The sequence below is a fragment of the Delphinus delphis genome, chromosome 15, assembly GCF_949987515.2.
Source record: "Delphinus delphis chromosome 15, mDelDel1.2, whole genome shotgun sequence".
Classification (NCBI taxonomy): Eukaryota; Metazoa; Chordata; class Mammalia; order Artiodactyla; family Delphinidae; genus Delphinus; species Delphinus delphis.
This window is the reverse complement of record NC_082697.1, coordinates 13,590,419-13,878,776: the sequence shown is the minus strand read 5'-3', so window position 1 is coordinate 13,878,776 and position 288,358 is coordinate 13,590,419. Positions and strand designations below refer to the sequence as shown.

The 288,358-nt window shown below is 45.5% G+C and overlaps 1 protein-coding gene, 1 non-coding gene and 1 pseudogene across 3 annotated transcripts; 2 read left to right on the top strand and 1 right to left on the bottom strand.

The window, feature by feature from the left end:
- Positions 1-11,252: 11,252 nt before the first annotated feature.
- On the bottom strand, positions 11,253-11,356 carry LOC132439078 (U6 spliceosomal RNA). The gene has a single exon (XR_009522307.1). It is a non-coding gene; the product is annotated as a U6 spliceosomal RNA (small nuclear RNA).
- An 83,950-nt stretch (positions 11,357-95,306) lies between these two features.
- On the top strand, positions 95,307-270,195 carry EYA2 (EYA transcriptional coactivator and phosphatase 2). Of its 2 annotated transcripts, XM_060032674.1 has the most exons (15): positions 95,307-95,415; positions 107,465-107,507; positions 110,960-111,102; positions 122,693-122,809; positions 178,751-178,818; positions 180,316-180,493; positions 190,267-190,409; positions 196,862-196,945; positions 233,578-233,667; positions 252,638-252,696; positions 257,973-258,133; positions 259,297-259,411; positions 260,852-260,973; positions 262,929-263,029; positions 269,472-270,195. In XM_060032674.1, exons 1-15 carry the CDS (start codon positions 95,307-95,309, stop codon positions 269,550-269,552), a joined length of 1,614 nt encoding a protein of 537 aa, XP_059888657.1. In that variant the 3' UTR covers positions 269,553-270,195. The 2 variants fall into 2 exon arrangements, with proteins under 2 accessions (XP_059888657.1, XP_069397545.1); XM_069541444.1 differs by lacking the exons at positions 259,297-259,411; positions 260,852-260,973.
- Positions 254,587-257,182, top strand: LOC132438524 (small ribosomal subunit protein uS2 pseudogene; annotated as a pseudogene).
- Positions 270,196-288,358: the final 18,163 nt, after the last annotated feature.

Sequence of the window (288,358 nt, the reverse complement as noted above, 5' to 3'; positions counted from 1 at the left end):
GGGATCCTCCCGGACCGGGGCACGAACCCGTGTCCCCTGCATCGGCAGGCGGACCCCCAACCACTGCGCCACCAGGGAAGCCCTGCTTTTCAGTTTTAATCACTATAACTCCTTTATCTGTTCTGATATCTGGTCAGGCAATTTGTTACTCATTTTTAAGATGTTTTTGTCACACGTTTCCTCTTTTGTCAGATGAATTATGGAATCAGCTTATCACACTCCTAAATATTGATATATCGGTATGTGTATATGCATCTGTATGTATACATATATATGTACATGCATCTGTGTGTATACGAGTCTGTCTGTATATGTGTATATAGCTCTGTCTACTGAGGGGGCCTGAAAGCAGAGACACAACGGTAGCGATGGACACACTTAGCGCCCAGATGTTGGTTTCTAAAAATTATTTTCCACTGTAAGGAACTGAAGATTTTTGGAGAAATGGCTAATTCCAGGACTGGATCAAGACAAGTAGAAGATGAACCTGAGCATCTTGTGCCAGAAGAGAAGGAAGTACTCAAAGAATGATGGGGACATGTCACATGGACACAGAAGCCAGAATGAAGAGGCTCCCACTGGCCGCATCTGGGACAGTCTGGTCATGAAAATAAATAGATAGTAACAGATGATACCCATCAAAGAAAAGAGTATGAATAAATAAGTTAATGCATTGAAAGTTTGATGAGAAACAGAATATGTACATAGTCTCAAAGTTTATCCCCACAAAATACCTATTAATTACAAAGGAAAAAAAGAGTAACTGGACAGTGGAGAAGCCTGGCAGATACCACTTTAATTAAGCATCAGAGTTAATATCACCAGACAAATTGAAAATGTGTGTTATGATCCTACTGCTGGGCATATACCCTGAGAAAACCATAATTCAAAAAGAGTCATGTACCACAGTGTTCATTGCAGCTCTATTTACAATATCCAGGACATGGAAGCAACCTAAGTGTCCATCGACAGATGAATGGATAAAGAAGATGTGGCACATATATACAATGGAATATTAGCCATAAAAAGAAATGAAATTGAGTTATTTGTAGTGAGGTGGATGGACCTAGAGACTGTCATACAGAGTGAAGTAAGTCAGAAAGAGAAAAACGAATACCGTGTCCTAACACATATATATGGAATCTAAAAAAAAAAAAAAAAAGGTTCTGAAGAACCTAGGGGCAGGACAGGGATAAAGACACAGATGTAGACAATGGACTTGAGGACACTGGGAGGGGGAAGGGTAAGCTGGGACCAAGTGAGAGAGTAGCATGGACATATATACACTACCAAATGTAAAGTAGATAGCTAGTGGGAAGCAGCCACATAGCACAGGGAGATCAGCTCGGTGCTTTGTGACCATCTAGAGGGGTGAGATAGGGAGGGCGGGAGGGAGATGCAAGAGGCAGGAGATATGGGGATATATGTATATGTATAGCTGATTCACTTTGTTATAAAGCAAAAACTAACACACCATTGTAAAGCAATTATACTCCAATAAAGATGTGGAAAAAAAAAAGAAAATGTGTGCTATGAAGAACACATCATCATTCTGTGGTATTCTTGCCAAAGATACATAACCTGAATCTAATCATGAGACAACACCAGATTAATCTAAATGAGAGACATTCTGCAAACAACTGGCATTTTATCAATAATAGCATATTCTGTAATGTGTAATACCATATTATAGTATATCATATAGTGTATTATAATATATGGTATTATATATTATATGTTTTATGTATGTTACAATATATAGTATATACATTACATATTGAAATACTATGTCATTGCTTTCTTTTAAAATATACATTTAAAATATACATTATATTTTAAAATATATACGTGTTTTCTTTTTTTTTTTTTTAATTTCATTTATTTATTTTTGGCTGTGCTGGGTCTTTTCTGTGCGTGGGCTTTTTCTAGTTGCAGCGAGCAGGGGCCACTCTTCATCGCGGTGCACGGGCCTCTCGCTGTCGCGGTCTCTCTTGTTGCAGAGCACAGGCTCCAGACGCGCAGGCTCAGTAGTTGTGGCTCACGGGCCTAGTCGCTCCACGGCATGTGGGATCTTCCCAGACCAGGGCTCGAACCCGTGTCCCCTGCATTGGCAGGCAGACTCTCAACCATTGCGCCACCAGGGAAGCCCTACGTGTTTTCTTTTTTAAGATATAAATCTTTCCAGATCTTTCTAATATACAAATTCTTCTGGACAGTTCTCTGGATATTTATAAGTACTTGTGTATTCACACATATTCTTTTTGTTTTTTTCTTTTTTATTTCTTTTACTTTTTTGCATTGGTCTTCCTGGAATCTCATTTCTGCCTTTCAACTCAAGGAGTCAGCTGGGCTCTGCCTGTGTTTTCCCTCCCTGTTCTGGAAACTCTCTCAAGGTAGTGAGCTGGGACAATGGTAGGGCTCACCTTGTTTGTTTCCCATCTATTAAGGAATACAGTTCTTCGTTATCTGCTCTCCAGTGTCTTTTAAACGCTTGTCATTCCGTTTTGTCTAGGTTTTTGACTGTTTAAAACAGGAGGGTAACTCTGGTCCCTGTTATCCCATCTTAGTTAGAAAGGAGGTCAGTATTTTCATGTTGCAATTCTTGGTTACAGAGATGGTTGCAGAGAGTTAATAATTGGTCAGTTCCTTAAAAGAAATAGAAGACAAAGTTGTGACTGCAAAAATGTTTATTACAATAACTGAGTGTCACAAGAGTTAAGGATGACAGACTTCAGCACACTCAACTAAGCAAGGTCACTCTGACCCTGAAATTCTATTGAAATTCTATTAAATGCCCATCCAAGATTTAGTACCATTCCCCAAGATTCTTTCTCTCTCTGTTTTTAAAAATTTCTGGATATTTCTGGTTCACCTAGTAACTTCTGATTAGATTTCCAGCTTCTGCAGAATTCTCATTACTTAATTTACAACATACTACTCTAGGTTTACCTAGAGTAGTTTACCATGCCCTAGGTGTGGCCTATCCATGGACTATGGCTCTGTTCATTACTCTGATTCACTCCCTCTCCCCATAAAAATAATAATAATAATAATAATAGGTCAGTTCCTTTATCATCACTTGTTAGATCTTTGGGATTTAACTGTTTATTTTTTCCCACAATTCCCAAACACCACTTCACCCCCATACCTATCACTTGGTTGATAATGCTGTGACTTTTAAAGTTCAATTTATTTAAATTAAAAAAAAAAAGACAGTTCACCCATTTCTCCCACCTACCCGCATCCCCAGCACCCCCCTCTTGCAACCATCAATCTGTTCTCTGTATCTATGAGCTTGGGTTTTCTTTGGGTTTTTGTTTGTTTGTTTGTTTTGTTTTTAGAGTCCATGTTAGAGAGATGATACAGTATTTGTCTTTCTCTATCTGACTTATTTCACTTAGCATAATGCCATTGAGGTCCATCCATGTTGTTGCAAATGGCAGAATTTTCTTCTTTTTATGGCTGAATAATATTCCACTGTATATATACGTATATCACAATTTCTTTATCCATCAATGAACACTTAGGTTGTTTCCATACCTTGGCTACTGTAAATCATGCTGCAACAAACATGGGAGTGCATATATCTTTTCAAATGTTTTCATTTCCTTCAGATAAATATCCAGAAGTGGAATTGCTGGATCATACGGTTGTTCTGTTTTTAATTTTCTGAGGAACCAACAAACTGTTTTCCATAGTGCTTGCACCAATTTACATTCCCACCAACAGTGCGCAAGGGTTCCCTCCCTTTTCTCTACATCCTCACCAACACTTGTTGTTTCTTGTCTTTTTGATAATAGCCATTCTAACACAGATGAGGTAATATCTCATTTCGTTTTGATTTGCATTTCTCTGATGATTAGTGATGTTGAGCATCTTTTCATGTGCCTGCTGGCCATCTGATGTCTTCTTTGCAAAAATGTCTGTTCAGATCTTCTTTCCATTTTTTAATCAAATTGTTTGATTTTTGCTATTGAGTTATATGTGTTCTTTATATATTTTGGTTATTAGATATATGATTTACAATTATTTTTCTCCCATTCAGTATGTTGCCTTTTCAGTAGGAGTATAGTTTCATTTGCTTTGCCTGTGGCTGTGCAATTTTCCCAACACCATTTATCAAAAGAGACGAACCTTTCCCCATTGTATATTCTTGTCTCCTTTGTTGTAAATTAACTGATCATATATGCATGGGTTTATTTCTGGGCTTTCTATATTCTCTCCTATTGATTTATGCCTAATTGCTTTGGCTATGACCTCCAATACTATATTGGATAAAATTGGTGAAAGTGGGCATCCTTGTCTTGTTCCGATTTTAAACAGATAGCTTTCACCTTTTCACCACTGAGAATAATGTTAGCTGTGGGCTTGTCATATATGTATGGCCTTTATCATGTTGAATTACATATCCTCTATATCTACAGTGTTGAGAGGTTTCTTTTAATCATAAATGGATGTTGAATTTTGTCAAATGCTTTTTTGCATCTACTGAGTGATCGTATGATTTTTATCCTTTATTATGTTAATGTGGTGTATCACATTGACTGATTTGTAGGTGTTAAACCATCCTTGCATCCCTGGAAAAAATCCCACTTGATCATGGCATATGATGCTTTTAATGTATTGTTGGATTCTGTTTGCTAATATTTTGTTGAAGATTTCACATCTAACTTCATCAGGAATATTGGCCTGTAAATTGCTTTTTCTGTAGCATCCTTGTCTGGTTTTGGTATCAGGGTAATGCTGGACTCTTAAAATGTGTTTGGAAGAGTTCTCTCCTCTTCTATATTTTGGAAGAGTTTGAGGAGGATTGGTATTAATTCTTCTTTGACTGTTTAGTGGAATTCACCATCTGGTCCTCGACTTTTGTTTGTTCAGAGGTTTTTGATTATAGTTTCAATCTCCTTGTTAGCAATCAGTCTGTTCAGATTTTCTATTTCATCGTGATTCAGTCTTGGTAGGTTGTATGTTTCTAGGAATTTATCCATTTCTTCTAGGTTGTTCAATTGGTTGGCATCATGGTCTCCTATGATTGTTCATAATAGTCTCCTATGATCTTTTGTGTTTCTGTGGTATCAGGTGTACATTTATCATTACTGATTTTATTTATTTGAGCCCTCTCTCTCTGTTTTTTCTTGGTAAGTCTGCCTAAAGGTTTGTCAGTTTTGTTTATCTTCTGTTTATTCTTTTTATAATACTTAAACACTGTCATACTGTTTATGACATCCTACAAATTGCATTTCCCACACATATAGATTCACCTCCTTTTTAAATACTGTCAAATATGGATACACCAGGGCACTTATCCATTTCTCTTCAGTTGTCTTTTGTTTCCATCTGCTTACTCTTTTTTTTTTTTTTTTTTTGGCGGTGCCACATGGCATGTAGGATCTTAGTTCTCCAACCAGGGATCGAACCTACGCCCCCTGCATTGGAAGCCCAGAGTCTTAACCACTGGACCACCAGGGAAGTCCCTCCATCTGCTTACTCTTAGAAACAAGATTTGATGAAATCTTCTTGTATATGCTCACTGTAGGCTACTTTACCTGTTTCTCTAGAGAGGAGTTGGATTATAGAGTTCCTGGGTTACTCTTTACATTTTAATTGGTATTCCCAAATTTCTCTCTTCAGTGGTCACACCAATTTGAACTTACAAGGAATATTTCACAAGAGAAATCATTATGCACACAAAACCCAATAACCTGTAGAGTTTAATGTTGAATGTGGCAGAGACTCAGTATGTATTCTCCCTTCCTACCTTAGGAATAGAATACAGCTGACACTTGAGCAACATGGATTTTTATATACACGGATTTTTTCAATAAATACATAGTATAGTACTACACAACCAGCAGTTGGTTGGATCTACAGATGTGGAACCACAGATACAGAGGACCCACTGTAAAGTTATACTCAGATTTTTGACTGCAGGTCGGTCGGCACGTCTAACCCCTGCATTGTTCAAGGGTCAACTGTATTTAACTTGGCACTGTCTGTCTGCCTAAATAAAAATAAAATCCACATTTCCCAAACTCCCATGCAGCTAGACACAGTAGAGCACTAAATTCTGGTCAGTAGAACGTGATTGAGGTGATGCGTTCAATTTCTGGGCAGATCCGTTAGGAGAAAAGAGTGAGTCCTACAGCTCTTTTCCCCCTTCCTGCAGGCTGGAATGCAGATGTGATTACTGGAGTTAGGGCAGCCATCTTGGACTATGAAATGGAAGCCACCAGTTGATGGCAGAGCAACAAAACAGAAGGACCCTGGGTCCCAGATGATTGTGGAGCCTCCAAACCAGCCATCAACTACCAACCCAGACTTTTAAGGGGGAAAAAGGAAAGTGCATCAAATAAAAGCCACTTTGGGGGAATGTCTTTCTGTCACAGCAGCCAAACTGATAACCTAAATAATGCAATTACTAAATGCTGAAAGATAATTATCTGGTAAAAAGTCATCATTCCAACGGGGGGGATTATAAAAAATTATTTTATTGGATCTTCCCAGTAATTCTATGAGGAGGGAAGTTTGTATATAGGTATTTAACTGCCATTAATGTTGCAGATTGTTAAAAATGCTTATAGTACAACTATTTTATTCCCCTTGGAATTTTTCTACACTGTTGGAGAGAGAAGGCCAAGCGATTCAGCTCTGTTGAAGCAACCAGGAAGAAATGCTGTCCAAACCAACTGGGGTTTTGGCAATGAATCCGCATTTGTTCACCAGTGTAGCTATTGTTTAGATTCCACTGTTCTGAAAAATTAAGTGGTTCACAATTTTAAATTTTTTCCTAATCCGAGTGTAACGAATGACCTTTCTTCTCCTTAGGTCACTAAAAAGAATTTTCTTGTGTTTGTGGCTAATTTCTTAATGGCAGAGGTCCAAATAAGGGGACGGGGGGACGCTTAGGTCAAAACTAAACATGGGATGAGAGAAGGATCCTGGATTTCCTGTGGCTCATTCCATTTTCAGTCATCCATACTGCTTGCTCTACATGTGTCTGAGTGGTTTTTGTGTACAGAATAAGCTGTACACAAGTTCTAGGAAACAATTTTCAATTACTAAAGTTCCCATTTACCAAACCTAGCTTCTCCCCCTTGGGTTTTTAAGTTTCCTTTTTGAAATCTATTGTTCCATTTCTAAGAGCACAGTAACAAATTCAGCTGTTGTTTTTAAGGAAGTCATGGATTCATGTTTGGTCCCACTTATAAACTTAGCTAAGTAAATGCCTTAAGCCACTTGAAACTGCATTTCTAAATTTGATAATCTGGATTTTCTTTGCAAGTACTTTAATTATTCAATGTTTCTACTTCTCAATCAATCTTATAAATCTATCAGGTCACATAGAGTAAATCTTAAATTCTCTTAAGTGTTCCAAATGATTGCATATAAACTTAGTAAGACTTTGGTGGGGGCAGTGGTGGTGGGATGAACTGGGAGATTGGGATTGACATGTATACACTAATATGTATAAAATAGATAACTCATAAGAACCTGCTGTATAAAAAATAAAATTAAAAAAAAACTTAGACATTGAGGTAAAAATTGCACATTTAAGCAATGCTTCAGTTACATTCAAAATGATAATTAACAAGTCTGACCAATATGCTACTCTGAAAGGTCTAAGTCTCTTAAACATAAGTCTCTTAAAGTATGTAAATTACTAAATATGAACACTTTCCTTCTTAACAAAACATATTCATGTGATGATTTTGACCTTGTTGAGTATTTCCACATTTATTTCTGAATCTTATCTCATTTAAAATATGCTTCCTGATAAAATTGCTTTCCCATTTAGGCTATTTCTATAGTTAACTCTAAATGTTCCTGGGGTTTAAAGATTCTTATCTTCTAGGGGGATTATTACCCTCAGGTAGCGAGGCTGTTTCCACCTAGACTTCTTAACTTGGGGTGTGTGGATAGAATTCAGGGAGTCTGTAAAGTTGGATGTAAAAAAATGTATCTTTATTTTCACCAACTTCTAAGTGAAATTTAGCATTCCCTTCAAATGTGAATGTGGCAATAAACCATAGTATATGAGCAGGACCTTGATTGACTCTGTTGCCAGTAGAAATCACAGGTATTTCCATATCACATTATGGCTGTTGCAAACACCTTGAAATATCTTTATATTCAGCAGTACTTCAACATTACGGAACTTATAGGCCTGCTGCTAGATCTCACTATTTAATGTACTAATAAAGGAACTCACATGACTCCATCATAATATTTCAATATTTTTATTGAGGTATAATTGAAGTATAATAAACTGGAAATATTTTAAGGGTTAAATGTTATCATTTTTGATACACATACATATATATATATATACCATGAAACCATCAACACAATTCACACACTGGACTTTTCCATCACATCCCCAGCAGTTTCTCTGAGCCCCTCTGTAATCCATCCTTCCCTCCACACCCACCCACAGGTGACAATTGCTTTGCTTTCTGTCACTGTAAATTAGTTTGCATTTTTGAGAAATTTATATAATTAGAATCATGTGTTGGGTCTTTTTGGGGAGAGTGAGGCTTCTGGCACTTTCACTCAACATAAAGATTTTGATATTCATCTATGTTGTGTGTGTATCATACGTTCTTTTATTGCTGAGTAGTAATCCATTGCATGGATATACCACAGTCTGTTTATTCATTTACCTGCTAATGGATAGTTTCACTGTTTCCAATTCTTAGCAGTTACAAATAGACTTACTATTAACATTCGTATACAGTTCTTTGCGTGGATTTGTGTTTTCCTTCCTCTTGGGTGTCAGATGGCTGGGTCATATGGTGGGGGGATGTTTAACTTTTTGAGAAACTGCCAAATTGTTTTCCAAAGCGGTTGCACCATTTTACATCCCAGCCAGCAGTGTATGAGAGTTTAGCTGCCCCATATCTTTGTCAGCACTTGGTACAGTCAGTCTTTTTAATTTTAGCCAATCTAATGGCTACGTAGTGGTATTTCTTTTTATATATATATATATATATATATATATATATATATATATATATATATTGGGGGTTTTTTTTTGCGGTACGCGGGCCTCTCACTGTTGTGGCCTCTCCCGTTGTGGAGCACAGGCTCCGGACGTGCAGCCTCAGCGGCCATGGCTCACGGGCCCAGCCACTCCACGGCATGTGGGATCTTCCCGGACCAGGGCACGAACCCGTGTCCCCTGCATCGGCAGGCAGACTCTCAACCACTGCGCCACCAGGGAAGCCCATCATTATATTTTAATGTACATTTCCGTGATGATTGATGATGTTGAGCATCTATTTTTGTGCCTATTGGCAATTTGTATATCTTCTCCTATGAAGTGTTGGTTCTAAAGTTTTCCCAGTTTTTAATTGAGTTATTTGTTTTGTAAAAGTTATTGAGTTGTTAAGGTTCTTCGTGTATCGTTATATATCCCTTATATTTTTTATATCTGTATGATAGAAGTATTATATTCTAGTCTATAGCTTGCTCTTTATTTTCTCAGTTTTGTCTTTTGAAGAACAAAAGTTTTATATTTTGACAAAGCTCAGTTTACCAATGTTCATGGTTTGTACTTTCAGTGTTCTTAGAAATGTTTGACTACTGCAAAGTTGCAATGATTTTCTCCCTATGTTGTCTTCTGGAAGGTTTATGGTTCTAGGCTTTCCATTTAGGGCTGTGATCCATTCGGAGTTAATTTTTGTGAATAATGTGAGGTAAATTTTTTTCTTATCAGTAAGAAATAAGACATTAAATTGTTTCTTATCAGTATTCAGTTTCCCAGCACCCTATGTGCATTATAAGCGTTTTTGTTTATATAGAAGCATTTTTCTGAGAAGATGTCCTTAGACTTAAGCAGATTGCCAAAGAGGTCCCTGGCATATGTTCTAGAGATTCCAGCAGAGTAAGAGATAAGAACCTGCAGACATCAAGGGAAAGCGCTCTCGATATGCATGTTAGGAATCCATCATGTCAGCCCACCTGGTTTGGGGAGACCCTTTTTTAGGACGATGACGTTGCATAACAACCAGAGATTTGGGCAAGAGGGCTGACTGGAGTCTTGTCAGAAATGTGGATGGGATGCCCCGAACCACACCACGAATTGTTATGCTGATGATTTTATAATTTTAAGAAGGATTGCTCACAGCCCCTGGTCTACTCATGGATGTCTGTTACCGCCTCCCGTGTGATTACTTGCTTGAATTTCACACGTCTTTTGTCCTCAGGACATATCTAAATCATCCTGTTTAGGCAGGGTGGCCATCTGTCCCAGTTTGCCTGGAACAGTCCTGGTTTATGCTTTATTTGATTTGATTTTTTGCTTTTTTTATTGAAATATAATTGATTTACAATTTGTGTTAGTTTCTGGTGTACAGCAAAGTGACTCAGTTATACATATATATACTTTTTCATATTCTTTTCCATTATGGTTTATCACAGGATATTGAACATAGTTCCTGTACTACACAGTAGGACCTTGTTGTTTATCCTTTCTCTATATACTAGTTCACATCTGCTAACCCCAAACATGCTTTATTATTAATAGTGCCCATTTCACTCTCAAAAGTTCCACTCTCTCCTGTACCAATATCAGGAAGCGTTCTGATTTGTTCAAGTAGTTCTGTTGGTTTCTATCTCATAGGCTTTGAGAATCACGAACACAGTGAAGCACTTTGAAATCCATGACTTTCAAGCTTGACTCTGCAGAGCTCTGGGTGCTCCTGCAAGACCCTTTATAAGTACCTGCAGGAGAAAGGTACAAGCCACGAGGCTGAGATTTTTTTTTTTTTTTTCGATCTCTGGTGTTTATTCACTACCAGGCAGGTGACAACACACCTTATTTCACTTTTCCCCTCTGATGCTAAAGCATAAGCTATCTTTTAATTCTGACACATTTATCCATTCCAGAGACAGTATGAAAAACAGTCATCTAGCCATTTATTACCTTGGACTTTTCAGGCCAAACTGGGGTTGCTGTCTCATTTATAAGCCAGGGCAACAAGGGTGATTCCAGGTGGATGGGTTAAAAATGGAAAATATGAGCTCTTCAACAGAGCCTGGGACTTTTCGCCTCTGTTTTCCATATGGTGATTCTATATATGCTTGCCTTTTTTTTTTTTTTTTTTTTGGCCATGCAGCAAGGCTTGTGGGATCCTAGTTCCCCAGCCAGGCATTGAACCCGGGCCCTCCGCAGCAAAAGTGCAGAGTCCTAACCACTGGATTGCTAGGGAATTCCCTATGCTTCCTTTTTAGTCTTTTTAATGGATCTGTATAGAAACGTGAAATGCTTCATAAATTTGCATGTCATCCTTGCTCAGGGGCCACGCTAATCTCCATATCATTCCAATTTGAGTATATGTGCTGCCAAAGCAAGTACAATATGCTTACTTTTGAATACAAGAAAGTTTGAAAGCCACTGATGTAATTGATCACATTTTCCTCTTTGCATTGGCTGCCAGGAAGCTCAGCATCTAATTCTCAGTCCACCACTAACAGTGCTCAGGGCCTCCTAGCCTACATATTTATGAGACTCTCACCCTTGACTTTCTTTTCTTTCCCTCCCCATGTTTCCCCTTCACCTGCTTTTCTTGTTTTCTCATTCTGCTGCCACATGTATGTTTTTGCATGCAAACTCAAATCCTTTTTGGAAAGAGCCAAGGTTTAAATGAGTGCATTAAAACAAAAAGGAATACTTTTTCTGTAGAGGAGGTTTTTGCAGATGGGAAAGGAATGTGTATAGAAATAAGGCATAATTTGGCATGGAGAGTACACATGTGTGTTTGTAGGATATGTATATACATGTTGGAAACGTTGTGAAGTTTGTCGTTTTCAAAGTTAAGCTGGTCTTCTGGCTTCAGGGGACATTTATACTTGGAAGACTCCAGGGGGAAAAAACAGTGTTTTACTCCAGGGTAGACGTGCCTGTGGTCTACACTCTAAAGAATTTGCTTTATGGTTTAGCATTTTCAGATTTTGTCTGGGGTTATTTTTCTGGTCATTATAAAATGAGGACAAATACTTATTAAGAAGCAATCAAGGGAATGAGGGACAGGAAGGGGGTGCTCCTGCACAGGAAGGGGGCTGGATTTTAAGTGATCTTGAGTAAGAAGTGGGAGCCTTAAGTCTTATCTGAGTTTCTATCTCATCTGCTGCAAATCTGTGGTCAAGTCCTTTTTCTCCCAAACATGGGGACTCTCACCCTCCGCTGCACACTTGGAATCACCGGGAGCTTTAAAAAATCCTGATGCCGCAGTCCCTTCCCCAAAGAGTCTGGTTTAATTGGTCTGGGGTAGGGCTTCCGCATGGGGATTTTTAAAAGCTCCCCTGGAGATTCTAATGTGCAAGCCAGGGTTGAGACCACTGCCCTAAGAGAAAGAAAAAAATAAAATTAATAAGCACCTGCCTCCTGTTTATCTCTCAGGGGGCCGTGGGGTGTGGCTGCGATTTATGAGATAATGGGCCATATTCTGGTGAAGGAGTGAGAAGGCTTGAAGGAAACAGGTTAACCCTTCGTATTCCATAGAGTACTCTTGGTTAATAAGTGTTCGTCAACGTTTTGCACATGATCTGCAAGAAGAAACACATTTCACATCCTGACCCAGTACACACACACGCGCGCACACACACACACACACACACACACACACACAGAGTCTTACTCTGATTTCATGCAGTTCACTTGGTGTTTTCTATTCCAGTCTATTCCATTATTTTCCTTTAGAAAAAAAAAGCCTGCTTACTGCCACTGTTTAAACAATATTCTATGAAGGCTCATGGGCCCAGATAAATTCAACACCTCTGGAGAGCATTAAGATGGTCAGTTTATAATGACTGAGAGCTTTCTGCAAAGCTGCTATGAGAAGTGAAGTTTGTACAGTTGAGCAATTGCTTATGCCAGCTACAGTCACAGTAGTAAGTGTTTCAGGAGCATGATCTCAGCAAACTGTCCCAATAATAATACAAGATGGGTACTGTTATCTCCAGTTTAGAGATGAGAAAGTCAACGCTAAGTACGTACATATGTCCTGCAGCTAGGAAGCAGAAGAGTTATCTTCATCCGGGAACTGCAGATCTAACCTCACCCTCCTTGTGGGAGGAGAATAACTGTGCTCACTGAATACATTTGCTTGCCTGAAGTTTGGGGAGCAAAAGGGGATAGAATAAGCTTTGACCAGAGGTGGCTCCCAGTAGAGCGGGGCCTGCTGTTTATACAACTTGGGGGCCTTATTTAAGAAAAAGAATACGAAATTATGAGTACGAAATTAGGTACAAAATGAATAGTTCTTTGAATTAAGAAATCACAACAAATGCATATTTTAAGAAGCTGAAAAATACCACAAATTCCCAACTCAACTTCCCCTCGGCTGGATCCCCCAAATGCCAATGACCACTTCCATACCACCCTACTCAAGGTCAAGTGCTCCAGTGGGGAATCAGAGTGGAGAGTGATGGTGGTCTCTGCTGGTTGCCGCTAACTATGAAAAGCAAATGACTTTTGTAAATTTTACATGAACAAGTGACCCCGTGAATGGATTTCTAGGTCCCTGTCAGGGCCTTAGAAAGAGACGCGTCAAGTGAGGGGCCCAGGAGCTTAAGTTTCACTGGCTTCCCAGTAACCCCACAAGTGGAGTTGAAGGCTCTATATTATATCTCTAGAGCAAGGGCTTTGGAGTCAGCTGGACCTGAACTTCAGCTCTGGCTCAGACACTTTCTGCCTTCTTTGAGCTAAGACTTGATCATTTGTAAAAATGGGCATGCTAGCAGCATCTACCTTCCAGTCTCTTTGGGGGACCAGAGGAGATAAGAAGGGTCCCGCAAACTGGATGGGCTTAGAGCAGCCAGATTTAGCAAAGAAAAATATAGGACATCCAGTGAAACTGAAATTTCAGAGAAAAGTGAATACTTTTTTAGTATAAGTATGTATCACCTAGGACATACTTATTCTGAAAGTTATTCCTTGTTTTTCTGTAATTCACATTTATATGGGCACCCTGTATTTCTTGAGCTTAACAAATGGCAGTGGTTGACACTGTTTTCGGACTGAGTGTTCCATAACAGGGCTTCATAAATATTAGAAAGTGCGTGAGAGGGAGAAAACTGCTTCATAGACTCTGTTCATAACAGTTTATTATGGGGAATATTGAAACAGGTGGCCAGGAGAGGATGAAGCAAGTGGGGTGCCTTAATTTGAGGGTATGTGTGGAGGGGCTTATACCACTGACTTTGGGTAAGCCAATTAAGTTCTTAGGACTTCAGTTTCCCCTACCTGTAAAATGGGTAAAAGGAGATTCTTGAACTCTCCTCCTGCAGATATAACCAAAAATGGGACTTTCTCATCATACAGATGTCGCCTCCTCAGAGAGGTCTTCCCTGACTACTCCAGCCAAGATTACGGTTCCCTTGCTCCAGAACATAATTTTTCCCCCTCCATAATAATGATAACTTTCTGAAGTTGTCTTGATTCTTTACTTGATTGTTTGTTTACGGTCTGTCTCCCCATGTGAGAATAAGTTCCGGGAAGGCACAAAACTAGTCTGTCTTGTTCTAGCTGAATCTCCGAGGAGCTGTACCTGGCGCAGTAGATATTCCATATATGTTGAATGAATGAATGAATGAATAGGTGGCTGAATGAATGAATTCAGTGTCACCCCTGAGGTCCCTTCCAAGCAGTCTTTCTCTTCTCGGGGGCCATGCCTGGGTTGCAGAGGGAGGAGGTGTGGGTGTCGGTGGGTGGGGAGGAGGCTGGGCCCTCGCCTCCTCTAGGACCGGCTGCAGCTAGCGCGTCCGGCTGGGCGGCAGGCGCAGAGAACAGCGCGGAGGCAGCTGCAGGGCCGAAGCGCCGCGCCGCGCGTCCAGCCGCCGGGGGTGTGCGCCCGCGGAGCCCGGCGTCGAGCCTCGGCGCCCCCACGCGCCCACGCCGCGGTGCGGGGACCCGGGCGGGGGCAGAGGGAGGGCCCGGCCGAGGGAGGGGAAGGGGCCGGTCCTCCCAGCGCAGGCAGCTGCCGCGGCAGCCCAGGAGGCGGAGGCAACGGCGGCAGCGGAGGTAGCAGCGTGCCCGCCGCAGTCAGCCCGGCCGCGTCCGACCCGCGCCCGCCCGGCCGCCGGCACCGCACCGCACCGGGGCGCCCTCTCCACTGCGCGCGGTGAGTACCAACCGCTGCGCCCAGCCCGGGCCGCCCGCCGCGATTCGCCGGGCCGGGGTTGACCCGGACCCCCTGGCCTGAGGCGTCTCTCCCGCACTCGGCCAGCCGGGGCCTCCGCAGCTGTCGGGGCGCCCGGGGCTCCCAGGGCGCCTCAGGCACAAGGGCAGCGGGGACAGTGGGCAGATCCTGTCTCGGGAAAGTCTGTCCTGGGCTCCAGGCCTCAGTTTCTCCGTGCGCCCGGGAGGCGACGACCCTGAAGTTTGCACTACCGCACGCGGGACAAGTGCATAGAGCGCAGGCGGTGTAGACTCGCCTGGGTCCTCCGCGTTTGGTTCGTTTTACGGCCCGGGTGGCTCGCGATGAGGGGCGCTCCCCTAACCGGACCAAGAGGCGCCGGGAGCCAAACTCACGCCCTCGGGCGCTGGTTATGGGGCAACGGTGGAGCAAATGGCTGGAATTCCCGGGATGGGTCTGGAATGGCCCACCGAGCCTTTTTTCTGGCTGCATTTCTTTTTTTAAAGTCTGTTTGCGCTTGGCCCGCGCTGGTCCAGCTCTCCCGGCTTTGTACCGGAACCCGCGTCCTGGCGCTGGCTGAAGTTGGAGTTGAAACTTGGAATATCAAAAGGATGTGTAGAAGGAAGCGAGGGTTTTGTTGTAATGGGACAAAGCGGAGAATGGAATGGTTTTTTAGCCTTGCAGCCTGGAGGTTAAACGGCCGTACTGGCCCTTAAATATATTCCCTGCCCCCAAGCAAATAGGTTATAAACTCAAGGAATATTAGGACAGCTTGACAGGGAGAAACATTCGCATCACAAAATCCTCAGTGCGCAAAATCCTCAGCTGCTGAAAGTGAAGCGCTTTGACGGGTGCGAGTTTCCTACTTCCCCTAAACGAAGCCTCGCCTGGGCTAAGAGTTGACAGCGAGCGTACGTGTTGCTGCGTTGCGAATGCTCTTTAAGAAGCAAGACTGATGCCGCGGTTTTGATGATACCGTTTTCTTTTCTCCCCCCTTTCCTCGAAATGCAACGTAATCTTCAGAATTACTTTTATGTATGTATATATAACGTTGAGGTAGATATAAATCACCCCTGGTGGAGGTACTTTTTAATTACGAGGTGCAGTGAAATGAGTGAACATCGGAGTTGGGTGTTGTGGGCAAGGCAGAGCGGAGGTATAATGATTTACAAACATCAGGTGAGAATCTGAGTGCTGAATTGGGTTTGAGTTAGGGAGCTCCCTTCCAAAGGAAATTATAACCAGCGGACAATTGTGTTTCAAACCGAATCTATTTCGCGAGCTCTGTCTTGCTTGAGTAAAATTTCTACTAGCAGAGTATGAGCTAGTAGCCGCTTTACCAGCCTATGGCCCTTTTGGGGGAGGGGGGAGAGAAGGAGGACCTCCTTTTTAAAATAATGTTTGTGAGAAAAATCTTTCAGGCAACTCTACCCAAGAAAGTTTCTTTCTTTCTTTTTTTTTTTTTTTTTGACTTTTCTCTCCCATCACCTTAATAAGCCCCTTAAACTTTATACTTCTTTTCATTTAGACATCCTCAGACTAGGAAAAGTTAATAAGTAATTTATGTAACAAATGGTGACGGTTTGAATCTTGCTTTAGACGAAGCATAAAATCACGTTTGTATTCCAGGTCTCCTCGCCTTTTGAGGAAATTCTAAATTTTGCGATTTCAACCCAGGTGGCTAGATTTGAAAGGACTTGAACTTTTAAAAAAGCAGTTCATGTGTCCCATACCAAGTTAGTTAATAGCTCCATTCTTATAACTTTAGCTTCACGATATGATTAACTATTTTATCTGAAAGGTCTTGGCATTTTTCCTGTCTTGAAATAGCTCACCTAGTGTAGTGGCCGCGTGTATGAGAATATTCTATAAACACATACATCTTTCCTAATATGAAATAACTAAAGGAAATACAACAAAATGTCGTTATCCCAATATTTTGAGATTTTTTTTTAAAAAGATGATTTAATCACTGGAGTTTTAGAATCTTCTTTTTATGCCTTTTGTGTTATATTAAACACATCATACAGAAATATGATTTGTTGACTTGTTATGGGATTACCATTTGGCAAAAACACCCAAGACATGCTGTTTCAAATAGGCGGTATTACTTCTGGTTTAAATTGTATGTAAGGGATCACAAGCCTTGTTCCAGACGGATAAATTGATAAAATGCTAGCTGCTGTTGGGAAAGCAAAATAGTCGTCGGCGAAAAAAAAAAAAAAAAAAAAAGGCGATGTAGCTAAGTATATTTTGAATTAGGTTGAGCTGGCTCCTGAGACCCTGGGCAGTTTGAAAAAAGGTATCCACAATCCAGGCACGCCACTTGAAGACGTTTTGGGTTCCCCCAGGACAAGACGACTCCTTTCCCTTTCCTTCTTTTTTCAGTTACTTTTCCAAAGATAACTTGTGTCAGGCGCAGGAGACCAGAGTTCTGCCGAAAGCCAACCTAACCAGCTCTGAAACGAGGACTCATTCTTACTCCTTCCACCAGATGTTTTTTAGGTGTCCTCAGCTGGAATGCCCAGTTTGAAACTAATTAGGCCAGCAATAAACTTCTTGTACAATACAATCGCAGGCCATGATGGTGCATAAGTGGGGTTCCTAGCAGCTCATGACAGATGCCTCTCTCTCTCGGCAGAAAGAGCCCATGGCTGTCAGGAAAAAATGAAGGGAGTGGAGATATCTTGCTTAGATTTTTGCCTGGTCCTCAATATCCAAGCACACCACACACAGCGCATTATCTTCTCCAAGGAGATGCCTTGCAACAGGCGTTGAGTTTTGTCTTTGTGGGACAGGCCTGCTTAGCATAAAAATGCTTGGGGAAGAAGTAAAACCGTAAGTATTAGGCAGTGGCCACAGGTCTGAGGTGTAGTGTTGAGTGTTGGAATGTTGAGTGTGTGTGGGTGTAGACTGGGTGAAAAGGCTTCCTCTCCACTAGGCACAGGTAAAATGCAGGGCTGTCCGGTCTGACATCAGTTCCTTCTGGGAGAGGATAACTTTCTCCCCCAGAGATTTTTTACCTCGTTCTCCTGATGTAGTTCTCCTTATCTGGGGGGTTTGTGGAGGTGAAGTGGCTGGTTATTCAGTTACCTCCAAAGGCTGAACCTTCTGACTCTTGCCAAGACTGGGCTTTGTTGATGGAAGGAAACTTTTTTTCCTAGCTATCTGCTCTGAAAAAGGAGTCGGTGGACTTGGATCAAAAGGAATCTCTTTACAGAGAATTAACCCCAGAGCTGAGAAAACACGGCCTGTTGACAGAAAACACACACATACACTCACTCTCCCCACAAGGCCTTGCTCACTCCCCATCTTTCTCCCTGACCCCCCCATCCCCCAATATCATAACAGCCTTCGGAAGGGCCCACTTTTTGTCCCCCTACCGTTTGTGGCTGTTCAAACAGTCCCAAACATACAAAACGAAAAGGAGGCTCCGGTAGGGAAACAATTAGCAGAGAATTAGCTGGAGACAATGCTTCATCTTCCTATTTGAAGATCGTAACAGGCCTAATGGTGTTTAACTAACATCTCTTCTAATCCAAGGATAAACCCCCTCAATCAGGTGACAAATACTTGAAATGACTGTCTCAGACCCACTGTCTTGCTGTAAAGGAATCAGGGGCCAGGACTAGTTCTTTGTTGTGTGTGATTTAAAATCAGTTTCAAGATATGAGAGTACCTGCCAGGTAGATTGAGAGGAAGAGAACGAAGAAAGCCACAGGCTTTAAATTTTTTCCTTTTTTTTTGCTGCTTTTTTTTCTTTCTTTATGCTCACTTTCATTCTGTTGGTGCCTTTGCCATGTCTCTCTGCTTAAATTATATCCGTGTATTTAATAATGATGAAAAATAGCTGAGCATTTACATGCCAGGCCTGAAATCAGCTCTTGACATGTATTTTCAGGATGGCTCTCACAACAACATTTTGAGTTAGGTATTGCTATTATTTTTTTTTTACTATTACTATTATTATTTTGCCAACTTTGTTAACAAAGAAACTGAGTCACAAGTCAAATGACTTACGAGAGGCTGAAGAGTGAGTGAGGCCAGAATCTAGGCCTTCAGCCCTCTGCCGACGGGGCTCTGAAAACCTTGCCTCAGAGAACATTTCTGCTCTCTTTTCCCTTGGAGAGAGATGCTGAGTTTGGATAGTTTTAAATGCGCTGAACACGATTATTTTCTGACTCTACCCTGATGTTTTTTGCTGTTGTCTTAGATGGCAGAAAAATCATATTAAGTATTTAGAAAACACAAATCTGGACTCTGGTGAGTCATGATATTTAGAAGGTTGTACACGGTCGTGTAAAGGGAAAGAATACGACTATTTACAAGGGCTAATTTGATTTGTTCCTTCAATACTATAACGCCACCCATTTTAGTTCCTAAAAAGAGTCAATAAATTTACCGGCAGTGGCAAGGCCCTAAAATGTTACGGTAGGCTGTCCAAATCCAGTTTACCGGAAGGTGCTGGATCGCTATGGGTGGGTTGTTGCTTGGGGGTTAGATTATAAACATTTGGAGAGCAAAGAATAATTTGGAACAGGTGGTCCCAAGAGTCAGGTAACCGGAACGATTTATCTTTGCCACTTTGAAGGTTAGGGGAGGCTGGAGGTTGCCTGAATCTGGGACAGGCGGCCTGAGGGTCGGGGAGGGCTGGGAGGGCCCCCACTTTGGGATGAAGCCTAGAGGGATGGTTGAGGGGGTCTCTGCGCACAGACCCAGGTCTGTAGAAAGCAGGGCTTCGTCATCCCTGTCATCACCCATCTGATGATACTAGTGAGGGCGCAGATGTGGCTGCTGGTGCTTTTTTGCAAAAGCTGCCTCTGCTTTCGTATATATGCAGAAATTTAAAACAGGAGCTCAGAGAAACAGACAGCCAAGGGAGACAGGTTTACTTCTCACCGGTTTTGAGAATGTGCACATGGCCGATTGTCTTTGCCCCGTAATGTCCATTTAGACATATTTTTAAATGAACCAAGGATTTAAAAGAGGCCAGAAATTATTTTGTCACTTAGTCTCCGCAGTAGTGTGTCAATAACATGAAAACGGGTTGTGATTTCAATGGCACTGGATTTTTTTCCCCTCCAGTTTCCTTTTGAAGATCTAGTAAAGTTAGATTTTAAAAATCTGTGCGTTCCCAGATTTAACGTATCCGTACATATCTACTCATAATCATTCTGAGGAGAACTGTCAGCTCTCTGTGATTTTAACTAAAGGAAAAAATGATAAAATCGACATTTTTTCCCCCCAAAGGATGAGGAACTGGAGGGTTTGACCACTGTCTGAAGACAGCAACTTACTTTTGTCTCGCATCAGCTGAATCTGTTAGCTCCCCTTTCTTTTCTGTTCATCTCCCAAGAATGGTCTTTCATAACTGAAATGTACAGTATATTAGCCAAAAGATGTTTTAATTTTGCAAAGAAAAATCATGCCAGAGACGGCCGAGTCTGTTTCAACCATTATTGTTTCTGTAGCATGCATACTTTGGGTTTCATGGTAAGATGTGGTTTGCCAAGAAAGAAAATTACAGCAAGAAACTATGTTGAAAACATATACACTTCTGATTGAGAAATGGGAAAAACACGGAAAAATTCCGCACGGTAATTGCTTTAACGTGAGTTTTAAATGTCATTGTTTGACTTATGTCAAAAAGTCCCTCTTAGCTAATTCTCACATATGCTGTTACCAAATATCTCACCTTAAAGATGGCAAATGTGGGGCTTAACTCTGATGATCTTGAGGCTTTCAGAGATAGCCGTAGTCGTAGTGGAAACATTCCAAATTTTTAGATTGTGCAGGCTGAGTTTTTTTTTTAAGGTTACTTAGATATCGATTTTATTTTCTTGACCCAAAATAAGAAAACACGGGGAATTCTCAAAAGCTTTTTACAGGCTGCTATTATGAGAAGAGAAGCCAAACCAACATGTATTAGGTCATGAGTTTGAAGTGCATAAATAAGCCCTTGAAGGTCACCAAAACAGGGCGAAAACCACCAGTTCTCCTCACCTCGGCCAAGTCAAATTCCTGCCTGTTTGACGTGTTTGATTCAAGTGGACGCAGAAGGGGGGTTTCTGAGTCCACGGTCGAAAGATCTCGATTTGATTTGGGTTCCGAAGATGTTCTTGGGGTAAAGCGAGAGGGGAGGGCTGGAATTCCCATCTCCTTTGGATCACTCCCTCTCACGGCTCCACTGAGAAAGCAGGTTCCGGGGCACCCCTTCCTCCAAAGGAGATCTTTCTTTCCTGTTGTTTGGATATGCAGAAGCCAAAGGTCAAAAATGGCTTGCATTCCTTCTGGTCAATTTCTTCACCTCCCATCCCCTTCCTGTAGTAACTTAGTGGTTAAGGTGTTAGTAGTTTCCAGAACAATTTTTTTGTTGCTGGGAACACATACATGTTTTTTTGGCATGTGGGGTGCAACGTGTAAGTACAAACCTTTAGGTCTTCGTTGATGGGCAGCTCCCCGAAATGCGGAGCACGTCCGCTGCATCCCCGAGTTTGGTATCAGCACCAGTGCTGATGGAAATTCCACGCAGGAAGAAAACCTCCTCATAGGAAAGACAGAAAGGGTATCGCTGCAAAAAAGGTTGTTTTCTTTTGTGGGTGTGTATTATTTGCACGTATGGGGACTTTTGTTTCACGGTGTTCTAGAAACACTTGTCTCCCCAGCAAAGATCTGAATGCCCTTCCCAGTTGGGAAGGGGGTGGGGGGGGAGGAGCACAGGGGGCAGATTCCTGCACCTCTGGCCTTTTGTGCGACTGGTACAGTAGAGGGAAGCGGTGACTCGCGGCTTGGAGGGTGTCATGTGGCATAACAAGTTGTGACTTGCCGCTTGTGTTGTAAACAAAGTTTTGGCCCCATCCAGCCGTGAAAAAGAATGGAGCCGGGAAGATTATTCACCTCCGGTCTGTGACGGGCCACCGGGGCTCTCTAGTGTTCTCCTCTTGCTAAAGAGACCATACTCCCCGGAGACTTTAATTTTGGAGTGTGGAGGAAAGGGGGGTGGGAGGGGAGAAAGAATGTCTTAAACACAGCAAATGTCTGAAACGCTCCGAATGTCTTCAGCGTTGCTCTGGCACCCACAAGAAAGACAAAGTGATAAAAGGACACAGAAGCAGGCTTTTGGGGGGATGGGGGGTGAGCAGAGAGATTAGGGGACTTGCTAGTGGTTTGATCTAGAGTGGAGAGTTTTCTGACACCTCGGGAGCTCTGGAATGCCTTGCTGTGTCTTTAGGAAACTGATTTGGAAATGTCTTTCCCTGCAGCTTTGCTGCCGTTTCTTTGTGCCTATTTTTAGTGAATTGTTTTTTTTGTTTTGTTTTTTAAAAAGACAGAAGGTTTGTTTGAGAATAACGAGTGGCCCATAGTTATTGAACACTTATTATGTGCCAGGCACTGTGCAAAGCAAGCACTTATATTTCTGACTCCAAATAGCCTTAGATGGAATGTGCTATTATTATCACCCCTATTTTACAGATGCGAAAATTGAGTCTCATGGAGAAGTAACTCGTCCAAGGTTACATGGCTCATGTCAGAACCAGGATTGAACCCAGTTTTGATTCCTAACCACTAGGATATCCAGCCTCCACGTCCACCCCACCCCACGCGTGCTCATGTAATGAGAGCTACGTTCTCTCTACATGTCTGCCCTGGAGAGCTAGCTTTTAAAGTCAGTCTCCAATCGTTTTGCTTGGAGGATATTAAGTGATGGTCAGGTATAAAAGTTGGGTTCAAAATAAGAGACATCACCTGATTCTCACAGAATCTTGAGCCTGTCCTTGTAGAATAACTGAAGTTTAGCATTGAAATCTGTTGAAATGATGGCTGCATCACTGCAGTTAGCTGGTCTAAGCTATTGTCTGTGGCCCCTTCTGTGCTAGCAGTGTTGAGTAGTTACTATAGGGACTGCATGGCCTTCTACAGAATGTTTGCTGACCCCTGAGCTATTGCAATCTGACAAGACAGATTTTGTTGACAAGGAAGATCGTGCACTTGGGACATTACATATACCATTTCACTGATTTATTATTTATTGAGTGCCTCCTACGTGCCTCACGCGTTGCATGGTGATGGGGGAAAGTTCCAAATGCATTCATTCTTTCCCTCATTTATTCAGCATTATTTACTGAGCTGTGTTCTAGGCATTGGGCTAATTACTGGCGACCCAAAGGCAAGAAGGACCCAATCTGGCACCTCTGATGGCAGGATCCCAGGGTGTTTTCACCAATATCACCCTGCCTCTTCTTTCCCTTTGAGGTTTCAGGGGGCAGAGATATGACTTCTTGAGCTTTCTAATATTCAAGCAGAAGGATGGAGAGAAAGACCCAACTTTGCAGACTCTTATTCAAAGAAGCCATGCCCAACTTGTTAAGAGCAGTACACTGACTTCTGTGCCTAGAACTGTGTCAGACAATGCCCATGGCTTACTCCCTGCCTCAGACAGACAATGACCTTCTGCTACCCTTAAGAGGTGGTGGGGAGAACAGGTAGGAAAAGGGAGAATCTTTCCAAATTCAAGCCTTGGCTCTGACTTACAGCCTAGAGATTAAGAGCATGAATCTCTTAAGATTTGTGAGCCAGGAGCCAGGCTGCTTGGGTTCAAATCCTTGCTCAGCATTAACCAACTATTTAGTTTGGGGCAAATTACCTAACTTTTATGTGCCTCGGTTTCTTCACCTGTAACACAGGGTGGTTATCATGGAGATCAAGCTAAGAAATATAAAGTGTTTGCAGTAGTACACGGCAAAGAGTACGAGCTATATCGGAGTCGGCTACTGTATTATTGTTGTTATTATTATTATTATTTAAGCTTAAATGTATTATTTACAAGCTTACATGACCCTAAGCTCTCTGAGTCTCAGTTTCCCCTCTGTAAAATGGGGATGATGATAATAATGACAATAATAACTGCTTCAGAAGGCCATTGTGACAGTTTAAATGAGGCAGTACCTGTAAAACACTTTGCTTTGCTACAGTGCCTGCCCACATTGAGTAAGCCAGCTATTATGCTCAAGCCAGCTGTCATTACCTTTGAGGTTATAGGGAATTACATACTGGGCCAATGATGTGCCTTTTAGCTCTTGGTCAGTGGAGTCCTTTTTCAGCATCAAGAGAATGTAGGGCAGTGGTTAATAACACAGACCCTGAACTCAGACAGTTTGGTCTGAACCTTAAGTCCATCACTCAACTATGCTGTCTCGGGTTGGGGACTGAGCCCCACTCAACTTCCCAAACAGTGGAGGCAACGGTCGCTGTACGTTAGGAGGTTGGGAGGCTTAAAAGAGGTAGCAGGGTGTCTGGCACATAGTAAGCCCTCAATAAATGGTAGCTTGTATTATTATCACACCCACTCCTTGCCTCCCTCCTGCCCCCAGGAAAGCACTGAACATTAGTAAATTTTAATTTGAAAATAAAATAACACATTTTAAAACTGCCAAACAGATTTAAAATTTTATTCATTAAACAAAATTAAAATATTCTATTAAAGCCAGACTTTGGGCCCAGACCAAATTTTTATAACCCAAGCTTAAAGGCTAAGGAGTCCCCCGGCCACAATGGGGACATTGTGATTGAACTTGAGACTTCAGCACTGCTATTGAGTGGTCTTTGAAATGCACGCACGTTTCCCCTTTAAAATGAAAGGGAAGTCGTGGGGAACAAAAAATGAGGCTCTTGCTCACCCCAACAAACCTTAATGAATTGAAAAAGAAAAGCAAAAGATTACTCATTTTTCTTCTGCTACCTTATCCTGCCAAAGACACGTGGCCCACTCCTAACCCCAGCTTTGAAAGGTACCTGCTCAGAACGTTCCAGATCTGATATGCTCTACCAGCTAAGCTACTATAAATTCTGGTCTTCGTCAGGTTTTATAGGTGGTGGTATATCAGTGAAAGCTGAGATCTGAGAGCTCAGCTGCTGGTTCAAATCCCAGCTCTGTCTCCCCTAACTATGCCTCAGTTTGCATATCATAGAACAGAGATAAAATATCTACTGCATAGGGTTGTAGTGAGAGGATGTAAGAGTTAGCTATCCCTATTGATGGTTTTTTAAAATCATTTTTTTAAATTGAAGTTATTATACAATAATAATATAGTTAATATAGTGATATATTTAACTATATATTATAATAATAATTAGTTAATTTACAATGTTGAATTAGTTTCAGGTGTACAGCAAAGTGATTCAGTTATACATATATATACATATATGTATGTGTATATATATATATTCTTTTTCAGATTCTTTTCCATTATATGTTATTACAAGATATTGACTGTAGTTCCCTGTGCTACCTTGTGCTGTTATCTAATGAATGAAACTTCCCCAAACTTTTGGGACTTTGAAGAATTAAAGGCATTCAGGTATGCCTTTATCTGAGAATTTTGAATCAAAATTATCTCAATATTCAGGGAGGGGAATTGGAGAGGGAAGAAGTGGATTTTAAAATCTCTCACAGGAGTTATGATATGCCAGACACTTTCACCAAGCTCATTTAATCCTCTCCAAAAAAAAAAAAAAAAAAAATCCCATGACATTTGTGTTTCGATTAACAAATGGGAAAACTGAGGCTTGCACATGTCAAGTGGCTGCCCGACGACATTCCAGGTCTCTCTGACCCAAAGCACAGGATGGTTCTACCACGTGACCTGCAGCCCTCCTAGGACAAGGGCGCAGACAATCCCAGAGACTTCTTTGTGACCCACTGACCTTTACTGACGGTCTCTTCTTACCTTTCAATAGCATCCTTCATCCCCAGTGAGCCCATTTTTGTGGCCTTTCCATTGAGAATGAATGGACATCTTCTAAAACAACAAATGGAAAAAGGAATGGCAGTGGATCATGACATCCTTCTCTAGGTGACATTTCTTAAGAACCTCTGGCATTTCTTGCCAACTTGGGGGGGCATGACCTCCTCCTCAGACCATGCTGGGTCCTAGGCTGTGATGTGGGGCCCAAAGGCAGAGATAAGGGAGGAGCTGATGGGGAGCGCATGGAATGGACTCCCCACTCCACCACCTACCGGCTGTGTGACATTGGGCAGAGGACTCGGGCTCTCAGAGCCCCAGACTCTTCCCCAGTTCATGGGGCGGATGCCATCCATAATGGGTTTGTTAGAGAGTTTCAATACCGTGATGGATGGGAACATGGCCTGCTCATTCAGAGAGTGTCGGTTCTTACTTGCATCACCCCCAGAAGTACTCAAAGAGAAGAGTGAAAGTGAAGCTTACTTGCCTGGGGAATATTCCTTCCTGTTCTCTAGGTAGCTGCAGTCTTGGGATTTCACACATTCTGGAAGAATCTACTAGTCTCTGAAGGGCAATCTTCTTTTTAATGGGGGGGTGTACCCTTTCCATATTAACTTAAAACATGAATGAATTTTTTTCTTTAGAGTTCTGTCTTTATCTTATTATGTGTTTGGAAAAGATATAGCAAGCATTTCAGACAAATGGTTTCACATGTTTTTAACTGCATAAGACAAAAACGGTTTAAAACTCAAGTCCACCAGGTAATTATAGCAAAAGTGGCATCCGGGTATGGCAGGATTCATGAATGAAGAAAGAGAAACACGCATCTGAATATGTGAAATTTTCCCCGAGAGCTCTTCATTTAAATGAAATCGTTTATTCCCAAAGCTTGTCCCTGCAAGCTGCTTACAGCAAATGCCTCAACAGAATTTTCTACTAACCAGAATTGCAGTTCTGCGCTCAGTTTTCAGGGGAATAAAGTGAAACAAATGAGTCTGTCAAGAATGTAAGTAAAGTCATCTCAGAGCATGTGTCTGGACACATTCAGTCTCTGTCTTTCGTCTTTGAAAGAGGAATGGCTGGCCTTTGGATGAATATGATGCTAATTAAAATGACCTCTGTGTGCTTACTCGATGACAGGATCTGTTCTGATTGAGTATAGCAATCAACTGACTTATTCCTCACAACAATTCTATGAAGGAAGTCTATTACTATTCATATTTTCAGGAGGAAAGTAAGGCACAGAGAGGTTAAGTGACTTGCTCGAGGTCACACAGCAATTAAGGAATAGAGCCAGGCTTTGTATGCAGATGGTTCTAGAGGTTGTCTTCATAACCCCTGCACTCCCTGCCTCCTTAACCACCATAGAAAGACTTAAATTTTCCTTCTCTTTGACCTTCACTTAACTGGACAGTTAATTAGGGACAGGCATGAGAGGGAAACAAAGGGACCGTCGGTCTTAATTGTAATTTTTCAGTATTTTACAAGGATGTATCGGTGTATTCTATCAGCCTCAGGTGCAGAATAATACAGGGGTTAAGAGCCAGTCTGTCCAAGTCTACTACTTACTATTCTCATGACCTTGGGTTTACTTAAGTTCTTCTAACGTCAGTTTCCCCACTTAGGAAGTGAGGATCATGAATCTACATCATCAGAGTTAACAACTATGACCTGCGTAGAAGGGCATCTGATACACATCTGATTGTCCAATACCGTTTATTACCTGTTGGAGCAAAAGTAACTATGGAAATCGTATCGTATCTCACGGTGGGGCGCAGTTGCAGTTGGGTACAGTTTGCAGTGGAAGAGAAGGGAGATTCCCAGGCATGCGGGGCTCGAGCTGGAAAACGGCTCAGGTTTTTCCACATAAGGTCAGAGACACTAGCTTTCCTCGTCCCCACGTGAGAAGTTGCAGAGACAAGTCCGCAGCAGGCAGCCTGGAACGCCCAGCCCGCCGGTATTAAAATCTAAGCGGATGAAGACACCACGGCCCTCGGGGGAGGGACTTGCCTGTCACGTGCCTGGTGCCCGGCAGAGCGGACCCCCCCTTCCCCCGACCTCCCAGGAAGAGTTGGACTTTGGGCAGCACGGGTCAGAGGCAGAGAAGAACGCTTCCAAAAAACCCTGCCCGCTTGTCTGTGCAAACTCAAATGCCGTGGTAGCCTCTGATTCCATTTTTCTTCTTATTCCCTTTCTTCTGTCGTGGAAAATGTCCTTTTCTCCAGAAGCCACTGCTGGGTTTTCAGTGACCAGGTGTGCAGACTGTCTGAGTTTGCCTCCTTTCGCCTTCCTCCTCCACTTCAGCCCCCCTCCATTTCCTCTTGAATGCAGAAAACGGAATTTCATTCATTCATTCGAAAATATGTACTGAGCACCAGCTGTGTACCAGGACCTACTCTGGACACGAGAAATACAGTAGAGAACAGAAACAACCAAAATCTACTTCATGGAGCTGCAGTTGAGTGGGGAAAGACCAAAGATAAAAACCTAAATGTGTAAAGTACACAGAATGTCAGATGGTCATGAGTCTGGGGGGAAAAATCAAGAGAAGGTGGATAGAAAGTGCGGGGGGGAGGGGGGCAGGGGACGGCTCTCTGAGCAGGCGGCCTCTGAGCACAGAGCTGGAGTGAGCTCTGCCCATATCTGGGGAAGAATATTCTAGAAAGAAGAAACAGCAAGGGCAAAAGCCCTCAGATGGGGGCCACCTGGAGGCCAGTAGGGCTGGGGCCAATAAACAGGGGGGGCTGGCGGAGATGAAATCATGGTGGAGGGGCCCCATGAGGTAGAGCCATTCTGTGCCAATCAGACATGTCTGAAGTCAGTAGTATCATAATTTTTAAAGGACTTTTTAAAAGTACATAGGACCTAAATCTGAAATCAATCATTGCAAATTCAGATAGGCAGGTAAGAAGTTAATGAAATGAGCAGGGTAATTAACCAGGGGGAATGCTGATTCCATATTGCCAAAAGACACTGAAATCTGGACTTTTATGAGAAATGTCCTGATTTTAAAATCATCACGAGGAACCACCAGCATGCAGGTGCAAGCTCGCAGTTTGAGACCGCTCTTCCAAACATCCCTGTAGACCCTGGGAGTCTAATTTCAGTGACAAGACAGTGAGCCTTTCTCTCACGCTCTCTTTTCTTTACTTTTTTACCAATTCCTGACCAGAAGGGTGCCAAGAGATGCTACCAGTTGTTTCCAGGAAAAAGTAGGACTTGAATCTCATGAGGATGGGGGCTGAGACGTCGTCCAAGGAGCAATCAGCTTGCTTCATTTTCATGTCTTTCTCAAGACTTTTTCCTGATCACCCCTCATCGTGGGTAATGACAAACATGGTCCAAATCCATCCTCTTTCGGGTTTCCATTAGTTTCATGATGATTATTATTTTGTCATCTGGGGTTGATTTAGGAGTGGTGAAATGTTTGCAGGTTTCGTAAATGGTTGTCAGCCACTGTTTAGAACGGCAAGGAACTTCTTGTGTTGTTCACGTCGTAAGGGCTGTGGTGATAGTTTCCAGTGGCTACAGACGTGAAAGGGGATAAAAGGAGGGGGGGCCTTGAAGGATTCCGCACAAAGTGATTGGAAAATTGAATAATGAGTCAGGGGTGGCGGGGCTGCGGGGGTGAGGAGAGGGTTCAAGAGCCCTAAAGACCTGGGATGCCCAGGCTGACAACACTGGATTCACAGTCTGCCTTCTCCACCCCAAAGCTGAGTCGAGCAAAAACCCTGCCAAGGGCCCACAAAGCTGTCAAGATTCTTCTGGATGTAAGTAATAGAAAACTTACTTCTGAGTTGGTTTAAGTTAAAAAGGAAATGTACTGACTCTGGGAAATGTAAAGTTCTGGGGAGAGCTGGTTTCAGGTGTGGCTGGTTCAAGAGCTGAGACGTAGGTGATGAGCCCATCTTTTAATTAATCCCTGTTCAGGAGGATTCGGTACTTTGTCATGCACCACTTCTGGAACTTGGGCTGGAGTGGGAGAGAGGTAGATTCCCCAACTGAAGTCAGCAACATTGGCTGGAAGTGGGGGGTGGACTGGTTCCCTGTGGATCCCCAAACTTCAGCATAATGCACCTCTAGATATGCCTTGGCCACCCCTCTTCTACTGGGCTACAGTGCCATTTGTGAAATGTGTGGGTTTTCCAGGTGCTGTGCAACACTGTGTGTGTATCATCTCCTTTCTCCTCAAACACTCCTTTGGGGACGGCACTTTTAAGACGTGCTGCTGTTCTCCCTCCCATGTGCTCTTTCCCACAGGCCTAGATGATGACCTTTTATTTCAGGTAAGGGTGTTCAGAGAGGGTCATCTTTTTTCATGGTGTCTTGTACAAAATTAGCGCTCAATATCTGGGACACTCCACCCAAGCATGGGAGAGGCACTGAACTTCTGAGGAAAAGATAGAAACGCCTCAGTATCACTTGGAGTGGCCAGAGTGACCCTGGCTAGACTGTGCTTACGTTTATGGGCCTCTGATGATCAGCCTGTGTTTCGCTTCCTCCTCTGAGCTTTGTCCTTCATTATTGCCTCCACTCCATTATTGCCTTTTTCCTGTTCCCTTTAGTGGCCCTGCAGTAACATCTCATGCAATACAGAGGTTGCAAACTGGCAGCCAAAAGGCATTTTGTTTGGTCTGCAGAACATTTAAAATAGAAACTGGAGCCAACATTTGAAAATCTGGACATTCCACGCAGAAATGAAGATTTCTGGCTTCCATTAAAAAATCAGAAGATCTGTCAACACTGTGCCCACATTTTCACAGGACTTCAATTGGCTTGAACTGGGAAATGACTGTCTCTTTTAGATGGATGGGTTCTCAGTTCAGCACAGTCCCCACCTCTCTCTATTGTCCCCCTGACACTGGGGTTCAGGGTTAGTTGCCGTTGACCATTGGAATGGTGCTGTTGGCTGTCCTATAGTAGATTTCAGAGGGAAGGTAAGTCTTTCCTGTATCCAGGTCTTCATCAAAAGTGTGAAAATGAATTATAAATCAAGTTGGTCGTTAGTATTAAGAAAAATGAGAAAAAGCATGTGTTTGGGGGTCAGTCAAGGTTTCTCAACCTCGGCACTATTAACATTTGAGGTTGGACAGTTCTTTTTGTGGAGGTCTGTCCTTGCATTATAGGAGGGTATTTAACACGTCCAGATATGGACCATACCCCTTTCAGAAGTAAATAGTTCCCTGGACTCCAGGCATCCACCAGTTTGGTAAGAAGTTACTGTAAGTGAAAAAAAACTGTTCTTGCTGTGAATTGCATGCTGGCGGGCCCGGCCTTGGCAGTAGAGGTTCTGAGTTGGCTGACTTGGGTTTAATCATAGGTGAACGTGCCAACCGTTGAGGCCACTTGCGACGGCCTGTCTAAGATGTTATAGAAGGAATTCAGCGTGAATGAGAGGTTGAACCATCTTAAAGAGTCTTTGGAGAATTTCTTAACTTTCAGCTGAGAGAGGCCATTGTGGCTGCTATTTTCAAAAGGTTTGCAAACAGCAGGTTCTGCTACAGACTGTGGACAGGCATCAAGCCTCGTTGGAGAGCAGAGGGAGGGACCAAATGATCTCTGGGTGTCTCTTCCAACTCTGGTTCTGTGAGCTGCACCTCAAAGAGTGAATTTCCCCAAGACTGGTTTAGTATGTTGCCTACTGCATTGCCGCAGCTCATGATGATGGTCTGTGATGGAAACCCAGGGGAGCAGTGATGGTTGTCCAGGGAGGGAAATCAGCCTTCCCTAGGCCAGTACTGTGTACGATGTGGTGTGGAGGTTTTTCTGATTTGTTTTGTTTTGTTTTGGCCTTTCACCAGTGCTCCAGATCCTGTCCAGTGTCTGAAATAGTGTCCATGCTTAGGTTTCCCATAGTAACAATAATAGGTTCCAGTCAGACATTCAACACCTATTAATTGAACACCTGCTCTGAGGCAGCCACTGTTCTGGGCACTTGGCAGGAAGCTGAGAGCAAAACTGACCAAGTCCTTGCTCTCATGGAGCTGTGTTTTTGGTGGAAGAGAGATGGACAATAACAAGAACACAAGCAAAAATACGTATAGTGTGACAGAGAGTATTAAGTGCTATGGAGAAAAATAAAGCGGGGAGGGAGGGAATAGGAAGTGCTGGGGTGCAGCAGGGAAGGGTGGTATTTTTTTTTTTTTTTTTTTGTGATACGCGGGCCTCTCACTGTTGTGGCCTCTCCCGTTGCGGAGCACAGGCTCCGGACGCGCAGGCTCAGCGGCCATGGCTCACGGGTCCAGCCGCTCTGCGGCATGTGGGATCTTCTCGGACCAGGGCACGAACCCGTGGCCCCTGCATCGGCAGGCGGACTCTCAACCACTGCGCCACCAGGGAGGCCCCGAGGGTGGTATTTTTAATTTAATTTTAATGTAAAATAAAGTGCTCAGTGTAGTGGTGTGCTGGTAAGTTGGCTCTCTGGAAACAAAAGGTCCTGACTTACAACATTTGCCACTTCCCATGGTGTAAATACTCCCACCATGGCTGATTTCAAGCTCCTGTTGGTTTAATAACCAGCTCACAATATTCACACGAATTTAACAGTCATTTCTTGCAGGCTGGTGCTGGCCAGCTCCAGCACTCCACTGGTGGGGAAGGCCTCACCGTAAACTCTCTGGCCAAAGAGCACACACAGAAGACCTGAGTGGGATTGTGCCTGGTGTGTTCAGGGATAGCCCAGAGTCCACTGCAGCTGGAACAGATAGGGGGAGAGGGATAGGACATACGGTCAGAGAGGTAGCCAGAGGCAGGTGATGTAAGCATTTTAAGCCATGGTTGGATTTTTGGCTTCTACTCTGAATGAAGTGGGAGCCCCTGGAGGGCTCCAAGCAGAAGAGAGACAGGATGCGATTTACATCTGGCAGAATCCCTCTGGCTGCCATGAGAATGGGGGGCAAAGACAGAGCAAGTAAACCTGTTGGGAGACTGTTACAGCACGAGATGATGGCGACTTGGAGTAGGAGGGTAGCAGCAGGGCAGGGGTGGGGAGAAGTAGTTGGATTCTGTATATATTTTGAAGGTGGAGCCAATGGGATTTGCTGACGGAATGGATCTGGGAAGTGATACGAAGCATCCAAGGTGACGCCGAGGTTTTTGGCCTGAGCATCTGGGAGAATGGAGCCCATGTTTCCCGAGATGGGGAGACAAGGGGAGGAGCAGGTTGGGAAGCAAGGTTAGGAGCACCTTCTATGAACCTAGCCTTGAGCAAGGGCTTAAACGCACACCTTCTCCTTCCGTGCTAACAAGTGGGTTCTTTGATTACCCCATTTTAGAGAGGATGTGACAGCGACTCAGAGAGGTTAAACAGCACACCCCAAATGGCCCCGCTGGAACCTGGCCAGGCCAGCACTACCTTCCGCCCCACCACCACCTCCCAGCCGTTCTACCATGTTTTCTCAGCTCTCCCGGCCCCATTCCTCCTCTTCGTTTTGAGGAAATGGAAGCAGAAAATTTCTTCAAACGAACTAAACAAGGAAGCAAAAGCCTCTCCCTTGTTCAGAAAGAGCTCTGCAGGGGTTCATGCCAGGCACAGGTGGATTCTGCTCAGTGGACCCATTGCTGGCCTCTTTCTATGACAAATTTGTTGGATTAACCCATGAAGATTAGTATTCCACAGGAGAACTCACACTTAGCAAAAATTAGTAGTCAGTAGCTTAGAAGGCTTTGGTTTGGGGCGGACATAGGTTTAAATCCAGACTCCACTGCTGAATAGCTTTACCTGCCTGAGCCTCAGTTTTTCCATCTGTGCCGTGGACGCACTAAGAGTTCCTCTCAAATTAAATGAGATAATGAACATAAGGTGCTTGGCCCAGAGTCCACACTGGGCACATGGAGGGTCTCAGGACCATTATGGTTTGAGAGAAAGAATTAGAAAGTCGGTTTAATTGTAAACCAAAGGTGACTTGCCTTCTGAAGCTGGGGTGGGGATGAGGGGTTGTGAAGCATGTCATGCCTGAGAACTTTGTGGTTTGGCCTTTTTTTTTCTTTCTTTCTCTCTCTCTCTCTCTCTCTCTCTTTCTTTCTTTCTTTCTCTCTTTCTTTCTTTTTGTGATCCTGGAGGTTGGAGGCCTCTGTCTGGGTTCTGCTGTGCTCACCAGGCAGCCAGTCCTCTGCCATTTACTGCTGTCAGCGCTCCCAGAGGAGCCAACCTCAGCCCCAAAGAGTCGGCTGCCTTGAGTTGTCATTTGTCGAAGGCAGAACAGCCTGTTCTCTCCACAAGCAAATCCCCAGATGGGAGCCCATTCGGGGCTGCTACGGTTTTCCTGATGAAATTCCTGACTTGGTGTGTTGTGTTTTTTTAAAAACACGCCCACTGCCTCACAAAAACCTCAGCCGGGGAAGAGAAACATTTCTCATTGAATTACTGGTTTTTGAAAGGGTGTCAAGTTATACCCCACTTTCATGGCCTACATACGCCACTCTTTCCACTCACTGCTTCTGTGGAGAGTCCAAGATGGCAGAGTGTGGATGTTATCTCTGGCTGCCCTTGCATTACGCAGATGGGAAAACTGAGGCCCAGAGAGGCCAAGGAGGAGAGCCACAGGCTAAGTTGGTCTCCGGGCCTCGGCCAGACCCAGATCTCTTTATTCCAGAGCCGTTATTCTTCCTCCTTCATCAGAGGTCACAAATGGGCAGGCTGTGGCCACCTCTACCCCACAGATGTGCTGTCTTTGGCGCGAGAGTGTTTTAATTTGAATGAGTTGCCAGCATTTAAAAATCAGGAGATTCCATATAAAAACCCAGCTTTCTGGCTTCTCTTCGACCATTGGGAGATGTGCCAAATGAGGTCTGCCTTCCTGCATGGTGACAGTTGAGGATCTCAGTAATGTCTACTCCCTTTAGCCAGAGTATGTCTTCCTTTTGCCACAGTCCCCACCCCTCCCTGTCATCTACCAGGACATGTGGGGCTGAATGTCGGTTGCCATCACAGAGCTTCCCTTCCTGGTTCTCTTATGGTGGAGTTAAGAGGAGAGTAAAATATTTCTTGAACTTGTGTCTTTATATCAAAAACAAAGGAACAAAAGATGAAGCGAAATGGCTGCTTGTTTAAAAATTAATGGTACACAGCATTATTTCTTTGTGGCAGGGAAGAAGATTCCTGTGAATTTAATATGCAAACAGAACGCATCAGTGTCTAAATAGCCAGCCCTCTTTACTGACCGATGCCCCCTTCCCCTTTTCTGCCAGCATCATGTTTGTGACCCCTCCATGCCAGGGCCATAGTTTCCACTTCTTTTTTAAAGACAGAATTAAACTTCTTTAACCAAAATCTGCTCCACTTCTGTGAAACTTGAACCAAATTAAGAAGTTTAAATAATTTTTAATTGCTCAAGAAAGACCACGTGTGTGAGCCTGAGTACGCGCGCGTGTGCACGCATGTGTGCCGTGTGCCTGTGTGATGTGCTCTTGATTTATGGGATTACCCCTGAATAGAACTGGATGAAAGTGTTTTTTTCCCTGGCTTTGGCACTGGCACTTCTGGACTTTGCTGTAAATTTAAGCCAGGGTGCAAAGCCAAGTGGTTTTAACTCTCTTTTAATGGTGTAACAGGGAGCTGCGTTAAGGTTGGGTTAAAATTGATGTTCCTTCTTTCTGGGGCATACTGGGGGGGCTCGTGGAGAGAAGAGTTGGGGATACCAAGTTTTTAAAATAATCATTTCAGGAGAGCTGACCAAGAGAAAAGAGACTCACATTTTCAGAATGCCTGCTGTGTGTCAGGACTTGGTGTGAAGATTCTCTCCCTGTGTTCCAAAGTGAGCCGTGGAACTTTCTTTGAATACCGACCTGTTCTTTTTCGTGTGTGTTAGGAAGAAATAAAGATAATCTATAAAGCACATAAGGAGTAGTATTTCTTAGAATGAAGCCCAATTTGTTTAAGGGGGAAAAGAGTCCATTTAGAGGAGAAATATGTAAATAGTACAGGTGGTTTTGTGGATGTGACAAAATCGTGAATGATGGTTTGATTCAGTCCTCGCAATACTCGGGAGTGGTCAAGTGGTCAGCCCACCCCTAAGCTGGGAAACCCTTCTAAAACCTTGTACTTCCTCAAAGCACTTAAACTGGTCATTAAATACTTAGTTGTGTAATCTTATGCAGAGTGCTATCTGACTCCTTTGAACCAGGACTGTGTGGTCATTTCACTGTTGTGTTCCCAGCATCCGGGAGAGTTCCAGGCATACAGTAGATGCTCAGGAAATAATGCGGAAATGAGGTGGTTGCCGAGAGTTTCACAAAGCTGGACTGGTTCCACGTAAAGAATGGTCTGTTAGACATAGAAAACAAACTTACGGTTACCAAAAGGGAAAGCAGGGGCGAGGAATAAATTAGGAGCTTGGGATTAACAGATACACACTACTATATACAAAATGGATAAACAACAAGGTCCTACTGCATAGCACAGGGAGCTATTTTCAATATCTTGTAATAACCTGTAATGGAGAAGAATCTGAAAAAGAATATATATTTGTATAACTGACTTTGCTGTACACCAGAAACGAATACAACATTGTAAATCAACTGTACTTCAATATAAATAAATAAGTAAACAGACAAATAAAGATAAAAGCACCATTCAGAATAGGGATCACACACACAGAAAGCATGGTCTATTAGTTTTATTTCCTTTCCACTGTAAAGGTAATATTTATGGCTATAAACTTTCTCATTTGTTGTTTTTAAACTCTACTTGGCAAATCGAAATGGGAGCTCCTTTATGTTCGGTTGCCCAGTTTTTTTCTTGTCTTTGAGATTTTCTAGTTGGTGGAATCCTCCAGTTTCCTCTTGAGATGTTATCGAGCCAGTCGATGAAATCCCTGAACCCCCCTTCCCCGCACTCCGACTTCCCTCGGGTTCACTTCACCATTTCCCCTTCTCGGGAGTGAGGGCAGGTGTGTCTTCCTCACTCCAAGCGCCAGTGACACAAAAACAGAAGCCAGAGCAGTATCTCCAGGACTTGTCCTCAGGCCTCCCAAGATGGCCAGAGCCTGCCCTTAGCAGATTGTCTGAGAAGGCAGGACCCGCCATCCCTCTGGGGGAAGCAGGAGCCACTGGGATGCCTCTGGGTGACACAGCATCTCTTCACGGGCTCTGCCCACCTGCTTTGGTTTTGGCATAATGCAGATTTTCTTTTCCTTTTCTAGACCAATCCAGACCATCTCATAAAGGTTAATCATAACTACTTGCTGAGCAAGGGTTCACGTCTGAAATTCTACCCCCTGTTGACCCCCAGTCACTTGTTGCCAGCTTGGGGGCTGCCCAGGTGCCACCTCTCCGTACCCTAGCTGTGGCCAAACCTTGGCGGGCTTTTCTTCCCTTGCAGTTTTATTGAGAAATAATTGACAGGCAGCACCGTATAGGTTTAAGAAGTACAGCATGATGGGTTGATTTACATATATTGTGAAATGATCTCCACTATAGGTTCAGGTAACACCCATCTTCTCATAGAGATACAATAAAAAGAAAAGAAAGAAGGGGAAAAAGGAAACTTTTCCCCTTGTAATGAGAACTCAGGATTTAATCTCTAACAACTTTCTTGTGTATATCACAGCGGTGTTAACTACAGTCATTGTGTTGTACATGACATCCCTAGAACTGATTTATCTTATAACTGGGAATTTATACATTTTGACCACATTCTTCCAATTCCCCCTCCCACCACCCTCTGCCTCTGGGAACCACAAGTCTGATCTTTTTTTCTGAGTTTGGTTTGGGGTTTTGGGTTTGTTTTTTTTTTTTTAAGATTCCACATATAAGTGGGATCATACAGTATTCGTCTTTCTCTGAGTTATTTCACTTAGCATAATGCCTTCAAGATCCGTCTATGTTTTTGAAATGGTAGGATTTCTTCAGTTTTTATGGCTGAATAATATTCATTGTATATATAAACCGTGACTTTTTGATCTACTCGTCCATCGAGGGACACAAGTTGTTTCCGTGTCTTGGCTACTGTAAATAATTTGGTCGACTTTTAACTGGGGAGACTCCAGGGTGAGGACGCTGTGACAGCAGCTGTGGAGACCTGGGGCGGGAAAGATCCTGGCCCTCTCCTCAAAGAGTTTAGATACTAGTAGATGACAAGACAGGCCCAGATGTTTCCTCGGGACTGGGTTCTAGGTCCTGTGCTGAGGACTGGACAGTAACCTCTTGTGATTGTGCCTGGACAGCACTTTACAGTTTACGAAGGACATCCATAATTTATTTTCTGTCATGTCCATTTTTAGCCCTCTCTAGTGGATAATGCCTAGCAGCCATTCCATCTTTTGGTTTTCATTTCTTTCCTTTCTGGTTCCCCCTTCACTTTCAGGCCATTACCTTACTCCTCCGTTCCAGGTGTAGACCTGTGATCAGGTGTAGACTTTTCTCTCCAGTTCAAGGTGTAGACCTGGACAATCACAGGATTCCATCCCCCGGCCCTCAGGATTGGTTTAGGGACAGGTATGTGACTCAGGTTGAGTGGGACCCAATCCTGGGACCTTTGCTGGAATTGCTGGGGAAAGGTGCGTTCTCTGCTCTGGCTGGCTAACTTAGTAGAGTGTGGCCATCTTGCTTAGAGGAGGCCTACCTGAGAATGAAGACAACCCAGAGGAAAATAGAGACAAGATATGGAGGCCAAAGATTCCTGACGACATCATGGGAGCACCTGGATCCAGCCATTCCTGAAGCTAGACACCATGCTCTATTCAATTATTTTTCATTTACTTAAAAACACTTGAACAACTTTTCTTCCACTTGCTAGGACTAACACAGTTGGTTCCATTTGCCGAGTTGCCCTGCTTCCTCTAGTCATAGTAACACTCCCTCTCATTTATAAAGCCCTCTTGAAAGCCTTTTCATAGCAATTGAACTCACTTCTACAAGACATCATTGGCCTATTTTTGTTGATGAGGGATCTGAGGCACAGAAGGGGAGGGGAAGCAAGTTAACTTTTCTCCCCCCTTGGATCATCCTCACCAACTTTCAGTCTGGGGAAGAAAAGCAGTTTTCAATACCCAGGGCACCTCCACCTCAGTGGGGGAGAACGTAAAGTGATTTGATGGGCAGCCGCAGCAAGGTCAGGGAAGACCCTAACTGCATCACAGAATCATAGGAAGTGTGGTACTAATAGTAGTTTTAGATGTCTAGAAAACTTCTGGAAGATGGGAGAGGAAGTAGTTAACTGCAGTTACCTACGCAACATGGAACGGGGAGAGAGGAGACTTGTTTTTCACTGTATATACTCTGTGTACATTCTGAAAACGTTTGCTAGGGGCATGGATTGTTTTATATTCAAATAAACAGTGAATTTTGTAATGTAACAGTAGCTGGCTTTCAGCTGGGACACTTAGAGTATCAAACAGTGAATTACAAACCATTGAAAAAATATGAATCCACGAGTCTATGCCAATAATAAATAGATAAGTAAATAAACAGGGGAGAGGGAGGTTTCTTGTTTACAGGAGAATGACAAGGACCAGCGGGAGATGTGGAGAGAGGGCTGGACTAGAAACACGCCATGTTGTAACCATTATGGTAAAAGATTGGTTCAGTCAGGAATCATCCATGAGTATGGAAGCTGGGGTAGGGATGTGGATGAGGACCAGGAGATTCGCACGCGCTTAAAGGGTCTCCCCGTCAACGGCTCATTAATTTCAAGGGGAGAAATAGTCCCTGTACACTGGAGAAATCAGAAAACACGTCGTCTGGGTGATCGGTACTAATGTCGTCAGGGAGGGGAGGATGAGTGGAGGAGGATGAGTGCCCTTAGAAGGACACACCGTCACCCCAGGTAGTGGTCTGGCTGAGGATGCAGAACCTGAATCTAATCATGAGGAAACGGCAGAGAAGCCCAGAAGGTGGAACATTCTATTTCCAAAAAAACCCACCTTCTTCTTTTAAAATGCCAGTGTTGTGAAAGGCAGAGGAAGGCCAGATTAAAGGAGCCTAAAGAGATAAGACAACTAACTGCAGAGACTGATTCTAGACTGGATCCTACACAGGAGGGGAAATGCTGTGAGGGACACTGTTAGTTGACAAACTGTAGTGCGGAGAGTGGATTAGGTAAAATACTGTATATATTAGCGTTCAGTGTACTGATGGTAATTGTCCTGTGACTAGGTAAGAGAAAGTCCTTATTCTTAGGAAATACACCCTGAATGAATGAAGTATTTAGGAGTAGAGGGCCGTGTGTCTGTAACTTACTCTTAAATGGTTCAGAATAAAAATTAGATGTGTGTGTGTGTGTGCACGCGTGCACACGTGTATGGAGAACAAAAGCAATTGATAAATCAAATGGGATAAGATGCTTACAGCAGGTGCATCTGGATAAAAGATACACTTGTGTTCTTTGCACTAGTAAGTCTGAAATTATTTCCAAAGAAAAACTTTAAAAAGTTGCTCTCAACAAAAATATATCATCATGGTAGCACTTATTGGATAGCAGGACTCAGGCCAGTTATGTCCTTTACTCCTCAGAGACCCCTGACATCAGGCACTATTAACATGCTCATTTTCACAGATGAAAAAGCTGAAGGTCATGGAGGTGAAGTTGCCTCAAGACCCAGAGCGAGTCAGCGCCAGAGCAGTATTCTCACTTCTCTGTCCAGAACCCACACTCTTAGCTATTCAACCAGTACTGCCCTAAAGCACGGGACACCTCTTCCAGTGGAGGTTTTTCAGCGTTATGCCAGTGGAGCCTTGGATAACATTAAATCACTTAGTGATTTTTTTTTAAATCTCATTTCCATTCACTTTTCAATTCTTTTAAATTCAGAAGAAAATCTCAAGTTGGTGCTGATTCTCATTGAATAAGAGAGAGTCACCAGGTAGGTGACCCTTGTAGGCCCTCCGCGTGTATTTACTCTCCCCTGCAACTCTATGAAGTAGATAGTTTAATTATTCTTACTTTACAGATAAGGAAACTGAGGTATAGAGGTTAAATATCTTGCCTGAGCTTGCATAGCTCTGGCTAGGGGAGGAGGTGGGATTTGAACCCAGGCAGTCTAGCTCAGAGACTGCCCTTGCTTGGCTTCACCGTTCTCTTCAGTGAGTTCAGGGGCGTGAATCTGAATGAATGGGAAAATGCAAACTCCAAAACCCTCAGCCAAAGTCCGCTCTGGGCCTGAGTCTCTGATCTTTCAAGTGCTGCCTGGGCCACTCTTAGTTTCGTGAATTTCATTTTTGTCATACGTAAACGGGGATGAGAATAGTAGTAACATCTGCTATTTATTGAGCACCTGCTAGATGCCAGGTGCTGTGACAAGTACCTTACATGTCTCCTTTTAGTCTTGAACTTGAACCCTATGTGGTAAGTACTGTTGTTCCCATTTTATAGATGAGAAGACTGAGGTTCAGAGTGGTTCACAATCTTTGGCAGCCTGTAAGTGGCAGAGATGGAGTCTGAAGCCACGTTTCTCTGATTGCAGAACCTGGATCCGTCACCGTCCCCTGGCCTGTGCCCCCGGGGAGCTGTCTTGAGGATGAGAGCTATTTTCTGTGGTGGCTGGGACACGGCACTGGGCATGAAAAATCACTAATGCTTGGGGTGGTGATGTTACATCTGCTCCTGGAAAATTGATCTCAATTTTGGGGTCTCCAAAATGGAGACTCGTTGGGGTCTCCATTTCCTCCTCTGCTGGGTCAGGATGCGGATGGCGGTGCGGGGAGTAGGGGCGGGGGGGGGGCAGCTTTCAGGGACTGCTTTATGGAAAGGGTTCTAGAAGGTTGTGTGGCCCGGAAGCAGCACTGCGCTGATGTCGGGGGCCTCTACCTCGGAACTACAAGCAAATTCTTCCCTCCAACAAGAGCACATTGTGTTCTGGCCCTGCTCTCCCACCCAGGCTACTTTAAATGCAGATCCTGCTGCCAACAGCTACTTTTAGCGAAGGCAGACTATCATAAGGAGAGAAACTTGTGAGAAAATAGCAAAATGGAAGCATTGTTCCTGAGGGTTTGGAGCAGGCTCAGGGAACGGTGGGGTGGGAGAGGCCTGGAGACGTGCTTTGCCATCACAAATAAGTTGTACAATAATAATAATAATAATAAAGTCAGAAAGCTTTTTCTTCAAGCTGAAAGCAAGAGAGGGCCGGAGAAACGAGCTCTTGCAGGGTCATGATCCTGTGGTCCTGTGGAACCTCAGCTAAAGGAGCTGGGGAACGTTTGGAGGAGGAAAATCGTATCTAGAGGCTGGAAGGAACAGAGTGAGATTGATGGAGGGATCGTTAGTGCAGGATGTGGGGCAGGAGGGTAAGCTTGTGGGTCGAGAGGGTGACGGAGAAAAGGCCCTTTTTTTGAGGAAATTAGAGTTCCCGGGACAAACAAGAATCATGGGATAGAAGATTATTATAAGGGCATTTCCAGCTCCACACTAGTTAGACCTTCTGATGCTGCCAGTAGGCTGTCTCATGCAGTAGTGAGTGGACCGTCCCCAGAAGCATTTAAGCAGAGCCTGCATGATGATACAGGGATTTCAGCTTTGAGTTAGGATGCAGGACTTGAGCAAAGGTTCACAAACACTGACTGGTCTGTGTGTCAGGGCTAAGAGGATTGAGTAGTGAGGTTTTAATCCAAAAGATGAAGTTGATGTCTATTTAAAAGGTCGTCCTTTGAGACTATGCCCTTCCTATATTTGGGTGTTTCAGTGTCCTTTATAAAATTACCAGTTTGTGGAATGCAAAAGTCAGGAAATATCAGGATTAGATAATGTCCAAGTCTGTTCCATTGCTAAGACTCTGTGATTCAAGGAAAATATGCTTCTGATTTGGATGAAACAGGATAGGGGGAATGCATGTAAAATCAAGCCTAAAACTGACACATTGAGAAATGGCCGTGTCAGCATATTATTTAGAAATGTGGAGTTAATTACCAGAAGGAACAGCTAAAAAAGTTGACAGTGGTTGTCCCTTGAGAACTGGGCTGGAGGTGAGTTTTCTCTTAAGTATCCATTCTGTGTTACTATGTAAATTTGTAAATTACATGTATGTAATTATATGATGTTTCATTAAAAATTTTTAAAACTTAAAAATAAAGGCAATAATAGCTGCTATTTTCTGGATCCTCTGCTAAGAGCTTTTCATATATTGTTGTATTTAATTAACCCCATCTTAGAGATGAGGAGATGGGCTCAGAGAGGTGAAGTAACTTGCTTTGCTCTACAAAGAGGGTGACTGCCAGGTTTTTTGTTTTTGACTTGAGAACCCAAGTCAGACTCCTAGACAGAATTCTCTGTTGTCCTCTGCCCAGGGTGAGACTTCTGGGAAGTTTGAGAAACGGGAGAGGATGGGGAGGTGGGTGATGCTGCAGAAAGGACCAGAAGATAACTGGAAGAGAGATGAGGGCAAAACAGGAAGTTGTGGTTTGCTTTCTAGATTGTGCATTTTGAGAAATTCTGCAGAGAAGGCACAGATGCGCGTTAAAAGAGAAACTAATAAACAGTTTCTCTTTTCCTTTTGGCCTTGATGGGAGGGAGGCAGAGAGGGAGAAAGCAAGCTGTTTTGGAAGAGTCTGCCCTGTGCCAGGCACTGTGCTAGGAACCTTGGGTAGATATCAACCCATCTAGTCCTCACAGTGACCCTGAGAAGTAGTCACATTCACTATCGAGGTCACTTTGGAGTGCCTCCCGCAGGGTTTCTCAGCTTACAGTCTGGGGCTGGATAATTCTGACGTGCGGGCACTGGGCGCTGTAGGATATTTAACAGCACCCCTGGCCTCTATCCACTGGATGCCAGGAGCATCCCCCACCCTCTCAAGCTGTGACAATCAAAGATGTTTCCAGACATTGCCAAATGCCTCCTGGGAGGCGAGACCACCCCTAGTTGAGAACCACTGGCCTCCTGTGACTGGGCGTGTCATACATACTGTCTCCAATCACCTCTCCAGCTCGTGGGCTTGATGTCCACCTTACAGATGAGAACACCGAGGCTGAGAGAAGGGGAGGGATTCGCCTGGGGACATGTAGTTATTAGTAGTAGAGCTGAGAATCGAAGTATTTCAGTAGGGAACTTAGAAAACCAGCTGATGAAGACCTGGGCCCAGACTTGACCCCAGGTTTACCCCAGGCTGGCACTAAAATGCAGATTGAATCTTCTCTTTTTAATGGCAGTGGATGTCTTAGAGGAGGTACAGGTATTTCGTTAACATCTTAAAAGTAGGCTGGACAGCAGCAAATGCTGACACGGATGCGAGCAACAGGAACTCTCATTCATTGCTGGTGCGAATGCAAAATGGTGCAGCCACTTGGAAGAGCGTTTGGTGGTTTCTTATGAAACTAAACATACTCTTACTGTGATCCAGAAATCATGCTCCTTGGTATTTACCCAAAGGAGTCGAAAACTTATGTCCACACAAAAACGTGCACGTGGATGTGTATAGCAGCTTTATTCACAACTGCCCAAACTGGGAAGCACCCAAGATGTCCTTGAGTCGGTGAATGAATAAATAGACTGTGGAAAATGATTTAGCACTAAAAAGAAATGACCTATTAAGCCATGAAGAGACATGGAGTTACCTTAGACGCATATTACTAAGTGAAAGAAGCCAATTATATGCTCTGTGATTCCAACATTGTGTAAAAGGCAAAACTTAGGAGACAGTTAAAAGATCATGGTTGCCAGGGGTTGGGAGGAAGGAAGGATAAATAGGGTGGAGCACAGGGATCTTTAGGGCCATGAACTCCTCCATGTCATTATACATTTGTCCAAACCCATAGAATGTACACCACCAAGAGTGAACCCTGATGTAAAGTATGGACTTCAGGTGATAATGATGCGTCAATACGTGTTCTTTGATTGTAAAAATGTACCACTCTGGTAGGGGAGTGTTGATGGTAGAAGCAACTGTGCATGCGTAGGGGCAGAGTATATTTAGGAAATCCCTGCACCTTCTGCTCAATTTTGCTGTGAACCTAAAAGTGCTCTAAAAAAAAAAAGTCTTTAAAAAAAAAAGATCGGCTGATAGCATGGTGGCCAAGAGTGCGGGCTCTGGAGCCAAAAGCCTTTATTCAATCCACTTGCCAGCATGGAAACCCTGGCATGTTACTTAACATCTCTGGGCCTCAGTTTTCTTCTCTGTAAAGTGGGGTTAACGACAATACCTCTTCATAGAGTTGTTCTGAGGATTAAATGACACAGAGTAAAACAGTGCCTGGCAAATCGATATTCAGCATCGATGAATATGTGCTGTTATTCTTATTTGCAAGCTTTTAAATCCATTTCATGTACTCAGACCTGGAACTCAGACCCCAGTGACGTACATCAGGGCACAATCGCCTAAGTGGCTGACTCTGCTTCTCTGCAGTCGAGCCCTGGGGTTGCAATTGGGTCGATTTTTCACTGACCACTGAGCAATCATCTCCGGGCTGCAGGAGTAGCCAGATGGGCCTTGAGTGTCCCAAGAAGAAGCCATCCAAGCCAATCAAGCACTCGCCTTCCCCACCAATAGGAATCTCAGGAGAATTATGGAAATATCTTTGCACATGGAAGAGATTAATTCATGTGGCCACAAATAGCTCGAACACTGTGTCCTCAGCGCTGTAATCTCCTATCCCCTGAAATTTACTCAGGGTGCCAGCTCGGCAGCCAGAAAAGCCACAGGGCTGCCTTAGCTACTCAGCCTGTTTAGCTGGGGGACTTCTCAGGAATTGCAGGGGGCGGGATGAGATTAAGTAGTTTGATTGTTTTTAATTTCACCCTCCCACTACTACCCCCACCATAACCTACTTCTGCCCTCCCACACATCAGCCACATGGATTTGTTGCGTGGCCCCCTGCGTTCCCACCTCCAGACCTTTGTCTGCCTAGGTCCCCCACCTAGAATACCCTCTTTTTATTCCCATGGCCACCTTTCTTGTCTCCACATGGCTAAATACCAACATCCTTCAAGCCTGGTACCACCACCTCCGCCTCCCGCTGGTAGATCATAGATGTTTTTACAGGGTGTGGGACCTGGAATGGGTTTTATTTTTTATATTTTTTTTAAAGATTTTTTTTGATGTGGACCATTTTTAAAGTCTTCATTGAATTTGTTACAGTGTTGCTTCTGTTTTATGTCTTGGTTTTTTGGCCTGGAGTCATGTGGGATCTTAGCCCCCCGACCAGGGATCAAACCTGCACCCCCTGCATTGGAAGGCGAAGTCTTAACCACTGGACCGCCAGGGAAGTCCCTGGAATGGGTTTTAAACCGCAGCTCTGCTTAAGGATAGGTAAGGGGCTTACTCTCTGTGAACCTCAGTTTCTGGCCCTGTAGGATGGGAAGGCTGATCCGTACCTTCCTCATAGGATCCTTTTAAGGAGAGAAGTGTGTTAGGTAGGTGCTTGGCACCACTGAGCATGTGGTAAGGACTCAATAAATGTTAGCTCAGGGCAGGTGAGGCATAAGCAGACCCCTTTAGATGGGGGGGGGGCGGACATCGGAAGACGTGAGACAGGCTGGCAGCTGCTGCTTGGCTGGCCACACCTCCATGAATGTGGCCAATAAGGAGACAACCCGCCCCCATGGATTTAGGCAGCAACATGGATAAGAAGAGCTTGGTGTCAGCTCCTGCATCCCCTTAGTCCCACAGGGCTGCTCGTTTCCAAAAGCTCCTCCAGAGTCACAGGATTGGCTCTCACTGGTCCAAATTGGGTCATGTGCCCATCCCTGAACCAATCACGGATGGCCAGGGATGGGTCGAGGCTCTGATTGACCAGGCTTGGAGCATGTGGCCATCAATCACATTGGTCAGGGCCGGGGTGAGGCTCTGATTGTCTAGGCTTGGGACCTGTGCCCATCCCTTTAAACGGCACTGTGGGACTCTCAGCTTCATCCAAACTATGTGGATGGAGAACGGAGGCAAAGTTCTCTAGAGGAAAGTCAGGATGCTGTTAGAGAAGACGAGATGAATGCTGGGCAGGTACTAACAACAGGTGTCAACTAGACTCTTGAAGAAGACAGTTTATTTCAGCCTGATTGCATGGACTGAATGAGAATTCAAAAGGTGAGATGGGGAGTGAGGGTAAGGGAATCTCAGGAGGAAGGAACAGCACGAGCAAAGGCCCAAAGGTGTGAAGTGACATGTTTAGGAAACAAAAAGGAGCTCACCTGCTTGGAGCACAGGGAGTGTGCTTAACATGATTTATTTAATTCCTACAGCAGCCCTGTAAGCAGGTACTAAGATTAGCCTTGTTTTTTTATTTCAGATGAGGAATCTGAGGCACAGAGAGGTGACATCATTTGCCCAAGGTCACAGAGCTGCTAAGTGGTTTACCTCTCCACTAAGGTACATGATATCAAGGTCCCCATTTTCCAAGAGAGTCAGATGGGTATCGGGAGGTGACATGCCTTGAAGACAGTCATGGTAATAATAGTAATTACTAACGTCACCATTTATTGAGCATTTCTTATGTGCTCAATAAATGGACCGGGAGATGGGTAGGTGGGCAAGGTTGGAGAATTGAGCAGGGGCTAGGTGACCAGAGGTCTTGAATGTCAGGTGACTCAAAGAGGAAAGGGCTATGGTCCAATTTGTGTTTTAGAATTTATTCATTCATCCAACACAAATTTGCTGAGCACCTACTATGTGAATAAACATATGTTGTTTATGTTTGGTTATGTTTGCATGATACCCAAGGGCAGTGATAGGAAACCAGACTGGAGACGCTGAGTCTCAAGGCAGGGAGGCCAGGGGGGAGGCTGGTGCACCAGTGCAGGCAGGAGAGGGTAAGACTTCACTGGGGTGTGGAGCACTTTTCCCCAGAATCACAGCTGTAATCAAAGGCAAACCTGGACTATACAGAGGGAGTGCTTGAGGCCGATTTCTAGGCTCTCGTGTGCTGCCCCTTCAGGGCAGCCTGCTGGGAACAGTTGTGTAGCATCTGCTTGCATAGGCTGCCACCAACTGAATTACTCAGGCTAGAGTTGATTCTTTGCTGCTGCGGGCACTACCGTCTGTGTGACCTGCCTCACGTCTCCGGGCCTCAGTCTCCTCCACTAAATGGCTTAGTGATAGTACCTGCCTCCTGGGGTTGTCATGAGGATTAAATGGGACCATGCTGGCCAAGTGTTTGGCACATAAGAAATGCTCAATAAATGGTGACGTTAGTAATTACTATTATTACCATGACTGTCTTCAAGGCATGTCACCTCCCGATACCCATCTGACTCTCTTGGAAAATGGGGACCTTGATATCATGTACCTTAGTGGAGAGGTAAACCACTTAGCAGCTCTGTGACCTTGGGCAAATGATGTCACCTCTCTGTGCCTCAGATTCCTCATCTGAAAAAAAATAAAAACAGGGCTAATCTTAGTACCTGCTTACAGGGCTGCTGTAGGAATTAAATAAATCATGTTAAGTGCTTAGAAAAGTTCCTGGCACATAATATGCTCTCAACATACAGCAAATAAATAAATATCAGTAGTAGTAGTATATTTTTAATGAGTAGGAGTAATTGTGATAATTAAGTGAGGTTATGACATAATGAGGGCTTAGTAAATAGCGGCTATTATCAGTATCATCATCTTCCCATCAAATACGTTGAGGGGAAATGACAGTGTTTGGTTTTGCGGACAAAAGGGACACCATTTCCTCCCACAAAGGCAGATGCCTTTCTCCCAGATCACACAGGTATTAAATATTGCTCCTTGGGTGGGGTGAAAAGACATCAATTGAGGAACACTTGCCCCCAGCCCTCTTCAGTCAGGACAGGAAAATGAGGCTGGTTCCTCTCCCTGACTCACTTCTCCCAGGATAATTAGAGGGATGTCCTCCACTCCTCCTGACAATCCTGGTGTTGCCAGGATTCGACTAAAACTGGCGTTTTGGTGTTGTGACTTGGGGATTTTTTTTTTTTTTTCCCTCATGCCTGGAATAATTTGTGGCTCCATTTACAAGAGTCAAGTTCTTATGATCAACCCCACTCAGGTCCCGGAAGGAGTAATGCCTGGAAAGTGGTTTGGAGAGGTCAGTTGAGGGCAGAGTCCAAAGTGATTTTAAGTGGCCCAGCTAAGTGCCAGGCAGAATGGGGAGCCCTTTTAATTTATGACAGTCTTGCCCTGTGAAGAAAAAAGACAACACTGCTCTGGAGCAGTTTGACTGCAAAGTAATAAATTCCTTTGTGTACGTTAAAAGTAAAGACAAATCTAGCTCATGTTTCAGAAGGAAAAAAATCTCTGCTGGTTGGGGCATTGGGGTTGAACTCATGTACCAGAACCTACGGGAGGAACTTCATGGAGAATAAGGAGTTTATAATCATCGTACATTTTTTATTTATATGGATTTGATCTGAGACTGCCTGAGATCACAACTTCCAAAGCTGTGTGACCTTAAGCAAGTTACTTCACTTCTCTGTGCCTCATCTGTACAATGGAAGAATAATAGTACTAGTTTTGAGCGTTGTTGTAAGGATTAAAGGAATTATTAGGCATAAGGAAGAACAGTGCCTGGGACAGTAAACACACTTGGTAAGGGTTGGTTACTATTACCTTATACAGACTTTTGTTTGGGGGTTGGTGGTAATTTTCTGCCTGGCGCACAGGAAAGCCAGTCTAGAGAATGGCCTTGTTGTTTGCAAGAGAAACCTATAATTGTCTGTTTCTCCTTGGTTTTCTAGCTTGGGAGTCCAATGCATGCATTTCATCGTGCCTTGATTTTTTTTCTTCTTTTTTAATCCAACCTTTCAGGACATGCTTCCAGCAAAGCATTTTAGAATTCTTGAATTCCAGAGAGATTTTTTCTGGCCACATCAGCTAACAGAGGAACTCTTCAAAACCAAGAGAAGCCTGCAACCCACTGGTTAGAAAATTGACTCATTCATTCATTCTACAAATATTTCTTGTGGGCTTACGATTTGCCAGGTCTCTGTGCCAGGCTCGGGGTACAAAGCAAGCATGACGTAGTACAGCTGACTCTTTGGGGAACCAGACCCTGATTTGTACCAGAGCTGTACCTGCATCAATCCACTTAATCATCACCACAATCCTATGATAGATGCTGTTTGCATTCCCACTATACAGATGAGAAAACTGAGGCACGGAGAGGTTAAGTAACCCAAAGGGCTACTTAAATAGAGTCCAGATTCAAGCCCAAGCAGCCTGCCTCCAAAGTCTGTACTCTTCTCTTTTTCTCCCCAGTTTTTTAATTTGGAAAATATCAAACCGACAAAATTTACCAGTTTGGTACAGTGAACATCAGATACCTGTCACATGTCACCAGTTGTTAAAAGTGTGCCACATTTGCTTCATTACTCTCTTTCTCTCTAAATTTTTGCTCAACCATTTGAGAGTTACTTGAATTCTTCATCCTTAAATATTTTAGTGTATGTAGTAGTTATCTATTGCTGTGTAACAAATTACGCCCCAAATGTAATGGCTTGATAAAATAAGTATTTATTATATCATAGTGTTGTGGGGCAGGAATCTGGATGCAGCTTATCTAGGTCCTCTGCTTCAGGGTCCGTCGCTAGTCTGGAATCAAGGCCTCAGCTGGGGCTGCATTCGTGTGAGGCATCCCTACGCTCACTCACATGGCTGTTGTCAGGAGGCCTCAGCCCCTCTCCACATGGGCCTCTGCAGGGCTGCTCATGACATGTCAGCTGGCTTCCCACAAAGTGAGCAGTGAGAGAGAGCGTGACAGAGAGAGACGGAGAGAAATGGAGAGAAGGAGAGAGAGAGAAAAAGAGGGGGGTGAGCTGCCCAGAAGCCAGGATGAAAGCCACAGTCTTTTGTAACCCAGTCCCATAAGCGATACATCATCACTTGTGCCGTTTGCTACTGGTTACACAGAGCAGCCCTGGCACCATGTGGGAGGGGACTTCACAGGAGTATGAAAACCAGGAAGCAGAGATCACTGGGGCATCTTGGATGCTGGTTACAAGGAGATTCTACACAACTCCAGTACTATTATCAAACTCAGGGTATTTATTATTAACACTGTACTACCATCTAATATTCTTTCCCTAGTCAAAGTTCTTCATAATGTCTTTTAGATCAGATTTTTAAATTTAGTCTAGGGTCCAGTCTAGGATCCTGCATTTTACTTACTAGTTGTTTTTCTTTGGTCTCTCTGAATCTGGGGCAATTCTTCAGTTATTTTTCATTTATTTGTGTGTTTTTGTTTTGTCGTTCAAAACATTGGCATTTCTTGAAGAATCCAGGCCATTTATTTTGTCAAATTTTCTCAATTTGGATTTATTTGATGTTTCCTTGTGGTTATTCAGGTTAAACAGTTTTGTCAGGAATACTGCATAGGTGACATTGTAGAGTCTGCCCAGTACCACCCTCCGCGGAAAAGAAACAAACAGTCATATGGGGAATAACTGTTCAGTGTGATAAGTGTTGCTCATAGCTAGAGGACGTACAGGATACCCCGGGGGTCCCCCAGGACATCCTACCATGTAGACCATATAGACCACAGGGCATCTAACCAAGTTTGGTTGGGGGCAAGGCTCAGGGAAGACTTCCAAGGGAAGGTAACAGCAGCGATGAGACTCGAGGGATAAGTAGGTGTGACCCAGCAAAAAATGGCGAGAAGTGTTCCAGGGAGTGAGAACAGCATGTTCGACAGCCCAGAGATGAAGAAGCCCAGCCAGCTGGCAGAACTGAAGGAGGTTTGGGGTAGTTGAATCAGAGAGTGCAAGGGGTAGAGAGGCGAAGGGTGTTATTGGGAGTCAGGAAGCGGCAGCAGCCAGCTCAGGTAGGGCTGGCTAAATCGTGTGGATCAGTCATGATCTTAGTTGCAAATAACAGAATCCACTTCTGCTAGTTTAAGCACAAGTGAGGGAAGGGCCAAGAAAAGGCATGGTGGTCACACAGTGCCCGGCCCAGACCTGGGGCCTGCTCCAATGGATGGTGACTGCCACAGCCAGGCCCCGGACCCTGAAAATCCTTCCCAGGCCCTGGCAAGGTTGCGGCTGCTGGAACATCTGCTCTGGCTGCTTCTGGAAGCCATTGTCTTTGCCAGCACCAGATGGCTTCTGTATAGCACATCTTCTCCTTTGAGCCGTCGGCTCCTAATCTAAGTTTCAGGAGGGTGAGTCTGATCGGTGGAGCACAGGTCCCATGTCTGCATTCTAGTTGCACAGGAGGCTGAGAAAGCAAATTTCTGGCATCTTCTATGGGGATCTGGGGCCCATGATGTGGGAATTCCCCCAAATGGGAGAAGTGTTCAAAGGCAGTGCCAGCCAGCAAGGGAGATAACTGATCACTTTGCACAGTGGAGAGTTTGAACATCATCTGTGAGCCCCATGGCACCTCTGAAGGGTCTGAAACAGTGCAGTGGTCAGGCTTTTGGAGGGGACAGAGGAGAGACAGAGGGGCAGTCAGAACCTGTGGGTCATCCCAGAAAGACATGAGGGTGTATCCTGAACTGTGTATCGGTCTTGGGATGGAGAGGAGGGGATGGTTAGAAGAGAAATCTCAAAGATGGAGTCTGCCTTAGATTGTAGAGGTGAGAGGGAGTTAGGGAAAGGGAAATGGTCAGAGTTAGGGATGAACGAGCGTTGGGAAGTCAATGTCTTTAAGAAGTGGGGGTTGTCTGGAATTCAGTGCATCAGCTTGTGATGCTTAAGGCAACCTGAAGATGGGAAGTGCTCTTTCCTGGACAACTTAAATCACATGGTTCAGATTCTGCCTCTCTTAGGAGGGACAGTCAGCATAGTGGGTAAGACTCAGCCCACTGCCTGGGTTGAAGTTCCAGTGCTACTCAGCTGGGCAAGTTGTTTAAATGCTCTATTTCCCCATCTGTATGATGGACATACTACCAATACCTCCATCTTGGGGTTGTTGTGAAGAGAAACCAGTTAATTGGTCTCTTCCAGACCTGCCATTCCAGACCCGGAGAGACTAGGTTTGGGGCTAACTTCCTCTTCTTTTGGTAACTTGCCTTGATTTCCCTTGAAGAGCCCCTACCCACTCTCAGGCTGCAGGCTTTTGCCTCTGTTCTAGTTCTGTGGTGTGTTGTTTCATTATGTTATCTTTACTCCAGAGTTTCGTGAGGAGCTTACACCTCTCTCTCTCTCTCTCTCTCTCAACCACTGGACTGTGAGTTGCCAGTCCAGATCCATTCCACCTTCTTGACATAAAATCACTTTGATTGTCCTTTTGGGAAACACTCCTTCCCCACTCCCAGTTCAGGAGGGTCTCACTGCCTCTTCCCATATGGTGAGCATAAGACACAGATCTGACCAATGAGTGCATAGCATCACCCTGGTGATGGTGATTGGTTCAGAGATGGTCACATGATCCAAGCGTAGCCAATCAGAATAATTCCTGGATTTTAGCTGGTACTATTAGGAAAAAAAAGTATGCTCTTACTATGTACTGGGATTGAAGAGCTGGCAGGGGGTCAGGCTGGACACACCAAGAACTTATCTTTGCCAACAACTTGGGGGAGAGAATGCCTGAGAATGAAGCCAACATGGAGGAAAGCAAAACAGAGAGAGAGAGAGAAAGACAGGGAGAGAAGTAATGACTTTACTAGTTTTTAAATCCCTTGATCAAGCTATATCTGAAGCTAGCTACTCCTCAGGTTTCCAGTTATGTGAGCCAATAAATTCTCTTTTTTACTTCAACTAGCTAAACTTCCTGTCATTTGCACCAAAAATGGCCCTAATATACACATCTTCCAGGGAAAGAGAATGATTTACTGTAAATCCTTAGCACAGAAACTAAGTCGTTCGCAGCAGAACTTCGCTATAAGAAAGCAGACTGATATTCTTAGAAATCAGAGCTCGTCGCTTCCTGCCCTCTATTTGTAAGAGATGGTGCAGCGAAAACTCTAGACTTCCTGCCTTGCATAATGGGCCTGCCCATCCCCAGGAAATTCATCAAGGCCTAGTTGTTCCACTTATTACTGCTGGGATCTTGGGTAAGTCACTTACCCTCTGTAAGCCTCAGTTTCCTTATCTGTAAAATGGATATATTAACAAGACATAAAGTTTGAGGGAAGAGTAAAGTAATATATGTTAAGCATTAGGACAGTGCGGGGTATATAGTAAGTGCCCAATAAAACGTAGCCATTCATAGTTGTTATTAGATGAAAGATCTTCTGTGTGCCCAATATTGTTCAGAGATCTGTGAGAAGATATACAAGAAGTATGATATGCCTGCCTGATATCTCAGGAATCTTCATGGAGGAGAAAAGGCTTGATCTGGCCTTTCAAGGATTCACCCAAATTTAAAAACATAAATAAATAGATAGATGGCTTCCTAGACAGAGTGGGCAGAAACGTAAATCAATGAACTGTTTCACAGATAAGGACACAGAAGCACCGAGAGGTTAAATCATTGGCCCAAGATCACTTTGGTCCTGAGTGGGGACCCAGGATTGGTGTGTCTGGATCCAGAGCCCACATTCTTAATCACTCTGCAAATACTGCTATTACTAATTTTAAAAATAAATGAAAATAACAATAGCAATTATTGAGGTCACATAGCTTATAGGCACCAGTACAAAACTCAAATGGTGATAAGGATATAAAAGAAAAGGCACAAAAGATCACCCATCTAGCCAGGGCTTGGGCCCATCTGTGTGGGCCTTTGGCCCTCGAGGGGTTAAACACTTTGATCTGCGATGGTGGCCAGGCCAAGGCAAAGGACTCTGGGAGAGGAAGGCGACAGGCCATCTGAGGGAGGGGTGGACAGCTCCAGGCAGCTGGTAGCATTGGGGGCTGTGGCCAGCTGTCTCCCACAGACCAGGCTGGGCACCCCCAGGCCTCTCACAGGCAAGACCCAACAGCTGTGGGAGGGGAGTGGCGCCTGCCGCCTCAGGGGACCTGCAGAGCGAGCCAGTGACCCCAAGGTGAAAGATTTGCCTGCCGGCTCCCCAGCCTCCTGACCCACCATCTGTCTCACCACCTGGAAGGGCCACTTCTGATGGTTCCCTTTGGTGTAAACGGGGAAACAGCTACGAAATAAACAGTGGGAGCTGTGTAAGATGCGCCACCTTTCGAAAGCCCCAGGCCTGATGGCTGCCAAGGTGTATTTGGTGGAGAAAGCTGGTCAGGGGCATCAGCAAGGAGACCACGTGCCGGATGGTGCAGTGGGAAGGCCTGTGCCTTGGAATCACACAGGCCCAGGTTCAAATCCTGGCTCTGGGCAAGTCCCCGCACTGGAGCACAGTATCACGTATGTCTTCTGTAAAGTGGCAGTGGAAGGATTGAGTGAGATGATGGAAATTAGACACAGTCTCTAGGACCAAACTCCTAGGTTCACATCCTTAGCTGTGGCCTCAGCAGGCTCTTCAATCTTTCTGGGACTCAGCTTCTAAAATTCCTAAAATAGGGCGACGATATCCGTCTTATCTATCTTCCAGGGCTAGGGTGAGAAAATAATTGCACTGTGCGTAGAACTTCAGTCAGCACTATTAGGAGAGTCAGTTTATCCTGGTGGGTAACAGTGCCCACCTACCAGCTGTCTGACCTGGAGCAAGTTACTTCCCCTCTCTGTGCCTCGGTTTCCTCATTTGTAACATGGAGATCCTCAAAGGCTTGTGTCAAAGGCTTGTCATAATGGTTAGAGGAGATATTTTAAAAGCCCCTCAGAGCATAGTGGTGAGTACACAATAGACGCTGGCTCTTCATATTATGAAAGTGCTTATCAATTGTGAAGTCATTGTTACTAGACTTCTTATTATTGACATTGTTTCTAGAACATTCCTCACCAAGGAGGGTACAGTGGACAAGCCGAGGAAAGGCACCATTTTGTAAGAGAAGGACCTTCTTAGAGAGAAGATGAGAGCGGGGCAAAGGGGCCACCGACCTAGGGACATTTTTCGTGTAGTTGAGAGAACCTAACAGTTGAGTTCATACAGTTCCAAAATGCAACTTCTCGAAGGCTTCCAACAACCAGCTGTGCAGCCTTGAATATGTACTTACCGCCAAATTAAGTGTGAGCAGGGCTCTCCGCTGGGCTCAGGTCCCCTCTCTGACACTAGCTGTGTGACTTTGGGCAAGAGCAGGCGACTTAACCTCCCCAAGCCAGGTTCTCTCATCTGTGAAATGAGGACCCCAACAGACCTGCCTCACAGGGAGGATTCTGTGAGTGAATCCTTGTAGGGCAGCGGTTCCCAACCAGGGGCGACTTTTGCCCCTCCCCCACAAGGGACATTTAATAGTGTCTGCAGACATCTTTGTCACAACTGGGGAGAGGATGCTACAAGCATCTAGTGGGTAAAGGCCAGGGATGCTGCTAAACAGTGCCCAGGACAGCCCCCCAACAGAGAATTATCCAGCCCCAAATGTCAGCAGGGTCAACAGAAATCCTGACCGAGTGTATGGGCCTTAGCACAGTGCCAGTAAACAGTAAGTGCTCGTGTTTGTTGAATGACTAAAAAAATCTTGCTGTCTCCAAGTCTCAGCTTTCTCCTAGCATGGAGAGAATATATATATTTACCTCACAGATTTGTCATGAGATTTAAGGAGAAAAATCCACTGAAGTGCCCGGCCCGAGGCATGGCCCCCTCTGGGCCCGGTAACTGTTGTCAGCTGTTGAATGAATGTTGTAACCAAGGGGCACAGAGTCCAAGATCCAGCATTTGGGCAGGAAGGCTCACCCTGGAGGCCAGCTTGCCTGTGCTCAGCGTGAATTTCTTCCAGTTCAAACTTTTATCCCCGAAGGACTTCAAGGGTGACATATACCTAAACAAAAGAGGATGGCAGCAGAGTATGCAGAAGGAAGCTAGAATCCATTTGACCCCGGTGTTCCCCCTCCTCGCTAATTTCCAAAGCTGTAAGAATTTTAAGGGAAACTTAATCCACGTGTTGTTGCCTGTTTGTAATTCCTTGTAATTCCTCAAGACGCCTTTCTGTTAATAGAACCTCTCCGTGGCTTGAAGCCCATTATTTTTATCTTTTGCTTTTCTCTCTCTCCCTCTCTCCTCTTTTCTTTCTCTTTAAAAAGATGCCATCGCACCATTGTAAATCAATTATACTCCAATAAAGATGGTGAAAAATATATTTTTTTTAAAAGGAAAGAAAAAGAATAAAAGATGCCTTTTCTCTCAAGAACAGGAAGTTGGCTTGGGCCAAAAACAAACAGGGTGGATGCTGAAAGCTCCTGGAGTTAACTTGGAGCTTCCAAACGCTCTCTGAGCAGGTTTCCAAGCAGAAGCCTCCTCCCTGTTCCGTCTTCTCTGGCTGGCCCCGGGGAGCCTCAGAAACAGCTGAAACAGGGAGGTGAGTGTGTGTGATGGGAGATTCTCACTCCAGCCCTGAGGACCCTGGGGTTGGGGCTGGGGACAAGATGCCCAAAGGCCCTTTCCAGTGGTGGACATCTCTGATTCTGTGAGGGGTTAGTAAGGGCTGCATAGCTTTGGGCCAGCTGCAGCCTCAGTCTCCTCATGTGTGCAATGGGAGAGTAAGGGGCTGTTCAGAGTGCTGGGGTAAGGGGCCTGTGAGGAGAAGAACGCAGAGTGTGTGTCAGACATCTGGCAGTGCTTGCTGAGGACTCAGGGCTGCCAGCCACTGGTGTCACTGCATCTCAAGGGCATTTTTTGAACCTTGCAGCTTCGTCTCTGAGACGGGGGGTGGGGGGCGGAAATAGCATCCACTCTACGGCATTGTTGGGATGATCCAACCAGCTGTTTGCTGTCAAGCTCCCAGTAGGACCTGTCACATAATTAGTGTTCAGAAGAGTTTGTTATGTTTATGTCTTGTCTTAGTCAGTTTGGGCTGCTATAACAAGTTACCATAGGCTGGGTGGCTTAAACAACAAATGTTTACTTCTCACAGTTCTGGGGGCTGGAATTCCAAGATCGAGGCAGATCTGGTGTCTGGTAAGAGCTCACCTCCTGGTTCATACACGGCGATCTTACCACTGTGTCCTGTTGGAAGAGGCTGGGGAACTCTGTGGGATTTTTTTAAAGGGGTGCTAATCCCATTCATGAGGGCTCCACCCTCATGACCTAATCACCTCACAAAGGCGCCACCTCCAGATTACACCACACAGGGGGTTACATTTCAACATATGGATTCTGTGGGAGACAGAAACATTCAGACCATAGCATGTGTCAAATCTTACCTGATTGATGCCAACTGTGTACTAAGAAGAGGTATCAGGTAGGAAAGGAGAGGAGCATAAAAGGTAATAATGCTGCATTTACTATTTCTTGGCAATTTATTTGAAAAAAAAAATGGTTCTTTGAAAAAATATGCCCCTGGAATAGCAGTGGGAAGGTTCCTCCTTCATCTGGGTAGCCTTAGTCTCCCTGGGCCTCAGTTTCCTCATTTCCCTCAGTAAAATGGGGCTAATTATAGCATCTGCATCATATTGCGGATTGAATGAGATCTTCTGTGTAAAGTGCCTACAACAATGCCTGCCATTTCCTAAGTGCTGTGTAAGAACTGGCCGGAGTGAGCCTGGGCAGCTGGACTCTGAGTGCCAATCCGTTGAATCTTTAGAAAGCTCAAGCTCCCTATTTTTAACCAACTTCAAGCCATTTCAGAGAGTTCAACCTCTCTTACGCCTCGGCATGTGATGATTTTGGACGGGATCTGCCTTTCACCTCTGTGGCCTGCTGGGCCCTGCTGGGCGTGTTGCAGGAAGGGATGCATCATTGCTCCTCTCTGCTTCGTCAGCTTTTGTAGCAAGCTCTTGATGTGACGATTGGGTGTTTTGCTTTAGCTTTTCAGACCTCTAGCAGGCTCCACGGCAGAGGGTGGAGGTGCTGGAACGATCAGATCAGTCCACCAGCTGGCGAGTCTCACAGCGTGAAAGACACTGAGCTGTCCTACTCTGGCTTAAGGTCCAGCACTTGGGATCTTGTGTGCCTGGGATGAGGGCTGACTTGGAACCCAGGTGGTCCTGGCACAGAAGACCCTGAGCGCTGAGGGCCTCAAGAATAAGTGTTGACCTTGGGATCTGGGTACCATTTCCCAGTGGAACTTAGAGTCTCGTGGTCGAGATTGGCTTTTCTCCAGTGCCTGCTTGTGTTTGAACTTCTTCCTTCTCTGGACCTCGCCCGTTAGGTCCCTGTAGGGCCATCAAACCCTCTGCCAAGATGGGCCATTGGTGGCGAGGGCTGCTCCCTCCTTACTTCTAAGCGCAAAACCCTGGGAGGTCTTGCCTTTGGAGACAGGGTGCGGGGCTTTGTGTTTTATTACTGTGTATCGTTCTTGTTATTTTAACATTTATGGAGCACGTCTTAGCTGTGAACTCATTTCTTGCACATCACTGTGGTCAGAATCTCTCCAGGGTGCAGGGCCAGAGGTTATTTTGATTCGTTTTGGCTTTTGCCCTATTTACCTTATTAAAAATATTGTTCTGCTCGGGGCTGCCTTTGTTCTAAGTCCTTTTCTGGGTGTGGCTCTGGACCCACCCTAAGCCCCCAAACACCATTGTTTGAACATGAGCCTGGGCATACTTGAGGCCGTGTAGGCCAGGAATCAGCAAACATTTTCTGTCAAGAGCCAGACAATAAATATTTTAGGCTTTGTGGGTCCAATGGTCTGTTTTGCAATTACTCAACTTTACTGCCATGGCATGAAAGCAACCATAGACAACACCTAAACTAACAAAACTTTATTTACAAAAGCAGAAGGCAGCTAGAATTTGGCCCAGAGCTGGTAGTTTCCTGACCCCTCATGTAGATGATGGGGCCCTTGTTCTTCTACTAGGAACTCCTCTTTAGCTCTTCTGTGGATCTCAAATGTAAGTCCTTACGTTTCAACCTGTTTCTACCTCGTTGTTTGATCCTCTGGAGCAGGGGCCAGCAAACTGCAGCCTACAGGTCAATCTGGCCAGATGCCTATTTTGTCATTAAAGTTTTATTGGAACACAGCCATGCCCGCTCACTTCTGTATGGTCTGTGCCTGCCTTCTCCCTACATCGGCAGAGTCAGAGTAGTTGTGACAGAGACCTCTGGGCCTCCAGAGCCTAAAATATTTAATGTCTAGCCCTTCACAGAAAACGTTTGCTGACCCTTGCCCTAGAGTGTTGGAAAAGGGCTTGGAAAACACCCTTTCTTTTCATGTACATGAAGAGCATTGAAATCAACTCCTCCAAACTTAGCATCTTAGACCTTCTATCCAGAGTTCTCCTGTCTAGTCCTCCAGATGTTTGTATTTATGTATATATGTATGTATTTATTTATTTTTGGCCACACCTCACGGCTTATGAGATCTTAGTTCCCTGACCAGGGATACAACCTGTGCCCCCTGCAGTGGGAGCGTTGGAGCCCTAACCATTGGACCACCAGGGAATTCCCCCTCCAAATATTTTAGATGTTCTTTTCTGGACCCTAAGTTTTTTCCAAAGTTCCAGACTACTGTTTTTAAAGACTTTTGACGATGATTCTCAGTAAGAAACATATTTATTGCAATCTTGTAATGACATAAAAAAGAAAAACCACATGTGCACATAGAAGACATACCCCCCACCAGCACCACCACCGCACAAAATATATATATAAATAAAAGTTTCAAGAAACAATACTGACTCTTACTACATGCAGTACACTCTCATATTTTCTATTAATATCAGTCAGGATAGGCTTGACTCTGCTGTAGTAACAAATAGCCCCAAATCTGAGTGACTTTAAATCAACAGATATTTATTTATTGCTCCTGCTCCGTGTTCCTCCTGGGTCTTCTGGGGACTCTGAAGCTACAGAACATCGCAGACTAGTTCTCCAAGCCTCTGCCCAGAAAGGTTGCTTGTCATTTCCTTTAACACTTCTTTGGCCAAAGTAACTCACATGACCATAACTTTAAAATAGGATGAAGAGGTATAGTCCTACCCAACAGACAAGCCTGGAATATTTGATGGACAGCATCCGTAACTACCAGATTAGTTATCTCAAAGACAAGGTTTTAAGTTGTGGTTGGCATTTGAGGGGTTTTTAAGGGGTTAAGGATTTAACTTGGAAAAACACTGTAATGTACTCCATCAGGTAATACCAGAAACATAGATGACCCAGTTTTTTTTATGGAAAAAACTGAAATTAGGAGTGAAATTGGAGCATAACGCTTTAGAAACTGTTCCAAGTATGAGAATAAGTCGGACCCAACCTAACTCTCCTAGTCAAGACGTATAGTTACAAGTGACAGAAAACCCAATTCAGACTGGCTTAGTGAGTAAAGGGAATTTATAGGTTCAAGGAGCTGAGAGTCCAGGTATAGCTGGTTCTGCATTCAGGTATAGCTGGTTCAGGGCTCAGGTGAGGCAGTCAGGATTCCAGGTGCTTTCTGCCTCTTGATTTTATTCGCCTCCATTTTTGCGACTTAAACTTCAGACTGTATATGGAGCTAGATGGTAGGGGTAGCTCCATCCCCACATCCTCTCAGGCACATAGTAGGTGCTCAGTAAATACTTATTGAATGAACAGACTGCTCAAGATTGGCTCAAACGGTGGATACTTTTGCGTAAGTGTTGATACTCGTTTTAAGACTTGTGTGCATTTATCTATGTCTGGCCCAGAGGTTAAGGGTGAAGCAGGTTGCTTTGACTGCAGCCTTTGCTGCACCGCTTACCGTGTGGCTTTGGGCAAGGGTCTCAACCTCTGTTTCCCTCAGTTCTGCTTCTGCACAGTGGAAGCTAAGAAGAGCTCCGACCTCATAGAGTTGCTAGGAAGTTCAAAGGAGGTCGTAGTAATATTTACCGCCTCCTGACGGCTCACAAAGAGTCCAGTGCTGTCCTCAGGGATTTCCATGTATTATTGAACCTTCACAACCTCCCTATGAAGTAGGTACTATCGTAACATGTATATGACACAGGAGGAAAGTATGACACAGAGAGGCTGAGTGGCTTGGGCTTAGTGAGTGCTGGATCAGGTGCTCACGCAGCAGTCTGGTCCCAGAGCCCATGTTTTTATCCACTGTGAGTGCAAAGTGCCTGGCACAGAGCAAGCACTCAGTAACTGAGAGAGTTCTCAGTGCACGCTTGTTAAAGGTGGTGGTGGGTCACGGCGAGGCTGCGCACCAAGAAAAAGTGAAGCCCAGCCTCCACCATAGGCGGCCCCCTACCCCGAGCTACCACTGCAGCTCTTCTTCCACAGAGTGTGGGGCTGAGTCCTGCCAGTCCAGCCCCACTGATCCCCTGGGGCCAGCGGTGCCCATACTCACTCTACAAGAGCCTCACTCCAGGTCAGCCCTGCTGGCATAGAAGCAGGACATCCTAAGACATTTACAGAAGAGGTTACATCCCCAGTGAGTTTAAGATGCAAAACTCAAGGCATTTCCCCAGAGTAATGAGGGTCAACAAGGAGTCATGCTATATCTACATGCACAGAAAATGGGAGTTCATCCATATTTCCATTTCACTCTGTTTCAGTTTTGCACAACTCATGTAATTCAATTTTCAAATATCATCCTACTGTAAGGGACCTGATGTTTGAAGTCCCAGAACTCTATTTTTTTTGAAATATTTTAACGTGAAATAAAGTTTTGACATTATTTCTCATATTAAAACTTGGAAGAAGAAGCAAAAGAGAGATAGTTGAGTCATCGTCATAGCTTAATGTTTCTCTGCTACTTAGTAATGTGCCCCTGGTTGATGCTTTACATATACTAATTCTTCTAATCTTCATGATGATCCTCTGGGGCAAGTTAAATGTTAAGCCCATGTTACAGATGGGGAAACTGAGGTCACAAGTCACTCCCCAAGTTAACCCAGCTGGTAGGAGGGGCCCAGAAGCTGTGTCCATAACCTCCACACTACGTTAAGCCAGTTATGACACCCAACCCTAAGGAATATGGTACCATCATAGTGTTTGTAAAAAATCTTGGGGAACAGTGGATCGCGCTTTCATGTTTGGTGGAAAGAGCAGCATCAATGTAGAATATCGCATAGGAGCTCAACTATATTAAAAAATAAATGAATATAAGAACTAGAAGAGTTGGGGGCAGGGGAGATGTCCCAAAACATTGGCCTGGAACAGGTGTTTTCAACCTTGGCAATATTGACATTTGATCCTTTTTGGTGGGGGCTGCCCCCTGCATCGTGGGATGTTTAGCGGCATCCCTAGCCTCTGTCCACTAGGTGCTAGTAGCAGCCGCCGCCACCACCTCCCGGTGTAACAACCAAAAACTTCTCCAGTCATTGCCGAGTCTCCCATGGTGGGTGAAATCATCCCGGTTGAGAACTATATGGATAGAGATGCTAAGATCACAGGTAGCACTTTTCCTTTCTTTCTCTTTTCTATGGCTTCAAAGTTCCTTGAATAGATAAGCTTGGATTTTGTAAATAAGTTGGGACAAAGAAGCTCCCATTAGAAATGATCATGCCACTCTTTTTTTTTTTTTTTAACATCTTTGTTGGAGTATAATTGCTTTACATTGGTGTGTTAGTTTCTGCTTTATAACAGATTGAATCATGCCACTCTTGTTCAAAACTTTATAGCGAATTCCCAGTATTCTCAGCCTTACCAAGGCCTACAAGGCCCTGCATGATGTGGCCCCTGGCTACTTCTTGGATGTGTTCTCCTATCCCTTTTACTCTTACTCACCACATCCCCACTGCTCTGTTATACTTTCTGTTTTTCAGACACACCTGGCTCATTTCCACCTCAGGGCCTTTGCATATGCTGCTCTGCCTGGTCACTCATCCCTGCCTCCTCTTCACATCACTTGTTATCTACATCAAGTGTCTGTTCAGATGTCACCTCCTCCAAGAGACCTTTCCTGGTCACCCTGCCTAGAATAGTTATGTGTCCCCCGTTCACTGTCTCCCCCACTAGAATGTCAACTTCTGGAGGGCTGGGACTTTGTTTTGTTTACTGTTCCATCTCCCAGCCCTAGAACAATGCTTGGCACATAGTCAAAGTTCAATATATATTTGTGGAAGGAGGGAAGGAGAGAGGCAGGGAGGGAGGGAGGGAGGGAGGAGAACAATTAAGAAAAATAAAATCAGTAAACTTAGGAGCTTACGGTAAAGGCGCAGTCTCACAACGCACACAGCTGTGTTTCTCTCTGAATTCCAGCTCATTTTGAATTTGTGGTTTACGGACAAAAGATTTGTGTAGCAAACAGGCTCCAGGCAGCTAGCTCCCTTTGAGGGAACACATTAATGTGATTTTTATGCTGCCTCTTTCCAGAAATACCATGCTGATGAGTGACCCATGTTAAAACAGCAATAACATAAGCAGATAGATGCTCCTTCCTCGAGCTGGCGAGTGACTGAAGGGCTCTTACGTGTTGTCCCTCAAACACCAGGAAGCATCCAGAGTCACCTCGTCCTCCTCAGCGTCTCCTGCTCAGCCTTGAGCAGAGCTGTGAGTTCTTGTCACCCTTGAACTGGATCCAAAGGGAATTGAGCTCTGATGATGCAGACTTCTTACAGTGAGGCATGTGTGATGCCCAGGGAAGGCTGGCTCTTGTGGTCTGCCAGCCGAACATTTTTGACAGAGGACTTATTCTAGGTTTTTTGTTTGTTTGTTTGTTTGTTTGCCTTGATTTGGGGGTAGGGAAGAAACAGTGCCATACCTTTGGTTATTCTAAAGGTCAGAATGGAACGCCAGCCTGTCCTGGGGGTGGGTTGATTTCCAGGCACTGCTGGGTGAGCAGAAGGAGGTAGGGATTTCTTTTCTTTCTCTTCTTTTCGTTCTTTTGCTGTGTTGCTGATTTTCTCCAACATTTGCTCATGCAGTCAGCATACATTTAATGAGCACCTACTGTGTGCCAGCCAGGCCCCAGCCCGGCATTTAGGAAGTCTGAGGAGGTATAAGAACTGCTCTCCACAATTTCTGCTTCACACTCTTTGGGGTTCAAGTTTCTTGTGACTTTTTTTTTCCTGTATTGGTTTTATTTTTAATTACGAAAGTAACAGGCTCATCATAAAATGTTGAGATGACGCTGAAATATATAAAGTAAAAGGTAGGAAGTCTCCATGTTTCCTCTTCGATGGGACCGCTGGTAATTGTCGGGTGTGTACGTTTGCAGATGTGTCTTAATATATACGTAAACCATCATACAAAGTCATATAGTTTTCTTTTTATAAAAATGGGATCAGCTTTGCAGCTTCCTACGTTCCACTTTTATATGGTGGACATTTTTCCATATCAGACACTGTCAGTAGGTTCATTGGCAGATATAGCATAATCTTTATTTTTCCTATGTTGGCCACCTGGTACAAGGATCAGCAAACTGTTTCTGTAAAGGGCCAGATGGTAAATATCGCAACTACTCAACAGTCTCCATTGCAACTACTCGACCCTGTCATCATCATAGCATGAAAACAGCCATAGACATATGTAAACCAAGGGGCATGGTGGTGTTTCAGTGAAACTTTATTTACACATCAGGTAGTAGACCACATTTGGCCTTCAGACCATAGTTTGCCAATCCCTGACCTTGTAGTCTTCCACATTTTTCTCTATACTCCTGTGTTCCTAAACACATGAATCTAAGTTTGGGTTTACTTGGTTTTTAGATTTTTTTTTTTTTTGAGGGTTGAGAAGAGGCAGAAGGAATCACTGATTTTTTTTTTAAATAATATATTACACATGTTTAGCATCATATTTTTTTCTCAGTGTTATTCATGGAATTGCCTCCGAGACAATTGGTATCGCTCTTGCTTATTATTCTCAGTGGCTGTGTAAAATTCCACTGTGTAGGTAGATGATCTGTATTGGTATAGGTAATGCTAGCTGCTGTAACAAATAAGTCTTATAATCTGTGGGCTTAACACAATCACAGCTGATTTCTCACTCACTACAGTGTTCCTGGTAGACCGGTGTTCTGCATGTGGTCCACCAGGGACCTGGGCTCCCTTTAGCTCTGCCTCCTTTAGTGCCTCAGAGGCTAGTCCAGTCAGCAGGTGGATAAAGAAAGAGGGAATGATCAAGTGGAAAACTCTTTACCAGCCAAACCTATACATTGCACACAACATTTCTGCTCATAGTTCATTGGCCAGAACTCAGTCATTGGCTGCATCTAACTGCATGGGAGGCTGGGAAATAACCTAGATCTGTATTGAGAAGCAAGAAAAGCTGGACTGCGGTGCCCACATAAGCATTTCTGCCTTAAGAATTAAATGACTTAATTAAGGTAAAGCAATTACGGTACAGAGGAAGCACTCAACAGATGCTACCTTGGTGATTGTAAACATGTGGTTTGGTACTGTTCGATACTGTAATGCTCTTAAGACCTAATGTAGGAAACTAATACACCAAGAAGTTTTCTGAGGATCTCTTAGGAATAAAATACATAAGCACCATAACTTGCAGCACATCCCAAACCAAATTCCCTGCTCCCTCCTACCGGGTTTTTCCTGTTGGCTGTGAACTCTACCATCCACTCATGACTCAAGCTAGAAGCCCCGAATTCTCGCTGGCCTCCTTCCAGTTCCCCCCGCTTGTACCCCGTTGCATCCATCATGAAGGGTTTGTCAAAATAGCTCAGAAATGGCTCTAGATCCACCCCAACACTTCATTCTCACCATCACGCCCTTAGTTTGTAGCGTTGATGTTTTTTGCCCAATCTGGAACTTTCATCTACAAAACTGATCCTCCTGCCTGTCCCTACACCTCCCTCCATGCCACCTGCCACGGTGATGCCTGGGTAGGGTTTTCCAAAATTACTCCTCTGCCCAACATTCCCATGGGCTCTCCTGCTCCCAGAAGAGAAAAAGCCAAGTGCCCAGCCAAGCCAACTTCGTTTCTAGCCAACTTCCAGTCATGACTTAGGAGGTGAGTTCGGCAGGGAGATAAAACATGCCTGGTTGCAATAAAACTTCGTGATATTTGATGAATCTGAGCCCACGTTTTCTATAATTATGAGAAAACCATGAATGTAAAGGTTTCCACTGACGGTTGATGTGAAGGTAGTAGTATTATAGGAATAAAAATTAACATTCCCGGGCTTCCCTGGTGGCACAGTGGTTGAGAGTCTGCCTGCCAATGCGGGGGATGCGGGTTCATGCCCTGGTCCGGGAGGATCCCGCATGCCGCGGAGCGGCTGGGCCCGTGAGCCATGGCCGCTGAGCCTGCGCGTCCGGAGCCTGTGCTCCGCAACGGGAGAGGCCGCAGCGGTGAGAGGCCTGCGTACCGCAAAAAAATAAAATAAAATAACATTCCCATAAGGGACCCCATTTATTCCTCAACACCTGAAACATAGTAGATGCTCAGGAAATAAGTGTTGAATGAATAAATATGTGAAAAATGGATCTGACTGAGTCACAAAGACCTTTCTTGTTTATTGAATAATTGATTTACAGTTGTGTGAATTTCTGCTATATAGCAAAGTGACTCAGTTATATGTGTGTGTGTGTGTGTGTGTGTATATATATATATATATATTTACACACACACACACACAACACACACATTCTTTTTATAGTCTTTCCATTATAGTTTATCCCAGGATGTTGACTATAGTTCCCTGTGCTATACAGTAGGACCTTGTTGTGTATTCATTCTAAATGTAATAGTTTGCATCTACTGACCCCAGACTCCCAGTCCATCCCTCCTCTACCCCTTGGCAACCACAGATCTGTTCTCTATGTCTGTGCATCTGTTTCTGTTTTGTAGATAGGTTCATTTGTGCCATATTTTAGATTCCAAAGATCTAATTGCATTTGTATCCATCACTGTGTACAGTAAAATCCTTCCCCTTAGCTCAGAGTTTCTCAGCCTTGGCATTATCAAGATTTTGACCTGGATAATTCTTTGCTGTGGGGAACTGTCCTGTGTACTGTAGGGTGTCTAGCAGCATCCCAGGCCGCTACCCACTAAATGCCAGTAGCACTCTTTCCCCAATTCTGATGGCCCAAAATGTCCAGACATTGCCCAGGGTCCCCTGGAGGCAAAATCGCCCCCATCACTGCTTTAGCTGATCCTAGGGAGGCGCCGTCCCTCTGCAGAACTTCACTGCATCCCCCGACAGTGTCCTCTCCCTCCTCCTCCATCACTCTGCTACTTGTACCCCCAACACACACACACACACACACACACACACACACACACACACACGGACTTCAACTTCAGCTGCCCCCACTTTGGTATATAAACGTGTCAGAGAATGAAGGTTCTCTCTTATTCCCTCCCTTCCCCACTGTCCACTTACTGAACCCGGAACCCGGTCGCTGTTGAGGGTGTCTCCTCTCTGAAAGTCTCCAAGCATCCTGTCCCACTGAAGTTAGCAGGAGCTACAGATGCAGAGGGATAGGGCGGGAGAATGTGGAAGCTGCCTGCCCTGTGTTTTTCTTTGCCTTTGAAATCTCAAGGAGGGGTTGTGTGGAAAGGGTTGCAAGAAGACAACTTTAAAAAGGGCCCCTCAGACCACACATACCAGATTCAGGCCAGGTCAGCAGCCTGAGCTTACAGCCAGGGCCATAATGTGCCCAGGTTTTGCTCCGATTCTCTTAGCGTTTCTCTTGGTATCCTTCTGGGAAGTACTACTATCGACTTTGTCTGTTGAGCACTTAACTATGCACTTGGCAAAGTACTTGGCATATATATGCTCATTTCATCCCACAACAGCCCTGGAGGGGGACACTATTATTATCCCATTTTACAGCTGAGGAAATGGAGGCTGAGAGAGACCTCTTTGCCCAAGGGACACACCTAGTAAGAGGAGTAGCTGGGATTTGATCTCAGGGCTGTTTCTGCTTCTAGATAGTAATAATAAGAGTAGCTAAGATTTACTGATGTGTTTACTGAGTACCAGGTACTGTCTGGAGCACTTTATGCCCATTAATTTATTTAATCCTCAACCACTCTATGAACTAGATCCCTTTATGATTCCCATTGACGGATGAGAGAACTGAGGCACAGAGAGGTTAAGTGACTTGCCCAAGGTCCCATGGGTGGGCTCCAGTGGTCCAGCTCTTAAGCCATATCTAGTGCAGAGATGGGCAAACTATGTCTCGAGGACCAAATCCAACCCACTGCCTGTTTTTGTAAATAAAGTTTTATTGAGACACAGCCATGCCCATTCATTGACATGGAGCCGCTTTTGAACTACAATGGCAGAGTTGACCAGTTGCAGCAGAGATGGTGTGACCCACACAGCCTGGAAGATTTACTCTCTGGCCCTTGATAGAAAACCTTTGTGGACTCTGCTCTGGGACCTTCTCTGATCACCATCCTACCACCTGAGCCATGGGACCTCCACAGCCTGCTGGATTTGGGGTGTATTTTGTGGGTTTAAACAAGGGAGCATTTTGGCAGCGACTGGAAAGAAAGCCCATATCCTAGGAGGTGCTGTGGAGGTACCCTCAGAAGGCTGACTTCTCATCTCCATCATGTTTCTTGGTTTAAGATTGGGTCAGCAACATGTGTGCAGGCACCGTCCTCAGCCCCCGGGGAAGGGAAGGAAACCTAAGACTCTTTCCACTCGGTTCATTTAATCCCAAACATGCAAACAAATAAGCAAATACATAAGCTACTAGTTCAGATCATCTTAAGTGTTCTGGAAGAAATAAAATAGGGTGGCTTGCTAGACCTAGGGGTTCTCCATAGTCACTGGGGAATTTTTTTAAAGGCTGATGTTCAGGCTTCACCCCCAGAAATGCCTGATTCAATTAATTTGAAGTCGGGTCTAGGCATTGGTTTAAAAAAAAAAAAAAAACACCCAAGGTGGTTATAAGGTTCAGGACGGTCTGAAGGTGAGTCACAGGTGACAGTGAGACAGCATTCAATGGATGAGCAGGCAACTTCCCTAAGGAGGTGGCCTTTGGCTAAGCCAGATGAACAATCAGGAAGCGGGAACGGCATGTGCAAAGGCCCAGTGGCAAGAGGGAATGTGATGCAGGGGGTTCAGCGTGACCAGAGCTTGGGCTGCCAGGAGGGGGTGGGGAGAGATGAGTCTGAAGGGCTGCCAGGGCCTGGGTCTGAGAGTTCTGAAACCAGTGTTGTTCAGACTGCAGGTCTGAATGCCTCAGTGGGTCATGAAATCAGTTTAGTGGGCCACAGCTGGCACTGGGGGGTTAAAAAAAAGAATAGAATAGAAAATATTCATGTGTGTCGCACATGAGGTCAGTGTGGTTTCTTTAAACTTTTACTTCAAGTTTTATAAAGGTGTACACTACACCGCATTGTAAAATGTGTCTCTTACTGTGCGTCTCAAAGATTTTGAAAGCCACTGTTTTTAGCCCCCGTTAAAGTTTGGAATTGAGCCCAAGGGCGATGGGGAGCCATTAAAGAGGTTTTAGTGGGGGCGTGACAAGGTCAGATTTATGTTTAAAAATCTTATACGAGGAGCGTGGAGAACGGTTTCAGGGGAGGTGGGCCGTGGAGGCTGGGAGGCACCCCTGGGGGCTGCTGGGCTGGGTCATCGGGAAGCGAGGATGAGACCTGAACGGTGTCCCGGGCACGGAGGGCCTGCAGGTAGCTGCCAGGAGGATGCATGTACCCACAGGAAGTGCCAGGGGAGTGGAGGGCCCGAGGGTTGGAAGGTTGAATTTCAGGTTCTGCCTCCCAGCCTTCCCTGGGGAGCCCTGACCCTGACTTGTCACCTTTCCTGTGGCCCAGGTATTGTGTGCATGACGGACCTTGGGCTCTTCTTTGAACTGTTCCTCTTTGCTAGACGCTCTGCTAAATGCTTTCAAGTGTTAGCTCAGTTAATACCCTCACAACAACTCCATTGGTAGGTGCTATTATTATTCCTATTTTACAGATGAAGAAACTGAGGCCCAGAGAGGATAAGGTCACAGCTACGATCAAGTTGCACAGCTGGGACTCCAGCCAGGCAGTGCAGCTCCAGAGTCTATGTTCTCTAGCATCAGTAGAGGGTCCACGGGAGCCAAAGTGCCTGAGTTTGAATAATAGCTGAGGGTTGTTATGAGGATTCAATGAGCAATACATTCAGTGAGTGATACACATAGAGCAGTGACTAGCTAGAGCCTAGTGAATGCTAGCTAAATAGTTACTGGTGCTATTACAGTCCCCCAAAGTGATACAGCAAGTCAGTAGTAAAGCTGGGGTTCAAACCCACATAACTAGCAAACAGAACGGCAGCTCCAACTACCAGGGTTTGGATCCCACCTCTGCCCCTGGCCCTCTGGGTTGCTGACGTGCCAGACCAGTGTTAGCTCTTGTTATTAGGCACTCGTTGTCAAGGACTTCGAACCAATTCTGGCCTGCAGTGGTGACCCCTTTCCAAGTATGAGCTGTCAGTCCCTACCATTGAAGGTCAAAGAGGAATACAAGTGCCAAGGCCAGGGTCGGGGTTCAAGCTTGTAGCCAGTTCACTCCCAAGTACCTAAAGCACAGTTTGTTTATTTATTTATTTAGGCTGTGCCGAGTCTTAGTTGTGGCATGCGGGCTTCTTAGTTGTGGCATGCGGGCTTCTTAGTTGCGGCATGCAGACTTCTTAGTCGCAGCATGCATGCGGGATCTAGTTCCCCAACCAGGGATCGAACCCGGGCCCCCTGCATTGGGAGCACGGAGTCTTACCCACTGGACCACCAGGGAAGGCCCTAGAGCCCAGTTTAAAAGAGGCCAAGACACCGAGGTTTATTTCTCTTCTGCTCCCTCAAATCCTTAATCTCTTCTCTCTACCCAACAGTGGACCCAGATTAGAGCCTCAGGCTCAGTTGGGCCCCTGCACCCAGGCCCATGAAGGCCACGGGAGGGGGCAGCCTCAGAGAGTGCTACAGACTCACAGCCCCCAGGGGCCACATGGCCTGGGCAGCTCCTGAGTCTGACCTGGTCTGCCTCCTTCCTGTCTCGTCTCGGAGAGCTGTTTTCCTTGGCGTAGGATGGAGGTAGGTGACCCCACCTGGCTGGTTCAGGCCCAGGCTCGTTCAGCCTCCCAGACAGTTGGTCGTGGCCTCTTGACTTCCCCAAGTTGGCACAGCCTTGCCTGCCTTGGCTCCCGTCCGCCATGCCATCCCCTGCAAGTACGAGTGGCCCTTTCTATACTGTGTTTGTCCTGTCAAGGTTGACAGACTCCCCGAGCCACCGTCTGTTGGCTTTTTTTGGAGACTCTGGCTGCTGGGTTGCTGCGGACGTTTCTCTCAAGTCTCGTCTTTTCTTGGGGTGTAGAATCAGCTAAGGAAGCAGGGTAACCAGCCAAAAGCTGGTGCCCATGTTGGCCAAGACTAGGCAAGTGAAAGAATTGTAATTCCATGAATATAGCACCTGGTGCATGTTTGGAGAACTTTAAAATGCAGTATACAAACAAGCTGTTCTTGACAACCAGGATATGAGCTAGGCACCCTCTTACAGTCTCTTAAGTTTTGTTCATTCGTTCATTCACTCCATCCTGTGCCAGGCACTGTCCTAAGCACTTGGGATAGATCAGGGACAATCTAGTTACGGTCTCTATTCTCATGGAACATGTTGGGTCTCAAGCAGCATCGTCCAAATAGAAATGTAATGCGAGTTAGAAACATGAGCCGCAAGTGTAATTTGAAATTTCCTGGTAGTGAAAGTTTACCTAATACATCAAAAACTAGTATCATTTTAATATATAATCAATATTTTTGCCATTACTAATGCATTATTTTACACTTTCTTGGTACTGAGTCTTAGAGTTCCAGGGTATGTTTGGACTAGACACATTTCAAGTGCTCGAGAACCACACATGGCTCATGGCTGCTATATAGGACGTAGCAGGAAAGTTAAGCATCATATAACTAAATACTCAGCTAATTATTCATTGCAATGGTAATAAATGCCATGATTGAAAAGTGCAGGGTACAGTGAAAACTGCACTAAGGGGGTGGGGGGTGGTCAGGGAAGGCTTCCTGGTGGCAGCGACATTGTGCCACAGCTAATTATTCATTGCAATGGTAATAAATGCCATGATTGAAAAGTGCAGGGTACAGTGAAAACTGCACTAAGGGGGTGCGGGGTGGTCAGGGAAGGCTTCCTGGTGGCAGCGACGTTGTGACATTTATGCAAAAACCTAAAGATGGGGGTGGTGGGGGTGAGCATCCAGGGCAGAGGTAACAGCTGTGCATAGACGCCAAGGTGGTGAGGAGCTTGGTTGTTTTGAGGGACAAAGCATGGAATGCCAGTGTCAGTAGAGGGTAGAGTCGTGAGCGACGTGATGGGAGAGAGTGGCAGGGTCACCTGAAGTGGCCAGCGTGGGTCTGGTGCAGAATGCGGCTTCACTGATAAATGACAACTGGCATTTGGAGGGGCAGCTACATCTTTTAGTTATTTCACACGTCCAGGGACTTCCCTGGCGGTCCAGTGGTTAAAATTCCGCACTTCCAATGCAGGGGGTGCGGATTCGATCCCTGGTCAGGGAGCTAAGATCCCACGTGCCGCATGGCACAGCCGAAAAAACAAACAAGCAAATCACACATCTAGAAGTTGGCTTGGCTGGTGTATTGGATTCCTCCAGGACAGCCCGTGATGATGGCTCAGCCAGCAACCGTTGCTGCTCTTCCAGACCAACAGACCTCCCAGTCTTATTTGGTTGGCCATGTGCTCAGGCCAGAGGGATGAAGGATGATTAGACTAAGCCCCTTTACCGTGATCCAGTTCTCACGGATGAGACGTAAGTCAATGTGTGCTGGAGGATGCTGATATAGTCCTCTGAGATTCTGATAACATGAAAGGGGCTTGGGGGTGCGGGGAGTCCCCTTTTACATTTCCTTCCTTCCTGCTCTGGATAGGGTCATAGTAAGTTGTGTTGCTTGGACCTGTGGCTTGTGACATCTTCTGCCTGTAGGAGAGGCCAAGAGATGCGCATACCTAATGCTTACCTGGGCCCTTGACTTTCTTGACCCTCCTGGGCCACCGTTGCCAGACGTCTCGTAAATTGCCGTTAAGCACGTCCGTATAGTTTACGGTGAGGTGCTCTGTGTGGAGTGAGAAAACATTTACTTACCACTTACTACTTGCCAGGCCTTCTTCAAAGCACTTTATCTCACTTCATCCTCTCAGTATGTCTTAGCCCGGTTGTACAGGTAAGCCAGAATTCACACCCAGGTGTTTCGGCTGTTTTTAACCACCATTCTCTACTGCATCTCCGTTTTTTTAATGTGTTCGTTTGGAAAGTTTATTTTCCCCCCGGAACAGCATTCTTCTAAAACAGGGTTTCTCTTTGGCACTTTGGATATTTGGACATTTGCTTCTTTCCTGTGGGGGTATCCTGTACCTTGTAGGATGTTTAATAGCATCCCTGACCTCTACCCACTAGAGCCCAGTAGTACCCTCCGCAGTTGTGACAACCAAAAATGTGTCCAGACGTTGCCAAGTGGCCCCTGCAGGACAAAATCAATATCCCCCCCACCCCCCAATAAGAACCTCTGCTCTAAAAGGTGTTTTACTGCCGGCCGCCTGGGTAGCTCTGTAACTTTGTACAGGCTATTTAATCTTTCTGGTCCTCAGTTTCCTCTTCTGTTAAAGGGTAGGAGGGACAATATTTATTTGTTTTGTTTGTTTTGTTTTTTGCGGTACGCGGGCCTCTCACTGTTGTGGCCTCTCCCGTTGCGGAGCACAGGCTCTGGACGCGCAGGCTCAGCGGCCATGGCTCACGGGCCCAGCCGCTCTGCGGCATGTGGGATCCTCCCAGACCAGGGGACGAACCCGTGTCCCCTGCATCGGCAGGCAGACTCTCAACCACTGCGCCACCAAGGAAGCCCGGGACAATATTATTGACCTCATTTATTTTGAGGATTAAATGAGCCAATATATGGAAAGCAACTAACATAGTGTGTGGTGTACAATGAGCTCTTTCTCAGTGTGAAGGTTTGGCTCAGATGCCCCTCTGTCCTGTCCGTCTTCAGCTAACAGGAACTGCTAGCTGGATTTTACCAGCAAGAGTGAATTCCATGGTCTGCAGTGAAATCTACCAGGATGTTGATTCTGAGAGTCAGGGGTGCCATCTGCCTTGCCCGCCAGTGGATGCCCGGAAGTTAGATCAGTACCTGGCACATAGTAGGTGCTCGCAGCATTTCTTGAATGAATAAGTGACTTAAACCCTTGTGAATATCTATGAAACTATTTTTTTAGGTTCCCCCTTAAGGTTTCTCCTGTTCTTCCTTGTCTTCCTTTGTATTTGTTTTCCTATTTTTTTTTTTTTTACTTTAAAAAAATTTTTACTTTGTTTTTTGCTATAGCTGTGTTTTTACCACCCCGGGAATTATAGATCCCGAGGATTCTTTGGTGCTGCTGTCAGCTAAAGCATCATCAGCTGGGCCACCCTAACTCAGTAGTCATCCCCTTAGCCTGTTTCAACCCCGCGAGGCACCGTTTGGGGGTTTGTTTGATTTTCCCCAGCAGGTTCTGGATGAATATTAAACCTTGCCAGGGGCAGATCTCGGCAGAGGGGGTGTGCTTTTGGGTTTTGGCTGCATGTAGAATTTGGAAGTCCTTTCCCCTTTTGTGTACAAACAGCATGGTAATACAGCTTCTTAGTACACGTAGGGGAAAAGGGGATACGAAGGGTCACACATATCCCTGAAACCTAACCCTACCACTGAAAGAAAACCAGACCATAAGTCAGGATGGCATTCCCAGCCCTAAGCCAGTTTCATAAAAGGTACCTCGTGTTCTTCCATTGGATCCTGATCTGAAGCACAGTGTTCAAAAACAGATCAACTCAGGGAATTCCCTGGTGGTCCAGTGGTTAGGACGCAGCGCTTTCACTGCCAGGGCCCAGGTTCAGTCCCTGGTCGGGGAACTAAGATCCCACAAGCCGTGTGGTGCAGCCACAAACAGACAAACAAAACAGATCAACTCAAGGGGTCTTTGGCTGACATGATAAATTTGCAGACACTAACTGCAGTTTTTTGTGAAAAATCAATTCCCAGGTTTCCACAGTAAGCATGATGAAAGCACCCTGAAAGTAGTTACTGCAATCCAGCGTGGGTGTGAACCGCTCTCTTTCTCAAGTGGCCACCATTTTGTGAACCTCTCTGTTTCCATTTCTCTGCTGGTCTCCACTGTAGCAATGAGGGCTTCCTACTTGCTTAAGTGTGTATATAAATATTTAGAGGTGTGGTTCTTGACCAGGGAGATTCTGACCCCAGGGGACATTTGGCAATGCCTAGAGATATTTTTGATTGTTACAATTGGGGGAGGGAAGTGCTACTGTTATCTGGTGAGAACAAGGGCCAAGGATGCTGCAAAACAGCCTGCAATCCACAGACCAGCTCCACACAGCGAAGAGTCATCCAGCCCCAAATCGTAAGAGGGCCAAAGCTGAGAAATCCTGGGATAGACAGAGGTCCATTGCATCATTGGCCCAAAACCCCGAAAATAACATGAATGTCTATAAATTAGGGAATGACGAAATAAACTTTCGTATAGCATTTCCTTGGAATACTGTGCAGCTATTAAAAAGAATTAGGTGGCTCTATGGGTATGATGTTGAAAATTGCCCACAGTATGTTTTTTACATAGTTTTTTTGTTAAAGTAAATTAATATCTGTTTTAGTAATTTTAAGGACTTTTTCTAGGCATGATAATAGTATTATGGCTATTTTCAAAAAAAGTTTTGGGGTTTTTTTAGAAATTCATTTACGGATAATATTTACAGATGAAAGTATATTTTGTCTGGGATTGGCTTCCAAATACTATGAAAGGGGAAGGAGATGGGATGGAAACAGAACAGGATTGGCCATGAGTTGGTTTTGGGGGCTGGGTGATGGGCAGAGAGAGATTCATTAGATGAGTTTGGGTATTTTTGTATATGTTTGGGATTCCACATAATATGAAGTTGCTACACACACACACACACACACACACACACACACACAAATGCATTGAAGAAAATAGAGGATAGATGATAAATAGATGTAGACAGACAGACACAGATTTGGCTCTGTAACAGAGAACTGAAATCATAGTGGCATAAATAGTCTAGAAGTTTCTCTCTCTTTTATATAAAAGTCTGAGCTGACACACAGATGTAGAGAACAAACGTGTGGATACCAAGGGGGAAGGGTGGGCATGGGATGAATTGGGAGGTTGGGATTGACATATATACACTACTCTGTGTAAAATGGATAACTAATGAGAACCCCCCCCCAAAAAAAAAAGCCTGAGCTGACAAAGCAGCTCTGCTCTGTGAGGTCAGCAGCAGCCCAGACTCCTTCCATCTTGCTACCTCATCCGTAAAGTGCTGCTCTTTTCCTCATGATCAAAGATGACTATCACATTGCAGTCTAGCAAGTAAGAATGGGAGAAAAGGGAAAGTGCACCCCGCTTTTTTAAGGACATTACCTGCGTGTGGGATGCATCACTTTTGATTGCATCCTGACCATAATTTAGTCACATGACCACAGCCTAACCGCAGGGAAAGCTGGGATATTCATTCTGGGTGGCTACATTGCCGTGCCTAGAGTCACAGATTCCTTGATTGTAAAAGAAGGGGAGAAGAGAAGAATTCTGGGGATCACCTAATAAACTCTACCATGGCATAGCTCAAACTGTGAAGGATGGTTAGTACAGACCAGGGGAACTATGGAGGACTTTATCTTTTTCCGTCATACGTTGCTCTAATCAACTCTTTTATCATGAGCAATTTTTCTTTTGTAAAAAAGAATTAAATATAAAAAAGCTATCGATGAATGGTGCATGCATGATTGTGTATAATGCTGTGAGGCTCTAGGGTCTTCGTTTAATATTCACTACTTATCTGCTGACCATTTAGTGCCAAGTACAGTGACGATACTAGATGCTAAGGATTCAGCAGTGAGCAAGACCGAGTCCCTCAGAAAGTGAACCAGTGAATAGGCAGCACGTGTTAAGATCATAATCAGACTTGTAAAGATGGACACAGCAGGGTCAGGGGATACAGTGTGGGGAGTGGTTAGAGAGATGGGGAAATGGGTTTGCTCCTGTGATCAGGGAAGGCATCTCTGAGGAGGTGACGTTTGAGAAAACACCTGAAGGAAGTCTCTGGGAAAGCTCTGGGGAAGAGGATGTGTGGTGGAAGGAACTAGTGCAAGGCCATGGGATGGCTTGAGTAAAGCAAAACGCTCAGTGTCCCTGCAGGAGAGGGAGGAAGGGCAGACCTTCTGTTACCTAGCCCGGTTCTTGGACTCTTTAATCAATAGAAATTGATAAGAGGCCAGAGGAGAAATTCAGGCAAGGCTTTACTGGGACTCGTGCTGCAGCACAAGGGAGCAAAAACTAGTAATAGGTTCCGTTGCTGGCTCCCTGAGAGGGGACGAGCTGGTCCCTTAAATGGGATGAGGGTAGGGGTGGGTCGAGGCGCCGAGGTGGAGGCGTGGCTTGGGCGGTCTGCCCACCCCCTTGGTGGTGCTGTGTGCAGGGTGCGTGTGCAAGTACCCTGCTTTTGTTCCTGCACCTAAGAAGTGGCAGTTGGGTTTTTGGTCTTTTTGTATCTTGTTGTTCATAATTTGCCCCAACTACACATGCGTGCAGTTATTTGAGCAGCTATTTTTAGTCCCTTATGGTTTCTTTGTACTCTGTCGCTGGAGGAGATGTTTGTCCAGGTGCAAGCACTGCAGCAAAGGGTCCAGGTCCCAGCCTGTCTCACTTCCAGGAGATAAAATTGGAGGGGTGCTCAGGGCCCACATGGTGTGGCGCCGTCGATCTGGTGTTATATTAAGCCATTTAGGTATTACTCTGGTTATGCCCAAAAGGTGTTTTTCCTAATTATTTGCAATTATTTTCAAAATGTGGAAGAACATTCCATTGACACAATGGAATGCAATGGACCGAGATTTGTGTCCTCTTCAGCTCCCTGTCATTAGCTCTGGGACCTGAGGACATTTATTGAGCTTGTTGGCCTCTCAGTTTCTTTACTTGGAAGGGTGGAGAAAAGAGTTTACTCTGTATCCTATTCTGTTCTACGAACCGTACAAGCAGTAAGTCAGCCTCACAGTAGACCCAGGTGGTACCATTTATCCCCATTTGACAGGTGAGAAAATTGAGGCAGAGAAGTCAAGCAAGATCCCATACCACTGGTAAGTGGCAGAGCTGGGATTTGAACCCGGGCACCCAAGGGGGTCTGCTTAGTCACCCCACTGTTCTGGGTTCCTGCTGGCTCTGCCCAGCTCACAGGCTGGATGGGACAGGGCAGTGAAGAAAGGTTTGTGGCAGAGATTTGCAAGAATGTAGACGCTACACAAATGTATTCATATGATTGTAATACTCTCGGGTCATTCTCTTCATTCAAAATACAGTTTTTTAAATTTCCAATATATACAATGGAATATTACTCAGCCATTAAAAAGAGTGAAATAATGCCATTTGCAGCAACATGGATGGACCTAGAGATTGTCATACTGAGTGAAGTAAGTCAAACAGAGGAAGAGAAATACCATATGATATCGACCTACTGTATCGCACAGGGAACTCTGCTTAATGTTATGTGGCAGCCTAGATGGGAGGGGAGTTTGGGGGAGGATGGATAGATACATGTATATGTATGGCTGAGTCCCTTTGCTGTGCACCTGAAACTATCACAACATTGTTAATTGGCTATACTCCAATATAAAATTAAAAGTTTAAAGAAATTTCCAAACCCCTAATGAAATAATTGATCCAGGCCGTGAGCATCAGTGGATGAAACATTAGATGAAAGGTTTGTGGGGAACTTGGTGATGGAGGAGGCAGGGTGTTGCCAGCCAGGCCAGCTGACCCTTACTAGCATTACCAGAAGGGGGACACCTGGACATCGTGCCCCCTCTGATGTGATGCAATGGGGAGAACTCAGCACCACTCTGAAGCATTGTTCCCCCACCCAATTAATCCAAACCTAATCTCATTTTAAAGCAAAATCATGGGAAATGTGGTAGAAAGAGAAATAAGTTAACAACACCATGAGGAAGCAAACGGAAAAATCCAGAACATGAAATAGTCTACAAGACAACTAACCTACTTCTCCAACATGTCAATAGTCTGTTAAAAAAAAAGGTGGGGGGGAGGCTATTCTAGCTTAAATAAATGTAAGAGACACAATAAACAAATGGGATGTGTGGCCTTTGTTTAGATCCCGAATTTTATAAACCAACTAAGGGCACGTGGAGACAACTGGGAAGGTTGAAGATGAACTATGTTCAAGACGGCACCAGGAAGGCTTGTGACTTTCGTTAGGTGTGATAATAGAAAGTGTCCGTATTTTTAAATGAAGTACGGTGGAGAGAGAAGACTTCAAGAATTCGTTTAAAAATTTCACCAAAAAGCAAAACAAGACAAAACCAAAAAGCTTTGAAGAGACACGTATGGCAAAATCTTGAAAACCGTTGAATCTGCGTGGCGCTCAGTGATTCATTTTACCATCCTGTCTGCTTTGGCGTGTGATTCAGATTTTTCATTGAAATAAGTTCTAGCCCTTACCATGAAACCATCTTACCAAAAAAGGAGGGAAAAAAAACCCCTAACTATATGAAATTGCATAAAATTGAACTAACCTCAAAACAAGAAGAAAACCATTTAAGAACTCATGAGTCACTGGATGGCCCATTCAGTTTCGGGGTAATGATGTAATTAGAGGAGATCCGTCATTAGGGAAGATTAATTTTAAGACATCTACTGCCGATGTGGCAGATGGCGAGAGAGTACAACATTCAGAATCAGACATCCTGGCTTTAAATCCATCTCTGCTACTTGTAGTTGATCTAGACAAGTGACTTAAACTTCTTGTCCTTGCTTTCCTTATCTATAAGATGGCATCTAAGTTCAGCCAATCTCGTAGGGGCTATTGGGAAGATAACATGAGCTCAAACCTGAAAAAGCACTTAAAACAGTGCCTGGGGATTTCCCTGGTGGCGCAGTGGTTAAGAATCCACCTGCCAATGCAGGGGACATGGGTTCGAGCCCTGGTCCAAGAAGATCCCACGTGCTGCGGAGCAACTAAGCCCGTGCGCCACAACTACTGAGCCCGCGCACCTAGAGCCTGTGCACCACAACAAGAGAAGCCCGCGCACAGCAATGAAAACCCAACGCAGCCCCCCCAAAATTAATTAATTAATTAATTAAAAAACCCAGAACAGTGCCTGGTGGGACTTCCCTGGTGGTCCAGTGGTTAAGACTCCATGCTTCCACTGCAGGGAGTGTGGGTTCGATCCCCGGTCGGGGGTCTGATCCTGCATGCTGTGTGGTGGAGCCAAAAAAACAACAACAGCAACAGTGCCTGGTTCCTAGACAGCATTCACTGCATGAGAATTAGTGTTTTTCAGTTTTGTAGTGGTCAGTGCTCCATAGGGGCACAACTAAGGATTTGGGTAGGATGAAAGTATTCTAATATTTCGTTTTTAGTATTGTTTCTTTTCCCGTTTTTCCAGTATCTTTCTGCAAACCATACCCCTGCATTCGCATTGAAATGTCCTTGCTCTGTAGCGTCAGAACCAGTTTCTCCATGGCTTCAAATGGATCTGGCCCTTGCGGTGGACTGTGGTTGGGTGAGTTAGGAGAGAACAGCGATGGGCAGCAGTGTCGGTGTCGTGTCTGCTGAGGGCTGGGACTGGACTCAGAGCAAAATGCCTTCGCGATTCGAGAAACGCTGCCTTCTGCCGGCAGCTGCTTGCTTGCCTGTTGGGGAGGTCCTGCGGCTCCCCGTGGCCTCCGAGCACTTGATGTTCTATATCCATCCCTGGCAAGGGCAGGCCTTCCCTTACAGTAAGAGTCCCCTGGTGTTCTGCTTTGTGCCTTGTTTTGTTGGTTGGGTTTTTTTTTTCTGGCTCTGCGTGAGAAATATTCTATAAAGTTCTGCGTTTTGCTCCAGGGCTGTGCTGAACCCAACCTGAAATCAGCGGAATGTGTGTGGTCCCATCTCGGTTGTCACCACACACATTGGGTGCTTTTTTGAAGGTTGCCTCTTGTGGGTCTAGTGAATATTGGAAAACGCAAGCATCTGAACTTGAGTCATGTGAACTTCAGCCGATCTCAGGAGGTCATATACTGTAGGTTCCATTTATATAATATACTTAAAGCGACATTATCGAGATGGAGAAAGGATTAGTGATTGCCAGGGGTTAGGGGTGCTGGAGGGATTAGGGTGGAGGTGCTTCTGAAGGGGTAACACAAGGGAGACCTTTGTGGTGATGGAATAGTTCTCTCCTGATTGCAGTGGTGGTTACATGAATCTGCAGATGAGGTAAGATGACACAGAGATACAGACACACCGCACCAATGTCAATATCCTGGTTTTGATACTGTACTGTGGTTACGGAAGATATAATCGTGGGGCCAGAGGGGAGGGATTTGAATGAAGGGTATCCAGGATCTCTCTGTATATTTTTTACAACTTCTTATGACTCTGCAATGATCTCAAAATAAACAGCAAAACTGGATTCTTCAAAACAATGGCCCCTTGTCTTACATGCGATCAGGGCTGAGGGAAGCGTAGTAAAGCTCTCCCATTGACGGTTTTTATTCTGCACCAAGTTCACCTGCAAGAGAATTTATCAGACCTGAAAGAGAGAGCTTAGCCTGGGGCTAAGATTCAAGACCCAGGCTGGTTTTCCTTTCTGACGTAAGACATAAAATTTTCTTTCTGACATAAGAACTTCATCTGCTTGGCTAAAAGCCGGTGCTGAGCAGTGGGCTGCTGTGCGGGCCACACCTGTGTTCAAAACACTGCTCTGTCTTCCTAAGAGAGTTTTGGATAAAGGCTTTCAGATAAGGGAACGGAAACAGTACAAGGTGTGAGGACCGGGCGTGGCCGTCGGGAATATAAATTAGATCAGACACTCCGAGGCAATTTGCCAACGTCCCTGACAATTTTAAAGGCAGACCCAGCAGTTTGACTTCGGGTGTCACCCCTAGAGAACTACATGCATGTGCTCCCGAGAAGACCCATCCCAGGCAGTGTGGCATTAGTTATAACCAAACTTGGGAGAACTGAGGACTGGCCCAGAGCCCTGGGAATCCTATGCAGCAGCTGAAAAGAATAAGCTAGATCTCCGTGTCATGAAATGGATGCACAACGAGACATTTTCTTATTAGAGCAAAACATGTCCTGGAACAGGATGTTCAGGTCAATGACATTGATAAAAACACATTCATAAAATACATTCCTAAAACAATATACTGTGTACTTTAAGGATATATGTGGGTGTTTTGTGTGTTTAGGACTAGAAGAAGGTCTGCAAAGCTATTCATTGTATTAGTAATTGTGGATACAGCTGATAGGAGATAGTGACCAAAGGTGACTATAATTTTATCTAAAATTCTAAAATTTATTGACACATTTTGAGACATTACCTGGGTCATTCAAATTGTATCATAAGAAAGTGCAATGCAGGTAATAGAGCTGTTTTCTCAGCAGGAGGAGATACATCTCTGTGACTGGGAGATCTAACCCAGCCATCTGGGGTCACCCATTGATGAATGCCACCTAAGACTGGAGAGCAAATCCCAGTCTAGAGTGTCAACTTCATGAGAGCAGGGAACTTGTGTGGCTGATTCAACACTGTATCCTCAGTGCCTGGAACAGTCCCTGGTCTTCAAACAAAAAGTGAAATAAATTAGTGAATGAGTAACAGCTTTGCTTTTTCAGTATGTCATATGAATAGAGTCAGTGATTCTAAATGATTGGCAGCCTGACTCAATGAACGAATCCGTGAATGAATTTAGCGTCAACTGTGTCCCTACTTTATTTATCTGCCTTCTTCGTAGCCTTTGGAGAGGAGACTGAAAGTACCTCATTCATCTGGGGAGATGGTTCCCTATGTATCCCAGCCTAACCCCACAACTTCTATTAAGTAACATCTTCCCCACTGTAAGGGGACAGGGTGGAGGATGGAGATGTGGACAGGAGGAGGGGCTTGTGACTGTACCAGTCAGCATGTGGCACCCTTCCCCCTAGATGCTGAAGTCGTCCATGGTGACAGCAGCCCCTGAATTTCACTGTGTCTGCAGTTTATTCATACTCTAAGTTTCACACTGAACACCAAAGATGCGCTGTACAAGTATCAGAATGGGGATCACAGTCTTCTAAGACTGGCTACTCAAAGGTGGTCTGTGGACTTGCACTGCCAGTAAAATAGACACCTTGCAAGGCTCATGTCCCATGGGAAAGAGCGTCTCTTCTCCAGCTGTTAATCCCAGGCCTCTCATTGGGCTCCATTGAATCATGTGACCACCACCCGTGAGCCAGTCACTAGACAGAGGGATGGGGCCTGTTGGTCGGTCAGCCCCACCCAAGCCACATGGACAGAGAGTGGGGGAGAGGCAGTTACCCCAAAGAAAGAAAAGATGCTATTGCCGTGAGACCCACCAGGCCAAAATGCCAGGAACCCGCTGCTCCCGCCATGCTCTTCCTTAAGCGATGACTTTCTCCACCATGCTGTGACTCTGGACATTTCTGCTTTCTCTTCCTGCTTTCTGAGCTCAAAGCAGGGCTACCAGAATCCCTTTGCAATGTATACATGTATCAGATCATCTCATCGTATGCCTTAAACTTGCAAAATCTGTCAGTTATATCTCAATAAAGCTGGGGAAAAAAATGAAACTAAGGGGGCGGGGGAGCAGGAAAACCAAGGGCATGATAGCCAGGCAGAACTTAATAGTATAATAACCATAATTAACAAACACCTGTATCATGTGGCCAGGAGCTCTTGGACCACTTCTCCCTTCTGGGATGGCCTAGGGGACAGTAGCATCCAACATCCATGTACTTCTGATCATGTCCTACATACAGTGCTAATGCTGGAAGGAAGAGTAAACGAGGGTTCTCAAACTCCTTTCCTGGAGGGGCCAGGCATGTACTATAAATAAGTGTCCCATCCAGGGTGGTGACAATGGCAGTGACCGGCACAGTGTTTGGAACATATAACAGGCTGTCAGTAAACATTGGTTGAATAAGTACATTTATTCATACAGCACATTCATCCACCATACAACAAATATTTACTAAATAGTTCTCAAGAACCAGACGCTGCAGGAGATTTTGGGAATGTAGTGGTGGACAAAATAAAATCCCTGCCATCAGGGAGGTTATAGTCTGGTTGGGAAGACAGATGGACATCAAATAATGTATAAACATGTCTAAAAACTGTTATAGTGACTGGCGTGTGAAAGAGAGGGGCATGGGTTCATGGGAGAAGGGGCCCCATTCAGGAAGGGCCTGGGGAAGTCATGCTAGAGCTGAGACCTCTGAAGGGCGAGCAGGAGGGAATGGTATTCCAGGCAGAGAGAACAGCATGTGCAAAGGCCTCGTGACAGGGAGCGTGGAGTGAGAGGAAGGCCAGCGCCCTGGAACGAGACAGCGAGTGAAGGGAAGCCGGATCAAAGCTGTGTTCAGAAGTCTTCGCTTTGTTCTTAGAACAATCAGAGGTTATAAGCAAGGATGAGGTGAAGGGGGCAGGGACATGTTCAGATTTATGTTGTCAGAAGTCCCTCTGGCTGGTATACAAAGAACAAGCTGGAGGGAGGCCAGAATGGCCCCAGGGAGACAGGTACAGCGGCCGTGGTGGTTGTCCAGGGCAGAGAGCGTGGCCGCTTGGCCCTGGGCAATGGCCGTGGGGTGGAGGGTTCACGGGTTCCGTGGATGTTTAGGAGATGAACTTGACAACACCCAGTGATGGATTGGATGTGAGAGCTGAAGGAGAGGGAGGAGGGAGGATGATCCTGGGCTTTTGGTGCGAGCAGTGGGGCCCTCCACCCCGCACCCGCGGTAGGGGAGACGGGGGCTAGAGCCAGTTCACGATTAGCAGATGTATTTTGAATGAACTCAAATGGGGTGTAGGCGGCCAGAAACGTCCAGGTTTGGGCCACAGCTGTTGTCTGTCCAGAAGCCTGTGATTGCTGTCGGCAGGTTTGGATTTCTAAGTCCTTGAAAGATGCTGGGAGTTGGCCCTCTCTAAGGGCCCCTTGGTCGACTGGCCATCTGTCCTCTCCATCCAGCAGGCAGGGCCACTGTTCCCAGCCAAGGTAGCAGTGCACTCGGCAGGGGCGGGTGTGGAAAGGTGAGCCGCCCACCCGCCTGGGACCCTCCATCTGCTTTTGATCCTTCCCAGCCTTTGAAGTTGCCCCCAGCCCCCACCCTCCAGCTGTCATCTCTTGGGCTCCCCCAGCAGCCCCACGCTCCCCCAGAGCTTCTCCATCCCCGGGGACAGGGGTGGTGACAAGGGTAACAAATGATGGCAAGCCGCTGGCAGCAGCAGGCTGAGGAGAAGGCAGAAGGTAGGGGCTTTCGGATGCCTCTTTCTTCTCGCTCCTCCTAGCCCGGATCTGAAGCAGCAGGGGTATCAGGGTTTTGCAACAGTGCAACACAGGAAAAAAAAATTTTTTGTAAATGAATCCCACGCCTTTGCTTCCTTTCCCTGCCTTCATGAAAGGGAAGCTGAGTCTTTCTCCTCCCCTCAGACTCTGTTAAGACTGTCTGATTTCTCTCTAACTTCCCCTGCAAAGAGAATAAGCTGGTCTCCTATTTCAGATAATTGTAAGGAGGGGAGGAGGGGGAGAAAGCAAAGGACGTCTCCCCCCAAACTGCAAGAGAACTGAACTCTGCCCATCAGACCACAGTCGGAACCAGTGGTTTCCAGATGGTCCTCACGGCACTTCCCAGTGTCGACCTGACATAAAACGAACTGTGTGTTTCAAACTTTTGTCTGTGTGAATGCAAATAATGTCAGTAATTACCCTTTATTGAACACCCGCTCACTCATGCCTTTTCTGACTTAATCTGCAGGATAACCTGCCTGGGAGGGTCCTATTATTTTCTCCATTTTTTTGGATGAGGCTCAGAGAAGTTAAACAACTTGCCCAAGGTCACAAAGCTCATAAGACACAAAGCTAGGATTTGAACCCATGTAGCAGGTGACAGAGCTGGTACTCCCACCAGGTTGCTTAGTGGGTGTTGGAGCTGGATGGATCCTGGGTTCAAGTTCTGACCCAATTTTACTCGCAAGCTGTGGTTAAGAGCACAGACCCTGGAGGCAGACCACCTGGTTGTGAATCCTGGCTCCACCACTAACTAGCAGTTCACTTTCTGAACCTCAGTCTCCTCATCTCTACCCACTTCATAGGATTAAGATGAGCCAATACATGGAAAGAGCTCCTGGCTCCAGAGTAAATGCTCTTGAAGTGTTAGCTATTTTTATTTCTATCATCTGTAAGATGAGCACTATAATTGGGGCCAGGTTAGGACCTTCAGAGCCCTCAAAACACCAAAGAGATCAGCGCCCCCTCCTCTTCTGCCCCAGGTAGTTCAATAATAAAACAGTAGGACCCATAAAATAAGAACACAGAATTCGCCCTGTGCTGAAATTTACCAAGCTTTTTATTTATTTATTTTTAGTTGCGTTGGGTCTTTGTTGCTGCACGCATGCTCTCTCTAGTTGTGGTGAGTGGGGGCCACTCCATTATGGTGTGTGGGCTTCTCATTGTGGTGGCCTCTCTTGTAGAGCACGGGCTCCAGGCGTGCAGACTTCTGTAGTTGCAGCACGCGGGCTCAGTAGTTGTGGCTCGTGGGCTCTAGAGCACAGTCTCAGTAGTTGTGGCTCATGGGCTTAGTTGCTCCGCGGCATGTGGGATCTTCCCATACCAGGGCTCGAACCCGTGTTCCCTGCATTGGCAGGCGGATTCTTAACCACTGCGCCACCAGGAAAGTCCACAAAGCTTTGTTTTTTAGATCCTCAAGGCAGAACAGGAGAAGTTCACCAAACAGGAATGATCCACATTTCCTTCATGCCTATGCTTTGCTCAGACCTAAATCTGTGTTTAGTTGGCCTGTTGGGAAATAGAAGTTGATAATTATATCTCCCTGGGTGGTTGAGAGAATTAAAGGAGATAATGTAGAAGTAATTAGGGAAATTGCCTGGCACGTAATAGGTGCTTGGGAAATGGGAGCTATGGTTAGAATTTTTGGAAGGATTTTTCTCCCTGAGTTGTCTTGAACTATTCATGTTGCTGTACTTCGTTGTTAATGGTTTGCTTCTACAGGATAGCAGTACCCATAAGCTATAGCTGGCAGCAGGAAAAACGATGGTCAGGTTCTTAACTCATGGTCCTGTTTACTGTGTGAGGACTAACTTTTTTTTTTAATATATTGTATTTATTTTAAGGACTACTTTTTTGGGGTTTGTTTGTTGCCGCACCGCGCAGCTTGTGGGATCTTAGTTCCCCAACCAGGGATCGAACCTGGGCCCTCAGCAGTGAGAATACGGAGGCCTAACCACTGGACCTCCAGGGAATTCCCAGGACTAACATTTCTATTGTTTTGGCTTTGTTGATATTTATTTATTTGCCTCCAAAGGATGGTGCATTTGAACTGCTCTAGGTATGTTTGAATTTTAGATCTTATGTTACCTAACAAAGACCCTAGTGCATTAAATGTAATTATTGATAAATTTAAGTTTAAATCTATCATTTTTTTCTATTTTTTCCATCTCTTCTTTGTTTCTTTTTTTCTACTTTCTTGCCTTCTTTGGATTCATCAAGTATTTTTATTATTCCATTTTCTTCTCCATTAGCTTGTTGGCATACATTTATTATTTTTATTCTCTAAGCAGTTACCCTAAAGATTATAGACTGCGTCCTTGATAAATCGTAAAAAGTTTACTATAAATTAGTACTGGTAACCACCTCAAGGAAAATGCAATGTCCTTAGAACATGTTAAGTTCATTTAGTCCTCTCCTACTCTTGAATTTACCCTTTTATGTTACTCTCCATCCCTTGCTGAATTTTCATGCTTCCAGAGTATTCTTTTGTAGTGCAAGTCTATTTGCTACAAAGTGGCAAATAATCTTAATTTTAGTTTATTTCATTTTTGTCTTCATTTTTGAAGGATTTTTTTGCTGACATAGGATTCTACCTTGGCAGGTGAAATTACATTGTTTTCTAGTTTCCATCATTTCTGTTGAGAAGTCTTATTAGTCCTTCTTTAAAGATTTGTCTTATTTACCCTCTGGCTGAATATATTAATATATTCTCACATATGTATAGTTTGACTATGATATGCCCAGGAGTATTTTTCTTTGTACTTATCCTGCTTCTGATTCACAGAGCTTCTTGATTCCTTTGACTTGATGTCTTTCATCAGTCTTGGAAGGTTTTCTGTCAGTTTTTCATTAAATATTGCTTCTAAGTTGTTCTCTCTCTCCTCTCCTCTGTGGCCCCTATTACATGTATGTTAGACCTTTTCTCCGTGTCCCATGTTTCCTTTATGCTTTTTATAAAACCTGTTTTCCAAACTTCTTTCTGAGATGTGTCTACTGACTTATCTTCAAGTTCATTCTTTTCTTCTGCTATATCCAGTCTGTGGTTCAACTGCTCTATTGAGTTCTGAATTTCAGTTATTGTATTTTTCAGCCTTAGAATTTCCATTTGATTTTTCTTAAGGATTCTAGTAGCATTGTCCATTGTAAGTCTCTTTTCTTGATCTTATTATCAAGGTTGCTGGGAAGTCCGTGTTTAGTTACACTAATATCTGAATCTTATATATGAATTAGGTTTTTTTGTCTTGGTTTTTGATTGTTTGGCTTTGTCTCCTTGCGTGCCTGGTAATTTTTTATTACATGCTAAACATTGTGTATGAAAAATTGTGGAAACTCTGGAAGATGACATCTTCCCCAGAAGAAAAGTTGCTCTTCTGGCAGGTGGTGATAGTAGAGGCAAATCGCTTTGATCCAATAAGGGATTAAAATGATTCAAGACAGGATCTATTTGGTTGGTCTTTACTCCAAGGGAATGACCTTTCAGGGGTCTCATTAAAAGCCTGGTGTGTTTACCAAGGATTCTCATCCTTTTTTTTTTTTAATAAATTTTTAACATTTCTTTCATTGATTGCTGGGAAAATGTTTCACTTATTTATTTATTTGGTTGTGCCGGGTCTTAGTTGCGGCAGGCAGACTCCTTAGTTGTGGCTAGCCGGCCCCTTAGTTGTGGCATGCAAACTCTTAGTTGCGGCATGCATGTGGTATCTAGTTTCCTGACCAGGGATCAAACCCGGGCCCCCTGCATTGGGAGCATGGAGCCTTAACCGCTGCGCCACCAGGGTCGTCCCAAGGATTCTTATCCTTGATGGGCCATGAACTCCAATTTTGTCTCCCTAGTACTGGGAGATTGCCAAAAGCTCTGCTTCGTCTCTTGCCTTCTTAGCCACCCCTTTCTGCTTGACTTCTTTGACTCTTACCCCACCCAGCTTAGGTTTCAGCAAACGCCTCAAGGGTAATGACTGTCAACAATGTCAGGCTAACTTCCCTGTGGTTCTCACATCTCTAGAATCTTAGCTCCTTGGGTCCTAGCTGCCTTAGTATCCTGAAGTCCAATTTTTGTCTCCCCAACTCAATGAGACTGGAAAACTCAAAGCTCCTTCTTTTTTCTTCTGTGCTTATAAATCGGCAAATGTCTTGAGGTGAAAAGTAGTAGAGGTCAGACTTAATTCAGTACGTGTCTCACATCTCTCTGGGATCCTGGGCCCTCAAGTCCTACCTTGGTTGCCCTGCAAGGCCTTAAAACAATGTTTTGTAGATTTTATTTTTTATTGTGATAGTGAGATTGAACCAAAAATAGAAACAGTTCCATCATAACTGGGAGGTGAATTCAATTGGAGAGTTTAATACAAATTAGGAAAACTGGCTTATTTTCATTTTCTCCAGTATTGGAAGAAAATGCAAATTTAATCCATGTTAAAAGGAAAACTCCAGATTAATTAAAGGTTTAACTATAAAAGGTAAAATTCCAAGTCAATAGTTTTAAACGTAGACAAATTTTAATATCCAGGGATTAGGGAAATCATTTCTACGCCTAGGGAAAACATTCATTATTGGGTAAATATATAAGATTTTGTTGTTGTTGTTCTACAAGACACTATATATTTAAAAAAAACAGACAGATGAAAGGTTAAGAAAAGAAATTTACAACATCTAAAACCAACAATGGAGAGCAGTTCTCCTGCGTTCCCTTACCCCACTGCTCCCTGACCGGGCGCCCATTTCCAATAAAGTCTTTTGCTTTGTCAGCAAAAAGAAAAAAATAAATAAATAAAACCAACAATGGACTAATACCTAGACTCTACAAGGCAGTCTATAGAGCAAATCAACAAAAAAGGGGGAAAAGAAAAGGCAGTAGAAAAATGGGCAAGGATAAAAGATATGAATAGACAGTTCCTAGAAACTCTTGTGGCCCACAATTATGTGAATATATGCTCAAACTCTCTAGTGATCATAGAAAGGAAAATTAAAACAACTATGAGATAATTACTTTCCATCCAACAGTTTGGCAAAAATTAGAAGGCTGGACAATGCCAAGTGTTAGCACGAATTTATGAAACTAGAACGCTTATGCACTTCTGGTGGGAATCTGGGTTAGCACAGGAATTGTAAAGAACAGTCTGCTAATACTTGGTCGAGTTCAGTTCACATATACCCAATGACACAGAAATCCTCCTCAAATATTTATACGTTTTAAGAATGTGTATGTGTGTGTAAGCACACATATATAGGTACACATTACATATATATGTGTATTTTTTTAATGAAAATATTCATTGCAGCATTGTTTATGGTAGCTGAGAGATGAAGGCATCCTAGATGTTCATCACTAGGGCAATGCATAAACACAACAGAGTGGGTATGCAGTATGGAATTCTAGCTACAAGCTGAACAACCATCCGGCAGTCTATACACATTATAAAATTATGGTGCAGACTGGGGAAAAAGTCCCCATGAACAGAATGAGGTCTCATGCATAACACTATTCATGTAAATTAAAACACATGTCACAGGACTTCCCTGGCTGTCCAGTGGTTAAGACTCTGCACTTCCAATACAGGGGGCACAGGTTCGATCCCTGGTCAGGGAACTAAGATCCCACATGCCTCACGGCACTGCCAAACACACAGACACACACACACACAGACACACACACACACACACACATCACATAAACAGTATAGCATCATTTACAAGGGGACATATTTACATATTTAATACATTAGAGGCATTGTGTAGGGCGGGGTGTAAAATTAAAATAAATAGGAATTCAAAAAAATTTTAAAGAAGCTAATTGCTCAGTTATAGATTTCGTCTCTCCCTCTCTCCTTCCAAGTTCCTGTCTTCCTCCATCCCTTCCTTCCTGTCATCCTCCGACAGATGTTAATCGGATGACAGAATGAACAAGATTCTGTATCAGGTGTCGTGGGGGAAATAATGATGATTTCCACGTTGGCCTGGCCCTCAAGGACCTTAGGCAAGGTCAGGACACCAAAGCTTTAATAGCAATACTCAGTCCTAGAGTTAAAACTCACAGACACCTTCTTGTTCTGCTATAACATCAACACATGCTATTTTGATGTGCTAATTGCTCTTGAGGATGACAACAGTACTCAGTAAAATCATAAGCTATGTGACTAAGGCCAGAAGTGTCACATTGCTGTTTATTTCCTCATTAGGCTTGTCTGATGACACATAATCCATGGGGCTCAAATGCAAAGGCCTGTAGAGACCAGGAGGAAATACAAGGAAATGGAAAAAGAGGGTCAAATGTAAGACACTAGGGAGTGGTGGGGACTGTGGTGAACTGGAGCTCATATGCCTTGACCAGATTGGGCAGCCAGCTGATAGTTGCCATGCAGGAACCTGTCAATATGCTTCCATTCTTCAAGAGAAGCTGGAACTCTAGATTTTTATGTGAAATCACCTTGTTTTTAAATATTGGCAAATACTTCAAATATTTTTAAACCCTGAGGAGGAGGAAAAACAATTCATTTTATTTTTAACCAGATTTGGTCATTTAGCTAACAATTTGCTGCCTTTAATACCCGTACTCATAGTGTCTGGATGTTTAGAGACCAATGTAATCTTTTACAACGTTGTTTATTTTTGAACCTTCAGTTATTTGCATATACCCAAAAGGATGAAGGGAGTGAGTTTGGATAAAATGCAAATTTCTGGCAGCTACAGTCAGAGAACAGGTTTAACGTCTGCTGTTTGCCAAGCTCCATACAATATGTTTTGACATATTAAAGTAAAGAGATACCAAGGCCTCTTTCTGGAGTGCCTTGTGGCATTTGGGGAAAGAGAAAACCCATGTAAACATGGGAACACTTAGGACCCAAATGTTCATCAGCTAACATAAAGACTTCAACACTGGAAGCTGATTTGTGTGGAATTTTCTCATCTGATTAAAAACTATATATAAAGTACTTCCTATATGCAATGGGATAAGTGATTTCTTTCTTTGTTAAAAATTAAGTGTTTCAGACACACAGAGATGAAGAGTAACCCTCTGACCGCGGTACGCCCACCACCTTGCTTATAGACTAAAAAACAGGGGGTAGCAAACTTTTTCTGCCAGATATGAAATATTTTCAGCTTTGCAGGTCTCCATGGCAACTACTTTACTCAGAAGTTGCAGCGTGAAAGTAGCCACGAATGATACAGTAAACCACCAAGCAGGGCTGTGTTCCGAGAAAACTTTACTAATGGACACTGAAATTTGAATCCCACATAATTTTCGCAGGCCGTGAAATGTTATCCTTCTTAGGATTTTGTTCAACCATTTAAAAATGTGAAAGCCGTTCTTGGTTCATGGGTCACACAAAAACAGATGCTAAGCTGGATTTAGATGGGCCAGAGTTTGTGTCAACCTCTGAACGACATTGTTGCACAGCTGAAGCCCCAGCTTACCTCTCCCCATATTGCATCCCCCAGTGATCCCTAGCTAACCATTCTCTTGAAATGGGTGTCTATCATTCTTATACATACTGTTATCTTTTTATTGCTTATGTCTGTATCCCTAAAGAGTATATAATATTGATTTGTATATTTTGAATTTCACAGAAATGGTATCATACCTTGGGTACCCTTCTGTCTCATTGCCTGGTACTTTGTTTGGCAGTCTGTCCATGGTGCTGAGTGGAGCTCCAGAGCAGTCTTTTTCACTGTTGTGTTGTATTCCATTGTGTGACCATTCTGCCTGTATTCTTCATTCCTATGGTAGTGAGTGGACATTTAGGTTGCTGCCTGCTAAGTCCTTTCCTTACAGATCACATCTCTTGTCATCTTCACCATGACCTTGTTAGGGAGATACTGATAATCTCCACCATCCGAATGAGAAAGCTTTTGAGTTAGAGCAGTTTGGTAACTTGGTCAAGGTACTGAGTACTGAAATGGAATTTGAATCCACAACCGTTTTACAGTAGAATCTGAGTTTATAACCATGTCACCATCAATCGGTACACTGTGTTCTGTTAGCATGGTGATAAACATATCCTGCCAAGGATGACCTTAGATACTGATTTGCAGTGATTAGACTTAACCTTTTGCTGAGGACAACTTGAATCAGTGGCACATGTTATTGGTTGTAGTTTAGTCCTTTGAAAATCACCATGTCCGATGTTGTGCGTGTTAACCAGAAACCTCACTCCCTGTGTGTGACATATGGTATTTGTCTTTCTCTTTCTGACTTACTTCACTTAGAATGATAATCTCTAGGTCCATCCATGTTGCTGCAAATGGCGCTATTTCATTCTTTTTTTATGGCTGAGTAATATTCCATTGTATATATGTACCACATCTTCTTTATCCATTCGTCTGTTGATGAACATTTAGGTTGTTTCTATGTCTTGGCTATTGTAAACAGTGCTGCAGTAAATGTTGGGGTGCATGTATCTTTTAGAAACAGACTCACAGACATAGAAAACAGACTTGTGGTTGCCATGGGGGAGGGAGGGATTGGGAGTTTGGGATTCGCAGATGCAAAGTACTGTACACAGAATGGATAAACAACAAGGTTCTATTGTATAGCACAGTCTATTAAATATTAAATTATATTAATATTAAAGTATATTTAGTATCCTGTGATAAACCATAATGGAAAAGAATATGAAAAAGAATGTGTGTGTGTGTGTGTGTGTGTGTGTGTATATATATATATATATATATATATATATATGTATAACTGAATCACTTTGCTGTGCAGCAGAAATTGACACAACATTGTAAATCAACTGTATTTCAATAATATAAATTTTTTAAAAAAAGAAACCTCATTCCCTGACCACAGTGGGTAGGAATTTAGGAGGAATAAGTACTGACATAGCACAAGAGTTGGAAGAGTTTTCAGTGAAAAAAGAGAATGACCCAGGAGATTTGTCCCTCTTCTTTCCTGCTCCTGCCCACAATAGCATTTATCAAGGTCATGGGTACTTCAGGAGCTAGTGTGTTCTTTCTTGGTAGGGACCGCAGTGCTGGGCTGTGGGACTCTGCTGCCTAGAGGGACTTTTTAAGTATCGATGACACCTTTTGAACCCTTGTCCATCTGTACAAGTGACACCGTGTAACACCATGTCCATTCTCTCTTAATTACAATCAACTCCACCTTCTCTTCATGCCTCTGGCTTCTAGGAACCCAATCCTCTCCCTCTCTACCTGTTTCTCCCTTCCTCTACTAGAAAGTCTCCCTGGCTCGCTCCAGCTCGTTCAGATGACATTTAAAAGAGACCCAAATAAAATTTTTCTAATGACAAAATACAATGGGAAGGAGGGGAAAGTTTTAATCAAGTGGGTGTATTCTCCAGACGGGAGCAAGCACTTCATTTCAATTCCTCATTTCCCTTTGATGGAAAGTTTAGTGAATTTTTATGATGTGGAATTTATAAGATGGCTGGGTTTAGGTAATCAGCTTTAATATTTATACTCCTAGGGAAAGCAATAGGAATCATTAGTAAGCATGCATAATTAATGAATAAATTATATTTCCCTTTGTTTTCTTTCAGGTACAAGGAAATGCTAGAACTAGTGATCTCTCCCAGCCTTACTGTAAACAGCGATCGTCCGGGTAAACTGAAGGTTAACTGTGCCGACGCTGATGTCTGGACTCTGAGTGACATAGAAGGTAGGCCTCCTGCTGTGCGTTTTGGTGGGCCCTGTGGTGATCCCCGCTCGCCCCACGGAATATGGTAAGGGACGGATAGCCTTTGGCACACATCCTCTCACAAGTACTGTCGTTATGACAATTTCTCCTCCCACCCAATTAGATTGTTGACTCTGGACCAAAACTTTCGCGTGCGTTGCTAACAATTTTGTCATTAGAGGTAAAAGTGTGCTCGTTCCTGTTCTGAAAGTCCCGTCTCGATCTCCAGTTCCAAGAAATGCTGACACCTCCATAGACTCTAGTCAGTTTTGGGTGTATTCCAGGCCCAGGCCCCAGGCATGCCCTGCAGGCTCTGGGGCTGGACCTCTGAGTTCTCTCCTGCCATCGCCACATCCAAGCAGGCGTCTTGTTTATGGGGGTTTGACGTTGGGACAAGAACTCATCTGCCTTTTGCTTTCAGGTTGGGTTGCAGTCAAGGAAGCAGAGGAGAGTTAAGCTGTTTAAAAAACTATTGGCAAATGATGCAGTCAGACTAGTTTTCACTAGACAATTCCAGCTATTGTTTGCACTGTTTGTGATCTGTCAGCCTTCCTGGTAGAGCGCAGAGTTACTTAGCAAAAGGCATTAAGCTATTATGTTTAACCATTGGGCTTAACCCTTTGTTTGAGCAGCTTTGGGATTTGCTGTTGGTGTTCCGAAACTCCCAGCTGTCTCTCCTTCACTGTCTGTGTTTGATGCGAGCTTATGGGGGCACAGTGCTATGTAATTGTCATGGAAAACCAAAGAGACGTGAGTCTAGTTGAATATAACATCAGAAGGAGTTTGCTTTTAAGCAACTCCAGGCTCTTGGGAATAATTACTGCCGTCACCAAGATAGCAGTAATACTGTCTTGTGTGCTGGTCATGAAGCTGGAACAGCCCTGCTAAAAATACCATCAAGAGGGTCTGGGCTCCCGTGACCAGAACACCCTCGTTCCTACTGGTCCTTTGGAGCGTCTGTGTAAGCCACCCTGGGTTCTTTGAGAGTTTGAGATAATTTATTGAGCCCTATTCAAAGACAGTCATCCTTTTCCTTCTGAGTGAAGGCACCAGTCAACTACAGACTCTTCACTTCAGAGCCAGTAGAGACAGGAAAAGGCATAGACTGCCGAGGGAGGAAGATCCCAGGCTGACTCCGAGCCCCACTGCTTCCCAGCCAAATGATCTTGGGCAGATTGTTTAACCTTCCCGAGCCTCAACTTTCTCACCTGCCAAATGGGGGCAGAATCATGACACTTCATAGGATGCTTACTGCAAGGATCAAATGGGGTGATGTTATGTAAAGCGCCTGGCACACCTTGGGGGCATTGCAAATAAACGTATTATCCCATTGAATCAGATAGCCGCAGGGAACTCAAAACCATGATTGCAAACTGGCTGCCACGCCTGGCCCTCAGGTATGTCTTTGTTTGGTTTATACTGTGCTTTAAATAAAAGTGAACTTGTGAAAATTGGGAGAGCTCACATAAATATCTGGATTTCTAGTTTCTCTTGAGATGCCAAATTCTTTAGAAGTGCTGGGCCCGTGTTCCCACCTGGCTTCCACTAGTAGGAGCTGAGGGGCAGCTGTCAAGAAGATGAGTGTCTGTCACTTCCTCTTGTCGTTCGTTTTTTGTGAGCAACTACTTTGTCCCAGGCACTATTCAGAGCAATAGAAATTGAAATTAATTCTCCTCCTCCTCCATCACTATCAGAGCGAACTCTCGGCACCTGCTATGTGTCAGGCATTAAAATGTATTAACTCTTTAGTGTCTGCAACTCTAAGAAGTGGACACTCGTTTTACAGATGAGGAAACTGAGGCACAGAGAGGCTAAGTAACTTGTCTGAGGTGACAGTTAAGCGACAGCCAGAATTTGAACCTAAGTAGTCTGACTCCAGAGTCTGTTTTCCTAATCAGTACACTGTACTGTTTCTCATGTAATTATTACACCCCTATTAGGCTACGAGCCCATTTCACGGATGTGGAAGTTGAGGCTTGGGGAGTTGAGTAACCAGCTTAAAGTCATACAACTTGTGGCAGGGCCAGGAATCAGACCCAGGCACTCTGGCTCCAGAGTCCTCACGTCTAAAGTCAATAATCACTTTCTGCAAAGATCTTAGTTTGCAGACCCCAGATGTCCATCCCGCACAGTGGTGGCACCCACAAACACATTGTCTGTCTCCTTTTTGTGACTTGGAGCTGTCTGTACCCTTTACTGCCCTGGGGCAATCTGAGGCCAAGGCTAAGCCTTTGTGGGTGAGCAATGGGGCAGAAAGAGGTTGCTTCCAAATTCAGAGCAGGCAGGGGGCTGGCAGGGTCAGGTCTCCCTCTCTCTCTCTCTCTCTCTCTCTCTCTCTCTCTCTTTCCCTCCCTCCCTCCCCCCCCCCCCCCCCCACACACGTTTCTTTCTCTTTATTGTTGACATGGGCAGTGAGCTCCAGGACTCTGCAGGAGACATTCCACCCTAGTTGTGGCCTCGAGTGCCAGACTCAGCTGCCCTTCCTGCCTGGCCTCTGGTCTCCCTCCTCCTGGGCCCTTCCTTCTGTTACAGAGTGAATGTTACTGAGTGACTACAAGGGTCCAGGTCCAAGGAGAACCCCAGTAGCCATGAGCCATGAGGCCTACACTCTGGGGGGTTCTGGGGTGGGGGGATCGTGGACCCCAAAAGCCCCCCGGTGGCTCCCATTGCATTTCTGGCTCTGCCTCCTACCAGTTGTAAGTCTCTGGTTTAGGGACCTAACCTCTTGGGGGCTCATTTGCCTCTTCTGTTAAATGGAATAATTATGCCACCAACCTCATAGAGTTGATGGGAGGATAAAATGAATTAAAATATGGAGAGGACTTGGTGTTTTAAAAAAGTATAGAGTAAGATCTAAATTCCTTCCCTTTGGCCGAGTAGCCTCTACTTTTTTTTTTTTTTAATTTATTTTTGGCTGCACTGGGTCTTCGTTGCTGCACGCGGGCTTTCTCTAGTTGTGGTGAGCGGGGGCTACGCTTCATTGCGGTGCACGGGCTTCTCATTGCAGTGACTTCTCTTGTTGCAGAGCACGGGCTCTAGGCGCACGGGCTTCAGTAGTTGTGGCATGTGGGCTCAGTAGAGCACAGGCTCAGTAGTTGCGGCACACGGGCTTAGTTGCTCCGCAGCATGTGGGATCTTCCCGGACCAGGGCTCGAACCCATGTCCCCTGCATTGGCAGGCGGATTCTTAACCACTGCGCCACCAGGGAAGTCCCCAAGTGGGCTCTACTTGCCTGTCCCCGCCAGCCTCTCGGACTCATCTCTATCCCATCACCTCTGCTCACTGGACCCAGCCCCTGGCTTTATTTCTTTTGCTCTAACTCATAAGCGTGATTCTGCCATCAGGGCCTTTGCACTTGCTGTTCCTCTGCCTGGACCAGGCTTCCCCCCATCTCTGCAGGACCATCCCCTCATCCTTCCGTTCTCATCAGAGAGGTCTTTCCTATCAAAAGTAATCATTTTTTCATTCATTCATTCATTCATTCATTCAACAAATGTTCACTCAAACACGTGCCCGTCATTGTTTTAAGTACTAGGAAGACAACACAAAACCCCTGCCTCTTGGAGCCCTGCCTAGGGTGCTGGCAGGGCAAGAGTCTGATGACAACAATAGATATATAGCATGTTTTATACACACACACACACACACACACATACACACACATAAAATATATATATATCAAAATATATAGCATGCTGGATGGTGATAGGTACTAAGGGGGGAAAGCAGGGTGGGGTGCGAAATGCAGTGATATGGGGTTGCAGTCTTTGTTAGGGTGGCTAGAAATGATGTCACTGGGAAGGTAACACTTGAATAAAGACCTGAAGGAGGTGTGGGCGGGCACTTCTTGGTCACAGGGAAGAAGAGCCTTAGGAGCAGAGAAGCTAGCAAATGCAAAGGTCCTGAGGCAGCAGCGGTTCCAGAGCACTGAGAAGCAATAGGAAGGCTGGTGTGGCTGGAGCCCAGTGAGCAAGGGGCCAGTGACGGGGAGCTGAGGTCAGAGAGATAGCCAGGGTCAGACCATGCTGGACTTCGTGAGCCATTGGAGGGACCTGGCTTCTGCCCTGAGTGAGGTGGGAGCCGTGGCGGAGGGTGTGGTTGGGGCCGGATGAGGGGCAGTCTGGTCTACAGACTGACAGGCTCCCTCAGGCCGCACGTGAGAACGGACTGCGGGTGGGGGCAGAATGGGAGCCCGGGTAGCAACGAAGGCGCTACAATAACCCAAGTGAGAGGCCAAGGTGCCCTAGATGGGGTGGTAGTGATGGAGTGGTGAGAACGGGCCAGATTCTGGATCAGGTTTGAGGGGAGAGCCAACAGAACATTCAGCCACAGTATTTGGTTTGTTTAATGTTTTCTTCATATTCCCACTCTCTGCCGGAAGTTACGTGTCTATTCACTTGCTGTTTGTCTGCCTCCCCACCAGAATGTAAGTTCTCTGAAGGCAGATCTTGCCCACTTTATGCCTACGTATCTTGACCACTGAGAACAAGGCATGACGCCTAGTAGGTACTTAAGAAATAGTTGTCGATAGAAAACAAAATTATGGTTACCAAAGGGGGAGGGGGTGGGGATAAATTAGGAGCTTGGAATTAACTGATACACACTACTGTATATAAAATACATAAATAACAAGGACCTACTGTATAGCACAGAGAACTATACTCAATATCTTATAACAATCTATAATGGAAAAGAGTCTGAGAAAGAATATATATATATGAATCACTTTGCTGTACACCTGAAACATTGTAAATCAACTATACTTCAATTTTTAAAAATGATACTTGCCATATTAAAAAAAAAAGAAATACTTGTGGAAGGAATGAAGACAGAAGACAGAGCACTCTGCAGGACTGTAGGACAGGGTGATGGAATGAGTGCTACCCGCTGTGAGCCCCCTGTGGTATGACATCTCACAGCCTTAATACATGCTGTGTCCCCTGCCTGCAGCACCCTCCCTTTCCTCTTTTTTTTTTTTTTTTTTTAAAACAATCCAATTTCTGGTCACCAGGTAATACATAAATACACGATCCTTATAAAAACTTGAACATTAGGCCAAATCCCCCTTTGCCACAGCCACCCAATCTTCGTCGTCACCTCCCCTCCCCAGCAGTAACCACTGTTTTGTGTTCCTGTTATGGAAGACGTTCTCTATGCATTACATATGTGTAAACGTATATTTCTATAATTTAAGTATGTATATTTATGTCTCAAATTCTCTTGTGCATCAAAACCACCTTGGAAGTTCTTTTGGCACACCGCTTGCAGGGCCCCATCCCCAGCATTTCTGATTCTGTAGTGGTCTGTGGTGGGGCCCAAGAATTTGCATTTCTAACAATTCCCAGACAGCGCTGATGTTGCCAGTCCAGGGACCAAACTTTGAGAACCAGCCTCCAGGGCTGGTTTTAAACCTGTCTGCACATTGGACTCTCCTGGGAAGTTTTTTAAAAAATTCAATGCTCATGTCCAGATCTTACCCCCAAAGAGTCTGATTTAATTGGTCCAAAGTGTGACCCAGGCAATGAAAATTTTTTAAAGCTCTCCAAAGGCACCCAGTACTGTGCACCCAAGGTTGAGAACCATTGCTCTAGGTGGTGAATTCCTCCAGGACAAAGACAGTTTTTTATTCCTACATATGTATTTAAATTTCTGTTCTTAATTAGCAGACAGCTCAGTGTCTGGCTCATGGTAGGTCCTTAAAAATTATTTATGGGTGGGTAGGTGGGTGAGTGGGTGGGTGGGTGAGAGGGTGGGTGGGTGAGTGGATGGACGTTGGGTGGATGGTTGGGTAGGTAGATGGATGGGTGATGGGTGGGTGGTGGATGAATAGAGTAACCTTTAGGAACCACAGATAACTTCAGATTGATATTGCCTTTGAATCCTTAGTAAAGTTTCTTTAACTTCCCCTTGCCTCATTTTCCATATCTATAAAGTAGAGAGAACAACTTCCTCATTGAGTTGTTATGGGGAATAGAAGAGCTAAGGCCCAAGTAGTCCTTAGCAGAGTGCCTGGCTTGTAGGAACCACTTGAGAAATATAAGCTATCATTCATTACTATTTAAGGGAAATTTGGATTTGAATTGTATCCCATCTTCTGGAAGGAGGAGGGAAAAAGTTATGGAACTAAGAAAGCACAGCTGAATAGAGAAAAAATTATTTTCGTTTGAAATGCAGACATATTTTGCAAAAGCTGAGGCTGTAATCTCATTAAGTGTTTCCTCGGAGAGGTGAAATCACCTCCCGGCAGAACAAGCGGGGCTGTAGTCCTCACTCAGACTGCCTGCCCCTCCTCTGCCCTGGGCATGATATGGTGTAATTTCCAGTTTCAGTCTCACCGGTTCTAGCCAGGGGCTGGCAGATTTTCTTTCATTTCACCCAAGCCAGGTTGAACTGCCCAGAGCTTTGCCCAGGTCTGGCCTGGGGAGCCACAGATCAGTTTCACCTTTCCCACTTCTAAGCCTTTCTCAGCCTGCTTCCTGGGGGCCTTAGCGCCCAGAACGACCTCTGCCTGTGGGGCGCACATGCTGAACTCCTAAACCAGTGCTCCCTCCTGCTGTCGCTGACGCTGGTCTGAGTGCTGTTTAAAGCACCCACACTAAGGAGATGAGCTGATGAAATTTACAGACATGCAGCTTTTGTGGCCAAGACCTTCCTCAAGACATCTTGCATCAGAAATTGTCTCATCTCATGGGGGATCAGTTAGAAGTGGCCCCTGGGATCCAATTAGGCAATATAATAGTGGTTGCTGCTTTTAGAATCATTAGCTTCTTAATCCTCCCAGTGAGAGGTTAAAAAAAAAAAAAGTGTGAGCATTCAAATTGGGCTCACAATTGAAGTGGCTGAAGCAAGGGCCCCAGGAGAATAGAAGACTAATAATAGCTCCTGTGTGTTGAGCAGTTACCATTTGGCAGGTACCTGCCTCCTGTGATCGTTGCGACAGCCCTGCAGGGATGAGATAGTACCCCATTTTGTGGATGTGGAAACTGAGGTTTAGAGAAAGGAAGTGATGGGCTCAGAGCCACACAGTTATAGTGCAGCAGAGTCAGGATCTGAATTTGGGTCTGACCCCTTCAGCCCACGTGCTTTTCTTTTTGGAAGCAACATTAAGATAACAAATTATGAGATTTGGATCGTAGATCTGGTCCACAGTAGGTGCATGGTGAGCATTTGTTGAATGCATGAATGAATGAACCAGCTGTGTGTGTCTTTGGGTAAGTCACATCGCACAGTCACGCACACACACAATCACACAATACACGTGCGCTCACGCACACAGACCCCAGCTCCGGTTTCCTCATATTACAGCAGATCATTTCTGTTCCCTTCTTGGCCCCAGTAGGCGTTTGAGTTTGTGACTTCTGGAATGGAGATTGATTTTTATGAACCCAGAATTGGGACTTTTTCGTAATTTGCAGTTCTTCATTAGCCTGTGGTCTAAACCCTCGCTACTCAAAGTCTGGTTTCCGGGCCTGCCATGTCAGCATCACCTGGGAGCTTCCTTGACCTAAAGACTGGAGTCTGCATTTTCCTAAGATCCCCAGGCGAATCCTGTGCGTATGAATGTTCCAGGTGCTCCGCTCTGTATCATCCACTTCCTTCGTCTGCACCCTGTTATCATTGTAATTAAGTACTTGCCTTATCTAGTTAAGTGTTTGTTTACCACCTGTCCCCCCACAGAGCTGGAGGGTCCATGAGGGCAGGAACTCTGACTGCTTTTGCTGGCACATGGCAGGCGGTGAATGAATGAACGAATGAACGAATGAACGAGCGCATCCTGAGGCTCTGGCCATCTGCTTAGCTAATCCTTCTCCCTTCGCCCATTGGAACCTGGGCAGGAGGAGGGGCTTAGAGTTTTAAATTCACGAGTAAATGGAGGAGGCTCTCTGCCCCTCCCGGCTGCCCCATTTTATGTGCTAGCCACATCCCTCAGAGACACATGGTAAAGCTTGAAATAAATAGATTTGACTACATTGAGTCAGGTCACCAGGACTGCTTTCACCACTGGCAACATGGATACAAGTTGCCATCAGTGATTCCGCCACTGACCCCAATCTTGTTGATCAAGGAAGTTCAATGGCACTGCCAAGTTTGAGAACAGGAGCCTGTGGTCGGTGGGAAGGGCATCTCCATCTACCAGGCCCCAGATCTTACCAGTATCAAAGGGCTGCTGCTTCTACTGCATATGGTGTCTTCACCACCCCGAATATGCTTGGGGCTCACTTGAGGACTGAAGTCAAAGCGTCATCTGCCCTTATGCTGAGGGTTCCATGTTTGTGATGGAGTGACCAGGAGGAGTATGACCACTCCCCCTAGATTGCCAGCATGCCCTCTGGGTCTGTGACACTGGCATCATGGAGGGACTCTTGACCACAGTCCACGCCCTCTCTGCCCCTCTGGCAAGCTGAGGTACTGTGACTGTGCTGCTGTCCAGAGCATCGTGCCCGCATCCAATGGCATTGCCGTGTCTATGAACCAGATCATTCCTGAGCTGCATGGGACGCTCTGTGGCATGGCCTCCCACGTCTCCACTTCAGTGTGTCTGTCTGGCTCTGACTTACCATTTGGAGGAAGCTGTCAAACACAACAGCATCCAGAAAGTGGTGATGAGGGCATCTAGGGGATCACCGAAAGACGTCCTGGGCCACGTTGAGGGCGAGGTTGTTCCTGCGACTTAAACAATGATGCCCACTCCTCCCCCTTTCACGCTGGAGCGTGCGTTGCCCACACAATCACTGTCAGGCCCATTGCCTAGTACGCAGATGACGGATGGCTCCAGCTGCATCTGGGCCTCCTGGTCCACAGGACCTCTGCGGACTAACAGCCCTGAAGCACAGCAAGAGCTTCAGGGGAAGAGAGAGGCTCTCTGCTCTTGGGGGGTCCCTGCTCCACCTTTGCACGCAAAGCACTGAGCATGGTTGTCCTTTACACAGTCCCACCCCAGGTCCCTGAGGAAGGGAAGGAGCTTGGGGGCCCTACATTGGCCCGGACCGTCAGGAGTCTCCATGAGGTCTGTGCCATCCTTGCCAGCGAAAAAAGGAAGAAGAAAGGGAGGGAACGAAAGGGAAGGAGATTATTCTATATATAATGCATTCATTTTCCAGGTTCTCAATTCTCCCAAGTGTCCCAGGATAAAAAAGTTAAATGTGATACCAGTTAAAAAAAAAAAAAAAAAGAGCCTGTGCTTTTCAAAAATCACACGGTCTGCAGAAGGAAAATCTCTCAGCACTGACTAAATGCCTGTTTCTTCCTTGCACAGTCTTCCTGGGGGTTGCTGGGGTGGAAGAGGACCATAGGTTTGCACAGCAGGAGAGGGAGAACTGCCCTGGTAGGGAAGGCTGATTGCATAACAGTTCAGAGGAACAGAGGAGGGGGAGCGAGGTGAACATGCAAATCAGGGTGCAGAGGTTGGGGGCTCGGGGAGGTGCTTGCTTCAGATTTCTAGAACGCCGAGTTAATCTAAGCCCCTAGGACTGTTTCCATAGATATCGATTTTTATGAATATTTACATATTTATTAAAGAAAACATATTCAAAATGTTTAATTCAGTAACTTATATATTACTAAACATAACTCAAATCATGGGCTTTTACCAGTAATGAGACTGGGGCTCTTTCAGAATGAGACCATCCTGTGGGAGGAGGAGGAAGGGGATGTGGGAGGCTCTGCCTGGGGCAGGAAACCCGGAGCAGGGAAATGAGCAGCGAGTGAGCACCTACTGTGCACCGGCACCTTTCCTTGGAGTTAGATCCCTGCTGTCCCGACTTCTTAAAAATGTGACACATAGTAAGAAACGTATTTTTACACAGGCATTCAGCACACACACAACACATTCTCACGTCTACAACTGGAACAAAAGTATCCCACAACTCCTCCTTACTATGAGCAATATACACTAATGCTGTCCAGCCTTTTTTTTAAAGATTTATATATTATTTATCTTTGTATTTTATTTATGTTTGTGTAGGGTCTTAGTTGCGGTACGCAGGATCTTTTGTTGCAGCATGCGGGATCTTTCGTTGCAGCACGTGGGACCTTTCGTTGCAGCACGCGGGATCTTTCGTTGCAGCACGCGGGATCTTTCGTTGAAGCGCGCGGGCTTCTCTCTAATTGTGGCCTGCAGGTTTTCTCTTCTCTAGTTGTGGCGCGCAAGCTCCAGGGCACATGGGCTCTATAGTTTGTGACACGCGGGCTCCCTAGTTGCGGCACACGAGCTCAGTAGTTGTGGCGCGGGATTAGCTGCCCCGTGGCATGTGAGATCTTAGTTCCCTGACCAGGGATTGAACCCACGTCCCCTGCATTGTAAGGCAGATTCTTTTCCACTGGACCAGCTGGACTTCAGGACTCGCCCTCTCACCCCAGTGGCTTGGGACTCGAACAGAATGTGACTCTGCCAGGGAGGTGATTAAGGAGATGGACTTGGGACTCAGATAGCCCTTGGGTTCAAGTCCCAGTTCCTATGTCCACAGGCTGTGTGGCTTGAGCAAGGCACTTAGCCATTGGGCCCTCAGCTTCCTCGTCAGTGCAATGGGGATAATGACACTGTCGGCCTTGTAGCATTGCCACGAGGATTAAATGAGTTCACGCATGTAGGCAGTTAACACGGGCCTGGCACGTGGTGAACATCTAAGTGGGTGCTGGTTGCTGTTATGATGGTGATTGTCATTGTGGGCTGCTGTGTCCTGGTTGGGAAGCCAGAGTCGGGAGCCAGCACCTGAGTTCTGATCACAGCTCCACCCTTTAGGACCTGTGTGGCCTTGAGTGAGTTATGTAAACTCTGCACCTGCTGCTCTTCATCTGTAACATGGGGACGTGAAGAGAACCCTCCTCAAGGGGTGGTTATGAGGATTAGAATAATCCAGGTAATGGATTTAGAAGGCGGCTTGGCATGTAACAAGCACTGGGTAAATGATGGATACAGTCATCATCATCATCATCATCTCATTTAATCCTCACGCATCCTTGTGAGATAAATGTTTTTTCCCCATTTCGCAGGAGGGTACCCTGAGGCCCCTGCCCGAAGTCTCATTACTTACTGAGCGCTAGAGTTGGAATTGCAGGTTGGTTTACAGAGAGGCTCAGAGCTCTGGAGGGCTTGGGGCCTTTCTCAGGAGGCACAGGGACACCTCAGCCACTGCCCTACAAACCAGAGAGTGTGAGTCGGCAGATGGGTACCATCAGTAGACACATCATCTAGAACCTGCCAGGGCTCCACACTGAGGGCACTGCACTGCATTATTTAAAATGACACAGCACAGAATCCTCCCCAGTGAACTGTTCGTTGGTAAAATTATCCTCTTGGAAATGTCTCTCCCAGCCAAATTCTATCACGTTTTCATCATCTCCTGATTATTGCTTCCCAACCATGGTTGGAGGCTGAGTGCCCAGAGATACAGCGTAGAGCACTTGTATCAGGACCTCAGGCCCCTTCCATCTCCCTGCCCCACACTCTAGCTGGAGCCTGGGAGATAATCCAAGGTGGCTGGGGCCAGCCCCACCTGAACCCAATGAACTGAAACTGGGGAAGGAGAGGAGGAATATCAAGGTGACATCAGAAGAAGAAGGAAAATAGGTGTTGGATAATCAGAGCCAACCAATGTGGGCCTTTCTAGGTTTCTGGGGTTGCCTTTAAGGCAAGGAAGGGAGTGGGTCTTCATCCAGGAGTAGAAATGGCGCCAGCTGACAACTGGTCGTGTTACCTGGCTCCAGCACGTTCTTCCTGTCTCTTTGCCCTCCTTTCTCCATCTGTACAATGGGTGGGGGGATGGATTCTACTCTGATGTTTCAAGATGCTCCAGGTTCTTTATACGTAGTCCTTCAGTTAGTATCTGGAGACAAAGCACACCCAGAAAAGGTTTTCAAGAAGGAGAGTGCTACAGTGGTGTGCCTCAGATAAGCTTGTGTGGTTGAGAAAGTCCCTGGCAGCAACTCTCTGAGTTTCTTCCCCCTCAACCTGGCGTCTGAAGTCATAGCTTCTGGGGAACATTGCTCTGACAGCTCAAGCCCCTCAAATGTTTTTGTTTTTCCCCTCCAGGCATCACTACATCGGCTCTGAGTGTGTCCCAGCTCTTTGCAAGGTGAGTACCCTTGCTTTATCTCCCTCTCACGCTCTCTCCCTCTCTCTTTCTTGGAGGGCAGAGGCTCTGGAAGCAGACTCCCTAGAAAAGAATCCCAGCACTACTCTTACTGGCTGAGTGACCTTGAGCAAACGACCCCACCTCCCCAGGACTGAGTCTCGCCATCTGGAAAAGGGGGACAATCATGATGTCTGCCCCACGTAAAGGGTGCTTAGAAAGGGGTCTGGAACAGACTTTCCTGAGAGTGTTGGCTGTTGTTTTCTTCCTTCTTCTTTTTTTCAGTCTTTTCCTCCTTTCCTTCCTGTCCTTTCCTATCACAGACTTTCTCAATTCCTCTCTCCCTTCCTGCTTCCCTGTCTCTCCCTCTCTTGTCTTTTCTCCCTCCTTCCCTCTCTCTCCTTTTCTGTCTCCCTCCCTCTCTCTTTGCCCTCTCTCTCTCTCGTGCTCCGCCTCCTCTTCCTTCCTCCTGCCCCATCTTTCTCTCCCTGCCCCCCTCTATCCTTCTTCCCCCCTCCTCCCCACTCCTTCCTCCCTCTTCCTGCTCCAAAATTCACCCAACACTCCTCGGTACCAAATCTCATAGGAGCACTGGAGACTCGCGAGATCAGTGAGACACAGTCCCTACCCTCGGAGAGCTTCCAGTCTAGTGGGGACAGAGACCAGTAGATCAGAGATCTCAATAGAGCGGACGGTACAAATGCTCCACCAGAGCCGTGCGCAGGGGTTAGTGGGAGCCCAGTGATGGACAGGGCTTACCCAGGGTCCTCAGGGGCTGCCCATCCGCACCCCCTAGTGTGAGAAGCCCCGGGTTTGGCAGGACGGTCAGCATGGCCCTCAGTCTGGATACTCAGCTCCTCCATAGCTGGACATGCTCCTCCCTGGATGAGACCGTAGGAGCTGTTTATAAGGAACACACTTTCTCAGCCTTCCTTTCCCTCCAGAAGATGTTTTGGGGGTTGTCGGTAGCAACTGAGGTCTGTTAAATCTACCTAACTTGTTTTATGGCCTTGGGGTTAGAGAGCTCCACTGTCCTCTCTCTGGCTTTTCACTTGAGCCCCAGCTTAATCCGAGAATTTCACATCGGTTTTGATGGGAAGCAGGAGCTGATCATCTCCGATTTCCACCTTCTACTTGCAAAGACAGGTATAAGTTGGGAACATTTTCAAATAAGGTTCTCTGCTCAGCACTAAGTCCCAATGCTCCAGATGCGTTTCCAGGCACCTCACAGGGTAAGAATCTTGACTGCTGAAACGCCTTCCAGTACTGATTCTGGCGTCTCCAGCTCAAACAAGTTTCTTATGCATCTTGGAACAAGTTCCCCAACCCTTCGGCACAGTGGTTGTCAAAAAGAAAGAGGGCCTGAGAACATCTTTTTATAATGCTGTGAGCTTTTGCATCTGTCTCACGCCTGCCATCAGGCTTCGTATGTAGGAGGAGCTCTGGAAACCAACAGGTTTTTACTAAGGTGATGTAATCAAAATGGAATCAGATACAGGTTTGGGAATCTCGTTACCATCTACTGATAAACTCGTGGCCAGGATAGTTAGCTACAGTTTGTCAAGTTGCACAGAGGTGGAGTGGTTAAGGGCGTGGCCTCTGGAGCCAGGGTTCAAATTGTGTATCAGCTGTGTGCTTTTGGTTCCTTCATCTCTCTCTGCCTCAGTTTTCTTATCTGTAAAATGGGGATGGGAGCAGTAACTGCCTCCAGGAGCTGTCACAGTTGCTATCAGGTTTAAATGAGCCAGTCTACATGCAATAATTGGGACAGGGCCTGGCGTATCGTAGGCCCAAGAATTGACGGCAGCACACAGAGCAGACCCAGGCTTTCCAAAGCATCTGTGCTTTGCAAGAGAAGGGGGAAATAAGGGGAGAGAGAGAGAGAGAGAGAGACAGAGTGTGTGTGTGTGTGTGTGTGAATCTTCTGGTTTTAAAATATTGGCAACTTCAAATTAAGAAAAAATTGCACTGGCCAAAGAAATTATATCCGTAGATTCACCATCTTGTCCCCTTCCTGTTATAACAACCTACCTTGACTTTATTTATTGCTCCCTACAGGAGCAATAAGTACAGGGCTGGGTCAAGCCCAGGCCCGTCACTGAGAAGCAGCAAAGCTTCGTGATTACAAGTGTGGGCTCTGGAGTCAGACTTACGAGTTTAAGTTCCAGATTTCCCACTTTCTAGCTGTGACTTGTGGTTTCTGAACTTCAGTTTTCTCTTCTCTAAAATGGGAGTTAGAAGAGCCTCCACCCCAGAGAGTTGGTATCAGTATCCGATGCGATTCAGTGCACATATTAGGCCCATGTGACACAGTTCGTAGCCCGTGGTCAGAGCGCAGTGATCACTAGCAGTCATTATATTCCAGATGTCTTAGGTCAGTGGCCCGTTAAATCCTAGCCCTTCATGGAACCCATTATTCATCTTGGAGTAAGGAATCCATTTTCTTTCTTTGGTTGCAAGTAACAGAAATAGACCCCAGCTGATGTAAACACAAAAGGACTTTTTTGGGAAGATCTGGAGTAGCTCACAATGGAAGCAAAAGTGGAATAATCAGGCCTTGAGAAAGACCAAGAGTAGGACAGCTTCTAGGATCCAGGCAATGGGAAGGAACTAAAAATCAGTCTCTTCCGAATGTGGTTGTTGGAATGAATTATTCAGCCCAAGATTTAAATTCCCAGAACAGAGTCTGATTGGATGATCTTGCACCATGTGCCCACCCCATGGCCAAGAGCAGGGCATCTTGAACGACAATGCTGTCAAAGCTACAGTCAATTGGGAAGGTGTCTAAATTAGGGTAGATAGTCACGGTGGAATAGGCTGTACTGCAGTAATCAATAAACCTTGGTCTCAGTGGCTTAGCACAACAAAGGTTTGTTTCTTATATAAAGTCCAATGTGAATCCCATGAAACTCTCCGGCACACCTCTCCTCCACAAGCTGACTCAGGGATCCAGGATGTAACTGTGTTGGCTCCGCTCTCTCAACTGGTACCCTCCACAGTTGCTGCCGAAAGAGGAGAGGGGATGGTGTTATTGGCCAGACCTATGAATGGTTTATGCATTCTGTCAGGCAGAACCCAGTCATGTGGTTGAATCTGACTGCAAGGGAGACAGGAAATGTAATCTTCCTGGTGCCCAGGAAAGGAAAATGAAATAGGATTTGATGAACATGTAAGCTGTCTCTCCCCTGGAAAGAGTGAATACCCAGGGAATTCCCTGGCGGTCCAGTGATTAGGACTCGGTGCTTTCACTGCTGGGGACCGGGTTCAATCCCTGGTCAGGGAACTAAGATCTTGCAAGCCAAGTGGCCAAAAGAAAAAAAAAGAAGAAGAAGAAGAAAAGAAAAGAATAAATACCCCCAAAGGAAAATAGTGGTGGTGGTGATACCAGAATAAGGGGGGAGGGATGCTGGGTTGGGCTTGGGCTTGGAGATTTCATCTTCTCTCCTTCCATGCAGACCTTGCCCACGTGTCCTGCACAGCCAGCATCCCACTGCCATGGCAGCCTACGGCCAGACTCAGTACAGTGCGGGGATCCAGCAGGCCACCCCCTACACAGCTTACCCACCTCCAGCACAAGCCTATGGAATCCCTTCTTACAGTGAGTACCTGACCAAGCTCTTGCTTTCCCCCTGGGATCCCCACCATCATGGTCTTTATTTTGCCCTGTTGCTTCAGTGAAATGCAGAATGATAAATGCAGCCAGCCTAATTTTGGATTGGAGATAGAGGGGAAGGACAGACACTTTAAATATGGTTCAAGATCTAGGGCTTCCCTGGTGGCGCACTGGTTGAGAGTCCACCTGCCGATGCAGAGGACACAGGTTCTGCCCCGGTCCGGGAGGATCCCACATGCCACGGAGCGGCTGGACCCATGAGCCATGGCCGCTGAGCCTGCGCGTCCGGAGCCTGTGCTACGCAACGGGAGAGGCCACAACAGTGAGAGGCCCACATACCGCAAAAATAAATAAATAAATAAATAAATAAATACGGTTCAAGATCTAGAGACTATATCAAGACCTCTTTTGACTGCAAGAGTAAGACACAACCCAAGCTGGCTTAGGGAAAATGGAAATTTAATGATTTACATACTGGTAAATTTGGGGATACGACTGATAGCAGGTATGGCTGGATCCAGGTGCTTGAATGATATCACGAGGAAGATGTCTCACTCCATCTTCAGATGTTTTCCTCTGAGTTGTCTTTACCTCCACATGGGCTCTTCCCATGTGACAGCAGAGATTGTACCTGTCAGCTCCAGGTTTACATGCTTTCAGCTCAGCACTCTCAGCAGAAGGACATCTCATCTTTCCCAGTAGTTCCACCAGAATCCAATGTTGACCCTTAGCACAAGCAAGGAGGTAGAGGTGAGGGAGGTAATCGGAGGGTGAAGCATATGGATTGTATGTGAGGAAGGGATGGTTCTCTTAAAGGAAAACCCAGTGGTGGTGTCAGAAGAAGGAAAAATGGATGCTGGGAAGGCAAAAACAAGAGACATGCAACCTTGACAGTCAGAACACTATTGCCAAGAACTGGAGGCTCAGTGAACTAGGCTCACCATCCACTGCTCACCTGTCCCTGTGAGCATTCGTCAGGGTTCTCCAGAGGGACAGAACCAATGGGATGGAGCTGAGACAGAGATACACATTTATCATAGGAATTGGCTCACCCGGTAATGGAGGCTGAGAAGTCCCTAGATCTGCAGTTGGCCAGCTAAAGACCCAGGAGATGGAAGAGGATGTCATTCCAGCCTGAGTCTGAAGGCCTGAGAAACAGGAGGGCTGACGTTGTAAGTTCTAGTCCGAAAGCCGGCAGGCCCAAGCCCAGGAAGAGCTCATTTTTCAGTTGGAGTCTGAAGACAGGAAAAGACCAGTGTCCCAGCTCAGCACTCAGACAGAAGGAGTTCCCTCTTACTTAGTCTGTTGTTCTATTCAGGTTTCCAGTTGATTGGATGGGGCCCACCAACATCAGGGAGGGCAATCTGCTTTACTCAGTCCACTGATTCAAATTAATCTCATCCAGAAACACCCTCACAGACACAGTATAATGTGTGACCAAATGTCTAGACACCCCGTGGTCCAAGTTGACACATAAGATTAACCATCACACTGGTTTTTTTGTTTTTTTGTTTTTTTGCGGTACGCGCGCCTTTCACTGTTGTGGCCTCTCCCGTTGCGGAGCACAGGCTCCGGATGCGCAGGCTCAGCGGCCATGGCTCACGGGCCCAGGCGCTCCGCCGCACGTGGGATCTTCCCAGACCAGAGCATGAACCTGTGTCCCCTGCATCGGCAGGCGGACTCTCAACCACTGCGCCACCAGGGAAGCCCCTGTGGCTTTTATTCATGTGATTTCTTCCATCTTAATTGATGTATCAACCAAAGCCCTTTTGGTAGCAAACAACAAAAATCCAATGCTAATTAACTTAAGAAAATAAGGATGTTTATTGCAAACAGAGCAGAAAAATCTTAGGGCTTTAGCTTCAGGCAGGGTTGGATCCAAGTATGATAATAGGAGGAATTAGTCTGTCTGCTTACCTTTGTGTGGGCTTCCGTCTCAGGCAGGCTCTCCGCTGCGGTGCCAAAGGCAGCCCTAGCAGTTCCAGGCTGGAGCCCCCCAAAAAGAGAGCCTCCGCTGTCCGGGACTTGCCACATTGTCCCAGAGATCTCTCTACCTGGACTCCCGTGGTCAGACCCTGGGGCAGAAAGATGGAATGCTCTGGATGGCCCCATGTCCACCCGTGGCACCAATGATCAGGTCAGGCTCACCCCAGAGAACTGATCTGAGTGTGAGGAAGGGGTGGTCCCCAGAGGAGGAGGGGGCAGGCAGAAAGCACAGACATCCATACAGATGGCTTTCCGATCCACCCAAATCCATGGTATCCGGTGGAAAGAACAGGATTGCAGGCAGGAGGCCTTCCTTCCAGACTCAACTGCCCCTGGCTTCTCCACGCCTCAGCTTCTTCAACGGTTAAATTAATCAGATCATCTTGTCTTGCCAACTAGATGGTGTGGCTTCAGTGCAGAGACTGAATCTTGAATTTTTTTCCTCCCTCTTCTCCCTCCCTTCCTCTGCCCTGTTCTTTTGTTCATTCATTCATTCAGCATTGGGTCGTGTGCTGAGTATACAATGGTCAACAAGCAGAATGGGCCCTGTGTTTGTGCAGCTTACAGTCTAGAACAGAGGCTAGAAAGTGAAGGCCAACAGATAATGTGGCCCTTGGATATTTTTTTTAACCTATAAAATATACTTGACATTTAAAAAATTAATTGCCAATTTTTAAATGGGAAATGTTTACATAGAAGTTTATATTCCTAATGTCTTTTAAAAAAACGACAGATGATCGGGCAGCATTGGGCCCACATTTTTTGTGTCAGGAGTAGGTGGCTCTGAGTAGGGCTGACCCTATTAGCCTGTGTTCACCACAGTCCTCCCCCACCCTCATTACTCACTTGAGTTAGCTGCCTGTCCCCTGAAGACATTTAAGTTTGCAACCCCTAGCCTAGAGGAAGAAAGAAATTACATGAACTTTTAAAAATTGTAGGTGTTATTTCAAATTATGATGCGTGATATAAAGGAAGACAAGAAGGCTGTGAAAGGGTAAAGAACAAGCAAGATTTAATGTAGGTTCTAGCGCCAGGGAAGGCCTTTTACATGAGGAGCTGATTCAGCTGAGAACTGAGAGGTGACCATTCGTAAGCACAGGAGGGAGGGTGTCCAGGCCGAGGTGATCACCCCTGGGAAGATGGACTTGGCAAATCCAGGAAGCCCAGTGGCTGGAACACAGTACACAGATGAGGTAGGCGAGGTGGGCAGAGCCTTAGCGCCTGGGAAGGATTTTATTCCAAGCGAAGCAGGAGCTCATTGGCAGATTTATAAACACAGGGCTATCTGATACAATCTGGGTTTTTTAAAGATCACTTTGGCTGCTGTGGGGAGGTTGGATTGGAGGGAAGCAAGAGGAGAAACAGGAAGGTAGGTTGGGAGACTGATAAAGTCTGGAGTAGAGCAATGGTGGAGACCTGGGGGGCAGTGAACAGACAGAAGTAGACGTATTCAAGAGCAGTTGTGTAGTTAGGAGTGACAGGTCACAGAGCACCTGGTCAGGCGTTGGTCATGGACACCATCGCTGAGATGCTGTCACTGAGATGCTTCATCTTTGAGATGTGCATCATTGAGTTGCTGCACCACTGAGATGCTGCATCTTCAAAAAAAAAAAAAAAAACCCTTTTTTTTTTGGCTGCGCCACACAGCTTGTGAGATCTTAGTTCCCTGACCAGGGACTGAAACCAGACCCTCAGCAGTGAAAGCGTGAAGTCCTAACCACTGGACCCCCGGGGTATTCCCTGAGATACTGCATCTTTGAGATGCTGCATCACTGGGGTGCTGCCACCCACAGTTCTCAGGGCTCTGTGTCTACTTGTCCTTTTAAACCCCCACTCAACCCTCCAAGGAAAGTTCCATCGTTATCCTCTTTCAAGGTATAAATAAATGGAGGCTCAGAGAGGATAAATAACTCGCCCAAGGTCCCCCAGTTGGTCGGTGGCAGAGGTGGAATTATACCCAGGCAGCCTGGATCTGGAGTGTAAGCCCTTCACTGCTGAGCTCCACTGCCTGAGCACACATTCCAGAAATCCTGGGGGATTACCTATGACAGACCTTGGCCAACTGGTGTGGGCATCTCTTCTAACTTCTGTCCCTCTTGTGCCAGAAGACTTGTGATAAAATCACATGTAAGTTACCCTGCCTGGCTGGCAGCCAAGAAACATGAAGCGGGATTATTTTTCAGCGTGAAAGAGAAAACTAACCCTGTTCCCAGACAAAACATGGCATCCGGTGGAAATTAATTTGGTTCAAATTCATTTCACAGTCCCAGTTACTTTCAGAGGCTCTGTGCCCTAACAATACAGCGCAAGTGGTAAGATCACACGTTCTGGGTTCACACCTCACCTCTGCCCCTTGCTGGTCCTCAGACTCTGGGCAGTTTTCCTCCTAAGTCTGGCTTCCTAACAAATGTTGTTGCATCAAATGAGATCATCTACATTGGGGATCAGCTACCTTTTCTCTGTAAAGGGCCAGATCATAAATATTTTCAGCTTTCTGGGCCACTCAACACTGCCATTGAAGCGTGAAAGCAGCCAAACAATATGTAAACTAATGGGTGTGTCTGTGTTCTAATAAAACTTTATTTACATAAACAGGCAGTGGGCCATCATGTGTCAACTCCTGATCTCTATAAAGGGTTTAGCTCACAGGGCCTAGCCCAAGGGAAATGTTCAGTCAGTACAGCTGAAGCCAGGCTGCTACACACACACACACACACACACCTGGAATGTCCACATCACTAAGTAACGACAGCTGGGATAAAAAAAACCCTTTCCCTTCACATACGCCTGTGCCTGAGCAAGCAGTGTTTGCTCACTGTCTGGACAAACCTTGCTGAATCTTGTTAGGAAACTTTTCTCCTTGCTCCTTGGCAAATAGCATTATTACCTTTGTTTAAATAGCTGCAGGGAAATAATAACACAGTTGAGCAAACTAGAGGCAAGGAGGTCAGGAGTGTGGAGTATTTTTTTCTCAATTTATTATGCAACATTTAAGACATATGTAAAAGTGTAAAGAGTAGCACTACAAGTACCCATGAGCTGACCATCCAACATGAAAAATAAAGGGAGGTTACCTCCCTTTCGCCCCTGGATTTGCTGTTTATCATTGCTCTGCATTACTTTACGAAGAATAGAGGTCAGCAGTCTTTTTCTGTAAAGAGCCTGATAATAAATATTTTTTGCTTTGCAGGCAATACAGTGTCTATCAGAACGATTCAGGTCTACCCTGTATCTTGAAAGCAGCCACAGATAATACATAAACGAATGGGTGTACAGACATACCTTGTTTTATTGCACTTCGCGTTATTACACTTCACAGATACTGCGTTTTTTACAAATTGAAGGTTTGTGGCAACCCTGCTAGACAGCATTTGCTCACTTCGTGTCTCTGTGTCACAGTTTGGCAATTTGGCAATATTTTGAACTTTTGCATTATTACTATATTTGTTATGGTGATCTGTGATCAGTGGTCTTTGGTGTTACTATTGTAATTGTTTGGGGGCTCCATGAAATGTGCCCATAGAAGATGGCGAATTTAGTCAATAAATGTTGTGTACTGACTGCCCCACCAACCAGCCGTTTCCCCCATCTCTCTCCCTCTCCTCGCGCCTCCCTATTCCCTGACACACAACAATGTGAAATTAGGCCAATTAATAACCCTACAATGGCCTCACAGTATTCAAGTGAAAAAAAAAGAGTCGTGCATATCTCACCTTAAATTAAGAAGAAACGAAAAATGGTTAAGCTTAGTGAGGAAGGCATGTCAAAATCCAAGACAGGCCGAAAGCTGGGCCTCTGGTGCCAAACAGTTAGCCAAGTTGTGAATACAAAGGAAGAAGTTTTGAAGGACATTAAGAAGTGCTACTGCAGTGAACACACGAATGGTAAGAAAGTGAAACAGCCTTATTGCTGATAAGGAGAAAGGTTTAGTGGTCTGAATAGAAGATCAAAGCAGCCACAACATTCCCTTAAGCCAAAGACTAATCCAGCACAAGGCCCTAACTCGTCAATTCTCTGAAGGCTGAGAGAGGCGAGGAAGCTGTAGAAGAAAAGTTTAAAGCTAGCAGAGGTGGGTTCATGAGGTTTAAGGAAAGAAGCCAGCTTCATGACGAAAACGTGCAAGGCGAAGCAGCAAGTGCTGATGGAGAAGCTGCAGCAAGTTACCCAGAAGATCTAGCTAAGGTAAGTCATAAAGGTGGCCACACTAGACGACAGATTATCAATGTAGATGGAGCCTTTGATTCGAAAATGCCAGTTAGCAGAAAGTTTTCCGTGGCTGGCGACAGAAGAGGAAGTCAGAGAGATGCAAGTCATGGAAAGGACTTGATGGAACGTTACTGATTGGAAGATGGAAGGGGTGAGAAGGAATGACGTGGAATCCAGGAGCCAAAAATGGTCCCCAGCTGACAGCCAGCAAGGATGAAGGGATTTCAAATCTGCAGATACAGGAACTGGATTTTTCCAAGAATCTGAATGAGCCTGGAAATGGATGCTTCCCCAGAGCTCCCACATAAGAGCCCAGTTTGCCCAAAACTTTGATTTCAGCCTTGTGAGACTCTAAGCATGGAACCCAGTTGAGCCCACCCAGACTTCTGACCTACAGGATTGTGAGTGAAAAAATGAGTTTTGTTTTCAGCCACTAAGTTTGTGGCAGTTCGTTCTGCAACTGTGGAATATGAATTCAAGGCACATTCAGAACAGCCTGGAGGGAAATGTGGAAGGCACACACCTATCCTTGTAGAGATATTTGAATGTTCACAGGATGCTACGTATCAGGTTTAAGAACTCATTCCCTTTTCCATATGATCACATCTACTACTACTCTTTCCTAACTTCCAACCCTCTTTTTGATTCTATTAAGAACTCCTCTCCTACTTAGCTCTGTCTCCTGGCCTGATCCACCAATCTCAATTTTCATCAACCCTCTGGTGAGATTTGTAGCTCACTAGGATCTGGTCCTATCCTTTCTCCTCCCTTTTTTGACCCTACCCATCCATCTGTCTCGCTTGTTTATTTTTTTGTTTTGTTTTGTTTTTTTCTGTGCCATAGCTCTGTTGAATAAAAGGGAATGCTAAGTTAATTTTGTTCCTTTTCCATAAGTTTCATTCCCTTTAGAAATAATTAATCTTGTACTCTGACAGTATATACAAAACAACTGTGGATATTTAAAGAAAATGCAATGAAGCCTGGTATGTACCACTTTTACAAACAAGGAAGAACTTTTTAGTTTAAAATAAATGTCTCAGTGATAGATATGTACAGTTAAGATACTCAATAAGAAAATATTCCAAATGCTTCAGAATTTTCAAATAGGTATTTAGGATGCTCCATGAAACACACATCCTTATCATTCTTTATGTCTGTGCTATTTATTTCCATTGTTTTTTTTAATTGACGCAGATATCATACTTTGAAAATGTTTCTGAGTAGGAAAGAAATTGTAATTAAAATAAAACAAAGGAAACACTAATTTACCACATACCTGGAAAAAAAAATGCCATTTAGAACTTTCATAGCTAGAGAGGAGAAGTCAATGCCTGGCTTTAAAGCTTCAAAGGACAGTCTGACTCTCTTGTTAGGGGCTAATGCAGCTGATGACTTTAAGTTGAAGCCAGTGTTCATTTACTGTCCTGAAAAGCCTAGCGCCCTTAAGAATTATGCTAAATCTACTCTGCCTGTGCTCTATAAATGGAACAACAAAGCCTGAATGAGAACACATCCATTTACAGCATGGTTTACTGAAAATTTTAAGCCCACTGTTGAGACCTAGCTCTCAGAAAAAAAGATCCCTTTCAAGATATTACTGCTCATTGGTCATGCACCTGGTCACCCCAGAGTTAAGACGGAGATGTACGATGAGACGAATGTTGTTTTTATGCCTGCTAACACAGCGTCCACTCTGCAGCCCATGGATCAGGAGTAATTTCAACTCTCAAATCTTATTATTCAGGAACACATTTTGTAAGGCTGTTGTTGGTTTAGATAGTGATTCCTCTGATGGATCTGGGCAAAGTGAATTGAAAACCTTCAGGAAAGCATTCACCAGTCTAGATGGTGATTCATGGGAAGAGGTCAAAATGTCAACATTAATAGCAGTTTGGAAGAAGTTGATTCCAACACTAATGGATGACTTTGAGAAGTTCAAGACTTCAGTGAAGGAAATGAAGTAACTGCAGATGTGGCAGAAATAGCAAGAGAACCAGAATTCGAAGTGGAGTCTTTGAAGACGGGACTAGATTTCTGCAAACTCATGATAAAACTGGATGAGGAGTTGCTTCTTATGGATGAGCAAATAAAGTGGTTTCTTGAGATGGAATCTATTCCTGGTGAAGATGCTGTGAAGATTATAGAAATGACAACAAAGGATTTAGAATATTACACAAATTCAGTTGCTAATTTACAGTATAGTGTAAACATAATTGTTACATGCACTAGGAAACCAGAAAATCCTTGTGACTTGCTTCATTGCAATATTTGATTTATAGTGGTGGTCTGGAACTGAACCCATAATATCTCTGAGGCATGCCTGTATCTGTGTTTCAATAAAACTTTTATCTACAAAAACAGGTAGCAGATCACCTTCGGCCCATGGGCCGGAGTTAGCTGACCCCAGGTGTAGAGTATTATTTTGCATGTTTGTGAAATGAATGAATGAATGCCCAGTGCATCTCTGTGGCTGACAACCTCTTTGAAATGCACATGCTCCCTTCTGTACTCCCATGAGCTGAAGACAGTGGAACCTGTAGGTAGTTCTTGAGCATCGTTGGAGGCCTTGTTCTCTTTGCTATAAAGATATTCATGAGAAATGCTTAGAGGGCAGGAGAGCTGATGCCACCAGCCTGTCCTCAGACCAGACCGTCACCAGATTTCCTTTGAACTGAATCTCTTAGAGCAGTGCTTCTCACCTGGAGGTAAAAGACCAGTTTTGGGCTTTTTGCTTTTTAATTTCTAATTCATCATGGACTGACTCTTTGGTAAAATGCAACAAAAATAATGAATAGAAAAATGATATTTTTAAAAAACTCATACAAAATAGAAGCCTAGGGATATGACCTTAGATGCCATAGCAAGTTCAAGTTGCTATGAAAGTTTCTAAATACTTACTTCTCAATTTCTGTGCTTTCTCATCATGAGCTGGTGACTGGTTCATGGACCAAATATGGGCAACCCTGATTTACAGAACTAAGCCTTTTGTGTGCCTCCACCATATTCTCTCCCCTTTCTCATGGGTTAGAATTTTATGATCCATCCACTTCAGCAAACAGAAGGAGAGGTGAAATTTTTTCATTTGTTTTCTTCCACATTCATTCATTCGACAAATATTTATTGAGCACCTGCTGTGCGCCTGGCACTGAGCCAGGTGTGGGGACGCCACAGTGGACAAGCCCAGCCCAGCCCCCACCCTCCTGGAGCTCTCAGCCTAAGGAAAGAACAGATGTTAAGCCCATGAACTGTGATGAGAGCCATAGAAAAAACTGGGTGCTCTGGAGGGAGTAATCAGGGGGCTGACTCAGGTCATGGAAGGCCTTTCTGGGGGAGCACCATTTAAGCTGAGAGATCAAGGATGAGAAGGCATTAGCCCGATAAAGAAGGGGGTGGAGGGAAGTGCATTCCAGAGCAGAGAGAAGAGCATGTGCAAAGGCCCTGAGTCTAAAGACATATTGTTGCAGTTTTGTCTGTGTCTAGTTAAAAATGAAAAATGTATGTACCCTCTGACTTAGCAATTCCTCTTCTTGTATCCATCCTAGACAAACATTCTAATGTTGTCCATTCTATCTTGGATTGTGATAGAAAAAAAAAAATTGGAATCGACCTAGAATCCATCATCAGGAGACTGGCTGAATGAGCAGTGATATTCCTTACTTTGAATTTCCATTCAGACACTAAAATGAGTGAAGTGACTGAGAACACGGCTTGAGCAGAGGGAGGAGGGAGCCTGGAGAAGGCAGAGGTCAGAGGGGTGAGCAGAGCCCACGTAGGAACACGTCACCCAAGGAGTTTAGATTTGACTCTAGTTGCACCAGGAGACAGACTGTACTGAAAACACCGTTAACCATCCCTGGCAGATGAAACAAAAGAAGGTGCTGTATAAATATAGCTTGTTGCTGTCGTCACTGTCATCACTGAAACTGAGCACCGTCTAGTGCAGAAAATCCTTTCACACCCATTATTGAGAGGTATCAAGAGAAGGAAAAGAAAACCTAGACTTCAGAGTTACCTGCTGATTACAAGACGCTGATCGAGTGACCTGGCTTTCTGAACCTCAGTCTCCACATCTTTAAAATAGGGAAAGTAATATCGCCTATTTCATGGGATTGTTGTGAAGATGAAAGAGGTGTGTGTTTCTAAGTACCTCACCCACAGCTTTATATGTTCATTCTTTCCCCTTCTTTTCATCTCCCAACAATCCTGCCAGTGGGGGTCAGCATCTTATTTCATAAGGGAGGGGACTTCCAGGCTGGGGTTGAAGGAGAAACTGTCCAGGTCACCAAGTAATGAAGCAAACCATCCCGGACGCCAGCACAGACCACTTGACTCAAAATCCATCATTTTTACCTCGCTAAGCATTCTCTTTATTTATGGGAGTGAATGGGTGAGAAGGAGGGAAACCATAGCTAAAAAACCATCCCCAGAACTAGCAGAGTTCTTTTTAAAAACTTCAAATTTAAATAGTATTGAAATACTATCGTACACCCATAAGACAAAGGTAAGCAAAGTTGATTATATTTTCAATAAAAATACAATGTATGGGCTACTGGCGGGTCAGCCTCCTCCCTCAATACAATTCCTTCTCCAACCAGTGGCTCATGGAATTGGTGCCTGTGCCTTGGGGAAGCATGTCAGAGTTTGGCTGAAACAGAAGGCAGATTTGTAAGTGTGGCCTTTGGATAAGCAGGTTCACCCATGAGAAGAGTGGGGAGTGTGTCTTAGGGTGAAGGGGCATCATCTTTACAGAGGAGAGATGGTTCATGTAATACCTTCACCCCAAATCCTGATGTGCTTTTAAGCCATACATGGAGCTAGTCCTTGGAGTAAGGGGTTGTAAACTCACTACCCTCAGGGCCAGGCAGGAAGCCTGAAGCTGACTGCATGTGCAAAACATGAGATGCTCTTAGCCTGCCTTTCCCTTTCGCAGTTTTGAACGTGTCCTAGGACGAAAAAACACCAAAAAAACTGCAATGAAAAAATAGTACCTTAAAACTAGCCTCTATGTCTCAGAGACAATATGGGCTCCATGGTGACCTGGGAAACACACAAATCGGGAGCTACGGGGGCAGCCTGTCATCACACGGGAACACAGGGATGAGGTTTCTAGGTCATCCTGTTGCTCAAGAGAAGCCATAAGTCTAGATTTTTTGGAGAAATCTCCTGATTTTTAAACAGAAACAACCAATTTCAGATTTTCCTTTAAAATACACAGGCCAAGCAAGACACGTGTGTAGGCTAAGTTCAGCTCACAAACCACCAGTTTGCAACCAGTCTGGAAGCTGATAAAACCACGTGCTGTCTTGACGCAGTAGCTCTTCTGTGGGTGACAAGGAAGCATCCTAATTATGTGTGCCTGGTGATTCTCTCTCCTCCTTCCAAGGCATCAAGACAGAAGACAGCTTGAACCATTCCCCTGGCCAGAGTGGATTCCTCAGCTATGGCTCCAGCTTCAGCACCGCCCCCACTGGACAGAGCCCGTACACCTACCAGATGCACGGTGAGTGTGGCGCTGCGGCCCCTCCCTGCCGTCTCTAAGGCGCTGCCTGAGCTGGGTGTCCAGTCGTTCATTCGTTTATTTAGCAGTTTTACTGAGAACCTACTGTGTGCCAGGATCTATCTCAAGTACTAGAGTTGCAGTGGTGGACAGAGGAGATACGACTTCTGCCCTCATGGCAATTACAGGGCAGGAGGGAGAGACTGACAATCAACAAGGCAGCAAATAAGAGGTGTTGAATGCGATGAAGCAAATAAAAGTGGTGTTCAGATAGAGAGTGACGAATAGTTGAGGGGTCAGGAGAGGTGGGAGAGGTAACTTTAGATAGAGTCATCGGGGAAGGCTCTTTGAAGACGTGACATTGGACAGAGACCCAAAGTATGAGGCAGAACCAGCCATGTGCAGACCTATGGGAAGAGCATTCCAGGCAGAGGGAACAGCCCTTGCAAAAGCTGTATGGAAGGAAGTGTCTTAATGTGTTCGAGGCGCAGAATAGGAGCCAGTGGGGCGGAAGCAGGGTCAGGGGCATGTGAGAGGAGAGAGCCTTGGGGAGAGAGCAGGACCAAATCGTGCAGGGCCTTGAGGACTGAGGGAAGGTGTTGGCTTTGATTTTAACTGTGATGGGACAGGCAAGTCCATTGTAGGCTCAGAGAAATGCCTGGTGTTGGGAATACTGGACAGTAGGTAAAGGAGCTATTATTCCAGGCAGGAAGTTCTGAGCTCTGCATCCCCACTGGGTAGCCTTAGAAAGGGAAGAAACTCCAGTGTGGAACTCCCACCCCGCATACCCTAAGAAACCAGCCTGCTGGGTTCTCCTGTGCCCACCTGCACTCTGTTACCATCCAAAGGCCCCTTCTCTTCTCTGGTGCCCCATGGGGAGCATGTTGGAGCTGATGCATGGAGCAGAGGGCTGGTGGCAGTAATTTGGGGGATCCTCACCCTGGTATTTTTTTTCTTCATGAAAGCTGGTAAAAATGACCACCAACAGTCTAAAAAGTAATATGCAAAATGCAAAACCGAAAGAGCAATGACAAGGCAGTGGGCTAATACATGATGCTACTTTTCTTTAAAAAAAAAAAATGCAGGTATTGCGGCTTCGTCTTTTTAATTAAGGAAACAATTTAAATGGATGTCAAGGGCAGCCTTTCAGGAAAAAGCATTGTGAAGAGACAGCAAGTGATCTTAGGGGTACGTAAAAGAAAGAGGGTGATGAGCATTAACACCCAGACCTTGGAATAGCTTCCATGTAAAGATCTGCAACGGAGTTTGTTGATGACACCATCAGCTAACATTGACCAAGCACTCACCATGTGCCACAAGAGGTGGCTAATCATCTCATACAACCTTCATGACACTCCAAAGTGTTGGTTCTGGCATAATTCCCATTTTATAGGAGGAGAAACTGCGTCATAGAGGGAGGGAATGCCTGACCTGCCCAGCGTCAGGGCAAGGAGCTTAGATTTTATTGCAAGTGCAGCGGGAAACAGGTCGCATCAAGTCTCTTGGGGGTCTGGTGAACTCCCAAAGCCAATCCTCGCTCAAAGCCTGCTCTTCGCCGTGGTACCTCCTGCCTCCTCTGCTTTGGCTGTCATCTCTGTCTCCCCGGGCGGTTTTTCTGAGTCCCACTGAAGGGAATAAGCTGCTGTGACCCCTCCTCAAATGGAGAGTGAATTATGACACAATCCTGATCATAAAGGCTTGTGAAGACAGTGAAGTTGAACTTGCATTTGGGTCAATCTCAACCAGTTTTTTTCAGCTCTTTTTATAGAAATGGAACTGACTGCCTCAGGGCTTCTAAGGAGACAGACAATGATCAATTAAGTAAATCGATCCTTACAGATTGTGCTAAATCGCGTGAAGGACCAAAACAGGGTGGTGTGATGGGCCATGATGAAAGGAGTGGTGATGGATGCTACCCAGGTGGTTAGGGAGACCTGAGTGAGGGAAAGAAGCCAGCCTGTGAGTAGCTGGAGGCTGGACGGCCCAGGCAGAGGGCCCAGCAAGGGCAAATGCCTGGAGGCAGGAAAAGGCTCGCAGTGTTGAAAGAGTCCAAAGGAGTCTCATGAACCTGGGTGTAGAGAGTAGGGGAGATGAGACTGGAAAGTGAAGCAGGAGGCCTCCCTGGACTGGGTCATAGAGAATATGTTATTTCTCCTCTGGTCCTTGCAGCAGCCATAGGAGGTGGGCTCTGCTTTACACACGATGAACGTGAGGCTCAGAGAGGGGAGGTGACTTACCCAAGGATCCCAGGGCCAATAAGTGTTGAGAGCTGGGATTCAGAGTAGAATCCCAGAGGCTATGCTGTTTCCTCCAAGCGCTATTTCCCGTACTCCTTCAGGACTCCAGATACCGCCCTAGCTCTGTGTATACACCATTCCCCTTGATCTTCCCAGGAGCCCTGTGACGTAGGTTCTGTAATTATCCCCATCTTACAGGTGGAAAAACTGAGGCACAACGTGGTAAAGTAGCTTGCCCAAGGTCACATGGCTGTGGCAATGGGATTCGAAGCCAGGTGGTTCCACTCCAGAGCCCAGGCACGTAACCCCAACACCACCCTGCCCTCCACACTCTCATAGATCCATCTAGAAGATGATCCTCCGTGGATGAGCCCTGGCCTAGACCCCACGACCCGCCGCCATCCCCATCAGCCCCTCACAAATGGAAAAACATCTGCTGCTCTGTTCCCACCCTACCACGGGAATAGTCCAGGTTATTTTCTTATCGTCTTCATGGCCCAAATGCCAGCTGGACTTTGTCCCAATTAACTGCCTTCAGTCTAATGCTAATGGCCATAAACTGCTCTTGAGACAGCCCAGGCGTTTTGCAAGCCTGACATATTCCTCCTTAAGTATTTCTTTTTCAAACACAAACATATAGAAGGCTCACACACCATGCCCATGTGCTTCCTATTAACTTTTTTTTTCAAGTTGTTCCAGAGGAGAAATAAACTCTCCAACTACTCTCTGTGCATTTCAGAATGGAAGACATTGGTTGAGCTTAGTTTTTTGGACAAAGAAGGGAATGAAGAAGGAGATTGAGACTGAATTTTAGGCCTGAAAGTATCGACTTGGCGTAAAACTGGTCCATGTTCAGAAGCCGAGCTGAGTCCTTTTCCTTTCTAAGAATTAAAATCATCATTTTATAGAAGCAAAAAGAACCTGAGTAGAGAGAGACCACTCCATCGTTTACAGATGCGTAAACTGAGGCACCGCAGCAGAGTGGCTTGTGTAGGGTCCCAGATCAAGCATTAAGTAAGCTGGGATAGCTCTCCCTAGGTCCTCTACCTGATCTCAGAAACTTCCAAACATCTCAGCAGAGCCATCTTGCCCGCTCCCCCTGCCACAAGGCCTGGTTGGAGATCTGTATCTGCTTAGATAGCATTGCCCCCACCTACGTGCAGGAAACGTAGGAGAGAGAAGTTCATGGCGCTCCTTTAGCTTTTTCATGGTTGTTTATTTTCTTTTTTTAAGTTCACCCGGAGTTTTTGTAGCTGAAATGTATTTCTTATGGGTTTGATTTTTGTTGTTGTTCCTTTGGCTTCTCCTGCTAAAACACTGCTGTTCACGGAAGTGACCACAAAGATTAAAAAGAGAAGAAAAGAACATCTTGAGAGTGTGGTGTAAGAACTCGCTGGTGCCCCAGAGGGGTTAAGAGCCCTGGACCCGGTTGCAGTTAGGCTGTGTCCCAAGGCATGACCTGGGTGAGGCGCTTGGCTTCTCTGGGCCTCTCTCTCCTCACCTGTGAAACTAGCATCATAGCAAGAGAGATGACCCCATGGGGCTGTTGGAGGACTAGATGGAACGGCCATGGGCACATCCAATGAGGTCCATCAAGGCTGGGTGTACTTTTTATTATGTCTTGCATTGCTTCTGTAACATGAGAGTTAAAAGCAGTAACTCTGAAGTCAGGCTGAGTTCACTTCCCAGTTGTGCAATCCATGTACCAGCTTGTGACTTTGAGCTGAGTTACTTCCTAGTACCTCAGTCTCTTCCCCTGTAAAATGGGAATACGAGTAGTACCTACGCGTGGGGTGCCGTGATAATTAAATGAGTTAATGTGTGTGAAGTATTTCGAACAGCACTGGCACAAACTAAGTGCTCTACAAATGTAAAATATTATTTTTATCCTAGTTTCAGATTTGAGGGTCTTATGTTTTTCCCAACTTCACTTCTCTTTCCTGAACTCTTAGTTTCAGGAAATAATTTTGGTAAGAGAAAAGAGGAATACCAATTTGAGGCTGTTGAGCGACCCACATCAGCATCAGCTCCCCTTCTGGTGAAATCTGCACTAAAGGGGGGCCTTAAAAACAGTGGAAGCGCCTTTTTCTATGGAAATTTACTTTTGTATTTACCAAAGGCAGGGGTTGTTAATACTGACCTCGGAACCCAACGTGAGCCATTCAGGAGCAACATGGAAACGTGTGATTCGAGGATGTGTAGGAAAACCAAAAGTCCAGTGGAAGGGTCTAAGCTAATGGTCTCAGCCCAAGACCTCTGAGGTCAGTTTGTGCGGGACTTGTGAAATCTAGCACCATTTCTGGTACCAGCAAGCTGTGCGACTTTGGACAAGTCACTGAACTTTCACGATCTGTGTTTCACAGCTCTAGCGCTCACAAATACTCACTGAAAAATAAAGAGGTTGGGGAAGGTCATTGTCAAATACATCAAACACATTTGGTAAATAGTGTGTAGCATGAAGTTAGATGTCTTTGCTCCAGGACTTTTCAGAGCCTTTGCAGACTGATGCACCTTGTGACTCTCCAAGAGAATTCAGTAGTCAGTTTTCCCAGGTAGACTTGAACAGGGACCCTCTGCCCACACTAATGTTCTCTGCTCACTGGGAAGCCCTGGATGTAATGACCATTAGGCCCGTTCCTGTGTGAAAATTCTTTGATTCTGTAATTTTTTTAATGATGAACATGCATGTATTCCTTTTTTTCCTGTATTTTAGTTAATTTATTTTTTGATGAGATTAATTCACATACCATAAAATTCATCCTTTTAAAGTGTAAAATTCAATGATTTCACTGTATTCACAAAGTTGTGCAACCATCACCACTATCTTAATCCTACAACATTTTCATCACCCCCAAAAGGAACTCCATGCCCATTAGCCATCATTCCCTAATTCCCTTCCTGCCAATGTATTTCCTTTTGTAATAAGAAAAAAAACATACACTTAAAATTACTGCTTTATATTAATTTTTGAGCAGGTTATGCATTTATCTACTTCAAACATCTACAGAAATCTCTATGCCACCCTCATCCAACAGCCATTCAGCTTCTAAATCCGCAATACTTAACCCACTGTACTAGGTTCTCGCGAACCCATCCAGAATTTCCTTCTGCAAATATAAGCAGTCATGAACACAGTCTATTATATTGCATTGTTCTGTGACAAGAACTAACTCATATGTGATTCATAAACAAGGAGATGATGTCAGTATGACTCCAAAGGTATCTTGGTTCATTTGTTTTAAGATTTTCTCCTTATCACTGGTTTTAAGCAATTTAATTTTCATGGGTCTTGGTGTAGAGTCTTCGTGATTCTAGTGCTTTGTGTTCATTGAGCTTCTTAGAGCTGTGAGTTTATAGTTTTTATCAAATTTAGAAAATTTGGGGCCATTATTCAAATATTCCCCCCCCCACCCATGTCTTCAAGTTCACTAATCTTTTCTTCTGCAGTATCTGATCTGCTTGTTAATTACTCTCCAGTCATTTCTTTTTTCATCTTATACATAGTTTTCATCTCTAGAAGTTTGATTTGGGTCTTTTTTTTTTTTTTTTTTTTTTTTTTTTACCTTCCATGTCTCTACTTATGTCCAATGTCTCCTCTGGCTCCTTGAACAGACAGAATACAGTACTGTTTTAATGTGCTTGGGTACTAATTCTGTCATCTGTGTCATTTTGAGGTTTCCATTGATTTTTCTCCTCATTATAAGTTATATTTTCCTGCTTCTTTGCATGTTTGATAAGTTTTGATTGGATGTCAGACCTGTGGATTTTGCCTTGCTGGGTGCTGGATAGCTTTGTATTCCTGTGAATATTCTCGAGCTTTGCTCCGAGATGCAGTTGTTACATAGAAGTAGATTGGGTCTTTCAAGTCTTGCTTTAAGCTTCGTTCAGGGGAAGCAGAGCAGCATCTGGTCTAGAGCTGTCTCTGCCTAGCAGATTTTCCCAGCACTGAGGCACACCTTTCTGAGTATTCCTCCCAATGCCCCATGAATTATGAGGTTCTCCAGTCGGGCTGGTGGGAAGAGGAACTATTCCCAATTCTGTTATGAGCTGTGAGGATTGTTCCTTCTAATCTTACCAAGTGGTTCTCTCCTGGCCTTGACTAATTTCTTCACAGGCATGTGCTAGTCAGTTTTCAAGTGAACTGTCACAGGGAACTCTCTGCAAATCTTCAGCACGCTCTCTCTGTGCAGCCCTCTCTTTTCTGGTACCCTGCTCTGCGAATTCTGACCACCTTGGCCTCTCTGGACTTGCAGCTCCATCTCCTCAATTCAGAGAGATCAGTGGGTACCACCTGGGTCCTCCTCCTTGGAAGCTCTCCACACTGGGATGGTCTTACAGTCACCACTTGTTTCCTCTCTCTCAAGGATCATTGTCTTTCATATCTGATGCCCAATGTCTTGGCAATCTAGTTTTTAAACTATTTCCTGTTGGAGGGTAAATCCAGTCCCTGGGACTCAGTCTTGGCCAGAACTGGAGGTACTGCTGCATTGATTCATTGGCATTTTTTGCCAGCACATATGGTAACAGCAGCTGAATGCAAAATACATAGCACAGGTAAAGGCAACAAGCCTTGTAGGAATACAGTTCAGTCTCTGGTGACCCGTATTTTTCCTCTGACCTCAATTTGGCCATGTGCTCTGTTTTTGAAGAACTTATGTCGCAGCTTCCCCCAATCTTTGTGCATTTTGCCTTGTTTCCATAGTTCAACACCTCTGTCATCTGTACACCCCCTTCCATCAAGATACGTTCACCTCCTTTTTAAGGGGGAGTCCTGTATTTAATGTGACACTTCTCTGTATAGTACTTATTTATTTTTTCACTGTGCTATTATTTTTATTGGGATTATTATTGCTTTTGTTAATGCTGTGGTTACTAAGTTGCATTGCTTTTGAGCAATCTGCCTCAACCCTGTTTTTTCCCATAGGCCCCATTATTTTAGTGCACAATTTTGCACAATGTATGGCCTCTCAGATTATAGCAAAAACACTTGTATATATTTTTGTTTTCATAGGTAACATACTATGCACACTGTCTGCGCTTCGCTTTCTTAAGTTAGCTATATACCTTGGGGAACTTTCTAAGTCAGTTTATAGAAGGTGATTCCTCATTCTTTCCACGGATGCCTATTATTCTGTTGAATGGTGTGCTGTAAATGATTTAACCAGTTCCTTATTGGGTGTTTCCAGTCTGTTGCAATTACCACCAATATGGCTGTGAATATCCGTATATGTATATCATTTTGGTTTTCTGCAAGTATATCTGATGGGCAGGTTCCCAAAAGTGGAATTCAGGGTCAAGGAGACAGTCCCTATTTAAATTTGGTAGATATCTCCAAGTTACCCTCCACAGGTATCCTAGCAATTTAAACTCCCACCAGCAGTGTCTGAGAGCACATGTTTTGCCAACCCGGTGTAATCTAACATTGGAGCTTTTGCCAGTCTGATACACAAGAAAAACAGTATCTCAGCGTGCTACTAATTTCTAGGTGTGTCGTACAAGGTTGAGCATCTTTTCAGATCTTTGACCACTTTGTGTTTCCTTTTCTGTGAACTAGGAGATTAGACTTGAAAAACTGTACCAAAGAAGAGTGGTAAGGTACTAAGCATACCTGTATTGAAACATAGAGCTTCAATAATCAAAATAGTGTGGTTCAGGTATTTGAATAGACTGATTGACTAGTAGAGGAGAACGTACAGTCCAGAATGAGGCAAAACATGTCAGGAAGTTCAGCACATGGGGCAGATGGCACCTTAAGTCAGTGGTAAAAGACAGAGTATTCAGTGAATGGTACTGGAACAACTGGCTAGCCTTCAGGGGGGAAAAAAGATCCATTCCTATTACTATATACCAGAAAAAAGTCCAAATGGATCAACAGTTTAAACATCAAAAGTAAAACTATAAAAGTACTAGAACAAGAATGAGCAAAATTTTTATAACCTTGAAGTGCAAAAGGCTTTTGTAACCATGACTCAGAAATCCAGACGTCATCAATGAAAAGACTGACAGGTTTGACTGTGGGTGTTTGTTTTGTTTTTGTCTTTGTTTTGGTGTGGCAGGGAACACCAGAAGAAACGTCAGAGCAACAGAAACACACAAACAAAACAAACCAAATGGCACCCTGGAATGAAATGTCTACTGTCTCAAATCAGAAACAAATTGTTACTCTTTTTCAAGCGATTCTACAGTTCTGTGAATTAAACTCCTCCCCGATGTGATTCTTGTAAATAAAAGCGAAGTGAGCTAGGCGTACTGTTACAGGGAGTGGTAAGGGCTGTGGCAGTTGGAGGGTACACACCCATCAGACTTGGTGGGGGGTTGGGGGGGTGTTATTTCAGCTTTAGCTCATTGCTACTACACTAGAATGGGACCCCAGAGAGGCCAGATCTTTCCATTTTTCAAGATAATCCTCAAAACTATATTTTAATGTAAAAATCTCATTCTTTTTCAATCTTGACAATGGATTTAAACACTCTCTTTAAAATACCTTAGGAAGCAGACAGACATGTATCAGGCTGCTCTCTATGCCTCTATCTTGTAATCTGGTTCCATATTTTCTTAGTTGAACCACAGATTGTGAGACCAGGAATGGAAGGAGAAAATTCCAAGCCAAGTGATGACTTGGGGAGCTGGAAAGATCACTATTTTTGGTCCCCACCTCTGATTTATTTCACCAGTGAGGCACGCCCCAGAAGATTTGAATGGTGGGTGTGGTTATAGCTGAGTTGGAACCCAGTGGCCTCCTGTGAAGTCAGGTATTTCCCTGTTTCTTCTGGGCAGCAGCGACCTTCAGACTGTCCTGGCTCAGCTAGTTTTGAGCAGGCTAAGGCTGCCTGGTCTCACTGTGTTGGTCAAGACAGGAGCCAGGCTTGGCATCCCTCAGGTTCCTGGACTGAGTTCAGGTTTCCTGGTGTGAATCAGCAACTCTTCTGCGCACGATGACGTGGGTGAGGTTTTCTGATACCTGTTAGCGCTCCTGTGCCGTGCAGTGCCTCCGCCCTGCTGGTTACCTTCTCGCCCCCTTCACGTGTGTTGGTGGGTTTGCTGCCTCCCACTTGAGCTGAAGTCTACTGGATTTAGGACATATCGAGGTTAAATGGATGGTCTTTTCCTCTGGCCACAGAACAAGTTTGATTTGGTCACCCACATCTCCAAAAACCGCTGGAGGTGACCGATGAAAACAGCTGGAGAGATTGAGAGTCAGTTTGGGGATCAGGAAGGCTTTTTATAAACAACAGTGCACTAAGGCAGCGCTGGCCTACAGACCTTTCTGTGATGATGGAAACGTTCTTATCTGTGTTGTCTAGTGTGGTAGCTGCTAGCCACATGTGGCTGTTGAGCATTGAAATGTGGCTGATGCAACTGAGGAGCTGAAGTTTCAGTTTTGTTTGATTTTTAATTAATTATAATATAAACATAAATGTGGCTGGTGGCTGCCATATTGGGCAGTGCGATTCTAAGGGGTGATTAAAAACTAACCCGTAACCTGGTTACTGCTGGAGTTGGGTGAGGGTAACTAGTAGGGGGGAGGGGAGGGGAGGGGACGGGAGGGCTGCTCAGGAAGGCCCTGTGGGACCACTGAGAGAACTTTGGCTTCTGCTCTGAGTACCGATGCTGAAAACTCAGTCTCTGTGCACCGGCACCGAATGGAACCTCTGAGACAAAGTTCGGGTGAAGTAGAAAAGAATAGTTTTTTTGCTTTGCCAGGCAAAGGGGAACACAGCGGGCTCCTGCCCTCAGGAACTGTGTGTCCCAACCCCGGAGGATTTGGTGAGGAGTTTTATAGCAATGGTTTAAGGGTGGGGTTGCTGATAAGATTAGGGTGTGTGCAGGGCCTGCACTCCTTTAATCTGGTCTCGTGAGTTTCTCTGGTTCCTTTTAATCTGGCCTCGGGTGGTCTTCTCTGGAATGAAGAGCACTGACTTCTTCCATTTATTGGGGTTTTAGTTCTATAAAGAGCTCAAAAGATACTGTTATGTGTGTCCCTTGAGGTGGGACCAGGAACCTGCCCTGAGGCTGCACTACTGTTTCTGGGCTGCTCCTCCCTTGTCTCTGCATCCCCTCCCTTCCCTGATTAGCAACTGTTTGAATCTGCCCTTTGGGACTCAGGAAAGGTTACAGAGGCTGGAGTCTGTCCCCTACAAACAAGGAATGGGGGACACAGAAAGGCTTTTGTGCCCAGGAGCCCCACGGGGTCCTGCTCAGTTTCACTATCAGACATGGGGAGCAGTGGAGGGTTTTGAGCAGGGGAGTGACAAGATACATCTTAGTTTTAACAAGCTCTCTCCGGCCACCACGTAGAGAATAGACTGCAAGGGCAAGAATGAAGCAGGAGACCAGTGTGGAAGTGACTGCAGTAGTTCAGGTGAGAGATGATGGAGGCTTGACTTGCAGGTCGAGGTGGAGATGGGGAGAAGTGGTCAGATTCTGGGTATATTTTGAGTGTGGAATTGCTGATGGATTGATTGTGGGGTGTGGACGGGAGGTATCTGGACCGTTAGGGAGAGGAAGCTCCTGGTCTGTCTCTCTCTGGAGCCCAGGGAAGGAGCTTCATTTTCAAGCCCAGTTTCCCTCGGAAGGTAGTTGAGGTCTTTGAGTGGAGAGCAGCCTGGACACCAGGGCTGTTTACATCCAGGTTTCTAACCCCATCAGACCCAGTGCCCCCTTTTTATAACAAATGTCCTAGAAGGCCCCTTCACTCTCTTGAAATTTAATTTGTACATAATTTAACCTACTTACATGTATCTTTTTAAGTCAAGCAGAATGCCCTTACTGTAAAATAAAGAAAGTAATTTGTAAACTGTATTTTTGAACATGTAATTGCCCAGGCATGACCCCACTAGAGGACATAATGAAATAGTCAGACAGACCCATGCGAAGACTCACAAGATCATGGCCGACAAGCTGGGCTACACGGCCAGCCCAGACGTCACCAGCAGTGTGGCCGTCGGCAGCGTGAAGTTCCAGAACAGTAGACGAGCCTTGGAAAAATCCAAACCAAAGGACAGTGATCCTTCTACTGACAGTGGTGGCATCCTTGGGAAATGGCCCTGAAGCACTGACAGCCTTCAGGGACATGTTCCCCCAGAGGTCATAGGGATAGGCTCATAGAACAAATTAAGATGCTCAGATAACATGGTTTATTAAATCGACTTAAACTGAAAAACAAGGGGAGAGAGATGGAGTTGACCCATTTAGGACAGGGTACATGGAGGTGGAAGGGCCACATGGCCTGGGTCCTGGGTTCTGTGTACGTCCTGTCTCTCTCTCTCAGCCGCATCAGCCTTCCTGATGATGGTGTGTGTGGTCAGTGGGACTGGAATTCAAGCTGAACGGGGGGCTCATCAGGTGAAGGTTACCTGGAAAGTCAGCCCACCCTGCTCTATGGGAGACGGGCAATCTGCCTGGTTCCACTGGAGCTCTCTGGGTACCCTGATGGGCAGCCGTGACTTTCAGCTGTATCTCTAGGGCAGAGGGTGCTTGGGGCCAGAGTGCCACAGACTGGTTGTCATCAGCGGGTGGCCAATTTGGGGTTGACATAACTGTCGGCGTAGAGATGGCAGAAACAGGTTCCTCTTACTGTTTAAGGTTGACCTCCTCCTTTCACTCCTTTCTATATAAGTAACACTTATGTCTCTTCCATCCTTTTTATCACATGTTCCGTTCATTCTATTTTTAATGCGTCATACAAGGTTACTAACTTTCTTATTCTCTGTTCTTAACACATCTTTAGAATTTTGCCCGTATCTCACAAGCTACTTGCCTAAGTTTATATAATGCTTCTTATGTTTCATCCATCCTATCTCTTTTTTCTTGGGAGGGGGGAAATGAATTTTTTTTTCTTTATTGAAGTATAGTTGATTTAGAGTGTTGTGCTAATTTCTGCTGTACAGCAAAGTGACTCAGTTATACTTTTATCTTTGGTAGTGGTTTTTGGTTTTTTTTGGTGGGGTGGTGCGTGCCATGAGGCATACGGGATCATAGTTCCCCAGCCAGGGATCAAACCCGTGACCCCCCACAGTGGACGCTCAGAGTCCTAACCACTGGGTTGCCAGGGAATTCCCTACATTCTTTTTTTGTTTTTTTTATCTTTATTGGAGTATAATTGCTTTACAATGGTGTGTTAGTTTCTGCTTTATAACAAATTGAATCAGTTATACATATACATATGTTCCCATATCTCTTCCCTCTTGCGTCTCCCTCCCTCCCACCCTACCTATCCCACCCCTCCAGGCGGTCACAAAGCACCGAGCTGATCTCCCTGTGCTATGCGCCTACATTCTTTTTTATATTCTCTTCCATTCTGGTTTATCCCAGGAGATTGGATATAGTTCCCTGTGCTATACAGTAGGACCTTGTTGTTTATCCATTCTAAATGTAATAGTTTGCATCTACCAACCCCAAACTCCCAGTCCATCCCTCTCCCTTCCCCACTCCCCCTTGGCAACCAAAAGTCTGTTCTCTATGTCTGTGAGTCTGTTTCTGTTTTGTAGATAGGTTCATTTGTACCATATTTTAGATTTCACATATAAGTGATATCATATGGTACTTGTCTTTCTCTTTCTGACTTAGTTCACTTAATATGATAGTAATCTCTAGCAGCATCCATGTTGCTGCAAATGGTATTATTTCGTTCTTTTTTATGGCTGAGTAGTATTCCATTGAATAAATGTACCACATCTTCTTTATCCATTCATCTGTTAATGGACACTTAGGTTGTTTCCATATCTTGGCTATTGTGAATAATACTGCTGTGAACGTAAGGGTGCGTGTATCTTTTTGAATTATAGTTTTGTCAGGGTATATGCCCAGGAGTGGGATTGCTGGATCACGTGGTAATTCTATTTTTAGTTTTCTGAGGAAGCTCCATACTATTTTCCACAGTGGCTGCACCAACTTACATTCCTGCCAACAGTGTAGGAGGGCTCCCTTTTCTCCACACCCTCTCCAGTATTTGTTATTTGTAGACTTTTTATTGATGACCATTCTGACCAGTGTGAGGTGATACCTCATTGTAGTTTTGATTTGCATTTCTCTAATAATTAGTGATGTGGAGCATCTTTTCATGTGCCTATTGGCCATCTGTATGTCTTCTTTGGAGAAATGTCTATTTAGGTCTTCTGCCCATTTTCCAATTGCATCCCATATCTTTTTCTTGTTTTCTACATAGCATAATTGAATATTGTCAAATAGTCGATTAAGAATAATCGAACACATTATAGTGCAGTACAGTTGCAATTGAACACATTATAGTAGCATTACTGCAAAGTTTAGTGAATGTTAAAACGCAGGGGAAAAAAGTCCTTTGTATTTACGGGTAAAATGAACTGATGTGCTAAGACAGGGGTTAGCAAACTTTTTTAGTTAAAGGGCCAGGTAGTACCTATTTTAGACTTTTCAGGCCATAGATCTCTCTCCCAATTACTTGTAACTCTGCCATTATAGCTTGAAAGCAGCCACACATGATATGTAAATAAGTGGGCAAGCCTGTTTTCCAATAAAATCTTACATTTAAAAACAGGTGGTGAGCTGGATTTGGCCCTGGGAGTATAGTTAGCCAACCCCTGTGTTGTAGGATCAGATCATTAAAGCCAGGTCTTCATCTATGTGACTGTCTGGTCAGATATTCAAAAGTCAGGCAGGACCTGGAAAATCCTTCATTTTCCTGGACTAGTCCATGAATTTCAGAATATCTAGCACTCCTGTCTCCTACCTACTAAATGCTACTGTGTCCCCGCAATTTCCAAGCACCCCTACTGGTACCACAGTGCCCTTGACAACCACTGGTTTACACAATGGCGAGTACAGGCAGTGGGGAGAGGTGGCTATATGTGCAGGAAAGACCATCTGTCATTCACTCAACAAACATTCATGAGCACCAGCCCTGCTTCAGGCAGCGTGCTAGGTGCCGGCCAGCGTACAGCCCTGAGCTAACAGTCGAGTCCTGCCTTTATGGAAGTTTTATCCCAAGGAGAGGATACACTGTATTAGTCTGCTCTACCTGCCTTAACAAAATATCATAGTCTGGGTGGCTTAAACAACAGAAATGTATTTGCTCACAGTTCTAGAAGAGTGGGGAGTCCCAGACTGAGGCGCTGATAGATTGTTTCTGGCGAGAGGTCCCTTCCTGGCTTGAAGATGGCGACCTTCTCGCTGTGTCCTCACATGACCTTTCCTCGCGTGCCTGAGAGGAGAGATCTCTGGTGTCTCTGTTCTTTTAAGGACAAGTTCCATTGGATTAGAGCCCCACCCTTATGTCCTCATTTAACCTTAACTACCTCCCGAAAGGTCCCATCTCCCAACATTGTGTTTGGGACTTCAACATAGGAATGAGGGTAGGGGTGAGGGGTGTCACAATTCAGTCCGTGAGAGACAGTGAGCAAGGTAATGTGCAAATGACAAGATCATGTCGCCAGTGATGAGTGCTCTGGAGGAAATAAACAGGAAGATTTATGGGAGAGAAATTGGGGAAGAAGGGTCTAATTTGGGGGGTGGGCACAGCGGGTCTCTGAGGAGGTGACAGTAGAGCTGGTACCTGGAAATTAAGAAAGGTGTTCATGGGTCATGAGTGTTCCAGACAGACAGGAGGCCCAGTGGCTGGAGTGCAGGAGGGTAGACGATAAGGTCGGAAGTGGGTGAGGCCAGATCTTGCAGAGCCTTGTGGCCACATGGAGGTGTTTGGGTTTCATCTTGAGAGGACCAGGCAGCCATCAGGGGTTTTTAAACAGGGAGGGGGATCTGGTTTGCATCTTAGAAAGACCAGTCGGCTACTGTGGGGTGAGTGGACTATAGGGGGCTCATGAAAGATGCATGGAGACCAGGAGGAAGGTCTCTCCGGCCACCACCCCACCCCAGGTTCTCCCCTCCCTCAAGGTCTTTAGGGCAGGCACGTTGGAGCCCATATTCACAGAACTTGCCTGTAACAACACCTACCAGGTCCCAGAGACTCTGTTCAGAACATTCTAGAATTGAAACAAGAGGGAAGGGGGCAGGGCACAACCTTTAGAAGAATGACATAGCCATAGGACATGACGAAAACTGGTTAGAACCAACTAGGTCCAAGATGGTGGAAGATTTGACTTCCAGTAGACCTTGAGCCTTATTATACACTCATTGTAATATATTAGCATGGTAAATGACATACCCACCAGTGCCATGACAGTTCCGAGGCTAACCATAAAAGGCCAAAAAGTGGGCGGTGGCCCAATTCCTGGAAATCCGCACCCCTTCCCCAAAATAGTTGGAATAATCCTTCCACTCACTAGCCTATGAAATTACCCAGCCCATAAAAACTAATCACCCCATATTTCAGGGCCTTTCACCTTCGGAGGTGGCCCACACTCTGTGGAGTGTGTTTCTCTCTAAATAAATCCACTTCTTACCTATCACTTTGTCTCTCACTGAATTCTTTCTGCGATGAGATATCAAGAACTTGAGATTCATTAAGTCCTGAGACCAGATGTGTGATCTCAATTTAAAAAGATCATGGGGGGCTTCCCCGGTGGCTCAGTGGTTAAGAATCCGCCTGCCAGTGCAGGAGACACGGGTTCGAGCCCTGGCCTGGGAAGATCCCTCATGCCGCAGAGCAGCTAAGCCCATGCACCACAACTACTGGAGCCTGCGCTCTAGAGCCCACGGGCCACAACTACTGAAGCCCGCATGCCTAGAGAAGAGAAGCAACAAGAGAAGCCACCGCAGTGAGAAGCCCATGCACCACAGTGAAGAGCAGCCCCCACTCGCCACAACTAGAGAAAGCTCGTGCGCAGCAACGAAGACCCAACGCAGCCAAAAATAAATTCAAAGAAAAAAATTTTAGAAGACCATGGGTTCAAGTCCCAATCGCATGGTTTCAGCATCATCCCAACTTATCCTTTCACTCCTGAAGGAACAGAGACCCAGAGAAGGGCTTTGACATGTCCCTCTGGTGTCATTTGCTTTCATTTTTAGTTCTGATATGTCAGTGAAACTGGAATTGAGCCCACACCAAGGTCGGTGTCTGCAAAATCTGTTGAAAATGTGGCAGAATAAATCTCTCTGATAATTGTGGTCAAGGGGTAGGAGGTGAGGGGAGTAAGAAAAGGAAAACAAAAACGAACCAAAAAACAAAAAACTACAGACACGCAAAATGGGGAGTTATTCAAGGTACAAGTCCCTGCCATGGCAACTCGTCAGAGATAAAAGAAGGGAGCAGTCTGCTCCCAGCCCGGGGCAGTGGGCCTTCTGCTGGGGATTGAAATGGTTAGTTAAGGGGTGGGCAGCAAGGGAAGGGAGGACACAGCCTTAGGCAGGGAGCCATTGATTAGGGGAGAGACACAGTTAGACAGATACTGCAAATCCATCTTCACTCAGAAGCCGAGGGCAGGACGGAGCCAGGCTATGGATACATAATTTGTACCCTTAGAGCAAATCAGATCCTTTCTGCTCCTAAAAGTTCAGTTAGTAAAGGGGGACCAGAGCCCATATCCCACCCTGGATACCTGTGCCTCTTGCCCTGATCTGAGGAAGCTTGCAGAGAATTTCTCTGATTCTCTCAGCATAGGTTTCTCTCTTTCAGCATCATTTCCTAGCCAGTAGTTTCCACGTGCCCCAGGCAGGCAGTATCGTCCTCCAGACCCTAATCCACCTGCCTTTTTATACTGCTTTGTCATTTTTCATGTATTTATTTTAAATCGCATAATAACACTAGTGTTGTATATTCTGGAACTTCTCTGTGCTTGCGTGTGTGTGTGTGTGTGTGTGTATGTGTGCGCGTGCAAGCGTGTGTGTGCATATTTCTCCTCCCACAACTGGAAAATTCCTTTTGTTAAAAAACATACCTTGCTGTTCATCTTGTTTTATAAACTGCCTTTTATATTTTTCACTAAGTAACATGTTTTGAAGGTCTTTCAAAGTCAGTTCAACTATACCCAGATTATTCTATTTTCTGGCCTCCCAACTGCTCCATGAGGAAAACCAAGCACCTGGGTTTGAATCCCAGCATCACCGCTTACTGGCTGTGTGACTGCAGGCAAGTGACGTCTCTGAGACTTGGTTTTCCCATCTGTGAAATGGGGTCTAGGAGTAGCTGATCTGTTGTGGATCTGGAGGCCAGGTAGTCGTGCGTGGGGCTTAGGACAGCGCCTGGAAGAGTCAGGGTGCTTCATTAGTGTCGGCTATTATTATTCGTATGGATAAATCATGGTATTTAGCCATTGCTCTTTGGACAGGCAATTAGATGGTTCCCAACATCTCACTGTTTTTACCTCCTCGGAAGCTCGTAGTCTCTGTACCTTTTCTGCCCCAGAGTATGGGTTGTTCCCCTGGAGTATTAGTGGCCAGGCTGGAACTTCGGTGGTTGGGCATATATGCTGCCCCTGCTACTTTGTACTGGTGATCCCCATCTCTGTGCGTGTCTTTGTCTCCCTTTGGGTCAACCAGGGCCCCCTTCCAACCTCTTCAGCAGACCTCTCCAGGTCTCACTTGCATCTCTGCCACTCCAGCCCTAAACTGTGGTCTCCAAGAAGCGGCTACTCAAATGATTGTGCGACCCCCAAACCGTAGCCCAGGGCCATCCCAGCTGCTGCTGCATTTGGGCCCCAGTCAGCTGCCTGACCTTTAAATTCTCCAGGCTTCTCTGAATGATCTCATTATAGACCCCTGGGGCCAAAATAGGGATGTGGCTAAAAGGACACCCAGGAGGACTCCACCCTGGGGGAGGGAGTGGGACTTGTGACCTCGGAGGCCCAGATTCTTAGGGTTTGTTGTTGCTGAGGCTTTAACCTCTCTCATGGCAAGTGACCTGCCACGGGGTCATTCACCATGTGGACATCTGAAATTGCACATTGGAATGGCTGGCCAGCTGCCCTGGCCAGGAAAGTTGGGGCAGGTTATTAAAAGGGACAGGTGGGAACTTCCCTGGTGGTGCAGTGGTTAAGACTCCGAGCTCCCAATGCAGGCAGCCCGGGGTTCAATCCCTGGTCAGGGAACTAGATCCCACATGCGTGCTGCGACTGAGAGTTCGCATTGCCACAGTTAAGGAGCCGGTGAGCCGCAACTAAGGAGCCCACTTGCCTCAACTAAGACCTGGTGCAACCAAATACATAAATAAATAAAAATTAAAAAAATAAAATAAAAGGGATAGGTGGAGTCATCTTCCGGTGTTGGCCCAGCGTGGGACAATGTCAGGGATAACATACCCTTCTCTCTCGGACTCACCTTTCCCACCTGTAAAATGAGAGAGTTGGACTAGGAATCAGTGGCTTTCAACCTTCTGTGATCATAGTCAACACTAAAAAAGACATTCTTCATCACAGCCCAGGACACACTTAATGTACAGATACTTGCGTGCATGACAAAGTTTGTGCAAAAACAAAAAACAAAAAACAACCACTCACTCTTACTATGTGTTTTGCCCTCCAATATTTTCTGTTTCACTGAAGAAAAACTAATAGAAACAAAACACAATCCTCTTCTATTTTATTTAAAACCTTGCTGGTCAGGACACAGAAATTGATTTTGCCTCCCACTGATGGGTCGTGGTCCACAGTTTGGGACTCTGGACAAGTTGATTTCCAAGGTCCTTTCTGCTGATAGCTTGGTGATGAGATGGCTGAATTTTTCTTTAAATAATCATTTATTTTTGCTTGACTTTAAAAGTATTATATGTTCGGGACTTCCCTGGTGGCGCAGTGGTTGAGAGTCCGCCTGCCGATGCAGGGGACACGGGTTCGTGTCCCGGTCCGGGAAGATCGCACATGCCGCGGAGCGGCTGGGCCCGTGAGCCATGGCCGCTGAGCCTGCGCATCCGGAGCCTGTGCTCCGCAACGGGAGAGGCCATAGCAGTGAGAGGCCCGCGTACCGCAAAAAAAAAAAAAAAAAAGTATTATATGTTCATTGGAATCATTGAAAAATACCATAAAAGCTCAATGAAGAAATTTGTATTAATAATCTATATACCCTCCATTTGATTAAGCTTCTTTGTTTTATCTTTGGTTCCACCAGTTCCTAGATTTAAGTTTTTAAACTTAGCATATGTATAGTCTTGAACAAATTAAGATTGTGTTGAATGAATAGATTTAGGTTTTGTGGGGTTTTTTAATATGGTGTGCAGTTTTCATCTTATTGAACTTTCTTTGCAAACACGCTTTTGAAGGACCTTGTGGTACCCGCTGAATCAGTGTACCATAATTTATTTAATGAGTCACATAATGATGGGCATTTAAGGAGTTACCAGCTTTTTCCGTCTCATACAGGGGGCAGCAAATTACAGCTGAACAGCCAAGCAGCTGTATTTATGAATAAAGTTTTATTGGAATATCCCCACACCCACTCATGTTTGTATCGCCAGAGCTGCTTTCTAATGTTTGTATTGCCAGAGCTGCTTTCTAATTGTAATGGCAGAGCTGAGTGGTTGCAACAGAGACCTCGTGGCCTGAAAAGCCTAAAATAGCTACCTTCTGGCCCTTCACAGGAAACGTCCGCTGCCCCTGGGTTAATAGATGATGCCACAGAGAATATATTTGTGTTCACATCATTGTGCCATGTTTGGCTATCTGGTCCTTCTTAAGGACATCTATTAAATGCATTAAAATAGGGGACTTCCCTGGCAGTCCAGTGGTTAAGACTCCGTGCTTCCACTGCAGGGGGTATGGGTTCAATCCCTGGTCAGGGAATGAAGATCCCACATGCTGCACAGCACAGCCAAAAAAAAAAAAAAAAAAGTATTAAAAATGTAATTTGATAAAACCCTGAAGTTCTTGGCTTGCTTTGGTTTCCAGAATGAAATGTAAATGGCTAGGTTAAAATGAAGAAAAAAAAAGACACTTCTTCTTATTTAATAGTGCTACACTTGGAGTGATCATCTAATTTATTGCCTGAACCTGGACGTTTTTTTAGTGTGAAAAAGAACACCATTAATAATTATGCCAGGAGAACAGCATAATCCAGCGTGGCCGTGGGTCCACAGGACACACCCTAGCCATGTTTTAAATTATGTTTCTGGAGAGGTTGTGGGTTCTGGTCTTCCACTAACTGCTGTGTGACTATGGACAGATTAGTGTGCCTCTCTGGTCCTTCGTGTTCTCCACAGTCATGCCAGCCAACCCAAGGCCCTTCTGCTGGTTATCAAAATCCAATGCAAGGCAGTTTAGGGTTTTAAAAGGCATGTGTTGGTTCATAGAAGCAGGGCAAGTGCAGCTGGCCTCAGGGACCTGGAACCAGAGATGCAAATCTCTGGCATCTGGTTCTCACTCTTCGTCTGTGTCCTTCTATCAAATGGTTCCACGGTGCTGCACACTGCCTCCTGTACCTTGGGGCTTAAAGCTTCTTAGTTTCATAATGAGACAGGAAAAGAGGCTTCTATCTCCCAGCTCCAGTTTCAAAAATTCCAGAGAAGATCTCTAAGTGGTTCTTAAACCAGTCCCTGTGGTTGGAGATTGTGATTGGCTCAGCCTGGGTCACATGCCCATCCTGCGGCAAAGGGTGGGGAGGGGCGACGGGTAGGCAGACCAAAACAGTAGATGGCCAATATTTAGTCCCTTCTGTCTGCCAGTGAGCAGTGGGGATGGCTTTTCAAGATAAGAAGAGCCATTCATTTTTAAGTCGTGTTAATTGAATCTCTATAAAACTCTCTCAATATATAGAGTCGCTGTAGAGAAATTGAACAGAGACATGGGATTCACACCAGAACTTTCTCTGGGTAAAATTTCTCATCATTTATACAGGTTCCAAAAGTTTAGTAGGCATGGCGAGTGTTTTATTCACTTTTAACTTGGAGTTCTACTAAATTTAGTCTCAAGAAGCGTAGCCAAGCAGTGTTCACATGAGCGTGTGGCCTCTGGCGCCCAGCTGCCAAGGTCTGGATTCCAGCTCTGCCACCTTAGAGGATGTGTGACCTTAGTCCAGTTACTTAACCTTTCTGTGCCTCAGCTTCTTCAGCCGGAAAGACAATAATAGTCCCTACTTATAGGATTGTTGTAAAGATGAAAGGAGTATTTATGAACTACACAGAACAGCGCCTGGAACACAGTATGTGCTTGATAAACATAAGCTATTGTGTTTGATGAATTCTGTGATTTTTTTTTTTTTGAGGCTTTATCTATAATGTTAGTTGAGGACTCAAGTCCATGCGGTATTTCTGGGCACTCAAGGACACAGGAGTAGAGGCAAGCCCAGGTTTGAAGGCCTTTTGGCAGGCAACAGTATTTAGCTAGAACTGAAACCATTTGTTTTCTATGTATTTTCTATTTTTACATTTTCATAACTGAGGGCAAGTGGTATTGATTTTCTCTTTACGGTAGTGATATAAAGTCTTTTCCTCAGACAAATTTTTTTAAGATAAACAGTGATTTTGTAGATACTATGACTTAGGACAAAGCTAAGTTTTCTAAACATGAGTCAATCTAAAGTTGATTTACGGGAAATTAAGTAAAATAAGTACAGGTGGTTTGGAGATGTGGTGAAAATCACAAAGAGGTGGGAGATAAAGTCTGGATACATGGATCTAGTTTGATATCTTCGTTGCACAGAGGTGGAGGAGGCTCCGACTGGGGACATGCCCTGCCTGGGGTGACCCAGCTTCCCAGTGACAGGGCCAGGAGGCATCCCTGAATTCTGCAGTTCAGAGGCCAGGCTGTCCTTGTGCCCATGACCCTGTCCCTGCCAGAGGTGCAACAAAAAGTGGTGAATGCCAGCAAGTCAACAAGATCACCTGGATTCGTTTCCTAAGGCCGCCGTAACAAGGTACCACAAACAAGGTGCCTTCAAGAATGAAAATTTATTGTGTCACAGCTCTGGAGGTAGACGTTTGAAATCAAGATGTCATTCGCAAGGTTGGTTCCTTCTGGAGGCTCCAAGGGAGCATCTGAGCCATGCCTCTGTCCTAGCTTCCGGTGGCTGCTGGCAACCCTTGGCATCCACTCTCCGCCTTGCCCTTCCCCTGATATTCTCCCTGGGTGTCCGTGCCCAAATGTCCCTCTTCTTAAAAGGGCGCCGGTCATTGGGTTAGGTGCCACCCTAATCCAGGATGACCTCATCTTACCTCAGTTACATCTATCTCTAAATAAGGTCACATTCACAGGGACCAGGGGTTAGGAGTTGAATAGATCTTTTCGGGGGCACCGTTCAACCCACAGCATCGCCCACCCGGGGTCCCCCCTGCTGAGTAGCAAGAGGCTGGGGCTGAGAGCTGTGTTCCGTCCCTGAGATGTCTGGGCTGTGCAAAAAATTGAAACCACCCAAGCGAGAGAGGTCGGTCAAGGCCCCTGCCGCTCAGCTGGCTTGCATTAGTCTCAGTCTAAGTCTGTGGCGGCAAAGGCGGTCCAGACCCCGGCAAGTTCGACAAGGAGCGGCCGCCGCCAGCAAAGGTCAGGGCTCCCTCTTTACAGTATAAATACAACCCCCTTCCCGGCCACCCCGCTCCCGCAGCCACACAATATCTCTTTCAAAGGTCTCAAAATACCAAAGCAGACCGTACCAAATTGACTTTATTATTTTTAAACTGGCCCCTTCTGTCCACCACCCGCCACTGCCTCCCCAAGGGGAAAAAAATTCATAATAGATGTTTCTGCAGCCTGTGCCTCGTTCTCTGCTCTCTGATGGCTCTCGGAACCCGGGGGCAGTGACTCTCATGGTGTGTCCTAATAGCCAGCATTTGTTTGACAAATATTTAGTGACCACCAACCACATCATGGCCACCATGAATCAGTGGCCCGTTTAACGACAGGTGCTGAGCCCTCATGAAAACAGCTAACATGGGGGGAGGGCTTCCGGGGTCCAGGGCCCAGGCTGAGCACGTCGCCTGCATTCACTCCCTTGGTCCTCACTTGAGCACTTGCGGCAAGTTCGTTGCCACTTGACAGATGAGATAACTGAGGCTCTGAGGAAGGAAGTCACAGAGCCGGGACGTGCCATCGCAGGATGAGGGCTGGGACTAACGTAAAGCAAGCAAGGCATTCTCCCAGGTGCAGAATTTAAGGGGCTGCCCCCAACTCCGTAATCATGATCAATATTTTCATACAATATTTAGAAGAGTCAAGGTCAGTGCCCAAAAACCCCAATGAAGAAAGTGTTGAATTTTTAAAGGAAGACAGACTGTGGACGTTTGTTTGTTCTAAAGCCTCACATTACTGTGCACAGGGAACAGTTGTTTCCAGTCGTCCCGTGATTAGGGCGCACACGGTCATGGGGTCCTGCCAGGTGGGTCTGTGAGGTTGTGCAAACAGCTTTGGCAGCTTTGTCTATTTGGGGTTTTATATATAGTCATGCTTTTTTGAATTTGGAGTGTTTAATAACTTTTTTCCACTTGGTTCAAAATACGAGAGGATATTTTGGTAAAGGCGCATAGGAGCGGGCGTTTTTCCTTTGCCACAGGTCTGGCACCGACCAGGACGCTCCTCCAGGCAGCCTGGATAAGAAGTCCTTGTCTTTCATGATTCGCTTCTGGTAGGTCCTACGATGTCACACACACGAGCTCACGTAATCCTCATAACCAAGGATGGGGGTGCAGGCAGTGGCCTCTGCACCTGGACTCTGAGTTCCTATTCCAGCTCTACCATCTAATAGCTGCACGACAGGCAAGCAGCTTCACTTTTCTAGGCCTCAGTTTCCACATTTGTAAGATTCAGATCACAGGCATCTCCACCTTGTCAGTTGTGTTGCTGTAAGATTGTTGTCAGGATTAAATGAGTCAGTGTAAAACCCTGAGAATGGAGCATGGCACAGAGGAAGCACCACATGTTCATGAGTATTATCATTATTATGAGTATTATCGTATTTGTTTTCTATTGCTGCTGTAACAAATTACCACAAAATGGGTGGCTTAAAACAGTACAAATTTGTTACCTTACAGTTCTGGAGTTTAAAAGTCCAAGGTCAGAAGGTCTCACTGAGCTAAAATCAAGGTGTCAGCAGGACTGCATTCCTTCTGGAGTCACCGGGGAGAATCCATTTCCTAGCCTTTTCCATCTTCTAGAGGCTGCCCGCATTCCTTGGCTTATGGCCCCTTCCTCCATCTTCAGAGCCCAAAGCAGTGGGTCAAGTCCTGCTCACATAGCATCACTCTGATCTTCTGTGGTTACATCTCTCTCCTGCCTCCCTCTTACACTTTTTTTTTTTTTTTTTTTTTTTTGCGGTACGCGGGCCTCTCACTGTTGTGGCCTCTCCCGTTGCGGAGCACAGGCTCCGGACGCGCAGGCTCAGCGGCCATGGCTCACGGGCCCAGGTGCTCTGTGGCATGTGGGATCTTCCCGGACCGGGGCACGAACCTGTGTCCCCTGCATCGTCAGGAGGAGTCTCAACCACTGCGCCACCAGGGAAGCCCCCCTCTTCCACTTTTAAGGACCCTGTGATAACACGGCACCCACCTGGATAATCCAGGATCCTCTCCCGGGTTTAAAGTCAGCTGATTAGCAACCTTAATTCCATCTGCAACTTTAATCCCCTTTTGCCAGGTAACCTAATATATTCACAGATTCCAGGGATTAGGATGGATGTCTTTGGGGGTGGGGGCGAGGCATTATTCTGTTTACCTCACTCACTCATCCACTCATCAGTAACAAATATTTATTTATGGTATGCACTGTGTGTCAGGTTTGGGGTCACAGCAGTGACAAAACAGATAAAAACTCCTCCGTTACAGCTCCACCTGTCCTCACTGTGAAGCTCAGCAGCTTCATCTCCTTCGTGGTGCTCCCTGCCCTCGAAATCCCGACGTCCTGGGCTCTGGGAAAAGCTAAACAGGGAGCCCTGCCCCTTCAGACTGCCGTGACATGCCGTGTGCAGGAAGCCCCTCAGTGCCGGAGTGGCCGGCAGTGTCCAGAGAGGCAGAAATGCTGTCCTGGCTATTGTGGCATCAGATCCTGTAGAGCCATCGAAGCTGGTTAAGGTCAATCCTGGGAAGTGTCCAGCGGTCACTGGCCAGTGTAAGAGGCCCAACCCCATAAACCAAGGGTCCCTAACCCCTGGGCCACCCTGTTAGGGACCGGGCCACACAGCAGGAGGTGAGCAGCGGGCAAGCGAGCAAAGCTTCATCTGCTGCCCCCTTAACCCCCCCCATCGCTGGCATTACTGCCTGAACCATCCCTCCCGCCCCCCATCTGTGGAAAAACTGTCTTCCACGAAACCGGTCCCTGGTACCAAAAAGGTTGGGGACCGCTGGTAAATGACTGCCTGAATGACAGCCAGTGCCTGAACATCTCAAGTGCTGCAGGAGCTGTGTGGGAGGTCATGTGTGGGCCAGTAAAAGGATTATTCTTACCAGTTCACTGAGATGAGAATTTCCTGGTCTGTGTGGTCTGAGGATTCCTTTTTCCCCCAAGACAGGGAAAAATGAGGGTACCTTGATGAAGGTGTGGCTTCATGACCAATACCTCCTTGAGGGTGGCCTGCTTTATCTCTGTATCCCCAGCATCCAACGTGAGGCTTAGCCCACAATAGGAAATGTGTGTTGATTCGTAATAAATAAATGTAGAAAGTTTAAAAAAAAAACCACTGCCCTTGCAGAGCTTCCATTCTAACAAAGGGAGATAGAAAATCAGTAAGATTCTTTTTTCATTTTTCTTATAAGTAAATTTCATAGTGTTTCAGAGAGTGATGGATTTGTGCAGAAAAACAGAGCAGAGGAGGGGATTGGGAAGCTGGTACAGAGCAGAAGCGATTTTAGATAGGGGTAGGGGTTAGGGAGAGCCTCGCTGAGAAGGTGAATTGGAGCAGAGACCAAAGGAGAGGAAGGGCACCCTGCAGGGAGGTCTGGGAAGGGCATTCCAGGCAGAAGGAACGGCACTGCAAAGGGGGCAGTGCATCTGCATGTCTGAGGGGCAGCTGAGGGACCAGTGCGCTGGAGTGAGGTAATGAGGGGGAAAGGGAAGAGGTGAGGCCAAGAGTTAGTGATGGGGCCAGGTTGGGTGGACCACTGTGGGGACTGCGGCTTTGCCTCAAGTGAGGTGGGAAGGGTGGGAGGAGGGACGGGCTTGGACTTGGGTTCTGTATCACTTTCGTAGGGCTGCTGTAACAAGTTACCACAAACTGTGAGGCAACAGAAATGTATTCTCTCACAGTTCAGGAGGCCAAAAGTCTGAAATCCAGGTGCAGCAGAGCCCTGATCCCTCGGAAGTTTGTAGAGGAGGATCCTTCTTGTCTCTTCCAGCTTCTCGGGGCTCCAGGAGTTCCTAGGCTGATAGTTGCGTCCCTCCAATCTCTGCTTTCGTCTTTATCATCTTCTCTCTGTGTCTCTGTGTTCTTTCCTGTCTCTTTTAAGGACACTCTCATTGGATTTAGGGCCCACCCTAATCCAGGAGGATCTCATCCTCGTCCTTACCTGGATGACATCTGCAAAGACCCTATTTCCAAATAAGGTCACATTCTAAGGCTCTGCGTGGACATGAATTTGGGGGCGGTGGGGGAACACAATTCATCCCACTCTGGGTTCTCGCAGGATCTGCTGTGTGGAAAGGACTCTGTAGGCAGACAAGGGCTGGATGCAGGGAGTCCAGGAGAGGAGGGGCATGACTCCTCAGTGAAGGGGAGGAGGTGGTGAAAATCACCACCATAGAGCAGCCCTGTCCTGACCCAGGCTGGGAGACCCGTGGCTCCTGTGGCCCTGGGCTGGAGGGTCAAAGGTCAGGGAAGGGCCTCCTCCATCCCCTGCTATGCAGGAGAGCGTCTCACATTTACGGTGGGACAGATGGGTCATTGCTTCTGCCCACATGAATGCTCCTGGGACAAATCTGCTAAGACCAGAAGAAATCCTGAGGGTGTGTGGGTGTGTGTGTGTGTGTGTGTGTGTGTGTGTGTGTGTGTGTGTTTATTGTGGTAAAAAACACATAACATAAAATTTACCATCATAATTATTTTTAAGTGTACAGTATAGTAGTGTTAACTGTCTGCACTCTTTTGTGCAACAGATCTGCAGAATTTTTTCATCTTACCAAACTGAAAGTATATCCATCAAACAGCAAAGCCCCATTTTCCCCTCCTCCCATCCCATGGTGACTGCCATCCTGCTTCCTGTTTCTAAGCGTCTGACTACTTTAGATACCTCTTAGGAGTAAAATCATGCAGCATCTGCCTCGTGAGAGGCCTTTTTAAAGAACAAAATAGACTTCTAGAAACAGCAGGGCAGGTGTGGACAAAAGCTCTGTAGCAGTGAGTACCAACCATTTTTGCCCTGGACCAGGTGAGGGCTTACCATGACTCACAACCCAAACCTTCCCACTGCCTGTCTTTGTATATAGCCCAGGAGCTCAGAGTGATTTTTTTTACACATTCAGACGTTTGAGGGAAAATACTGAAAGAAGAATATTTCATGACACATGAAAATGATATTAAGTCAAATTTCAGCGTCCACAGATAAAGTTTTATTTGCCCACCGCCCCTTTTATTGATTCACGTGTTGCCTGTGGCTGCTTTCACTCTATAGGGGCAGAGTTGAGTAGCTGCAACAGAGACCATACAGCCAAAGCAGAAAACATTTTACTATCTTTACTAACCTTTACAGAAGAATTTTTTCCTGTCCCCCAATCTAGACCCACAGAGAGATTATATTATAACACTATTATAATGTAGTGTTATATTTTAACACTATAATATAACACTATATAATATTGTGTTATATTTTAACATTATTCAGGCACTCACGCTTAAGCATGGTGACATGGATATACACACGATTGAAAGGAAGTATCAGCAAAATAAGTCACGCCTCCCACAGCTGAGATAGATCCAGCATTTCCAGTTCTTTTCTCTTCTCTCGAGGCAGCAGCGGCTCCATCTCTAGAGTCATCTCCTGGCCCATCAGTGGGGCTACCCAATTTGTAAATACTGTTCCACAGAGTGTTACCGAGTCCAAGCTCGTACTGTTCACCGCACAACAGGCCACACAATCGAGAGAGAGTTGTTGAGGCAAGGAATAGCGACTTTATTTGGAAAGCCAGCAGACTGAGAAGATGGTGGACTAGTGTCCCAAAGAACCATCTTACCGGAGTTAGAATTCAGGCTTCTTTCATACTAAAAGGAGAGAGGGTGTGGCTAGTTGTTGCAAACTTCTTGGTGTCAGAATCCTTTGTTCTTGCAGCCCTCCCTGTAGGTCAGGTCATGATGTTTCTGTAAAACACCTCCAACAAAACAAATGTTATTCTTTGTTCTGCAACTTTTTATCTCTGTATGAATGGAAAAGTGTTACACCTTTAAAGGTCAGAGCCTTGAGAATGGGCTATCCTGTATATTTCAGGCTATCTGCAGCATTCTTGTAGCAAAAGTAATAGAATACAAAGGTTAAAGTAAAAGAAACAAATCCAATAAGGAGTCTGATTTGTTCTTGCCTTTTAGAAGAGTAGTGGAAACATTGTGGTCTTTGAAGAATGCTATAATATGCTTGGGTTAGAACCCATCTCCTTTCTGCCTCTTCCTGAAAGGGAGATTTTGGGCAGCTTCCTTCCACAATCTGAGGCTCTGTTTTCTTTCTGTTCTGTAGAATGGAGATAGTATTTTACCCTGTAAAGCTGACCTGACAACTAGTGGGAAATACAGAGTCAGGGGCTCAGCGCCTGGCCTGGCCTTCGGAGACACTCAGGACATGGAGCCACCACTGTTTTTTTCATTCCTGTTTCTGTTACAAACTCTGTCTTCACACAATAAAAACCACCCCCATATAGCAGTAACTGTTTTCAGTGCACTACAGGGTTAACAGCACCAGTACCAAGAGGTAGGTGGTGAAACTAGCCTCATAGGACAGAGAAGGTTACTAAGGCACAGAGATGTTAAGCGAGTTCCTTGAAATCACACAGCTAGGAAGTAGTGGGGCTTGGGTCTGAACTCAGCCTTTCTGGTCAAGATGCGTTGCTGTTACCACTGTGTTGAACTGTCAGTAGAAATGGGAGAGTGGGGGTGGGGGGAGGGGGCAGAAAGAGGGAAAGGAGATCCAGAGGCTTATCACTGAGCAGCACGTGTTCGGTTAACCCTTGGCGTGCCAAACTGTGTGCTCAGAGCTGTGGGGGACCAGAAGCGCCCCTGGGTCTCCTGCAGGTAAGCAGCTTAGGCTTGGCTGTAAGCATAACCCCCCCACCCCCCGCAAGGAAGTTAGATAACCAGCAGGTGGACATCACACCCCCTGGCCTGCTGGAGCCAGACCAGGAGCTCAGCTGTCACCTCTACCCCTGGGAGTTAAACTCTGCCAACAAACTTGCTTTTGCTTCTCCAGTGTTTAAAGGACCTTCTGATCTTCAAGACATCCAGAAACTTTGGCAACTCTGACCCACCAGAAAATCCCCCCCCATGCCCTTTCCTTTCATGATATATTAATTACGTTTTATGGAATAGTTAATACATGCACGTAGTACAGAGGTAGCAATTATATCTTCCTCCTGCCCCTGTCCCACTGCCACCCATGACTCTTCCCCAGAAGCCACCTCTGTCACCAGTTTTTGGGTATCCTTCCAGAGATAGTCTGTGCATGTCACATTTGACAGTTTTTATACAAATGATGAAAATCCGACCCTAAACCAACCAGGACTCAGAGCCTTTCAGCTACTGCCTGCGGCTCACTCTGGTGTGTTCTTCTCATCGTCAGCTTGCAGTGTCAAGTTCTGGATTCTGTCAGAGAGAACTGGACAAATCAAGGAAGCCATTGGTGAATTTCATTTGGCAAACATCTGAGGCTTTGTTTGGCCTCAGTGGGAAAGCATGTGGGGATCGATTAGTGATGTCTGCCGTGATCGTGGAAGGAGGATTTATAGGGTGCATGTGCAGATTTTTCTCCCTTGGTCCGGAAAGTGTTTCCTAAACTTCAGGCGCTCGATGCCTTATTCATGATTTTGTCACCTGTATTGTTATTTGTTGGGTTTTTTTAATTTATAGACTTCTTTTGGCTTAAAATAAATTCATTTTAAAAGGTAAATTTATAGCATTACCTTAAGTGAAAAGCCAGTATTGTTTGCCATAAATGGAAAGAACTGGTAAAAAATAAGTTCACTGAGAATAAAACAGTATTATTAAATCCTAGCCAAGGCTCTGAACCTCTTAACTAAAAAGAGAGATTAGTGAGTATTAGAGATTTCTCCTTGACCTATTAATAATTAATATTTATTTAATACTATGTTCCAGGTGCTACCTCATTAACCGTTCACAACTACTGTATAAAATAGAAATTATCATGTCTGTTTTATAGAAGAGGAAACTGAGGCACAGAGAGGGCCAATAACATGTTCAAGGTCACTCAGCTAATGAGTAGTGAAGCCAGGATTTGGACCCACCCAAGCAGTCTAGTTCCAGAGTCCAAGCTCTTAACCTCTGAGCTAGGCTGCCTATGAGATAGATTAAAAGAGAATTAAAAAGGGATTCATCCAGAATTATCTTTTGTACACCCACTAGGGATTTCTGTCACACTCTGGGACCTCTGGACTAGTAAAAGAAGCAAAACTAGACTTAGGACAGAAGTCTGGGTTCCAATCCTATTTCTGTTACTAATTCATATATGACCCTGGTCATTCGGTCTCTGATCTTCTATTTTCCTATCTGTAAAGTACAAGGGTTGGGCTATCTTTGAGCTACTAGATGGCAAGAACCATCTCTTAATCTCATAGGACCCATGGCATCTGGCACACATTTTCAGTTAGAGTTCATTCAGCCAGAAGCCACAGAAAACCCAATGTCCCAGCTTCCCTCGGTCTGTCTGCCCTATTGTCCTTAACCTCTAGCTTTCATCCTCATTCTTGTCACCTAATAGTCACCAGTTGGCTGCTTCACCTCCAGCCCTCACCTCCACATTCCAGGCATGCAGAAGGAAGAATCGAGAAGGAGCAAAGCCATGATCAGGAAAGCTGAAGTTTTCAGGTCTTGCTGTGTTGGCTGGATTTGTGTCGTATGGCCACCCTTGACTGCAGGGGAGGCTAGAGAAATAATTATTTTTACCTGGGTGCATTGCTACTCCAGGTGGCTTCTCTTAACAAGAATGAAGAAGAAATGGATATTGGGTAGGCAACCATTAGGTGACTATAAATGCTCAAAAATGAAAGGAAGAAGGGGAGGATTAATCCCTCAGACCCCTCCCAGCTCTACAGAGCTATGATAAAAGAATGTTCATCCTTCTCCCTCCTAAGGAGTTCAGTGCCCACCAGCATGAATGCTATATTTTTCCATAAATGGGCTTCTCTGTGAACTTCTACATGTTGAGGCCACTTTTGTTTTTACTGGCAAACTTATTCCAGGGGAACGAAAGTTCACCACAGTGCAGATGTATATTTAAGTACGACAGGAGGCATAGGCAGGGGACCCATGGAAAGGGAATGTTTTAAAAGGGGGAGGCAAACGTTCAGCCTGGGAAGGTCACGTAGATGTCTCAGGAAGAATGTGTCAGGTGCCTTCCCGCTACAGCCGGGGACAGGAAGTGGCCTTGGAGCCAGTCTGACTTCTTCCCAGGTGCCCGTGGTCACAAGCATAGACCACATTTTTCACGTAGCCTGCCAGCACCCTTCCTACAATGCTTCACTCGTAAGGCAGTTTCTCCGTTTATTTATGACCTGGTCCGACTTAGCATTTTTCCCATCACTTTCTAGCTAGGTGACCTTGTTCAAGTCACCTTAACCTCTGTGTTCCACAGTATTCTCATCTGTATAATGGGCTTATGATGATACCCCCAGTTCATAGAATTATTATGAGGATTAAATGAATTAATACATATAAAGCCTCACAGAGACTTTCCTGGCACATAATAAGCTCTGAATTAAGGTTATTGTACCATCATCATCATCACCATTATTGTCCCACATGAAAGGGTCAGCAGACATTGACACCTTCTCAGTGTGGGCAGCTTTTGAGTAATTATCTCATTTTTGCAATGGTCAAGAGGGATAGTTCAACATTATGAGATCTGGGATCCCAATGAAGTTGTCCAGAGACAGAAAATCCTTCTAACCACAGACCTAAATCTGGTTTTGGAGAGAAGGCTTTGGGAAGGTATTCATGGGCTTGGTTGATGTCACAGAGCTGGGCACTGTTTATCAGCGTCTCGCTTCCCATCAGGGCTCTGCTCTTGGTTTTACACAACCCCAGATGGTACCCTTCACATCAAAGTCATCACAGACTTCCATAGTCATCAGGACCATTTTCAACATGCGGTATTAATGTGTCTTGAAAAAGCGAAGGGCCGCCTTCTAATGGGGCTGCTTCGCACATGCTTGTGTCCACACTTCCAAAACGCCATGGATCCCCGTGAGCACTACTTAGGTTTATTCATTCATTCGTCAAATGTTTGTTGACACCTACATGTGCTGGGCATGGTTCCAGGCACTTGAGATGCTTCAGGGAACAAAATAGCTAAAAATCTGTTTTTGTGGTGGGAAAGGCAGACAGAAACCAACATAGGAAATAGAACAAATAAGTACATTTTGTTGTAATGTGATAAATACTATGAATGAAGAACAGAGTCGGGTCCACAGCAGGAGGATCGGGGGTGTGTTGGTGAGGACAGGCTGCACCTTTCCACCAGGCTAGGTCTGACCAGGAAGGTGACATTGAGTAGTTGGTTCATTCAGCCAACGCGTGTTTGTAGAACTGTTATGACAACCCTTTCATTCCTTCACTCAATAAATATTAATCGAGGGCATGCTGTGTACCAGACACCATGCTGGGAGCTTAACTAACATTCTTTCATTGAATCTCACAAAAATCTCATGAAGTAAGTACTAATATTTCTCCCATTTTGTAAATGAGCAAATTGAGTCCCAGAGAGGCAAAGTGAGATGCCCAAGGTCACACAGCCAGGGAGCGGCAGAACCTGGTTCTGAATCCAGGTCTGAGAACCTCCCAAATGCACACTTCCTACCACTTAAATATACTAAAAAAATAATCACACGAATTAAATGATTGTGATGTGACTGTTGCTATGAAAGAAGAGTACAAGGGGCTTTGAGGAGCTGTCACTGGACCTGGGGAAATATAAAGAAAAATAAAACAGTTCCTGTGTATGGACTGGCTATTGCTGTGTAACAAACCACCCCCCAAATCAGTGGCTTAAAACAGCAGCAGTGTTATTTCTCACAATTCTTGGGTTGATTGGGCTCAGCTGGCTGGTTTTTTGCTTCTCCTGGTGATGCCTGGGATCACCATGCTCTCACGTTCAGCTGACATGTCCAAGAGGGCCATACCCTCTCATCTGGCAGTTGGTGCTGCTCTAGGCTGGGCACCTTACTTCTCCCCCACATGAGCCTCTCTTCCTCCAGGTATCTAGTCAGCTTCCTTACAGCAGGGCGGCTGGGTTCCAAGAAAATGAAGACAGAAACTGTCAGTTCTCTTAAGGCCTGAGCTTGGAAATTCCAAAACATCACTCTGCCACATGTTATTGTTGGTCAGAGTAAGTCACAAGGCCGGTCCAGATTCAAGGGAAAGGGAAAGAGGCCCCACCACCAGATAGAAGAAACAGCATCTACATACAAGATGTGAGGAATTCTTAGCAGCCATATTTGAAGGCATCCTACCACATTCTGTCTTAAAAACTTCTTACAAGTTTCCAGAGTAGCTGGAATGCAGTGTTCCCATGGATTTCTCATTGGAAGGAACTTCTGTCTGGGGCTGCTCCTGTCCTTTTCCTCAGCTTCTTTTCCTAAACACCTACATAAGAAATGGAATTATTGTCGGACCAAGAGAACTTCTATCAGAAAATTGGTAGGACCCTCTCTTTGAGAGTTTTGTTTGACATCAGTGGTGTATGAGGGTTTGGGAATAGCATTGGGGTTGAATGTTCAGCTGCTGTAATAAAGAGCAAAATTAAAAATGGTTCAACAGGATAACAGTTTATATCTCTCCTACATAACAGTCTGAGTGTAAGCAGCTCTACAGAGTTCGACACCCAGACCCCTTCCCTCTTGTTGCTCCTCAGTTCCTAGTTGCTCCCCTCTTCCACATGACCCAGGATGGCTCACACCAAGCTTAGCCCAGCCAGAGGGAAGGGGGACGAGTGGAACAATAGGGCCACACCTTCTTTTTAAGAGCACAACATAGGTGTTGCACATCACACATCTACTCATGTGATGTTGGCCAGCTCTTAGGCACTTGGCCACACCTAGCTGCAGGGGAAGTTGGGAGATGTCAGGACGGCCATGGGCCCCGCTCAAGCTTGCAAGCTTTGTCCCTATGAGAGAGAAGGAAGGGATAAACATTGGGGGCCGTCATCGGGCTCTGACACCTGGGGCTGATGAAGGGAACCAGCATGTGGATATGCCCAAGGACGACAGTGACCTGAGTCTGTCATCATCTCTGCACAGAGCAATCGTCTACGGCTGCCCACTGGAATTCCCAGCCCTCTCTTGGTATAAACGTCCAGCGTGTGAGCTTTGATGGAAGGCTGGTGTTGTGGGTGGATGGGATCCAAGCCCTCCCAGCCAAGTGTGGAGTTAGTGCTGATCTGCTTTTTCTGGACCAGTCATTTCATCTGCTCCGAATGTGTCACCAAGTGGCTGCAGCCACAAACAGCCCAGCCCAGGGCCAGCCCTGGGCCAGGTTTATAAATGTGCGACTGCTTAAGTGCAGACTGGTAAGGCTTCAGTTCAAGAGTTCAGCAGCGGACTTCCCTGGCGGTGCAGTGGTTAAGAATCTGCCTGCCAATACAGGGGACACAGGTTCGAGCCCTGGTCTGGGAAGATCCCATGTGCCGTGAAGCAACTCAGCCTGTGTGCCACAACTACTAAGCCTGCGCTCTAGAGCCCGCAAGCCACAACTACTGAGCCACATGCCATGACTACTGAAGGCTACGTGCCTAGAGCCTGTGCTCCACAGCAATGAGAAGACTGCATACCGCAACGAAGAGCAGCCTCTGCTTGCTGCAACTAGAGAAAGTCTGTGCACCACAACAAAGACCCAACGCAGCCAAAAATAAATAAATAAATTTAATTAAAAAAATAAAAGTTCAGCAGCTTGGTGTGTTCCTCGAGGAAGCTCCGACAGATTTGAGCTGCCGCATGGAAATACGGAACAAGCACAGGCTCCTAGTGGAGCTAGCTTGCCACTTACCAGCTGTGCAACCTTAAATCTGTTAGTTAACTTCTCTGAGCTTCACTTTCCTTACTTTTGAGATGGTCGTGGTGGGGTATGATATCTGCTTCCTCCAGGTTATTGTGAAAACAAAACTTAGATAACATTGGGGTAACTTGTCCATTTCTCTAAAATTTTGTCTCTTTTGTATATTTCTCAAAGAATATGATTCTTCTGTTTTTGAAGCTTAAATGTTATATTTAATCCGCTTGAATATCCACTTAGACTGTAAGTTTCTTAAGGGCAGGGGCTATGTCTTATTCCTCATTTTATCCTCAGTGAGTAATTACAAGGTGTGCATTCATGGATGAATGAATGATATGAGGCTTCTGGTCCAGGGTCAGCAAACACAAATGGCCATAGGAAGAGGGCGGGTCACACAAGTGAGTAAAGTGGACTGAGCCGAAGAGAAATCGGGTGACCTCTGCTGCAGTTTTCTCTCTCATATTTTTGTTAGAGACACGAGTACTATGTTAGTGTCCCATTGGTGCTACAACAAATTACCACAAATTTAGTGGCTTAAACAACACAGGGACTTCCCTGGTGGCTCAGTGGTTAAAAATCCTCCTGCCAATGCAGGGGACACGGGTTCGATTCCTGGTCCGGGAAGATCCCACATGCTGCAGAGCAGCTAAGCCCATGCGCCACAACTACCAAGCCTGTGCTCTAGAGCCCGGAAGCCACAGCTACTGAGCCTGCGTGCCACAACTACTGAAGCCCGCGTGCCTAGAGCCCACGCTCCACGACAAGAGAAGCCACCGCAATGAGAAGCCCGCGCACCACAACGAAGAGTAGCCCCCGCTCTCCACAACTAGAGAAAGCCCGCGTGCAGCAGCGAAGACCCAATGCAGCCAAAAAATAAGTAAATAAATTTTAAAAAGAAAAAAAGAACAACACAAATTCGTTATCTTTTTGTCTTGAAGGTCAGAATTTTTAAATCCTCCTGGAGGCTCCAGGGGAGAAAACATTCTGTTGCCTTGTCCAGCTTCTAGAGGCTGCTCACATTCCTTGGGTGGTGCCTCCTAACTCCATCTTCAAATTATATTCCTTCAACCTCTGCTTCCATTGTTTTATCTCCTCCCTCAGACCTTCCTGCCTCCCTCTCATTAAGACCCTTGTGATTACATTGGACTCACTTGACTAATCCAGGATCATCTCTGCATCTCAAGATCCTACATCACATCGGAAAAGTCCCTTTTGCCACATCAAGTAACTTATTCACAGGTTCTGGGGCTTAGGACATAGACATCTTTGGGGGCCATTATTCAACCAACCACAGATACATAGAAACTTTTTTTTTTAACTGTAGGAAAGATATCAAGCCAAGGATGATAGGATTTATCCTTAGGGTGGGAAGGCAATAGGGAGGGGAGGGGAGTGTGGTTCCATGGAGAACACATGCTCCATCTAAAAGGGGCAGACACTACTCATTTGTAGTGTGAGACTGCACGGCAGAAAGTAGACCCATTTTTCCAGAGCCTCCCTCACTTTTTTGCTCAAACAGAAGTGCAAAATCTGGATTTTTATATGAAATTACTAACTTGTGTTAGTTTTAAAAATATTATGCAGCAGTTGCCTGGCACATGTTATGAAATGTCCAGGTTGATAAGCTGACAGAGGACACTGAATTGCTGTACTTGTTTCACCCCATTCTCTCCCAACAGAAGAGAAATAGCAGAAGTGAGAACGATAAGGTTAATGATACTAACAGTGAATGACATTTGTTCCAGCATTTCTGTACCAGATCCAGTTCTCAACACAGTGCATGTATTAATTCATTTAATATTCATGATGACCCTGTAAGGTGGGTATTATCTTCAATACCCATTTTACAGATGGAGAAATTGAGGCACAGAGGAGTTACTTAATTTGCACAGGGTCACCTAGCCAGTAAGTAGCAGATTCAAACTCTGTCAGAATCTGTTCTTTTTCTTTTTTTAACTTTTTCTTTTAAAGTGACTTTAGACTTACAGAAAAGTTGCAAAAATAGGACAGAGAGTTCCCGTGTACCCTTCACCCAGCTTCCCCTAATGTGAGTCTTCCAGAACCATAGTTCAGTGATCAAAACCAGGAAATTAACAGGGGCACGGTGCTTTTGAGTGCACTACGGACCTTATTTGAAATTTACCAGTTTTTCCACAAACGGCCGTTTTCTGTTCCAGGATCCCACATCGCATTTAGTTATTTGGTCTCTCCTGGTCCCCAATCTTCAACAGACCTCCAGGCTTTCATGGCCTTGACACTTTGACGAATACCCGTCAGGCATTTTTGTCAAATGTCCCTCAATTGGGTTTGTCTAATGTTTTCTCAAGGTTAGATTGCTGTTGTGCATTTGGGACAAGGAGACCACACGCGTGACGTTGTATCCTTAGTGCATCTTATCAGGGCTCTAGGATATCAGTCTTTCTTATTACCCATGATGTTAACTTTGATCAGCAGAATCCATGACCTATAACCCGTTGGTTTAAATGCTTTCCTTGTGTAGAGAGAAGGGAAAATATAAAATAAACACAAAATATGCAGCGGGACTCAGCAGCAGGGCTCATCCATCCCTTGGGCTGACCTAACACGTAGGGTGCGGTTTGTGTGTGTGAACGCCCCTCTGAGTTTTAAGACAGACTTAAAAACACCCACTAGTGATGGCGGGAGTGGGGTAGAATGATACCCAAATTCTGGGACTTTGGAAATAATTGAAGCTACAAAGATGGGAATGGCTGTCCAGAGAGGGGGAGATAAATCCGGCGGAGATGAAAGCCAAGGTCCGCAGCTGCTCGGACCATCAAATCTTTAAAAGCCACGTGAGGTTTTAGGGCAAGGAGTGAATTATGGCTCTCAGGACCCAGGACGAGTTGGCTTTGATCTAAAAGTGGGAGACATCTTAAGGAAAGCTGTGGCCTTTGCGTAAGGTATTCCCACATCCTCCTGGGGTACCTTAGATGGACCCACTTGGAATTTACAGGTCTGCGGAAGGAACCTTATTCCTAACGGTAAACACTTAAGAGAGGCAGCTTTGTAAGCAGAGGAGCGGAGCATTCAGAGAAAGCAAGCCCAGTACTTCTGTGAAGGGTACCTGAGAAGGATGCACCGTTTTACGAGGCTCTTTGCCCCGTCAAGTCGGACAGATGTAGGATTTGTGAGCTTATGAGGCGTTCGAGGATTGCCGTGGGAGGTCGTTTTGGGGAGCACTTGACCTCTCTATTTGAAAAAGTATCAATTTGGAGAAGGTTGTCTTTACTGCCAGGAAACTTTAGACCAGAGGCCGTACTGTGGCTTTTGGATGGCCACCCTGTCACGAACCAGATGTTGGCCTCTGTTTGCCTCAGGGCGAGCCCCTGGCCTCCAGCAGACTTCCCCCTGCTTGCTGAGTGCTGGCTGCCAGGGGTTTATAAACACGCATTCTGTGGGCCTTCACCATGGCAGCCTGGCCACAGCGTGTGCGGCTGGCATCACAAAACATGATCAAAACAGCCCAGCAGCGGCCATCTGCTGTCGGGGAATCAGAACCCTGTGTAACAGGTACAACTGGAAGGAAGAGGGGGGAAAGGAATTTTTAGCTAGGTGGAATCAATCACCCACTAAAACTATCAATGAACCTTCTAGGGTGATGGAAATTCCAGCAAGTTGGAGGTGGGAGAACGTTGAGGTGGAGAACAGCAGGCTCCAGAGGCAGACAGTCCTGGGTTTGAGTCCCAGCTGTGCCACTTATAATCTCTTGAGTTATAAACTGTGAGTAGCTCAACCTCTCTGGGCTTGGCTCTCTCGCCTCCTGCAAGTCTTTACTAAAATGCGGAGCCTTCCCTGACCACCCACCCTGTACCCCAGCGTTCCCTAGTTCCCGTCCTTGCTTTGGCTGTCTCTAGCTCCTGTCACCATCTAACATATTATTTCACATACTTATTCACTTTCAGCCCCTCTTCACTAGGAGGACAGCTCCACGGAGGCAGTGGTTTCCATCATCTTGTCCGTTGCTGTGTCCTTAGTGCTTAGGGTAGACTGGCATATAATAGGTGCTCAGTAAACATTGGTGAAATGATTGAAAAGAGGTCACATAGAGCCTACGTTCTGTTCTCCTTGTCAGAAGGGGGATAAACTAGGATAGTCACCGTGAGGGACCTAGCGTAGTTCCTGGCACATAGTACATGCTCAGTAATCAGAAAGTTATCAGTCAGTTTATTCACTTTTTAAATTTATTCAATAAATAACTATTGAATGTTTGTAATGTGTCACGTAGGGTGCTAGGAGCTAAAAATAGTGCCAAAAACAAAACAGACTTTTTTTTTTTCCAAAAATTATTTCCAGAGAGCCCGTCATATACCACCTACTCTTCTAGAAACCGAGCATAATACAGTGAATAAAAGACAAAGTCCCTGCACTCAGGGAGCTTCCATCCAAGTGGGAATGAGATAAAAAATGTGTGTCTGAAAGCGTAAGATGATTTCAGAGGCTGTCGGCGCTACTGAAAGAAAAAACCAAAACCAGGGTGATGTGTACGGTGTGGCTGGAGTGGTGGGTTGGTGGGGACTGCTCTAGCTGGCGTGGTCACGGAATGTCATTTCAGAGCTGGCACCTGACTGAGGAGGCAGCCAGCCATGGGGAGGGGTCAGGGCTTCCAGCTGTTGTCCCTGGTCCGGTAACATCGGCCTCACCTGCAAGAGAGTTAGAAATCTCAGGTCTCACCCAGAACCTGCCGAATCTACTTTTTAACAGGATCTCTAGGTGATTCCTGTGCACAGTAACATTTGGGCTACGACAAGGTATTCCAGGCAGAGGGAGGAGCAAACGCAGACATCCTAAGATGATGCTCTAGATGGCCAGGTGGCTGGAGAGAGGCCAAGCGGGGCTCTCCTGGTTTGCTAGGGTTGCAGTACAAAGTGCCACAAACTGGGTGGTTTAAAACAACAGAAATTTATTCCCTCACGATTCTGGAGGCCAGAAGTCCAATATCAAGGTGTTTGCAGGGTTGGTTCCTTCTGGAGGCTCTGAGGGAGAATCTGTTCCTTGCCCCTCTCCCAGCTTCTGGTGGTGGCCAGCAGTCCTTGGCCTTCTGTTGGAGACTCATCACTCCAGTCTCTGCCTCTGTCTTCACAGGGCCTTTTTGCCTCTGCAGGCCTGTGTCCAAATTTCTCTCTTCTCACGAGGACACCAGTCATTGGATCAGGGCCCACCCTAATCCAGGATGACCTCATCTTAGCTTGATTACATTTGCAAAGACCCTGTTTCCAAATAAGGTCACATTCATAGGTCCTGGGGCTAGGACTTGAATCGGTCTTTTCGGGGGACACAATTCAACCCACAACAGGGCGGATAGGTGGAGCGCAGTGAGGTCAGAGAAGAGGTGGGTCACAGAAGGCCCGTGGACATGGTGGAGGGTTATAAATACAAGAGGAAGCCAGGGATGCTGTACTGATCTGGAAAAGAGCAGCTTTGAGGATAAGGAATTGAACCAGGGTCAGGGCGGATGCAGGAAAATCAGTGAAGAAACTACGCATACCCTGGGCAAAGAGATGATAGAGGCATGGAGATGGTGGTGGTGAAGATGGAGAAAAATGGATAGCCTTGCAGGGTATGCTAGAGGCCCTGTTCACAGAAATTAGTGTTGGTATTTAGATCTATGAGAGGGGGAGAGCATCAAAGATGATGATTCATTCATCTGTTCTTTCAACAGACATTTTTTACATACCTAGTCAGTGAAGAATGGGTATGTTATCTCTTTTTGGAGGAGGGCGGTCATGTAAATGCCAAGTGCCCTCATGGTGACCAAGTGGCTGCAGCAGCTCCAGCCTTTTTACCGTACAACATCTTGAGATTCCTTGTCATTTGGACCTGCTTAGTTCAGATGCCCTCCCCTAAAGCAATCATTGTGCTCAGGGGAATGTGATGCACTAGTTGGTCCAAGCTGGATCACATACTCCATTCCTGCCAAATTTCCGCCAGGGCAGATATAAGGCATGTCTAACCTTAGTGCCTTCCCTAGGCACTTGATATCTGTGACCATTTCTCTCCCACAATATAACGTGTTTCAGAATCTCTGATCTTTATGGGGTTACCATTCTCAAGAATCTCTCCAGAGATACTTGGCAGTAAGAATAATGCGTTTGGTCTTGGGATCCATTGTGACCCCCTGATCTGTTTCCACAACACTGAGTGTAGAAGTCACACAGTCAGTCCTTTCCCGTGTTGTACCAGATCCTGCCACTCCCCTGCTTGAAAGCCCGTCTGGGGTTTCCCATTGCAATCAGAAATGAATGCCAGTGGCTTGCTGTAACTACCCCCTGCCAAGCCTAGCCTGATTCAGCCCCTGAAGACCCTTTCTAACCTCATCGTGCAGACTGCCCCCCAATCCTCTCCATTTCACTCACACTGGCTTTCTTTTTGTTCTTCCCACCTCAGGGCCTTTACATTTTGCTGTTGCCCCCACCCCGGAGTGCTCTTTCCCCAGCCCTTCACGTGGCTGGCTCTTTCTCATCCATTTAGCTTCTGCTCAACTGCCACCTCCTCTAAGAGGCCCTCCAGCTTTGTCAGTCTTCTGCGTAACTGAAATTAACAAATATCAACGTTTTTGTCTAGTGTGTGCTCAGAATAGCCTCACGCATCTTTTTGCCATTTGTCACCTAGCACTGCCTGTTGGACATCTTCCCACACCGGCACATGTGGATCTGCATGTGATCGCTTTCTCCTCATAGCATCATTACCCTTCTTGGCCCCCTTCTCCCCCATCTCTGCTCAGGCATTATTTTGACTCGTGTGGCAGAGACGCAGTGACAGGGCAGCCTATCTGAAATGACATTCTAAGGAATGTGGATTGTTTTATTACCAGTTAAATATGCTTTATGCTACCTGTGAATGAGGCCATTGTGACATTTAGCAACTGATTTGATTAAACACAGATGTGGGCTGGACTCCATGTGGAGCAAAGATGCAGGAGGACAGGCGCTGGGGGCGTGTTTGGATTTTTTAAGATGGCAGAATGGGCTAGCCGACTCAGCATCAGCAAGATGGACATGGGAGCCTCCCTTCCTGGCATATGGATCAAGTGTGGGTCTCAGAGCTGAGAGCTCGATCTGGGTCCCCCCCCCAAAATCCTTTGTTTTCATTTGGGATCTGCTGTTCGGCCCTATCCAAATTGTTTTTTTTTTTTTTTAACTTTCCTTGGATGTTTTCATTCTCCTGAATATTTTTAAAATGGTGGATCAGTGAAATACTAGCATTGATACCTCCGGCGGTGATTATGAACATGCAGAGAGTAGTAATCCCAGCTACCATTTACTGAACACTTACTCTGTGCTGGGCTCTGCCTTTCATAAGCCTTATCTCACAGAATCCTCATAATAAATCAGATAAACTATGCTCAGTTCCGTTTTACAGATGAGGAAACTGAGGCTTAGAAATTTCAACCACTTTTCCATAGTCACCAGGGCAAATAATCAATTACATATGGATTTGCTGTTGTCGTCCACCCCTTCCAGGCTCTTAGATCCAAGAAGACGGGACCCAGCTCTTTCTCAAGATAGAAATCTTGGCACATATGAGGCACTGAGCAAATATTTATTGAATAAATGAATGAATGCCTGGATGCGTGAACACAGTAGGTAAAGGGCGGGGCCAGGGCTTGCCAGGTCTTTGCCTTCACCACTTTGGATTCTGGGTAAAGAAAAGAAGCAGAAAATCGACCTATGAAGAGCTGTGCTTTGTCCCTTTTTGGAACCTGGGCCATAGCTGGGGTACTTGAGTGGGTGGGTTTTTGCCACGGGCTCACCGCTCTCTACTTGTGGTTCTTCTCCGTTATACATTATCTGCTGACGACTTTTTATATCACCCCCCTCCCCCAATTGCATATCCAGACCTTTTTCACTTGCAGTCCTGGTATGTTTTTTGTTTGTTTGTTTGTTTTGGGTTTTTGTTGTTGTTGTTGTTTTTGCGGTACGAGGGCCTCTCACTGTTGTGGCCTCTCCCGTTGCGGAGCACAGGCTCTGGATGCGCAGGCTCAGTGGCCATGGCTCACGGGCCCAGCCGCTCCGCGGCATGTGGGATCTTCCTGGACTGGGGCACGAACCCGTGTCCCCTGCATCGGCAGGCGAACTCTCAACCACTGTGCCACCAGGGAAGCCCCCTGGTATGTTTTCTTCAACTTTATTTGAATAGTGGCAGCAGTCAGACTTAATTGCTGAACAGGTACCTGTTTTTGAGTGTCACTGCGGACCTAGTCGAGTAGGTCCCTTCGTTGTAGGGAAAGAAATTGTAAGATGGATTCCAAAGCAAGTAATGTTGATGAGGGGATGCTTGTTCATTGGGATTATCCGTGAGATTTCCTTTGCTTGAGATGGCATGTCAGACCTATGGGTGACAGTGAAATCAGGATGGCAGTGACCTGTGTGATTTCTGCAGCTGCTTGGAAGGCTGGGCTGCACACAGGCTGGGAGCCTGGGCTTTGGAGTCAGGCTGACCTGGGCTTGAACCCTGCTCTGTCACTTCCTAATAGGACCTCCTTCTTAGGGTTGTGATGGAAATTTTTAAAGATAATGCATGTAAAATGACCAGCCCTGGGGAAGGTCATAAGTACTCAGTAAATGGAGGCCATTATTATTATTAGTCCAGCTGCTAACACAGTAACTGAAGTTTCTAAGGGCTTAGATTAAGTTAAAGCTGAGCTTGGCCCAGGAGAGGGAGAAGAGGTTTTCATTGGTGACTGTCACCATCTCCTTAAAAAGGAAATCCAGAAGGCAACAAGCGCAAGAAGGGATGTGCGGAGTCACCAGTAATCAGAGAAATGGGAATTAAAGACAGTAAATGAGATGACATGTTGGTCCTAGTAGGACAGCAAAGATTAGCAAGTGGGATGATGCCAGCTGCTGGTGGGGATGCGGGGGTAGGGGACCCGACGCCACTGCCGGTGGGAGGATGCACCGGGCAGCCGCGCCGAGAGCACTCACTCAGCCCTTAGGGAAACTCGGTCTGTTCGACCTTGGAACCCAGCAGTCCCACTCATGGGGATGCATCCCGAGTAAACACACACACAGGCCACGAGGGAAGAGGTCCAAGGATGTTCACAGCAGCCTTGTTTGTGGTGGGCGGAGATGAAGGTATCCCAGGTCCTCTCTCTCGGATGGAGGAGGGAGCAGGAGAGATATGGAGAAAGCGCACGAGGGAGGGCTGGGCAGCTGCCAGCACGACAGGCGAGACGTACCCACAGTCACAAAGGTAAGAACCTAACGCTGGGTGAAAAAAGCTGAGAAGTGCAGCACACAGAATTTACAGAAATTATACCTGCCCACAAAACACTAGTGCACTTTTTGCAAGAACACAGAAACAAAAGGATACGCACAAACACACACCTGTGGAGTGACAGAGTGGCCGGAAACAAATTTTTAAAAAGAGAGATCTTGGGTGCACTCATGAGGAAAAGGTGCGATGAACTTGAATGAACTCATCAGCACCTGACCTTTTGCAGGATGGCAAAAGAGGATGCTGTCCACACAGGTTCTCTGACGTTGGTGGAGGCATGGTTCCAGGGACATAAAGAATTCCTCGGTCCCTTGTATAGCAGGTATAGATCTCAGTCTGCAAGCTTAAGGGGCTTAAAAAATAGAACTGACTTTATTTTCAGCCTGTCGACAGGATTTGTATTTTGAGCCACCATTCCCCTGGGCTGGTAAGAACATTTCATCTTAGTGTTTCAGGGCTTTCCCCAAACTCTCCAGAATTTTGACCATGGTTCCAGAATCTTACCTAGTGCCAGTGTGCTGTGGGAGCAGGGTCCCATCCGGTCTTCCATCACTGGGGCCCAGGCTGCTGCTGGGTCGTCCACTGTCTTGGTCCATGTGGCCCTTTGGGGTCTGGGGCTCTTCATCCCTGTGTCTTTGCCACATCGTGGGCACAGGAATCTTTCATTGCTCTGTCTTCCTAGACCAGAGATCACAAACTGAAAGCCCATAGGCCTCACCCACCCTGCAATCATGTTTTTGTTTGTTTTATTTTGTTTTGTTTTTGTTTTGTCCAACCACTTTGTTGCCTATATTTAAAAATTGGGACATTTTATATACAAATCCAGATTTCTGACTTGTTTGGAAAAATAAGAAGCCCTGGCTACATTCGACTCACATTTCTAGGTGACAGGGGTCAGCTGGAGCTAAGTAGTATTGTATCAGTTAGGAATGCTTTGGGCTGCAAGGAACAAAAAGCCCAACTCCCACCAGCTTAAACCATAATGGTACTTACTGTGTATTTAGCAAGTCTAGACCCCCAAGGTTGTTTGTCAGCTCAATTTTATCTTCAAGGACCAAGTTCTTTTCATCCTTTTACTCCTTCTGTTTTAGCATGTGGGCTCTTTGCTTTTATGTTTGTGACCTCCTGTTCCAAGATGGCTGCTGTAACTCCAGACATTACATCCTCACGTAATCCAGGGGAGGATCCAGCAGAGGAACAAAAGAAAAGTCTCTCCCAGAAGCCCCCTTGGCCAGAGCTAGATTTCATGGCCGTCCTGAAGCTGCCAGGCAGAAAGGAATTGGGAGTGCTTCCTGGGGAACCAAATGGCGTCTGTCACAAACTCCTACCCTCTTAGATGGAAACTGTGCATATTCCAGTTTGCCACAGTCCACACCACCCCCTCTTGTTCCCCGACACCAAAACTGTAGGTCAGTCGCCATTTTTCATGGTGTCTGCACCAACTCCTCTGGCCTCCTTCCCCTGCTGGGCCTGTAAGGTTTTGAGTGCTGCCAACCTTAGACTCAGCACACACAGCCACTTCTGATTTGGGGGTCTCGCTGCTTTCTCGGCAGCTGTAGGCGGGTGCAGAGAATAGAATCCCTCTGCCCCACGACTCCCACTCATCCTCATTCTCCTGCTCCACTCACTCTTTTCCCTTCCCTCTTGCTCTGCCCCGTTTCTCTAACCAGGAGAATTGCATCCCCCTCCCCCCTCCGCCCCACACCTGGAGAAAAGCCTTCTTTCCTTCTATTTCTTACCTACCTCAACCTCATTCTTAGTTGGCCTGCCAAGTGGGGTCAGTCCACAGACTTGCTGGCCTGTAATAACATAAATACGGGACTGGAGTGAGAAACTCACAGTGATTGGCTATTGCCCCAGCATTCAAGCGCGTGGTCGTAGACTCGCCTCCTAGCACAGGGTGTAGGGCAGCTTTGGAGCTGTCAAATCACACCATGAATTGTCACATCTTCTTCCCCCAAAGGTTAGGCCTCTAAAAACCAGTCCTTTACAGAGAGTTCAAGAAGCATTAGCCTGCATGTCAAATCCTCCCAGACTCTGGAACCTACACGTTGGATCAGAAGAGCCGAGATAACTCATTTCTGCTACATCTTTCTTCTTCTTCTGCCCATGCTGTGCATCCAGTGTCAGGGTCCATGACCCTGGCGTGACCATCTGGGAGGAGAAGTCCCAAAGTGGATCAGAGCATGGCCCTGACACGCTTGCCTTCCCCCTCTGAACCCGGATTTGCTTTCCACCTGTCCCTTGTGATTGCGTGGTGAGAGCTACCCGGTGGAGGAAGGAAGAGTGGAATTAAAGCATCCACGTCAGACACACCCAGGAGCGCTTTCTCAGTGCGAAAGTTGAGGAGAAACACCCAGGAAGTCCACACCTCTCCGCATTTTCTTTTGTATCTCTCCATTAAACATATCCCTGTAGATATGATTTCTGATTGCCTAATCCACCGTGTAGAATCTTCTCTGGAATGTCACAGGCCACTCCGAAGTGCCCTCTGGATTGCACATCTGGTGCCAGGTTTGCGGGGAGGTCTCCCGTATCACAGGCAGGCACCAGCTCTTTTATGCAGTTAACTTGGGCAAGCAAGAAGGCTCAGTATCGTGTGTAAGAATCACACCCTAAACATGTTCGCTTTCCGGTTTACACAGAGTGTAACTAAGGGAACCCGGTTCTCCTCTTGACAGCTGTAATAAAGGAAGGACGGATCTTTTTGGACTGACAACATTTGAAAGATCCCAGATCTCACCCATATTGTAAGCGGCCCCCGCGTGCGAGAGCTGTCTGATGATCTCAGAACGTGGTGCGAGTTGCCTGGGGGGTGGGACCAGCTTGTCTGACCTTCGTTCAGAGGAACCTTCTGCGGAGAATCTTGGCAGCCTGGTTATGATGGAGCCATAATACTGCCAACAAAGGGAAAGGAAACATGAAAAGGGAACACGAGGTTGGTCCCAAGGAGGGTAGGGACAAGAATTTCTCCCTGCAATCGGGGTGGGTGGAAGGAATGAGACTCAGATATCACCTCTTCTCTCAGGGCTCGAGGTGGGGAGTGTCCAGGGCTGTGGCCGAGGCGGGTGTCATCATGTTTCCGGGCCCCTCTGTACCCTTCCTTCCTTTACTGCTGCCTGGGAGATGGGCTGTAGAGACAATATTGGGAGGTAGCAGAAGCAGCAGTTTTGTTTTCTTTTTAACTGAGCTATTCACATAACTTAGAATTAAACCACTGACCATTTTAAAGCATACGGTTCAGTGGTGTTTAGTGCATTCACGATGTTGGGCAACCACCACCTCTATCTAATTCCAAGACATTTTCCTCACCCCAAAAGGAAACTCCATACCCATGAAGCTCTCAATCCCAATTCCCCCTTCCCCACAAGCCGCTGGCAACCACTAATCTGCTTTCTGTATCGATGGATTTGCCTCTTCTGGACATTTCATATAAATCGGATCGTAGAATATGTGGCCTTTGGTGTATGGCTTCTTCCACTTAGCATAACGTTTTTGAGATTCATCCATGTTTTAGCATGTACTTCTTTCCTTCTTAGAGCTGAATAATATTCCATTGAATAGATACGCCACATTTTGTTTATTCTTTCATCAGTTGATGGACATTGGGTTGTTTCCACCTTTTGGCAATGGAGAATAGAACAAGTAGAACAAGTTTTTGTTTGAACACCTGTTTTCAGTTCTTTGGGACACATACCCAGGAGTGGAATTGCTGGATCATATAGTAATTCCATGTTTAACTGTGTGAGGCATCTTCAGACTTTTCCACAGTGGCTTCACCATTTTATATTCCCACCAATAATGTACGAGGCTTCAGATTTCTTCACAGCCTCGCCAACTCTTGTTATTTTCTGCTTTGTGTTTTGGGGGGTTTCTTATGGTCAACCTAGTAGATGTGAAGGAGCAGCAGTTTTCAGCTCAGATGTGGTTGGGCAAGCCATGGAACTCTTCCAACACTGAGTTCCTGTAAACTGAATAACAATTTCTACCGTGGAGGGTGAACAGCAGCATTAAACAGGTCACTATATGTAACAGCATCCAATTCTGGGAATGTCTTTACTTGATACAGAGGGCCACCTCCAGGTGCTGTATCACCCAGTACTTCACATACTCTCTGGGGTGAAGGACCAGGGTTTTTCCCTTAATTTAGTGTAAAACACAATGAAAATGAATCACTAGAACATCCATTCTCGATGGGGAAGGTAGGACCCAAAGGGGACAAAAATTGGTTCTCAGGGCGGCAAAAACATCTTCCTCTTTTTGTGTTAAGCACACCTATCTGTAAGTATTTAAATATAAATATATATTAAGTATTAAATATATATTAAAATAAACATAGTAAGTATAAAATATAAACAGATATGTAGTATATCTGTAATATTAAAGTTTTATAGAGGGAGGGGAGATTGGAGGAATCTAAAAAGGGTGGGGGGAAGAGGAGTGGCAATAATGAAAAAAAGATTGAGAAACAATAGAACTTAAAGATGCAAATTATAAGCCCTGATTTTTTATTATCAGATTCAGCAGACAGTTCTACACACTGGCTCTCAATTTTTGTATTTATCTCATCACCACCTGGTAATTACCAGTTTGTGGGCAGGCCCCAGTCCTCAGTCCACATTTCAGTAAGGCTGCGCTTACGCATCACTGTGTTTCGGTCTGTCTGGAATTATCTCAACTCCTTGTGTATCTCTTCACTCAGCGGTGTTCTGTCTGTCCTCTCCGAACGTGTCAACCCTTGCTTACTGTACTAGAAAAGTGCCTGACACAGTAATATTTGGTACATCACTTGGAAATGATTGTTGAATGAATGAATGACCATCCACTTAAAAATCGTTTTACTGAGGGACTTCCCTAGTGGTCCAGTGGTTAAGAATCTGCCTTCCAATGCAGGGGACGCAGGTTCTATCCCTGGTTGGGGAACTAAGATCCCGCTTGCTGCGGGGCAACTAAGCCCATGAGCTCTAGAGCCTACACACCACAGCTGCTGAGCCCGCACGCTCTGGAGCCCCTGCACCACAACTAAAGAGAAGACTGTGTGCCGTAACAAAGATCCCGCATGCCGCAACAAAGATCCTGCATGCCACAACTAAGACCCAACACAGCCAAATAAATACATAAATATTTTAATGAAAAAAACAAATATTTCTTTAAAAAAAATTGTTTTACTGAGCCAGGCAGTGAAAGTCTATTTTTACTTAAAACCCAAGAAAACCAGTCAACCAAAGAAAAAGCTGATATGACACACAAAATTACAATGTCTTCAATAAGAAAGAAGGGCATTTCTTTCTCACCTAAAAGTCCAAACTGATGTGATGGTTCTGGTCTGCAAAGGTGGCAGGGGTCCAAGCTCCTATGTCTAGTTGCTCAGCTCTGTGGTCCAAGATAGCGCCATTCCCAGGAAAGGAAGAACCTGCCTCTGCCCTTTAAGGGCACAACCAGGAAGTTGCACACACATTACTTATCCCTCTTCCCTTCTCTAGAACTCATCACATAGCCACACCAGCCACAAGGGAAGCTGGGAAATGTAGTGCTTATTCTAACTGGCCATGTGCGCAGCTTGAAAGCAGAGATTCTATTAATATGAGAGAGAAGGAATGAATGGATTTTGGAGGGGCCCCTAGCAGGAGCTGCCACCATCATCACCTTAAGAGAGGATGTTTTCCTCATCTCGTCCTTGCCTTCCCCAGCCCTCACCAGGCCTTCCACCAGCCAGATGGAGGCAAGAGGTCAGCGTTTAACACTGCAGCTCCAGGTGGGTCCATTTGCAAACCACATGCGTGGCACGAGATTTCTGGGACCACGTGCCCCCTTCCTCAGTGTCCTTTCTGGCATGGGAGGGCTCTCTCACTGCAGGGGTTCTGGGACTGCCCTCAGCACACTGCAGTTTGTCCAGCTGTCCATTCTTCTCATGCCCCTGGGTCATAAAATGAAAACAAAAAAGAGGCCATTTTGGAGAAAGAATACCAAGGGACAAGACTGTGGCCTGTTTATTTCCAAACCTGCCTTATATCGTTATTCAGAAGGTTGCCATAAAAGAAAAGAGAAATCAGGAGAGAAAACACTGCATCCAGAAGTGACTTCCTAAGGCAGGCATGTTCCTATGATTTAGCAGGTTGAGTTGCCATGGTAACCAGGACCCCAAAAATGACCTTGAATGGAATAGGCTGGCCTAGACTTTCTGCCAGATGTAGTGTCTGGACAGGCCATTGAGGAACGAATGGGATTCCAGCACATCATGCCATACTAGTGTGGACAAATTCTCTGGTTCCTATGTCTTAGATAGGCTTCCATGTGTTACTGAGTCCAAGCTCACTCTGCTGGCCACACGACAGACCAATAAATCGGGAGACAAGGTGTTGAGGCAAGGAATAGCGACTTTATTCGGAAAGCCGGCAGACGGAGAAGATGGCAGACTAGTGTCCCCAAAAACCATCTTATTGGGGTCTGGATGCCAGTTTCTTTCATAGAACAGAGAGAGCAGGGAGGAGGTGAGAAAGTAAAGTAAAAAGACCATTAGTCTTGCAAAATATCTCCTGGCTTGGCCAGTATTGGCGAGGAGATGTGTTAATTTCTTCTTTTCTGCAGCCATTCACAGGTAGGCAGGGTCAGATTGTCTCCCTAGGAGCTGAACAAAGACCCTTTAGTTTAGTATTCAGGCAGAGGGGCAGGGTTCCCTGAGGCAGATTATAATAACAAAAGCAACGAAAAGCAAAGGTTACAGTAAAAGAAACAGATCCAACATGGAGTCAGATTTTGCTCTTCTCTGTTACACACACGTAATGGAGATCAGGAGGGGCTGCCCAGGTGTGGTGGTGTTCCTGGTTCTTGCTCTCTTCACCTGGCTCACTCCTACTCATCCTCCAGAGATTAGTTTAGACGTCATTTCCTCCAGGAAGCCTTCCCTGGCTCCACCCCTCACCAGCTGGCATTTCGGAACCCTTCCCTGTACCCCCCAGGCTCCCAGTGAAAGCACTTACTGGCAGCTCACCTCTCCACTGCCTTCCCAGTGCCCGGGACGTAATCCCCCTCACCTCTGGATAAGGATATGGTTAGTTTATTTTGTCAATTTGACTTTAGAACCATTTCAATGTTTTATATAATTATAAAACACATTGGAAAAAGTAATTCCTAAAATTTAATAGCAAACTGTTATGAACCTAGTATATTGAGTTACTGGTATAACCTCTTGGAGAAGAGACTTTATTTACCCATACAGTATTTTTACTCTTTTTCTTTCTTCCTTCCTGATGTTTCAAGATTCCTTTTTTTTTTTAATTTTTAAAATTTCCTGTCTCTTTCAAGAACTTCTGTATCCATTATTTCAGGGTAGATCTATAGCGACGAGTTCTCTTAGATCTCCTTCATTCTAGAATATATTGATTTCCCTTCATTTCTGAAGGATATAGAATTCTGAGTTGATACTCTTGAAAAACGTTGTGCCACTTTCTTCTGGCCAAGAGAAATTGACAAGCTTATTCAAAAATTAATATGTAAATGCCAAGATTATACTGAGAAGCTAAAGCAATCTTGGAAAAGAAAAACAAAGTTAGAGAACTTACACTAGCTGGTTTTAAAACTTGCTGTAAAGCTACAGGAATCAAGACAGGATTAAGGACCTACTGTATAGCACAGGGAACTCTGCTCAATATTCTGTAGTAACCTAAGTTATTATTCTGTTCCCCCTTAAGTGGGAAAAGAATTTGAAAAAAATAGATACGTGTATATGTATAACTGAATCACTTTGCTGTACACCTGAAAGTAACACAACATTGTTAATCAACTGTGCTCCGATATAAAATAAAAATTAATAAAAAAGACAGGATGGAATTGGTATAGGATAGATATCTCAGTGGAAAAGAATAGAGTCCAGAAATAAACTCTCACATCTATTGTCAATTAATTTTTTAAATTTTATTGAAGTATAGTTGATTTACAATGTTGTGTTAATTTCTGCTGTACAGCAAAGTGACTCAGTTATATATATACATATTCTTTTTCATATTCTTTTCCATTATGGTTTATCACAGGATGTTGAATATAGTTCCCTGTGCTATACAGTAGAGCCTTGTTGTTTATCAATTCTGTATATTGTCAATTAATTTTTGATAAAGCTTTCAAGTAATTCAGTGAGGGAAAGGATAAATTTTTACGGTTGTGTTAGAACAACTGGATAGCCATATGCAAAAAGATTAATTTAGACCCTTACCTCACACTGTACACAAAAATTAACTTACATTATTATGTAACTTATATAATAATTAACTTACATTATTACATTAACTTACATTATTATACATTATTATACATTAACTTACATATTATAACTTACAATTAACTTACATTATTACATTATATCATAGACCTAAATGTAAGACCCAAAACTATAAAATTTCTAGAAGAAAGAATCTTTATGACCTTGGGTTAGGCAGCAAAAGCAAGATTCATGATAAAAAATTGGTAACTAAAACTTTTGCTTTGCTTTTCAATAGACACCATTAAGAAAATGAAAAGACAAGCTACAGACTGGGAGATAATATTTGTAAATCATATGTCTGATAAAGAACTTGTTTCCAGAACCTATAAGGAACTCTTACAATTCAGTATTAAGAGGACAAGCCCAACTTTTTTTTTAGTGGGAAAAAGATTTGAATGGACCTTCATCAAAGAAGATGCATGACTGATAAACACATGAAAAGATGCCCAACATGGTTAGTCATTAGAGAAACGCTACTTAAAGCCAAAATGAGATACCACTGCACACCTACTAGAATGGCTATTGTCACAAAGACTGAACATACCAAGTGCTGGAAAACTGGAACTCTCTTCCATTGCTGGTGGGAATATAAAACACACATTGCTGGTAGGAATGGAGAATGGCACTGACACGTTGGAAGACAGTTTGGTCATTTCTTTTTTTTTTTTTTTTTTTTGGCTGTGCCACACAGCTTGTAAGATCTTATTTCCCTGACTGGGGATTGAACCTGGGCCCTCAGCAGTGAAAGTGCAGAGTCCTAACCACTGGACTGCCAGGGAATTCCCTTTGTTGTTTGTTTGGGCTTTTTTTGGGTTTTGTTTTTTTGTGTTTTGGGTTTTCTTTTTAGTTTGGCCATTTCTTAAAAAGTGAAATATACTCTTACCACATGACTCCACAATCTTACTCCTAGGGATCCTCCCAAGAGAAATGGAAACATATATCCACACGGGACTTGTATGCAAATAATTATAGCAGCATTATCCATAATAGCCAAAAATGGGATGTGGTCCATCCATAGCATGGAATACTATTCAGCAATAAAAAGGAATACATTCCTAACGCATATTACAACATGGATGAACTTCTAAAGCGTGATGCTAAGGGAAGGAGGCCAGACACAAATTTATGTTGTAATGATCCTGTTTCTAAGAAATATCTAGAAAAGGCAAACTCTAGAATAAGCAACAGGTCAACTGCTGCCTGAGGCTGGGGATGGGAGTGGGGGTTGACTGCAGACAAGCAGAGGGCACTTTGGGGGTGATGGAAATGTTCTAAAACTTCATCGTGGTGACGGCTGCACAATTATAGCGATTTACTTTAAAAAGGAAATTTACTTTAAAAAGTGACATTTTTACAATGGAGGAATTGTATAGTATATAAATGGTATAGCATATAATGGTATAGTATTATATCCCAAAAAACAGTTCTAAAAAGAAGCAGCAACGACAGTCTAGAGTCACGTTGGAAACGCAGACTTGAGCCAGACTGCCCAGGTTCCAGCCCCAGCGGCTGTCACTCACTGTCTCCGTTGCCTTGAGCACGCTACTTAACCTTTTTCTCCGCTCACTTTCCCCGTGAGAAGCCCTGACACACGAGCTCACTGCTGTTATTGCTGTCACCGCCCTCTTCTTTCTCCGGGCTCCTGCTCCATTGACCCTTTTGCTCTTTCTTTAACCTGTCAAGCTAATCCCTACCTCAGGGTCTTTGACCTCAGTGTCTGTGAATACTCTTCCCCCCGGATGTTTCCATCACTGGCTTCCTCTTATCATTCCTGGCTCAGCTCAAATGTCATCTCAGAGGTCTTCCCTGACCACCCTACCTGAAATGACACCACACTCATTCATTCATTTACTCATTCATTCACTAAGTAGCATCTTCTAGTAGTAGTAGTAATAGTAGTAGTAGTAGTATCACTTTTATCCCCATTTTACAGGTGGGACAACTGAAGCTCAAAGAGGAGAAGTCATTACACTCATTCATTTAATTCAAAACATAATTATTACCACCTTACACTCTTTAGAATGGCTACAATTTAAAAAAAAAACAGAAAATAAGTGTTGGCAAGGATGTGGAGAAATTGGAACCCTTGCTCACTGTTGGTGGGAATGTAAAATGATGCAACCACTGTGGAAAAACAGTATGGCGGGTCCTCAAAAAGTTAAAAATAGAATTGCCAAATGACCCAGCAATTCTACTTCTGCGTATATACCCCAAAGAATTGAAAGCAGGGTCTCAAAGAGACATTTGTATACTTGTGTTCATAGCAACATTATTCACAACAGCAAAAGGGTAAGAGCAAACCAGTGGCCATCAGCAGATGAATGGATAAACAAAAATGGGATATATATACACTATGAAATACTATTCAGCCTTAAAAAGGAAGGAAATTCTGACACATGCTGTAACATGGATGAACCTTGAAGACATTATACTAAGTAAAATAAGCCAGTCACAAAAGGATAAATACTGTATGACTCCACTTATATGAGTTCCCTGGGGTAGCCAGATTCATAGAGACAAAAAGTAGAATGGTGGTTGCTAGGGGCCGAGGGGAGGGGGTGAAATGGGACTTACTGTTTAATGGGCACGTGGTTCTAGTTTTGCCAGATGAAAAAGGTTCTAGAGGTGGATGGTGGTGACGGTTGCACAACGTTGTGAATGTACTTAAGGCCACTTAATACACTTAAAAGTGGTTAAAATGATAAAAAATAGACGAACAGCAAGGTCCTACTGTACAGCACAGGGAACTATATTCAACATCTTGTAATAAGCTATGATGGAAAATAATCTGAAAAAGAATAGATACATACATGTGTAACTGAATCATTTTGCTGTACACCTAAAACACAACATTGTAAATTAACTATACTTCATTTTTAAAAAAAATGGTTAAAAGGGTAAATTTCATGTTATGTACATTTACAATTTTTTTAAATAAGTTTTAAAACATAATTATCAAGTACCAGAAACTGTGTTGGGTGCACTCTCATTTATTTCTCACCAGGATCCTTTGAAGGTGTTATTTATATTTTATTCATTAATATTATTAATTAAAATATTATTCACGTCGTTCATTAATTCGTTGAGAGAACTGAGGTTCAGAGAGGTTGCCAGAGTCACAGGTTCCATCCCAACCTGTCGGAGGACCTCAAAGACCCCACCTTTCTGCTGTGTCTTTCTCCTCCATGTCCCTCTCTGACTGTAAAAAACCTCATCTGTCCCTCCTTCCTGCAGGCACAGCAGGGATCTATCAAGGAGCAAATGGACTGACCAACGCAGCTGGCTTTGGAACTGTGCACCAGGTAGGCAGAGCTCCCCACCCTTAAATAGTCCTTTTAAATCCAGGTACGCAGAGAACCCCCTTGTACCTATGAGCCCTACCAGAAACCGTGTCTCTGATTCCCTGGATTTGGAGAACACAGGGGCCAGACTGTACCAACAGCCATTGGAAAGATACAGTGTAGAGGCAGAGAAATTGGAATTGCTGGCAGATTTCCAAGATGACATGGGCTGCGTCATATGTTCCATCTTGATCTGAGTCTAAGACACCCATTGACTGTTGAATCTGGGATGGATGGATGCAATAACCTGTGGTCTTTCACCAGACCCCAGGCTTCTCCAGGGTGAAATTATATCTTCTTCACCTCTGCGTCCCAGTGTCGAGTGCCCGACACAGAGTGGGAGCTTTATAAATGCTTGTTAGATTGAATTTAGTCAGCGCCGTGAAGATGGATGCATGCTGGCTAATAGTCTGAGTCTCTTGGTTTCACTTAGAGAGTGAATTAAGAATTAACCCGCTAAAGGTGGACGGGAACTCTGTGCACTATTGGTGCACCTTTCCTGTAAGAAGCTTCCGTGAGCTGCTTGCAGGGTGGAGAAGCACTGCTCTGTGGTGGGGCCGAACATTTGAAACAATGACTGTTGTCGGGGAACTGGACGATCTGGTCGGTTTAAGCAAAGCTTGATAAAGAAGATCGGCATTCTTCACTTTCATCTCCAGGACTCCCTCATGGGAGAGTCTGGATCCCTAATGCTGTGTAGGCGCCACTGTTTGCACAACACCCCCTCCCCCACCGTGAACCTAAAATGTCACCTAGTCTCCGGGGTATGTGTATGTGGTCTTTATTACTCATTCATTTGTTCACTAATTTTTCCAGTATTTATTGAGTGCCCATATGTGCCCCGCACAGCCGTGACCAAGACGGATGCTGTCAGGGCCATGTGCATGTCCCTCAGGGTGCACCTGTTGACCTCTAGCTGCCAGGCTCTGCACCCCTGGGCCCAAGGGTGTTTTCTGGAATCAATGTATACAGCAGGCAGGAAGTGCCAGGGAATTAAGTGTTCCCTGGGAGCAGCTCTCAAGCAAAGACTGGCTGGACTTGGTATATAAATACCCCAGCTCCCTTGCCCCTTGGGAGAGATCTTTCTGAGATGTGTTTTCTACCACCCTAGCATCTCCCTGGTAGAATTCAGCTCCAGTTCCCACTGGAGAAGCCCCTGTGCTGGCTGCCTTCCCTTCTCCCCTTTGCTGTCTCGCTTCCCCACTCCCCAGCTGGTCTCTCCTTCACGCCCCAAATCCGCTACTTGCACTTGAATCCTTGTCTTGGAGATCTGCTTCTAGGGAAAGCCCCTAGAGCTTTTATTCTATAAAGAGCCCCTAGAGCTTTTATTTTTATAAAAGCCCTCATAGAGCTTTTATTTTAATAGTGGGGAGACAGGGACAGGCACAACAGACCCAGCCCGGGAGGCCCCTTACCCACATCAGCCTGACAGCCTTCCTCGTGGGTTTCCCTCTCCAGGACTATCCTTCCTACCCCGGCTTCCCACAGAGCCAGTACTCCCAGTATTACAGCTCGTCCTACAGCCCTCCTTACGTCCCGGCCGGCAGCATCTGCTCCTCTCCCCTCTCCACGTCCACCTACGTCCTGCAGGAGGAACCTCACAACGTCCCCAGCCAGAGTTCTGAGTCGCTTGGCGGTAAGTACAGTCACTGTCGTGTGGTCATTCCTGGCTGTGGTCTGAGCTCTTATATGAAGTATGGACTGGACATAGGTCCCAGCTGTAAAGAACCAGTCACCCAAGAGCTAACTTCATCTTTTGTTGGCTTTTCTTTGTGTGTGTGTGTGTGTGTGTGTGTGTGTGTGTGTGTGTGTATTTAATTGCACCCATGTTTAAAAGTTACAGATTTTTACCTAAAAATTCTAATGTCTGCCTTCTCTTGAAAGACGATCTGGTCACCCTAGGTCCACATTATTAAGTCACAGTGCTTGTCTGGAGCTGAGTAATGTCTGCCCCATTCAGACAGGGTACACACGACTCCACATCCAGGCCCCTTGGTGATGTACATCACTGTGCGACTAACTCGCCAGCCTACGGATTCATTCATTCGTTCCGTAAATCTGCTACGCACGTGTCTTCTCTTTCATGAGATGATTTAAGCTCATCACCACTAAATAACATGACAGCCATAAATTAGAACATCCTATGAGAGTAGATATCATTGCATTTTATTCTTTTTTTCTGAAACCTCCTGTTTCTGGGGCTTTGTAGAAGCTGAACGAGCATGATGGTTTGTGAACGTTCATTCAATAAATATTTATTGGTTGATGGCTAGAGAAAGAACAATAGTGAAGACTCACCTCTTTGTTCCTGAAGTTCTGGTGCAGCTGCTGCTTTTAGCCCTTGTATTTTCCATCAGTTGGGGATGAGTTAGATAATATTGGTTTGGTGACAAATGGAGACAATGTGGCCAAGCATTTTTTTTTTTTTTTTTTTTTTTTTGCGGTACGTGGGCCTCTCACTGTTGTGGCCTCTCCCGTTGTGGAGCACAGGCTCCGGATGCGCAGGCTCAGCGGCCATGGCTCACGGGCCCAGCTGCTCCGCGGCATGTGGGATCTTCCCGGACCGGGGCACGAACCCGTGTCCCCTGCATCGGCAAGCGGACTCCCAACCACTGCGCCACCAGGGAAGCCCTGGCCAAGCATTTTTAAGTCAACTTTGAAGGATGTTTAGGGTTTGAGCATTGATTTTGGTCATTGTGACCTCATCCCAGAGTATAGAATAAATGCCTAATACCCACATTCCAATTTCCAAATTGCTGCCTTGGAAGAGTATGAAGTGTAACAAACTTTTCTTTGTCATAATCCTGAATTATCTTTGCCCATCCTGCTTTCCACAATGTGGCCTCTCCACACTGGTTTCAGAAATGAAATATAAGCAGGAAATCTTCCAATAGATGCTACTATCTATCTATAATTTGATGGTGAACTGGATTCCAAAGACTTACTTCCCAAGAATTTGGGTTATGTGGGAAGGTCGTTTTTGTTCCCCATCAGGAGTGAACATAAAGGCTCATTGTGTCATTGAAATTTTTCTTTATTGTTTCCCCCTGTTCTTCATCTATCCCCTGGTCTAAGGTTCAACAATAAGTGGTTGAGATGGTTTTTACTGTGTGTCTAACAAGCTCACATAAAATCTAATGACATAAATAATTGTCAGCTATAACCGAGGTCTCTTGCCTCTTCTCCCCAGTGTCCGTTATAAAGGAACGGCATTTAAGCATACTCGTTTGCCCACGCACACAGGCACACGCTTATGCACTCTCTTAAAATTTCCCATAAAAACTCCACTTTTGAAATTATCCAGGATCTGCTTGAGTGGTTGGTTCCAAATTCCAGAGGCTCAAGAGGTTTATATCTTACCGACAGATCATGCTCACTCTTTGCGTTGCCCGGATATGGTATCCTAATGCTCTTCTCCTCCCTGGCCCCCAGCCCTGCCACAGCACCATCTGCATCGACATGCATTAACAGTTACATTAAGCCCCAACAATTTGCAGATGATTGCAGGGCAGTTCGCTGATGGAGAGGGCAAAATCTGAACATCTGACGTTACTCAAGAGAAAAGACAAATCAGTAGTGATTGCTTGAGGACTTTTTTCTTTTTAAGCTTTTAAGTATGTTACAAATTATCTAAAAAGAAGTTGTAGTATATTTTAAATTTCTTAGATCTTCTCCCTCAGTCAACAGAAGGAGGAATTTTTTTTAATCTCTCAAGAAGAAACTTACAAGGTTCTTTCATGCAATTTGGCAACATCTAACAAAATTGAAAATGCATGTACTCTTTAACCCAGTTATTCTACTTCTAGAAACTTATCCTAAAGATAAATTCCCACATAGGTACAAAGACTTAAATTAAAAGAATATTTTTTGAGCATTGCCATAGCAAAAGACTGAAAACAACGTAAATAGCCATTAATAGGAGTCAGGTTAAATAAATGATGGCGTATCCACCACTGGCACACTATACATCTGTTAAAAAGAATAAGTAAGCTAGTTATATCTTCACTAATATGGATCTCTCTTTGAGCTATTGTGATATGTGGAAAACTATGATAGTGGCAGAACTATGTGCATAATATGATCCTGGAGTTTTTTTTCAATATAAGTATAGTTTAATACCCATATTTGCATAGGAAATTTCTGGAAGGATGCAAAAAAACTGTTAACAGTCATTTTCTCTAGGGAGGAAACTAGAGGGAAAAGACTTGATGTAACAGACAATAGGCCACTCCACTTAACAGCAAAATTCACATTTTTTCACGTGCACATGAAACATTTACCAAAATAGACATATCCTGGGCCATAAATCATGAAGTCTCATTACATTTAAAAGGTTTCAAGGCATACAAAATATGTTCTCTGAAAACAGTGGAATTAAATTAGAAATAAATAGCAAGAAGATTTTCGAAAAATTCTCAAATATTCAGAAACAAAATAGCACACTTCGAAATAACCCATGTGTGATGGTTAATTTTACGTGTCAACTGTCCAGGCTATGGGATGCCCAGACAGCTGGTTAAACATTATTTCTGGGTGTGTCTGTGAGAGTGTCTCCAGAAAACACTGGTATTTGAATCAGTAGACTGAGTAAAGGAGATGGCCCCCACCAATGAGGGCAGGCATCATTTAAATCCAATGAGGGCTCATCTTACAGAACAAAAAGGCAGAGGAAGAGTGATCTCTCTCTCTCTTTTATTAAGCTGTGACATTCATCTTTTCCTGAGACATTGGGGCTTCTCGTTCTAAGCCTTTGGACTCCAAGACTTACATCAGTGGGGGCCCCTTTCTTATCCCCCACCCCTGGATCTCAGGCCTTCAGGCTCAGACTAGGAGTTACACCATTGGCTCCCCTTGTTCTCAGGTCTTTAGACTCAGACCAAATTATACCACCAGTTTTCCTGGTTCTCCAGCTTGCAAGTGGCAAATTGTGGGACTTTTTGGCCTCTGTAACTGCATGAGTCAATTCCTATAATAACTCTCCATATATATAAATAAACACACACACACATATGTGTGTGTGTGTGTGTGTGTGTGTATATACACACACACACACACACACACACACACACACACACATATGTTCTGTTTCTCTGGAGAACCCTGGCTAGTACACCACAAGTCAAAGGAAAAATCAAAGGTGAATTTAAAAGTATTTTGAACCTAATAAAAATGAAAACACAGCGTATCAAAATTTATGGAATGTCACTAACACAGTACTTAAAGGGAAATTTGTGGCACTAAATCCCTATATTAGAAAAGAAGAAAGGTTTTAAACCAAGCACCTTATCTTTCACCTTAAGAAACTAGAAAAAGAAAGGCAAACTACACCCAGAGTACGTAGAGGACAGGAAATAACAAAGATCAGAATGGAAATCAATAAAATCTGAAAACAGAAAAACAGTAGAGAAAATCATTGAAACCAAAACTTGGTTCTTTGAGAAGACCAATAAAATTGATAATACTCTACACAAGCTGATATGGGGAAAAAAGAAAAGATATAAATTACCAATAAAATGAGAGGTGACATCACTACAGACCCTACAGATATTAGAAGGCTAACAATGCAATAGTCAACAACTTAGATGAAATGAAGAAATTCCTTGTGGGACAAAAACTTCTGAAGCTTGTTCAAGAAGAAATAGGCCTATATCTACTAAATAAACTGAAATTTTTTTGTTAAAAATGTTCCCACAAAGAAATTGCCAGGCCTAAATGTCTTCACTGATTAATTCTACCAAACATTTAAGTAAGATATATCAGTTCTACATTAATTCTTCAGGAAAATTGAAGAGGAAGGGATACTTCCGAACTCATTCTATGAGGAATGCATTACCCTGATGCCAAAACTAGGCAAAGACATTAAAAGAAAACAACAGACCAATATTTCTCATAAACGTAGATACAAAATTTCTAGACACAATGTTAGCAAATTAGCCCAACTGTATATTAAAGGATACTATATCATGACTAAGTGGGGTTTATCTTAATGATGCAAAGTTGGTTTAAAATTTGAAAATTAATGTAATTCACCATATTAAGTAACTTGAAAGAAAAAAAAGAGATTATCTCAACATAGGCACAGAAAAACATTTGACAAAATCTATCATTTGTTTCTGATAAAAATTCCAAATTAGCGGTAGAAAGGAACTTCCTTTATCAGAAAAAGGCATGCAGTGGACTGAATTTTTATATCCCTCCCCCCACAATTTATGTGTTGAAGATCTAATCCCCAGTGTAATGGTATTTGGAGGTGGGGGTATTTGTGAAGTAATTAGGTCATAAGGGTGGAGTCCTCAAAGTGGAATTAGTGCCCTAATAAGAAGAGGTACAAGAGAGATGATATCTCTCTGTCTCCCCACCATGTGTGGAGACAGCAAAAAGACATCCATCTGAAAACAAGAAGAGGACTCTCACCAGGAACCAAACTGGCCAGAGCCTTGATCTTGAACTTTGCAGCCTCCAGAACTGTGAGAAATAAATCTCTATTGTTTAAGCCACCCAGTCTGTGGTATTTTTTTTTATAGCAGCCTAAACTGACTAAAATAGGACAGCTACAAAAAACCTACAGCTACCCCCCCAGGACCAGAAACAAGACAAGGATGTTGCGGCAGGTGGGCTACTTAGTTGTGGCTCGTGGGTTCCTTAGTTTTGGCTTGCCGGCTCCTTAGTTGTGGCATGCGGACTCTTAGTTGCGGCATGCATGTGGGATCTAGTTCCCGGACCCGGGATCAAATCCAGGCCCCCTGCATTGGGAGCACAGAGTCTTATCCACTGCAGCACCAGGGAAGTCCCTACGTTTGACTTTTTAAGAAACTCCTAAATTGTTTTCCAAAGTGGTTGTACCATTTCACATTCCCACCAGCAGGGTTGAGGGAGATCCAGTTGCTCTGCAACCTTGCCAGCCTTTGCTATGGTCAGTCTTTATAATTATAGCCTTTCTAGGGGGTATGTAGTAGTATCTCACTGATGATTTAATTTGCATTTCTCTAATGACTAATACTCAGCATCTTAATCATGTGCTTTTTTCGCCATGCCTATATCTTCTTTGGTGAAACGTTTGTTCAAGTACTTTGCCCATTTCTTTATTGGGTTACTTGTTTTCTTATTATTGGTTTTGAGAGTTTTAAAAAATATATTCTGGATGGTTAATTTTATGTCAACTTGACTGGGCCAAGGGAGGCCCAGATAGCTAGTAAAACATTATTTCTGGGTGTGTCTGTGAGGGGTATCTCCAGAAGAGATTAGCATTTGAATCAGTAGGCTGAGTAGAGAAGATCTGCCCTAACCAATGTGGGTGGGCGTCATCCAATCCATTGAGAGCCCAAATAAAACAAAAAGGCATAGGAAGGGCAAATTCTCTCTCTTCTTGAGCTGGGACATTCATCTCCTGCCCTCAGACATTGGAACTCCCCATTCTTGGGCCTTCTGTCTCAGACCGAATTATAATATTGGTTTTTCTGGTTCTCCAGCTTGTGCAAGGCAGATTGTGGGACTTCTTGGCCTCCATAGCCACATGAGTCAATTCTTATAATAAATCTCTATCTATATCATCTATATCTATCTGTCTATATCTACGTCTATATCCTACTGCTTCTATTTCCCTGGAGACCTCTAACTAATACAACTTACTTTATCATATATATGTTTTGCAATTATATTCTTCTGGACTGTGACTTGTCTTTTCATTCTCCTAATAGTGCCTTTTGAAGAGCAAAAGTTTTAAATTTTCATGAAGTCCAATTTATATCAAATATTTTTTCCTTTTGGATCATGATTTTAGTGTTGTATATGAGAATCCTTTGCCTAACCCAAAAGCACAAAGATTTTCTCCTTTTTTCTTATATAAGTTTTATATTTAGGTCTGTGCTCTATTTTGTGTTAATTTTTGTATGTCATGTGAGGTATGTACTGAAGTACAGTTTTTTCTGGATATAGATATCCAGTCGTTTTAGCATCTTTTGTTGAGAAGACTATCCTTTATTGCTTTTGAATCTTTGTCAAAAACATTCATATACATGTGGTTTATTTCTGCACTCTCTATGCTGGTCCACGGATCCACTAACCTACTGGTCTAGTCTATCTTTATGTCAATACCATACTGTCTTGATGACTGCAGCTTTGTAATAAGTCTTAAAGTCAGGTAGTGTTAGTATTCTAATTTTGTTTTTCTATATCAGAGCTGTTAAGGCTATTCTAGGTCCTTTGTGCTTCCATATGAAGTTCAGGATCAACTTGGCAGTTTCTACAAAAAAAAAAAGCCTGGGATGTTGACAGAGGCTGTGTTTGATCAGTTTGTAGAGAATTGATATCTTAACAATAGTAAGTCTTCTGCCCTGTGAATGAGATACATCTCTTCATTTACTGAAGTCTTCTTTAACCTCTCCCAGCAGTGTTTTGTAGTTTTAGGGGTACAAGTATTGCACATCTTTTGTCACATTTATCCCTAAATATTTCATACTTTTCGATGCTACTGTAAATGGCATTTAAAAATATTCTGTTTCCTGCTGCTTGTTGTTAGCATATAAAAATACACTTGGTCAACCAAATAAATATTTTTTTTAAAAAAAGGTCAAACGTAGACTTACCATATATCCTGGTAATCATGCTCTCTCATAAGAAGAAAGCTTTTGTCTATACAAAGACTGATGAGTGACTGTTCATAAAAGCTTTATTTAGTCCAGCCAAAAACTAGAATCAACCCAAATGTCCATCCCCAGGTGAACAGGTGAACAAATGGTGATACATCCACACAATAGAATGGTACTCAGCAACACAAAGGAAGGAACTATTGATATACATGACAACATGGATTGAATCTCAGAACAGTTATGCTGGCTGAAAGAAGCCAGACGTGTGTGTGTGTGTGTGTGTGTGTGTGTGTGTGCGCGCGTGTGTGTACACGCATACGGAGTGATGCCATTTATTTAAAACTCTAAAAAATATAAACTAATTTATAGTGAAAGAAAGCAAATCCATGGTTGCCTGGGCGGGAAGCAGGAGGAAGAGACTATAAAGGAATTACAAGGAAACGCTTGGGTGCTGGATTTGTTCATTATCTTGATTGTGGTGATGGTTTCATAGGTGTGACCATATGTCAAAACTTACCAAACTGTGTGCTCTAAGTATGTGTGGTTTATTGTATGTCAATTACACCTCCATACAGTTGTTAAAATAAAGAAGTAAAAACATTAAAAAGGGAGAAATAAAAAGAGGGAAATGACTCCAAGAAAGATTCCTATAAATTGCTCTAGCATGTGTGCCTCTGACTTTGGCCTTGAATTTTGACCCTTCATTCTCAAGAATGTATATGGTCAGAAAGGGCTGCTTTTTTTTGGCACCCCTAATAAATTGACTCTACATAACACTTTATTGGGACATTTTGTAGGTAGCTGGTGTTTCCTCCTCTTTTTCATATTTGCCTGGATTTTAATGGGGCCAACAAGTGTTTTCTAAGCCTCCCTAGCCTTAGAACTACCTAGTGAATCAGGATAAACTTTATTTATGACTCTTAAGCATCTGTGAATTTATTTAGTGCCTGTTCCTCACCCTCCAAAAGAAAGTCTTTGCTAGTTTGATGTTTGGGAATCTCTAAGGCTGTATCCTAAAAATTTGGGGGAGTTGGAGACAGCCCAACAGTTCTGACAACTCAGAATCACATCTTTTCTTATTATGTCCTGAGTCGGCTAAGCAGTTTTATAAATATTAAACAAAAAAAAAATTCAGTCCCTTGGGTTTTGGAGGGAAATATTCCTTCCAGGGTAGGAAAAAAATTAGTCCATTGCCAAGCATTTTTATACAAAAGCATTTTCCCCCCGATGATCCAAGAACTGGCAATTATGGAAGGAGAGATGGAGTCCGCAGGGTACATTTGGGAGCTAAAACGAGCAGCTGTAAGATGAGAGCGGGATGGAACGTCCTCTAAGGTTCCATGCTGGTTTACAGTTCTGTCACTCTAGTGACAAGGGCGGGCCCAAATGTTACTTCTGCCTCTACCACTAATTTGTAGGGTAACAACAGGAGTACATCATCTCACTAAGCCTCAGTTCCCTTGTTAGTTAAATAAAGATGATAAAGTCTAATAAGATGTATTTAAAACTTCTGTGCTTAAAAAACAACACAACTTGGATGCTGGCTTTGGGAACTGAGTGCTGGGAACAAGTGCTGCCCACTTGTTCATTCAGGATTATTAGACAATTGCCCAAGGGCAGGACCCTGGCAGCCTCTCGGTACACTGTGTCCGGAAACACCACCTCGATGAGAAGCCACAGGTGCCCACCCTCGGCCCTGCACCTTCTCACTGATCCCCATGTGTATGTAGGTGTAGTCAAGCCAGAACACAATTTAAATCATTTACTGGCATCTCCTAATTGCCAGCCCTGTGCTGGACGCTTTTGCCTATATAACCTCAAGTTGACAAATTTCTGAACAAGTAAAGCTTAAATGACTGGCTTTTAGTAGAGAAAGTGGAGCAAGAAAGTAGAGAAAGTGACAAATTTCTGAACAAGTAAAGCTTAAATGACTGGCTTTTAGTAGAGAAAGTGGAGCAAGCCGCCTAGGGATAGGAACCTAGAGAATTCTCCCCACACACGCCCCTTTCACCCCAAGGGAGGGATCTCTTAAAGGTAGAAGAGTTTGATGCCCAGCTACATACATATGTATATATATATATACGTTATTTTCTTCCTTCTGTTTGTCTAGGAATTCTCAGGCTTTAGGATATATAGACAATTGTAAACACAAAACTCCATTCACTGGAATTGTAGCTCCCCAGCTGCCCCTGCCCTCACTTCTCTCAGATCCCTGCTCGGCTGTCCCCTTATCCATGAGGCCTCCCCTATGCATGGCACAGGGAGATCAGCTGGGTGCTTTGTGACCACCTAGAGGGGTGGGATAGGGAGGGTGGGAGGGAGACACAAGAGGGAGGGGCTATGGGGATATAGGCATACATGTAGCTGATTCACTTTATTGTACAGCAGAAACTAACACAACATTGTAAAGCAGTTATACTCCAATAAAGATGTAAAACAAACAAACAAAAAAATTAGTAACCTCCCAGCACTCCTGCACTCTTAGCCGATTTGTCAATTCTCTATAACATATGTCCCCATCTGGCATATTATATACTTACTTGTCTGTCTAATGTGTCTCTCCTCTCTCTAGAATTTAAGTGCTATGGAACCAGTGCCTGGAACCATACCTACTCAGTAAATCTTTGCTGGGTGTATGAATGATTATGAACGGGCAGTTTAAGGCATTTTCAAGAGTAATTTTGATTCTACGTGATCTTTGCCTTCGCTGCTGCCTTGGGGACCTCCCACTCTGGAGTTAGATGGTTCTGGTGTAATAGCTCGTGGGAGGACACACTCAGCCAAGCCTCTGATACGTCTGCCCTTCCCTCTCCTACGCCAGGTGAATATAACACGCACAATGGACCTTCCACGCCAGCCAAAGAGGGAGACGCAGACAGGCCGCACCGGGCCTCTGACGGGAAGCTCCGAGGCCGGTCTAAGCGGAGCAGTGACCCCTCCCCAGCAGGCGACAATGAGATTGAGGTAACTCAGAGGCTTCTGCCTGACTTGGTGAATGTCATCTCCACACGTGGCCGGAACAGGAGGCGTCGGGCAGAGTTCTGTCTGGGGGAGAATGGCCCTGTGTGTTCACAAAGTGCAGAACAGAGAAAAGGGCCCTTGGTGGAAAGGAGGGAAGAATTCGGTTGGTCACACGGAAGCACCGTTGACTGGCCAGGCTAGGAAAAGTGACCCTAGAGATGGTAAAGATGGGTGATTCTCAAATGTGAGCCACAACAACATCACCTGGGGGCCTGCGAAAACCCAGACGGCTGGGGCCACCCCCCAGAGTTTCCAATTCAGTAGATCTGGGGCGGGGCCTGAGAATTCACATTTCCAACAAATTCCTAGACAATGCTGATGTGCATTGGGCAGCACACTTTGAGAGCCTCCAGTAAAGATGACATTGGACAGTGGACCTTCCCCACTGGGTTAGAGTGATTCTTAACCTTGGCTACATGATAGAATCACCTGGGATGCTTTTTAAAATTCAGATGCCCAGGCCCCATCCCAGACTAATTAACTAGACATTTCAGGGAGTTCTGAAAGTTCCCCTAGTGATTCTACTATGACTTAGATATTTATCTACCTGAAGACAGGAGGCTGGCTCAAATAAGTTTGCATCATTTCTGTAATTCTGAGTTTCTCGGTGGTTCTCCATCTGGGCTGCACATGAGAATCTCCTGGGAATTTTGAGAAACCTTCATTCTCAAGCCCAGATCAATTAAATCAGATTCCCTGGGGGTGGGACCCAGGTGTCAGTATGTTTAAGCTCCCTAGGTGATTCCAGTGCAGCCCAGACTGAGAGCTACTGGTCTAAGGGATGCGCCCATCTTTATTATAATAAAGCAAGTGTGGAGTTATCGGTCAGGCACTGACATTTTCCCAAGCAAACAAACAAAAAAGAACAGCATGCATGAAAGATGGGGAAGACCACTAGAAGGGACAGAGGCAAGATGGATGCCCCCAAAACAGACGGAAGCAACTGTTACCTATCAAGGGAGAAAAATGGGCACACGCACGAGTTCGTACTTGTTTGCAAAAGGCAGTCATTTTGCTGGCTTGAGTGTGCCATGGGTGTACATGGGTAGTACTGGCAAAGCTTGAGTCACTGTCAAGATATCCAAATGCAGCATCATCACATCCCTATTGATAATCCTGTACAAATTATGTAGCAGCTACAAAGGTCAGCTGGCAAACTCAGATAAGCTAAGAAATACCATTTTCATCACTTCCTTAAAATCTGTGTCGTTTTGACTCTGAGTCCCCACCCACCGGGGTGGTAGGAAATTCCATTTCATTAATGGGGCCTTTCCCCTCCCAGAATTAGATGAGAATCTCAGGGTTCAAGTGGTCTCAGAAAACAGAATCATAGCCTCTTGTCCATTGTGGCTTGGTGACTGCTCCCTTTTTCATTGTCAGTACCTGCAGTGGTCACTGAAAGTCCAGCTGTTCTCTGGGGTTTCCATGCCATATGTTGAGCATAGACATCCTTGTTGAGAGTGAGAACATTGGAGTATTAGCTGCGATCCTTCGGTTGCAAGCAACAGAAACCAATTCTGGTCACTCAAGCGAAAAAGGATCTACTGGGAGGGAACAGCATGGAGAGGAAGTGATACAACCAAGGTTAGAAAGAATAGTAACAAAGACCACGCTGGGGAATCTGGGGAACCTTCAGGGTGCCGTCCCCTTCTGGAGAGCGAGATATTTGAGATTCTAGCGCCATGTCACTTGATGTCCGATTCCAAGGAGGCAGCATCCCGTTGGCCTGGCCTGGATCCTCATGCCCCTGATTGAGAGTCTCACCGAGATAGCACACAAAGGGGAAAGAAAACCGAGATGCTCCTTCTAAGAAGGAGTTGGATGCTGGGGACCCCAACAACAAATGGCCAATACCAAGACACTTGACATTTAGCCAGTATTCACTGGTAGGGCTGTACTAGCTAACCAGCGTCACTAGTAGGGCTCTGCTAGTCAGCCAGTATTCACTAAGAGAGCAGTAGCAGTTGTTTGTGGCTGGTGTCTGTTCCGATCATCCTAGAAAGTGTTAAATATTTTGAACATCACACTCGTCCCCTACACTTGGTATACACAGCCATCTCTTCTGTGAGCTCGACTGCCCTCGGGACCTGCCAGAGAGCAAGTATTCCCACTGCTTATGGGACTCTTCTCAGTCCAGAGGATTCTGTTCTTGCTTTTTCTCTAATTCTTAAAGCCACCACCTTCTAAAACCAAGGAGACTTGGCACAAGCCCTTCAGGGGGATTAGGCCTTGGCACAAGGCTAGAAGAAAATTTACTCACTCCTGATCACGCTTGCTTTCTGCCTTCCCAGATGCCTGAGGATTTTCTACCAGCTTGAAGTTGCAGAGCTATAGAAATCCTGGAGAGCAACACGTACTTTAATATTTTTTTAAAATGTATTCAATCACCTGACGTGGTTTCTGCTCTTGGTAGGGGACAGTGGGGGTGGAGAGACATTTTTCCATTAAGCTGAGAAGGGGGTGGGGGGGCGTGGAAGGATTATGGGGTGATATTATTCTGGAAACATCTGCTTCTTGATTCCAGAGTAAGTACCACTGGGCAGGAACAGTTGAAAAGGTGTGAGCTGTGTTTCACCGCCGTGCTCAATAACAGCACAGAGGTTTTGCATGGGTCACACCTCTTAAGTCTTTGGCACCGTTGCTGATGGCTGCAGCCCACGAGAGAGAAATTAGGTAGAGAAGTGGAAAGGAGGAAAATTCTGAGTATGTATTAGTTAAAATCCCTCGACTGCAGGTGCCAGAAACCAACTTGAGCTGGCTTAAGTGAAAAAGCAGAGTTTATTTTAAGGATACAGGGATTCTCTTAGAACCCAAGAGCCAAGGGTACAGCAAGTGTCAGCAAGATACTGGAACCAGAAGGTAGGAGGGGCAAGGAGACGCATTTACACCTTCTCTCCCTATGTTCCACAGTGTAGGTGCTAGAATCCCCAAGCGGTAGTGTCTTTTCAGTGGGCACGACTCTCCTCCAGGCCCCTCACTCTACTTCTGACTAAAACCAAGTCCTGCAAAAGTGTTGGGTCGTGTTTCCATCTCTCACCCCTCTGTTCCTCTCTCTCTGCAAACTAGTCTTCCCTGTCCTTCAGATCACATTGCTACCAACAGCCACCCAAAGACAATGAATTTCTTTTCAGGTCTCAATTTTGAGCTCCCAAGGAAAGGCCTCTGACCCAGCTGGGGTTAGGGGCCCACCCCTGGCCCAAACCCTGGTGGGCTTAAGAGTTAGGGTCACGAGCAGAGTGTCCACCAGGAACAGTATACCCACTGAGAATCTAACACAGAGAGATAGAATGGGGGACTAGTGGGGAAGAGGGACAGACCCTCTTCAGAGAGGATATAGTCAGTAAATTAAGGAGTCTGCATTAAATTTGAAATTACTTGATTTTTTTAAAGAATTCTCTTACCAAAATTTCTAAGTTTAACTGATCCAGCCTAGTTAGTTCAGATGAATTAGGACTTGGCATATTTAAACCCCAGAAGCTCTCTTCAAAAACAGTGGTTTTCAAACTTTTTTTTTTACCATGACCCATAATAAGAACAATACTTATTATCATGACCCAGCATTTACATACACATAAATGTAAAAGATCAACAAATTCACAAAATAATATTCACTAAAAATTGTTTCTGAATGAATAAGTAAAAACTTATGGCTGTCTAATTATCTTAAATGAATCATTTCCATGTAAAAATGGACTTTGGCAAGGAGTTGGGCCAGTGGCGTGAATTGGGAGATGCCAAGATGGACACGAGGCAAAAAAAAAAAAAAAAAGAAATTCACAAAATAATATTCACGTCTATTAATTTTTTTGAAAACCTGTATTAATTGACCTTTTTCCTTCTAGATACTACCTTTCTCTTTACTTTTAAAGGCATTACAAATGTGTAAATACAACCACTGACCCCCAGAGAGTTTTCCAAGGTGGCCCATTCAAGATGGTAGACTGAGTAGGTGCCTTTGTTGCCCCCAACACCAGCTACATCACGCAGGCCTTTTGTTTTTAAAAATAATGATCACCAGAAAAACTTACGAAAACCAGCATATAAAAAATTGAGGCCAAGATAAATGAATAGGATAAACTATGAAAGGTAATTTAAGAAACAGAAAAGATCTTAGAAAAATTCTGATTGGTTTTCTTATAAAGATTCAAGGAGGTCTTGTATCCACGAGAAAAGAAGTGCAGGCTATTGGGAAAGGAACACTCAGAGACAAAGTAAAAGCTACTGTAAATTTTTAAATGATAGTGAGAATCAAAAGTTTCATAGAAGGGTGGGCTTCCCTGATGGCGCAGTGGTTGAGAGTCTGCCTGCCAGTGCAGGAGACACGGGTTCGAGCCCTGGTCTGGGAAGATCCCACATGCCGCGGAGCAACTGGGCCCGTGAGCCACAACTACTGAGCCTATGCGTCTGGAGCTTGTGTTCCACAACAAGAGAGGCCGCGTCAGTGAGAGGCCCGCACACGGCGATGAAGAGTGGCCCCCGCTCGCCGCAACTAGAGAAAGCCCACGCACAGAAACGAAGACCCGACACAGCCATAAATAAATAAATAAATAAACTTTTTTTAAAAAAAGTTTCATAGAAGGGTTGGAAGAGAAAGTTAAAGAAATCTCTGAGAACATAGATCAAAAAGACCAAATTACAGAACACTGTTTTTAAAGGATAAGCAATATCAATCCAAAAGATCTAGTTTGTCTATTGGGAATTCCAGAAAGATGTAACAATGGGAAAGATTGGAGGACATTATTTAAAGAAATAGGCTTGAGAAATGTTTGAGTGCTGAACAGTATGAATGAAAAAAGACAACACCTAGATATATCCTCATGGGATTTGAGGATGCCAAGTATAAAGAAAAGAGCCTAAAAAAATCCAAAGAGAAAAAAAGTAAAACCTGTAAAGAGCTGAGGATCAGTGAAACATCAGACTTCTCATTAATCATGCTTGACACAAGATAGATTCTTTCAAAGATCTAGAGGGCATTATTTTCCAATTGGAATTCTGCACCCAGAGGAACCTTAGAGCAAAATAAAGACATGATCAGATTAGCAAAAATGCAGGAAGGTTACTTTCCATGCTCCTTTCAGAAGAAGTAACTTAAGGATGTACTCAAGCAAAACAAGGAAGAAAACCAAGAAAGAGACTTGGGATCCAGAAAACAGTGGATCTGACCCAGAAATGCAGTAAAGGGAAGTTTCAGGATGCTAGCTATGTAACAAGCCTGAAGATGATCCAGTCCACATTGGAACATTCTGTCACAGAGGAAGAACATCTTTGATACAGAGGGTGTGGCTGAATTTGAAATTCTACTGAAGGCATGTTATTGGAAACAAGAAAAGAATTAAAGCAATTAATAAGCTCCAGCAAAAACAGAAAGTTATTCCAAACAGGCGTGATTCCTATGAACAAACTGAGATATGGCACGATTTTAATCAGGATGGAGTATAAGAAAGGAGAATACACATGACCTTGGTGGTAGGAACAGTCTCCTTAAAGTGGCTCTGGAGCTATGACATTAGATACATAGAGAAGGAAGTGAAATCCTAGCACATGACTTTGCTCTGCAGTGAACAGTAATCACAAGATGTACATAAATGCTCTATACTGGTTACCAACTTTTAAAATCAACATATAGACAGAGCACAGAAGTCTTAAGTACAGTTATAAAACCCAAAGCACAAACCAGTTTATCCACATTGACAATGCAAAAGTGAGGCTAAAGGTCAGCTCTTCAAGAGGCAAGGAGGTAGTGGGAACGGGTAGGGACACCAGTGTCCATATTTTCCATATTGGGTTTGCTGTTTTAGCCAAGAGAAAGTGTCCAGTGCTGATGGGAATTGGAAATAGAGGGGTTTGCATATGTGAAAAATATAAAATTCTGGAGAAATGGGGGAGATTTACCATGAGCTAAACCCTCATCTTTCCCGTTGCCCAGTCAAAAGATATTGTTTAAAGTTGGCAAATCAATAAGTAAAGGTGTTATTTAGAGTTATAAAGGTAATCAGCAGAATTGCTAAAAACAGAAATGTTTAGAAGTAGCTGGGCTTACGGTGAGCAGTGAACGTAAAATGGTAGTATTTCATTTTGTCAAATGAGTTCTACGATTTTTATTGCTTTTGGACTGAACTCCTCTTTTGAGCTTTTATGTGAAAGGCAAGAACAGGCGTCTTGGTTCTGGCATCTATGGGTTGATAGGAACCCAAAAACTTGGCCATCAGAATATATTTTACACAGCTGAGGTTGAATGGGGACTCGAGGATACATGCGTGAGTCACATGTTTTATAACTTAAAGATAATGTTTTTCAAGACATATTTTTCCTCCCAGGGAATTAATTTCTGCAGACATTAAGTCAAATGCAAGCAAGTGCATTTGTCTCCATTCTCTCCCTCTCTTTCATCACAGCGTGTGTTCGTGTGGGACTTGGATGAGACAATAATTATTTTTCACTCCTTACTCACGGGGACTTTTGCCTCCAGATACGGGAAGGTAAGAATCCATTTTGCCTCCTTTTTTTTTTTTTTTCCAACGTGACAGTCTGTCCAGCTGGTTTGTCTTGGGAATTGCGAGGGCAGTTCATAGGACGGCGTCTCCAACAAGCTGCCCCTTTGCGTCAGCCGGGCTTTGGAAGGCCTATGGAATCTTCCCTTGACATGTGAAATTTTAATTAGCTTCTCCCATTGTCTCCCATGCCTTTTCTTCCAACACGTGAAACATTCAACATCCACTTGATAGGATATAGGCTTGTAGTCTTCGGCTGTCTCCCTCCTCCTAAGAGGGCTAGGAGGTGCTTCGGCCAAACCCAGTAATCCTAGCTGAAAAACGAGGTAAAGTACTTTTCTTCTTCCCTGTTGTTTATTTTAGTGTCTCCGGCAGATGAATTTAATTTTCCTTCCATTTTTCTGAGACAAGGGGGAGGCATCTTGTCAGCTCCAGCATGGATCTTAGCAACAGCTTTGCAAATGTATCACCGACAAATTATGTCGGGGAGCCATCCAGTTAGAGTTCCGGGCAGATGCTGTCCGTTGACCGGTGGTCCATGCAAGAAATGTCAAAACGCCCTTAAAAATGCAAAAATGAACCCAACCACTGAAACCCAAACCCTGCCGATCCCATGGGCTTTGTATCAAACCACATGCGGGTGCTCCAGACGTCTGCCGTCTCTTCGAGGAGACAGGTAGAGGTGGCAGGGCGCGGCTTTAGGGGACAGATGCACCGTCGGCTCATCCGAGGTAAGCGACCTATTGGCAGCTGCTTCCACACACGAGTGGGAACCATGAGACACACCAGCGCCTGGAAAATATTTCTGTTTCTGTTTAGAGCCCAGGAATATGATTTGACATCACCTCATGGCTTTTCCAGCTGCTCGTGTTTTTTATGAGGGTTATAACAAGCTGGATGTGTAATTAGCAAGATAGATTTATCGTCTGCCGTTATGTTGTAAAGAATATAAAAATGGTGTTGGTGGTGCAGAAATCTCTTGCCGAGGAGGAATGCCGTTAATGTGTCTAGCAGTGCCTGCGGGAAATCCGGCATGCGTTTTTGGAGTGTGCACGGCTTAGGTAAAGGATGGCAGAGTCCAGAGCTGCTGAAAGCACCAGAGCAGACTTGGCAGCTAGGGCAAAACAGCAGGGCTTTCCCAAAGGGGCTGCAGTAGTGAGTTGCCCACCCAGGCTGGGTGTTCTATGGTTTTTAACCACCCCCAATAAAGCCACCGGCCCCCCAAGAACCATTCCTTCACTCTTCTTACCCTTTGAGAAGTTCCACAGCTTCATGCAACAATTCAGTTCCCATGGATTGCGTAGGGCTTTGTAATCTAGGCTAAGATTTTTGTGTCTGTGTCTCACTACCACTCTTTAAACCAAGTTACAGGCTCGTTCAAGACAGGGACAAAGCCCAGAGCTCTGTTCTGGGCCCCATGGCACCTGGTCCATGTCACTTATCACCAGCCAGCTCTCTCCAATCCCATCACCTAATCCCAGCCACCTTCCCCTCCAGCTGTCTGGTCTCCACTCTTGCCCTTGCCAGCCCCCTACAGAGGGGTCATCCTAAAATACAAGCCTGGTCTCTCTTCTACTGAAAAATCATCAGTGGCTTCCCCATTGACAAACCCTAAGCCCAGCCTCCAAGGCCCTCCATGAGCTGGCTCCTGCCCTACTCTCCAGCCCTGTTTTCTCTTACTTGTCCTGAGTTGCTTTTTGTCCTCGGAACCTGCCACCATCTCTCCCATCTCTTCCGAGTTTTTCCCAGAAGCAGAGCCTGAGACCAGGAGTGAGTGCTGGTAGTTTAGTTGGGCGGTGATCCCAGGAAGCACGAGGTACAGAGTGGGGAAGTGAGGCAGGGAAGGGAAGGCAGCCAATACAGGGTACGTAGATAGCTATGGCTGCAGGTACCTGCAACTCGGAACCACCGGGGACCTCTGGGCTACTCTGGAACACACCTCAGAATTGACTCCCCCAAGGAGCAAGGTGCTGGGATATTTATCTACACATTCCCTTCCATCGTGGGTTGAGGGCTTTTTCTGGGGGGGTTATTTCCCTGTCCTGGCCTGTCCCATGAAAACCCTAGGGCAGGGAATCACAGGTCCTAACAGGAGGAAGCCTCTGCATGTTGAGAGGACACAGAAGAGGGGCACACTGGAAGCTTCTGCTATAATCTAGAATGTTCTAGAAAGTTCAGGTATTAGGTTAAATCATACTTATCTTTCAGTTCCCATTTCCAAGGTAGCTTCCTCCAAGAGGACTTTCCTAACCACTCCCACCCCCATTTAAATTGCATCTCTCCCCATAACTCTATTTTTCATTTATATTATAATTATGCACTTATTTTCTGTCTCCTTCTAAGCTATATGTGGCCTGAGGACAGAGACCATGAACATTTTTTATCAACCCAACTAAGCACAGTGCATGGACCAGATTGCTCAATACATATTTGTTGGGAAAATGAATCAGGATGACCCTCTAGAATGAAAGCAACATGACGACAGGCACCTTTTTTTTCTGTTTTGTTCATTGCTTTGTCCCCAGAGCATAGAACAGTGTCCCCCACCTAGTAGGCATTGAATAAATATTTGGTGAATGAAGGTAGGTAGGATAGAAAATAGTATCAAAACAAAAAATTCCTAACTAGGGGCCACCTGCCAAATTCTGCCTGCAGACATTTGTGTTTGGCCCCTAGAGTGTTCGAAAAAATGTGAATTTGTCGCCAACATTTAAAAAATCAGGAGATTGCACAGACCAAAACAATCGCAATTTCCAAGTCTTCTTGAAAAATTAGAAAACCTAGCAATCCTGCATTCGCACGTGGCAGCAGTCAGCAGGGGCTGAGTAGCAGCTGCCCAGTTGGCGGGGGTGTACAGTCTCCAGCCCATCCACAGCCCCACCTGGCCTGTTCAGGGGACCCTCCTGACCCCATTGGCATCTGAGTTTCAACATCCATCCTAGAACTACAGAACCACTGAAGGTCAGAGCCGGAAGGACCTGGGAGACCATCACATCAATTAGTCTCCATGGCACAGTAGGAGAAACTGAGGCCCAGAGAGAGTGAGGTCATCCAGGAGATAACGAGAGGTAGACCTCAGGTGCACTTGCCTCTCTGGGTGTTCCCAGGATGTCCAGGGAAAACTAAGGTGAGATGCTCTTGGAGCCCCCAGGTCTCCAGTGCCATCATTATTCCTCTTCTAGAACTTTCTACTCCTCCAGCTCTGTTAAGTGAGGAATGAGGTTGGTTGGTTTGTTGGTTGGTTTTCCTAAATCGAGCCACCCTAAGAGAGACCCAAACTAACCATGGCTTCACCAAGATAGAAGTTTATTCTTCTCACCTTGTAGTCCAGGCATAAGCAGTTCAGGCTGGTAAGGCCCCTACCCAGTACCAGGGATGGAGACCCCCTTCCATCTTGTTCTTTACCATTCCTAGAGCATTGCCCTCGTTGGCAAAATGAAACATAGCTCACCCCCATGTCTGCATTCCAGCCAGTAAGAAGGGGAAGCAGGAAAAGGGGAGTCCACCACTCTCTTTTTCATTTTTATTTTTTTCCCTCTCTTTGGAGGGCCAGATCCAGAAGTTGCACAGATCGTTTCTGCTCACATGCCATTGGCTGGAATGTGATCACATGGCTACCTTCAGCTGCAAAGGAGTCTGGGAAATGTAGTCTAGTCATGTGCTCTATTAAAATTCAGGGATTCTATTATTCTGAGAGGGAGAAAGGAAGAAGGGATATTAGAGGACAGCTAGCATTTTCTAGCACAAAGTACCATTAGTAAGAGGAAGAACAATGAAAGAGAAAATTGTTGAGGAAAAATAAACTTTGTTCTGTTCAAGACACCTAGAGGACAACTGTATTTGTGGGTCTGAAGCTCCAAAGAGAGGTCTGGGCTACAGCTATAAACTTGGAAGACAGAGGAGAGGAGAGGACGTAGAGGAGTGTGAGCCCCATTCTACAGACAGAATAACTGAGACACAGGGAGGTTATGTAGTCAGGTTCATAATGGAACTTAAATTCATGGCCTTGACTTTTGGCCCACATCTCTTTCTCTTCGTGCTCTTCCAATAGCTGCAGCCACATGGAACCCATTATTAATAGCTGGTATCAAGTGGGACTCTCAGCTTGAAGCACAGAGTGTTTAAGCTACAAAGGGAATTTATTAGATGACAGTAATTGGAAAAACCCAGAGGTAATGGGATTCAGCCTGGGCCGGATCCAGAAGCTCAAGCAGTGTTCTTCGGGCTTTTGGTCTTTCTTCATCCCTCAGCTGACTTTTTCCATGTGGCAACTCCTTCTCTGGCAACTGCTTCTCAGAAATCCCAACTGAAAAAGAAGGCCTACTTCCCAAATTCCAGCACAGCTCCCAGGCTTGAATCTCATTGGCTCAAACTGGGTCACATGCCCATCCATACATCAAACTCTGTGGCTCTGTGTAGCCAGCCTAGATCAAGAGCCTGGCATGGAGGGAGTAGAGGAGCAGGTCAGCTCCGTCCCAACCAAATGGATGGAGCTGGGGAGGGATGGTACCCCAGAGAAAACTGAAGTGCTCTTTCCAGAAGATGGTGAGGATCCTGGAGTGAGGAGTGTGTCCAAAGTGGGCTCTGAAGGTCATGACCCTCTGTACATCTACACCAAGGACTCTTTGCTCATGGCCATTGTGTTAAGCACTGTACAGGAAGCAGAAATCGTATCAGTTGTGGTCCCAGCCGAAGGAGCGACTCACTGTTTACTTAGGGAAATAAGACCAACAGAGCTAAAATGATTAAGAAATGATTCAAAAACAGACTGTTTGACTTTTAAAACAGAAACTGGGCCCTTTTCCTGTTCCCAATCAGGGCATGTGCTGCTCAAGGCTGTCATCTCTCCACTTCCTTTCCATCTCTTCCTACCCAGTGCTCAAAACCATAGCATCCCTTTGGTAGCTGTACCTCCCCACATCTTGTGGATCCATTAGAGGTTCCCTGGAGAGCCAGAGACGCCAGTGATTGCCGGCCGCCTCTTTCCTAACCTCTCCTCCCACCCCGCCTCCCTGCAGTCCCTGAACTCTGTTTTTTCCAGCTGGGATTAGACAAAAGGCTCCTGGTGGTCAGAAGCCTTTGCCTATGGCCAGGAAGGGCTCATAAGGGGAACTGATCAGCAGTCTTCCTGGGTTCACAGTGGGTCAGCCCTGACTCCTCCTTCAGTGCCCTGCCTTCCAGGCAGCTCAGTACCAATTGGAAGCTCAACTCAAGGCCCGGTTGTGTGTGTGTGTGTGTGTATGCTTTAATAACGGCTTTATTGAGAAATAACCCACATACCATAAATCTACCATTTCACTGTGTACAATTCATTAGTTTTTCGTATATTCAGAGTTGTGCAGCCATCACCAGCATCTAATTTTAGAACATTTTCATCACCCCAGAAAGAAACCCCATACCCATTAGTAATCATTCCCCATTTCCTCCAGCACCGCCCACCCCAGCCCCTGGCAACCACTAATCTACTTCCTGTCTCTATAGATTTGCCTCTTCTGGACATTTCTTATAAATGGAATCACACAATATGTGGTCTTTTGTGACTGGCTTCTTTCACTTAGTATAATGTTTTTGAAATTCATCTATGTTGTAGCATATACCAATACTTCATTTTTATTGTTGCATAATTTTACAGTGTGTGAATATGCTGCATTTTGTCTATCCATTCATCAGTTGACGGACAGTTGGGTTTTCAGCTTTTATGAATAAAGCTGCTGTGAACACTCATGTACAAGTTTTTGCATAGACATATGTTTTCAGTTCATTAGGGTTTTATACCTAGGATTGGAATCGCTGGGTTACATGGCAACGCTATGTTTCACCTTTTGAGAAATTGCCGGACTCTTTTCCAGAGTAGTTGCACCATTTTGCATTCCCATAAACAAAGGATAAGGGTTCCAGTTTCTCCACATCCTCACCAACACTTGTTATCATCTGTCTTTTTGGTTATAGTCCTCTTGGTGGATGTGAAGTGATGTCTTGTGGTTTTGGTTTACATTCCTCTGACTAATTATGTTGACAAATGACTAATGATATTTCCACGTACTTATTGGCCATTTGTAGTATCTTCTTTAGAGAAATACCTATTAAATCGTTTATTGGTTTTTTTAATAGAAGTATAGTTGATGTACAATATTGTGTTATTTTCTGGTGTACAGCAAAGTGATTCAGTTATATATATATATGTATATATACATATATATAATTTTCCATTTTTTTCCATTAGTTTATTACAAGATATTGAATACAGTTCCCTGTGCTGTATAGTAGGACCTTGTTGTTTATCTATTTTGTATATAGTAGTTTGTATCTGCTAATCCCAAACTCCTAATTTATCCCAAAGGGAAAAGGTGCTCATCCCACCTTTCCCCTTTGGTAATCATAAGTTTGTTTTCTATGTCTGAGAGTCTGTTCCTGTTTTGTAAATAAGTTCATTTGTATCATATCTTAGATTCCACATATAAGTGATATCATATGATATTTGTCTTTTCTCTGTCTGCCTTACTTCACTTAGTATGATAATTTCTAAGTCCATCCATGTTGCTGCAAATGACATTATTTCATTCTTTTTTATGGCTGAGTAGTATTCCGTTGTGTGTGTGCGTGTGTGTGTGTGTGTGTGTGTGTGTGTATACACATATATATATCTTCTTTATCTTTTCACCTGTCGATGGACCCTTTGCCTGTTTTTAATTGGTTTATTTGTCTTTTATTTTTGAGTTGTAAGAGTTCTTTATATATTCTGGGTAACAGTCCATTATCGGATATGTGATTTGCAAATATTTTCTCCCATTCTGTGAGTGGTCTTTTCCCCTTATTGATGATGTCCTTTGAAGTATATGAAGTATTGCAGGGTGAAAGGGGTTGAAATGAAATTTTTTAAAAGGTGGCCAGGGAAGGAGCCCTCATGGGGAAGCTGAATTTTGAATAAAGACTTAAAAGGAAGTGGAGGGGGCTTCCCTGGTGGCGCAGTGGTTGAGAGTCCACCTGCCGATGCAGGGGACACAGGTTCGTGCCCCAGTCTGGGAAGATCCCACATGCCGCGGAGTGGCTAGGCCCGTGAGCCATGGCCGCTGAGCCTGTGCGTCCGGAGCCTGAGCTCCGCAACGGGAGAGGCCACAACAGTGAGAAGCCCGCGTACTAAAAAAAATAAAAATAAAAAAATAATGGCAAAAAATTAAAACAACTTAACATTCAACAAAAATGGGAATTGTTCATAACAATTATAGAAGCACATACAGTAGAAAACTATAAACTGTTATTGAAACAGTGAGACATAACTAGTTTTTAAAAAAAAAAAAGGAAGTGGAGGAACAGATATCTAGTAGAAGAGCAAGAGGGAACAGCAAGTGGAAAGGCCCTGAGGCAGAAGTTTGATGGATTTGAGGGACAACAAAGATGCTAGCATGGTTGGAGCACAACAAGTCAAGTAGGACTCAACTAGCTTTTACTCTCAAGTGGGAGCCATGAGGTTTGTTGCTTATATTTCTGAAGAATCCCTCTTGCTGCTCCCCATGAGAGGAAGCTATTGGGTGGCAAGGCTGGAAGCAGGGAGACCTGTGAGGGGGCTACTGCAACAGTCCAGTCCTATAATGGTTTTTTGCACCAGGGGGGATGAGATGAGGAAGATGAGAAGTGCAGCAGCCTGGATATATTTTGAAGGCAGAACCAACCGCAGATAAAGAATGAAAAGTGATTCCTTATTCTCGCTCCCTGGACTCCAGAGATGTCTTACTTAATTTCTGTCCATGGTCTCCCTCCGAAGGGACCTGATCTCTTCTCCCTCTATTGCCAACTAACAAATTCCTCTTGAAAAAATTCTCCCCTTTTATTTTTGAGTTGTACCTCAAGTGCCAACGTTGAGTTATTCACATTCTTTGTCCACGCAGGCCTCTTTCTTGTATCACGTGGGTACAAACGTATGTTTCTTTGTAGACCCATTTGGACTCTTCCTCCTCCCCTCCCCATAATTGATTGTGTAGCTTTTTGTTTACTTTCCTGTAAAATACGTATTGTCTTCTTGTGTGCATTTATGTCTTCTGTCTGTAAATGAAATTTAAATACCCCTTGTTTCTCACTTTTCTCCCTCTGCCCTGTGGCCCTAGGTCCTTCCACATTGCCCTATGTCCAACTCCATTGCTCTAACTCAGTGGTCCTCAACTGGAGGTGATTTTGCTCCCCAGGCAACATTTGGCAACATCAAGCATTTTTGGTTGTCATGACTTGGAGTTTGCTCCTAGCATCTAGTGAATAGAGGCCAGCGATACCGCTAAACATCCTGTAATGCACAGGACAGTCCCCACAACAGAGAATTATCTAGCTCCAAGTGTCCATAGTGCTGCGGGTGAGAAACCCTATATCCACCTGCTGCTCTGAATCCCAGGGTCCCACGTCTTCCTTATGCCCCCTTCCTCCAGGGAGGAAGCTCCCCCCAGCTCCCCACCAGCACAGACAGTGCTGTGACGAGCGTCCTTTATGAACTGCTCTGAGCTTTACACCACAAACCTGTAAGGTACGGCTGCTCCTATTATACCCACCTCTGGAAAACTGAGGCTCAGAGAGGTAGCATAATTCAGCCAAGGTCACCTACCTTGAAAGAGATGAAAGCCAGGAGGTGGCCCACTGCTCTTAACCATGTATCTAAACTTCATCCCCAGTGATCCACGTGAAGGTCCTCAGGGTGCAAATTAAAAGCCATTGGCGTGAACTCTTCTGCTTGACTGAGCTCCAAGAGCACACAGACTGGATCTAATGTCTTCATAGCTTCATCCCCTGGCACCAGACAGTGCCTGGCACATCCACTTGATAAATATTTGTTGAATAAATAAATAGCTCGTGGGTAGGGAGTTTTCAGCCTGTGTGGTTGCAAGCACTGCAGAAATGAGATTCCAAGGTGCCTGCCCTGCAGGGAACAAATAATCACACACATGACAAGATAGGGGCCTGTCGGCGTCTCTCCGGGGCCAAGATGCCGGGTGCCAGCCTGGCCTGACGTAACCCAGAGCTGGGCCCATGGCAGGGGCTCAGCAGAGGCTGTGGAGTGTTGAGCGAGTAGCTCCTCCAGGCAGGCTTGGAGTCAGAGACCCTTTGGCCGGGGGGTGGGGGGGACCTGCAACGGAGCCAGGTGATCCTTGATGCCGACCCGAGCAGGAGCCAATCCAGAGTTTCCCTCCACGTCACCCCTTTAAAAGGGCCAGGCTCTGCTCAACCTGAAAGAGTAAGAGGTTTCAAACTGGCGATGCCACATCTGGCTTGAAGACAGGCTGATCCCCTGGCATTTCCTTAAGTTCTGAATTCATTGCCAGTACTTTAAAATCTAGATATTTTACCTAAATACCTGGATATCTCACTTCTCTTGGAAAATAGGAAGATCTGGCAACACCAGGCCTGAGTTTTCAAAGAGTGGAGACCCTTTGACAGGACATGCGCCCTGGGGCTCACCTCTGCCCCCCTCACTCCCTGGAGTTACAATCCTCCCTGGGCTGTGCGTTATGGATCCGTGGTGCCTCTTTCACCACCGCACCCCCCCCCCCCGCCAGTGGCATTTACATTTGTGACCTGCCAGTGCCAGGCTGTGCCCAGCGCACGTGGGATATGTGGGGCAGAGGTTACCGGTCCCCATCCCCTCCGGGTCCTCCGCGTAGACTGCGGGACACAGGCATCCCTGGTTCCCTCCACCCAGCTTCCAAGCTTTGTCAGGTGGTTCAAAAACCGTACCATACTCCCCACAAAGCACAGGCTAACTTACTTCCTAAAGACCATCTGTTGTGGGGATCCATTATCAAGGCTGGGAATTCTGCTCACTAAATGTGGTTTAAATCCTATCACTTCCCCTCCTCCAACAAATAAAAGAGAAGCCATACTATTATCCAGCGTCCCTTCCTTAGGAAGGTCTCTCCAGCCTTCCAACTTGATCGAAACGCCCTATCGCGATGACTCGTGGAGGGCTTGCCATAATACACTTGCAATTATTCATTTCCTGATGCGATTATTTGATGATAGAATAACATCATCATTATCATCGTTAAATGGCTGGGACTGAACTTCCATTGGAGCTGTTAATGCCTCACCTTTATCCCTGCAGCCCTCCCCATTCCCACAGACATGATGGTTTCCTCTGCAAGTACCTGTGACAGTCTGGGGTGCAGTCTCCCAGGTGTCCGCAGAGGGAGAGAGCCCTCAGCAGCAGCCTGCTCATTGACCTGCCCCTGTTGATTTCCTTCCCTTCCCCCCTCACTTCAGTACTCGGTCACCAGTGCTTCCTGGGGTCACCTCCCAGATAAACTGCTTGCACCTGAATCCCAGGCTCAGGGTCTGCATCACAGGGGAGACCCAAACGAAGGCATGAAGGATGGCTGAATGTTCAGACATCTTCACGATGGGTTCTTATGGGAACTGAAACTCCGCATCGCCAGATCCCTGTGGTAACGTAACCCTCCTGGCCCCTCGAAGTGTGGTTCAGGGACAGGCATCATCAGGGAGCTGTTAGAAATGCAGAGTCGGGACTTCCCTGGTGATCCAGTGATAAAGAATACACCTTTCAATGCAAGGGACGCAGGTTCGATCCCTGGTCGGGGAACTAAGATCCCACGTGCCACGGGACAACTAAGCCTGCGCGCCACAACTACTGAACTCGTGTGCCTCAACGAGAGAGCCCGCGTGCCCTGGAGCCCGTGCGCCACAACGACCTTTGCATGCCTCAACGACCCGACACAGACAAAAGAAAAAAAAAAAAAATGCAGGGTCTCGGGTCCCAGCCCAGATGTACTGAACCAGAATGGACATTTAAACTCAACACCTTCACACATTAGTCTGTGAGGCAAGATGTAAGCCATGAATTCACCTGGTGACGACTCTTCTCGCGGATCCTGCCAGCCTCTTTGTGTATCTAGAAGAGACTGGGCAGAGAGAGCCTGGCTAGGTTTTGGCTCAACACATCTCCCCCTGGGGCTCCCCTGCCCTCTCCGACCAGCCACAGTCCTCCCCCATCCCTCAGCGGGTGTAATTACGTGATTCCGGCTCAGATTCCGGAATCCAATACCCAGCACAGTGCCATCAGGATTCAATCAGATCCAGTTGGCGAGACGCGGCTTGGCCTGTCCGTTACTGCTTTACAAACTGAGAAGAAATAAAATCCCTGGTTTTATGACCCAGCAGTTAAAAACTATTTGTAGAAGTTGCTAAGGTTCAAATCAAAAGTGCCCTCCCTGGAGGACGATTAGTTAATTCAGAGGACCACAGATCCTTTTCTTTCTTTTTCCCCCTTCTACCTTGAGATGTGACTCTAATTCATTTCTGCCTTTCAGACATCTAGAGCTCTCCATCCTTTGACAAACACAAGCCAAAGTGCTTAAGGACATCTGTTTATTTTATTTCTTTAATGAGAAAACCTTCCAATTTCTCCAGGCTCAGCTGTGTTTATTTACATTGTGTTAACCATGTGAGGCCAGCACCTTGGACGTTTAAAGGCCTGGCCGGGGCCCTCGCAGCGGCCTCCAGCTCTGAAATGGAGTCAGCCCTGCCCAAGGAAAACAGAGTCCTTGGAACTCTATAAAGTAGATTTTCAAAATAAATACTGCCTAATTCACTCGGTAGATGTGGATTAAGTCAAGATGAATACAATTTGGAAAGGATTTTCTGAGGAAGTCGGAGATTTCTTTCCCCCACTGGGGGTTAAACCTTGTATTTAAATCTCCATCCCCACCTCCCACCGTCCCCTCCCCCCCCCCCCCCCCCCCCGCCCCACCGCTCTCTTTTCAGTTAAGTAAAAGGTATTTAGTCTTTGTGGCTAATAAAGAAATGATGACTTTGATTGGCCTTCTCAAGCAATGATTATTTTCTTTGTAGGACCAGGGGTGGTGACTTAACTAGTCACTGTATTCCATCCAGTAAGGGCAAGACGCGAACATCTGCCGTTGTCATTCTGGCGGGGGTGGATGAGGAAGAGATTGGAAATGCTTTCAAAGATGTCCTAGAGGTGAATGACAGTTGGAGGGGCCGTGGGCAGGGGAGTGGTACCCTTTGTAGATTTAATCCCCTGTAATAGTTCTTCCCTGAGCCACTGGGCCTCCATGCCAAGTGCCTCTGCTCATGTATTTTAGAGCATTAAAGGATTACTTCCAACATAAAATATATTTCAGAGATGGTTTGGGGTTGTCAGAAAAGCGCTCATTAGCAGAGACTTTCTTTGAAGCCCCGTGCTCTTGGCTGCTTGGAGAGAGACCATCTCTACTTAGGTGGAGGGTTTCTGAGCTAGTTAAGACTCCTGAGTACTCCTCATTTTCCGCCCCCAAATTTAAGAAACGCGACTGCTTCCCCAGACTACTTTGGCCAACTTTTTTTTCTCTAGCCCCACCTTTCAACGAATGCTGGAGAGCATCTGAAAAAAAAAAAAGATGATAATAATAATAAGAGGGATTCAAATCTCCTGTGCAAAACCTACAACAAATTGTCGGTTGGGTTAGAATGAGAAGCTCTTTTGTCCGCTGTAAATATAGGGGGTGCTGCTCACAATGATAAGTGGTGGGAAAAAAATCCCGGGCACCTTGCGAACCTAAATAATGGGAACAATTTTCCTTTACACTTAACTAGCAGGTTGAGAAGCCGTCTCCCCCAGCGCCCCACCTGCACTTTTTTACGGTGTTTACTTCCCAACAATAGGGCTCCTGAGCTGTCCAAAGATCACTGGAATTCCCGTGAGCCTTTGGTGATGAGGGTGTCACTCGGTGAGTGGCAGGAAGGTATCAAGGCGGTTGTATGGGGGGTTGACTTTGACAGGGAAATAAGAGGTTCCCCGCACCGTGCCTGCTTCCCACAATTCCTCTGTGAATTAGTGAACTTGTGGGCCCTTCCGATGGCAGAGAGGGGAAAGCGCTGATGCAAGTTCCCCAACAGGGCCTAATTCAAAGAGAAATATGCAGTTTAAGAATCTCTTTGGAAATGTCCATCAGTGGTTGAATGGATAAACACATCCTAGGATATTCGTACGATGGAATATTTTCAGCCATAAAAAGGAATGGAGTACTTAATACATGCTCAGTGTGGACAGTCCCCAAAAACATTATGCTAAAGGGAAAGAAGCCAGGCACAAAAGGTCGTACACTGTATGATTCCATTTACATGAAGTATCCAGAGTAGGTAACTCCACAGAGAGGCAGGATACAGATTGGTCATTACCAGGGGCCGGAGGGGAGGGAGAATGGGGAGCAACTTCTTCGTGGGTGTGGGGTTTCTTTTAGGAGTGATGGAAATATTTTGGAACTAAATAGAGGTTTGCTCATCTGTAAAATTGGAATAACAGTTCCTGCCCCACTGACCTCAAAAGACCAGCCCGGGAATCATATAATGTTTCCCTAAGGGCACTGTAGGTGCTGGTAAGGAACACAAACTGCCTAGAGCTGGTAAATGATGAACATTTTCTACTTGAAAAATGAGGGTGTTTTTTTAAATACTCTTCTTATCCAGTTTTGGTGTCTAGGTAATAATGGCCTCAAAAAATGAGACGGGAAGTGTTGCCTCCTCTTCTGTTTTCTGGAAGAGATTGTGGTGAATTGGTGCTATTCTTCTTGAGATTGTTTGGTAGAATTCTCCACTGAAACCACGTAGACCTGGAGATTTCATTTTTCAGGAGGCTTTTAACTATGATTTCAGTTTCTTTAATAGTTACAGCTATTTCACCCTGAGTGAGTTTTGGTAGTTTGTAGTTTTTGAGTAATTTGTCCATTTCATTCATGGTCGAATTTAGGTGTCTGGAGTAAAAAAAATAAATAAAAATAAGTACTTCACATTTACGGTGAATTTCAGTTTCTAGCATATTATAACCCATACCCAGAAGCCTTTGATTATAGGGATAAAAAGTGTCAATCTCTCCCTGTGTGCATGGCACTGCGCCAGGAGTCACCTCCTTGGTCCTCGAGACAAACCTACAAGGTAGATGTGGCGATCCCCATTCTACCCAGGACACGGAGGCCCTGCCCAAGACTACCAACCTAGTAACCTAATGGCAGAAAACGGATCAGACCCAAAACTCCAAAGGGCATTGGAAGCCGCTCTGCCACCGAGCAGACCACAGCCAATCACAAGGCCCCCAAGTTCCATGCGTAGCTTTCAAACCTTCAGTCCAACCCCAGTTCCTTCCTATGCTTGATTTCCCCCTGTTGAGGAGGGGAGGTCTGCAGGCTACACCTGACTCTCAAATATATTTTTTGGTTACATTTTTGAAATTAGCTGCCAGCATTTAAAGTGGCTAGTTTTTTTTAATTTATTTTATTGAGGTATAGTTGATCTACAATGTTGTGTTAATTTCTTCTGTACAGCAAAGTGATTCACTTATATATATATTTTTTCATATTCTTTTCCATTATGATTTATTACAGGATAGTGAATATAGTTCCCTGTGCTATACAGTAGGACCTTGTTGTTTATCCATCCTATATGTAATAGTTTGCATGTACCGACCCCAAACTCCCAGTCCATCCCTCCCCCACCCCCCCCACCCCCATTTGGCAACCACAAGTCTGTTCTCTATATCTGTGAGTCTGTTTCTGTTTTGTAGGTAAATTCATTTGTGTCATATTTTAGATTCCACATGTAAGTGATATCATGTGGTATTTGTCTTTCTCTGTCTGACTTACTTAGTATGATGATCTCTAGGTCCATCCATGTTGTTGCAAATGGCATTATTTCATTCTTTTTTATGGCTGAGTAGTATTCCATTGTATATACGTACCACATCTTCTTTATCCATTCATCTGTCGATGAACATTTAGGTTGTTTCCATGTCTTGGCTATTGTAAATAGTGCTGCTATGAACACAGTGGTCCATGTATCTTTTCAAATTATAGTTTTTTCCAGATATAAGCCCAGGATTGGATTGCTGGATTTTTAGCTTTTTGAGAAACCTCCATACTGTTTCCCATAGTGGCTGCACTCATTTACATTCCCACCAACAGCGTAGGAGGGTTCCCTGTTCTCCACACCCTCTCCAGCATTTGTTATTTGTAGGCTTTATAATGATGGCCATTCTTACCGGTGTGAGGTGGTACCTCATTGTACTTTCGATTTCCATTTCTCTAATCATTAACGATGATGAGCATCTTTTCATGTGCCTATTGGCCACCTGTATGTCCTCTTTGGAGAAATGTCTGTTTAGGTCTTCTGCCCATTTTTTTTGTTTGTTTGTTGTTGTGGTGGTGGTACGCGGGCCTCTCACTGCCGTGGCCCCTCCCGTTGCGGAGCACAGGCTCCGGACGCGCAGGCTCAGCGGCCATGGCTCACGGGCCCAGCCGCTCCGCGGCATGTGGGATCTTCCTGGACTGGGGCACGAACCCGTGTCCCCTGCATCGGCAGGCAGACTCTCAACCACTGCACCACCAGGGAAGCCCTTCTGCCCATTTTTTGATTGGGTTATTTGTCTTTTTGTTATTGAGTTGTATGAGCTGTTTGTATATTTTGGAAATTAAGCCCTTGTCAGTTGCATCATTTGCAAATATTTTCTCCCAGTTCGTAGGTTGTCTTTTCATTTTGTTTATGGTTCCCTTTGCTGTGCAAAAGCTTGGAAGTTTGATTAGGACCCATCAAATGGGGAGATTTTAGATAAGCCACAAGGATATACTGTATAGCACAGAGAATTATAGTCAATACCATGTAATAATCTTTAATGGAGAATAATCTGTAAAAATATTGAATCACTATGCTGTACACCTGAAACTAATATAATATTATAAATCAACCATACTTTAAATGAATAAATAAATTTTTTAAATTGGGAGATTTTACAGGCTTCTGGGTTCTCTTGAAAAATCAGAAGATCTGGCCATGCAGCACCCAGAACCCCAAACGTCACCACTTGGCTGGAGCTGCATAGCAGCTGCTTCCTTTCAGTGGGGTCGGTGGCCACCAGTTTTCCACAATCCCCACCACTCCCTGTTGCCTCCCTGACACTAAGGCCAAATGTCAGCTGTTGTTTGCTATCTCACTTGCACTATTGTCTTTCTGTAAGAAGAGTTGTACCCAGAGTTGGAAAATGAAAGATCAACAAGGTGTATGTTTCACTTGCACCATTTCAGTTCAGTGAGCTGCTTAGTCTCTATAAGTCTTGTTGTCTCTCGTGCCTCATCCACAGAATAAAGTCCAAACTCTCTGGGCTGGCTTCCAGACCCTTCATGACCTACTTCCTTCCATTCTGTCCTGCCTCGCCTCTCAGACTCTCAACTTTCTGTTTCAGGCTACACAGCCTTACGGCTGCACCAGCAGACTCCCCCACATCCAGGCCTTTATCCGTGCTGTTCCCTCTGCCAGGAGTGCTTTCCTCACTCACCAACCATTTGCCCAGCTAATGCTAACTCAGCATTCAGGTCTTATCTTAGACATCTCTGCCTCCGGGAAGCTCTCCTTGACTACACTGGGCTAGGTGTCCCTCCTGTGTGCTCCCTTAGCACCCTATGCTATTTGTCACTAATTACTTTATCACCTACTTTTTTGTGTCTCTCCCTAACTTGACTCCAGCATCTCAGGTGCAGGGACTGACTGTGTCTTAGTTCTCTCCACTTCTCTGCTTCCCAGCACAGCCCATTCTATGTGCCCCGTAATTAGTTGTCAACTTAATTTTCTTTCTGTTAAAACCCAACGCAAGCTGATTTAAGCAGAAAAATGAATTTATTGGCATTTATAACCAAAAGTTCAGGGCGCAGCTGAATCCTGAGGCTCAAACGGTGTCAGCAGAAGCCAGTCTCTCTGCATCTCTTTGCTCTGTTTCCATTGGGTTGGCTTCATTCCTTTCACATGTCATGGCAAAAATTCCCCCAAGCAGCACAAGACCTACATCCTGCCAGCTCAGTGACCCCAGCGAAAACAGAGTAACGTTTTCCCAGTAGTTCCAACCGAGTGCCAGATGAAGCTCTCCGTGGCCTAGCTAGAACCAGTCACTCAAAGGTGGGGGTAGGTGGGACCGGCTCCCTCGGAACTACACAGACAGGGAGTGATGCAGTTCCACCTAAAACACTCAGGAAATGCTGCTATCAGCAGGTGCATGGATGCTGGGCAGACAAGAACAGCAGACACTCGCCTCCACGTGTATGTTTTAAGCCATATGAGGGCCAAGAACCTGCATGGTCTTACCCAGCACATAGTAGGCGCTCAGTAAACACTTGAAGTTGACATCAAATCTGGCCCAGTTACCCGGGTCCGTGCCCTTAGTTGTGGCTCTAGAGGGTCTGGCCCATTGCCTCTACGCCCTCATCTCCTAGGACTCCTCCCCTCCCTCCCTCCACCCCAGCCACACTGGCCTCCTCAGTGGTACTCAGCCCTGCCAGACACACGCTGACCTCAGGACCTTTGAACACTTGGTTCCCTCTGTCTGAAATGTTCTTCCTCACACATGGCTTCCCCCCTCGTCTCCTGAAGATGCCACCTTCTCAGCAATGACCTCCCTGACCATTCTGTGGAACTGCAGTACCTCCCACAGAGCCCACACAACACAAATCCTTTGCTGTATTTTTTCCCATTAGTCTTTATCACCTCCTGGCAGGGCACAACTGTGCAGAATGCACTTTGCTCAACTCTAGGAAGCGGCACTTTCATGGCGGTCTATGTGAATGATGCCCCTGGGTTGTGCAGTGCACAACCGTACACAGCAGCTTGTGCGGCCATACTGCAGCCCTGCCATCAGACATACCGCAAATCTTGCCTTATTCGTTTGTTTACGGCTGTTTTGCTTGCTGCTGTATCCCAGTGCCTGGCACAGTGCCTGGCACATAGAAGACACTCAGTAAATATTTGTTGGATGGATGGATGAATTTCTGCCCTCCTCAGCCATGCTGCACCTTGACAGCTAAGTTGGGGAGTGAGGGAAGAGGAGTCCTGTGTCCTGATGGATGCCTGTGAGAACATGACCCTTGGGACTGAAAGAAGCCCCATCCAGTCCTTCTTGGCTCCTCCAGCTGACAGTACGTTGAGTGCTCTGTCACCATTTAAGAGGAAATTGATTTTGCTACTCAAAAGAATTGTTTGTTCTCTCCTACCCACCTCCCATTCCTTAGGTTTTCTGTTGGAGGAGGGGGGTGATAGGACACTTACCGCTGTTCATCATACCATACACTGTCGGTGTTTGTAACTTGTTTAGCCTTTCTGCAGACTGAAATCATGCCTGTGTGGGCTCATGCCAAACACCCTTGCTTTCCTGATACTCAACACAAAGAAGCCTATGGACTGGAGATGATGATGGTCCAGGCAGTCAGAGTTGCATCCTTGAGGGCTGAGTGGCATAGGTAGGAAAGGATGAGATTGGAGCAGACCATCCTGGAGACAAGTCCCAGTCCTGTTACTTAATAGATTGGGGATTCGCGGAGTCAGACGTATCTGTAAAATGGGTACGATAACAATACCTGCCTCACTGGGTTTTGGTTGGACATGATGACACAGTGCCATGAAGGCAGCCCAAGAGATCCGTTTTGGATATAAATCAGGTCTCTTCATTGTCCTTGCTTGAAACTGTTCCCTGGTTTCCAGGCTCGCTTTGAACAAAGTTCAGACTCCTCCCCGTGACCTAGAATCCCCCAAATTATCTGATTCTCCTGCCTGGTTCTCTCCTCCTTCTCCCACATACTTTCTCTGCTCACTCCACACTGGCCTTCTTTGTACTCCTCAAACACGCAAAGCTTGTTCCTGCCTCAGGGCCTTTGCACGGGCTGTTCCTTCTACCAAATCACCTCACGGCTGGCTCCTTTGTTTCGTTTGGACCTTTGCTCAGATGTTGCCTCCTCAGACAGACCTTCCCTGACCACCCCATCTCTAGCAGCCCTCCCCAAAACACATATACACAGACATATTTGGTCTCTCTCTCCGCCTCTAGCACATCTTCAGGTTTCCTTTTCTTCAAAACACTTGTCACGATTCAAAATGAAATGTCTCTTCGTTTTTCATGCCCTTCCCCCTCCACTAGAATGTAAGCTCCATGTAGCAAGGGACTTTCAGTGTCTGAGACATATCGTAGTAGGAGACATTATAACAGTGGTCTAGAGTAGGAGTCGGCAAACTGCATCCCAACCATGGGCCAAATCTGGCTCGCCACCTATTTTTTAAAATAAAGTTTTATTGGCACACAGGCGTGCTCATTCATTTACATATTGTCTATGGCTGCTTTCACTCTCCAGCAGCAAAGTTGAGTAGTTGTGACAGAGACCATATGGGCCACTGAGCCTAAAATATTTACTATCTGGCCCTTTATAGAAAAGTTCGCCCACCTCTGGTCTAGAACATGGGCTCTGGAGCTAGACAGCTCAGGTTCAAAGCCTGCTCTACTCCCTAGCCACGTGACCTCAGGCAAGTCACTTTTCCTCCTTGTGCCTCAGTCCCTGCTTCTGTAGTGTGGGTGCAATAGCAATAATACTTACTGCATGGGGTCACTGGGGGAGGATTAAAAGAGTTAATATATGTGAAGTGCTTAGAACTGTGCCTCCTGTATAGTGAACGTTTTTTGTAGAATAAATGAATAAATCATAAATAATAGTGAATGAATGAATGTGTTTGAAAGAACTGCATCTTTACAAGCGTGTTGCTGGTTGGGTAAGAATGTCCTCTCTCTGGAAGGTATGGTGAAGTATCACTACCACTACAAATAGTAATAACAATAATAATAATAATAGTAAGCAGAGGACTCGCAGCATTGATGAGGACATGTCCGTTGCTGGACAGAAGCAGGAGTCACTTTGCTGGGTGGTGTCAAGCCCTGTTCTAATCACTTGCTGTGAACTTCCAAAAATGCGCTGGTCTCCCATGCTGTCAAATGCCCCTTGGTCCTGAATGGTGGCTCACGTTAGGGTCATCATCTCTTCTGGGTCGTCTGGAACTTTCCCAGTTTTCACACTCAAAGTGCCAAGTCCCAGGAACCTCCTCAGTTCAGTCACATCAGGACAGTTGGTCCCCCTAATACATGTTCGCAGCTCCATTTATCTAGCCGTTTATTTTTTTGCCTTTAAATTTACGTCCTAGGAAAATGCTTTTAAAGCTGCCAGACACCTCCAGCTGAAAGAACATTTTTCAAAGGATAAAAAAAAAATCTAGGAGGCTGCGTAGTTGTGTAAAACTTCAAAAGACGACCCAGTTTAGACATCTTTGTTTATTCTCTTCAATCTGACTGTGATTTTATCATTTGTAGTCAGTTTGATTCTTTTGTAATTCAGTGATGACGGGATTTATCCTACAGTTTTTTTGCTAAAGTGCTTGTGAGTACAAATAGACCTGTTTGCTGAGCTTAGAAGATCCTTTCTATTTTCTGTGTTCTCCTCTGAAACTGCCAAAGAAGCCAGGTTTTTTTTTTTTTTTAACTTTACTGTTTAAACATGTGAATCAACCTATTTTTTCTTTACCACCATCATTTTCTTGTCTTCCTCTTTCAAACAAGCTAATCTGTTTTCCAGGAGTTTCCAAGTAATTAAACCCAATTAAAACCATTAAATTCTTTCTTTTAATGACAACTTTATTATTAAAAGCCAACCACAAGGAGGAGATTTAACTGGCAAAGCCCTCCATTGTGTGTTAATCCCTCCCTAACCTCTGGCTGACACTTGCAAGAGATAAACCCCACAGAATAGTGAGCCTGGTTTAATGAAGAGCTCTAATTAATACTTTTCTTCCTTGTGGCAGAGTAATTATTTGTTCAGCTTGTAAACAGCTACTTGGCTGTGATTTTTTAAAGGCCCAGTTGCCTTGTATGGTGTGATGGCTTTGATTGGTTTTGTGTGTTTGCGTGTTTTTTGTTTTTTGTTTTTCTTTAAAAGAGACGGGGAGAGGTCTCCATTCTAGAGTAGGTACCGACGTGCATTGTCCCGAAGTTGGGGGCATCAGGGTAATCTACACAGGAGAAAAGCCAGGCAAACGCAGGTGGGAAGCTGCCTATATCTGTGAACCGTCTCCAAAGCGGGCAAGGCCGCCCTTTGCCCTTTGCAGCAGAAGTCTGCAAGCCCAGACAGGGTCCCCCCAAGACACAAGCCTGGCTTGTGGCAGTCTGGGTGCTGAAATGAGGAGGAAAAGGCCGGGATCACAAAATGCCAAACCGAGCTTCTGCTCCGCGTCTCCCCTGATCTCCCCTTCAGGTGGCACCTGAGAAAGGGACAGCCCAGTGCAAGTGCTGTGTGTGGCCAGCGAGGCCCCAGAGAAGCCATTCTGTGAGTAAGGATGACAGACCCACCAGGCGTGCTTGCTGCCAGCCAGACATCCATCTAAAGAGCTTTACGTACATCAGCTCACTTACTCTCCCCATAACTTTAGGAGGTAGATGCTATGGTTATCCACATGTACAGGCCAGGAAATGGGCACAGCGACTTCTAGCAGTCACTCACCTTCTAGTAAGAAGGACAGAGCCCGAGTTTGCAGACGGGTATCTGGCTGCGGTGGTGGTTCTGAACAACTGGGTCACACTGCCCTTTGAGACAGAAGTACAGCACCTTCCACTCAGCTGGTTGCGAGATTTTGATTTTTTTTTTTTTTTAGCCCGTCACTGATTTAGAAAGCTAGTTTCATTAATAAGGTTGCCCGCTCTAGAATTACAAAGTTGATTGACTAACACTGAGAACCAAGCCTTTCATTATTTTTAAAGGATTTAGAGCAGCGGGTCTCTACTTGGGTACTTTGGCCTCCCGGGCGCTTGTCTGGAGACATTTTTCGTTGTCACAACCGGGTGAGGGGTGCTGCTGGCATCTAACGAGTAGAGGCCAGGGATGTCGCTTAATACCCTACAGTGGACAGTACAACCCCAACAGAGAGCGATGTGGCTCAAGATGTCAACAGTGCTGAGGCTGACCAAGCCTGATTTATAGAAAGCTCCAGTTTTTTGTTCTAGAGACATTCTGTAAACACACAAGAGCAATGTTCATGCACCCACCTATCAGACTCCTAAAGAGCCAGGCCAAGCCTTTTCTTTTAAAGTGATTAAGAGTTCCCTGGTGGCCTAGTGGTTAGGACTTGGCGCTTTCACTGCTGTGGCCTGGGTTCAATCCCTGGTCAGGGAACTGAGATCCCACAAGCCATGCAGCTCGGCCAAAAAAAAAAGAAAAAGAAAGTAATTCATTAAGTAATTCTGTTAGTGAATTTGACTATTAACCATGCCACCAGTTTTTCAGAAACACATCTAAGGAGCTGAGTTCTCACCCGACTATTAGCCATCGATGAACTTGCGAGGGTATAAATATTTGAAGGCCACATCCCAAATTCCCAGACATCTACCTCTGCTCGTTACATACATTTCCTTAAGAAAATGCCTTAGGAGGAGCACAAAGCAGTGTCAACTATTTCATCATCCAAGAAGCTTTGAGCTGAGAGAAGTGTTTGGAAATCTCCGGATGCCTCTTTGGAGGCACCAAGGCTTGCCTCCCCCTGGGAGCACTCAGAGGTGCCTGTGGAGCAGGAAAGATAAGCAAACAGTCCGGGAGGGCTTACACCTGGGGCTGGATACACTTAGAGACTAGAAGTGGGTTTCACGCATAGGATGTCAGAATACAGGCATCTCAGAGGAGAGTCTATGGTCTGCCCTCTTCTCATCTTGAAAGACCTACCGTGGCATTCCCCCTGAGACCCCCCTGAACAGGGTGAAAGAGACTACCCCTGGAAGCAGCTGACCTTTGATCCCTGTGAGAACAAGACAGTATTCAAATAGAGTTGTGGTTTTTGTTGTTTGTTTGTTTGTTTCTGAAAATTACTTTTGCAAGCATTGCATTTGATAACATTAATGGATCTAGAGAGGCCCTGAAGTTGGTTACCAGGATGGGTCTTCCCACAACTCACCCCTTTTTAACACATACGGTGACATCCTACAAAGTTATGGGTTACTATAGGTCGGGAGTAGGGTGGTGGGGGCAAGGCTGGGGAACCAAGGAAGGGTTCAGAGCCCTTCGAGGCTGGCTGAAGTGAGCTGATTTCCAATTTCAGCCAAAGTGTCTGGTTCCCAAAGAACCATTCCTGGCTTGGGGGGCGGGGAGGGGGCAGCTGAGAAGTGAGGGGTTTACTGGGTAACTTTGCTTTTCCATATCAAGGCCAGGAAATGAGAGGCACAAGTGCTCAGAGGCAATAAGGGGAGACCCTTCCCAAGCCCGTGGCCTCTCCTTTTATCCACTCAGAAGCCCGGCAGTTATTAGAAAGGGAAGCCAGCCTGAGACCTGAGAAAAGAATCAGGGCTGAGTTTTGCACGGCAGCCGCCTGCCATTTCTCTCAACTTTGGAAGTGTAATTTAATTAAATGGATCCTTCATTTCATTAAAAGTAGACCTCAACAAGTTTTTTGGTTTGCTTTTTTTAAATTTATTTATTTTTGGCTGCCTTGGGTCTTCGTTGCTGCGCGCGGGCTTTCTCAAGTTGCGGAGAGCGCGAGCTACTCTTCATTGCGGTGCGCAGGCTTCTCACTGCAGTGGCTTCTTTTGTTGCAGAGCACGGGCTCTAGGCACACGGGCCTCAGTAGTTATGGCACGCAGGGTCAGTAGTTGTGGCTCACAGGCTCAGTAGTTGTGGCTCACAGGCTCTAGAGCACAGGCTCAGTAGTTGTGGTGCACGGGCTTAGTTGCTCCGAGGCATGTAGGATCTTCCCAGACCAGGGATGGAACCCACGTCCCCTGCATTGGCAGGCGGATTCTTAACCACTGCGCCACCAGGGAAGTCCCCCCCAACAGTTTTAAATCAGGCATTTACCAAAAAAAAAAAATTCTGGTGGTAATCTGCCTTAAGCTTCTTTTCCCTAATAAAGTACTTTATGTCATTAGTTCCTGCAAAGTCATATTTCATGAGTAAATGGATAAGATTTTGGTTTCTTAAGTAGCCCTGGGATAAATCCCAGCTCTGTCACTTATTAGCAGTGTGACCCTGGACAAGTCACCTCATTGCTTTGAATCTTGCTGAATCTGTAAAAGAGGGAAAAGATATTTTGAGGAGGAGGTGCGGTAATATACATAAAGCTTACACATGCTTATATATTCATTTTTTTAAATGCTTAACTGAGCATCTGCTAAGTACTGGGCTGTGTTCCATGTCCAAGGGACATAGCAATAGCTCTCATAGAGCTTCCCTTCTGATTGAGAGAGAAGCACCAAAAATCATAAGATTATTACAGATAATGATAAATGCTATTAAAAACTGTAACAGTGTAATGAGATATAGCTTGAGTAGAGGGTCAGCATCCAGGTTACGTGAGGTGGAATGGTCAGAGAAGATCTTTCTAGTATTGAAAGTGGGAACTGAATGTTTCAAAGGAGCCAGCCATGAAAGCGTCTGGGGAAAGGGAATTCCAGGCAGCGGGTACAGCAAGTGCAAAGGCCCTGAGGCAGTATCAAGTTTGGCGAGCTCAAGGAGCAGACATGTGCGTTGGAGTGGAAAAGTGAAGGATATTGGCTTTATTCAGAGGGCCTGGGGATGCTAGTGGGTTTTAAATGAGGAGGGACAGCTCTGATTTTTGTTGTAAAAGGAGCAATCTGGCTGCCATGTAGACAACAGCTTTGGAGGTGAAGGGAAGCTGGCTGTTTTTGTATGTAGCCCAGCACACAGATGTGCTTGTTTCCATCCTCAGTGATGATCTAAAGGCCCCTTGGGAATAAAGTAAAGACATGACTTACAGTCTAGGCTCAGATAATTAGAAACGGGTTTTTTACAACAAGTGTCCAGCAAGAGATATGAAAGTTACATGGGATGCGGGACAATTTTTCATTTTTAATGACTGTCCTACCTCCCTGGCACCCTCTAGTGTGTGTTTTCCGACACCACCAAGCAGTTAACTCAATTCTGACTCTATCTTCCTGAAGACAGCAGCACAGGTTAATCCCCCTAGTTAAGGGCTCAGTCCCGCAAGACAGCCCCCGCTTCAGATGCCAATTGCAAGTCCAGATTGTCACCTGTGCCTCTGACCAACTGGCTATAAATTGGAGGTTCTCATGACCCCCTCCTTAGGTTCATTTGCTAGAGCTCACAGAACTCAGAGAAACATTTACTTACACGGACTGACTAGTTTATTACAAAGGATATTATGAAGGATACAGAAGAACAGCCAGACAAAGAAATACATAAGGCAGGGTCCCAGAAGGGTCCCCAGCACAGGAGCACCCACATGAAACTGGGGTGTGCCACCCCCCCAGCATGTGGATACATTCGCGACCCCGGAAGCTCTCCGAATCCATCTTTTGGGGTTTTATGGAGAACTTCATTACATAAGCATGATTGATGAAATCATTAGCCAGGGCTTCCCTGGTGGCGCAGTGGTTGAGAGCCCGCCTGCCGATGCAGGGGACACGGGTTCGTGCCCCGGTCCAGGAAGATCCCACATGCCGCGGAGTGGCTGGGCCCGTGAGCCATGGCCGCTGAGCCTGCGCGTCCAGAGCCTGTGCTCCACAATGGGAGAGGCCACAACAGTGAGAGGCCCGTGTAGCGCAAAAAAAAAAAAAAAAAAAAAAATCATTAGCCATTGGTGACTGAACTCAATCTCCAGCCTCTTTCACCTCCCTAGAGGAAGACCAGGGGGCGGGGCTGAAAGTTCCAACCGTCTAATCACATGGTTGGTTTCCCTAGCAACCAGTCCGTTACTTAGCACTTTTTTTTTTTTTTTTTTTTTAGCACTTTTTAAAAGTCACCGTATTAACATAAACTCTGATGTTGAAAGGGGCTTGTTATGAATAACAAAAGACACTTCTTTTAGTTTTATCTTTTTTTTAAGTCGAAGTATGGTTGAGTTACAATGTTATATTAGTTTCAAGTGTACAACATAGTGATTCTATATATATATATATATATTTTTTTTTTTTTTTTTTTTTTTTTTTTTTTTTTTGCGGTACGCCGGCCTCTCACCGCTGTGGCCTCTCCCGTTGCGGAGCACAGGCTCCAGACGCGCAGGCTCAGAGGCCATGGCTCACGGGCACAGCCGCTCCGCGGCATGTGGGATCTTCCCGGACCGGGGCACGAACCCCTGTCCCCTGCATCGGCAGGCGGACTCTCAACCACTGCGCCACCAGGGAAGCCCAGTGATTCAATATTTTTGTAGATTACAGCCAAAGTTATTATCCTACTATTGACTGTATCCCCTGTGCTGTGTCCACTACATGCTTGTGACTTATTTTATAACTGGCAGCTTGTACCTCTGGATCCCCTTCACCTGTTTCACCCATGCCCCGCCCCACCACCCCTCTGGCTACCACTGGTTTGTTCTCTGCATCTATGAGTCTGTTTCTGTGTTGCTATGTTTGTTCATTTGTTTTATCATTTTGATTCCACATATAAGTAAAAACATACAGTATTTGTCTTTCTCAGTCTAGCTTATTTCACTAAGCAAAATATCCTCCAGGTCCATTCATATTGTTGAAAGTGGCAAGATTTCAAGTTTTTTATGGCTGAGTAATAGTCCAGTGTGTGTGTGTGTGTGTGTGTGTGTGTGTGTGTGTGTGTGTGTGTGTGTGTGTGTGTGTGTATCTGTATCCATTCAACACATCTTTATCCATTCAACTGCCGATGGGCACTTAGCCTGCTGCCATATCTTGGCTGTTAGAAATTCTGAGGACTTTAGTAGTAGTTCTGTACCAGAAACAGGGACAAAAACCAAATATATATTTTCTTATTATAAATCACAATATCAAACCGTCCCAAATACCACCTCCCCCCAATTATGATGACAAGCAAAAATGTCCCCCAAACTTCCAAACTACTCTCTAGAAGGAGGTGCCACCTTTGCTGAGAGCCACTGCTTTAAAACATGGTATATGAGGTCATGTACACAAAAGAGCAGCATTCTGTGATTTTTTTTTTGGTTGCGTGCCGTGGTAGGTAGACAAATGGCCCCCAAAAGATGTCCAGGTCCTAGTCTCCAGAACCTGTGAACGTTACCTTGTATGGCAAAAGAGACTTAGCAGGTGTGATTAATGTAATCACAGGGTCCTCTTAAGAGGAAGGCAGGAGATGAGAGTGGATAGGAGGAGATACGAGGTCAGCAGTAAGTGGCTGTAGTGGAGAGACCAAAGCCAAGGAACACACGGTGGCCTCTAGAAGCTGAAAAAGACAAGGAAACTGATTCTGCTTGAAACCTCCCAAAGGAACACCTTGATTTTAGACTTGTGATCTCTAGAACTGTAAGAGAATAAATTGGTGTTGTTTCAAGCCACTAAGTTTGTGGTAATTTGTTACAGCAGCCATGAGAAACTAATATACATGCTTATCTTCATGGTTAACGTCCAGTGATGGTGAGTGCAACAGGTTTGCCATCTACGGTCATGATGACAAGTTTCTTTCTAAACTGCACGCATTTACGTTTTTTTTTTAAGTTGGGGGAGGGGTAGCTGAATTAAAGGAAAATACTAAGTTAACATAACACAGCTGCTCTCGGGCATGTGAAACTTGCAAAGGCGTTACAAGAATAGCCATGGTTTAGAAAATACCAGGTTAAGCTATTGCTTGGGAATTTCTAAGTGGGGAAAATTTTCTGATGGAAGATTCTGGACTCTGCTGCTTTTTGCTAATAATACCTGAGCACCAGGAGCAAGTCACATCACGTGCATTATACTGCAGCAGCCCTAGGAAGGACTCGCTGCCTGTATTCAGGTGAGAACACTCAGGGCCAGGGAGGGCGAACATCTCAACCAAGGTCATGTCCCTGGGGAATGACAGTCCCAGGATTTGAACCCAGATCCGGCTGACTCCACAGTTGATGTTCTCAACCACTTTGCTTCATGGAGCTTCTTGCCTGTGGCCACTTCCATGCACACCTGGTGAATGGTGGGAGCAATCTGTGGTGGTCATTAGGGGGAAACCATTTGCTCCATTAGGATGACGCTTGTGTAAAGGAGAGACTGTGGCTCTAAGACCAGATAATAAGTCGGACACTTCCCTGCACTTGACTTAACATCACCTTGGGGTTCGGAGAGTAAGAGGAGCCATCAAAAGAGAAGACAGTCAGGGTTCCCTGATGGCGCAGCGGTTGAGAGTCCGCCTGCTGATGCAGGGGACACGGGTTTGTGCCCCGGTCCGGGAAGATCCCACATGCCGCAGAGCGGCTGGGCCCGTGAGCCATGGCCGCTGAGCCTGCGCGTCCGGAGCCTGTGCTCCGCAACAGGAGAGGCCACAACAGTGAGAGGCCCGCGTACGACAAAAAAAAAAAAAGAGAAGACAGTCTTCCGAAGTGCTCCTTGGCAAGGCTCAATCATTGCTAAGATTTGTAGAAGCACTTGAACTTGCCCATGGCCGTTGCCAGTTGGAAGTACCTGTTTTTGTACAGACACCGGAAAGTTGTGAGCAGAGTCAAGAATCTTTTGAGTATAAGCAACAGAAACTCAATGCACATTAGTTTAAGCCAAAAAGGAAAATGTATAACCAAAATATCTAGAAGTAGACTTTGGGAACAGCGGGATCTGATCCCCCAATAATTTCATATGAATCTGTGTGTGTTGTCAGTAAAGCTCTGCCAGTTTGGTGACAGAGATGGCTGCCAGCATCCTCAAGTTTAGGTTCTCCCAGCTCAGCCACCTCAGGGGTAAGAAGGGGCCTGTTTCCCAGTAGTTATAGCTGACATCCTAGGGCCAACTCTGCTTGGCTCCCATTGGCCACATGACCATCCCTGAACCAGTCACTATGATTCTGACCAGACCTAGGTTATGAGATCACCCTGGAAGGCCAATAATGGGTATTATTTTTACTAAAACTAATGAACTGCTAATTTACAGATATGAAGGTTCATTCCCGGAGAGATTAGGTATCTCCACAGTATCATGCTGCCTCTTTTGTTAACCAGTTGGTGTTTTTTCAAAGTGTCTAATAAAGACACTGTGTTGGGGGCCCCCCAAACCACCGTCAGGCTTGATGAGTTGCTAGAAGGACTCACAGGACTCAGAAGAGCTATTATACTCATGGTTACAGTTTTTTACGGTAAAAGGATACAGGTTAAAATCAGCGAAGGGAAAGGCACATGGAATGAAGTCCAGGAAAAACCTGGTCCAACCTTCCAGGTGTCCTCTCCCAATGGAGCACAGACAGTCCAGTTAATTCTCCCAGCACTGAGGTGTGATAGTTCGTGCCAAGTGTTGCCAACCAGGGAAGCTCACCTGAGCCTTGGTTTCCAGGGTCTTATTGGGTCAGTGATGCAGGCATGCAGTATCTGCATGGCAGACTCCAGCCCCTCAAACAAAAGCAGGCGGTCACCATAAATCACATTGTTAGCATAAACTATCTGATCAACTGGTACTGCTTGACCCAAGGGCTCAGAGCTCATCCACCAGGAGCCAGCCAAGGACCAGTCTTGAAGTCAGACCTTTCTTAGGAATATGCAGAGTTTGAGCAACCCAGGTCTGCTGAGTTAACCCTCTCCTGCACAGACAGCCTCCAGATCTTCACAGCAGGGATTCCCCAGAGGAAACCAGCTCAAGTGGAGACCACCAGGTACTATAGAAGCTACTGCATCTAGATATTCCAGGGGGCAACGCACCTCTTCTTTCCAGTCACATGGCTGAGCCACGAAGTCAGGTACTTCCTCAGAGCAAAGAAGCATCATGGCATAGCCAGAGGATAATGGAGTGTGGAGTCAGATCAGACCTGAATTCCAGCATCGCCCCACCCTTACACACACACACACACACACACACACACACATTCCAACAAAAATAGAAGTTCATCATTACGCATATGATGTACTCTGATATTTTGTCATCTATTCTAGAGATTGGCAAACTTCTTCTGTGAAAGTATGATAAATATTTTAGGCTTTAGGCTAGGCTCTGTAGCAGCTATCAACCCTGCCACTGTAGCACGAAAGCAGCCATAAACATTAAGTGAACAAACGGGCATGGCTGTGTTCCAATAAAACTTTATTTACAAAAACAGGCAGTTTACTGACCCCTGGATTCTCTTGTATTTTTTCCTATCCTTTTTTTCTTTTTAATGCTGGACATTTAAAGTAAATGTTCACTAACAGGTTTATAACCTAGACTTTGAAAAGCTCATTTAATCTTTGTAACAACCCTATGAGTTAAGTAACCCCATTTTACAGATGAGAAACTGGGGCACATGGACATTAAGTAACTTGTACAAGGTCATCTAGTTGGTAAGAGGTGGAATTGGACTTGAACATAAGCAGTCTGGCTCAGAGCCCACACTGTTAACCTACTGCAAAGCACTCGATAAAGATCGGCTGTTATTATTATCCAACCAGCTGTGAAAAAAAACAAAAGACCACAGTCATATAAGTTGATTTCAAGATGAATTTGGGGTGAGCCTTTCTTCTGTTCAAAGGGTTGTGATGCTGACTAAATAGTGTGTGGATCTCACCTCTGAACTAAACATGGGAGAATTAAATGACGAATTAAACCATCTGCTACAAAAGCGTTATGTGCTTAAAATAGAAAACTTGGAAAATTCAGCAAAGGAAATTCTTTATTGGACAAATAGAGTTGTGATTCATTAAAAACAACTTTTCGGTTAAAAACGTGGACTCCGGGCTTCCCTGGTGGCGCAGTGGTTGGGGGTCCGCCTGCCGATGCAGGGGACACGGGTTCGTGCCCCGGTCCGGGAGGATCCCACATGCCGCGGGGCGGCTGGGCCCGTGAGCCATGGCCGCTGAGCCTGCGCGTCAGGAGCCTGTGCTCCAGAATGGTAGAGGCCAAAAACAGTGAGAGCTCTGTGTACCGCAAAAAAAAAAAAAAATCGACTCCTTTTGAAATGAAAATGGTTACTTCCTAATCCACAGGGATGGGGAAGTAGCCCGCTTAAGAATATGGCTTAAACTGGAGAGCTTGTGTGTTGGGGGTGATGGAGACACTTGACAGAAAACAGTTGCCATCATCTGAATTAACGCAAACGTTGATTCAGATTTGAAACCTCCAGGAATCCACATCCCATTTTCTTCATCCAGGTTTGTTGGACATCAGATTAATTTCGTTTTAGGAAAGACTTGCCCTCTCCCCTCCATCCAGGAAATACAGCCATACGTCACAAAATAACTTACTGATCTACAAGGCAGATCTCAGAGCGGCCCATATGGTGAATGTCCTCACCATCCTCCTCTAATTAAGAGAACCTCACCAAGAATGCGTGATAATTAGGTTACAGAGCTGCATCCAGGTCTACAGCATCTGTCTCGGGCGGGGGGTGGGGGCGGGTTCCAAGGCTCAGAGCATCCTCATCAGCCTCCTAAATGCATGCGTGCATAGCCCACCTCGCCATCATCAAAACCGAACCCTGACAAATCTGTAGACCATTAGAGCACATTGAAAAAATCTGCAGCGCCTTATTCTGATTTGTACCTTCACGGGGAGAGCGCCACCCACAAACTCTTGAGTCAGACCAAGATGACATTCCATCCACCCGAACCCCACCAGCTCCCAGCGCAGTCCTTTCAACAGACAAGTTACAAATTGAAGCCTGTTTTGGAAAAACTCCCCTTTTCTCAGTTCTCCATTCTGGTTTAAATGGTTTGTTTTTTTAAGCACAATCTGTTTCTGCTGTTGCTTGTTTAGGAAATTAACCACTGATTTTTTTTTAATCCAAAGAGTATGTAATGATTAACAAAATGGTTTTCATGTGAGATGGTACTTGCATAAAGTACATCTTTAATAAAGTACCATCTGATTTGGGGTGTTCCTGCTGGGTTTACAGAAGCAGGTTCTTTGTTTAAGGGGGTGAGGAAGTGGACTGGGGGATTTTGATAATAACCAACTCTTGGGGAGTGCCTGCTGCATACTGGGCCCTGGGTTAGGGGGTTACACGTGTGCTACCTCATTTAGTCCTCCCTGCAGTGTTAGCCTGTAGCCTTTTATTAGCTGAAGAACACGGCATGAAGGCTCCCATAGTTTAGGCTTTCTTTGACTGGAAGATGTGCTGGGTCAGATAGGGCGTCCTCCCGCTCCAAGCTGCACAGGGTAACTTAAGCCAACAGACCAGGGTGGTGTGTTTATAGAGCATATTAGGGGCGTGTTCAGCGGGCAGCATGAGATGAAACCCATGTCTGTCATCCTGTCCTCACTCCAGCTGTCTGTCACATTAATTAATGCTGAGCCTCCACTATTTTTTTTTTTCTTCATTTCTCAGTCTTTACAACCCTGAAAAAAACATTTTCTCCTTGGATAGAGTGGTCTGGCCCAGAGTAACACTTTGTGTTACTTAACCCCTGGGACAGTTGTGCTTTTCATGGGCTATTCCAGACTTTTCCACCCCAGCACAACTAGTTTTTATCAAGTGTCTTGAAAAGAGGTCCCCCCTACATAGTTCAAAACAATCTAATAGGCAGCGTGCAAGCAGATTTTGGGAAAAGCTGAAATAAGAGAATGCTTAGGGAATAGTTGGGTATTCTCAAGGTTCTCCTCAGAAACTTCTGGGTGTCTTTAAGTTTTTGTTTCAATTTTTAATTATACAAGAAATGTTTGAATCCCTTCTCTTTAAAAAACGTTTAGAATATACTGGATAATACTAAAGTTCACTTTGATCATCACCTCGAATTCCTCTGTCTCCTCCTCTCTGCTTTCCGCAAGTAATTGCTGTTCTGACTCTGGGTATATCCTTGCAGATATTTACAAATATATAAGTGCCCATGGAAAATATGTAGTAACATTGTATATGTTTCTAATAAATGGTAATAACATGCAGTATATAACTTCCAGAAAACTTGCTTTCACTCAACTTTTTTTTTTTTGAGGCATCCTTGGTAATACATGGAGGTCTGGTTCATTTCTTTCCACTGAGTTTAGTTTTCCATTGTATGAATATTCTACATTTTATTTCTCTAATTTCCTTTGGCCGGACAGCTAAATTGTTTCCGAACTTTTGCTATTTACAGACAGTTCTGTAATGAACATCTTTTTACATGTCCCTTGTTCACATGTATGGGTCTTTTTCCAGTTTAATATTTACTGTAGGGTAATATTACTTGAGTATGTTTCCTTTTATTTTTAATTTAGTTTTCTTTTTATCCAAGAAATCTATGCATAGAGTTTAAAATCCATAGAGTTCTCCAAAGGAAAGTATTACGAAAAACAGCAGGCCCCAGCAACTTTCCACCCACCCCCACCCCCACCCCCTCTTTCTGCGCAGAGGCAACAACTTTCAACTCTTGCTGATTCTTTGGGTCACCTCCAAATTTCTAAGTAACCTGCTTCTGTGACCACATCTTGATTTTTTTGTTTTTCTGTTTTAGGCATGGTCTCTGGCTTCCCAAACTGGAAGATAAGACTTTAGCTCTCTCTTCTCACCCTTGCCTTTATCACACACATGCACACTTTCTCTTCACATCCTCCCAATATCAGTAAGTCATAATTTCAGCTTTATCGATAGAGAGGATTTGGCTTCTTCTAACTATGCAAATACTTGTCATAGGTAAGCCATTTTGTCTACAATAATTACTTTTCCTGTTGTGTGCTGGCATGGGACCTGACATTTTTCTGAATAAATCCTTTCAGAGGATAAGTCTGGATGGCCCCTTCTTTTTTTTTTGCGGTACGCGGGCCTCTCACTGTTGCGGCCTCTCCCGTTGCAGAGCACAGGCTCCGGACGCGCAGGCTCAGCGGCCATGGCTCACGGGCCCAGCCGCTCCGCGGCACGTGAGATCCTCCCAGACCGGGGCACAAACCCGCGTCCCCCGCATCGGCAGGCGGACTCCCAACCACTGCGCCACCGGGGAAGCCCTGGCCCCTTCTTCTTGCTTCCTGTCTAGTACATGGAGGGCTGGGCACAGGTGGTTAGGTATACAAGCAGCCTCGCCAAGAAAGAATGTGCAATCCTGCAGAGGTGAAATGGTTTGGGTATGAGTAATGTGTGGAAACACCCCCAAACCCCTTTGCCAGGTCACACAACGATTCCCTGCTTGGCCCTGAAAAGTTTGTTTTCCCCTTTTTCTCTTCGTTATTCATGGAGCGCTCTACCCTGCGACTTCCAGCCAGGATCTGGAGTGCTAAGCTTTGGCTGTTGGGGCCCTAATGAGATGTTTCACCTAATGGCTGCGTTCCTGGGCTTGATTCTTCACAGTTGTGTGTGTGAAGCTGAGATCACCAGCTACGGGTTTTTTCCTTTTTTTTTTTTTTTTTAAGGGTCAAGAAGGGTTTATGTCATTCATTATTTATTTTTATAATAGAAGTAATGCAGCCTCCCAGTAAAAAAATTCAGTGGGGAAAAGAAGTGTATGGAGTGACAGGTCAAGGCCCCCTTTACTCCTCTCCCAATCCTGGCCCTTCCAGCGCCTCCTCTGAAGCAGTGCTGCTCTGGAAGCAGATGACCTGGCTTCAGATCCCAGCACTTGCTAGCTGTGTGGCCTTGAGCAGGTTACTCGGTGAGCCTCTGTGCTCTCATCTATGAAATAGGAAAGTACTAGTGCTCACCTCAGAGAGTGTTGTGGGGATTAAATGAGTTAATACTTAGAGAGTGGCACAGAGAAATCACTTATCAACCAGGTATCAACCAGGAATATTACTAAGTGTTGTATCAACCAGGAATCAACCAGGAATATTACTAAGTGTTGTCTCTCCTTTTAGACCAGTGGTTCTTTTTTTTTTTTTAACATCTTTATTGGAGTATAATTGCTTTACAATGGTGTGTTAGTTTCTGCTGTATAACAAAGTGAATCAGTTATACATATACATATGTTCCCATATCTCCTCCCTCTTGTGTCTCCCTCCCACCCTCCCTATCCCACCCCTCTAGGTGGTCACAAAGCACCGAGCTGATCTCCCTGTGCTATGCGGCTGCTTCCCACTAGCTAGCTATTTTCCGAGACCAGTGGTTCTTAACCTTGACTACACATTGAAATCAAGTGGGAAGCTGTAAAGTTTCCTGGTGCCGGGATCCCACCCTTAGCCATTCTGATTTTATTGATCAGGGGTATGGCCTGAGCATCAGGATTTTTAAATGCTCCTCAGATCATCACAGTGGGCAGCCCGGGTTGAGAACCCTTGTGTGCCTGCCCTGTGCTCCATATTTTCCACGTGTATCAGTTGGAATAGGTGAGGTTACGCTGCAGTAAAAAACATCCCCCAAATCTCATCTACTTCTTTCTTTTTTAACTGGAGTACAATTGCTTTACAATCTCATCTACTTCTTATTTCTTGTATGTGTCCATTGTGGTCTGTTGCAGCTCTGACTCTCATCCTCTTTACTCTGGAACCCAAGCTAACCGAGTAGCTTTTATCTGGAACATTTAGCCTTGTGAAGTGGGAAGAGAGCATGGTGAACCATGCACTAGCTCTTAGAGCTTCCAAGCAGAAGCAAAACATAACTTCTGCTCACACTTCATTGGCCAAAGCAAGTCATATGGTCACATCTCAACAGGGAGCATCTATATCAGGGACCAGCAGCCTTCTTCTGCGGGGGGCCAGATAGTATTTTAGGATCTGTAAGGATCTGTCACAACTACTTACCTCTGCCTGCAAAGCACAAAAGCAACCGTAGACAATACACTGTTCAAAAATGTAAAAATCGCTCTTAGCTCGTGAGCCATTCAAAAACAGGCAGCAGGCCAGATCTGGCCCTCAGGCCGTAGTTTGCCAGCCCCTGGTGTATATCATCTTCCTACAGGGAGAAGCTTTTCAGGATGGGACCCCAAATATGGGTAAAGAGTAATGCAGTCTACATGCTCTGTGTCTAGAAAAGAGAAGGAGACAGAGACAGAGGGAGAGAGAGTGGACCCTTTTATTGTACACTGTGTTTTACACACTATACTGTGATACAGCTTGCCTTTGTTCCTTAATACTATTTTTCTGGATGCTTCTTTTATGTCAGGAGTCCTAGCGTGACTCCGTTTTTTAATGGCTGCCTCGTTTTCCCGGGTATGGATGTACTACAGTGGGTTTCTTTGGTCTGGTTTGGCTGCATTGGGTCTTCATTGCTGCACGTGGGCTTTCTCTAGTTGCAGAGAGCGGGGGCTACTCTTCGATGCAGTGTGTGGGCTTCTCATTACGGTGGCTTCTCTTGTTGCGGAGCCCGGGCTCTAGGCACGTGGGCTTCAGTAGTTGCGGCGCATGGGCTCAGTAGTTGTGGCCCGCGGGCTCAGTAGTTGTGGCACACGGGCTTGGTTGCTCTGCGACATGTGGAATCTTCCTGGACCAGGGATCGAACCTGGGTCCCCTACATTGGCAGGCGGATTCTCAACCACTGCACCACCAAGGAAGTCCCCTACAGTGGGTTTTGTTTAAATGCTTGTTTTCGTAGTTAATCCTCTCTTGTTAGATAAAAGTGTTTTTTTAAATAGCCGGAGGAGGAGGGCTATAGCCATAAAGCGATCGTTGTAAGGAGAGAACCAGCATCCCGGCTCTCCCAGTAGTTTATACATAGTTTATACTGCTTTCCCTGAAATCACTCAGGCCTCCCTGGAAACACACATTCTCCAAGAGGCTCTCCTTTCCTACAGCCATTTCTGGTTCTTGCAACACTGAACACAGTTGCCATTCCGGGGGCATATTTGTGGGGGGAGGTTTAAACACTGACGAGGGTAGATAGAAATGATGAAAAAGTAGAAGTGAAATCTCAGAAGCTGTGCAATATTATCACCCTGACCCCACCCGGAGACACATCTTAGGCCGTGTGCTAGCCGCGCAGATGAGGACAGACCGGATCTGCCATTCAGGGGTGGGCCGGGAGGAGAGGAGGCTGAGACGACAATGACTCCACTTACTTGCGCTTTTCTCTGGTTCTTCCTAACAGGACACCACGGCGTCCGTGCGCATCGGCCTCATGATGGAAGAAATGATCTTCAACCTCGCAGATACACATCTGTTCTTCAATGACCTGGAGGTTTGGAATTGCTTGATTGCTCATTTCATTCCATAGTTGCTGTATTTAATCACCTGCATCTTGTTTGGGGGCAGAGACACTGCCTTTTCTTTTTCCGTTTTTTTTCCTTTTTCGTTTGGAGGCTAGAAACTTTTGCTCACAACCCCGAAGAAGGCACAAAACTGTGGCCAGCCATGGCTTATTGGAAACACACTTGACCGGATTCTCTCCCCACCTTCCCTCTCTATGGTTAATGGGCTTTTCTCTCTGCTCTAGTGGTGATGTCCACTGGCAGTTTTACTAATCCAATCAAGGCTGCGTAGTTTCTTCCTCCTGAAATTTGCTATTTAATAAAGTTTATTAAGACAAATTAGTACAGATCCTCCTGGGTCAGGAATAATTAGCAGTGGGCCAGGATGGAAGCTTTTAAAAACAATTTACATTCTCCTGAAAACATGTTTTACAAAGAGAGAGAGAGAGTGAGCGGTGGGGCCGTGCGGATTTAAAGTATCTGCTCCTGTGCCCCTAAGCAAGTAGCAAGGGAGATAGGAAAAAGGGGGAGAGCAGCTTCAGAAATAAATTTAATTCGTTTGTTTATACCCAGCCTGTGTCGGAAAGATTGGGGAAGAATTTCAAATAGAAAACATATTTAAAATAGAGCTACTAAAGCAAAAGCAAAGGAACTGAAAGCCATGTAATGAATAAGGGTGAGGCATTGTACCAGAAAAAGTCTGGCTCAGGCTAACTACAGCAGTTAAGTTGAGTCTCTCTGAGCTTCCTGGTAGACAAAGCAAAGAGGGAAATGCAGTGCACTACTTACCCCTAATGAAAGAGCAAGCAGCTTTCTCCAAGGTGAGGAAAGTTTTTTTTGTTGATAAGAGGATTAATGTGGGAATCTTCTAGCTTTGTAAATTATATTCTCGTTATTGGTTTAACAGATTGAAAAATAAAGGCAACCTAAAATAAAACTGCATGTAAAAGAACAATTCTATTTATCCTAGTAGGAATATTTTTTTCTTAGAATCTGGAAAATCCCTGGGTACTCAACTGTGAAGTAGTAATATGAAGGCTATAAATTGCAAATCTGTCCTGGCCAACTGAGAGCATTACTCATTTATCGTCAGGAAAGGATACAGAGTTTCCTTCCCAGTCTGCAGTCCTAGAGTTCCAGAAAGGAAAATCCTTGCTGAAATGATCGATCTTGTGTTCCGTCCAGTCTCAGCAAGCCGTTTGGGCCTCAGCCCTCCCATCTGTGAAATGAGATTGATGCTCTCTGCCCAACATCTTTTTCAAAGAGAGGATTGAGATAGAAACTTGCTGAGGAAGGGGACTTCCCTGTTGGTCCATTGGGTAAGACTCCATGCTCCCAATGCAGGGGGCCGGGGTTCAATCCCTAGTCAGGGAACTAGATCCTGCATGCATGCTGCAACTAAGGCCCAGCACAGCCTAAATAAATAACTAAATATTAAAAAAAAAAAAAAAAAACTTGCTGAGAAAGAAAGCTTTGGAGCAGCGGAGAATGCCAGTAGCATCAAGGCCCAAAACTATCTCACATTGCCAAAAGCAATGTGCAAGCTCCCTTTACAAAGCCCTCTTATGTCTTGGGGGGAAAAAAGAGAGAACTTAAAGTTAAATTTTTAAATTAAAAAAAAATGGCAATTGAATTCAGCAAGTATTATGGCGCCTAATATAGTAAAGACTCAGCTGATTGCACGTAGTAAAACCCAACCTGCTTTAGCAAAAAATGGAAATTATTGGCCCTTGTATCTGAAAAGTCCAGGGTGGATGTAGTTTTTCCCTGTCTCCTGCTTAGAATGTCACCTTTGTGTGAGGAGGGACGTCTGTCTGAGTCACCCTAAATCCCCAGGGACCAGGCAGTAAACAACCAAACAAATCCATAAACAAGCATGCTTGTGGTAGTGAAAAGGACGTGAAGAAAATAAAACAATCAGATGTGATAGTGAGTGTTGGGGGTGAGGGAGTAGGGTAAGGGAACAGCATTCTCGAGGGGGTCAGGGAAGGCATCTCCAGGACGTGGCACTTGAGCCAAGGCCTGAATGATGACAGGAACCAGCCAGGTGGAGACCAAGGGAGGTGGGATCAGCAGGTGCAAACGCCCTGAGGTGAGAACTAGTGTGACATCATCAAGGATCGGCAAGAAGGACAGGTGAGTGCAGTGAGTGAGTGAAAGCAAGGGGGCAGCTGGGAGGGATGAGTCTGGAGAGGGAGGCATGAGCCGGACACGAGCCATAGACGTCAGAGTTGGACAACCATGGGGCGAGGGAGCATGAAATGGGAAGAGCCACGTGACCTGATTAATGTTTTAAAATGACCACTCTGGTTGCTGCATGGAGATTAGGCAGTAGGACGGGAAAGGTAGAGACAGCGGGACCAGCAAAGAGATACTTCCAAGCAAAAGATGAAAAACGGGTTGGATCAAGATGGGAAGAAGACGTGGACTCCGGGAGAATGGCAGGAAAGCTGAGAGGCCTTGCTGACGGGTTGGATGTGGGGGATGAGAGGAGAGAGGAGCCCAGAGGGGCTCCTGGGCTTGGCCTGACCTGGGTGATGGTGCTGTTCTCTGTGGTGGGCAACACAGGGGAGACGGGAGACTCCATCCTTCTGTTGTGGGCACATGAGGTCGGAGGTGTCTGGGACACCCCAGTGAAATACCAAATCGACAGACAGATACGCGAGTTTGAAGCTCTCAGGCAGTGACTGGTAGACACTTAGTAAGCACTTTGTCCGTCTTGTTGAACCTGAGGCTCAGAGCCAGGTATTTTTTGGACTGGTGTGTGTTCAAGCCCATGTCTTCAGAACCTTGCCCCCTCTGCTGTTCTGCGCTGACCGCAAAGTCAAAGTCGCACCTCTTGGAAAAGGATCTTAATTACCAGCTGGAGCTACTCAGGGAAGCCAGTTTGTTTTTATTCTCTACATTTTTTTCCAAAATGTCCCCAGTGCCAGAAGCCCCGAGGGCACCTCAGCAGAATTGAAACCATGTCATACGATGCAGAAGTTAAGACACAAGTGAACACATATTGCTTGCTGGTGCAGGGAGCCCCCGTCAAAATCTGAAGGGCAGCCCGGTGGAGCTCCCCAGGGAGGTCCTTCGGGGCTGGAGCCCGGCTCCGGCATGGATGGTCAGATGATGGCGTTTAGGGAACGAAGTCAGATCCCCTTCTGCTCTGAGCCTGCAGTGCCATCTCTAAATAAGGAGATCAGCTCCCACAAGCAACGGCAATTTATGGAGAGTTTATCATTCACCAGGCCCTGCTCTAAGTGCTGTGGATTCAGTGGCCAAAAAAACGAAAATAAAACACAGCAAGATTCCCCCACCCTGGAGGCACTGACCTTCCAGTTGGGGAAGCAGACCATAAACAATTGAATATAAAATGTCAGATAAAGTGCTCCAAAGAGAGGCCAGCAGAGCCGGAGGAGATGGTCACAGGGACTGTTTTCCTTGGTAAAACCAGGTAAGGCTTCTGTGACACTGGAGCAGAGACCTGAAGGAGGTAAGGGAGAGGACCACGTGGGCATCTAGGCAGAAAGTGTACCAGACAGAGAGAACAGCAGTGCAGAGGCCCTGGGGCATGGTCAGAGTTGGCAAGTTCCAGGAACAGGAAGGAGAGCCCAGTGCAGCTAGAGCAAAAGAGCAGGAAGGACTGTGGAGGGCATTTTGGGGGAGGGGAGACAGATCACGTGGGGCCTCTGGGCCATCATAAGGCTCTGGGTAACATTCTAACAGTGACCAGAAGCTATTGGAGGATTTAGAGCAGGGGAGCAACATGACCTGACTCACTGCTCAGAGGCTCCCTCTGGCTGCCGGGTGGAGAACAGACCAAAGGGGGCAATGGTGGAAGCAGGTGTTTGCATTAGATGGTTCCCGGACTGAAAGGTGAAAGTGCTCATGGGGCAGGGATTCCATGAGGAGGACTGGTCAGAGACAAAGTAGGTGCCAAGTTCAGCTGTATCTCAGGACTGTAGGGATGCGTGTCCAGAGTTTACGGCAAGTGTCTGCTAGTCAGTTCAGTCTGCCTTTGAGTCCTGGCTCCACCATCTCCTGGCTGTGTGACCTGTGCAAGTCACTCCACCTCCTTTGAACCTCAGTTTCCTCATCTGTTAAATGGGTAGAAGAAAAGCCCCTAACTTCCAGGGTCGTCAGGATGATGGGAGATACACGGAAGCAGTCAGCAGAGAGCCTGGCACACGGTACATGCCCAAGAGATGGGCCTCCCCACCAGAGGGCTGCATGTGCCACTGGGACTGTGCAAGGGGGGTTTACATGGTACAGGGGCAAATTGTTTAATTTAAATCATTATATGTTTATTGTATGATGAGCTAGAAAAGGTAACTAGGTTGCCCAATCCCCAATTTTACCATAATTCAGTAACAATACATGTAATGCAGAGATAGGGCAAAGATTATGACAGTGGTGAGCAACCTGGCCCTAAATGACAGCAAGTTGCTGGAGTTTGGGCATAAATATTGACAATTACCCGGCCAACTTGCCTTTGTGCGAGGGCTACTTCTTTTGCAGTAAAATCCAGGGCAGAGGATCCTCATCTGAAATGTCAGCTGGGTTGTGGAGCAAGGGGGGCGGTTTGATTGAAATTCACACACCTGACGCTTGGGAGCTCATAAAAGCATCCTCGGGCTCACTGAACTGCGCATGTGCCACTGCCAAAGCCAGGCCGGACCCGGCTGAGTGGAGGTGCCGGGGAGCACAGTCCTCTTGGGTTTGATTTCAGGGCTCAGTGTGCAGCGGGGGAGGCGATGCCATCCATCCTCGTGGCCCCTGCGTAAAGAGGTGAGTGGGGGAAAGCCCCGTCCTCGCTTTCCCGTCTTCCCTCGTTCTCAGAGCGCAGGCTCTCGATGTCTGCAACCTTATTATCGTCAAGTGGGGAAGGGTGAGTTTGGAAATGGGGAGGGAAGTGTGGGTTATCACACGAAGGGGAAGAACTGTCGGCTCCTAGCAGTTGGGGCCAGGGGTGCCACGTAACCCAGTACTTCGTACAGCCTTGTACAACGAGGAATCATTCCCCGCAAAATGCCAGGGGCACCCCGTTGAGAAACGCTGCACCAAGCCCTTGAGAGTAGTCAGTCAGCTGCACCATATTTACGGATCACCTAGCGTACAGCACAGTGCAGGCTTCATGTAACTTGCTTTTACTTGAAAAAAAATTTTTTTGTTGTTAAATTTACAGTTTTTCTCTTATTAGTGTTTTAGGGGGGAAATGACTAGCACATTATGCCAGTGATTTCATAGGTGATATTGCTCAGGATGAAACTAAGGTTTTATTTTTTGTTTGTTTTATTGAAGTATAGTTGATTCACAATGTTGTGTTAGTTTCTGGTGTACAGCAAAGTGATCCAGTTATACATATATATTTTTGCATATTCTTTTCCATTATGGTTTATTACAGGATATTTATATATAGTGGTGTGTATCTGTTAATCCCAAATTTATCCCCCCGTTTCCCTTTGGTGACTACATGTTTGTTTTCTGTCAGTATGTCTGTGAGTCTGTTTCTCTTTTGTCAATAAGTTCATTTGTGTCATACTTTGGATTCCACGTATAAGTGACGTCATATGGTATTTGTCTTTCTGTGTCTGACTTACTTCACTTAGTGTGATCATCTCTAGTCCACCCATGTTGCTGCACCATGTCATCATTTCATTCTTTTTGATGGCTGAGTAGTATTCCATTGTAGATATGTGCCACATCTTCTTTATCCATGCATCTGTTGATGGACACTTAGGTTGCTTCCATGTCTTGGCTGTTGTAAATAGTGCTGCAGTGAACATTGGGGTGCATGTGTCTTTTCAAATGAAGAGTTTTCTCCGATACATGCTCAGGAGTGGGATTGCTGGGTCATATGGCAACTCAATTTTTAGTTTTTTAAGGAACCTCCATACTGTTCTCCATCGTGGCTGCACCAATTTACATTCCCACCGACAGCGCAGGAGGGTTCCCTTTTCTCCACACCCTCTCCAGCATTTGTTTTTTGTAGACTCTTTAATGATGGCCACTCTGACCAGTGTGAGGTGATCCCTCATTATAGTTGATGTTTCCCTAATAATTAGAAGGTATGGTTTTAAATGTTTAAAAAGGAAAGTTGATTGAAAGGGGGTATGATAGGGTGCATCACAAATAGTAGTGGTGAATATTGTTTGAGAAATTGTCTCAGTGTTATCAATTATGTTTCAGTAATTTAAATCTCTGTGTGACAGAAAATGTGTCTCTTACGGAAGGCCACAGTCAAAACCACTTGAAAGCCAATGCTCTAGAGCCCTAGGGATGTCTGTGTTCTATTCTGCACTGTCCAATACAGTAACCACTGGCCACATGTGGTTATTGAGCACTTGAAATATGGCTAGTGTGACCGAGGCATTGAATTTTTAATTGTATTTAATTTTAAATAATTCTAATGTAATTAGCCACATGTGGCTGGTGGCTATCATATTGGACAGAACATTTACTTCATTGTACACATTGTAGAAAGTTCCATGAGACAGTGAAGCTCTGGAACCCTAAATTTGTAAGACATGACCTACATTTCAGTTAAGATGGTGATGATAATAATAATAATAATAATAGTAGGGCTTCCCTGGTTGGCGCAGAGGTTGAGAGTCCGCCTGCCGACGCAGGGGACACGGGTTCGTGCCCCGGTCCGGGAAGATCCCACATGCCGCGGAGCGGCTGGGCCCGTGAGCCATGGCCGCTGAGCCTGCGTGTCCAGAGCCTGTGCTCCGCAATGGGAGAGGCCACAACAGTGAGAGGCCCGCGTAACGCAAAAAAAAAAAAAAGAAGAAGAAGAATAGTAACAGTAATCACAGCTGACATTTACTGAGTACTTACTAGGTACCAGGCACTGTTTTGTGCGGTTTACATGTATTAACTTGTTTAATCTTCACTATTGTTATCCCTATTATCTCAGTCTGCTCAGGCTCCCATAACAAAACATCACAGACTGTATGGCTTAACACAACTGAAATTAATTTGCTTACCATTCTAGAGGCTAGAAGTCCCAGATTAAGGGGCTGGCAAATGTGGTTTCTGGTGAGAGCCCTCTTCCTGGCTTGTAGAGACCACCTTCTCACTGTGTCTCCACATGGCCTTTCCTCAGTGTGTGTACAAGGAGAGGGAGAGAGAAAGGGAGAGAAAAAGCATGTGCTAGCCACCTCTGCTGTCTCTTTTTATTAGGACACTAATCCTGTCAGATCAGGGCACCACCGTTATGACCTCACATAACCTTAATTACTTCCTTAGAGTCCCCCTCTCCAAATACAGTCACCTGAGTGTTTGTGCTTCCACATATGAATTTGGGGAGGACACAAACACTCAGTCCATAACACCCATTTTACAAATGAAGAAACTGAGGCACAGAGAGGTTAAGCGAACAGCCCAAAGTCACACAGTTGGCAGTGGCAGTATTCAGACCCAGGCAGCCTGGCTCCAGGGCCCTTGCACTTATCCACCGTGCTGTGCTGCCTCCCCCAGGAGAACGATTGCCATCTGGCTGAGAAAGAAGATTCCCAACAGGAAATCTAGACTCTACAGTGCTGTAGACAGTGGGTTCAAAGGGAAAAGGAGAGCAGGGAGGATTGGTGCAGCCAGGAAGCCTGGAGGAAGATGAGCAAGGCCTGACAGCAAGAGGAGGAGAAATTCCCAGTGTAAACGAAGAAGACAAAGATGAAAAACTCCTCCGTCAATCATGTCATCTTCACATCGTATATGCAAAACAAAAGTCACACAAATAACAGCAGCCTAAACCACTACGGCACCTTCTCTTCCCCCCTGTGCAAGGGGAACAAAGCAATAAATAAAGGATCTAAATGCATTTCTAGAAAGAAGGATGTGGACTGAGGTTGGAGCCGAGTGGGGGGCACAGGTGAGAATGATAAACCCAATCACAGCGACAGCTGACATGTCCTGAGAGCTCACTGTGTGCCAGGCAGTGCCCAAAGGGCTCACCTGCATGCCTTCATTTAACCTTTCCAGCAGTCACAGGAGGTAGATGCTGTTACGTATCCCCATTTCAGAGATGGGAAAACTGAGGCACGGAGAGGTTAACTTGCCCAGGGCTGACACGTATTGAGCTCTTACCCTGTGCCAAGCATCACACGTGCATTTTCTCACTGAAATCTCACAAGTACCATGGAAAGGGAGTTTTTTTTTTTAATCTCTATTTTACATATGAAGAATGAAGCCCAGGGAGGTCATTTTTCAAGGGTCACAGAGCTAGTAAGAGTAGAATGGAGATCCGATCCCAGGCCAAGCTGACTTCTAGGCTGGGACGTTTATCTTTCACGGAAGATACAATTATTTATTTATTTATTTATTTTTTCGCTGCGTTGGGTCTTAGTTGCTGTGTGCGGGCTTTCTCTAGTTGCCCCAAGCGGGGGCTACTCTTCGTTGCAGTGTGTGGGCTTCTCATTGCGGTGGCTTCTCTTGTTGTGGAGCAAGGGCTCTAGGCGCGCAGGTACAGTAGTTGTGGCTCGCGGGCCCTAGAGCGCAGGCTCAGTAGTTGTGGCACACAGGCTTAGTTGCTCTGCGGCATGTGGGATCTTCCCAGACCAGGGATGGAACCCGTGTCGCCTGCATTGGCAGGTGGATTCTTAACCGCTGCGCCACCAGGGAAGTCCCAAAAATACAGTTTTGAGATGAACAGTGAATTGGAGAAGGAATACGGGTCCACAGAGTGGATGGAAGAAAAGAGGCCTTCATAAGAAACAAGATCAACCTAAAGGTTTTGACAGAAGGTATCCCTGGCCTGAATCAGGCGTGGCCAGGCTGGAGGGTGGGGTGGAGGGGGAGCGTTTCAAGATGCTGCCAGAGCTTTGGGAAGGATCATGCTGGAGGGACTCAGAAGTGGCTGGAATCTGGGCAGGCTGTGGCTGCCTGCCTGACACCTGGGCCTGATTGCTCAACGTCTGATTTACGGTTCTGCAGGAGCTGTCAGGGAGAATAATATTTCACCGTGTCAGCGCTGAGCTGCTCTCCAAGACGTCCTGCCCAACTGACCATTAATGCAACACAGGCCACAGCCTGTTTAGTGCTCTTCAGATAAGTTAAACATTTAAACAACATGAGAAAGACAGCCCAGGTTTCCCTCCCAGGGAGCAGGCCCCTCTCTGGCTAGTCTAGAGGCAGCATTAAGCACTCTCACTTTTAAAATATACCTGCCTTGAAGGAGGAGTGGGCAGGGAGTCCATCTGGGCTTGGATGAGAGTCATTTTTCTAAAGCAAATTTGTCAACAATTTCCTTTCTGCATTCGTGTCTCCAGGCAGCCAAGGACAAAAAGTAATGGGCTCAGACCACAGCAGAGCAGGTTGGGAAAACCCCGGCTGTCACCAGCATAAATCAGAACAGATTTTGATGGGTATTTGTCACAGGCTTACTGTTCAGAAACAAGCAAGGATGAGAATACTAAGGATCAAAACCTATGGGGTGCTTAGGGCTTCCCTGGTGGCGCAGTGGTTGAGAGTCCGCCTGCCGATGCAGGGGACACGGGTTCGTGCCCCGGTCTGGGAAGATCCCACATGCTGCGGAGCGGCTGGACCCGTGAGCCATAGCCGCAGAGCCTGCGCGTCTGGAGCCTGTGCTCTGCAACGGGAGAGGCCACAACAGTGAGAGGCCCACGTACCACAAAAAAAAAAAAAAAAAAAAAACCTGTGGGGTGCAGGCAAAGGCTGATCCAGACAGCCTTAAATTACATTTATTAGAAAACCAGGAAAATTAATAAGAACTGGTAATTGAAAAGATCATTAAGGTAGAAAGCCTTTGGCAAGCATGAACAAGAAAAAAAAGAGGGAGAAGAAGAGATCAGTAACCAACATCCCGAATGAAAGCGTGGACATCATCATAGGTTCAGGGGACCTATTTAGTTATGAGAATACCATGAGCAGTATTGTTCAATGAACTTGAAAACCTGGATGAAGTTGACCCTTTTCAGAAAGATGTAAATTATCAAAATTAACCCAAGGGGGATGTTTTAAATAAGTAAACCTGTGACCATGGGAAATTGAAATCGTAGTTAAAGGTGTACAGCTCTAACAAAGGCACCAGGTCCAGCTCGTTTTAGACAAGAGTTCCACCAAACATTCAAGGAAAGGATAAATAAATCCAATCCTGCACACACTGCAGAGCAAAGGAAAGGTGGGATGCTGTCTCATGCATTTCAGGAGACTAATGTGACCCTGAAACTAAATCTGGACTTTGAGCACATGACAAAAGGATAAATCACTGTCATCGCTGATGAAAGATGGGACGCTCCTGCAGTCCCACAGATACCTTCACCCAGGCCCTGTGACCCTTTATGTAAGTTCCACTTGGCCCTGTCCGAGCTTCAGTTTCCACACTGGTGAAAGGAGTGGTCGGGACTATAATCGGCATCATTTATTAGGCCAGCCACGTGCCTCATTACACACCTGCAAGTGGATGCATTACCCATATTTCATAATTTTTTAAAAATCCAGGACTTCCCTGGTGGCACGGTGGTTAAGACTCCACACTCCCAATGCAGGGGGCCTGGATTCGATCCCTGGCCAGGGAACTAGATCCCACATGCATGCCGCAACTAAGGAGCCGGCAGGCCACAACTAAGGAGCCCGCGAGCCACAGCTAAGGAGCCTACCACAACTAAGGAGTCTGCCTGCTGCAACTAAGACCCGGCACAACCAAATAAATACTTTTTAAAAATCCTGGAGACCTTGGTCTGTTGCCCAAGAGGGCCCAGAAGCAATGACACTCCTGCAGCAACTAGCACATCCAGCATCCATATCTTGGCTTCAAAACACCATTTTCCAGTGAAAGGAACCAGGGCTCCTTGGAGAAATGACTGGTTCTAGGGCTGGGACAGAGAAGTTACATGATAAACAAGGAGCATCTTATGGTACCAAAAACTAAAGAAGGGCTCAAAAAAACCCATGATGATGGGGTATGTCAAAGGGACACAAGTGCTGACTGGAAGTGTTCCCAGTGGCCAGAGCTGGAACACTTTGAGTACTAAAACAAATAACATAGTATTCAACCCAAAATATAAAATAAGTACCCATGAGTCCATACTGACACAGATAAATGATTGAATATATAAGTGGGGGAGAACAGACAAATCTCCCATACAGAAAAATTCAAAATAATTTATGTAGATACCCTACCCTTTACTGTGAGCTTTGCATAGTTTCTTCCTTCCAAAGAGTGTACTATGGAAAGGTGGGGGGAGAGTAACTTTACAGTAGAGAGGCCTGAGGAACACTACCTGAGCCAGGTGAGCAAGGTCAACATCAACAGTGATGTCATGTTGATAGTATGTACCCTTGATGTGATGTGATGAGAGCGGCACTCTTACCTCTGTGATCTTCCTCACCAAAACCCATAACTCCAGTCTAACCATGAGAAAAACATCAGACAAATCCCAGTTGAGACGTTCTGCAAAATACCTGATGAGTACTCCTTTAAACTGTCACTAAAACCAAGGAAAGTCTGAGAAACTATCACAACCCAGAAGAACCTAAAGAGACAAGATGACAAAATGTAATGTGGTACCCCAGATGGGATCCTGAAAGAGAAAAAGGATGGCAGTAGAAAGACTGAATAAAGAATTGACATCAGTTAATAATAATAATATAGTGATATTTATTAGTTGTGACAAATATACTATTTGAATATAAGATGTTAACAATAAAAGAAACTGGGTGTGGGACACATGGGAACACTCTACTGTATTCACAATTTTTCTGTAAATCTAAAACTATTCTAAAATTTAAAGTTTATTACATGGACTTCCCTGGTGGCACAGTGGTTAAGAATCCACCTGCCAGTGCAGGGGACACGGGTTTGATCTCTGGTCCAGGAAGATCCCACATGCCACGGAGCAACTAAGCCCATGCGCCACAACTACTGAGCCTGCGCTCTAGAGCCCGCGAACCACAACTACTGAGCCCATGCACCACAACAACTGAAGCCCAGGCGCCTAGAGCCCGTGCTCCACAATGAAGAGGAGCCCCCGCTCGCTGCAACTAGAGAAAGCCCGCGTGCAGCAATGAAGACCCGATGCAGCCCCCCCAAAAAAAGTTTATTACAAAAAAAAAACTGAAGACTCACAGGTGTCTAGTCACTTTCCCAAGATCACACACCTAGGGAACAGCGGGGCTGGCCCTGGAGCCCAGGGATGGGCATTTGAAGGCCAACTACAACATCAGGGATGCGTGAAACTGAATGTCTCTACCCTAGTTCTCTTCCGCCCCGCTTCTGAGATGCATTAACGTGTAGCATCCTGACGTGTCTTTAGAATTTGGACCGAAGACTGCGATGTCCTGCTTTGCTTCTAAACTGCTTCCTCAGCAGAGCTGACCATCCATGAACCTCTTTTGGTGGTGAACTCAATTCAGTTTGGGCCTATGGAATTCAAAATAGTAATACTAGTGATAATTAAGGCAAACGTGTATGTGGCATTTTCTGTGGGTGAGGGACTTTGCAAAATGCTTTACCTGTATTGATTTATTCAATCCTTACAAAACCCTATGTGGGCAGTACCATTCTATAGCTCAATTACAGACAAGGAAGTTGAGAGTCACGAAGATTAGTACCTTGTCCAAGTCCATTCTGTTAGTAAGCAGAGTCAGAATTTGACCCAGATCCCAGAGTGTGTGCTCTTAACTGCTGTACTCTCTGACCTCGCAAAAAACAGTTTAAATTAAAAAAAAAAAAAAAGCACTACCTTTAGGGTTTCCCAGTTTAGCAGATGAAAGAAGAAATCGGCCATTATATCAGGCCTAGATTAACCCTACAGGCCCCACGAAGTGTGGAAGCACAGAAACATTTGTCCGGACATGGCGTAGAGTTGGGGCAGTTTTTACAAAGGCAGTGACATCAACAAACGTTCGCAGGCTTTTGATAGATGGAAAGAGAAGGGAAAAGCATTCAAAACAGAAGGAACAGTAAATGCAAAGGCCCTGGGGCAAGAGCATGAGGGTTGTTGAAGGACTAGCAGGGGCTGCTGTGTGTGCAGTGAGAGAGGGGTGGGAGATGGTGGCGGGAGAGTGATGAGTGGGAGCGTGTGCAGACAAGTGGGGCCCGAGTCATGGTGAGGACTGTGTTTTCACTTGGAGGGAGGTGGGAGCCATTATGGGGTTTGGGGCAGGGGAGGGACAGGATGTGACTTAAGGTTTAGCAGGATCCCTCTGGCTGCTGGATGGAGACTAGGCTGGCAAGATGGGGGGTGGACAGGGTAGAAGCAGGCAGAGTGAGGAGGTGACTGTAATAGTCTGAGTCAGGGCTCAGTTAACTTTTTCTGTAAGGAGCCAGAGAGTACATATTTTAAGCTCTGTGGCGCAGGCTGTCTCTGTCTCAACTACTCAGTTCTCCTGTTGTAGGACAAAATCAGCCCTAGACAGTATGTAAATGAATGAGCATGGCTGTGTTCCAATAAAACTTTATTTACACAAACAGCGGGCAGGCCAGATTTAGCCCCCAGGTCATAGTTTGCCACCCTCTGGTGTAGGTGGCAGGTAATGATGGCTTGGACCATGGTGGGAGCAGCAGAGGAGCCTCGCTTTTCCGGGGACACAAGAAGTACCTTGAGGACAAGAGTCAGGTTAGTCCCAAAACCTCCCCTCTCTTGACCCAAGCATCCTCTGATGCTGTTCCGGGCCCACGGGAGGCATTTTTATAAGTTAGTCTTAGGATGGATGGATCTTTGCCAGAACAGGCTCTGGAGGCACACAGCCTCCTGGGCTCCTCCTCGCCTTCATTTTATGGCCTCGGAAGGTTTCTGGGGTAACCAGGTACCCAGACTGGGTGACTTAAACAACAGAAACTTCCTGTCCTGCAGGTCTTGAGACCAGAAGTTCAAGATCAAGATGTCGGCAGGGTTGGCTCCTTCTGAAGGCTCTGAGGGAGAATCTGCTCCTTGCCCCTCTCTCCTACCTTCTCCGAGACGTTCCTTGGCTTGTAGACCTATCACCCCACCTCTGCCCTCACAGTCACATGATGTTCTCCCTGTGTGCATATCTGTCTCTGTGTCCAGATTTCCCTTTTGTATCAGGACATCAGTCATACTGGATTAGGACCCACCCTCACGACCCCATCTTCACTTGATCATCAGTGAAGACCCTCTTTCCAAATAAGGTCACATTCCCAGGTACTGGGGTTAGGACTGCAACATCTTTTGAGGGGACACAATTCAGCTCATAACAGGCCTGTTCCTGTACTTCTCTCACCTCATTTTCTCCTGTGTAAGATGAATGACAGTAGTATCCCCGTTAATCTATGTGAAGTGCTGAGCACAGACCCCGGCATGTTGGGAGCCAGTCAGAGGCTATATATCGCTGGCCTCTGGCCTCCAGTGTTAGATCCTGCTTTCTCCTCTCCTCCCCAGGGAGATACTTTATTTTTCAAAAGCGATATATGTCCATATTCTCCTTGTAAAGGAAGGAAGGAGGGAAGGAAGGAAACAGGGAGGGAGGGAGGGAGAAAGGAAGGAAAGGAAAGAAAGCATTTCAGTAAGGTTAAAGCCTCCTTTGACCACTAACCCAACGCCAGTGCCTTCCCAGATGGAATTACTGTTCCCAGTCGGACGTGTGAGCATCCAGATCTTTCTATTTCCATTTATGTATATGGATACATTTATATATATCACCTTGTTTTTAATTGGTTTTTATAAATATCGACATGTGTGATACTGGATGTCTCATTCTCCAATCTGCTGGTTTTTGCACTGTAGGATGTCTTGGAAACATTTCCATGTGCTAACGTAACTATCTCCTTCTTTCTTCTGAGCTGCCGGGTAGGATTCCCCTGAATGGATATACCACAGTTCATTCCACCATGATCCAATCGAGGGAACTGCAGGGGTTTCCAGTTTCTCACTGGGATGCTGGACATCCTTGCACGAGACTCTTTGCAGTTGTTTCTCTGGGTCAGAAAGTGTCAATTCCTCAGCCCCACTGCGCCTCACCAATGCCAAGGCCACAGGAACCCATCCTCTGTCTTGGGCGGGTAGTCCCGCTCAGACACACCCCCCATGATAGTCACACTCTGACTCCAGAGAGGCCAGAAGCACCCTGGGCCGTGAGAGGCTGGCATCCTTTGAGAGGCCTGCCCCCCGTGCAGCACAGTTGAGGGGCATAGGATCCTCTTCCCCCAGGGCCCAGCCCCATCTTCGTGTCCTCCGCTTTGTCCCACTCCCCTCGGTGCTGGCCCAGCGGGTAACTCAATCCAGGTCAGCTGGTGGAGTATGAGGTAGTGTCTAGCTGAGCGTCATGGTATTTTATTAAGCCCGAAATGTGATCGCTACTGTTGTCACACTTTAGCACCCCCGACAATCCCCTCACAAATGAGAAAAACAGAGCCTCCCCACATACCTTTCCCCTGATATCAGGGAAAGCACAGGGAACCCTGCCCAGAGGCCTGAGCCCTGGTGACCCCCCAGAGCAGCTTTCAAGCTTGAGGGGAGGCCTGGGGGCCACGGGGAGGTGTTTTTCCAATTTCAGGCAAAGCAATGGACTGGGGGGAAATCTGCTATTAATTTTTCCTCGGTGCCTGGGTCTCCAAAGTCAGCGCTGGCTTTTAAATACAGTTTTCATTAACCTGTGAGGATTGCTGGCCCTGGGATCCTTCCATGTATATGAGATTGCTCTGGATCAGAGGTTTCAAACTAGGATGCCCACAGGGGCCAAGTAAGCAGGTAGGGTAAAGTGAGGAAAACCCAGTAGAGGCTGCAGAGGAGCGTCAAGGCTAAGGATTCTCAGGATAGACGAATGCAAGCCCTGCGTTGCCAGAGCGTGTAAATTCTCAAAGTAGCTGAAAATCTAGAGACAGAGAGAGAGGGAGAACAAGAAGAGCGAGAAGGGACGGAGGAAAGGGGGAGAGAGACGGCTCTTCTTCCAAAAACTGTTTTAATAAGCACATTTTGGGCTAAATGAGATATGTCTCCAGGCCAGCTTGCAAGCTCTTCCTTAATTGAACCTATCAACACAGCAGAGAAATTGTCAACCTCGTTTCTTTATCCCTCCAGAGCGGCACTGTCCGATAGAATGTTCTACAATGATGGAAAACGTGCACCATCCAGTATGGTAGCCATTGGCTCCATTTGGCTATCGAGCACTTGAAATAGGCCTAAGGAACGGAATTTTCTCTTCTGTTTAATTTTAATTGAATCTAACTATAAAGAACCACACGCGGCTAACCTCTGCTGTATTAGATAATGTGACTGTCGGCTCTTCCAGTTGGGGCGTCCCATCGTGCTCAACTGTTTAGGAAAGGACACACCCTCTCAGGGAGGGGGATCAATTATACCACCAAGACATCAGAATCCTGGGTGCATGGAAAGAAAGGAAATACGGAATACAGCAGAAAAGCTTTAGGTGTAAACCAGATGTCCGCTCACTCAAGGATGGTCACTCGGTGCCCCCCACCTAGTTTTTTTCCAGAACTATCCAATGAGTTTCTCAGGTGGGGTCACCACTGAGCATCTGCCATGTTCTTTGCCCTCTGCTCTGGCTACCATTTGCCCATGGCTGACCCCTAGGAAGCCTCTGGGTAGACCTCCCTGCTGTCAGACCTGTCAGAGCACACCGTTGCCCACGCCTGGGCGCTGTGCCAGGCCCACAGACACGTGAGGTGCCGTGTAGCAGGACCCTGAGTCCTACTTTGTCACTGCCACAGAGCTGTGGGCAAAGTGTGCCAGGGACTCTGGAAACAAACCTCTTTCCAATCCAGAGGAGCCAGCAAACCGCCTTCCAGTCCAGAGCTCATTCAGGGGGGCCAGAGAGGGATCAGCGGCCACACCACCCCTTCTCCCAGGTTCCAACCTTGATCCCCACAGAGCAGCCCAGGCTGCCCCAAATGCCACTGTCCCCACCTGCTCTACCCCCGCATCTCCATAACAACTAAGTTATCTCTGTATATCTTTAAAAAGTGATGGAGGGAAGGTGGTCCCATCATCCCCCAGCAAAACTCTTGTTCTCAGAGATAAACTCAAGCCTCTTCCTTGTGTAAAAAGAGATCTGCTCAAAATGTTGACACCACCATTTTTTTCCCCAGCTTTTCTCCTCCCATCAAGGGCCCAGAGATGTTACAACCAGTTTTTCTCTGAGAGGCCAAGCTCAAAGTTCCACCCGCATCTTCCTCTCTCTAGCAGCCTTTGCGAGGAGATATCTGCCCCCTGAAATTGTCTTGCAAACCAAAACCTGGATGTTTACAAATCTTAACACAATAATCAAAACTAACATTTATGTAGCCAGACCCTTCTCCTCTCGTCAACCTTGTGAAGCAGGTTCTGTTATTATCTCCATTTGCCAAACTGATCTCTGAGATTTGGGGTGGTTAAGTCACTTGCTCAAGTGGTTGGATCCAGGATCCAAGCCCGGGTGATCTGATTCCAGAGCCTGAGCTCTAACCAGTACCGTCGGGGGGCAGGCACAGCGTGCTCACGATTTTTGCCTTATGGACCGATCACCTGAATGGACCTTCTGATGGAGGCAGAGTTCACAGGCTTCCTTGGGAGCTGTTGCATCACTTGCCTCTTGGTTGCAACATGACGGAAATCCATCTCCACTCACTGAAATGGAAAAGTCCGTGTATTCGTCTCCTCCGGCTGCTGTACCAAATTACCACACACTTAGTGGCTTAAAACAACACAGTTCTGGAGATCAATGTCCAAAATCAATTTCACTGGGCTGAAGATGTTGGCAGAGCTGGTTTTTTCTGGAGGCTTTGAAGGGAGAATATGTTTCTTCGCCATTCTCGGCTTCTGGTGGCCGCCTGTATTTCTTGGCTTGCGGCCTCCGCCTTCATTTTCAAAGCACCTCACTCCAGTTCCCTTCTCCTCTCTGTCGTCAAATACCCCTCTGCCTCTTACTTACAAGGACCCTTGTAATTACATTTGGGGTCCACCGGGAAAATCCAGGATAATCTCCCCATCTCAAGATCTTTAACTTAATCACATCTGCAAAGTTCCTTTTTCTGTATACGTTTCCTGAGATTAGGACAGGGCTGTTTTGCGGGGCTATCATTCAGCCTGCCGTGGCAGTCAGGGTGGCCTTGTCTCAGTTGTGGCCGGATCCAGAGGAGCAAACAATGTGATCTGATCAGGGCCTCCTCCCTCTCTCCAACTCCCAGACCTACTTTCCTCTAACAGCCCCAGGCTTCATCTCACCATCCAGCAGCTTTAGGGAAAGGAGAGCTCCTCTTTCCCAAAAGTCCCAGGACTGGTTCTCATTGGTCCAGCTGAGGCCACACACTCATCTCTGAAGTCATCACTGTGGCTAGAGGGACCCTGGGTCTCTCTGATTGGTTGAGCCTGGGTCATGTGCCCACCTACATCATCCCTTCCCCTCTGTCTTAACTCCCATGTGTTACGGTATTTCTCCAAAGAGAACTGAGAGATGTATGGGTGGTGGAAAGCAGCATGTTATTGGAGTCCATTGAATGGCGAACCCTTGGAATGGTGCCTGGCACGTAGTAATGCTTGATAAATGATGGTCACAGATCGTGGGACACAGAGGGGGACTTGGGCAGGGGGTACCTCCTGAAGCTAATGCTTGAAGAATCCAAGGTTCACTAAGGAGATGAAAGCAGAAGAGCATTCCAAGCAGAGGAAACACTTTGAATAGTGAAAGGCTTCCACCGTATGGCCATGGTAACCATAGGTCCTAGTGTACCTGGGGGCAGAGGGAGATAGGTCCTATTTTGTGCCTGTCCTCCTAATGTAACGTTGACAGCAGCCCCCTTTACATTGCAAAATTATCTGGGTTTGCATGATAAATTATACGGTCACCACCACCCCGTATAGCCAAAGGCAAAAGGATGAGACTTAGCCCAAGGTCACCTGACCTTCGGTGGCAAAGTGTGGACTAGAATTCAGGACTCTGACTCCCAGTTCAGTGCTCCTTCACCCCTCAGCTTATGAAACCAACTCTTAAAGGCTGCATCAGCTTCACCAGTCACATTTCTCCCTTTTTCTCTTCTTGCCAAATTCTCTACAGGACTGTGACCAGATCCACGTGGACGATGTCTCATCCGATGACAACGGGCAAGATTTAAGGTAGGAATTTGGGGAGTCAATCAAAAATGCCCCTTCTGATTGGTTATCAAGCTTGCCTTTCACTAGGAAGCAGAGAGGAGGGACGGGCTAGTTATCAGGGCAAGGTGGCCTGCCCTCAGCCCAAGCTGGGACCGGTGTTTCTCTGAACTCCAAAATCACAACCCTGGGCTTCCCTGGTGGCGCAGTGGTTGAGAGTCCGCCTGCCGATGCAGGGGACACGGGTTCGTGCCCCGGTCTGGGAAGATCCCACATGCCGCGGAGCGGCTGGGCCCGTGAGCCATGGCCACTGAGCCTGCACATCCGGAGCCTGTGCTCCGCGGCGGGAGAGGCCACGGCAGTGAGAGGCCCGCGTACCGCAAAAAAAAAAAAAAAAAATCACAACCCTGCCCCCCACCCTGCAGCCTGCTCTGCATCGTCCCGAATCCCTGAGGCCGAGCTTCCTGCCGATCCTCTGTGACTCTGCTTATGTTTCTCTCTCTGGGGGGTTTTCCCTGCTTTACTAAAGTAATGCACGCACATTGTGAAAAGTACCACACACCACCTCTGATCTTGTCTCCCAGAATCACCACCATGAAGAGTCCGGTAAACCTATTTCCAAGGTTTGACTGCGCTCACTAACATACACACGTTATTTAATGTAGAACTGATATAGTCGACACTCAAAAAAATATTTCTTGAGTGAGTAAGTGGTATGTCTGATTTCTAGGGGAAAACACTCCTAGGACATGAATTCCAGAAATAAGGTACCCAGCTGCTCAAAGTGAGACAGCTTTCAGAAGAATATGGCTGGAATGTTCCAAGCCTGCCCATTATAAAAACAGAACCCTAGTTATTAAGCTGTGCTTATCAAAATTATCACTATTCAACGCTTCTAGGCCCGTCAAAAATATTATGAGACCAAATAACGTTTTGCCTGTGAGCCATTCGTGGTAACTTAATGTTTGCTGCCTAGGTGTGTCTTCCAACTTACTCAAAAAAAAAGAAATCAAAGTTTCTGTTCCCGAGCCCTGCAAGTCTTTTCAAAGCCCAGCACAATTAGAAGTGACAGCTGGGCATCGCCTGCTTCATTTTAATTAGCCATTCAGAAAATCCCTTCTGCAGTCAGGCCTGGCAAGAAGCACGGCTCCACTGCCAGCCAGGACTGCTTAATTTGTGGAGTAAATAAACCCCAGGTCCAGGCTAATTGTGTCCTTGTCATGAAGTCATCCCAGGGAACCACTCTCCCTTTCAAGGCAGTGAGTAACCAGTGTTCTGTTTTTATCGTTTCCCCTGTAGTTGGCTGGCTTGGAATTTAGAGCAATGGCCCTCTGAACCCTGATTCATGCTGATTGTTTGGTACCTCATTTCAAGAATCCACAATCTAAGGGTGTTTTTTTCCCACTAGAAGCCAAATTCCCCATTTGTTCATTCAAGAAATATCTATTAAGCACCTACTGTGTGCTAGGCAGCAACTATCAAATGCCCCTTGTTTTGTTTTGTTTTGTTTTCAGTTAACAGTAAAAACCAACAGTGGTAACGCCCTTACTTTGCACCATGCCCTGTTCCAGTTGCTCTATGTGACTTAACTCACTGCATCTTCACAGTTACCCTAGGAAATAGTTGCTCTTATCATCATCATTGTTTTACACTTGGGGAATGGGAGGCACAGAGAGGTTCAGTAACCTGCCCAACCTCACACAGCTGGTAAATGGGTGAGGCAGGATTCACGGACACCCTTCCCTGCCCTCCACCTCTTAGCAGAACATCCAGGCATTTCCCCAGGTATCCTGAGTTTACAGAGTCAGTGTTCTTTTTCAAGAATAAATTCTCTAGCCTTTCTGCACTACTCAGGGAGGGGTCCATAAGGCATTGTTCTAGATTCCCATCATTACTTAAAGGGAAATTTCCACAATGGCCGGAGTCCTTGATGTCCTGCAAGTGAAAAAGGAGGATGTCCTCAAATTCTTTGCAGCAGGAACCCAGTTAGGAGGCACCAACCTTGACTTCCAAATGGATCGGTCCATCCGCAGAAGGAAAAGTGACGGCATCTACATCATAAGTCTGAAGAGAACGGGGGAGAAGCTTCTGCCGGCAGCTTGTGCCATGGCTGCCACTGAAAACCCAGTCGATGTCAGTGTCACGTCCTCCAGAAGACTGACCGGCGAGCTGTGCTGAAGTTTGTCGCTGCCACCAGAGCTACTTCTATTTCTGGCTGTTTCACTCCTGGAAACTTCACTTACCAGATCCAGGCAACCTTCCAGGCGCCACGACTTCTGGTGGTTACTGATTCCGGCGCTGACCACCAGCCTCTCCCAGAGGCTCTTGTGTTAACCTGCCTACCGTTGCTGTGTGTAGCAGATTCTCCTCTGTGCCGTCCCTACAACAACAAGGGAGCTTCCCCAGCGGGTCTGACACGGTGGATGCTGGCCTGGGATGTCCTGCGCATGAGTGGTACCATCTCCCGTGAGCACCTGGGGAGGTCATGCCTGATCTCTGCTTCCACAGGGATCCAGAAGAGGCTGAAAAGGAAGAGCAGGCCGCTGCTGAAAAGGCTGTAACCCTGGAGCAACGTCGAGGTGAACGGATGCTCCAGCTCCCAAGTTCACTGCCACTCAACCCGAGGTCGCAGACCAGTCTGAAGGCTCCCAGATGCCCTCTGTGCCTGCCCGGTGGCTCCCTACTGAAGACTGCGGAGTTCAGGCCACTGGTTGGGGAGGCACAACCACCGAGTGGTCCGAAGCTGTTCTTCCAAAGACTCTTAAACAGGAAATGGAAATGAGGTTGATGGAAAATAAAATTTCTTTAAAAAAGAAAAAGCAGAAGACATTCTCTGGCAAGATGGGAACCTTGACAGTACAGAGGAAGGAGCACGTGTCAATTTAAAGTGTGGCTTCTGGAAATGAGGGGCCGTGATGGGATAAAGTCACATAGCCCCTTTCTCGCCAGGATAAGAATGTGCTAGAAAAGTGCCCGGCACAGTGAGCAGTCTTTGCTGAATGGCTCTCTGCCCCTACGAGTAGATGTCGTCTGCTCCCTTTTACTAGTTGGGGATATTTTCTTCCTCTTTAGCCCCTGGTCACCTCCACCCAAGGGAGGGACTGAGAAGAAGGCAGCAGCAACATGTCTGTGTAATAAACCACTGGCATCTTTCATGGGAAAGAGGAGGTTATCATTGCAAACAAGTTATTAGAACAGTCGTATCTTGTTCTCCATGTATCTTTTCAATTTTTTTTTAATAACCTTCTCAAGATCTCAGAAGGTATGGTGTCCCACACCACGATGTCAAGCTAGTGGTCAAACAAGTTAATTACACACAACCTATATTTTTATTGTATTGTATTTTTTTTTTTTGGCCACGCCACGAGGCACGCGGGATCTTAGTTCCCCAACCGGGGATTGAACCCTTGCCCTCGGCAGTGAAAGCGCAGAGTCCTAACCACTGGACCGCCAGGGAAGTCCCCAACTTTTAAACTTGAGTAATTCAGTAAAGAGCAGAGAAGAAACTACGATCATCCCTGTTCCCACCATCTCCAACTCGCCACTTTCTGACATTATGAGTTACTTGCTTCCAATTTTCTATACACGCACACTCACACAAACGTCTGTGAAAAATGGCCCAGGTGGATGTGTGTGTGTGTGTTTATGGACATATGGGCAAAAATTTGAAGACATCTAAAGAACTTCTGTCAGCCTGTTGGTATCTCTCTGTGACTGTCTACCCAGCCTGCTCTGGAGGGAATGCCAGAGTCTACGTTTGAGGCCTTTGGGATTAAGTCACCTGGGTCAGTGCCCTCCTGGCCCACCTGCCCCAGTGGAGCCCACGTGGTGAAATCTGCTGTTGAGTTTGAGGCATCACTCTAGGCGTTTCTGCGGATCCTGCAGGTGTTTCGTTGTCACCAGTTCGATATTCAGGCTGTCAGGCTGAGCCCCAGGCACAGAACGGTGCGGGACAGCACATGGGCATCAGGACATCACGTGGCCCATGGGGAGAATGACCCAGCGCTTCACACTTTCCAAATTCCCTTTTATCTGCTGCAGCAGTGGCGTTAAACCGGGGATACCCAAGATACAATTTCCTAGTGTTGTTTCATCCCTAGTGCATCACATCTTTTTAAAAAATACAATATCTTTCTCCACCCTTAAACTCATCACAGAAAATCCAGAAACAATAAAATAATGCAAAGAGAAAAAAAAGTCAGCTGAAGCCACCCCCCAAGAGGCTGTGGTATATACCACGCTGGCCTGCTCCCCCCAGGCTTTTTCTGTTCGAAGAGACTTTCACTTTTGAAGTTTTTGGTCCACACATCCCTTGTCACGCTCTGGTTTTGCCTTGCAACGGCCTGTGGTTTTGCAAACCTGTACCAAGCTTCCAGTGGAGGGAAAGAAAATGGTGTTCCGTGGAGAGCTAGGGCTTTCGTTCTCACACTCTAGCTGCTGTAGGTGGTCAATCACCCACGCTTTCCCCTTCTGGTTCCCAGCTGCCGCTTCCGTCATTAACCTCACATGACACTCTGACTCGTCCCCAGACCACGCTTCATGCTGATGGAGGGTTATGTCTGCAAAGCACCAGCAATCTACTCTGCTTAATTTAACAGATAAAAAAATTACCATAGGGAATTTTTTTTTTTTTTTTTTTTTTTTTTGCTGGCCACGCCCTGCGGCATGCAGGATCTTACTTCTCGGACCAGGGGATTGAACCCATGCCCGCTGCATTGGGAGCGTAGAGTCTTAACCACTGGACCGCCAGGGAAGTCCCCAACATAGGGAATGTCTGTAGAAAGATACAGAGATGCTCACAGAATAGGAGGAAAAGGTCAGCAGTCAGAGCTTATGGGGCATGTGAAGCAGAGCAGGTTTGGGGATCAGAGTGGCAGAAACTAACTGGCATATTCTTCTGGAACTTTCTCTCAGGATGAACCAAGGCCAACCATTTTTTGGAGTTGCCTTCCAGCTTCAGACTCTGAAGGGGGAGAGAGGGAGGCTTTCCCCAGCTTGGCCACTGCATGCAGGGGACAGAATGGCTGCCCCCCCCAAAATACAGATGCTCTTTGATACCAAAAGAAAGGAGAATGGATGCTGACTAGGCAAGAGCAAAGGATGCCACCATTGTTTGGGAAGTTAATAAAAACTATGATCCTGCTTCCCCCAGAACGCACATACCCACGGCACCCTCGAACATTCAGGGACATCATGGGTGCCCCAAACCCCACCCCGTGGGTCTCCTGGTGAAGAGCTCCCACCTCCCCGACATTAACACTGTCTCTTCTCCCACGCCCCACTCTCTCCCGTCTCCCCAGCACCTACAACTTCTCCGCTGATGGCTTCCACAGTTCGGCCCCGGGGGCCAGCTTGTGCCTGGGCTCTGGTGTGCACGGTGGCGTGGACTGGATGAGGAAGCTGGCCTTCCGCTACCGGCGAGTGAAGGAGATGTACAACACCTACAAGAACAACGTCGGCGGTGAGTGGGTCGGGGAGAGGGTCGTCCACAGCGGTCAGAGGGTCTGCCTGTGCTCCGGGCGCAACCCCTGGACCAAGGGAAATTCATCAAGGATGGATGCTGTCACTCGCATCCCACCTGCCCTGTGCCAGGTACTGCTCTGAGAGGCTTGTTATAAGTCCTAGCTCACTCAGCGTCACCCTTGTGGCGCCCTCTGGAAGAGGGCACTAAGATTCCCTTATCCTCGCTTTAGGGGGGCGGGGCGGGCGGGGTGGGGAAGCTGAGGACGGGATGGGGCATCTTGCCCATGATTACACCCCCCACCCCTGCCGTGGTTCTCCACGTGTGGTCCTTGGACCAGCAGCATCACCTGGGGACTTGCTGGAAATGCAGATTCTCTGGCCCCACCTCAGACCTGTCGCACCTGAAGCTCTGAGGTGGGCCTGGCGCTCTGTGGCTTAACCTGCCCTCCAGGTGATTCTGATGCTCACCGGAATTCGAGGGCCACCGGCTTCAGCCCTCACTACTCACATGAGCATCACCTGGGAGCTCATTAGAAGTGTAGACGCTCAGGCCCCTCCCCAGGTGACTGAGCCAGACCTGCGTTTTTAACAAGATCCCCAGGCGGTTTGTGGAAACACCAGTTCTCAGACTTGGCTCATATCGGAACCCCTTGAGGAGTTTCCAGTTCCTGGCCTGGCCACTGCCTGGCATCAGGACCCACAGAGCTCCCTGGTGACTCTACTGTGTAGGCAAGGTGAAAGCCACCAGCTTCAGTGGCAGGAGAGCACTGGCTGCCACACTGAACAGAAGCCTGGAGGGGCTGAAGGCAGGGTTGGCTCGGTAGTGACCAGGCCCGCGGATCGCTGTTTCTGGGATTCTCTAGGCCGCTGGCTCTTAACAGGTGATGCCGCCTCCTCCCCACCCAGGAGGCATCTGGGGATGTTTCTGATTATCACAAGGTCTCTAACCAGCTCCTGGCCAGTCAAGGGAAGAGGCCTGAGTAGGCAGCTACTCGACTCCATTGACTGATCCAATCAATCTCAAAATAAAATTAAGGTCACTGGATTGAAGCTGACCTTGGGTGTCATCTGATCTGAAACCTAGACTCACCTTCCCTAACCCTACTCCCCCCAGCCCTTTGAAATGACAGCAAGGATGATTTTTATTTGCTTTGTCCGTAGGCTTGATAGGAGCTCCCAAAAGAGAGACATGGCTGCAGCTCAGAGCCGAGCTGGAAGCTCTGACGGACCTCTGGCTGACCCACTCCCTGAAGGCACTAAACCTCATCAATTCGCGGTAGGTGGGAGCCCCCGTTTTCCTTTGCGCCACTGAACTTTCTCCCATTCAAGGGTGGCAGCCCCTCCATTTCCACACTTGGGAGAACTGGACCCCCCAGTTCTCCCCTGCACACCTTCCAGACATTTGATAAAGCTGGGGTGTACAGGCCCCATGGACACCTTGTCCCTCAGATGTGCAGGTAGTTGCAGAGACTGATGGGGGCCAGCAGAGCTAAAGACTTTTGTACGGAGGTCTGTTGTCCCAACCGCTCTTGCCCACAACACCCTCCAGCCACAACGTCACCCTGTGAAAACCATTTTATAGGATCACACAGATCATCTGGCGGGCTCTTAGTGAGGTCAGGAGGGCCCGGTCTCATTCTAGACCTCCCACTAAATTGCCTCTTGCTCTTAAATAAGATCACCTGGGCCAGAGAACAAATTACTCCCCTGCAGCATCAGAATTCTTGTGACCCAACAGATGAATGGTCACAAAATGGCAGCTCATGAGCTGAATCCACCCTGCTGATGTGTTTTGTCTGAGACACACTTTATCCCAAAGACTGGGAAAGTCAATCCATAGCTGCAGGTTTCGAGGATCTTGGAAAACGTCAGAACTGGCATGTGCTCTGCAGTTTACCCCAGTCCTCACCTCTCCCTGTTGTCCTACGCTTGTTCCATGTCACTCACGCACATTGCCAATAGGTCCCTGCAGCTGCTTTAGTGTGTGGCCCTTGCAGTAAATTTAAAAAGATATTTTTGGCTGTGTTGGGTCTTCGTTGCTGTGCACGGGCTTTCTCTAATTGTGGTGAGCGGGGGCTACTCTTTGATGTGGTGTCCGGGCTTCTTGTGGTGGCTTCTCGTTGCAGAGCGCAGGCTTCAGTAGTTGTGGCTCACGGGCTCTAGAGTACAGGCTCAGTAGTTGTGGTGCATGGGCTTAGTTGCTCCGTGGCATGTGGGATCCTCCTGGACCGGGGCTCGAACCCATGGCCCCTGCATTGGCAGGCGGATTCTTAACCACTGAGCCATCAGGGAAGCCCAACATTTTTTTTTAAGTTTTTATTGAATTTGTTACAATACTGCTTCTGTTTTACTTTTTTTTGGTTTTTCGGCCACGAGGCATGTGGGGTCTTACCTCCCTGACCAGGGATCGATCCCACACCCACTGCACTGGAAGGCGAAGTCTTAACCACTGGACCTCCAGGGAAGTCCCTAACATTTGCTTTTTAAATAGGAAAACTATTACACTTGTGTTAGATTTCAATGTGTCAGGCAGCTTCAGGCTTAAGAGAGAGGAATAGCTGGAGGATCCCTGGGCTCTAGCCTCACCTGAAGACGACTTAGCCAGAGCCTCCAAACCCCACCAGAATTCCCACGGACTCCAGGCTCAGCTGCGGGGGTAGGAGGCCTGGCCTTGTGGTACCTTGGAGTTCTGACTCACCATCTCCTTTGCCCTCAGGCCCAATTGTGTCAACGTGCTGGTCACCACCACTCAACTAATTCCTGCCCTGGCCAAAGTCCTGCTGTATGGACTGGGCTCCGTGTTTCCTATTGAGAACATCTACAGTGCAACCAAGACAGGTAGGGGAGCCCAGACCTCAGAGGGGTACGGGGAGGGAGGGTAAGGTCAGCTTTGCCTGCCAGGTTTGGAAAGTTTAAGGAAAACGACACTAGGGAAGTTAAAGAGTTTGTCCATGGGCATGGACAAATCTCCCCCCAAACAACCCTCATAGACGCAAAGAAAACAAGAATGCCCATTTCTCTGCTTCTAGAGAAATTGGTTAGGATTGCAGTTTTCCAAAGTGTGTGTATCAGTTAGGACAGCTGCAGAGCCGCTGTAGCACATACACCCCACATACAAGGGCTTAATTACATCAGGGCCAAAGCTTATTTCTCCCTCAGATGTCAAGAGACCAGAGGTGAGTGATCCAGGCTGATGGGGTGACTCTGTCCTCATACTCACCCAGGAAGCCGTGTTCTTCCCGTTTTAGTTTTCCACCATCCCCTGTAATTTTATCCTCATGTACATGGTCAAATCAGATTCTGCCATATTGTCATTCCAGCTTAGGAGAAGGGGGAAAACAGGAAGGAGTAATGGGCGTCCATTATTGTAAAGCCAAGACTCAGAGGTGCATGTTACTTCTACTCACTTCCTATTAACCCAGCTTAGTCACATGGCCACAACTAATTGCAAGGGAAGCTGGGAAATGTAGTCCATAGCTAAGTGACTGTGAGCCCAGGTAAAACTCATGGAAATCCATTACTAAGGAAGCAGAGGAAGACAGTTCCCCCTGCCCCAGGATGGTACACAAGGTGGTTTTAATTTAACTAATTTTAATTAGTTAATTATGGCCATTAACTAACCTAACCTTGAACCACAGAGAAAACTATTGTTTTTTTAATGCTCTTTCAAAGATATGGTCTCAATTTCGTGTTATCTTGCTTTAACACCTCTTGAATACTTGCTAATCTCCTTTATTAACAAAGAAAACAAGACTTAGGCTTAGAACTTTCATAAGAGAATTCAAAATAACTACAAATTAACAGCATCATTTGTCATCAGGGCAAGTAATACTGATTTTTCTTGTGGGGGAGGAGGCTAATTTTTTTTTCTTGTATCACCTAAACATGTATAATAATACAAAGCCTAGTTGTTTTTCATTAGAAATGTTTACCTGTTTTTTTTTTCTGGAGCAAGAACAAATGTATGTACTTTGGAAGCATTTTCTTAGAGCAGTTTTTGCCTTTACTGAAGTTCTAGACCAGAGATACTGCTCAACAAACATCCTTCAGTGCTCAGGGCAGCAAAGAATTTAGCCAGCCCAGAATGTCAGTAACACCGAGGCCAAGAAATCCTGCTGGGGCGGTGAAGCACCGAGCCTGCTCTGTGCCGGCATCTGCCGAGTGACAGCTGTTCTGTTCAGGGCTCTTCTCATTATCATTATGGTCACTAAACTTGCTGAAACAGGATGAGCTAAGACCTGAATTTAGTGTTCCTGGATTGATGCTGCTGCCCAGCCACTGGGAAGAAGGAAACTACGAAAAGGTGGTCGTCTACGGGGAGCAAGAAAACGACGAACAGCCGAGTCGCACGAGGGCCGCTCTGTCGCCAGGCTGCCCACCCTCGGACTCGGGAATCCTGGCACCTCTGCTTCCTAAACTAACTCGGGATCCTGGGCCGATCATGTCCAGGGCACCTCTCAGAGCCTCGTGTCCTTATCTGTATAATGGGCCCATCACTCCTACACCGGACAGCCGCATAGACGCCAGGGCTTGTTTCAGACCCCTGCCCTGCCTCTCCTGCTGTGTCACCGTGGGCAAGCCACTTAACCTCTCTGTGCCTCTGCACTGTCGTCCATCACATGGGGATGGGGACAGTGACGCCTCGAAGTTTGCTTGAGGATGAAATGATTAATACCTGGTCCTTAAGGAGACCTTTGTAAGAAGGCTGTACAAAGTGAACTCTTGATGAGCGGTTATTAGTCACCTCAGTCCTGGGTCCTCACCGAGTGTCTTTCCTTCGTCCGTGTGTGCAGGGAAGGAGAGCTGCTTTGAGAGGATAATGCAGAGATTCGGCAGAAAAGCCGTCTACATCGTGATTGGCGATGGCGTGGAAGAGGAGCAGGGGGCGAAAAAGGTATATTCTCTCCGTCCGTCTCTCCGGCTGCTCTTTCCTCCTCTCTTGAGCCTGTCTCCTTCCCAGGCTCTTTGCTCGCCCGTCCCCTGCCATTTGGAAATCGCAGAAGCATCCTGAGTAATTTCCTGCAAATCCCCCTCCGGGCCTTTGGCTGCCACCCCGGTAGCCCTGCATTGTTTCTGGGACAGCTGCTCGGGAGCCCAGAGACCCTCTGTCAGGGCAGGCTGGCCGGGGGGCTGGTGCCTGTTTTATTTAATGCTTACTGATCATATGTTCCAGGAACCCTTCCCAGTTAATAAAGACAGCATTAAGCTAATGAAAAAGAAAATCCTGCATTTGTGATCTCAGGCCCATGAGGAGAGGGGCAGGGGGCTTCTGGTGGCCACAGCTCTGTTCCAAAACCCTGGATCTGGACCTGTCAACAGCATCCCAGAGAGCCTGCCACTCCCCACCCGGAGAGGCCTGGGAAGCAGATGGTTAATGTCACAGAGCGTAATTTGGTTTCCCCCTTCCCGCCCCAGAAACAGATTCAAAAGAAATGCAAAAACGTTTAGGGGTCTCAGCGGATGGAACTCATGAGAAGACAGAGGGCCCCGAGAGAGGGGTGCTTAGAAGGCTTTGCATCTACTGTTCCATCCACCTGGAAGGCTCCTCTGCTTTCCCAGCTCTCCCGGACTCATCCTTTCAGCCTCAGCAGCACTTGCACCAGCTCCCACTCCAGCTCAGTCAGGCCTGCCTGCGACTCCCTCCCCCCGCTGTCCCTAGTCCTTCTCCAGGGCCTTATCCCCTCCTGTCATGAGAGAATTACCTGTGTGCCTGGTGGCTTAGTCACCAACTGTCCAGCGGGTGTGTAAGCTCCATTAGCTGAGCACCTACTGTGTGCCAGCTACTGTTGCAGGCGCTGGGCGTCCTGCAGTGAGCAGAACACACAGGGCTCTCACCCCTCCCTCAGCTCACAGCCTGGGGACGAGCAATCGACCCCTAAGTGTAACATGCGTGTCAGATGATGACCAGAGCTTTGGCGAAAACGGGAGGAGGAGCGCGAGTGAGCCAAGTGAGTATCAGAGGGAGGGAGTTCGCGGAGAGGAGCCAAGAAGTGGAGAGGTCGGAAGGCTGGAGCGTCCTGCAGGGAGCTGGCATGGCTGCCGGCTGCGCGATGCACCAGGCGAGTGGGGAGGGGCAGGAGGTGCAGTCAGGGAGGTGCCTGGGGCCTTCGCAGGGACTTCAGCCTTGACCCTGAGCACTTCTTTTTAAAGCATATTTCTTAAACTTTAAAAATGAACTGATTCAGAGGAAAAAATATTAAGTAAATAATAGGGGTGATACACCAGGATATGACCAGAACAGTAGCGCGAATCATCACACGAATCCAGGACCAATGTGCCAGGTCAAGAGCGTGGTCTCTGGTGAGACTCCTTGAAGCCCACTGCCGGGATGGAAGGGGGATTCCAGAGCCCCTCTTCCAAGTTCAGATCTAATAGAAAAAAACCTCTGCCCTAAGCACGTGACAGTGATCAAAATAAACTTTGCTTCTATCAAAGTTGGGCTGAGACCCCACTTAGGCCCATGGCCGCGGGCACCCCCACACATGCCCTCCGGTTCTCACCTGGAGAATGACAGGGACATCCGGAGCAGTGGCTGCCGTTCACCCACCTTCTCACCAAAGGACGTTTCTTAGGGCGGCGTAGCAGATGTTTTGAAATGACCGTTTACTCTCCTGAAATGAAATACTAATGGATAATAAAACCTCCTTATAACCGTAATGTCCAGGAGATCAACATCTGATGATACATCAAAGAGAAATAAGGGAAAGTCATTTATACTCACAGTAACGTGTGCTTCAGTATGTGAACATCTGAGCACAAGATCTCACACCCAAACGTACCATCACTGAGGATGTGAGCCGACACACACGGGGGGACACAGGTGTGTGGTCTTGACCATTCACAAAGCCAGGGAGGTGCCGCGGCTGTCACGTGACTGCTCCAGCCTGCGAAGCAACCCACGGAAAGGTTCTGAATAAAATAGACTTCCCCAGTTGACACGGTAATTGCAGCCCTGGGGAAGTCGGGTTTTATTAAAAGCATGAGAAAAATGCTCTATTTATATGTGACAAGTAAAGTGGAGTTAAGGGTCTACACTCAGGTGATTAAGAACGGGTTTGTGCTTAAATATCTGGCAGGACATCTGAAAGTCATTCAGGTGGAAGGTGTGTGGGATGAGGCAGGAGACCTGCCCCCACCTGCAGTGCCCCCAAATCAGGACGACAGTCAAAAATCACACCCCTAGAAATTGCCAAGTCACCCCTAACGGGCAGGCTTCTCCTTTGAGACCTGCTGGTCTGGGGTCGCCCTCGCCTAGGGGGCGCTGATGGACGTGCCTCCTTAAGTTCCGTGTCCTGGGCGCCTCCCTCCCCTCACCCTACAGCCACCCTGCTTTCACAGAAACAGGTGACCAGGGGAGCGCATTTTGCTCTAAATCCTGGTTCTGCCATTGTTGGCTGTGTGGCCTTCAGCAGATGGCAACGCTCTCTGAGCTGCCTTTTTAATCTGTCACGCTTGCCGAGAACAGGCGCACGGGGCCCAGCAGAGAAACCCTGCATAGTTAGCCCTCAATAGCCTGAAGCTGTGTGATTCCTACTCCCCAGGGCCAGGGGAGGGGAGGAAGCTAAATCCACCTTCAGAAATTCAGGGGTTCTCTCTCCTGGGGAGCCAGCAGAAAAAGAAAACAAGAATGCCCGTTTTCACATAACATGAAAACTCACCGAAATCTTGTGTGCTCAAAGTCCACAGGAGAAGCACGCTGCTAAGACCCGCTGAGGATGTGGATGGGGTGGGCTCCAGCGGGGCCAGGGCTGCCCAGGTTCTGTGGAGTTTGCATTGCCAGAGATGCCAGACAGCAGCTTAAACAGGGGAGAGCTTTCTTCGTCTCTCATTAGCTGCCCAGACAGCTGGGACAGCACCAGGGACCCGGGCCCCTTCTGTCTTGTTGCTCTGCCAGTCCCAGTACTGCTCTTTCCACAAAGTCCAAGATGGCTCCTCACCACGCCCACGTCTGCACTCCAGCCACCAGGAAGAAAAAGGGGAAGGACTCCTCGTCCCTTTAAGAGCACAGCTGATATAGGTCAACATCACTGCTTCTCAGACCCCATTGGCCAGATTTGAGTCACATGATCTCACCTTGCCACAAAGGTAGCTGGGAGATGTACCCCTTATTCTCAGCCACCAAGTTCCTAGAAAGAGAAAAAGAAAAAAAGCGTTTTCTGAGAGAAAGGGAAGAAAGGATGTTGGGAGCCACCTGGCAGCCTCCATCCCAGCTGGCATGTGGCAGGGCGGTAACTGGCACCCTACTTAACCCCGGGCCTTAATCACTCCTCTTTATTACCGACATCATCATTTTATTTAATCCTCCAACCCCCTCCCCCTGCGAAGTGGGTACCATCCCACTTCATTTTATACGGAACATGTCTGAGACTCAGGTTAATTAATTTACCTAAGGTCACACAGCTGGTACATGAAAACTGCTGTGTGTTTTTCTCCAAATGCCTGGCAGGAAGGAGGTGGACTCAGGAGTTTCAAACACTGTCAGTCTGCACCCCTGACCTGGTCAGAAGAGAGTGGAGTCCAGCAAAGAAGACTGGGACACACGCCCCATGCACCCAGCTCCCCTAAAAACCCCCACAGTGTCTGAAGCAGCAGCCCCAGCCCATTAGTGAGAAACCCTGTGCACCAGCAGCTCTCCCGGCCTGAGGGATGGCACTCATTAGCCCAGGCCACTGGCCACCTGAGCAGCATGAAATACGGCGACAGGATGAGGGGCTTCAGCTGTTTAAGCTGACGGTGTTGTTCATATCTCCATGTTAGTGGGTCATTTGTCTCCCCCTCTCCAGAAGTGATAAATCTACCCATGCTCTGGAGCCACCAGGCCTGGGAGGGAGATGGCTGAGATAGTCTCTTCCCCTTTGCTCATTTCCTCCCAGAGAAAATGAATTACACTCTTTAAAGAGGGACTGGATTGGCCAGGTGGCAGCCAGCATCCATCTTTGCAGAAAATGAAAGGCTTGGCCGGGGTGAGGGGAGGGTGGGGAAGCTGAAAGGCATTAAAGAGATGGCGTCTGTTGCCCATGATGGACAGTCTTCTGCTTCCTCTGGGCAAAAGAGAAAAAGGTGTGTCCATGGAGGGCTTTGCTTGAGAAACTCACCTTCCCGCCTTTCCTCCCTCCCTTCCTCTTTTCATTCCTTCCACGAATATTTATTAAGCGCCCACTGTGTGCCAGGAGCCATGCAAGGCAGCAGTGAATATGACATTTCAAGCTCAAACCCTCCTCAAGGCCTTTGCACTTGCTGTCTTCTACCTCAACTACCTCCCCACACGTTTGCATGGCTCCCTCCTTCGTGTTCTCTGGGTCCTGCTTAAATGTTACCCCCCTAGAGAGGCCTTCCCTGACCCAACTATCAAAAGTGCAGAGCCTCCAGAGGCAGGAAAGGGTCGTTGTGCTCCTGGAACCAAAAGGACACCTGTATAGTTTCTACCCTGTGGGCACTGAACCTCAAGGGGCAGCAGAACGACCACAAGAACTTGGGGCAGCCATATGTTCATCAAGCACCCTCTGTTCACTCAGTAAATAACTGAAGGTCAGTGGCTGTCGAGGAGGCTCAGTATCTAGTAGCTGCAGGTAGCAGAAAACCTATGTAATGAAAACTTAAACACTTGCTCACCTAACAAGATTAGAAGTAGGAACTAACACAATATTGTAAAACAACTATACTCCAATTTAAAAACAAAAGATTACAAGTAGGCGTACCCTAGGTTGTTTCCGTGGGTCTGAAAATTCACCAAGCATCCCTTTCCATCATTTTGCTCTACCTTTCTAACCGTCTTTGGCATTTTCTTTTCTGATATTTTGCCTCATGATCCCAAAACCGCTGCCACAGCCCCAGACATCACATACTTATATGTCAGCATCCAAATAAAAAGGGCAAGTAAGGAGGAAGGAGTTCTCCTCAGGTGCCTCTCTCTCTAATCATGGAGGAAAACCTTTCCCAGAAGCCCCCAGCCAACTTCCTCATTGGCTTCAGCGGGTCACAAGTCAGAAGGATACAGGACAAACCCCTGGTAAACAAGGCTGGGGTTGTCATCGCTTGCTTAGACGATCATAACTCATCCCCTACCTCTCGGGCACGGCGCTGCCAAATTCAGGGTTCTGGAAGTAGGAAGAAGGGAGGATGGCTGTTGGACAGGCAACAACTTTAGTCGACGGTCACATTTTCCTGTGATAAACAGGCAGTCAGGTTTTCTCTCTGGAGTCAGACAGACCTCTCTGTGCCTCAGTCTCCTCATCTGTAATATAAGATACACACAGTATACAGAAGTATTATCCCCATTTTACAGACAAGCACCAAAGTAAATTATTTAAGATCACCCAGCTAATGGTGGCGGAACAGAGCTTTGCAAAGGGCACTGAAACATTTAACCCTCACGCTATGGAAGTATCAATATTTTGCAAATTTTGTCTCCACGTGAGTGATTTCTTTCCAAAATCAGCGTAACAGTTCTTTTACACCAATTACAACTTTTGCTGTATCTGCATGCTGCCTGCACGGTTACCTACTTAATGTTTCCCTTTCAAACTTATGTTTAAAATTGAAAACTTGATAGCATGACAATAACAGAGCAAGCATCACCTGCTGTAAAGAAAAGGAAAAGATAAAAAAGACTCTCTGGGACCAGCCCTGTCTGTTCAAATGGAGATTAGTGAGAGTTAGGGAGGGGTTGAAGACACAGTAGCATCTAGTCGAGATTTTCTATTTTAGTAGCAGGACTGAGAGCACATTTTTAAAACGGAATAGCTTTCTCGCTGTGTGATTTAATTCCACGTCAGCATGCCGCCTAAGACCAGGCTGGTCCCAACAGAGGAGGGAGGGTCAAACAGTCCACATGGCGGACAGTGCAGGATAAGCCAATCAGGATTGGCTCAGGCGGGGTGGGGGAATTGGGAGATTGGGATTGCCATATATACACTACTATGTATAAAATATCAATAGGTAACTAATGAGAACCTACTGTACAGCACAGGGAACTCTACTCAGTGCTCTGTGGTGACCTAAATGGGAAGGAAGAAGGGGGTTATACGTATACGTATAGCTGATTCACTTTGCTGTACAGCAGAAACTAACACATTGTAAAGCAACTATACCTCAATCAAAATTAATTTAAAATAAGTAAATAATTTTAAAAAAAGACTCAGAAGGAATAGAAAGCATGCCTGACCACACAGGGGTCCACCAACGATGTTCTGTGCTCCCGGTTTGGAAAATGCCCACATGCTACAGTGACTCAGTGTGATTTCTCCTAAGGTTCTAACCACGGGCGTGGGATCCAGGGGGGCCGTGGGAAGCACCGCGCAGAGCCGTAACCATGTGGCTGGTGTTCTGTGTTCCAGCACAACATGCCTTTCTGGCGGATATCTTGCCACGCGGACTTGGAGGCGCTGAGGCACGCCCTGGAGCTGGAGTATTTATAGCAGAACCCGCAGCCTCGCCACCTGCCATCAGAGAGGCAGCCCACCCGCCCAGGCCCTCGGTTTTCCCCACCTCCCCTGCCAGATGCAGGGTCCCTCCCGCCAAGAGGACATGTCCGGTGACCATCTCAGAAGCTGTCCTTTCAGTCCCAACGCGGGTCCAGAGAAACAAAGTACCCAGCAGTGGCTTTGGAATATTTAACTTTGGGGAAAAGGGCTGGCTCGGAGTCCAGGCTTTTCTGCAAGACTCACAAGCAAGGAATTCCTGATTTGGGGGAGGGCTGGCGATGAGGAGGGGACAGGCTCTTTTTTTTTCTCCACTTTAATTTATGGACTAATCTCATTACTCTGGTATTACGCTCTTGTACCTGTGTTGTTGGTTTTTGTTTTCTCAGCTGGCATGTGGGGCAGTGCACAGCTCTAATTTAAGCCTCTCTGCTCTGAGTTGTGCTTTGAGGGGACAATCATTCTTTGAACAGAGGGAGGCGATTTGGGGCTGTGGGGAAGACTATTGCTTATTTTTGTTTTTAAGGACGTAACCTGATGTCGTGTGGACAGTGCACGTGCCTTATGCTGCCATCTTGTTTTCTAGGAAGAGGGGACCCTGGGGAGGAGGCAGTACTTTGTGACGGAAAAAGGCATTAAATAAAACCACGTTTACATTTTGAAGTGGGGTAGAGTGTCACTACTTTATTACTGCTTTGGAGGCTTCTGAATTTGTTGGTGTTTTCCAGAACCTTTTCAGTTACGGAAGTATAAAATCCGACTCAAACTGCCTTAAGCCAAAGAAAAAAAAATCGTCTCCAGGAACTTTGGGTAATAACTGTCTTCAGCCATAGCTGGGTCCAGGTGATCGAGTGACTTTCTCCTGTGTGGATTTACTTCTCGGGCAGGCTCTTCCCTGTGTGGCAAAGACAGCTCCAAGAATCTTTCGGCAAAACCATACCAGCAGAAAGAGAGCACTTTCTGCACAGGGGTTCTAGCGAAAGCCCCAAGATTGCGTCAAACCTGAGTCATGAGCTGCCCATGGAGCTGGATAGGGTTCAATCTCTCATGAGCAGAAAGCTGGGGAGAGCTTGTCCCCCAAAGGAGGAATCAGCGAGCTACTCCTAAAAGAACTGGGGAAAATGGGGTTTGGGATGGAAACTAGAACTGACTTCCATGCCATGGGCAGGACTTTATTTTCCAGCAGATGAGCCCAGGATCCAGTGTAGGGAACAGGGAGGGACATCTGGAGAAGTTCCAAGGACATCTTCAGCTCTGTTGCTGCCCACAGAGTTCCAAGCAGGGCCTCGATCCATTTGATTGGATGCTAAACCTAACTACAGGCTTCTCCCTCTATTCATGTTGGTGAAATCCAGGGTCACCAGCTGGCTGGCATCCATGTCAGCGGATGACTGGAGTCTCAGAGCTAGAATCTGATAGATGGAAAGTCATCACCAAGGGTGAGACAGACTCCCTGGCTAGGCTCTGAGCTCCCTGGGGGCAGGCGCTGTTGGTATTCCCCCAAGTCAAGCACGAGTGTCATCCTTGGAATCAGCCTACAGAGTGGATACTGACATAAATTGGAATCCCATTATAGATGACGTGGAAGGAAGGATGAAAGTATAATTGGAATCATAGTTAGGTAACTGGGTGAATGGATACTTGTAAAAATGGCTGAATAGATGTCTAAACGGGTGGGTGGATGGACGGTTGGTTAGGTGACTGGGTGCCTGAGTGATGTGAAGGTGGATGTTTAGCAAGGTGATTGGAGAACGGATGAATAAATGGATGGATAATTGTGGGGATGACTAGATGGACAGCTATATAGATTATGAGTGGACGGATGACTGAATTGAAGACTGAATGGTCGTATGGTGAGATGAATGGATAGATAGTTGTTTGGATGAGTGAATAGTTGCATGGCTTTATGGAAAGATGTATAGATGGTTAAGAGGGTGAGCGAGTGGCTAAATGAATGGATGGATGTTTGAATGAGTAGTTGGATGGAACGATTGACGGTTGATGGGTGATTGACAGTAATACTGTGATGGCTGGATATGTGGGCGCAAGAATGGTGCAACAGTTAAATGGATGGATGGTTAAATGGAGGTAAAGAATCCCTAGAGTTAGTTGCCTAGAACATGTGGGTCAGCCTCACTATTACTTGCCTACTTAGATTTTCTGTAATGAGTGGAGGAGTTTTACTGGATGAATTGACTTCTGGCTGGAGTAGAGAAAGGGACTGGAGCAGAACCTCCCAGGGAGTCAGCCATGTGAACGCTCCTGGATCCTCCCTGTCTCCCCATTGTTTGGTACCCCTGCTACTCAGGCACCCACTTGCAATCATGCGCTATCCAGGCCTCCCTTTCCGCCACCATCAAAACCTGCTGTCAGAAAAAATTCTGTTTAGGGAGATTGGTTCAAGATGGCAGAGTAGAAGGACGTGCTCTCACGCCCTCTTGCAAGAACACCAGAATCACAACTAACTGCTGAACAATCAACAGGAAGACACTGGAACTCACCAAAAAAAAGATACCCCACATCCAAAGACAAAGGAGAAGCCACAGTGAGATGGTAGGAGGGGTGCAATCACAATAAAATCAAGTCCCATAACTGCTGGGTGGGTGACTCACAAACTGAAGAACACTTATACCACAGAAGTCCACCCCCTAGAATGAAGGTTCTGAGCCCCACGTCAGGCTTCCCAACTTGGGGGTCCGGCAGCAGGAGGAGGAGTTCCTAGAGAATAAGACTTAGAAGCCTAGCAGGATTTGATTGCAGGACTTCGACAGGACTGGGGGAAACAGAGACTCCACTCTTGGAGGACACACACAAAGTAGCGTGTGCATCAGGACCCAGGGGAAGGAGCAGTGACCCCGTAAGAGACTGAACCAGACCTGCCTGCTGGTGTTGGAGGGTCTCCTGCAGAGGCAGGAGGTGGCTGTGTCTCACCATGAGGACAAGGACACTAGCAGCAGAAGTTCTGGTAATAATCCTTGCCATGAGCCCTCCCAGAGTCCACCATCAGCCCCACCAAAGAGCCCAGGTAGGCTCCAGTGCTGGGTCGCCTCAGGCCAAACAACCAACAGGGAGGGGACCCAGCCCCACCCATCAGCAGACAAGCGAATTAAAGTTTTACTGAGCTCTGCCCACCAGAGCAAGAGCCAGCTCTACCCACCACCAGTCCCTCCCATCAGGAAACTTGCACAAGCCTCTTAGACAGCCTCATCCACCAGAGGGCAGACAGCAGAAGCAAGAAGAACTACAACCCTGCAGCCTGTGGAACAAAAGCCACATTCACAGAAAGACAGACAAGATGAAAAGGCAGAGGGCTATGTACCAGATGAAGGGACAGGATAAAACCCCAGAAAAACAACTAAATGAAGAGGAGATAGGCAACCTTCCAGAAAAAGAATTCAGAATAATGATAGTGAAGATGATCCAGGACCTCGGAAAAAGAATGGAGGCAAAGATTGAGAAAGATTGAGAAGATGCAAGACCTAGAAGAATTAAAGAACAAACAAACAGAGATGAACAATACAATAACTGAAATGAAAAATACACTAGAAGGAATCAATAGCAGAATAACTGAGGCAGAAGAACGGATAAGTGACCCAGAAGACAGAATGGTGGAATTCACTGCTGTGGAACAGAATAAAGAAAAAAGAATGAAAAGAAACGGAGACAGCCTAAGAGACCCCTGGGACAACATTAAACGTAACAACATTCGCATCATAGGGGCCCCAGAAGGAGAAGAGAGAGAGAAAGGACCCGAGACAATATTTGAAGAGATTATAGTCAAAAACTTCCCAAACATGGGAAAGGAAACAGCCACCCAAGTCCAGGAAGCGCAGAGAGTCCCATACAGGATAAACACAAAGAAACACACCAAGACACATAGTAATCAAATGGGCAAAAATTAAAGACAAAGAAAAATTACTGAAAGCAGCAAGGGAAAAATGACAACATACAAGGGAACTCCCATAAGGTTAACAGCTGATTTCTCAGCAGAAACTCTACAAGCCAGAAGGGAGTGGCATGACATATTTAAAGCGATGAAAGGGAAGAACCTACAACCAAGATTACTCTATCCAGCAAGGATCTCATTCAGATTCGATGCACAAATCAAAAGCTTTACAGACAAGCAAAACTTAAGTGAATTTAGCACCACCAAATCAGCTCTACAACAAATGCTAAAGGAACTTCTCTAAGTGGGAAACACAAGAAAAGGACCTACAAAAACGTACCCAAAACAATTAAGAAAATGGTAATAGGAACATACACATCGATAATTACCTTAAACGTGAATGGATTAAATGCTCCAACCAAAAGACACAGGCTCGCTGAATGGATACAAAAACAAGACCCATATATATGCTGTCTACAAGAGACCCACTTCAGACCTAGGGACACATACAGACTGAAAGTGAGGGGATGGAAAAAGATATTCCAAGCAAATAGAAATCCAAAGAAAGCTGGAGGAGCAATACTCATATCAGATAAAATAGATTTTAAAATAAAGAATGTTAGAAGAGAAATGGAAGGACAGTACATAATGATCATGGGATCAATCCAAAAAGAAGATATAACAATTATAAATATATATGCTCCCAACAAAGGAGCACCTCAATACACAAGGCAACTGCTAACAGCTACAAAAGAGGAAATTGACAGTAACACAATAATAGTGGGGACTTTAATGCCTCACTTACACCAATGGACAGATCATCCAAACAGAAAATTACTAAGGAAACACAAGCTTTAAATGACACAATAGGGCTTCCCTGGTGGCGCAGTGGTTGAGAGTCTGCCTGCCGATGCAGGGGACATGGGTTTGTGCCCCGGTCTGGGAAGATCCCACATGCCGCTGAGTGGCTGGGCCCGTAAGCCATGGCTGCTGAGCCTGCGCGTCCGGAGCCTGTGTTCCGCAATAGGAGAGGCCACAACAGTGAGGGGCCCATGTACCGCAAAAAAAAATGACATAATACACCAGATAGATTTAATTGATATTTAGAGGACATTCCATTCAAAAACAGCAGATTACACTTTCTTATCAAGTGCACATGGAACATTCTCCAGGATAGAGCACATCTTGGGTCACAAATCAAGCCTTAGTAAATTTTAGAAAATTGAAATCATATCAAGCATCTTTTCTGACCACAACGCTGTGAGATTAGAGATCAGTTACAGGGAAAAAAACATAAGAAGCACAAACACATGAAGGCTAAACAATACGTTACTAAATAACCAAGAGATCACTGAAGAAATCAAAGAGGAAATCAAAAAATACTTAGAGACAAATGACAATGAAAACACAACGATCCGAAACCTATGGGATGCAGCAAAAGCAGTTCTAAGAGGGAAGTTTATAGCAATACAAGCCTACATCAAGAAACAAGAAAAATCTCAAACAAACAATCTAACCTTACACCTAAAAGAACTAGAGAAAGAAGAACAAACAAAACCCAAAGTTAGAAGAAGGAAAGAAATCATAAAGAGCAGAGCAGAAATAAATGAAATAGAAACAAAGAAAACAATAGCAAAGATCAATAAAACTAAAAGCTGGTTCTTTGAGAAGATAAACAAAATTGATAAACCATTAGACAGACTCATCAAGAAAAAGAGGGAGAGGACTCAAATCAGTAAAATTTGAAATGAAAAAGGAGAAGTTGCAACAGACACCACAGAAACACAAAGCATCCTAAGAGACTACTACAAGCAACTCTATGCCAATAAAACCTGGAAGAAACAGACAAATTCTTACAAAGGTATAACCTTACAAGACTGAACCAAAAAGAAATAGAAAATATGAATAGACCAATCACAAGTGATGAAATTGAAGCTGTGACTAAAAATCTTCCAAAAAACAAAAGTCCAGGACCAGATGGCTTCACAGGTGAATTCTATCAAACATTTAGAGAAACGCTAACACCCATCCTTCTCAAACTCTTCCAAAATATTGCAGAGGAAGGAACACTCCCAAACTCATTCTATGAGGCCACCATCACCCTGATACCAAAACCAGAAAAAGATACTACCAAAAAAGAAAATTACAGACCAATATCACTGATGAAGATAGATGCAAAAATCCTCAATAAAATACTCACAAACGGAATCCAACAACACATTAAAAGGATCACACACCATGATCAAGTGGGATTTAACCCAGGGATGCAAGGATTCTTCAATATACACAAATCAATCAATGTGATACACCATATTAACAAATTGAAGAATAAAAACCATATGATCATCTTAATAGATGCAGAAAAATCTTTGGACAAAATTCAACACCCATTTATGATAAAAACTCTCCAGAAAGTGGGCATAGAGGGAACCTACCTCAAAATAATAAAGGCCATATACAACAAACCCACAGCAAACATCATTCTCAATGGTGAAAATCTGAAAGCATTTCCTCTAAGATCAGGAACAAGACTAGGATGTCCACTCTCACCACTATTATTCAACATAGTTTTGGGAGTCCTAGCCACGGCAATCAGAGAAGAAAAAGAAATAAAAGGAATACAAATTGGAAAAGAAGAAGTAAAACTGTCACTGTTTGCAGATGACATGATACTACACATAGAGAATTCTAAAGAAGGCCACCAGAAAACTACTAGAGCTAATCAATGAATTTGGTAAAGTTGCAGGATACAAAATTCATGCACATAAATTTCTCGCATTCCTATACACTAATGATGAAAAATCTGAAAGAGAAATTAAGGAAACACTCCCATTTACCATTGCAACAAAAAGAATAAAGTACCTAGGAATAAACCTACCTAGGGAGACAAAAGACCTGTATGCAGAAAACTATAAGACGCTGATGAAAGAAATTAAAGATGATACAAACAGATGGAGAGATATAACATGTTCTTGGCTTGGAAGAATCAATATTGTGAAAATGACTAAACTACCCAAAGCAATCTACAGATTTAATGCAAGCCCTATCAAATTACCAATCGCATTTTTTACAGAACTAGAACAAAAAATCTTAAAATTTGTATGGAGACACAAAAGACCCCGAATAGCCAAAGCAGTCTTGAGGGGAAAACACGGAGCTGGAGGAATCAGACTCGCTGACTTCAGACTACACTACAAAGCTACAGTAATCAAGACAATATGGTACTGGCACAAAAACAGAGATATAGATCAATGGAACAGGATAGAAAGCCCAGAGATAAACCCACGCAACTATGGTCAACTAATGTATGACAAAGGAGGCAAGGATATACAATGGAGAAAAGACAGTCTCTTCAATAAGTGGTGCTGGGAAAACTGGACAGCTACATGTAAAAGAATGAAATTAGAACACTCCCTAACACCATACACAAAAATAAACTCAAAATGGATTAGAGACCTAAATGTAAGACCGGCCACTATAAAAGTCTTAGAGGAAAATATAGGAAGAACACTCTGACATAAATCACTGCAAGATCTTTTTTGATCCACCTCCTAGAGTAATGGAAATAAAAACAAAAATAAAGGAATGGGACCTAATGAAACTTAAAAGCTTTTGCACAGCAAAGGAAACTACAAACAAGATGAAAAGACAACCCTCAGAATGGGAGAAAATATTTGCAAACGAATCGATGGACAAAGGATTAATCTCCAAAATATATAAACAGCTCATGCAGCTCAATATTAAAAAAACAAACAACCCAATCCAAAAATGGGCAGAAGACCTAAATAGACATTTCTCCAAAGAAGACATACAGATAGCCAAGAAGCAGATGAAAAGCTGCTCAACATCACTAATTATTAGAGAAATGCAAATCAAAACTTCAATAAGGTATCACCTCACACCAGTTAGAAAAGGCATCATCAGAAAATCTACAAACAACAAATGCTGTAGAGGGAGGGTGTGGAGAAAAGGGAACCCTCTTGCACTGTTGGTGGGAATGTAAATTGATACAGCCACTATGGAGAACAGTATGGAGGTTCCTTAAAAAACTAAAAATAGAATTACCATATGAACCAGCAGTCCCACTACTGGGCATATACCCAGAGAAAACCATAATTCAAAAAGACACATGCACCCCAATGTTCACTGCAGCACTACTTACAATAGCCAGGTCATGGAAGCAACCTAAATGCCCATCGACAGATGAATGGGTAAAGAAGATGTGGTACATATATACAATGGACTATTACTCAGCCATAAAAAGGAACCAAACTGAGTCATTTGTACAGACGTGGATGGATCTAGAGACTGTCATACAGAGTGAAGTAAGTCAGAAAAACAAATGTCGTATATTAACGCATATATGTGGAACCTAGAAAAACAGTACAGATGAACCGGTTTGCAGGGCAGAAATTGAGACACAAATGTAGAGAACAAATGTATGGACACCAAGGGGGGAAAGTGGCAGGAGGTTGTGGGGGGATGAATTGGGAGATTGGGATTGACATGTATACACTAATATGTATAAAATCGATAACTAATAAGAACCTGCTGTATAAAAAAATAAAATTCAAAAAAAATTCTGTTTAGAGTTTAATAAAGAGTAAATTACCTATAAAAAAGAAATTTTATTTTAATAGGTTTCCATTCGAGGCACTAAATAGCAGACTCTCAGCCATCCACACAGGAAGAGGCTTGGGGTGAAACAGACCTGCCCCTTAATCCTGAAATTAACTGCCTAGACGGTCAACTACTTCTCTGTTGTGATGACCAACTGTCAAAGGCTGGTGCTGACAGTCCACAGTCTGCAAGGTGTTTTACTCTGAATTCTAGATGACTCAGAGCTGCCAGTGGGCATAGACAGTGTCTTTCTCAGTCTGTAACAGAGATAGCAATTCATGTATGTTGGATGATGGATGGATGGATGGATGGATGGATGGATGGAAGATAGATGCATGCATGCATGCATGCATGGATAGATGGACAGCTAAGATTCAGTGGTCCCAGGCTGCTTTCCTTCACAGTTTCCCCAGCAGTATCTTGCAGCTCTCTAGAACATTCTTAGAAGTAGAGTAACTGGACTATGGCGGCACTCCCAAAGAAAAACTCTTGGCCTCCCAGAAGTCTGAACATTGACTCCAGAACTTCCTGGCCAGCTCAGCAGGATAGAGAACCAAAGAAGTCTTCAGGTCAACCTCTGGGGCTGAAGGCATTTGCCTGTCAAGGGATTTAGAAGTCAGAGAGCTACCATTGGGATTTTTTCCAATTGCAAAGGACACAAATACAGGGCTTCCCTGGTGGCGCAGTGGTTGAGAGGCCGCCTGCCGATGCAGGGGACACGGGTTCGTGCCCCGGTCCGGGAGGATCCCACATGCCGCGGAGCGGCTGGGCCCATGAGCCATGGCCGCTGAGCCTGCGCATCCGGAGCCTGTGCTCCGCAACGGGAGAGGCCACAACAGTGAGAGGCCCGCGTACCACGAAAAAAAAAAAAAGGACACAAATACAATCAAAGGAGCTTAAAAAACAGAAGTCTTTGGCTTACTTGACTGAAAGGTTCAGGAATGTGTGATCTCAGACCCCATCACCACCACCACCCCAAATGCAGAATTCAAGATGTCTTTAAATTTTTTTTAATTTGGTCTCTTTCTCTCTATCCCTGGATTCTGTTTCCTCTAATTTGGCTTCATTTGTAGGCAATAATCCATATGCTTGGAACAGAAGCTGTGGCAGGAATGATTCAACAAAGATTTCCATTGATAAAGTATTGCTTAATTCTTAAAAGGATAACTTTAGGAAAGATAGGTTAAATTTATTATGTGAGTTTAAAATGTCCTTATGGTTTAAATATTTTGAGTTGGTTCCTCCTTAGTTACTTACAGCCAAAAGCATCTCAACTTATATAGCACATAGTAAATAATGTTATTAGTAAGTAGTAGTATTATATCACATGGGCTCATATTTCTACTCAGGAAATCAATCACTCATGTTACCAACTAGACCAGGCATTTTTTTCCATCAGATATTCATTGAGCATCTACAAGGCACCAGCAGTGTCCCAGGCACAACAGACACAAATTTGAATAAGACATTGTCCTTGCAAAAAAAATTTGATAAATTTGACCACCTTAAAGAAACATTATTAAAAAACATAAGTAGAGACAAAAGCCAAATTGAAATTCAAATCACAGACAAGAGCAAGAGTTAATCCCTGTAATATATAAAGAGCTCTTAGAAATAAATAGGCCAACAACCAAATAAAAAATTGTCAAAGGCCATGAACAGGCATTTTATATATTTTTCAAAATATAACTGATTCCTAAACTTATAAAAAGATGCTCAACCTTACTCATAATAAGAGAAATGCAAATACATCGATACCATTTTTTTCATCAGATTGACAAAAATTTGAAAGTTTTATGACTCACAGTACTGGTGGAGCTGTGCGGCTTCATGCATTGCTTGTGGAAGCTGAACTTGGTACAAATCCTAAGGAGGGAAAGTTGGCAACGTTTATCCAATTTGTAAGTTTGACCCAGCAATTCCACTTCTGAGAATCTATCTACAGATATATTTACGTAAGTATGAAAATTCTGCACAGAGTTATTTTCTACAACACTGTTTCTAACAGCAAAGAATGAAAACAACCCAAATATCCATCAGTAGTGGACTGATTAAATGGAAATATACATGATGGAATATTATGCAGCCATAAAAAAGAACAAGACCAGTCCCTATGGATCAATTTGTAAAGATCTAAATGTATCACTAAGTTAAGAACAATTGTAGAACCGTGTGTGTTGCATGCCACCTTTTGTGTGAAAAGGGAGAAAAAATAAATATTTGCAAGAAACTTTGGAAGGATATATGGGACAACAAAACAGTGACCCTCAGGGGGCTATCAGACACATGGATGACAAGTAGGAGAGTGCCTTATTCATATATTGAACTTTGCGAATGGATTACCGTAAGAACATCTTGAAGGTCAGGTGTCAGTTCTGGAGACTTCTCTGTCAATAGCCCATTTCCCTTGGGGGCCTGTTTTTAGGCAGTTTCCCCCAAACGACAACACTCACCCTTTCACTCTGTGCCTCATGGTGCTGGTGCAAAGGCTGAGGAAGACTGTTCTGGAAATCAGGCGACCTCGTTCTCGCTCCATCCCAGGAAGCCTCACCCCCACTGAGCCACCATTGCCAAAAGCAGGGTCTCAGTGGTCCAAGTCAGGGACTCTATCATGTTTCGGGGCAGCTGTGCTACATCCATTCCTCTACTCTGCCGGATGAAGCCCACTTACCAGGCGCTCTTCTCGGCTTCTGGAAGCAGAGGTGAAAACACACAGAAGCATCCCAACTCTCATGAACCCGAGGTCACAGGCTTGCTCTCTTGCCTGAGCCACAACCCAAGTTCCCTTCCAAGAGCCGCCCAGAGGTCGAGAGAGATGGGGCCATGGGACCCTCAGTGGGGAGGGGAAGGTGGGCCTTGGAGGCCTAAGTCAGCCAACTTCAAAGGGGATCCTGAGAACATCCTTTGGAACGGGATCACAGTATCCATCCGGTGAAACATTCAGGGTCCACAACTGGCCCCTGGGCTCCTCCAGGGGTAAACACAGAGGGTCTTCTTCTTGAGTGAGATTTTGGCTTTCACAATACACAGCGAGGCAGTGTTCTGTCAACGGTGAGGGCTGCTTTCCTCCCCAGACACTGGCTGAGTCCAGAAGGAGACACTGGGGTGTTGCGGTGCAATCGGAACAGCACGGGGGCACAATGGACAGTCTGGTCACCTCTGAGGAGGGGACACCTGAGCTCAGACCTGGATGATGAGAAAAGCCAGGGAAAGCATTCCAGGGAGAATTTCCAGGCAAGCAAAACTTCCGAGCTGGGCGGAAAGAAAGGCCGGAGTGGCTGGAGGACAAACGCCAGGTCAATGCCAGGCCAGATCTGGTTGGACCCCTTTGGCTGTGGACTTTTGATTTCATTGGAGTTTGGATTTTATTCCAAATCCAGTGAGAAGACACCAGAGAGTTTCAAGCAGGAGGAGGGCATAATCTGGCTTATATTTTTAAAAATCACCCTGGCTGCTGCGTGGGGGAATGATTTGGAGGGGGGAGGATAGAGGCAAGGCATATCCGATCAGGGGCTTCCCTGGAGGACCAGTGGTTACGAGTCCGTGCTTCCACTGCAGGCGGCACGGGTTCAACCCCTGGTCAGGGAACTAAGGTCCCTCATGACGCATGGTGTGGCCAAAAACACAAAACTGGTCATGGGATTTCTCGTGAACTTGAAGGTATTTTCTCATTTTATAACCTACACACATTTTACTGCACCAAGCTCAAGTGTGCATCGTGATGTGTTTTTACACATGATTACACTTGGGTAACCACCCCCCAGATCAGGATGGACGACGTCTCCAGGTGCCCAAAAGGGCCCCCATGGTCCTTCCCAGCCTCTACCAGCCTTCCACCACTCTGAATTCTGTCACCCAGATCTACAAGTTCCTATAAACGGGCCCATACAGAATGCAGCCTGGTTTCTTCACTCACAATGATTTTGAGATGCTTCTAGGATGTTGCCTGGATTGACAGTTCATTCTGGGTAAAGGACAATTTGAGTTGAGAGCGCCCGTCCATTCTCTCCCCAGCGCTGTCAGCCCCCGTGATGATGCCAGCTCAGCGCCTGAGAAGCTATGCTTACCAATGACCACCAGAGGGCAGTGCGACCACTCCGCTGGCCCAAGCTGCCCGCAGGTGCCACCTGAAGTCATGCCTGGAAACAACACTGCAAGGATTCCGGAAGCATCTCCTTCGGACTGAGCCCTTGCTTCAGGGATTGCTTCTCTGAAATTGCAGCGCCATCGACGATGTGTTCAGGCCCAAGAGTTAAGGATTAATTGACCGGCTGCAGCCACCATGGGGCTCCCAGTAGAGAGCAGCATGGTGGCCTCAAGAGCCATCAGCAACCATGGGGCCAGGAAGCACTTCTTCCCACACTCAGCCCAACTTTAAAAGTCAGCTGCTCTAATGGTTCACAGTATCATTGTCATAATAGTTTAAATTGTTGGACAAAATGTTGGGATTTCTTTTTATATCCAGAAGTTCATTCGAGGATGGGAGATAAGCCAGCTCCAGCCAAATACTAATTTTAAAATTCAACCATAAGTATTTGGCCAAAAATGAGTATTTGGTGAACTCTGGTTGCAGGGGAGGGGGTGTTTCTTTGCCCTTCTTGCCGCCTCCCCACTCCACGGCATCAGGACCGCAGAAGCCCAGCCCTCCCCTCTCTCGGCCCTTGGATCCTACTGACCACCTGGTGCGGCTGAATTGGGAGCTGCACACACAAGCCTGGCTTCTAACATTTATTAAACGCCTACTGTGTCCCAGGCACCGGGCTAAGCCCTTGACCTGCATTAGCTCCTTTCATCCTTACAGCGATGCCAGGTGCTGTCTGGAGAGGAGGGAGAGCAGGTGGTTAAGACATGGACCTGGGGTCAAATCCCAGCTCTTCCTTTTACTGTTTGTAGGAACTTCACCTCTCTGAACCTCAGCTTTCTCAGCTGTAAAATGGGGGTGACAAGAGAACCCACCTCACAGATTTGTTGCCAGCACTGAATGCATTCAGACACGAACAACACTTTTTGTTTGAAAGCCACTTTTTTGGTCACTCCACAATAAGAAATGCATATTATATTGAGACCCAGTCTAACATAGATACATGTGTGTGCATATAAATACAGGTGTATGTATATTATGTGTGTATAACTAAAATGTTTCACAAAGCAACGCTGACCCATAATACTATGATACGTCCTCTTATTTTCCATTCTGTGCTATTTTTGTTTTAAATGATGTGTGTCACAATCCACTCAATCGATTCCATGACCCACTGTTTAGAAAAAGGCCCGGCAAACCATGTTGTTTGCAGAAGTCCCATTTTACAGAAGGGGGAAACTGAGGCCCAGAGTGTTGTGGCTTGCCTATGACCTCACAGCCAGAAGGCTGGCAGAGTTCAGACTCCAACCCAGGATCTCTGACTCCTAAATTAAGGCTCTTCAGTACGAGATGCAAATTGGCGGCTCGCACGCCAGATCCACCGCACAGGTAAGTTTGATTATCAATATGTTCTCAAAATTTGATCAAACTGTATAGAACTTGGGAGATGTAACTCAAAATCTAAATTTTCAACGTCTCCCTAAAAAAAAAAAAAAAGAGCAATCTGGCAACACGGGGCCTGCATGTACACATGATCAGCAAGAGCCTCACCCGCAGGTGCCCCTTTGAGCTGCTCTCCAGGCTCGCCCATCTGCCACAGTCTCCACCATGCCCTGTTGTGTCCCTGACACCGAGGCCAAGCGTCAGTTGTCATTTATCATCACACATGCCAGCTGCTTTTTTCATAGTGGAGAAATATTTTTCTATCAAAGAAGGAAAAACAAAAACTAAACCAAGGAACCAACATGTTTCAAGGGGGAAAAAATAGATACACAAATGTCTTCTCACATATTTAAATACAAAGAAAACATGTCTATGTCAACTTTATTCCCAACCTGTTTCACTGATTTCTATTCCCTGACTTGTCCAGGAAGCAGAGTTTGTAACCCCCATCTTAACCACTACCCTTTATCTACCTCTGTCTGTTTGGTCCACAGTTGTATTCCCAGCACCTGACACTGCTTAGCCAAGAAAAGATGCCTAATTAAGAACGAATGAAAGAGTGAATAAGTGGCTTTTCTACAAAAGCTTCTCCAATATTAACAAATATACAGGGACTTCCCTGGCAACCCAGTGATTATGACTCTGCACTTCCACGGCAGGGGGCCCAGGTTCGATCCCTGGTCAGGGAACCAAGATTCCTGCATGCTGTGCTGCACAGCCCAAAAAACCAAATATATGGTAATGGTTAGGAGCAGGCATTTTTTGGTCATCAGACAGCTCAAGTCCCACTGCTGCCACTAACTAGCTGTGTGACTTCAGGCAGCTTCCTCAGTCTCTCTGGGCCTGATATCCTCAGCTGCAAAATGCAGGTTATTAGGGTGCCATGTACATAAACGAACAGGAGTGTGAAAGATGCTGAATCAATGAAGTTTCCTTCTCCTCCTTCAGTTCATCAAGGTGAACTGAGGTCAGTACTTGATTGTGTTAACAAGTTGTCTGGTACCCAAGTGACCTGGCCTTGGATTATCTGCTGGGCCAAGGAGGCAACGGTTTCCCATTAACATCACGCCCTGAAAAGAGAGCCCTGGGTAGGGAAAGCCCTGGGCCAGATGGCAAAGCCAAGGGTTTGATCCCCAGGCACATCTCTGGGTGAAAACTCGCTTTTTCAACATCCAACCATTCCTCCCGCTGCTTACCTTCCTGAACTGAAGAGGCTGGAAAGCTGAAAAGTCAATTTCCGAGACTGCCTTGCAGCCAGGGGTCTGCGCGTTTCAGGGCCTACCAATCAGCTGTGTCCACGATACACCTGGACTTGTGCTGCATTAAGAGAGTTGAAAGGGCTGGGCATGGGGCACCAGGCTGCAGGTTTAAACCAAGGCAAAGCGGCCGTGGGTCTGGCCCCAGAAGCTGACTCAGCAGTGATGCCTCCTGTTCCTGGGGCAGCAGTGGCTCCCCTGGAGCCCAGTCCTGCAGTGTGGCTTCTTCAGCCCTCCCTGTGATGCTGTAAATACTCATAACGTGTCAGTCACACGCCATCAGGATCTGGCCCACGTCCTTGGGGTAGTTTATTCCGAGAGTAAGACCTTACGCGTTATCTGTGGGAGGAGGTACAGAAGTGAGGTCTGAAAAGGGACTTCTGGAGCCACGAACTGGGCCATCTGAGAGGCCGCGGGGTCTGTCTAGCCGCCAAAGTGAGGCTGCAGAGGGGTACTAGTAGAGAAATCGATGGGGAACCATTACCTCTGCAGCCAAACGTCCAGTGACAGGCGAGGTGCTGATGCCCAGGAGTCAGGAGGAAGAGCTGGACGCAGCCGAAGGACACGCTGAAGCCTGCTGGCACACCTGCAGCTATCTGTCACCACACCAAACCGCAGCGACCTTGCAAGAGTAGAAGCTGTTGCTTCCTTTCCGCCTTCAAACTCTCACCCGAGTTGCTCTCTCGGTCAATTCCAACTTGGAACCCTTCGAAGATAGGGATTCTGGGAAACGTAGTCCCATCCTAGCCAAGTTGACACAGCTGAGTACGGACCAGTTGGCTTGCTAAACCCTTCTGCTTTAACTAGCTGGTTGAATTCTGCTCTCGAAAACTGACCTGATAAGAGACTTCGGACAGTTCCTCAGTGGGTGCTCAAGTCAACACTTTTGTCAACTCAAGGCCTTTTGTTTGGACAATTTCCCACCTTAAGAATCTGGACCAGAAGCAGCCTGAAACTCACTTTCCCAGCTTCCCTTGCAGTTAGACTGTAAGCATGTGACCTAGGCTCAACCAATCAGATACACCCAAATTGTACCCAGGCTCAACCAATCAAATACATCCAGATGGTACTTAGACTCAATCAGATACACCCACGTGAAACCTAAGCTTAGCCAATTCAGATACACCTACAGGTGAAAGCAATGAAAGTGGATTCCGATGCATGGAATTCAATCTAGCAGGAGGCGGAAGGAACATAACCAGTGTCACTAGTGAGAGTTTCAGTGTCTGGGCCCAGTGACAGTGACATGAAGGTCCTGCAATGTAATTTATATATTGTTCATGGCTGTCTCTCCAGCCCTCCCTTCCAAAGATGTCCAAGTCACGTAACATCCTTTAATAAATTCCTTTCCTGCTCAAACTACCTAGAGTGCACTCTGTTGTTTGCAACCAAAAACCTGACTCACCTCTAAATTCACTTAACCATCAAGTCTCAGTTTCCCAACCTAGACAAAGAGCAAAACAATACCCACCCCATGGGCAGTGGAGTCAGGGAGAGGCGTTTTGTAAACTTACCACAGTGCCACAGACACTGGGGCAGCGTCTTCTGAGGGACCACTGCACTGAGTTGTAAGTCAGGCAGACTGATTTGAATCCTGGCTCTAGCACTGACTGACCTGTTGTGTGACCTTGGGCAGGTCAATTTCCTCATCTGGAAAATGGGACTATGATTAGTGCCTGCCTCCTGGAGTTATGAAGACCAAAAGATTCCAGCACAGAGCAATCCCCCAGCACACAGCTCAGCATGTGGGACATACCCACACCGGTGATGCTGGAAGGAATATGAGTGACCTTTGTCTTGCTGGATTAAAGAAAATGAGCAATAATATAGGTGGTGTTCCTGATGTACCCTGATGTGAAGGGGGCCTGTGAATGCTGAAGTTTAGAAAACATTTATATGTTCGAAACAGAAGCCTGACTACACTTAAATCGTACATTTAAAAATGGTTAAAAGGGCAAATTTTGTTACATATATTTTGCCACAATTTTTAATAAAAATAAATAATGTAATATACCAAAAATCATTGAATTATATACTTTAAATAGACAGATTTATGGTATATGAATTCTCTCTCTGAAGCTGTTAAAAAAAAAACAACCACCCTGGCTTCCCATCTCCTTCGGATCATAATTCAAGCCCCGACTTCTCTTCCCTCTCTGATCTCATCAGCCCCACCTCCACGCGGAATCCCTCATTCTGGCCTCACTCGTCTTCCTCCTCTTCCTGGAAGATGCCAGCCCCACCTCAAGCCTTTTATATTTGCTTTTCCTTCTACCTGGAATGTTCTTCCAACCAGGTTAGAGGCTCTGAGCTCTGGCTGCCCATAGGAATCACCTGAGGAGCTTTACAAAGCCCCACCTCCGAGAGTCAGGTGTCATTACTTGGGGAAGGAGGGTGGTGTCTGCTTTGCTGTTTTAAATCTGCCCAGGTGGGGACTTCCCTGGTGGTCCAGTGGTTAAGAATCCACCTCCCCATGCAGGGGATGTGAGTTCGTATCCCTGGTCAAGGAACTAAGATCCCACATGCCGCGGGGCAACTAAGCCCGCACACCACAGCTACTGAGCCCGCAAGCTCTGAAGCCCGCGCACCGCAAAGAGGAGCCCGCCTGCCGCAACTAAGACCCGACGCGGCCAAATAAATATTTCAAAAATAAATAAATAAATCTTCCCAGGCACTGCTAACATTCAGCCAGTGTTACTAAAGCGCTGCCCTAGACATCATGCTCAGTCCCCACCACGTTTACATTTCAGCTCAAAGGGCAGCTCCTTCGAGAAGCCATCCTCAATCAATACCATCTACCTCCCCTCCGTACCCTGCCTATTTATCTTCAGTGAGTCTATTCTACCTAGGATTCCATCATATGCATATCTGACTGCTTCCCAGTGAGAATGTCGGATGGATGAGGCCAGAGGCTGTGTCCCCAGTGCTTGGCTCACACAGATGCTCAGGACAGAGCTGTTGCCGCGATGAACCTCCACCAGTCCCCCTTGGTCCGACTCTGGCTCTGGGGACTGCAGTTCTGCAAGGAGGCCACCAGGCGGCGATAGTGCCCAACTGCGTTAAAAGTAGCCCTTAGACCCACCAGCCCTGTGCCTGGCCATCGCTGAGAGGAAGAAGCAAGGACCACGGCAGAGAGCATGGTGTCCTCCTTCTCCTCATTCCTAGACTCAGAGCCACGGGGCCCTGAAGACACTCCACCCAGACTCAAGTCAGAGGGAGAAGGCCCCGCTGCCCTGTCTGGAACCTCCAAGCCCTTCCCCTCTTACCTGGCCACGCACCAGAGCCCCGGATGCAGCTGCCTGGGTGGACTCCCACGGGGCCCCTCACGTAGCTCATGACTCACCCCCGAGGGACCTGCAGGTCTGTCTGCCATGGCCAGTGTCTGCAGACACGCTGAATATCCATTGACAGGGGGCTGTGACACATGCTGTCTCCTTCCACACGACAGGTTCCCACACCCACAAAGAGGAACAAAGAAGTTGTTGTAAGGTCCTCCCTAAACCAGTCCCACTTTGTT

What these genes read in the sequence shown, in the direction of transcription:
- EYA2 (XM_060032674.1), top strand. Translation starts at nt 95,307, where the DNA reads ATGCTAGAACTAGTGATCTCTCCCAGCCTTACTGTAAACAGCGATCGT. An exon ending in GAGTTCTGAGTCGCTTGGCG is followed by an intron (nt 180,494 to 190,266) that starts GTAAGTACAGTC and finishes CTCCTACGCCAG; the next exon opens with GTGAATATAACACGCACAAT. An exon ending in TGTTCTTCAATGACCTGGAG is followed by an intron (nt 233,668 to 252,637) that starts GTTTGGAATTGC and finishes AATTCTCTACAG; the next exon opens with GACTGTGACCAGATCCACGT.